This window comes from Aulonocara sp. 'chitande type north' Nkhata Bay, linkage group LG23, assembly GCF_057382095.1.
Source record: "Aulonocara sp. 'chitande type north' Nkhata Bay isolate Kocher_YH1m ecotype deep benthic linkage group LG23, A_spYH_male_GT1.1, whole genome shotgun sequence".
Classification (NCBI taxonomy): domain Eukaryota; kingdom Metazoa; phylum Chordata; class Actinopteri; order Cichliformes; family Cichlidae; genus Aulonocara; species Aulonocara sp. 'chitande type north' Nkhata Bay.
Window position 1 is genome coordinate 11,968,645 of NC_141365.1, and position 228,060 is coordinate 12,196,704.

Sequence of the window (228,060 nt, forward strand, 5' to 3'; positions counted from 1 at the left end):
TCCAGCAGATTTCAAAGCTTCTCTTCCAACCTCGGCTACTTTAGTCACATTTGAGGTTTAATGTAAGCTTTTACTTCCTGTTTGTGGTTGAAGTTTACGGAGGTAATGATGCATTAAGACTTCTTAAAAACCAGACAGTGGAAAAACCTTCAAAATGAGCTGGATCTTTTTCCACTGCTGGGTTTTCCAGTTTTCAGGGCTCAAAGACACATTTCAGTGTTGCCACACAGCGATACGGCCAAGAGCACAGACAGGAAATGATATCACACTACCATCAGTCTGGAAATGTTTGGACGGTGAAAAAAATGTGGTTAAAAGTCTAGTGACTCCTGCAACTGTACATGGTAACTGAAGCAATAAACAAACCTGTGCAATTACAGCAACTGTTAGAGAAAACGCAACGCTCTGAGAACACGTGCAACAATACCGGACATCATACTAACATCTGCAACAACAGCAACCTGTGACATAACACCGTCATGTGCAGCTACAGCATCCGGTGACATTTGTACATTTTTGTGGTTTTTCTAATGTTATCTTTCTGGTTTTGAACTTTCTGGTGCTGGACCATGCATTCATGTGTAACAGCTGGATTCAAATAACTTTGAGTAGAGCATATTCGTTTCTGCAATTGCTGTCTGTGTATGAACAGAAAATGTGATAATGGAGTCAAATTGAGCTGCTGAAGTAAAACATGAAGGCCAGTTTATTTTCTAATTTACACACAGAAACAGGAGTTCCTGTTAGCGCTGAGCAGCGAGCGTTTCCTCTGGTTAATTATTACTGTGTACACAGAGCGAGTGAGCGTGTGTGTGTGTGTGTGTGTGTGTTGGGGGTACTCCTTGTATTTCCATGTAGAGTTAGCCTCCATGTGGCTTTCATCAAAATTCAATTATCATCCTGAAGCACGCTTCACAAGATTCACAGTTCAGACCGGGAGGAAGCAGAAAGAGTGGGAGCTCTTTTGTGTGTGTGTGTGTGTGTGTGTGTGTGAGAGAGAGAGAGAGATGACAGAGAGGGATGATCCCAGGATCCTTCCTTTCATCTCAACATCCACCCTAGCGAAGAAAGGTGGATGTCTGATTGTCCGAGTGCATCAGGAGAAAGCTGACGTGCCAACATCTGTCGGCCTCAGCAGCAGACAGGATGTTAAAAAGCTGTAAGCAGACCCAAGCAGCTGTGGAACCTGCAGCAGGATCACAGAAGAAGAAAGGATGGAGAAGACTCTGAGCAGCAGAAACCTTAGGGTCACCCACAGTTTGGTTCAGTCTTAAAAAGAGGAATGCTAGAAGATTTGAGTGGATGATCTCAGGATTCTTTCCATGGAGAAGAAAACATCTTCATAAAACTGTAGATTTACACAGAGTGGATTTTACTAGCAATGCCTTCATAAATGTAAGTCCAGCCATCTGAAAGGTGAGATTAAAAAGCTGTAAAAGCTAAAGTCTTGTGGACTTCCACCTGAAGACATCACAGACATGGAAACCCGGTCTTCAACACCTTCCATCCAGGCCAAAATATGGCACATCACACATGCCAGGAGAATGATGGTTTCACTTCAAAGCTATTATGGCTGTGTCAGAATCAGCATCAACATATACGTTACATTTTAAACACATCTGTCTGACCTCTTCTGATGTCTGGACGTTTTGATTCAAGTAATAATTCACATTGAAGAAGTTACAGCAGCACGATTTTACACAAATGTGTTATTTATCTTAAATCTTAACTTTATCATAAATGTTTTAAGGGATAATTTCTCACAGCAGCACCGTGAGGACTTGGGTCAGTCTGGGTTTGATCACAGCAGCATCTAGTGGGCATCAAGGGAACTGCAGATGGTCACATGTCAACAGAGGAGGCTACTGATTGGTTCGTAGAAAATTCCCCTCTAGCCCCTGCAAGCTTGGGTCCTCCTCTGTGACTTGAGGGTCCTGCACAGTATCTTAGCTGCTCCTGGGACTGCGCTCTTCTAGACAGATGTCTCAGATGTTGTTCCAGGAATCTGCTGGAGCCACTCGCCTAGTTTGGAAGTCACTGCACTAAGTGCTCCGATTACCCCTGGGACCCCTGCTGTCATTTTTTATTGTTACATCTATCACTATGGCTGTCTTCCTCTGCTTGTCCACCACTACTATGTCCAGTTGGTTAGCCATTACCAGTTTGTCTGTATCTGGAATTCCCACGGGATCTTAGCTCGGTCATTCTACACCACCCTAGAGGGCGTCTCCCATTTTGACCTTGGGACTTCCAGGCCATGCTCAGCAAAAATGTTTCTGTATACTATGCTGGCTGCTTGGTTGTGGCGTTCCATGTATGCCCTGCTTGCTAGCATCTTGCACCCTGCTGTCAAGTGCTAGATTGTCTCAGGGGCATTTGTCCTGTGCTGCCATGATTAGTCCCTCTGTGCTGTCTTTCAGTCCAGCTTTGCCAGCCACTGGTAGGACTTTTGGATGTCAGCCACTTCCTCTATCTGCCAGTGGTGCATACCGTGCAGGGGCCTAGCCTTCCATGGTGCCTCAGGTATAGACTAAGCACACGGTCAGTTGTGGCTATCTTCCTGATGTACTTGTGGATGTTCATCATCTCATCTTGGTGGACCATGTCCAACATATATTTATATATACACACAAGTCCGTCGTCACAAAATACTGTGATTGGGAGGTAAAACACACACACACACACACACACACACACACACACACACACACACACACACACACACACACACACACACACACACACACACACACACACAAAGAGTGTGCTGTGTGGGAAACAGAGGCCATGAAATTACAGTTGTGTCGGTTGGAACGAAGTAGGAGGAAAGTTTGCAGATAAGGTGGAAGCTTCATGCAAACCTTCACCCAGCTGAGTGTGTGCCCTCCTGCACTTCTGTCTTTGTGAGGACCAGGAACGAGGAAACTGGTGGGGCCTGCAGGTCTGAGAGGAGGAGGGTCTGAGGGTTCAAACCAGGATTCAGGGTCAGAAGTCCTCACGAAGACGGATGTCCAAATGTGTTTGTTGATGGAAGTTCACAAAATAAATGCCAGACCGCTATAATCCCTGTGTGTGTGTGTGACCAGATAAGTCATTTCAATATTCACACTCGGTCGGTCACTGTGTGACACGGGCACTGTGTGAAGCTCAGCTGCACCGGTGTGTGTGTGTGTTTAATTTTTACACATTAATATCAGAAAGCAGAAATGGATTTTCCATTAAAGAGTGTTTGGTTTGAAAAATCGTTCCAGGATTTGAACCTCTGGCCTGATGTTTGAGACTGGACAGATCTGATCACTAATGTGTTCAATTCAGAAAATCATGATATTGGTGCTGCAGCTGCCTGTGTCTTTATGAATCTGCTTCAAATAAAGATTCATTTGTAGGATAATTAAAAATAGGTTACTTTATTTTACTTTTGTCCTTTGGTTCAAATGTAAAATTAGAACAAGCGTTGTATCAAACAAGAAGGCAGCTCACTCTGTGGTGCTTCCTTCACATATAATTTATTTTTCTCTCTCTTTAAATATAATTTAGCGCAAAGTTGTTTTTATTTGCCCTGTTGAAACCCATACCTGGCATCATTTTGAGTGTCATTATTGTTTATTTTATTGTTCACATAAATAAAAGTAATACATGTGTCACATTCATTTCATTGTTTAATAAAATTTGGTTAGATGTTTCGTCATAAATATCAAGAGAAAAAACGTTTCTTTAAAAGCATAAAGTATTCAGGAGCACAGTCCATGTATTTAAATTCTTATGTATGTAAACAGTTATAACCTGTTATTGTGATGCACAAAAAGTCACAATAATGTAATGTGGTGTTTAGAATCCCCATATATCATTCCCTATATGCCGATATACTGTCAGTACAAACAATGGCAATGGCAAACAGCTTTAGGAGAGGTCAGAGGTCAAACATGATGCGATATTTTTAATCTATATGCTGACAATACACAGCATGCTTGTTTCTAAGTTATTAGCTGTTGCTCAATTTTCCACCAATAATTATTCAATAAGCTGCATTGACCCCTAACACTTGGGCTTGGCCGAATCCTTCACAGCTCATTTACGGCAGAGTCTCAGTTTCAGCAACCGTGTTCATGCTTCAGAAACAAAGTCTTTAAATCAGGTACACATCTGTATCTCCAGGTCATCACAGGTAAATGATGGCCTGTCAGCTTGGGGTCAACTGCAGCAGTGTCTTCACGTTATTCCAAATTTTAAATCCCGTCAGAGAAAATATTAATGATATATTTATTAATTTACCAAACAAAGGGTACTGAGCCATCTGAGGTGCAACGAGCAGCTAACCCCCCCTCTTCTAATGAAGAGCTAATAATTCCTCCTCCTCTTTTTCTCCTCGTGTCCTTCAAGGTTCTTCAAACAGAGCTGGTCACGATTTAAAGCATCTGATCTTTAAATATGATTTTATGTCCCTGCAGACGAGACATTTACTCTGACAGGTCAACGTCTCCCCTGAGGAGGAAGCCCAGCCCACCACCGCCTCATCATGTCATCGTGACTCTGTCCTCCACATCCTTTCCTCGCTGCTGTGATTCACAGACTGATCTTCTCCTCATGTCTCTGCTGTGGAACACTTCAGACTGACGTAAACATACACACGTTTAAAGCCTGATACAGAATCTGTTTGGCTACTGCGATTTCCTTGTTTCTATAACTCACCTGTTTAAATTGTATTAAAGCTGAACATTATATAAAAGTAAGAGTGCAACAAATCCGAGCTCAGGATTTTTCCACAGACTGTAAAACATGGACATACCGTATTTTCACGACCATAAGGCGCACTTAAAAGTCTTAGATTTTCTTCAAAAAGTACGGCGCGCCCTATAGCGCAGTGCGCCCTGTGTGTTGTAAGGAGGACGTAGTAGAGAACACCATGAGAACGCTAAAGGGTGAAGTGTGGGCGTGGTTCGTATATACCGGACAATCGCACATACCTGTATAAAAGGACAGGTATGTGCATTATGTGGAACATCGTTGTTTTAACAACCCTGAAAATGGCAAAGAGACACGCTTATGAAGCACAGTTTAAACTGAAGGCCATCAGCTATGCGGAGGAACATGGAAATCGAGCAGCGGCGAGAGAATTTAAGATTAACGAATCGATGGTTCGCAAATGGAGGAAGCTAGAAAACAAGCTCCGGCAGGTCAAGAAAACGCAGCTGAGTTTCCGCAGACATAAGGCGAGGTGGCCCGAGCTGGAGGAAAGACTCGAGCGGTGGATCATCGAGCAAAGAACGAGCGGGAGAAGCGTTTCGACGGTCACCATTCGGCTAAAAGCAGTTTCACTAGCTGAAGAGATGAACATTGAACATTTCCAAGGAGGTCCGTCTTGGTGCTTTCGTTTTATGAAACGGTGCCATTTTTCCATCCGGACCAGGACTACGGTGGCGCAGCAACTTCCAGCGGATTATAAGGAAAAGCTGGCCATCTTCCGGTCCTACTGCAGCAAACACATCGGCGACAAAAACATCCAGCTCAGCCACATCACGAACATGGACGAGGTCCCGCTCACTTTTGACATCCCGGTGAGTCACACTGTGGAGAAGAAGGGGACCAGCACGGTAGCGATACGCACAACGGGGTATGAAAAGTCTTCTTTTACTGTTGTGCTTGGCTGCCATGCTAATGGACAGAAACTGCCACCTATGGTGATTTTTAAGCGAAAGACTTTGCCTAAAGAGAAGTTTCCAGCAGAAATCATCATTAAGGCAAATGAAAAGGGCTGGATGGATGAGGAAATGATGAAAGAGTGGCTGAGGGAGGTGTATGTAAGGAGACCAGGTGGTTTTTTTCCACGCATCACCATCGCTCTTAATCTGTGACTCTATGCGTGCCCATCTCACAGCCGATGTGAAAAAACTAGTGAAACAAATGAACTGTGAGCTTGCTGTCATTCCGGGAGGCCTGACAAAGGAACTCCAACCGCTGGACATCGGTGTGAACCGCCCGTTCAAAGTAAGGCTGCGAGCGGCCTGGGAGCGATGGATGACCGATGGAGACCACAGTTTCACCAAGATTGGAAGGCAGCGCCGGGCGAGTTACGCCACAATTTGCCAATGGATTGTAGATGCTTGGGCTAACATGTCTGCTGGCACTGTTGTTCGAGCTTTCGCAAAAGCCGGCATCGTTTCCGAGGAGCCGCACGGCACGGAAAGTGACTCTGACAGTGAAGAAAGTGAACTTGGCATGTTTGATGGAGATTTAGCGCAGCTGTTCAATTCAGACACAGAGGATGAGGACTTCGATGGGTTTGATTGATGATAAAAATGTGAGTACCAAACTTTGTTTTGCTCCTGCTTTATTTTTAAATATGCACACTTGTATGCTTGTGTGTTGTTGATGATGACGATTACTGGTAATAAAAATGTGAGTACCAAACTCAGTTTTGCTCCTGCTTTATTTTTAAATATGCACACTTGTATGTTTGTGTGTTGTTGATGATGACGATTACCGGTAATAGAAATGTGAGTAAGGTACCGAACTCAGGTTTGCTCCCGCTTTATTTTTAAATACGCATACGGTACTTGTATGCGCCCTATAATCCAGTGCGCCTTATGTGTGTGTTAAATACAGTAATGGCACACATAACTGAGACTGCGACTTTTAGTACAGTGCGTCTTATGGTCGTGAAAATACGGTAGCTTAAATTTACATGATGCTAACGTGAAAATGCCTTAAACTTGCATGAACAGCAGGGGGCGACACCTTTGGTTTCCAGTCTGACTCTATCAATCAAAAGGTCCTGGCTGATCCAGGATCTGCTCATTGCCTCTCAAAAGCTGTTAGCCAATCGCCATTAGGTGATCGCCCACTTATATAGCGCTTTTCTACTGTGAGCACTGTGGAAGAAAGCCAGAGATTAATAATAACTAACAATTAAATGCAGAGAGGTGAAAACACATCGTGAGAGAAGAAGAAAGGCTGATCGTATTTAAGAATGAAGCATTAATTAATGGCAGGACTTCTTTGAGCAGTTTTGTAGGAGTGGGGTCTGCAGCAGCAACGCTAGGCTAACACTAACTAGCTAGCAAGATTATAAACCCGGTGCTAAACTAAGAGAAGCCACAAAATCAGTTTGAATAAGAGTAAACATTTACTCACCAAGTCAGTGTATCAGGTAAAGATCCACAGCAATGACAACAATAATATTTTGAGCTGACGCTTTTCCAGGTTTGCTCAACATATTCCATAACAAATGCTGGCACCATGAACATGCGAACTGATCCGAGGACGGTAGTGACGGGGCATTTTCAAAACACATCTTTCATCCTTCCGCACTTAGAAGCAAAACTTCCATCTTACTTAGTTTTTCTAAGTTAAGACAACTCAAATAAATTGAGTTGATCAGCGGTTTTGCATAAAAAGTACTGGTAACTTATTTAAATCGAGTTCTAATAACAAATTGATAAAAACTGAGTTCAGCCTATTTAATATTTTTTAATTAAACACAATATTACATTTTACAGTGTACATCTGTGAGATGATTATGAGTAATTTTTTCTCTAATGGTTAAAATCTTATTTGTGAAGAAATTCATGAAGTCATTACTAGTTAATGGGAATGGTTGGGAGGGAATGGTTGGCTCAACGGTGCTCTGACTTTTGTCAGCCTGGCTACGGTGCTGAAGAGAAACCTAGAGTTGTTCATATTTTCTTCAATCAATGATGATGTCACAGTCCTGGGTCGGTGACCCAGGGTTTTATATTATCATTAATCCTCGATTTCATTATGATTTGTCACTAGCAGTCTCTTGGTTTTTGTTTCTTGATTTCTAGTTCCCTAAGTTCTTTAGTATCTCCTGATTTCTAGTCTTTAGGTTTTGGTTATGTGCCTTCTGTGTTTTGTCTACTCGGTGCCTTTTTCGTGTCCCACAGTTCATGTCTCTGTGTCTCAGTGTCAAGTCCGCGTCTTTGTGACTGTCTCTTGCTTCCTCTTTATTTTGTGTGCAGTGTGTCTGGTTGTGCTTGTCCCAGCTGTGTTACCTCCTGTTCCCCATCCTTTCGTTGTCCTGCTTGTGTATTTAAGCCCTGTGTTTCTCTCTGTTAGTTGTTGCGTCGTACCCTCACCATGCTGTGTTTTTCTTCTGTCCTTCTGGTAATGTTCTGGTTCTCTGTTTCCCGGTTTTGTTTTCTAGTTTCCCATTTTTCTAGTTTGAGCTTCGTGTCTTGCGTTTATCTCCAGGAATAAAGCTGCTGCTCTTAGTTAATCATCGTGTCTCTGAGTCCTGCGTTTGGGTCCTACATCCTTGCCTGCCACAGCACACATCATGACAGATGAATAGTAAGATGTTCTACCTTTACGGTAGGCATTTTTATAAAGCAGCAAACTATTTCTCCAGGCTAAATGACGATCTTCTAAATTTGTGATACAGAGCAGGCAGTCCTTCTGATTTGAGGCTCTCTTTTTCACAGGCGCTACAGTATCCAGAGTCATAATGAACTAAAAACAGAAGCTCATGTTAAAGTAAAGACAGGAAACAGCATATCTGGTCATTATAAAAGGAGAAATAATCTTCAGATCAACAAATGGCGTTCAGCAAGCCGCTCGTGTCCTGTTCTAGTTTTAATATTACCATCCATCTAAGGAATAAAATCTGTCTGATACTGATCAGCCACACACACACACTTGCTGGAAGCCTGCTGCCATTGGCTACACTCGGCGGTGGATGTGGTATCGATCACAAACACCAAGAGCAATTATACGAGTTCACGCTGAGTCTGGAGCTCATCACTATTCACCCCAAAACACACACACACACCCTTTGATTAATGCTAATTTGCGTGTGGACGCGGAACGCCTTAATCCTCTTCTGTAATTGGTCTTTCAGGATGTCTGAGGGGAAATTGGAGGGGCGTGTCCGTGGCCCTTTGTTACAGCAATGTCACCGTGGTTACCATGGCTGGGTGTGAATGGATGACCGGGAACAGAGAGAGAAACTTTAATTGTGGATGGAGAAGTTTGACCATAAAAGTGGAGCTGCTGCTCGCGTCGTCGTCAGGAGCTGAGAACATTGGCAGAATCCACCTGTGGAGAGATTTATGGCCTCACAGCATCCACACAGTCAGAGACGACTTCAGGTCTGCATTCTGCGCTCGCCTCACACTGTCACACACTAATATACACAGTAAAATAATCCTGTTTTAGCTCAGTGGTCCAACAAGAGCTCAGACTGCCCCACTGACATCCTGAAACATGGACGAAAGCTTCAAGTCCAGGATCAAACCAGGAAGCCTTGCTGCTGCTTCCTGCTGACAATCGGATGAACCCACAATCTGTTTCTTTCTTTTCTTGTTCAGAAACATCAGGATCGGTTCATCATCGCTTCATGTTCACTCAGTTTTTTCCACAGTAAGTCTTTTAAAGACAAAAAAAACAGCATGTTCGGAGTGTACATATGGTACACTACAAGTTCAGTAGTCAGTCATTTTTTAGCGAAACGCTTGGAGTGTGAAGGCCTTAAAGCAAGGGTGGAACTCTTTAAAAATCTATGAAAAAAAGAAAAGCTGTGAGCCACCGTTTTCCAATTGTTTTCCTCTTTTTGTCTCCATACGGAGCATTTACCTGCATGCAGAGCTGAATGCTCTAACCTGACTGGATACCAGAGCTCAAAACTGCAGAAAGCAGAAAGCTTCTGGTAACAAAGGTTTGTAGTCTCGGAGGATCAGAGCGCTCACACCTGTTTCACCTGCATGTTTCTGCCTGAATGTCTGGGTCTGTAGTTTCCACGCTTCACAGCACCGCCTGCAGCCATGACTCCACCAGCCGTGTCTTCACCCGGGGCCAGTCGCCCTCATTAACGCTCTAAATTCCACCCTCGCTGGCCCACTGCAATCTGTCCATGAGACAGCCTGGAAACAAATATAGTGAACAAACAACGAGCGACGTTTCACACTATTAAAACTGCTCTGCTTGATCATGTGACTCTCTCAATGTCACATTTGCAATAAGCGGCTGAAATCTGTGGAAAAAATGATGCCGTCCGCCATCTCACTGGGTTTGTCCTGAACCACAGTCAGTTTAGGCACAGCTGATCACAGCTTCATGTCCAAAACTCTAACATCTGAACTCCCACAGACGGCAGAACCACAGAATCAGCCCTGATGTCAGATCAGCGTCATTCAATCCACTGAACAGCGCTGCAGCGTTCAGACGACTCCGGGATCTGTTTGACTCATCAGAGGCTCGTTCTGCTAGATCCACCTGCAGCTGTCACGCACCTCTAACAAACACTGCTGCCTGCAACAGAGCTCTCTGAGGGTCAGAGGTCACACGGAACAAAGAAGGTTCCACCGGGTTACATCACAGCTGAACAGGAACAGGAACATGCACTCTCAAGAGACTCCACCCTGAACGAGGAGAAAAAGCTCTTCACCCTCAGACACACTCCAGGCTCAAACACCTCAGAGTTTTGGCCAGAAGACCAAACAACGTGAATGTCACCTGAACCCATCCCAGCTGACGGGACAGGAACACAGGGATGCTTCGTGAGCTTGGCTCCAATCACACACCTGAGCCTTATAATCATCGGTGAACACCAGGTTAAAACAGTCTCTATGTGGTCCAGTATCAGCTACCCGGTTTTCCCACAGCAGGTCAGGCTTCAGGTCTGTGTCATCCAAACTGTCATGGTACCACCAGGAACAGAAGCCTGGATAGAGAAACAGAGTGCTGAAGTGCTGCTGCTGCACGTCTGTGGCATGGACCAGGATTAATATCTGACAACATGCCATCAGTGTCAGATCCTCAGCTGCTCTGCTAAAATGAAGGATATCTGCTTCAGCTGATATCTGCTCAGTGTGCCTCTCTCAGACTTCCAGGGAACCTTTTAGACTTTCAGTCCAGTTCCTTCTAGTCCCAGTTCTCCCAGAAAGCAGGACAGCAACGATGGTAGACCAGCGGACTCCAACCTTCGGGCCACGGACCGGTACCAGTTTATGGTTTTCAAGGTTTTTATTATTATTTTTTAATTGTTTTCGCTGGGTCTTTTCCCGTGTATTATGAATAAATCTTCCTTTTTTTTGGTACCAGTAATGGTTTTATTTGTTGTATTTATACACGGCACCTTAAAAGCCGGTCCGTGAAAATATTGTTGGACATAAACTGGTCCGTGGGGCAAAAAAGGATGGGGACCACTGCTGTAGATGAGTTTTTGTGTCCATCCTTTTTTCACAGCACCATCGTCATGATTGATACACGTGTGTGTGTGTGTGTGTGTGTGTGTGTGTGTGTGTGTGTGTGTGTGTGTGTGTGTGTGTGTGTGTGTGTAAATAAGGGAAAAATAGCCAGCTTTTTTATCCTGATTTCAGACCACTTGACATCCTTTACAGAGTCCCCACTTCCTGTCTGGGGGTCCATTTCCTGTGGTCCAAACCTTTTCTGTTGATGCTCGTTCTGGAAGCCCAGTGTAGGTGTTCGTCTGTGTTTCAGGGTGTGAGCCTCTTCCAAGTTCACAGCCCGACCTCTGGACTGTTGGTTTCTGTGTTGTGGGGGCATATCAGGTCATGGCCATGTGTGTGTTTTTGTGTGTGTGTGTGTGTGTGTGTGTGTGTTGTGGAAAGGCGATGCCTGGTGTTGGCGGCTGGCTGAATTATTCACGCTCCTCTGCGGTTGTCTCCCTCCCTGAAACCTGAGTAGAGAAGGTGAGGCTGCTCCCACCCCTCCTCCATCCACCAGGCACCCGGGGGGGAAACTGAGCTCAGCCGACAACAACACAACACACATCTGAGGAGGAGGAAGAGGAGGAGGAGATGAACCAAGAAGGATTTCTGAGATTAACTGAATAGCTGACTTTAGATCACAAACACTTAAAAACACGTCCTGGGAAGAGATGCTCACATGCTCATGCTGTGAAACACTGTTAGAGATGTTCATACCACACACACACACACACACACACACACACACACACACACACACACACACACACACACACACACACACACACACTCTGCTGACATCAGCAGATCTGATAGGCAGCAGAAGCAGAGGTCTCGCTCTGCCTGGATTTCACAGCCTGTGGTCTGCAGAGACGAGGGCTTCACGGACGGATTACTGAGCGTGCTCAGAGGGGTGAGGATGTAAGTTTATCCAACAGTACAAAGTTAAAACAAAGAGATAACAGCGCCGGTTAACGGGGAATGCAAATGTGCACAATGTGTTGTTAGCATTTATGAACTGGTGTCCTGGTGTTTCAGCAGAGCTGAAAACAATATTTATGTCGGGACTTTTTACTATCCTGGGTCCTGACTCTTTGTTGGGGTCAGTGTTTTTTGGGGATGCCAACATTTGTAAGTTTGTTCACGTTTGGTTTGCCTCATTTAACACTCATCATTTACATTCAACATTGTCACCCATTCACATTGACATGACTGATTTTTCTGACTTCATACACCAGCTTGTTATTAGTTTTTCACTATTTAATACCTGCTGCAAGTGCTGCATGAAGACTAGAGAGGAGATTATTTAGGGGGAGCTGATATTAGATAAAAGGGAGACTTCACATCTGTGGTCATATCCATATCCATATGAAAATCTGTTGTGAGCCGTGTAACCAAAAAGAATGGCCGAACTTGGAACATTTGTTGTTTCTCCATCAGAGGAGTCATTGGAAAAGTGCACAAAGGAACAGCTGTTGAGACTTGCTGAGCATTATCCTTTTCTTGTTACAGATAAATGCCTCAAAGAACCAATCAAAGTCTCTGAAATTAAAGTTGTTGGAGATGGGTCTTATTAAGGTTGACCAGGAAGGGTTTCCTTCTGTGTTAAATCCAATTCCAGAGGAATCGCTTCCCTCAGTTCGTGTGACGCCGGCTGAGTTTTCTGGTCTTACTTTTGAGCAGCAAAAAGAGCTTCTTTTAATTCAGCTGGAATTTGGAAAAAATAAACGTAAATGAAGTTAAAAAGCAAATCGAAGTGGAAATGATTTGTAGGCAAACAGAAAAAAGGCTGGACATTTCTCATCTGTCCTTGGACAAACAGTTGGATGATGATGGGACATTGCATCCTTTTGACATTAATAATTTGCGTTAAGTCTCTCAATTTAATGAAAAGGGCCCAGATTCATTTTTTGTTTTCCTTGATTGCGTTTCCAAAGCTAGAGGCTGGTCAGATGCAGAGTGCGCGCTGTTGCTTAAAGGTAAGGCACGGGAGGCGTCTTTGAACTCTATTGATTTCTGTGATTAAGCCAAAATTAAGTTTGCTGTGCTTAAAGCTTATGAGCTTGTATAAAGGCAGAGGTTCAGAACATCAGAAAAGAGAAATGGACAAACATATGTTGAGTTTGCCCAATAAACTCCTTAATTTAAAATAAAAAAATTATTTTCAATTAACTTAACAAGTTATTTTAAATGCTGGCTGGGTGCACTTGAAATTTCCACATTTGATGACTTGTGTGAGTTAAAGATTTTGGAGCAGTTTAAAAACATGCTTTCGGCTGAAGTAGCAATTTAATTCACTGAGAAAAAAGACCCAACTGCTGCTGAAGCTGCTGTGCCAGCAGATGAGTTTGTGCTGCTCTATGAGAGAGATTCTTGTGATTGTGAGCTTCTTCAAGGGGAAGCTTCTGCAGGAGTACATCCAGCATTGCCTGGATGCATGGTGTTTGCTTTATTTTGGGCAGTGGTTTGGCTGGTAGTGGGGTTTGGGCTGATGTTCCTCCTGTACCAATTGTGACATATTTTCCAAAGCAATCTGTCATGACGGTGTTGGTCAGTTCCCAGAGGATTTTTCTGCTTGTGTGGTTACACGTGCCGGAGTTGCAGGTTCCATCTTTAAATAAGTTTTCTCTGACAGTTTCACAGAATGTGCTGTTCCATGAGCAGCAGAATGATCAGAGTCTGAAAGATCTATTCAATCGAGTGTTGCCTGAAGCTGAAATACACAGTGAAGTTTGTGGTTATATGTTGCATAATGGTCTGTTGTTTCGAAGGTGCTTCACTCTGGTTGATGATGTCACGGGAGATACCATTTGTCAGTTTTCAGTTCAGTGTTTGGTATTCCTAAAACAATACAGAGTGACCAAGGTTCGAATTTTTCATCCTACGTGTTTGGAGAAGTTTTAGAAACTCTGCACATAAACCGTAATCTATGCATACCTATTGCTTGGTAAAGACTGGAAAGAGGGTCTTCCGTGGCTGATTCTGGCTGCAAGAGACCAGGAAACCACAGGCTTCAGCCCCAGTGAGCTTGTGTTTGGACATAGTGTGCGTGGACTCTTGGCTGTATTAAAGGATAACTGGGTTGATTCAGAGCCACCTAAAACCTTGGTTGACTTTGCAAAGACTAGAATAAAGGACACAAAACATTGTGAGTTTAGTTTTAAGGGACCATGTTTAGGCGCTGTTGCCAATTGTGCAATCTCCTTTTCAGGCCCGATATACAGGTCCTCATATGGTTAAAGAGAAACTTTCTGATCTTCAAACCCAAAACAGAAAAAGTCAGTTAAGCTCTGTCATGTAAACATACTCAAACCGTATTATGCAAGTGACCAAAATTCTAGTCAGTGTTAAGAACTAGTTTTGTCTGTTTCTTTGATGAAATACCAGAACCCGATGACAGTTTGCTCTATGGTTCAAAAATTCAGAGTCTCTTGTAACTTGGATAAGTTGCTGTCTCATTTTCCAGAAGATGAATGCAGTGAGTTGTCAGAACTGATTTTGAAGTATCTGTTTGTTTGGTGATGTTTCATCTTGCTGGATGAACATAAGCATGAGCTTGATGTTGGAGATGTAGGCTACAGCCAATCAAGCAGCGGTTCGATCGCATGGCACCAGACAAACTGAAACATTTGACTGCTGAAGCTTCTTTTATACTCCAAAATAACATTGCGTCTCCTTCTTCCTCTAGCTGGGCTTCCCCATGTATCCTGTTGCCAAAGCCAGAGAAAACATCAAGATTTTGTATGGATTTTAGAAAAGTCAATTCTGTATAAAAACCAGAGTCTTTACCATTGGCACGGATGGATGACTGTATTGGCCAGGTTGGATCGACCAAGTTTGTAAGCAAATTTGATCTGATTAAAGGTTATCTGCAGGTGCCATTGTCAGAACAAGCACAGGAAATATCAGCTTTCGTTACCCCTTCTGCTCTTTATAAAGTTTTACCACTTGGCTTAAGAAACACTCCAACTCCGGTTAATGAATAAAGCTGTGGCCAGCTTAGAGGGCTGTTCAGTTGTTTTTGGATGATTTGGTAATATACAGTGAAATGTGGTATGCTCATCTTCATCGCATATGAGTATTGTTTCATCGACTGGCTAATGCCAATCTTACACTTACTACAATCACAAATTTAGAAGATCATCATTTAGCCTGGAGAAATAGTTTGTTGCTTTATAAGAAAGACCTCCACAAAGCTAGAACATCTTATTATTCGTCACTGATTATAGAAAATAAGAACAACCCCAGGTTTCTCTTCAGCACTGCAGCCAGGCTGACAAAAAGTCAGAGCACTGTTGAGCCAACTATTCCTTTAACATTAACTACTAATGAATTATTGAACTTCTTCACAAATAAAAACGTTAATCATTAGAGAAAAAATTACCCATAACCATCTCAGAGATGTAAGATTATCTACAGCTACCTTTAGTGCCATTGATGTTAAGTTAGACTCTTTTTCTCCAATTGATCTTTCTGAGTTAACTTCAATAATTACTTCCTCCAAACCATCAACGTGTCTTTTAGACCCCATTCCTACAAGACTCATCAATGAAGTCCAGCCATTAACTAATGCTTCAATCTTAAATATTATCAACCTATCGCTAATAATCGGCTATGTACCACAGGCCTTCAAGCTGGCAGTAGTTAAACCTTTACTCAAAAAGCCATCTCTAGACCCAGCAGTCTTAGCTAATTATAGGCCAATCTCCAACCTTCCTTTAATATCAAAAACTCTTGAAAGAGTAGTTGTCAAACAGCTAACAGATCATCTGCAGCAGAATGGCTTATTTGAAGAGTTTCAGTCAGGTTTCAGAGCTCATCACAGCACAGAAACAGCTTTAGTGAAGGTTACAAATTGTCTTCTTATGGCCTCTGACAGTGGACTCAACTCTGTGCTTGTCCTGCTAGACCTCAGTTCAGTGTTCGATACTGTTGACCATAATATTCTATTAGAGCGATTAGAACACACTGTAGGTATTACAGGTACTGCACTGCAGTGGTTTAAATCGTGTCTATCTAATATGTTCCAATATGTTCATGTAAATGGAGAGTCCTCTGACGTTAATTATGGTATTCCACAGGGTTCAGTGCTAGGCCCAATTCTGTTTACATTATAAATGCTTGCCTTAGGCAGTATCATCAGAAGACATACAGTGGGGCAAAAAAGTATTTAGTCAGCCACCGATTGTGCAAGTTCCCCCACTTAAAATGATGACAGAGGTCAGTAATTTGCACCAGAGGTACACTTCAACTGTGAGAGACAGAATGTGAAAAAAAAATATCCATGAATTCACATGGTAGGATTTGTAAAGAATTTATTCGTAAATTAGGGTGGAAAATAAGTATTTGGTCACCTCAAACAAGGAAAATCTCTGGCTCTCACAGACCTGTAACGTCTGCTGTAAGAAGCTTTTCTGTCCCCCACTCGTTACCTGTATGAATGGCACCTGTTTGAACTCATCATCTGTATAAAAGACACCTGTCCACAGCCTCAAACAGTCAGACTCCAAACTCCGCCATGGCCAAGACCAAAGAGCTTTCGAAGGACACCAGGAAAAGTATTGTAGACCTGCACCAGACTGGGAAGAGTGAATCTACAATAGGCAAGCAGCTTGGTGTGAAAAAATGGAAGACATACAAGACCACTGATAATCTCCCTCGATCTGGGGCTCCACGCAAGATCTCATCCCGTGGGGTCAAAATGATCATGAGAACGGTGAGCAAAGATCCCAGAACCACACGGGGGGACCTGGTGAATGACCTGCAGAGAGCTGGGACCAAAGTAACAAAGGTCACCATCAGTAACACACTACAACGGCAGGGAATCAAATCCCGCAGTGCCAGATGTGTTCCGCTGCTGAAGCCAGTGCATGTCCAGGCCCGTCTGAAGTTTGCCAGAGAGCACATGGATGATACAGCAGAGGATTGGGAGAATGTCATGTGGTCAGATGAAACCAAAGTAGAACTTTTTGGTATAAACTCAACTCGTCGTGTTTGGAGGAAGAAGAATACTGAGTTGCATCCCAAGAACACCATACCTACTGTGAAGCATGGGGGTGGAAACATCATGCTATGGGGCTGTTTTTCTGCCAAGGGGACAGGACGACTGATCCGTGTTAAGGACAGAATGAATGGGGCCATGTATCGTGAGATTTTGAGCCAAAACCTCCTTCCATCAGTGAGAACTTTGAAGATGAAACGAGGCTGGGTCTTCCAACATGACAATGATCCAAAACACACCGCCCGGGCAACAAAGGAGTGGCTCCGTAAGAAGCATTTGAAAGTCCTGGAGTGGCCTAGCCAGTCTCCAGACCTCAACCCCATAGAAAATCTGTGGCGGGAGTTGAAAGTCCGTGTTGCTCGGCGACAGCCCCAAAACATCACTGCTCTCGAGAAGATCTGCATGGAGGAATGGGCCAAAATACCAGCTACTGTGTGTGCAAACCTGGTAAAGACCTATAGTAAACATTTGACCTCTGTTATTGCCAACAAAGGTTATGTTACAAAGTATTGAGTTGTATTTTTGTTATTGACCAAATACTTATTTTCCACCCTGATTTACGAATAAATTCTTTACAAATCCTACCATGTGGATTCATGGATTTTTTTTTTTCACATTCTGTCTCTCACAGTTGAAGTGTACCTCTGGTGCAAATTACTGACCTCTGTCATCATTTTAGGTGGGGGAACTTGCACAATCGGTGGCTGACTAAATACTTTTTTGCCCCACTGTAGTATACATTTTCACTGCTAAGCTGATGACACCCAGCTCTATCTATCCATGAAGTAGTGGTGTGCGGATCGATACTGAAATATCGATTCCTCCGATACCAGTCATTTATGTTCTAGAATCGATTCTCACATTAAAATATCAATATTTTAGTAATTTAGGGTAAATTTGTAGTTTATCATTAACCGGAACACAGTGGAAAGAAAATATATCATTCGGATTGTCTACATTGGAAGGAACTACTTCCTCTTCCACCTTTCATAGTCATGTGCGAAATACGGCTGTATAAATGTGTCGTAGACCCTTGGCATGCGCACTCACAACAATGGCTGAGCGTAATTGGAGTCATGTGCGGACATATTTTACATCCACAAACAGCCGAGACGTGGTTTGCGATACATGTGGCAAGAAAGTGAGGTGTTGTGGCAACACCACAAATTTGTCAAACACCTCAGAGTAAATCATATCAGAGAATATGACGAGCGTATGTTGAAGCGAACTGAAGAGGAGGAGTGGACATGGACAGGTGCTGCTAGGGCGAGACAGACGTCTCTCATGGAGTCCTTTAGTGCTGCAGGGAGGCAAGGTGTTCAAATAGCGCACAACTTCAGGTTTTTTTTATTTCTATATGATGAATTCTGCATTATTAAGTGATAATAACAAGTAATCTGATGTCCTGTAATCATTATGATGCTGTAATTAGATATACAATAAAAGATACAATAAATAAAATAAGTTTTTGTACAAAGTATTGGTATCGGATCAGTATCGTCAATACCACCCTGAATTCTACTTGGTATCGGATCGGAAAGGAAATCAGTGGTATCGCACATCACTACCATGAAGCCAGGTAACACACGCCAATTAGTTAAACTGCAGGAATGTCTTAAAGACATAAAGACCTGGATGACCACTAACTTTCTGCTTCTTAATTCAGATAAAACTGAGGTTATTGTACTCGGCCCTGAAAATCTTAGAAATATGGTATCTAACCAGATTCTTACTCTGGATGGCATTACTTTGGCCTCCAGTAACACCTTGAGGAACCTTGGAGTAATTTTTGACCAGGACATGTCCTTCAATGTACATATTAAACAAATATGTAGGACTGCTTTCTTCCATTTGCTCAACATCTCTAAAATTAGAACTATCCTGTCTCAGAGTGACGCTGAAAAGCTAGTCCATGCATTTATTACTTCCAGGCTGGACTACTGTAATTCATTATTATCAGGATGTCCTAAAAACTCCCTGAAAAGCCTTCAGCTAATCCAAAATGCTGCAGCAAGAGTACTGACAGGGACTAGAAAGAGAGAGCATATTTCTCCTGCATTGGCTTCCCTACATTGGCTCCCTGATGAAGGGAGAATTGAATTCAAAATCCTGCTCCTTACATACAAGGTCTTAAATAATCAGGCCCCATCTTATCTTAATGACCTTGTAGTACCATATCACCCTATTAGAGCACTTCGCTCTCGCTCTGCAGGCCTACTTGTTGTTCCTAGCGTATTTAAAAGTAGAATGGGAGGCAGAGCCTTCAGTTTTCTTCTATGGAACCAGCTTCCAGTTTGATTTCGGGAGACAGACACTACCTCTACTTCTAAGATTAGGCTTAAAACTTTCCTTTTTGCTGAAGCATATAGTTAGGGCTGGATCAGGTGACCCTGAATCCTCCCTTAGTTATGCTGCAATAGGCATAGGCTGCTGGGGGACTCCCATGATGCATTGAGTTTTTCCTTTTCAGTCACCTTTTTAACTCACTATGTGTTAATAGACCTCTCTGCATTGAATCGTACTTGTTATTAATCTCTGTCTCTCTTCCACAGCATGTCTTTTATCCTGTCTTCCTTCTCTCACCCCAACAGGTCGCAGCAGATGGCCGCCCCTTCCTGAGCCTGGTTTTGCCGGAGGTTTCTTCCTATTAAAAGGGAGTTTTTCCTTCCCACTGTCCCCAAAGTGCTTGCTCATAGGGGGTCATATGATTGTTGGGTTTTCTCTGTATGTATTATTGTAGGGTCTGCCTTACAATATAAAGTGCCTTGAGGCGACTGTTGTTGTGATTTGGCGCTATATAAATAAATAAAATTTAATTGAATATTAACTTGGCAAAATGTGAGTTGCAGGAGGTTGCAGGAATCGAGCAGTATCCTCTACCAACAACAAAGAAGGAACTGCAAAGATTTTGGGGTTTGGTGGATGTCAGCCAAGTGGGTGCAGGGGCAGTCTTGATGTAAGAGGATGATCCTACATTGGTGAGACCAGTCAGTCAAGTTTAACTGTTATCAAGTTAGCTAGTCTGTAATTGAGGAGGCGCCATTAGGACTTATTTTGGCTTTGCAACACGTTGACCTATATGTGGGAGAAGGTTAAATTCCCTTAGTTGTTGAGACTGATCACAACTCTGACATTTCTACAGTTGCTCTGATGTCACAACCGACGCCTAATTCACTGTTTTTCCAGACATTTAATCTTGACGTCAGACACATTAAAGAAAGTAACAACATTATTGCAGATGCTTTGTCATGTGCTACTTTATTATAAAGTTATTTTCATTTATGACATTGTGGTGTTCCTCACCAGTTTTTACTATCTGTTTTTTATGTGCTTCTCAGGTTGGTGAAAACAGTGTAGAATGGATTGGTTAAGTGCAATCTTAATGTCAAATGTTGTTTTGATCCTTTTAGGGTCACTCTCTTTATGGTTGGGATGTGACGGCCCTGGTGGGTAGTTAATTGTTTGAGCCACTGCAGGAACGGATCCAATGGTTTCACCTTTATATTAGCCAAAGTTTCAGGAGCATGCATGATAGCTTGTGTGATATGTTCTTATTTTTTCCAGTGTGTTCAGATAAATGCACAAAGAGGAGCAACAGCCTGTTTATAAAACAAACAGCCCCATAGGAAACTATGAAGAGTTTAACATCAATCTATTAGTTCTTTGAAAGTGAGTTGTTTCCCCATTCTACATCACTACTCTAGAACCTGGGATTCCTCCATCTCCAAAATTCCACTCTCATCTCTGTATACACACATAACAAACCCATCCCGGATCAGCCCCCAATTTATTATAACATGAAAGAAAAAGTGAGCACAGCATTTTATCAGTAAAGGTGTAGGATGTGCATGTGCATGCACTGCAAAAATTATCCATCTTAAAATAAGTTAAAAATAATAGATTGTAGTCTAAATCTTCTAAATCTACCAGTGCAGTAAGAGAATTACACTTGATAAGAACTCTATGCACTCACTCATGAGTGTAGAGATGTGTGTGTGACTGTTTTAAAATGCAGAAAACAATATTCAAGTGTTTTCTGCACTATTGTTGTAACCCAGAATTTTCTTATATCAGGTCGGGTTTTTGACACTTCTGATGTAATCTACCTGAATTCTTTCCACCGTCTACTTCAGTTTGTCGTTCTTTCAGCTGTGGTTATATCGAGTATGTATGCAATAAGTTTTAATTGATTGTACACAAGAAGCTTTGAGTTTGCATTAACTCGGTGAGGTCTAAATCATCACTGGTGAGACCCGAATCCTAACCCAAGAACAAAATAAAAAACATTCTGAAAATTCTTGATGGGAGTTAAATTCTTTATTTCATGTCCTCTGACTGACAAGAAAACAGAAAGAATCATGGTGATATGGTCAGGGTTGGGATCATCACGGTCAATGACTCAGACTTCACAGAGTTAATGGTGTGAGCAGATTCAAACAAAACAGACTTCCAGAAGTGAAAAGCAGACTAAAATGACTGACTTGTGAAACAGAAATAAAGTTTCAGATACTGCGGCTGAGGTCACTGTCAGAGGTCAAACCTGGAGGTTTGGTTCAGCTAGCACATAAATATTGTGCAGCAGTTGTTGTCCTGGGAAGGAAAGAAAGCAGTACAGAGAGAAAAAGAAACCGAGGAGGTCGATAGAGCTTTAGCGTCTTTATTTTTTGTCGTTGTTGCATAGGAAATGCACATTTTGCTTCCAGTAAATTGAGTCTTTGTTGGACATGGAGTCACTAATGGGGCTGGGAGGGATGGACCTAAAGTTCACCATTTCAACAGAAACGAGAGAAACCGAAGGACAGACGGAGAAGTCAGTGCAAACTTCAGAACACAGAGGATGGACAGCTAATGGAGACTACACAAACTAAGGTTTGGCGACACCGGGTGGTGGACCAGCGCGGCAGCAGCAGAAAACGCCGCCCTGTTCCATAAAAGAGTTGTAGAGGCACAAGGTTTCAGTCAGTTCTGGGTGAGAATGAAGGTGGAGTTGATGGCTGAATGGTTAAACACAGGGTGGCGGTGTGGGTGAAGATGGTGTCTGGTTTCCATGGTGATTTGGGCAGTGAGAGTGGGATGATGGGATACGGTTATGTGACTCAGACTGCCCCGGGTTGCGGCCCGCCTGCCCAGCAACGCTCAGGGTAAAGATAAAGCTCTCCTTCCTCGAGATTGTCGTGGGTTAGTGACTGTTAGCTTCACCTCCAGCGGACAGGACAAAAGGCAACGACAGAAGCTTCTGAAAGCTGATTGAGCAGATCAATACGTTTGATGACGGCCTCAAACATCAAAATGAGTGAACTAAAAAAAATAATCAAAAAATGAATCCCTGGCTTTATTTGAACAAAAATGTAAATACAGGGCAAAAACTCCTAACGCTGGATTCTATTCTATTTTATTCCACTCTACCCAGCATGGAGTTAATCTCAATCTCAGCAGATCAGCTGATTTCAGAGCCTGTCCACATCAGCTGATTCTCATCTACACATTTAACTGGGAACAGGTTTTATTGTTTAAGCTGATTCTGCCTCTACAAGCCACATTGCAACCAACCCCACCTGATAATGCCCGTCTTTCTGACTTACAGTTTAGAATTTTTCACTGCTTTATATTTCTTTCTTTCTTTTTGTTTCAGTTTCAAATTTGTTTTTATTGTTTAAACATGTTTTTAGTTTTTAAATATTTATGTGTTTTTAATTAATACATAAAAATAATACAATCAGTTTAACCGCCTCAGGTTATTACATTGGTATTACATACGATCATGACACCTCTCAAGCCTCATGGGATGTTTTGCTTGTTAAACTGAAAAATCTTCACTTCGTGCACGTTGATCAGGAGACATTGGAGCACTCTGATGAAAACTCACGTTGGTGTAAGTTTGTGTCGATTTGTAGTTCTGTTTGAGTCGGTGAGATTAAATATTTATTTATTTGATTTTGGTGAATTTTGTCTTCATAATTTATGCCCAAAAAAAATCCAAAAAAATATTCAATAAACTCATCATCATCAGCCGCAGCAGCAGCTTGTCTCTCTGCTGAGGTCATGACCCGTAACCTGATCATGAGCAGTTTCATGCAGTGACCACTTTCTTTTCCCCGTCTACATCCACCAACCGTATTGACCTGCACCGGGAACCATGCATCACCGCGTGACGAAGTTCGTGGTCCTGACAGGACGTTAATGTTGTTTGCTGTTGTGAGTCTTTCTGTGCATCACATTCCTCAGGACAGAAGTACTGAGAGCACAGCGACTGCTCTGGAAGTTGTCTTCATCGTCTCTCCTCTTCTGCTGTGCAGAATAATATCACTGTTCCCTTTGGGACAGAAATTCAAACCACAACCAGCAGCTGAACTCTGGAGGCTCATCAGCCAACGGCTGATGATGTCATGGGCCCAGAATGTATTGCACATGCAATGTAATAGCAAGTTTGCAGTTATTTCATTTGTTACTACATGTTTAAATGGATAAGATATTTAGAGCAGATTATTTATTTTGTTTTTATTTTTACAGGAAATGCTGCTTTGATTGTGACTTTAATCTTTAGACTGTACTGTCTGCAGTTCTCAGACAGTCGGGTTGGCTCATTATTATTATCCTTCATTAATGACATGAAAACATTTTAGATCATCCGTCACAGGAAAAGGAAACGGTGAAGAACACAAACAGAGCAGTATGTCGAGGCTGTTTGAGGGTTAAGCTGTGCAGAGCTGTGCACTGAGGAGCTCTCAGAAAGAAAGATGTGAATAAAGAGTTTAAAACAGGAGAGCATGTTTTAGAAAACCGGCTGCAGTGAAGCAGGCGGGAGGCGAATCGAGCGGCGGCGTCCTCTAACAAAAGCGTGTGGTCATCAAGAAAGTTTCCTGTCTGAAAGAGACGCACGAGTCGAAGGAGCTGTTCGGTTTCAAAGAGCCGAGCGGCATCGACAGACGCAGGAGCCACTGGAGGTGAGCTAGACGAGCCGATCGACCCCAGCTGGCCTGGGAGAGGAGGAGGAGAAGGTGGGAGAGGAGGAGGGGGGTCTCCCAGGTGCAGCTACCACCTCCTCCGTCTAAACCCTTCTCATCCTGGAGGAGCAGCGGCTCGTTTGAAGCCCCACCGAGGGAGACGGAGGAAGGAGGGGGTTCGGTCCTGGAGAATGCTGAGCGCTGCAGAAAAAGGCCGAGGCCATCGATTCGGTCTCCTACAGGAAACTGCCTGAGGAGGAGGAGGGGGATTCACCCAGAGCCACATACAGATTTCTGCTGGTCAATGGATGCACAGGGGGAGGGGAGGAGGTGGGGAGGCCAGGCCAGCCGGGCATTTGCTGATGTAAAAAGTTCACTGGAGATTGTCGGATTGAAACCCGGCGGGGCTGAGGCCGCCGGCGCCGGCCTGGGGCAGTCATCATGGTGGCACGCCCATTAGAAAGAGGTGGATGAGAGAGGATGAGGAGGATGAAGGAGAGGAGGTGAGTCAGTTTGAGGCGTACAGGGAGAGGTCAGAAACAGAAGTTGTCTTTTTTTTCTCATTTGTCGTCTTCGTCACAGCTTACTAGGCGATTATGGAAGAGCATGCAGTTATATCTCATGGTTATTGTACATCAGCTATAATCAGAGGGGCCTGACAGACAGCAAAGGCTACTGGTGTTCAGAAATGTCAACAGTTACAAACAATTATTGGATCAGTATTCAGAAGAGCATTATAATACAGGAGTTCACAGGCACTACATTTGATCTTTTTTGATATATCGTGTAATATGCTGGTTGGTTTCTCTTTTCTTTTCACATGTTTAACTCGCTGGGATCTGGAAATGGAAGGACCGACCGTAGAAGAAGAAGAAGAAGAAGAAGAAGGCAGAGGCTGAAGATTTTAGATCAAACCAGTCCACGTGGGCGAGCAGGCGGGCGCACGCACATGGGCTGCCGTGCCACACCGTGCCACGTGCACGTGTGGGTGTCTGTTTTTAGTCAGTGCATAGTTCTCATGCAGATTAGACTGCTATGCTGTGATACGCTGTCAGGAAGCATGATGGCGAGTTCAAATTGTCCCATTCTGCAGCTTAGCTCAGCTTCACTGGCTCCATTTAACACTTAGCACCTTGTAATGTTTGCAGGATAAATAAATATCTTTGCAAAGGAACAGTGACACCGTGATTCATTACAGCCGAGCGCCGGAGAGCAGCTCCAGTGCTACCTGCCTCGCGTCCAACGACTTTCCTTCATTTCTCTAAACTGAAGCCATTTGTACTGATTTCCTGGCTGGCGCTCCGGCACAGCGACGTGCTGAAAGATGTCTTCCTCCTGCTCCGTGGGAAACGTTTGGACTCGGTTTAGAGCGAAGCGTGGGGGCGGATCCCACCAGAGTGCTCTGCCTTCACCCTTGGGTGGACAAAAAACACCTGGCTCTACCGACTCCCCTTCGGATTGTTTCCGACCCGCAGACTCGCACGGCGCCCGGTCTGATGTGTTTCTCGGGTGGCGGGGGTGGGTGTGTGAGGTGGGAGGGGTTAATCGCTGCCCAGGAGAATTTGGACAAACGTGAAGACAACAAAGGCATTAGCGTAAAAAGCGCGGCCTTCATTCAACCCTGTTTCCTGATGGAGCGGCACGGTTCCTCCAACCCGAGGATCTACGGTTAGCAGCGAGGAGGAGGAGACACGGGCGGCGGCTCTCCTCTGGAGTTTTTCAGTCTGTGACTCCAGCTCTCTGTCTGGTAGCTTTGGATGATTGTGTGGGGGTGAGTGGAGTGGAGGAGGCTGCAGGCGGGTGAGGTGTTTCGAACAAACGCCCCTGCTGGTGGTTTAATGTAAAGGAGGTGTGGTGGGTGAGAGAGCCGGGTCTCTCCAACGAGTTCCAGCGTGACCACTGCTGCTCCGCTGATTGAGTCTGTCCTGAACTCAAAACACACCGACGCTGAGCACACGAGCTGCGGGCCGGACGTGCAGTCACCGCAGCAGCACCATGCGGGTTTTGGCTCGCTGTGCGTTTTCTGTGACGTTGCGCAGCTCAGACTCGTAGATGAAACGACAGGAACCTGCTGCAGTTAGAATCTGAGTCACAAACGAGCGGTAAAACCACTCGGGGCAGCTGTCGGCGTCCTCTCCGAAGACAAAACTGTAAAGGTGACGGAACTACCTGATTGGTCGAGTCAGTTGGTTTACATTAGAGTGAGAAAAAATTTGATACAGGTGGACTCGTGTAAAAATCCTAAACTTCTAAACTTTAACCGTTTCTGCCGATCACGTTCCTTCAATCACCCGACTGAACTTTAGACGTGTGGTGTTAGCAGCAGGATAACGACACATTGACTGACTGACGTTAACGTGCGATTTTTTTCCTGCTTCCTGTCACAGATGGCGGCGCTGCCAGCAAGGGGCTGGCAATGACAATACCGTTGCTGCCACCGTGGCCATCGTGACGCTTTGACCCTTGTAAGCAATCAGAGGCCACAGCGCCAGCTGCAGCTTCGCTGGCGTTCTCGCCTCTCAATGTTTACTCTAAACATCGCGAGCGGGACCTCAGAGCACGCTGGAAGCCGGCCTTCGCCGCTCGCCGGCTGATACCTGCTGACTGTATGTGAGGAGCAGCGGCAGATGTGTGGATGGACGGAGATCAAAGCGGACCTCCAGGCTCGAGGAGGGCTGGGTGAGGAGGAGGTGGTGATCTTGTGGGCCAGTGAAGAAAGAAACAGATGGAAAAGAAAAAGAATCATGTTGCATAATCAAGCTGTTTATTTTCCCGCATGGAATGGTGAACACAAAAAAAGATGCCGAGATGCATTTATAGTAGGGGCATCCTTTGGCTGGCTATGTCATTGTCTCCTGCCTAAAACGAAAATGTTAAAAATGCATAAAAAACTCGCTTTTCTTACCAATTTTCCTCAGAATTACTGGATTTAGCTTCATCGACACTGATGCAACAAAGAACCTTCAAAAACATACAGCATACTGTAACATCCATTTACAAAGGTCTGATCACCACAGCGCCCAAACGTGTAAGTGCAGGAATATGCTAAACCATCAACAGAGGAAATGTCCTTAAATACACAAAAAAAGGAAAACAAATAAAGGAAAAACTAAGAAATCAAATCAGGAAACAGGAAAGTTTTCAACTCAAGTCCAGTTCCCAGAAAATAAACCAACCAGTTCTAGTAATGTGGCCTCGATACAAACGATCAGAAAATTCACAACACTACTTTTTCCTCATTTAATCAATGTTACAAAAGTCCTGCATTAGAAAATAGGGCAGCTTTAAAATCAGTGTAATTAATAAAACTATACAACATACAAACAAGTCTTGCAGTCAGCTGCTGCTCTGCCCACCGCCCGTCTCTTCGCCGCTGAACTAAATGACACAACACGAGAACAAAACACGCTGCCCAAACTATTGCTTTATATCATCTTCTGTCTTTAAAAACGGTGCAATTGGGTTGTTATCTTACATGCAGCCGTACGTCGCTGATTAGATGCTAGGCTGCTTTTTTAGTTTTTCTGACACTTTCAAAAAAAATGTCCGTGCAATATTTTATTCCCTTCACTCGCTTTAAGCCCTGGAAGCTGTTTTTATTTTTTTTATTTTTTAAATTTCATACTTTTCACTATTTATTTCATATTTAGTGCAGATAATTAATGCCCAACTCATGGCTAAAGGGTAGGCAAGAACAGAGACAGAACAAACACGAGGAAGAAACACGGCACCCGCAAGAGAAACCACTCGACCGTCACAGCCGCGGGCGCCGTCACAGCAGGCGGGCAGTGGCGTCGGAAACGTTTCCGAACGATGGACGAGAAGTTGGACTTGTCGGAGGCAACTAAAGGAATCAAATAAAAAGGATTTGGGAAAGAGAGACCCGGATGTCAGACTGTGGTTGTCTGGAAGGAAGGAAGGAAGGAAGGAAGGAAGGAAGGAAGAAACGGAGTAAATCACCCTGAGCGGCGCCGCGGGGCTTCACCATTTTCAGGGACTGACCATGGAGCATGACAGAAGTCACATGCACGCTAACTTTGGTTGAAAGAAAAAAACAAACACAAAACAGACGAAACAGAAGACTACGTAAGTCTGAGTGCAAGCAGGTATTGCATATTTTATGTCCTTGTTATTCAAATGTGGGAACAAAAGTAGACGAACTGACGGACTGAAAATGGAAACAGGAAGACGTGAAAGAAACGTTTTTTTGCTGTTCAGAGATCGCAGCAACAGACGCAAGTCATCGCAGGAGAGCAGTCTGCCCCTTCAACACGAGCGTGAAGGTCAGTGCAATGAGCACACCTGCAGTGACAGCCTACTCACACCAGGCGTAGCAGACTCTCAGAGAATCATGTGACCATCTAAACACCTGTAACAAGCTGGTCTGGAATGCATTGGACCAAAAGTGTCCTAACCAGGCTTTAAAATAGGGCCGGTTTCCTGCAGGTTTTAGATGTCTCCTTGATCCAACACAGCTGATTTAAATGGCTAAATTACCACCAGAGGCCTGGTAATGAACTTATCATTTGATTCAGGTGTGGTGACCCAGAGTGATATTTAAAACCTGTCGGTGTGTTAATTCGTTCACATTTTGTTTTGCTCATGGCGAACAAATATGCTGCTCTGTTAACATTTATCATTAAAGCTGCTCGACTTTTTCTGCAGGTTATCTGGGGCCGGGCCCAGACTTCCCTTGCCTCTGCCACCTCCAAGGACAGCGGCGGTGCTGGTTCCCAGGACAGCCGAGATATGTAATCTCTGAGGTGAGCCGTGCCTGACACCCCGGCTGCCTCCTTTTGATGTGGAGGAGCAGGAGGAGTGAACTCCTCATCCTACTTCTAAAGGATACACTTCCTCCATTCTAGAAACAGGGAGTCTCAGGTTGTCACCTTGGAGGAGGTCCTGAGAGAAATACCAGGACTCCACATTAACTTTTAGGATGGAGGAAGCCTCTCAGTGAGGTGAGGAACCTTAAGAAGAAGTCCAGCTGCCTTCAGGTGAAGTGCGTAAGACCACCAAGACCTGGATGACGTTTTGCTCATTAGGTGATGTGGTCGGCTCACTTACTGAAAAGTCTGCCATCATGAAACTGTTGGCTGAACACTTTCAGCTGTAAAACTAAGACCAAACTGCTAAAGCCAGAGACCCTGAACTTTGACCTCTGCACTTCCTGAAACCTACTTTTAGCTGCAGAACTGTTGGCTCAAACCGTGCTGCTCACTTCCTTTTGTTCAAACCAGACATCATCACGTCACATGACCTCGCACTGGGTGCTCATTCCACCAAACTTCAGCGTGCTTTTAGCTGTTAGCACATGGAGCTGATAGTAGCTGGTGTAGATTTCATCTGCTCGGGTCTGCAGGTGTTGGAGGGCGGGGCAGAACGCCACGCAGGCCCGAGAGCTCGTAATACAAAGGGTTCCTCCTCAGCTTCAATGCCTTCTACGACATCTCGGGTATGGAGGAAAAGTAGGAAAACTAAAGGAAAGAAACAACCAATCACGACTCTCCACGCCAGATCTCATGAAACCTCTCAGGACTGAATTGAAGCTCAAGGCACATCGATGAGGAACACGTGTTTCCGTGCAATCTGAGATCAAACGGAAGAATGAACGTCTCGAAACCGAAGCAGAACTGATCTGTTGTGGCAGGAAAAGGAAGGAAGGAGAAATAAAAAGGATGGAGAGATGACGAGAAGCGAAGAGAGCTGGTTGTTTGTGAAGGACAGCAAGAGGAAACTAATAGACGGCTGCTGGCAAGTGCCGGATGTTGGGTTTACAATATAGTGTCTTTTCTCACTAACTACATCATCTATGGAAAAATCTGTCACTAACACTAGAACATGCATTTTTTTGTTCTTTTTTTTTTTTTAAATAACTTTTTCACTTAAATTCACTTTTGTTCAACGCTGGATGGTCGTAAGTGTGTGTGTGTGTGTGTATATATTTATATATATAGTATAGGAAAGGAAAAACAAAACTCAAGATCGATAAAATGCTGAGTTGCACGTGAAGCGCTGTCGGCCGTCTGTTTGTGGACGAAAGCTTCCAGAGAGTTACCCTCTGCTCTACCTCTTCATAGCTAAACCAAAACCCCTGATTACAAACTCACAGCCTATTGGCCAACTGCGGGAATAAGTGCTTTTGGCTGGGCACGACCTCTAGGAGACCCAGCCAATCACAGGGCCGGCCCTTACTGGGCGGCACCCGTTAAAAGATTAAACCACGCGATTATTTTCAGCTTAAACTCACATGGTACTTTTTCTCCAGATTTCATTAAATTCGGATCGAAAGTAAAACGATGTGCTCATTAAAATAAGTTAACCGCTTGGCGTATTTTTCCCTCCTCAAACAAAATGAAGCGCAGACTTCAGCTGCTTTAAAAGACTGATTGTTTAAAATGATATTTGTTAAAGGGATTCTCATTCTACCATCTAACAGCTTCACACGATGAACAAACGACAAAGAAGAAACGATAAAAGTGAATACAGCTCGCCTTATTTCTCACCCGGCTGTGGTTTCGACTTCAGCGTTGTGTGGTTGTCTTTTTTACCCCGCTATTTTAGAGTCCCAGAGGTGTGAGCGGACTAGGAAGAAAAATATATATTTATATATACTTTTCATCAACTGTTTTCAACGAGCTATCTTACAAAGATATTTAACTATCCAACAGCTAGCCAACAAAATTGCACTTTCCTCATGATCAATATTTCACTGGTAAAGTTTGAGTTGCTCTTCTCTCTCCTATCTGCCTGCCTCGATTCAGACACCAGAGTTTTCGGCCCACTCTTAGCATGCTGTAGCTTCACCCCCATGGGTGGATGGTGGAGGACGAGGAGGCTGAAATGGTGGCGAAAAGAGAAAAATCAATGAGCCGTGAAGCCAAAAAGCATCCAAGAGGAACAAACTCGGATCCACCAGCATCTGGTCGCAACACTTCACATAAAGAAAACCTTAAACCCTAAAACCCCACGATTATACCCACCCTCCACCCAGTCGCCCGTCACAGCCCCCCCCCCTCCACATGAAGTTCTTGTTATTTCTGTGAAACAGGTGGGGGCGTCTGTTTGCACCCGTCACACCTCCACATCCATCCAGGTCCATGTCCTTTCAAAGAGCCTTCCAACTTCCCCCTCCCTGACCTGCCAGCAACCGAGGGGCGTGAAGTCCATCCCAGGAAGTCCGTGAAGGCTCAGGTGGTGGCGATGTTGGTGGCCCCTCGTACCAACTGTGCCACATCCCAACTTCACGAACCCCCAAACCATCGGACTCCAGACGGGGGGGCAGGTGATGAGTGTGGGGAGGGTTTCGTATGACTGTAAGTCCACGGATGCACCCGCTGCAAAGGATGATGGGAGAGCATATGTGTCGTCAGAAGCTCTGTGACTCAGTCTTTCCCAAAGGCTCAGGTCGCCCACGTACTTATCAACCTGGTTGGATTTGGGGGGGGGGGTCTGGCACTGTATATGGACACTGAGGTGTGAACCATACGTTTGCACGGATGTCTGTGATATACAGTTTGCAGGGGGTCACGGTGCGTTTGATCCGCTGTAGCCATGCTGATGCTGCTGAGCCTGTGTGTGGTGCTGGTGGAGGCGGAACAGGAAAGGAATAGGGATAGGGATAGGTTAGACTGGGCTTTCTGTCACAGCTGGCATCAAAGGTGAAAGGTCGGAGAGGAGACTGCAGCGATCTGTCGTACAGGTGGGCGGAGGGGCCTCTGGAGTCCTTATCCCAGGTACCACTGTGGAGAGATAAAAACAGATGTTAACATCTGGACTGCTTTAGCAACCACTTACCGGACGATCCCGACTGCAGGTACTTGTCGTCCAAATTTACCCAGAACCAATCAGCGGGGTTACACATATATCACTAAGGTTTCAAAGATTAGTCTAAGGCTGTATGAAATCTTCCCACCGTGCAGCCTCCAGGACGGCTTGTTGTGTGGTTTGTTATTGGCCACAAACCAATGACACTGTGACTGAAGTTTATGGACTTTTCTATGCAGATGATACATTCAACTCCTGTTGCTATAGAAACAATTCTCCAAACTGTGGTTAAAAACTGAATATGGAAAAACTTACTTAAGGATTCATGATGTTACAGTATAAATCTTAAGGTGGATTAGCTTGTAGCGCCAAACTAAATATGTGTGTTCTCCTGAATTCAGGATAACTCAAGTATGTCTTTGAGGAAACATGAATTATTTCTTTAGATTGAAATAAGTGAGACTGTTATTCAATATATCCTGTTACAACACAAGACCAGAAAAGGTGTGTCCATGAATGATCTTCACTCTGACACTGACAGTAGGCCAAACAAACCCACATTCAACCTCCAGACAGTTGGGACCCAGATGGATTAAAATTAAAGCATTAACTGCCTGTTTTTGTAGGACAGGTGACAAAAATATATGCTGATGGTGTCTGGTGGGCTGCCCCCAACAAAGGGCAAATATGAAGTTTTCCATACTTCCTCTCAGTTATATGGGTGCAAAGTAGGGCTGCCACAAACGATTATTTTGATAGTCGACTAGTCGCCGATTATTTTTGTGATTAGTCGGCTAATCAGATCATGCATCCATTGGACGTAAAACATACAGCTTATTGCATCAGCATGCGTCTGCTCTTATATAGCTATCATTAGCTTACAGTTTGAAGTGTTTAAGTTATGTGCTAACTAAAAATAAAGACAAGATGATAGTTTATTAAACTTTTAATGAAATTTGCAGATTATCTCGGTGGAGTATAATAAACTCAGCCGTCTGCTCCTTGCTATCTAAAATATAACAGGACACTGGAGTAAATTCTCGACCATCTCACACTTCTGTTTAATCAGTTTTCTGTTTGATGTTTATTCAGCTGTGCGAAAATTAGAACTTTAATCTCAGCAAAACCAATTTACTCAGGAACAAATAAAATACTGAAAAAAGTCAAACTATAATTAATTTTAATTATTATTATTTTTAAGTTATCTAAGTGACTTATATATCATGTTTAACCTGAGTAGCGAAAGACTGCGGGGGGTTTGAAAACAATGTGCCGGGAGTCCGGTTTTCTCACTGGCTCTAGTGAGCCTTGAACCCCCCGGCTAGCTATTGAGCTGGTGGGTAACAGACGTCTCAAAAAACATCGGAGCACTTTTACAAATATGTGACGTCTTGATAAACCGAGCAGATATTTGAAGTTTACACAGCTACATTCTCACCTGAAAATATCTTAAAAGTTTATTTTGTGACCCAGAAAGAGTAATACGAGTAATATTAATACTAAGTAGTTGCCGCCATTGTTGGAAACTAGAATTGGCTGGGCCGCGCTATGAATTCTGGGATAGGTTGGGCCACGAAGGACACACCCAACCCATCCTTCAAATCTGGGGAAAAGGAGGACGCATTTGTCGGCCGCATTTGGAGAAGTCTTCGAATTTGGACAGCCTTCGTTGCGTCGCTGTAACATAATCGGATCCGAAGGATGCAGCCCCTAAATTTGGACACAGCTACGATACCGGAGACTGCTTCTTCTTCTTCGGGGTTTAGCGGCAGCTGTAGATGCATTGCTGCCATCTTCTGTTTCAGTCTGTTATTAAACTCTTAAATCCTACCACTTATTCCTGCGTCTTTCAGGATCTTACAAAGCTTCAAACGACGCGTTGAATATTAAATTTGTCGTTGACAATTTTGATAGCCGACGTAATCGTGATTAGTCGACTAATCGTGGCAGCCCTAGTGCAAAGGTGTAAAAAATTTAGTTTTAGAAGTTTATGAGGTCAGTGTATGTACAGTGATCACTGTGAGCTAAAAGCTTAGGCTACAGAGTGCTCTAAACACCCAGTCACGTCTTGATGGATGCTCAATCTCCCGGGTAAGGAAATCTCAGAAACTTGGAAACGCTTTGTCCAGATGAACAGAGTCAACTTTCTGAGACCAATTTATCCATTTTTTTCTTCTATTGGGTCTGTGTGACATAGAGATATGATATGATTAAATAGTCTCCAACAGAGATCACCATATAAGCATGTTCAACCCTTCCATTTACGAGTAGCAGCAAATCAGAAGAAAGTCTTTCCCAGGGGCAGGAGCTAAAACAGCATGTTCATAAACTGAGGTGGTGCACTAAAGCATAGTGTAAAGAGATAGAAGAAGATAATTTTGAACCCTGTATCATGCCGAGCTACTCTGCTGCTGTCCAATAATACAGATACACTGTGGGAATTAAAAGACTTTGCCTCCTTTAAGTACACCTCAAACAGTCCCTCCAGGCTGGATTTCTGTTATTTGCTATTTGATGCTATCCTCAGGATATTCTCTTTCCAGCACGATAATCCTGTGGTTGTAATGAACACTGCTGCCTCTAGGGGATGCCAGTGGGGCTTGATTTAGTCGAACCCACAACAGGCTGATGTCAGACTGTCAGGTTCTCGGACTACAAACACAGAACGCTGCTTCTCCTCTCTGGGTATGAGTTTATGACACAGGAGCACAAAACTCTGTGTGTGTGTGTGTGTGTGTGTGTAATCCATCTCTGATAGGCTCGTATCGATTGCCAAAGGTGCATCGTTCATGAATCTCTCCCTCCTCTTCCTCACTGGCCCGTCCAGTTCAAGTTCATCTCTGCGTTACATCATGTCTGGTTGCTAAGGACAACCAGACGGCCCGGGACGTGACTACCATCGCCAAGGCAACCGCATCACCCCCCCACATCCCCGTCCCACTACCCCGCCTCTTTTATCCTCTCCCACCGTTTCTTTCTTTATGTTCATCCTCTCTCGATCACTTTCTCCTCCCCGTCCCACTCGGCACTTCTTCGCACGCACGCACGCACACACACACACACACACACACACACACACACACACACACACACACACACACACACACACACACACAAAGGAATAAAAACAAAACACACACTTAAAGAATGTACATTTTTTAGAAAATGTGCTTCTGGATTTTGAATTTAAAGTGAAAGTTAAATGAAACACGCGGGATCAGGCATTCCTTTTTTTCTTTGTGTGCGTGTGTTGCAGGGTTTCTCTGCACTCAGACCTCAGTTGCTCCTGACTCGTTGTAATTCTATTGCTGTGTGTGTGTGTGTGTGTGTGTGTGTCTGCAGTAGTGATAGAGGAGAAGACTGGAAGGTTAGTTTTTAATCAATACAACTTGCTGACGCTGAGACTTTTCTACCTCGCTCTCTCTCTTCCTGTTTCTATCGGTGTCTCTCGGCCTCTCGCTTGCTCGCTGCACTGCAGCTCCTCCCTCTGTCCTGAGAAGACTCAGAAGATGAAACTCTCACAGGCCAGACAGAGTGTGTTTGTGTGTGTGTGTGTGTGTGGAGTAATGTTACCACACAGTGGGTTGATGCTGACAGCTGTGATTCAGACTGTAGAAACTCATCACAGCGAAAGAAGGAAGGCGATTTTAAAGGAGCAATCTGATGTTGTTTTTCCATGTTTTTCATATTCTCAGCAATCTCAATGTGTTGTCCACCTTGGTACATCCCACTCTGTCTGTGGCTCTTAGCTTCAAGGAAGTAATTCATTGTGCAGCACAACAACCATCCTGAACATCCAGGGAAGTCTGTAAGACGCTCTAAAAGCTGTTCAAGACAATGTCTAAAACCAATCCAAAGTAACAAGTAAAACCAGTCTAAATCACCGTTCAGCACCAGTCTAAAAGCGGTGAAAAACCAGAGATATCGATAACATATTGATTAAGTATGACGGCTTATCGATCACTCAGAGAGAGAAGATTTCAGTGACAGTCACTCTGTGTCATCTGCCCGTCATTTGCTGCAGAGGAAGGTGTGCCTCAACCAAAGCTAATGCAACAGATCTCTTAGATTTCCCGATATAGAGGTATATAAAACCAGTTATCAACCAGAGCTGTGGAGCAAACAAGTATTAGCTTTGAAAAACTGTGTGAGGTACACGAGGAACTCAAGGGCAGTTTCAAAACAAATTTCCCACGTGTAGGACTAATAAAGGTTATCTTATCTTAAAAGCAAAAGGTGATGAAGACTATTTTCTTCTTTTCTTCCAACAGCGACCTTTCACCGTACGAATGTCCATGTGGAGAAAAAGCCCTGATATCATGACAGTTTAACAAAAAGTCACTTGTGTCTTTGAGAGTCTAAAAAGTTCAAAAGAATCTCATTTCTGAAAAACTGGCACTAAAACATTTACACACACACCGTGATACCACAGCCAGCCATAACCTGATCAATACAAGTGTGTGTGTGTTTGTGTGGTAGGGTTTCATTGGAGGCAGTGAGGGTGCTTTCCCCTTTGTGTGTGTAGTCATCCACCGTCTCCGTGTCCGATTTGCAAGGTGAATCTAAAACACACACACTCGTATTGAACACACACACGTATGCAGTGCAAACACCACACCCACATCATGACTCACTAAGTGAGTGTGTGAGTCTTGGAGAAGTGCTGACTCAGGACAAGACAGAAACAGTAGCAATGATAGATGGAGAGAGATGGATGATAGACAAATATTCATTGAATAAAAAAGACAAGTTCAGAAGCCTGATGTGTGACTCCAGATGTCTAAGTCCTGGTGTCAGAATCTTGGTATCTGAGTCCTGGTATCGGAGTCCTGTGGTCCAAGTCCTAGTGTCCTGATGTTTGAGTCCTGGTGTTTGAGAACTGATGTCTGTCCTTATGTCCGAATCCTGATATCTGAGTCTTGGTGTCCAAACCCTGATGTTTGAGTCCTGGAGTCCTGTTGTGTGATTCCTGGTAATTGAGTCCACGTGATTGAGTCCTGATGTCTGAATTACAGACATGATCAAAGTAGCTAAAATTACAGACTGTGAAATGTACTTGTGTCCCTTATGGCACAAATAAAAGCAGGATTTTCATGTAGGTCTTTGAGTTTTGCAGCTCGCTGTCATTTGCACAGCATCAGGTTTTTGTGAACGCCTCTGACGTCTTAAAGATACAAGCTGTCCTTCAGAACGGGCTCATAAAAGACGTTAAAGAGGACCTGCTTTGCTCATTTACAGCTCCATAATATTTTTCTTGGATCTTTCCAGAGTAGCTTTGCATGATTCACAGCTCAAAATATCTTCCCCATCTTCTTCTGGCTTCAGCCTCTCAAGTTAGCTTTCATCTGATTGGCACCTGCCAAAGTGGGTGGGTGGGGCTTCTCTATGCAACATCATCCTGATGCTACAGTAGAAAAAGCTGTGATAACCTGAGTATGTAGATGTGGCTGAGCTCTGGGCTCGCAGAGATTGCTGTACACTGAGCTCAGTATCAGAAACTCTGATCGTGTTTGATGTGAACATTGACGACTGGAACAGCAGATATCTGACAGGAAATAAAAGAAAAGCAGAAAACGAGCACTTCAGAGTGCGTTTGTGGTTTCTGGGCTGGTTCTGGAGCTCCTGGGAGAGAACATGCTGTGGTTCTTCTGTACTTTTGTGTTTTGTCTCGCCTCCCAGTGATGCTGACAGCATGGCTCAGCACTGACTTTCTGACCCAGTGTCCCACCGCAAGTCCGTGTTCTCCCTGATGTTGTGTGTGTGTATGTGTGTGTTAGTTTCGGCGTCTTCCCTCCATCCTTGTCACCATGGGCAACCACCACTCTGACCTGTGTGGGCATGACGCCCACTCTCACACAAAGACAACGCCAGCTGCCCCCCCTGCCCCCAACACACACACACACACATATAAATGTAAACACACTCACACGTGTTTACATTCATGTGTGAGGACCTAATCCAGCCCAAGTGTGATGTTAAAGATGTTAAATCCTTCCTCATCATGTCCACCTCCACCCTAAAATATCACCACTTTCCTCCAAAACACCATCACATAACCCCCCCAAAAATAATAAATCTCTTATTTAAAAAACATACATGCTGGCTTTAAAAACATGTCTTCTTCTCTACTGTGTTTAAACTCTCCAAACAACGTCCACATTTCCTAAAAAAGCTGTGAGTCGTTTTCCAAACCTGCTGAATCTGAAGCAGAAATAAAACAAAAAAAAAGGACCAAATTTTCTTTATTTTCCAACAAAACACAAAAATTCTCCTGGATATTTTTGTATTTTTCTGATGACTGACGGTTAAATTCATTCCCAGAAAGGAAACCTTTGGAGGAGAAGCTGCTCATCACTCGAGGAGCGCGACATCGTCCCCGAGAGACGGAGAAAGAATAAATAACACAAGTCTGTTTCTGGCAGCGGTGACAAACACCTGGCTCATGTCTTCACGAGAGAGAGTGTGTGTGTGCGCGCGCTGGTGTGTGACAGAGTCGATAAATCGACACCCTTGTTCACTGCGGGCCACCACACACACACACACACCAAAGCGATCAAGCATGTCTGGATTGTCAACAGAGGACTCCCACCTCACTGTTTGTGTGTGCGTGCAGGATGAGTTAAGTCAAGGCTGCCCAATCGTTACTCTCTTCATAAATCAGCTGGCAAACAGACCCTGACCCCCCCCAAACACACACACACACACACACACACACACGCGCGCGCGCGCCTGCACACACACACACACAGTATCCAATGAGGATGCTGTGTTCACTAACCACCCGCCCTGCAGTAAATGATTCAGGCCTGAAGTGAAGCGCTGCTTCTTTCCCTGTTAATGTCTTTGTTTATAAATCCCAAAATCCTGTTCTCCGATTGGCTGATGGGTGTCTGACCTCTTTTTGCTTCCTCTAGTTTCACACTGACCAGCACAGGTACACCATGTGTGCGCAGCACGCTCTCTCATGCTGAAAATGAGGCCAGAAGATGCAGTTCCTCTGACATCCAGCAGAGGCTCCAGCAGTGAATTAGTCCCCATAGACTCCCATGTTAAAACTTTACAGCAGAAATAAACATGTTTATATGTTTGTAAACATGTTTGCAGCTGACAGACCTGTGTTTGTTGGTTACCTGTGGTTGCTGAGGGATGTTAAAGCCGGGGTCCCGAGGTCCGACGCTGACGAACCGCTGAGCTGGAGACGTGGTGGGGGTGGAGTAGGCTGCACAACAAACACACAGGCCCGTTATTAACATGTGATGACCTGACAGAGCTCTGATACACTGTAAATTCAATCTCCTTATCTCCTTAAATTCAGACCCAAATCAAGTTAGATTCAGAGGAACCTGATTTGAAAGTTTATATTTTCTACGCTGTTGTTAATAAAGTTTTGACAGAGACTTGACAGAGTTATTTAGAAGAAGTAGGTCAGACAGATGACAAACACATCAAGCAAAAACATCAGTAATAAATACAAAGAAATTTCAGTGTCTCCATGTGTCGTTGATGAGTATTAGGAGGATTAAATATTTTGGCAGTGACTGCATCTGTTTTCGCCAAAAGACAGGAAGCGTCACTGAACCCTGCAGTCAGAAATAATCCAATCACAAATCACTTCTCACAGATTACACGAGAACTAAATATCAGATTAATAACTGAACCCTGATGCGTCGTTCCTTTTGTGTGGGGGCGTGACAGCCAGCAGGAAAATCGAGTTTAAACACGCAGAAGTGATGCGTGATGGTACTTAAATCTGCCGTGTGTGTGTGCGCGCACACTCACTGGGTGAGGTGGGTGAGTTTCCTCCTCCCTCAGCGGAGGAGGTGGAGGGCGGCTTGGCGTCAACAGGCAGTGGGACGGGACGGGCCATCGGAGGAGGCGGTGGGGGAGGCAGCATGGGCGTCGGCAGGAAAGGGTTGTGGACCTTTCCCTGGGAGCTACCATTAGGCTGAAGAGGTGGGGGGGGACACAGTTAGAATATGTGTACGATATTCTGTAAAGAAACATCAACAGGTCGGTCACAGCTCGTCCTCTCAGTGTGTGTGTGTGTGTGTGTGTGTGTGTGTGTGTGTGAGAAAGAGAGAGAGAGACAGAGTGTCTGAGAGTGTGTGAGAGTGAGACTGTGTGACAGTGTGCGTGTGTGTGTGAGAGTGTGTGTGTGTTTGAAGGGAGTTTTGAGATTCAAAATGTGGTTTTAGTGTCAGCGTTACAGTTAGGTTATGGTTTAGGGTAAGGGTTACCACTGTAACCCCCCTGCAAATTACGCCCCTGGGCTGAACATGCAGCAAAAACTGCTGTGACAGACCTGCCTGGAAGTGAAGAACCATCTCTCACAAAGCATGAAATATTTGTCCTGTCAGTGCAGTAAAGACGTGCGTCTTTGTTTCCATCAGTCAGAAGGACATGTTGGTTTAATTTTGTTCTCATCCATAAAATGATGATCCAAAACACCTGTACACAGAATTCCTCCTGCTTTTAGCCCAAGAAGGACGTGCAGGTGCTTCAGTGTTAAATCAATGCTGCAGGTACGTCGCAAACACAAACCCTTCTGAAACCTTCCTGGAAACGCTGCGTTAACGCAGCCCAAACCACTGTGATTGGTCTGTTCAGTACCGACGAGTCCTCCTGAGCATTTCCAGCTACTTTTTCACTGCAATTATTGAATTTATCAGAACAATAATCAACACCTTAATACGAAGACTGACAGACAGCAGGGCGATAAGAGTGGATGTGAAGAAACATACAAAGAAGTGGGAAAAAAAAGAAAGGGACAAATATGTTTGCCTTCAAAGAAAACTGACCATAACAAAGAGCAAGGACCGAGGAGGGATTCAAATCAGTAAGACACCGGGACACCTACTCAGCTCTACTCCTCAGGCGTGGAGCCATCTGATTGGCTGCTCTCCTCTGACTTTACTCTTTATTTACTGTGATTCGACTCTCTGATCAGTTTGACTGACTCCCTGAGGGACCGTAATGATATTCCCGCCTATGACGGGAACAACACAACATCGGGTAGTAAGACCTCTAAGCAGCATTTAGGAAAATCAGTTGTAATGGCTTGTGTATCCATCAGGGGGAGCAGGGTGGAGGCGTATTCATTTACAAGCTTGTTACACGAGACCTTTTCAATTTGTTCATAGATCCTAGAATTAGAAGAGAATCATAGCGTTGACCTTCAGTACTGATGAGTCCTGAGCATTTAAAGCTGCTTTTTCACTGCAATTATTGAATTTATTAGAATCCTGATGATGGATACATAAATAAACACTTTAATAACACAGTTTGTTAAATATATTAACAGTAGTTTTACTAATAATGTCTGGATTTAAAGTGCAGTAAACTGCAGCTGTGAACCGCTTCTATTTTTTAACTCTCCTTCAGCGCTCTGCACATCTGTGATAAATCACTGCAGGAATTTTAGCGCCAACGTTTACAGACAGGTGAGCGAGAACGCAGACTGTGATTTGAACTCACGAACAGGAATCATTTTCTTTGTATATTCCCGGACTTTTCACTTTTCTCATTTTAGTGCTTGTTGTTCAACTGTCGTGCTCCGAGCCTCCTACAGACAAGCAGCAACCCCCCATCTCTGCGATGTTTGAACGCCACCGCCGTGTCCTTTAATAAATTTCATCACATAGGTTGCATTTAGATTTTTACAAATGTTGAAATCCTGTTTTTAAAGTTTGCATACATAAAAATTATACCAGAGTGTAAATTAACAACATGCAGAAGTAATTTCTACTTGGTGCAATGACGTGACGGAACATGCATGTTTAGTTTAGTCAGGCCGCTCATTTAGAGAAACAGATTTCAGTGCAGCGCCGCGTACATGAAAACTCTGACATCAGAATATTACTCGTTTTATCTTGGAGTAACTGTGAAAGTGCGTCTCTCCTTTTTGAAACAAAGATTTTCAACAGAAACTGAAGATCAAACAGGAAAACCTTACATTTATTAAAATTTACACAGTAGTCTGCACTCCATTTCTTTGGCAGTCTTCTGATGTCCTGTTTTATGGAAGGCACCATGAGGTTGCTTTGTTTGTTTGCTTATGTTGCACATTTCCAAAGACATCATCCCAGCCCCTGGACAACTCAGCTGATAAGAGTTACACACCCAGGCACATCCATCAAGGTAACACTATTCTGATAAACTTTCATAAACATCCCCATCTCAGGTACGAGGATGTCCAAAGGACAATTCTGGAACCATCATACAGCCTGGAGGGCAGGTGAAAGTCCGGCCTCTCTTATACAAACTATAGAGGAATTACATTTCGCTCAAGACTTTTGCACAACATGAGAGTTTAAAGAAATCTAAAGAATGAATGAGAATATTAAGCTGCAACTTAACAGAAACGATGAAGGATGCGCTTATAATTCAAACAGAGGTCTGAAAAGGCAACAGCCCAGCAAGCAACAGAATAAATGATAAATGAAGATGTACCAGTCTCAGAAATCACCTCCACATCTGGTTTGGGATCTATGAGGAAGCTTATTTCTTTTTTAAATTTATTTATTTATTTATTAGATTAGATTGAAATGGATAAATGAAGAACTTTACTGGAAACAGTTTTAGTGATCTGCAGTATAAAACGTCTGGATGGCCAAATAGACTGTGAAGTTTTATCCTTTATTTTACATTTTTAAAAATTAAAGTTTTTATATTTTAATGGGTAAAGAGTTTTACAGCGACAGCTATCAAAGAATGTCAAATTCAATTCAGTTTTATTTACAACAGTGGCCTCAGCGAGCTTTAGAGTATAAAGCAAAGACCCGACAATAAAAGTGAGAAAACCATCTGTAGCTAACGATCCAGGTCAAGGGTTTTTGGAAGAAAGCCCCATCTCTTGGTGACACTCTGCAATTAAGTGAAAGGGGCGTGTCTATAGTGGAAACACTCCTCCCAGCGGCTATATCTGTGTGCGTGTGAGGTTGTGAGTTTTTTTTTTTTGTCCCAAACATCGCATTTTAGAATTTGAGAAATTTGACATGATGGGTTTTAATTTTTTGAAATGCAAAGCTGACAAAGTGTTCAAACAGGACACGGGCTGCTTTCTTTTCCTGGTTTTTATCCAGGTTAAAAAACAAAACAAAATATGCTTTCAGTTTCCAACAAATTTCAGTGTGACTATCGCGCAATTTTAATCGGTTCTTAGTAACGATTAGAAAAAGATCAGCTGTTTCATCCAGTCGACACCAGGCAGAGAACGAGTGCTCGGGGGTTAAGGTTAAGTTAGAGGCGGCTCGGCCTTCCAATCGGGATCGCCCTGCAGTCGGGCCAACATGTAGGAAAAACGGAAAGCAGATGCTCTGTGTTTGTGTTTGTGTGTCTGAGCCTGTGTGTGTGTGTGTGTGTGTGTGTGTGTGTGTGTGGAAGGTGTATTGATTCAGTGTCTAGACTTAGATATATCAACTATCTCACTGCAGTACAAAGGCCACACACACAGGCACACACACACACACACACACACACACTGCAGCACTTTTTCAAACAGATCCCACCTTTGCAGAGGCTGGAAAACCCAGCTCAGATGTGTTTGTGTGTGTGTACATGTGTGTGTGCGTGCATGTGTCTGTGTCTCTGTGCGTGCTTACGTTGAGGAAGCCCACCTGTCCGGCCTGCTGGGCGGAGTCAGGACAGACCAGCTGGACGAACTCCTTGAGCGTCTCCTGCGGGTGATACCTGATGGCTGGGTGGGAGAAGTAGGAGCCAGGCTGCTGCAGGATGGGGGAGGAGGAGAAGTGGAGGCTGGAAGGGGGAGCGTGGGGGCTCGCTGAGGGGGGAGAGAGAGGGGAAGAGATTAAATGATTAAAGGGAAGGAGAGTTGGGGGAGGAAGGTAGAGACATAATCATTGTGGGAAGCAAGGAGTTTATTAAGTTTATTAAGGGGGCGTGGCTTAACATGCAGATACATGACGATGGACACACAGAGCAGATGAACCAATGACAACAGGACACCCCAGCTGTCAATCACTACAGGTGTATGGAGGTGAGGCTACATCATTTACGTGGCTCCTCCTCTTCCTTCTCTCCTTCAGTCTAATTAAGGCTCTAATTGGTCTAATACTCTCTGATTGCTCGTTAGCGGATGAGGCCTCGTTAAGGCCTGTGATGTATGGAGGTCTGAGGAGAGTGCAGAGAAGATGCTGAGGGGGGAGCGAGGGAGATAGAGAGACATTAGAAATGACAGAGAGAGAGCGAGGGAGCGTAGGAAGGAGAGTTAAAGCTGCTGCACTAATTCACTTAAAGTCTGCTGTGATTTATCACTCTGACAATACACACTGACCGCCCGTGTGTGTGAGTATGTGTGTGTGTGTATGTGCTCTGTAGCAGTGTATTTACAGTAATCATTGGATGGATGGCTTTCTCTGCCCTCTCTCTTTCTCTTGTAACCACAGACACACACACACACGGGGACAGAGTGTGTGTACATTAATAGAAATGATCTCACTCAGTGTGCAGGCATGCTCAGCCACCTGTGTGTGTGTTTGATTTAGTTTGGTCCCACATCCTGTTTCTGGGATTTTTTTCCGATGCATTGTGCCAACTTCATTTATTTGATGGCCTCAGTGATCGACAGAGTAAACCAGTGGATCTCACACCCACAAACCAACTTCCAAAGATAAAAACACGCACGTTTCTCCTCAGATCCCCTCATTGGCTCCCTGTTAAATCCAGAATTTAAAATCCTGCTCCTGCTGAATAATCCGGACACATCTTATCTTAATGACCTTACAGTACCATATCACCCCATTAAAGCACTTCGCTCTCAGACTGCAGGCTTACTTGTTGTTCCTAGAGTATTTTCAAGTAGAATGGGATGCAGAGCTTCAGTTTTCAGGACCCTACTCTGTGGAACCAGCTTCCAATTTGGATTCGGGAGACAGACACTATCTCTGCTTTTCAGATTAGTCTTCACACTTTCCTTTTTGCTAAAGCATAGATCAGGTGGCCAATCCAATCACAGCGTAAAATCAGCCCCCTTCCCACATCTCAGCGTCTATCTCAGCTGTAGGATGAAAGTGTGTGATTTCCCTGTCATCAGCTGAATCTGTGAACTTCTCTGATATCGATCTTCTCGTCTTTCTTCGGGCGAGACGGCAAAGCGGAGGATTTGCCTTCAGCGGCGCTGCAGCAGCGGTGTGTGTGGTATGTCGAACACAGAAGAAAGAGCTGGGATTAGTTCCACTTTGCAAATTGCCTCGCTTCACTACCTCAGACACCCCTCTCCTCCTCCTCCTCTCTCCCCTGCCAACTATTCCTTGAAGAAGATATTCTCCATCAGGAGGTGGATTGATAAACGATAAGAAGAAGGCAAAGAATTAAAACAGCAGAGTTCCTTCATTTTCACCACATGTGGAAGAATTTTAAAGGAGGTGAGGATGGAGAAAATACAGAAATACTCCATACTCCATCACTGGAGGTGCAGAGAGGGGGTGTGGAGGAAAGACCTTGATAAGAAAGGCCAAAAGTGATCTTCAGACCATCCATCCATTTTCTTCTGCTTATCCGGGGCCGGGTCACGGGGGCAGCAGCCCAAGCAGAGAAGCCCAGACCTCCCTCTCCCCAGCCACCTCCTCCAGCTTGTCCGGGGGAACACCAAGGCGTTCCCAAGCCAGCCGAGAGATATAATCTCCACCGTGTCCTGGGTCTGCCCCGGGGCCTCCTCCTGGTGGGACCTGCCCGGAAAACCTCGCCAAGGAGGCATCCTTGTCAGATGCCTGAACCACCTCAACTCAAAATCTCTCAGAGTTTGCTTCAACTCGTTCCTGCAGAGCTTTCACAATAAAAGACGTGACAGTGTTCGGTGTTGAGGCCTTTTAATTGGTAACAGATGAAATAATAAGAAGCTCGAAAAAGTGAAACATTTAACTTTCAGCAGCGAAATTGCAGGATTTCCTGCTGCCTACTAATCTTCGTCACAGCTCTGACGGCTGTTGCAGCTTTTAAGATGGAATGTTTTCTTACATGTAATGTGACGACTTTATCGGCTCTCCTGCACAAACTTCACTGAGACCTGAACTACAAGCAAATCACACTAAATGTGAGGATTTCATTTCCTCATGTTGGACAAAGCATCACATGACGCATCGTTAAGGTGCGCCTGTGCTGCTCAGTAAATCAGATTATTTTATAACCCCTCTGCTTCCTGTTGTACTACACAGAAAGTTTGTCATCTTAAAAATCATTTTTTAGCTGATCTGTGAGTTTTCAGCTGCTCGCCAGATTAGATGGTAAAGTGATGAATGAGGATTATCTGCAGATTATTATTATGGAAAACACTTCTCAAGACTCAACAGCCGCACAGACACACACACACACACACACACACACATAAGGAGGAAGTGTGTTTCTGTGGTAGATTATTTCAGCCAATCAGAAGACGAGAAAGGAGCAGGAGACGGGTTAGTGGTGGGTGGGTGGGACGTAAGAACAGGTGTGAGGTGGGAAGGATGCTCTCATAACACACACACACACACACACACACACACACACACACACACACACACACACACACACACACACACACACACACACACACACACACACAGTGCCCTGCCTACAGCCTATAGGTGTGTGTCTACAGGTGCCTCCTCCTGACAAAATCCACAGAGACTGACGGGGGTGGGGGTGGGGTGAAGGAGGTGAGTGTGTGTGGTGGGAGGCGGGTGAGGGAGGTTGCTGGGGATGACCTCACCTCGAGGCCCGGTAATGACGGGCCGGTGATGGTGTGTGAAAGCCGTTCGGGGGGAAGAGGAGGAAGAAGAAGAGGAGGAGGTGGAGGAAGCGCTGCTCGGTGAAGGCGCAGTGCCGCAGAAACCGGACTTCTCTGACCTCTTTAGAGCGCTGGCGGGTGACGGCATCCCTGCCAAGAACCATGATGATCATGATGAGGAGGAGCGGGTCATGGCAGATTTGATTCTTTAAACACTTTTTATGCACCTCCAATGTGGGGAGGAGTTGGGAGGAGGGAGGTGGTGGTTTGGAGTGGGGCTTAGAGATCAGGGGCGGGGCTTGGAGATTGAGTCACAGGCTGCAGGTGTCAGAGAGTTTAGTGTGTCTGAACCTTTTTAAGTTTTTAGATACCAGCAAAAAAGGACAACATGAGTAAAAATGATGACAAATAAAATGAAACACTAAAATATAAAAAAGAACAAAAGCCTGAAATTTTATAAAAATAATAATATCGACATGAAAAGTGTGCAACAAAATATATAAATAAAAACACACAAAACCAAATAAAAATGTGAATGTGAGTGATGATCTAAAGCCCATCATTTATTTTTATTTCTTTGTGTGTCAGATGGGCCAGCCGGCAGCATTTTTATTCAAACATAAAAAGTCAGTTTTCTGAGAGACGTGAAACTCAGACATGCTGTTTCTCTTTCCTGTCAGCTCAGCAGTGTGAAACGCTATCAGCTGGGATAAAAGCAAACATAACCTGGCTGCCGTTAATATTGAGACACACTTACATGTGATGATTTTTATTTGAAATATTTAATAAGCTTCAGCAGACGGGAACATCTTGACTGCTCACATTTTAATTTTTACCATAGCTACCAGATAGATGCAGTTCAGGCTGAATTAGTTCATCACAGGAACAACAGTGATCATCTTCAATACAGCTTTTTAAAATATTTTATTTTTGGCCTTTATTACACAGTGGAGTGAAGAGTGACACGAGGGGCGGGAGACATGTGGCAAAGGGCCGCATGTCAGATTTGAACCCGGGCTGGCTGCTTTCTACATGCAATACTTTTATTGTAATGGAGTACTTTTACTCTGAAGTACTTTTACTGCAAATAAGGCTCTGCATGGCTGATTATCAGCACAAACACACGATTGTTCCACAGCTCGGAGACGAGCTGTGAACAGAGGGAACAACACAGATTGTGGTCTACCTGGAAGGGGTGGGGCTTGTAGTGACGGGCAGAGGTGCAGTAGGAGGAGGAAGAGGCAGAGGGGGTTGTTTGTTTGTGAGTGTGATGAAGGACCGAAGAGGTTTTGTCAGGTGGAACTGAGGCTGTTCAATATCTTCTTCCTCATCCTGTTTCCACATCCATCCATCCATCCATCCATCCAATCTATCAGTCATCCATGATTGATCCATCCATCGTCCATCCCTCCATCATTCATTATCCATCCACCCATCAATCATTCATCATCATCCATCCATGATGCATCCACCATTATTAATCATCCATCATTCATTCAAGATCCATCCATCCATCCATCCATCCATCCATCCATCCATCCGTGATCCATTATTCATCCATCCATCCATCATCAACCCATCCATCATTCGTCATCCATCCATGATTTATCCATCTATGATGCATCATCATTCATCCATGATGCATCCATCATTCATCCATCCATCATCCATCCTTCATCATCCATCCATCCATCCTCCATCCATCTATCCTTCATCATCCATCCATCCATGATCCATCAATCCATCACTGATTATGATTCATTCATTCATCATCCATTTAGCCATTATTTAATGTGTCCCAGTTAATAATTTAACCAAACATGTTATTTCAAATAAAAATCTGTAAAACATTACAAAATGAAAATGGAACAACACAATAAAATAAACATAAAAACCCACAACCATTTAATTAAATGTGGAGACCTTTAACGGGTCTCCACAGCAGATCGTCTGCCTCCATCATTCCCAGCATCCTCCTCTCTCACACCAATATGTCCTCCATCACTACATCCATGAACATCCTCTGAGGTCTTCCTCTTCTCTTTCTGCTTGGCAACTCCATCTTCATCCACCTTTGTCCAATACAACACAATCCAGAAACTGTTTGGTCTCTAGATAATATTGCCCTTCATAATAATTAGGGGTGTGGCCTCTTTGATTGACAGGTGGATGGTGACACAGGTGGCTGTAGCCGCTAGCTGTCTGCTCGGCTTCACCCGAACTCGACCTCTGGACTGTCATAATGACGTCAACTGACCAATAACTTGGCTGCTGTGAGGTTCCTGTACTAGCAGAGCGTCCAAAAAGGCGGAGCTCCAGGACTGCTGAGTGAAATTCAAGGGTTTTGATGTTACTAATTAGCAGTAAGTTAGAGCTCCACCCTCTCATCCAGCAGCCATTAGGCTGCCTCACACTGAAAACCAGTTTGAGTTACCTTCCATCTTTAATATACAATCTGTGGTTAGTTTTGGTCATTTATCAGATTCAAACGTCTCCTGATACACAAACTAACAACACCTTTACTCGTTACCATGTCACATATTCACATTCAACACACACACACACACACACACTCGCACACAGACACAAACTGTCCTGCTGTCCATCCAGCTGGTTTTCTCGTCCACAAACTAAACAAAATCGACGTGCCACAGTGACATCATCAGCATGCTGCCAGGTGAGTGGAGTTAGGGTTGGGTGGAGTGCGGTGGGGAGGTGAAGGAGGTTGAGGGGGGCACGAGACGGAAACTCAGACAAAAAGGAGGAGAAGGAGGAGGAGGCGGTTTCACAGACATGTAGACAGGAAGTGAGGAGGCGTGTTGACGTCTTTACCTTGTCGGGAGATGAAAGAGCTAGCTAGAGAGCCACGCAGCTTATATCCAGCTTTCCAACGCAAGACGGAGGAAAGGAAGAAAAGAAACGGAAAGGAAAAGTAGCATGAATACACCGGCTGAGAGAGGAAGAGGAGACAGGAAGAGGAAGGAACTCATAAATATAATCAGTGTATGCGTGTGTGTTTAAGAACATGGTTACCAAAATAAAACTACAAAATCTCTGAGTCTGCAAAAATGAAAGTAAAAAATAAAATAAACCAAAAATGCACTGGAACAATGTGAATGCAATGAACTGAATATAATAAATAATAACTGAGAATTAAAGCAATTTTCTATTTTTTCTAACGCAAATAAAAATAAAATATTTTTAGTTTCCTTTGAGACAGCTAACCTGTGATTTATAATTCAGTATGAACCAGAGTGGACGTGCTTCTGTTGTAGCTGTAAACCTGCTTTAAAAATAGATTTGATTGTACTGAAATCATAGAAATACTCAACAGAAACCTAAACATCTCTGTAAAATGAATTTATATTAGGAAAGCAGTTTATTCTGCACATATCTTCCTGGACATTTTTGTTCCTTCAAAAGACTGAGAGCAGAGAGAGTGACAGGAAACAGCACAGAGAGAAGAACGACATGCAGCAGATGGTCGCTCGGCTGGGAATCGAACCGGGTACTCGCGGGGGTCTGCTCGAATTTCCAAAATATTATTAAAAAATGTTTTAGAACAGAAAGAAAATTTAAATACCTTCATAATAGCAATTATAAAAATATAATATTCTTATTCTAATATTATTAATAAACATATTTGATTGATATTCACATCTTTTAAATGCAAGAATAAAATTTCTATCTAAATATTTTAATAAGTTCAATAACAATTACAGTATAGTTTTAACGAACATTAAAAATAAATAAATGATCATGTAAAATTGAATTAAGAATAAAAACTAAAACATGTAACTGAATAAATTTCCAACCCATTTAACAAAATGGCAAACAAACACCTGGCAAACAAAATATAAAATCATTCTAACCCATAAAAGCCACGCAAAGAATATCTATAAATATATTTGAAAAACGCAACATTCACTGAAATAAAATATCATAAAAATACTGAATAAAAATGTCAAAATGAACGTAAAGACTTTTTGTATTAAAATATATTTTATTTGACTGATATTTGTATATTTGTCAAATGCCAGATTATTATTTATATTATATCAAAACATTTGAAATTTAAATGTATAATTTGACTTCTCTATCTAGAAAAACCCACCAAAGAAATATTTAAAAATATGACGTAAAAATACAAAAATTAAAGGTAACTAAGGGTAACTAAACAAACTGCCTGACTGTTGAAAAAGTAATTAAAAGTGAAGAATGAATCGACTAATTTATAATAATTATAAGACAAATTAAAAAACATGGATTTCTTCTGAGATGACAGTTTAATGACATATTAATGCGAATTAAATTTTTCCCCCCTTTCTCGGCTTCGTGAGGCTCACTGAACAGATTTGTGTCTCTGAACTGTTCAGATTCACACTGAGCTACACGGAGGCATGCTGGAGGCTGCTTCCTGTTTATGTGACTGTTTTGGATCTGATTCTGCAAGTGTGCAGGATCAAACCTGTGACGTCCTCTTTATGAGACAGGCAGTCGAGAGATCACACTCTGACAAAACATTAAAAAAATCACTCTTACACACACACACACACACACACACACACACACACACCCTGCTGGAAGCACCAACTGCACACTGCACCATGGTAGCATCGCTCCGCTGGGCTGCGTTGGAGCGGCAGGTTAGCTCTGGGATGTGTGATGACGAGAGTCTGCATGGTGGAGGTGGGGGGAGTGTTAGGGCCGGGGTCAGATGGGGTATTAAGATGGCGGGGCTGTTATTAGAGGAGGCGGCTGGGGTTTCGTTTCGGGGTGTGGTTACATACCTGGCTCCACGTCGTGCCAGCTGCTGGCCTGGCTGCCGCTGCCTGGAGACCGACCCTGGCTTGGGTAGTAGGACTCCTCCCCCGGGCTGTCCACGTCCTCCTCCATGCACTTTATCCTCTTGGCAGAGCTGCAGAGAGACAGAGCAGCATTGGTGACTCCTCCCATTATTAACCCCGCTGTTCTCCAGCTCAGAGCTCAAACGGAGAACAGGTGGAGTCCTAAACACCCACACAGACCCCTCTGATTCCTGCTATCAGCTGTTTGAAGTCCCACCCAAACCTGAGACCAGCACATCAGGCTCCCTCCCACACATCCAACTGTTCAATCTCACCTACCTGCCCCTCCCTTATTTCTTTTTTCCCCACATATTGGTCACACTCACATGTTTCAGATCATCAAATAAAGAGAACCTGAGTAAATGCAGAGTGCAGGTTTTAAATGATGATTTCATTCATTAAGGGAACAAAGCTGTTAGTTTGATGCAGATGTAATGGGACTGAAACCTTCCACAAAGTTCAGCTTCTGTCTTGTCAGTCTACAGAAGATTTCCCAGAAGTCTCGGAGATCATCCAGATGTTTGTTTGCAGTTTGCTTTTGTGATCTTCTTGGCTAGCAGTGGTGTTTTCCTTGAACTTTTCCATGGAGGCCATTTTTGCTTTCACTGGAGTCCAGTGCTCATTTGTTGACATCACTGATTGGCTGACTCCATGTGAACTTTGACAATGTGGCGTTTTATGGTAAAAAGAAAAGAGCAGCGAGGAGGGTTGACATGAGATCAAACCGTACACGTCCCGTGGACTAAATGACTCTCAGGCATCAACTTACAGCAGCATCTGATGGATGCTCACACTGGATAAACCAGAGCATCCCTGACAGGAAGAAAAGGAAGGACAAAGTCTGAATTCATACCTTTCTGTAAGACATAAATTTACATGTCCTCCTTTACCCTCCAAACCCAGCTGTAGTCTTTGTGTACTTGTGCAGTTATTTATGCATTTCACACATTTTCTGTTTGCTTTACTTTAAGGTTTAAGCCTGAGAAATGAGAGCAACGACTCACAGACAGCAGGTTTACACCTCACTGGCCAGATCTGTTTGTTTAACAGGAAGTTAAAACATTAACAGTGTGTGTGTGTGTGTGTGTGTGTTCTGCCTGTACACTGAGATGTGTTTGTATGAATGGAGGGTCTTTGACATTAGTAAAGACTTAAATATTTCCATATGGATCTGCTTCACTGCCTCACAGCGATCTCTCTGTGTGTGTGTGTGGTAATGTGTGTGTGTGGGAGGTCTCTGGAGATGTGTTTGGAGTCAGAGAAGAGAGAGGGGGAGAGGGTGTAGAAGACAGAGGACACACACACACACACTCAGCTAACTGTGTGTGCGTGCGTGCGTGCGTGCGTGCGTGTGCGCTGCAGGGCAGGTATTTCAGCAGACAGACGACTTTTGCGACCGCATCGATTTAAGAGAAGAGGTCAGGGCAAACCCTGCAAGCATATGTGTGTGAGAGAGTGTGTGTGTGTGTGTGAGTGAGAGAGAGAGTGTGTTTGTATAATCATTTGAGTTTAAACCATCACTGTGAGGATATCAGTGAGTTGTGAGTACCTTCTAAGGCAGGGGTGTCAAACTCAATTGCACAGGGGGCCAAAACTCAAGGCACACTTTAGGTCGCAGGCCAAACAAGATAAACATTTATTGAACACACTAAAACAATGTTTTTTAAACAAATATGAATAAAAACAGACAGGAATGTTATTCCAGATTAAATAAACTTAAAAAAATAAACTTTAACTTTAAATATTTTGCTCTTCATAAAAATATATCCTGTCAAAATTATGCAAGTTAGAAATATGAACATGCTGCCAAAACCCCAGAAAAAAATAAATGAAAGCAAACACAAGGTTGGAGCCGCATGTAGACGGAGCATTGCTTCAGGAGTGGAACTAATAAACTGTGCGGGCCATTCAGTGTCGTACTTTCCCTTGAGTGTATCATTACACTGCAGCTCCATCTGAATCTGCACAGGTGCAGTTCAGCAAAGTGCGCTGATTTGGTTCAACATTACTTGGCAACAGGGAAAGTGAGGCAAGTTGCACTGGTGCATTTGTGACAGCTTCACTTGAAATGCCTTCACCGCATCATACATGTCATGTCCATGAATTGACAGGTTTCCTTGCTGAGCTCAAAAACTCTATTGAGAACTTTTCCCCAACTCAGCCAAAGGACCTCTGTATGATGGCATGTCGGCAAACTGAATCTATTTCCCACATAAAAGACTGAAATTGACGGTAATTTAAACCTTTAGCTTGGATAAAATTTACGGTTTGTGTTACGGTGATCATTACATGCTCCATTTTACCACACAGCCTTTCCTGGTGTGTGATGCAGTGATATGCTGTTAACCCACCAGTGCAGTTCTCCTCCTGCATCTTTACTCGCATCCTGCTGACTAGTCTGCTTTTTTCACCGCACAACACCGGCGCTCCATCTGTTGTAAGTCCAACAAGTTTGTTACACTTTGACATACGTTTTAAAAAATGTCTTTTCCTGTCATTGTCCCGTGCATCGATTTAATGTTCAATATTTCCTCTCCACGGATGAAGATGGCCAGCTGTGCAATGTCCATCATGTCTATACTTTCATCCACAGCAAGAGAGTATGCGATAAACTTTCTGCTTTTTCACACAACTGTGTTCTTAAATCAGTGGCCATCTCACAAACCCCATCAGCAATCGTATTTCTCCTCAGGCTCACATTTGCCAAAATCTGCATTTTGTCTGGACACAAGACGTCGCACACCTTCATCATGCAGCTCTTTACAGTGGTACCGGGCTGATTTGGCTATCTCCACTGCTACAATAAAACTTGCTTTCACAACAGCTTCACTTTGTGATTTTGCTCTGGTGAAAACAAGTCTGCTGAAATGTCAGATTCTTCTTTAGCTCTTCTACTTTCTGTAGTTTCTTCTCTGCATTTAGGTTTTTCAGCTTATCCTGATGTTTTGTCTCGTAGTGCCGTCTTAAATTAAATTCCTTAATTACAGCCACATTAGCAACACTATTAAGACACACGGGTTTACTAGCAATGTCTGTAAACATATAGTCAGTCACCCACTGGCGCTGAAAGGCTCTGCTTTCAGAGTCAACTTTTCTCTCCACCATTGTGAGCGGCTAGCTTCGCAATAACAAAAGTTTGACTTGATTGACGCGGGAATGTTCCCAAATAGCCTAGCGTTCGGCAAGGAGGCTGCAGCACTGCATTATGGGATCTGTTGTTTGTATATTATTAGCACCTCCTATCGCCAGGCCATGCATAACAATAATAATATATCTATATAAAATGATCTCGCGGGCCAGATATAAATGTACGCCGGGCCGGATGTGGCCCGCGGGCCTTGACTTTGACACATGTGTTCTAAGGGCTGTTTTAGGGGGTCAGATCAGAACCAATCAGCTGTGTGTGTGTGTGTGTGTGTGTGTGTGTGTGTGTGTGTGTGCGCTCTAACATACATTAAGCCACATTAGGAACAAACAGTTAGTGTTCATGCACAGACCAAAGCTGCCGTAGCCTCTACACTCTACACACCCTGCAGGTGAGTTAGTGAAATACTGACAGCTGTCCTATCGTGTCTGTGATACAGCATCCATCCAGTGCACTGCACGAGGGTGTGACCGTCGTCATCCTTGCATCTGTCCATTGCAGTCATTTCATTTCACAAATCCAACCAACTCTTTGTTGTTTGTGCGTCCTCTGAGCACTGTACGGCTGGAACATAAACCATCTGGATTTGAATGTTTGGAAGTAAAAAACGAAATGAAGCCATCTCGAGTTCTGGTTTGGGAACATCGGCCAATGATGAAGCGACTTCTCCAGCATCGCTGAAAGGTCAGTCCACGGGCCACTAGGTGGCGCTTACACTCAGCACTGACGCCTCACCATTCTGTCCGCTGACAGCTCAACAAAGGTTATTTAAACAGGGCGCAGGTGCTGCGAGTCACTGCACAGACTCTGCGTCCCATTTATTTTATTACAGGTGCTCCATGAAATATTATAGAATCAGTTTTCTACTTCTTCTATTTTACAAAAGCACTTATTGGATCATTGTTTAGAGTTTTCTATGACGCGCATGTTTCCCTCTTTGAGAAACACTTTGACCTTAGTCAATCGATTGATTGACTGCAGTCATTAAAACTGATAAATAGTCACATGAACAACAGGAGGAGGTGCTGAGTGTGCTGGTGTGTACCTGGAGGAGGAGGTACTGGGCAGTGGTCTCCTCATGGCTCCTGGGCTCATGCTGTAGTAGGAGGAGCTGTCGAGGTCGGCCAGCGAGAAGTTTGGCCCGGTGCCGGCTGCGATGGGCGCTGATGGACGGACAGACAGACAGAGAGTGTCAGTACGGATACGGTGACATTTTTATATAACCAGTGAACACACACACACACACACACACACACACACCTGGAGGCTGAACAAGGTGCATTAAACATGTTGATAAAAATCAGGAGGACAAGCTGTGAAAGCTCCTCACTGACACTTTCAGGTTTCCTTAAAGGAGACAAGAAACTTCCAGCAGTGAAGGAGACTTCATGGGAGTACGGACACTCCAATGAAAGCCTGCTGCGGCAGCAGTTACTGTCTCATAAAGCTGCTGCACACGAGAAAAGAAGGCTAAAGCTTCTAATCATCCAAAGTGCACATTTAAAAAGTAAAGGTTGACTCTTATTAAATGTGTTTCCTCCTGCCTGAAGAGATGCTGCAACACAACGCGTCACTGGACATCTGACCGCCCGTCACGCCACAAGCATAACATAAGTTTTATCACATTCTTCCAGTGACGGGGTTAGGCTATATCCTGGACCTCCTCTCCCCTGGAAACTAGACCAACAGAAACCTCTGTGCTAAATCTGCACTTCTAAAACAAAAACTGTAAAGTGACGGAGAGATGGTGCCGATGGAGGTGAAGGACAAGAGAGGGACAGACCTTGAAAATAAGTTTCACTTATCGTCCCGCTAGATGTCTCGTGTGAATATTCCTGCGTTTCAAAAACACAACTGATTGAACAGCCTGATTAACTCCACGTTAAAGCACCAATAACCTGGGAGAATATTTTAAGGAGAAATTCTGAGTGACTGTGTGTTTGCATCAGTCACTGGGATTTTCTGGCCGAGCAGAACCAGCAGATTAGCTTCGACATATGATCCTCCTGCAGCTTCCAGGGAACGTTTTCTGAGCTCACCCTGAAGTGCATGATGCAGGGATTGTGTGCGGACAGGTGTTGTTGTTTAGCTCCTCGTTAAACACTCCAGTAAGTGCACAGGTGTATGCATTTAAAATTGCCCCACCTGTGTGTGCAGTAGTGGGACTCTGTTCAGCTCAGAGCTGTTAACGTCTCCTCTGACAGTCAGAGGATCGTCAGGACTAATCTGGCGGGCGGATGAATTGGCTCAGGAGGTGATAAAATTACTGCCCTCCTTAAAAAAAGACAAAAATGAGTCGCTTTTATAAATGAGACTCTGAAGCCACTGCTCCCAACAAACAGCCTGACGAGCAGCCGAGCACCGCTTGTCTCTGTTTACATATTCAATATTAGCTCACAACAGGAGTTTATGTCATCATTGTATATGAGAGCAGTTAGCACGCAACATTAGCATCTACCAACAACAACAAGCTGTGGCCCTCTTCCTCTCTGATGTGTTCATGTTCTGCTGCCCCCCCCCCCCCCATCCTATTCTCGGGGGACAGAAGCTCTTCCACAAAGCCCTGCGAGGCTCTCCGTGTTAAAGCAGGGAGGGAGGGAGCGAGGGAGCGATCCGGCTCTTTGTTGTCAAATGCTTCAATTTGAAAATCCTGCTGAACAAAGGCAGCAATCAGCTTCAAAACCGGACATCCATCTACCCCCTCGCCTCCAGCCCCCCCCCACACCCTCATCCCTACTCTTCATCGTTTTATTGACAGATAGCATGATGGTGTGATGGGATGAAAGGAGAAGGAGGAGGGAGGGGGAGGACTGACAGGACCTGGTGGGGAGTTTTCTGCTGAGCTCAGCACCGTGATCTCGCTCCACCTATCTATCACTCTCTCTCTCTCTGCCCTGTAGAGATAGGGCTGACCTGAGACACGCACACATGCACACATACACACACACCCACACATATACACACACAGAGAGTTGGTCATTCGTGTGTGGACGTTTTAAACTCCTTTCCCACGGGAGCAGGAAGTAAAAACAAAGATAATTTAAAAACTGAAAAATAAAGAACGTACAAGTTTCCTGTGACTGCCACGGCTCGTAACGAACAGTCGACCTGTTCTGTGTTTTTACGTCTGAGGACAAGTAAACTTACCCTGTAATTTAATAATTGCAGTCAACTTTTTTATGACTCCAGTTTTGGACGGAAACTTCTTGTTCACTTCTCCTCTGAGGTTTTACAAACTCATAAAGAGTGTGAAGCTTTCAGTGAAGCCAGTCTTGAGTTGAAAAAGGCAAAGCTACCGTGTGGAGAGTGACTTAACTGTGAAGGAACTACTCATCCCATAATGCACTGCAAATCCCAAACTCCCCTATAGACTCGATTATTTTCGTTATCGCAGTCTTGCTGAAAACCTTGAGAACATGTTATATCGTACGCCACTTTGTTCACTTGCTTTCTGAAGCTTCGCGCTCACTAAGCTAACTCATGTTTAGACATTTTAAACATCTCCATGGTAACATGGAGATCGCCAACAATCATTGATGTTAAAACAGCCATCATAAGCAAGTCCTAGACTCCTTTACTAGTTGCATAAACTGTTAAAAATAATGGATAAGCCCTTGTGATAGTAGTAAATCTAACTGGTCTCTCAGATGGCCGTCCCTCACTGAGCCTGGCTCCGCCAGGTTTTTTCCTGTTAAAAGGGAGTTTTTCCTTCCAGCTGTCTCCCAAGCTTGCTTATAGGGGGTTGTCTGTTGTTGGGGTTTCTCTGTATCATTGTAGGATATTTACCCTACGATATGAAGTGCCGTGAGGCGACTGTTGTTGGTGCAATATAAATAAAGCTGAACTGAACTGAAACTGTCCAAAGTGGTAAAAATAAAGATAATCAGTAGACACAAAGTATGGTGTACCATCTAATATTAAGAATAAAAATAGAACTTTAATAATTCCTCTGGGAAATTCAGTGAAAAGCTGATTTTTTCTAGAATAAAAAGAGATAAGGATATAAAAGCAGCCAATCATGGATAATCTGCTGCATGTGCTCACTGAGGCTGTGGGTGAACCTCTGAGATGTTAATGGTTAATCATAAATGAGATGACAGCTGAAACATGGTGTTGATGGGCTCTGTCTGAGAGGCACTGCTGCACTGACGTGTGCAGCCTGTGGAGGGCGCTGGCAGCACTCTGCAGCTGCTCCTGGTTGATTTGTATCCTTGCTGATTAGATTTCTGGCAGTAATGAAGCTGCTCTGTGTTTACTTCTTGCATTTGAATGCCGGGGGCCGGTGCTCTGCTGTCTGGACGTCTGCCAGCTGGAGCTTCGGCTCAACTTCGCTGTATTAATGATGCTTTCAGGTCACTCGCCATACAGTGGTTACTACTGTAACCCCCCTTTAAAGCACATCTTCATCGTGTTTCTGTGAGAACTCGCAAAGGCACCTCTTTGATCGCTTACAGCTGTTCCCTTTGTTTTATTGTTCCAATTCACACTTTCATTATTATGATTATTATTGTGATTATTATTAAAATTGTCAAACATCTTTGTGTCATTTGTGCCACGGTGCCCATCTGCTGCTGGCACACCACCAGGTGTGTGTGGCAGAGGGCAGGGGAGGGAGGAGGAGGAGTCTGAAGCATGCAGGCCTCCAGGTTTATTCATCTTTCATCCTGTGTGTGTGTGTGTGTGTGTGTGTGTGTGTGTGTGTGTGTGTGTATGTGTGTGTGTGTGTGAGAGAGAGACGAAGGTACGAGAAGGTGCCAAGTGGGTCATCTGCCTTCTTATCTATTTGAGTGTTTGTGTGTTTGCACTGTGTGTGTGTGAAGCCATCATATCAGCTGTAATCCCCAACATCCTTACGTCTAATATCAACTCTCCTGACACACTGGCAGGAAGTTTGTGTGTGTGTGTGTTCTCATGAAATCTGTTTCAGTGCCAAGGTGCACTGCTGGCACTCCACTCATGCATCTGTGTGTGTGAGTGTGTGTGAGAGAGCTGGTTACAAGTGTCTAAAAACATCAAAGAGACTCAGAGTGAGCTGCAGCTCCTTTTACAGCCTGTGCTACACCCACGTGCCAGTTTGCTAGGCACAATTAATAACTGGAACACCCATTGTTTAATCGATTCACTTAAAAAGATCCCCTGACTATGAAAATGTAGAGATCGTATTATTTTAACACAAATATCAGCATTTTAAATCTAATATGTAAAGAAACCAGGTTTGAGAAGTCCCTTCACCTGCAGTAATTTAACAGATTGCCATACACAATCATGCTTGAATTACCTTTCAAATCTTAAACTTTCAGTGTGTAACATTTTTCACCACTAGATGTCAGTAGATTACAGATTGCAGTCAACCGAGTTCCGTTTTCTTACACTGCCCAATTCAAGTGCATAATTCTAGATATGTTAGCTTCTGTAGGACAAACATGCTAACATGTCAGCTAACAGAGATCAAAAACATTTTGAGTTTACCCCATAACAGCCGCACCTAGACGGATCTCCCCGAGAATTTTCTGTGTTTAGTCCACTGTTTACCTCAGCTGTCAATGCAGGGTGAGAAGTGTCCTCATTTATTTAGCTACCCTTAGCCTTAAGTTAGCTGTAGTTAGCCTTAGTTAGGTACTGTTAGCTTGTGTTAGCCTTAAGCCCCTTTTCTATTAGTACCTACTCGGATCGACTTGGCACGGTTCACAACAGTTATCAGGGTTTTCCATTAGGTCATAGTACCTGTTACCAAGTACTTTTTTAGTACCTGCTCGCCCAGGGTTCTTAGTCAGTACTAAAATGTAACATCGTCAGACTGCATGCCACCGATTAGCTGGACAGTAGCGTCACTCGATGAGTCATGAGAGCGTCATGTTGACAAAAATAAAACCACCCTTTTTTGAAACTCACCAATGAAGGAAACGGTTACAAAAAACAACGCCGTGTTCCCCGAGTATGACAAAAAGCCACAGACCGAGCAGCAGATATATTCTTGCCTTGACATTAGGGCTGCACGATTTTGCATAAAATGAGAATCACGATTTTTTGGCTTAGAATTGAGATCACGATTCTCTCACGATTTTCTTTTCCAATATAAATATTTATTACACTTATTAACTGCACATCAACTTCGTAACAGTTGAGACTGAACATAAAAACAATAAATAAACATAAAAACAACAAATGTCTCACATTTTGTGGTTGCCGCAAAATGTTGTACTGCTTGAAATTCCGTCTCCACCGTTGCTCGACACTGCGTGTATAGAGCAGGTAGTGCAACAATAGAAAAATAGTTGCGGGACGGCACTGTGTAGCGTTTGTCTAGGGTGTTGATCATTTTCCTAAATCTCTCGTTTTGCACAGTGTTGATGGGAGCCATATCTTTGGTCAGGTGATAAGTAATAGCCTCCGTAATTTCTTTGTGCCTGCGGGAGTTCGACGGGTATAGGGAAGCGCTGTATAAGGTTCCCGTTATTGATGTTTGGGTGGTTGACGGGACGGATTTTCTCCTGTCACTTTTTCATCATCTCTGACGTGCTCTCCGTTGTTTTTTCCCTGCCAATTTTAGCATCCAGTATCACGTGGTATAAGGCTCCGCCCTTGTCATTTGTTGAGCAGGAAGAGTGAGCGCTTGTTTTCATGCAAATTACGTCCCGGATCAAAATGCGGTACAATCGTCGCCGGCTATTTTTTATTTTTTTTGGAATCGTTGTCATTTGGAAATGAGATCGCACATAAGTATGAATTGAGATCGTGATTTTCTAACGATTAATCGTGCAGCCCTACTTGACGTCCACCTTTTTTGTAGCAATCATGTCGTATATTAATTACATTGCGGGATGCTTGGATGCGTTGCTATGACGACAACCACGAACGTTAGGTAGTACCAGATTGTAATGGAAAACCAGGTGAGTATATCCGAGTAGGTATTAATGGAAAAGGGGCTTTAGTTAACTGTTAATAGCCTCGGTAAGCTGCCGTTGGCCTCTGTTAGCTACTGTTATGGTCATAATGAAATGGTCTTTGAAGTGGATCTAACATTGTTGGACTCTTAGTGATTAAACTCTCATACAATATAAGAATGTAATCAAACTGTTTGTCAGAGGGAAAGTGTGATTTTTAGGAAACTTGAGGCTAACATTAGCTGGTATGTGTATATGAGTACAGTAATATTTTTTTTCCTATTAACCCTTAAAAAACTATTAACTAGACCTAGCAATTTTATGCTGATCCCAATTTTATGCTCATCCCTCAGCAACCAGCAGCTCTTATTTCCTGAGGAGCACTGCTTTGGTTAAATTTTGACCGGTAGGAATTCTGGTGACAGATGGACGCCTCGCTGTTGTCAGTTCAACAAGCACAACAAACACAAGTTACTGTCCACAAACTTATGGCCCTCATAAACGCAGCTGTAATGTCTCGCTCAGGTGAGGTTTGTACAGAGCGGCAGAAACAGACTGCGAGGGAGAGGACGGAGGGAGGAAGAAAGAGAGGAGGAATATGAGCAAAGAAAAAAAAGAAAGAGGAGGATCAGAGGAAGAACGACAGGAAGAGAGAGCGAGAGTTTAATGACACATCGCAGCGAGAGAGAGGAAGGAGAAGTCAGGAATACACTGAAGTGACCAATTACATGTGACCGCGGCCGCTACACTAACCTGCCCGCTCGCTCGCCCGGCCGGCCTCTCTCTCTTTGTGTGCTGCTTTAATAGGATATTGATCGACAGAGAGAGATTCGATTGGCCTGCCAGTGAATTGTGTAATGGCTGCACAACGCCAAGGTCACCCGCTGTGTGTGTGCGTGCGCGCTCTGTTCAATACCCCACCAGCCCCCCCTCCACCACAACCACATCTCATCTTCTGGTGAGCTATAGGCTTCAGTCACCCCTGCAGACCCCCGCGTGTGTGTGTGTTTGTGTGTGTGTGTTCACTCCATTTAAAGAAGAACCACACCAGAAATGATTCTTCATATAATCACAAAGAGTGCTGTGGGGTGATGGTGATGTAGGTGAAGCTTCAAGTAAGGTTCTGTCTATTGCCATGTTCGGAGTTCTTTCCTTGTTTTTAATCTTTGGACTGTTTCTTGGACTTTGCCTTTTTCCTGTGCCTCATTCTCACTGTTTTTCACACTGCCTGTCACATTACATGTTAAAATTTTCTTCAGGCTCCTGGTTTCCTGGTCTCAGGTTCTCCTGAGACTTCCCCTTCAGCACGCAGGAACCAGAAGAAGTTTGTTATCTTTTCTTTGGCATCAAACGGAGACTCCCAGTGCTACTTCTGCACCATGTCCTACCACCGGGAACACTTTCATTGAAATACATACTAAAAAACAAAAAAACAAAAAAAAACAATAACATGTAATATTTTGCATCTACTGTTATCTACTGTTAGCTAGTTTATTGTGATGGTGTTGTTTTTATTATTTTGCTCTTTGTTGTTTGTTTTCTCTTCTGGTTTTTTTTTTAAAATCTCCATACAGCTGATCCAGGTGTTTTGTTTGTTCTTCTTTTTTTTCTTCCCCCCTTTCTCACCATCTCTTCTCCCCTCTATTTTTCTTTCTCTCCCTCTCTTTCTTTCATTCTTTCTCTCTGTCCTATCCCCCAGTCATGTCTGTCCCGTCTTTAAAAAACGAAAATAAAATAAATACATAATTATAATAAAGGTCAATCAAATGGACCAATATGGCAAGGCCATGATGATCCACCCGGTAAAGTAAATCAACTTGGCATCTTTCTTGGCCTTAAGACAACAATTCTGATGGCTAAAGATCCAAACGGGACAGGCAAAAGAAAAAGAAAAAAAGAAAAGAAATACATACTCCTGATAATACACACACTGAAGTGATCAGGTGACCTTTGGCAGCAAATCGTAATTTCTGCTTCCTGTAATCTTCCACCTCATCCAAACATGCTGGAGTCTGAATTTGATCCTGCATGATGCAGATGTTCGCCTGTTGTCACTCCCCCACAGCTGCTTATTTGAATGAAGAAATGCATGAATTCTTTTTATGCTCTTAAAGGGGAACGCTTAGGAGAACGAGGGCCGCAGCAAGAATCTGCCGACGTCAGCTGAGTTTTACACTGAAGTAAAGGTGTCCTTCCAGGTTTGCTTCAGCATCATACATATATTCTTTGGCCACCGTACGGTGGCCCCGAGAGCTCAAAACATCACAAATATATAACTACAGGAAATTATGACAACAGCTTCATCAAGAAGAACATAAAAAGCTGTAGAGTTCGGACTCATGAGGTGAACGTTAACATAAATCAGCAGAAACTTCTACACGAATTCGCTTCGACTGCGGAGGAACCTGAGGATGGAGCGCTTCCTTCAGGTTCCACTGTAATCTGAGACATTTACAGGTTTCATCAGGCTGGATAAATTTTTCTACAGAAATCACTCACACAAATGTGTAACTTTTGGCTGTATGAATAAAATGTACTGAGATGTACTGAGAATAACGTGTGTATTGTATTAATATAAAAGGAGATGAGATGAAAAACATTTTTCAGCTTTGTCTACATTTAATATTTCTAATGCGAGCAAAGTGAGGAGTAAGAAAAGTGTCTGTGGCAGCAAAGCAGAGCTGCTTTAATGCTGCTGCAACACACACACACACACACACACACACACACAAACACACACACACACACACAAACACACACTCTATAAGTACAGTATATATTCATATACTTACACACACAGACACATTCAGACAGACACAAATGTATTCACAAACACACACACACCCTTTCGCTCTGTGTGTGTGTGTGTGTGTGTGTGTGTGTGTGTGTGTGTGTGTGTGTGTGTGTGTGTGTGCAGGCGCGCGCTTTGTGTTGGTCAGCAGATTTGCAGCGATGCGGCTCTGGAAGAATCACTTATGGATTAGAGTGCAGGAGAGTCCACAGTGTGTGTGTGTGTGTGTGTGTGTGTGTGTGTGTGTGCGCGCAATAGGCATTTCAGGTTATCAGTTAAAAGCTAATGTACTTGAATAGTGTGTGTGTGTGTGTGTGTGTGTGTGTGTGTGTGTGTGTGTGTGTGTGTGAATACATGTTCATTCAGCCTGAGAGAGACTTCATTTATAATACAGCCGAATAGAAAAACTTTGTCAGTAGGGAAAAAAGAAAAAGTAAAAGTAATAAAGTTATTTCTATGAAAAGCAAATAATGGAGTGAAACAAGAACATCTGGAGGTAGAATTCAAAATTAAAGGATGAAAATGAGAAATCTCATTGTCCTTCATATTTTTTGTTTCAGCTTCACATTGAGTAAAATTGCAACGCTTTCCTTAGGGCGATGGTAAAAGTAACTGGAGCGAAATAGTAGCCAGGGCTGATGGTCTAACCTCAGCTTATATTGAGGAGCATTATAATGATCTCAACACTGATAGGATGCTGCTTCCATCTGCCCAGAGAAAAAATCATCTCAGGTAAACCAGGGCCATCACAGGTGACCCCTCGCACCCCGCCCACCACCTGCTTGACCCACTAGTCGATCAGGTCCCACACCTCCGCACACTAACAGCTTCTTCCCCTGGGCCATTCAGACTGTTAACAAACACTACGCCGTGTAGCCCCACACACAGGGTGATCCGCGGTAACTCACCACATTAATGCAGTTACAGCGTTAAGGTCATTTTAACGAGAGTAACGCTGACAGCACTAAAATGGTAATCTCCAAATGTTTTCTTTTTACTGACCAGCTCCTCTTTGATAGCTGCCGTGTCCATCTTCACGTTGCCTGCAGGTGAAGTGATGGAGGGGGAGGAGTTGTGTTCAGTGAAGGAGAGAGGCGAGGCAGAGTAACGTTGCGTAGAGACAAAAGTGGATGAAAGAGGCAAACTTGCGGTTCCACAAGTATAATTATAACGTAACATAGACTATATCGATATAAACGATATTATCACATCTCATATCTCGTATAAAAATATATTGATATATTTAAAAACTCGATATATCGCCCAGTCCTAGGCTGAGTAACCCTCATCACTCAGGACACTCACACATGGACTCTAAGAAGTCCTTTTTTTCTTTGCACTGCTTCCGAGCACTTTGTCCTCTATTGTGTGCCTTTCTCTTATTTTTGTTATTTATTTCTTTTATACGCTTTATATTTTATTCCGGCAAAGTCGGTGTGAAGCACCCACAACTTCGTTGTACATGTACAATGACAGTAAAGGCCTTTTCTCTTCTCTTCTATCATCTACTGTTCTGAAGGAGCTAGTTCTCCTGCCGAATGTGCTGACAGGTGTCACGTGAAATTTAAAATTCAGTTTCTCAGCCATCCAAAGCAACACTAAAGACCACAATGTACAGCACCACTGAACAGTAAAGGACAGTGTTGTCAGCATAGAGGTGTTGTTTACAGCATGATTTGCAAAGGTCTGCCCACAGGCTGCCTCACTTTTGCTCTCAGCGTCTATTTTCTGAACAATTCCAATAAGCCTGAGCTCAAAGTGCTCAGAGCAAACATCTTCTGAACACCACTGCACTCACGGCGCTATCAGCTCAAAATAGTTCTATGGCTGCTCAATCAAATCAAAAAATGGACGGCACTTAAAAAAACACCACTTGGCACTTTCAGGGCAGAAACACAGACCCTGAAGAAGACACGGTAAGCCAAATACATCAGCAGCAATGCAACACCAAAAACCACTGTTCTAGGTACCATCATTCTATAAATTGCGTGTTTCTGTGTGGAGGAACATGTTACTCTTCTACAACTGTATTTCCGTGAAGCATCACAACCACAGCCCTCGCACTTTAATGAAGTCCAGTGTGTGAACAGGAGTCTGTGCAGGCTGCAGTCATTTTAATCGTTACCTGACATTACAGCTCATTTCAGGGACACGCTGCACGCAGCAACATGTGTTTGTGTACTTGAAAGACTAAGTCCAACCTCGGTTTTTCCTGCTGAGCAAACTATTTACCAACATCATGATGTTCCTGCTGTATGTAGGATGTTCAGGCTCCATTCAGGCTCCAACACGTACTCGTACATGTGCTTATGCGCTCTGTACCCTCAATAACCTTCCAGATACTGGCCAATCAGAGTACATGGGTTTCAGTTGGATTTGGACATAGCTGAGGAGACTTATTCAGAACTTTGAATCATGCAAAGCTACCCTTGGAGAACAAAAAGTTTAACAGACTTCACTGATGCTTTTAATTTGAAAGAATGCCTTATATTTCAGTGTCATTAAGTGAGTGTGAGATAGCAGCTGCATGTGAGTATCTGATCAAGCAGGGATAACTGTGTGTATGTGTGATCGATGGCTCTTTGATCGGGGGTCTGTGTGTGTGCTGACAGGCACTTTACATCGCCTATTGTTAGCGGTGGGCGATCGACAGACTCATATAGATCCCACTGCGCTCTCTGTCACTCTCTCTCTCTCTCTCTCTCTCTCCTGCATGTCGGCACTTTTTAAAGGTCATGTCCCCCCGCCTCTCTCTCTCACTTGTCCTTTCTGTCCATTGCACACCCATCTTACCCCTCCCCTCTCTCTCCTCCACCCTGCGGTCTCTCGATCGCCCGCCTGTCGCTCATATTTCCTCATAATTAGAGTTGAGTTGGAGCGGCTGCTGATTGGCAGCAGATCCTGGATCTGAAGAGTTTTAATATCAACTGGGGCTGCAACGATTCATCGAGTAATTCGGATAACTCGATTATATGAAATCCTCGTTTAATGCACAGCTCTGCAGCACTCACAGACCTGCAGTAGAAACACATTTAGGAGCAGCGTGTGGATAAAAAGTCTGACCACATTCAGCCCACGTAGTCCTGATGATGCTGGGACAGTTTAACACGGAGGCGGAGTCTGTTTGCACAAGAGGCGGAGCCACAACAATACAGTAAAAAAACTTTGTTTGTATAGCCCAAAGCAGTATATGTTCCTGTGATCACCATTAAAACCTTTACTGGGAAACAGCGAGCGGGAGTCCTTCATCAAAGCAGCTGATCGACAAACTACCAGAGGAAGAAAAGGAAGTTTGTAGCTGCTCTGCCCAACGCTGTTTGTTCTACACAGAGAAAAACCTGCAGATGAATTGTTATTATTAATATTAATTAACGACGCACCATCAAAGCATGTCTTCTCAGCAGCACAGGCACTTTGCATCAAAGCACAGGACAAACGTCACAATGCCAATATGCTCGCAGACACCGCATTCTCCTTTAAAGGCTTACAGACACAAACTCGGTCATTCACTGCACACATATGCACACAATACATACATACAAACCAAATGTAATCTGGCTCATCAAGGAGATGAAACAGTGTCACAAACCTTCCAAGAACACAGAGTAAAGGTACACGTTTTAGGTTTCAGTTTCATACAGATTATATTGACCTTTGATAAGAGACTTGAGGTTTATTTATGTTTGCATTTAAGAAAATGTTTTCTATTTTAATATGGTGTGTAAAGCGTCATTTTGCAAGACCTGTGTTTTTCTCTTCTGAATATTTATCACAGAAGTAGTTCTTATCTGAGAATTCGATTAATCGATGGTGCTTCAGAGCCTTGAGCTGACTGGCCGCTCGTGCACTCTCCTGCAGCGTCGACTCTCACCATCTTTAAAACACATAATGTTTGAGTCTGTGTTGTTCACATTTTAATCTATGATGTTATTATACATACAGTGATTTTGGTAATCAGTTACTTATAAGGTGTTACTAAGTAACAGTTATTACTATTGTTATTACTATTATTGTTATAGAATACGGTGAACACCTGGCTCTCTGATGCACAGGTGCTCAGCCTCGTGCTGCAAGCTGAGCTCACAATTCACACTCTCCTAAACATGTTCTTATGTTCATCAGCAGGAAGACCACTCAAACACACATCAGCAGACACACACACACACACACACACACACACACACACACACTGTGTTCATTAAGATAGGCAGCCTGTGGTTTGGTCTGGAGGAATTACATTAGATGCACTATCGATGACAGATCTGCGATCCAATCAGTGCTTGGCCTCATTCAGCCTCACTGCAGGAGGAGAGTGAGAGAGAGAGAGACAGAACTTACTCTGAGACACTCGGACGAGCTCGGCCACCGTGAAAACTCCAGGTGTCACGAAGCTGTCCTGGAAGCCCAGGTGACCTGTGAGCAGAGGGAGGGAGGGGGTTATTACTATATTACTACTGTATCACCAACACATTTCGGCACAGCCAACCACTGACAAGCCCCCGAAATCTACACCTGCAGCAGGATTACAGGTAGTACTAGTACCAGTAGTACCAGGGAAGGATCAGTATGAGTGAGGAAGTACAGGCTTCTGTTTCCCAACAGGAATAATCAGGACCAGCTGTGTGTGTCTGCACGCACGTAGCTGAACACCAGGGTCAAGGTCTAGCACACACACACACACAAAGTAGAGAGGATATCCTTCTCTCTCTCACACACACATCCATCAACACACACACACACACACACACACACACACCCACACACACACACACACACACACACACACAGCTATCACATCCATCAACACACACTTAAAAATCTTCCATACGCACTTCCCTGATCCAGACAAACAACTTCTCCTCAGGAATGTGTGTGTGTGTGTGTGTGTGTGTGTGCATATTTGACCACAGCCTCATTTCGTTTAACCACACAGGGTCACACACAGGTTGGCCTCAGTTTGTGTGTGTGTGTGTGTGTGTGTGTCTCACCGTTCTCCGGCTGCTCCTTGATGTCTGATTCGCTGGCCTGATTCGGGCTTTCTGATTGGCCGGATTCTGTGGAGAGAAACACAAAGATGAGGACGAGCCGAACAACACCAACTTAATAACACAATCATATACACACACACACACACACACACACACACACACACACACACACACTCAGTTGTCTGTTCTGACCCAGCGGTTACTTCACTGATAGCTGGGAGTTTAAAAAAAAAAAGTTATCTTTAATGTTATCATGAAATGTGTTTCATCCTTCATGAATGCTGTAAATACATTTTCGAAATAAAAAATATTCATCAATCAGGAAGTGCGACGCTTTCAGAATAAATTCTTGAGAAGCGTCAGAAAGTCCCACACAAAATCCCAGATCATCCAAGAACAGAAACGAGCACCAGTGAAGGCTATTCACCAAAATGTGGACTCAGCAGGTCATCTGCAAATCACAACTTTGGTGGTTTGTGTGTGTGTGTGTGTGTGTGTGTGTGTGTGTGTACAGAGGGGATGCCTGTATTGATCTCCACATCACAAAACCTTCACCTGGTATCTCACACACACACACACAGCAGACTGACTGGCAGACTCCAGCTGCTGCAGCTGATTCAGTCACACTTTCTGCACACGCTCAGTGACACAGGAAGAACTCGGAGCCTATGCTGAAGTTCAGAGTGAGCGGACGGATGGAAGGATGGAAGAGTGAAATGTCTGAGGGGGAGCTCGTGTCAAATATCATAAATAAGCCAAGCAGCTGCGACCACCGACGCATGAATGGATAAATCCTCTTCATACTTAGTCTTTAAAAAGCATTTTGAATAATGTTTCATAGCTAAACCTGAAGTTAAAACGGCAGAAATACCCGGTGCGTGACAGAATCTCACATGGTGCACCCCGAGCGTTTTCAACAACCACGTTTACATGATTACAATGTACAACTACATAAAAAGTCATCGATTATCCCGCCATCAGCTGAAGGCATCTGTACCTAATAGAGTCCCGCTCAGTCCCAATCCATGCAGCTGCTGGAAGGTGGGAATTCTTGGAACTACTACAGCAAGGTGGTTAAAAAAGAGGAAACGGGTCATTTTCTTATGTCACAGGATTCTCTGCAGTGCTCTGAAAAACAACATCCAGCCTCACTGCTTCCACAGGAACAGCGGGATCAGCAGCAGCCAGGTGCTGCTCATCAGTCACGTGCTTAACCGATCATCAGCAGTGTGAGTGCCTCTGTGAAAACAGAGGTTTTGCCAGTTTTCAGGTCTCAAGAAGTCAGGAATGTCTTACATCTCACAACAACAACAATAATAATAATAATAATAATAATAATAAAGGTACTTTTATAATGTTATTGTTTTTTTTGTTGATGAGTGAGTATAGGGGTGGGATTTAATAAGTTTTCTTCGTCCCACTCCTTTTCAGGCAATTTTTGTTTTTTGTTTTGTGCATTTTATGTTCAATATAGGTATTTGTTGTGCCTGAAAATAAACAAATAAATGAATGAATGAATGAATAATTACCCACTGCAAATATGAACTCAAACCTTCACCAACAGGGGCAGTGTTTAACCAGCAGGTGTGCTAAAATGCTTTGCTCTTCAAACTTTTAGTCTTTTTTCCCCGATCGTTTTATTAACCGCTTAAATAAAGGCTACACCGACTCACTGAACCTCCTTGTGGCACGTAGCGGTATTACATGGCAGTACAGCCCAGTCCTATTTTGACCTGAGAATATCTCTTCAACACAACACGGATGGTTTGAGCGTTAATGTGTTATCAGCTGTTGCTTCACATTCTTAAAAATGCTTCATTAAAACTGCATCAGATCAAACTGAGCTGCAGGCGTCTGTAACTTATTTACACATTTCTTTGTTTTATTAAACAAAACTTGTCATCTGTGTTTTTAGAGTTTTCTCTCTTCTATGTGAGATCTGACATTTTTTGTTGTGGACGTGTGAGCAGCAGTAGGTCAGCTCCGAGTATCATGGCAAACGTTCTTCCTGTGTGCAGCTCGTGCGACCGGCCTCTCTGCGTCTGCCTCCTCTTCCAGCATGCTCTCTGCTCCGATGCAGCTCCGCTCTTTCAAATGATTTAGCGGCTTCGGGGGCATCGATCGGCCACGCTGCAGATAAAGTAGGCAGGGAGTGGAAGAAATATTACCCATCATCCCCCCGGAGCCTGCTGGCGGGGCCATGACTCAGGAGCAGACGGAGAGAAGTTGGAACGTCCAGGAAAGCAAAACTTTTAATTAAGGCAAACATGAAGGAAAGTGCGACGCACGGCGAACGTGACGGAGGCCCGGCTGAAGCCGCTGCCACGCGGGCCCAGATGTGTGATCCAAGAGGAAAATCAGGATCGAGAGGAAGAGCGGGCTTCGCTTTAACGGCTCACACGCTAGCTGAACGGTGCGGAGAGATAGTCAAGTGATTATCTCCTGCTGGTTCTGAGGCGTGAATATGTTTTCTTTAATGTGAGAGGAGGTGACAGGAGCGCTTTTTGAGTGAAGGAAAGCAGGTTGCCTCTGAAGTGATGGTTCGCTGAGTGTGTCGGGTCGTCCTGCGTGGATTAAAGGGCTTCTCGTTAGTGTAAATCACTTTGGTCCAGGTTTGAATCCTTCTGTGGAGTTCTTTCTGTGGAGTTCTTATTGCAGACCACACGTTATGGACGCTGCGCCTGCACATTTTCGCCGCGAGGTTGTGCAGTTCAGTTACATTTAAGAGACATGAACTTTTTGCATTGAGAGGACCCCCCCCCCCGGCCCCATCCTCTGTCACACACACACACACACACACACACACACACACACAGGGCAGCATTTATCAGGCTTGTTTTGCATGCTGTTCACCGCGTCTGTTTGCTTCAGCAGCTTAAGACAAAGAGCATCAGGCGGAAACCACGGCAACTATGGGGTGGGGGGTTAGGGGTGCTGCTGATGGGTGTGTGTTGGAGGGCACTTTCACACACTGCCCCCCTACCCCATCGTCCCCCGCTCCCCTCATTCAGCCGTCAGCAGGTTAATTAAATATGCTAATGAGGCGTGGGAGCAGACCGGACTGTCTGCATCCACCCCCCCACTGAGGGGCGTGGATCATCTAACTCAAACCCCCCATCATCACAGACTTGTAATTAAGTCATATATTATAAAAGAAAAAATGTTTCCATCTATACTTTGAATTTAAAAAGCTTTTTCCTTAAATAAAGAAGGATCAGGAAGTTTAATGAACTTCCTGATCCTTCTTATTTTCCTGTTTACAGTCCTTTTTGTTTCTTTAGAAAAAAAATCCTGAAACACACTCACCTCTGAAAACTTTTTTCCATCTGTCACCATCAAAGACTTTAAATATTAAATCAAATGAAATCAGAAGAATAGGAAAATACCTATGCTTTTACTCTGAAAAGCTTCTCAAGTAACACGTATCCTGGGTTAGGAGACCCACTTGAACGCTAGTGGAGCCTCGGACACCTGACCACCATGGAAAGATGCCGGCAGATCACGTGACCCTCACACACACTCACACTCACACGCGCACACACACACACAGAGCACTGGGACATAAAGGAAACAATGGGACCAGACTTTCTAGCTCTCTCTGTGGGAAAGTCAAACTTGATCGCCCCAGAGGTCGCTCCCTCTCGCTCGCCCTGCTCTCTCTCTCTGACATGAACTGGTGCTTTTCTAGGAACAAGGGAGGGGGGCTACTGGATGCTTTCCAGAAAGGCAGCAGAGAGTCAGAGGCGGTGGGGGACGGGTTGGCGTTGGGGGTGGGGGGGTTACCTCTGAATTTTTCTGAAAAAAACTTCTGAAGTCGTCTTGCTAACTCCCGGGAATAAAGGTCAACAGGTAACGTTCCCGGGATTCACATTAATGGTGCCGACCAGATATCATCACTGCCAAGAACACAGTGCACCGTCACCACCTGCACCCCACCTGCTCAGCCTCACCCCCACGTTCCCCTTTCCCAGCAGCTCATTCAGGACTCTGCTGCAAGGTTATTGATTAAACCCAAGAACCAGCAGAGCACCAGTCCAACCAGTCCACCTCCAGTAGAGCTCCACTGGTTTCCACAGAACGGGTTTTGCTTCCTGTGATGGGAGTGGATGACTTACCTCATGAGAAAAGACGTGCTCATTTAGAGCAATCATACGTTATGGCAGTTTTATACAAGTGCCAAATAAATCAGTTTAAAATTTCCGGAGATTATTTCCAAAAACGCAAAAGCTTCTGTCAAAAGGAACCAGGTCTGTCTGCAACTACAGGATGGGGGAATTATTACAGTGTGACACGTCGAAGGCCCTGGACGAGAACGTCCTGTGTGAGAGAGGAACGCGCAGCTGGATGGCGTCTCTCACGGCAGAGAGGATGATGGGCAATTTAAGCAAAGCCTTTCTCGTGTGCGTCGCTGATCTCAGTGTGACGCGGTAAATCTGTTGTAAATCTAATGATAATGACATCATCACCAGTTTTACTGCAGAGCAAAATAAAAATGAAACGTCAGTTCAGAGGTGCTGTCAGCTGACACAGACGCCGTTTCTCACTGGTGTGAAGTTCTGTCACACCGGTTAGGACACAAGAAAGCTCGTGTTTAAAGAGGTCACACTTCCTCCGGGTTTGTTTTTAATGCACACAGACTCCGCCCCCCCATGACCGAGCCACGCTGGGATCGCGCTGTCGTCTCCTGGCAGAGCGACAGGAGGCAACACAAACAGAAACAGCGAAGTGCTCTGCTGCCAAAATCTGTTTCTCTCCGTGTTTGGCTGCTCAGTGACGTGGGCGAGAGACATGCCGACACTACAGAGAGAGAGAGAGAGAGAGAGAGAGAGAGAGAGAGGGGAGAGCAGAACGCCGCACACCTCCAATGTTCAGCCCGAGGACGACAGTTGGAGGATCTTTACCGGAAGGATACGAAAACGAAGACGTAGACGGACGGGCTCTGAGTGGGTACAAAATAAATAAATAAACAAACCGCTCGGCATCAATCTGAGCGCACTCTGATTTAGCTTTTAATGAAATGAAGAGACGTTTGAATTCATTTTTTTAAAGGCCACAAATCAGCTGAGACTGCCACGCAGGATAAATTACCTTCACACACACACACACACACTCTCACACACACGTTCACGGACCTGAAGTCCGGCTGGACTGCAGCGATGAGGCACTGTGACTGAAGCTGAAAGGAATGAAAGCTTCTCTGTTCCTGCAGGTGACACCTACACCTGTGCACCCCGGGGGCTAATTATCTGACCTGCAGGCAGCCGTGTGAAGCTCTGCGAGGGCCCAACAGCTCCACGCATGCTCCAAACAGCATTTCCTCTGGATTATAACAAGCGTTACCAGGAAAAGACAGGAAATTGTAATTTTCCTCTTTTAGATTCTAAGCTCTTCCTGCAGCTAACAGAACAAACGCCTGATTAATTCGATCCAGTTTTATTCAGAAATCACAACAACAGCCGCCTCGGGGTGTTTTATATTGTACGACTCTACAAAGAGAGCTGTAGCAACCGTAGGCTGTAGGTCCCTGTGTGAGTTAGGTGACTCAGATGGTCAGCAGCATTCGAAAAACACTTAAATATGGATTTGTTAAAAATAAATCGGCACCTTTATTTAAGGTCCATCATTAAAGGTATTGTTTTCTTTCATTCTCGATTATGTGAGTAAACACAGAACAAAGCATCAGATCAAATAAACGTCTCATTTCATCTGGAATTAAACTAAAATCATTTTATTGCATGAACTTTAAATATTTTGTCACACACACTCTCTCTCACTCTCACACACACACACACACACACACACACACACACACACACACACAACATCAGAAAATAAAACTGAAGTATAAAAAATGAATCTGATGATGTTTCTCTGAGCAGGAGGCGGGTGCGTTTGTTTTGTGTTTCCAGGCAGCGCTGCAGGAGCAGGACCCCGACCCCGACCTGGCATGTGAACCATGGCACGCCTGCACCGCACGCTCTGCCAGTCGACACACACACACACAAATTTTTAGGTTCTACTTTTGGACTCAACAACGCCCGTCTGCAATTTGACGCCGTCCACCAGCCGCCATTTTGTGGCAGCCCCCTCACATTCGGCACATCACACCCAAAAATCCTTAATACACACACACACACACACACACACACACACACACACACACACACACACACACACACAAAGACTCGCACTGAGGCTGAAAGAGAAAACAGTCAATTTGTTTTCTTCTGTCTTTTGTTTTTCGGTTAATTATGAAAGAAAACTGCACAAACACACGAGGCAGACAAGGCTTTGTGTCGGCAAGACGCCGCTGCCAACACGCCGCCATTTTAGAAAGACAGCCAAGCTCTCTCTCTCTGTTTGTGGTTGATGTCTCTCGCCCCTCGGATGGTGTTCAAAAAAGAAAAAATTAAAGAGAGAGAGAATCCCCTTAGCCATCTCCATTGTTGGACGCCCAGCCAGCCGCCGCTGCCAAGGAGGCGCTGCCAACTGCAAAACGCACACACACAAAAACCCCACTCGCACACACATTTCTTCAAATTTTCAATCACAAACATTTTAATATTTTCTGTCACACGCTAACATTTGCCACACAGCCTGTCTGTGTGTGTGCGCGTGCATATGTGTGTGTGTGTGTGTGTGTGGTTGCCCTCTCTCTCAGCCTGGCAGCCATCTTAAAGCGTTGGCAACCATTTTGAAGCTTCTGTCTGTTTTCTTTGAGCCGCTGCCATTCGCCACCTTCTGCCAGAACAAAAGAGGGCCGCAGCCATTACCAGCCATCCACACACACACACGTGCACACACACAAACACACATGCAAAATGAGCCCTCCACAAACCGTCCAGGAACCTTCCAACTCGCTGAAATGTCTGTAAACTGTGCACTGATCCAAACTGGAAAGCAGCCAGTAAATTGGGCAGCAAATATAAATGTGTTTGACCTTCGACCTCAGGCTGGTGATTAGCATCGGGAAGAGCGGCTGAGGCCGAGATGCAGGAGCATACGTTTTGAAAGAAGGCGTTAACTCGCTTCTGTTCCTCTCTTCAAATATCCCAAATGTGCTGAAGCTGCTTCACTATGCTCTGATCCAACTACAGAGCTCCACCCCAATCTGCTCCAGGAGAGCCGAGTGTCGACAATCTGCAGAGATCATTGACAATCTGCAGAGATTACTAAAAAACTGCAGAGATGATAGACAATCTACAGATTATAGAAAAACTGCAGAGATCATTGACAAACTGCAGAGATCATTGACAAACTGCAGAGATTATAGACAAGATGCAGAGATTATAAACAATCTGCAGATTATAGAAAAACTGCAGAGATCACTTACCAGCTGCAGAGATTATAGACAAACTGCAGAGATTACAGACAAACTGCAGAGATTATAGACAAGATGCAGATTATAAACAATCTGCAGATTATAGAAAAACTGCAGAGATCACTGACAAACTGCAGAGATCATCAACAATCTGCAGAGATTATAGACAAGATGCAGAGATCATTGACAAACTGCAGAGATTATAGACAAGATGCAGAGATTATAGACAAGATGCAGAGATTATAGACAAGATGCAGATTATAGAAAAACTGCAGAGATCACTGACAAACTGCAGAGATCATCAACAATCTGCAGAGATTATAGACAAGATGCAGATATCATTGACAAACTGCAGAGATCATCAACAATCTGCAGAGATTATAGACAAACTGCAGATTATAGAAAAACTGCAAAAGATCACTGACAAACTGCAGAGATTATAGATAAAATGCATCTTCAAGCTCTCTCTGAGTTTCTGTGTACTTGTTTGAGGTTTTGTTGGATTTATTTTGTCTTTGGAGCGTATTCGATGACATTACCTCATCGGGATTAAAATGAATATTAGAATAAAATGAGGCGTGTTTTTCTGTGGTTTATTACTTCAGCAGTGAGATAAAAGCAGAAGAATGACTTTCTTTCTTAGTCCTCATATCTGTTTGTAAGTTTTTGAGGTAATTTTTCTTTGGATACTGCTGGAAAATAAAAGCACAGTTTAAAAAATGAGCCAGAGGAATGAGATGAAATAAAACGAATCCCGTCTGGGAGAGAAAACCTCGGAAGATAAAAGTGCGAGGCCACATCATGCGAGGCCTTCAGCCAATCAGGACACAATTCAGCTGTTATACAAGGGTTCTCTGAGGTTTTAAAGTCATGTGACCTGAAGCTCGAGAACTCTCTATGCGCACACTTCCTGTCCTAGAGGGGGTGCCGTCGAGCTGATCCGGAATCTCCGAGCCCAGATCCATGTGTACATTTTTTACTGGTTTTCATTAAAATGAATTTTGGTGTGTATTATATTATAGTGGGGCAACCGTGGCTCAGGGGGTTGGGAAGTGTATCTGTAACCGGAAGGTCGCCGGTTCCATCCCCGGGCTCTCTGTCCTGGTCGTTGTGTCCTTGGGCAAGACACTTTACCCTACCGCCTACTGGTGTTGGCCCGAGGGGCCGATGGCGCGATATGGCAGCCTCGCTTCTGTCAGTCTGCTCCAGGGCAGCTGTGGCTACAACCGTAGCTTGCCTCCACCAGTGTGTGAATGCGAGAGTGAATGAATAGTGGTATTGTAAAGCGCTTTGGGTGCCTTGAAAAGTGCTATATAAATCCAATCCATTATTATTATTATTATTATTATTATTATTATTATTAGGGACATCACAGGACCAGGAGCGCTTTTTTTGCATTGTACATTTCTATTTGGGGGATGAAGCAAGCAGCAACCTCCAGACAGCATCACCTTTGACCACCACAACCTGCAGCTGCTTCTGCACACGTGCAGTTCCTGGTGGTCTTCTAACCTCTGGTGGAGGTATCTTTATTATATCCATTTAGCTGCATCCTCTCTGAGTCACTGAGGACCAGATCAGAGCGCCTCCACTCACCTGCCACTTCCTGTGCAGCGGGACTAACAGGAAGTGTTGTAGTCTTCAAACTTCAAACTGCATAAACAAATTAATAAATAAATCAAACAAACATATACCTTCTGAGCTCTGGCACACACCCATAATGCACTGCAACATTAGCTGGGTTAATATGTGTATTGATGAGCCCATCACTGATCGATCTGCAAATCTGTGGTTACTGAGACTCATTAAAGATATTTTAGATATTTTAATCCAGACCAGAGCTGAACGTGTGTGTGGTCAGTGGTTACAGCTGGACTTTGGTCAAAATGAAATAGTGTGTGTTTTCCAGTGGGCGGGGTCAGATTGATGAATTGCTGTATTGATCGCAGTGCTGCCTCACTTACCATAATTATAGCTCTCTAATGGATGATATACACACACGTGCGCGCACACACACACACACTAACAGACACAGAGTCAATATCACAATCTGAAGAAACATTTTTTTGTCACCATAACTCTTGTTTCTCCTTCCTTCTTTACTACACCCATCCCTCCTTGCATTCTCATTCTGCAAGCTGATCAATAATGATCAATTATTGATCACTCTGAGAGAAAATTAAACACTTTTAGAGAATCCATCCAATCACAGCCTAGTTCTGAGAACCATCGTCCAATCAAATTTCACCCCTGAATAAACAGCGTTTTACTGCTGGTTTCCGTTCGGAGAGGAGGAGGAGGAGAAGAAGCTGGAGAGATGAAGGAATGGAGGAGTAACTCTCTCTCTGATTGGCTACTTTCTGTGTTTTGGAAACTTTATCAACATTTTCAATCGTTTTTTTTTATTCTCCACCACTTTTCCCTCTCTGGGTGAGCGAGAACGGATGTCTGGCTCTGATAATACACACACACACACACACACACACACACACACACACACACACACACAGAGAAACACACTGCAGTGCTTTATCTGTAGTGATTTCACCATAATCTGCTATAGAGTCTGCTGCCATTAATCACGGTGAGTGTATCCGTGTGTGTGTGTGTGTGTGTGTGTCTGTGTGTGTACAGTCCGTCTATCCGTCAGCTGTATGGATTACACACACTGCAGCAGAAAGGAGCAGGAAAGTATAGAGGAACTATTTATTTCAGGCTGGGCGGGGCTTCAGGACAGCCTGATACCACTTTCAGGGTTACCACGGTGACAGTGGGGGCCCTATAGGGGATGGCGGGTTTGCTGTGGTGTCAGAGGGGTGGAGGCTAGGGGATCTCGGCACCTGAAAGATCCGACAACATGAGTGAAGAAAACAAAAGGAAGCTTTTCACTGATTTTATAATCAGCTGATATTAAAGGGTAACATCACCTGGAGCAAGGTTGAGTAAAAAAGCTGAAAAACACCCCCAAAACCCACAAAGGCCGTTTTAAACACGCTATTTTACATTTAACCCATTTCACTGTCACTTGTCTCGTCAGACAGGTGCTACAGGGACCGTGCTCATGATCCAGATGTATTCAGGAGTCCATTTAAACCCCTTGAAATTGAAGCCCCACCCCCCCACAGGTACCTGTTCATCAGGTGTGCTGCAGTTTAGTAACATGTTTTTCAGAGGCTGGATATTTTAGAGATGATCTCCTGTAAAGCATCTTCATAATTTCCAAACACTTAGCTGACCTTTAACCCTAAAATATCAGCGACAGTGTCAGCCACCATTCAACGTTCAGGAAAAAACACTTAAGGAAAAAACTGCAATTATTCTTTTATAGTTTAGGTAGTCTGGTATATTTTTAGTGGTCCCGTACACTCCAGATCATTTCTTTGAAAGTTCCTTTATTTCCTGAATGCAGGTGCTGCCAAGCATTAAATAAAAAGGTCCTTTGGAGATCAGTGCTGATTGGTTGAAATAAGGAAATGATGTTAAAGTGAGTTTCTCAGATAAAACCTGCCACTTGATTGTATGAAACGAACAACATATTTAAGTTTTTCAACTCAAACATTCAGCGAAATTCATTCAGCATCTGCAGCGTTTGATGCCAATCTGATGTCAGATTTAGACTTATTTCTGACTACAAACACGAGGAAGCTGAAACCGTGTGCTGCTGGTGTTTCCGTCCAGATCTGAGCTTTGACGGCACCATTGACAGAAACCACTAAAACCGCAGTCTGAATGAAGACGAACCACCCTTTGAAATATTCACTAATTTTCATCAGAAAGTCCACCAAGATCAACAAAGATCAGCGGATTTCACTCAATCAGGACTTTTAAAGTCACACACACACACACACACACACACACACACACACACACGTGCGCGCGTAAATAACTGATTTAAGATTTGCAGTCAAATGTAAACACCACCAGAGGGAAGGAGTTATCCCACTGGCTGACAGTGGCCTGTGACCTATGATCGTGTTGTAAATCGGATCGTCAGTTTGTCCTCACACAGATTCAGAGTGTGTTTCGATGCTTTTAGAAGCCCCGCCCACCTGTAGGCAACATTACAAAGCCCAATTTTACACTCTCAGATTAAGCTCCACCATCGCTTCATCTCAACAAAGCACCGCCGCACACTCCAGAAAACTACACAGGAGGAGGAGGAGGGGCCCAAGACAGACAGAGAGGGTCAGAGGTCAAGCTGTCTAAGAGGAGGTGGAGGAGGTGACCCACGGCTCTTCAGAGCCTGAATAGAAGCTCCTGTTGGGCTCTCAGTGTTTCGATGTCCGCTTTTGTCCGACACACTTGTTCGCTTTCCTGTTGCTGTAATCGTAATCTGCCACACACTTTGAGGTGCGTTAAACATAGGGAAACGGCACCCTGACGGATCACAGCGCGCCGCAGGAGCACGCCTGCATCATGTGACCTCTGCAGGCTGGAATCAGGGCCTAAATCCTGTGGAGTCGGCCTGAGACTAACACACTTTTAGAAAGAGACAAACACGGGGTTGTTTGGAACTATTTTCAGGGGCGGATGAATCCGTAAGTGCAGTGTGTGTGTGTGTTTGTGGTTTCATGAAGGACGTGTTTTCACAGTTTGTGAGGAAGTAGAGCTGCGAGGCTTGTCAGTGCCGGAGCGCTAATCACGAGACAGATTTAGAACCCTAGAATAAAAGGTTCGCCTCGTCACGCCAAATCAAAGAGGAGCCGTCATAAAGGCAGAACTCCCAGAATGCTCGGCTGCAGCGGCAGACAGGGGTCAGGCCGATCGTTGACGAATATATTTCCTGCTTTTATTTTTTCCTCTGGAAACAGGAAGCGGGCTGTAAATGCCCTTTTGATACCTGACTGAGTTTTTCTCTCCCCGATGCACCAGAAAAACCTCCAATTAAGACAAATCTGTCCTCCCTCCCATCATGCCTTTCTGTTCCTCTCTCTCTCTGGTCTGCAGCCTCGGGCGGCCGGGCCTTCCTCAAACCACACAAAGAAAGAAAAGCAGCAGAAACAGCAGCAGCGTCTCTGCGGTTTTACTTGGCATTGTGTTCCTCCGACGCCCCGAAAGGCAACGAGGAGACAAAAAAAATCCAAGAAACAGTCTAAAAACACACACCCTCCACCTCCTCCTCCTCCTCAGCTGCAAACAAACAGGACGAGCAATCGCATTCAGCCGCAGAACAGTGGAACCACATCAAACACAGATGCTAATCCTTTCTGGATCCGCAGCGCGTCCTCTTTACTATAAATAGTGCTGAAGGAGGAAAGAACATTACGCCTCTAATTTATTTATTGTGTCAACGTATTAAAAGACGACGACGCCTTGACGCCCGGGTCCCGCTTGTCGAATTACAAACAATCAGCAAATCCTGCTCGCTTTACTGATAACCTATTTATGAAGCCTCCTCACCCCTGCAGACCCACCTCACCCACCTACCCTGCCCGCTGCTCCTAATCACAAAGTGAAGCATGTCAGAAATGTTCCGATCACAATCCATTGACAAGTCGGGAAAGCCCGGTTTTCATTTCAGCGGACCTTTCCAAAGAGTTAAAAACACCCTCAGACTTTTGTTTTACAGCTGGTTGAACTATTACTTTGAAAACAGCTTAATATTATCTTGGTGCACATGCAGATGTTAGTTAGCAATTTAATCAAGAAAACTCCACTGGACCATTTCATGTGTACATGCTCTAAAGCAGCGGTCCCCAACCCCTGGGCCTCGGACCGGTACCGGTCCATGAGTCGCCGCGAGAGTTGAGGCTCAGGTGTGAAATGTATGGTTTTCAAGGTTTTTAGCGTTATTTTGTTATCGTTTTCATCGTTAACTCGGTTTTCCTGGGTCTTTTCACGTGTGTTATGAATAAATCTTCTTTTTTTCAGTACCAGTACTAGTTTTATTTTGTTGTATTTATCCGCGACACCTTAAAGGCCGGTCCGTGAAAATATTGTCGGGCATAAACCGGTCCGTGGCGCAAAAAAGGTTGGGGACCGCTGCTCTAAAGACAATGTGAAGTGTTCCTTTACTGGACTTTACTGGTCTTAACGAGGCTGCCCCTTCCTTGAGCCCGGTGCTGCCAGAGGTTTCTTCCTCCCCGCTGTCTCCACGTGCTGCTCAGCGGGGATCGCCTGCCTCTAACGTCGCCGTGCTGACGTTTCTCCATCAATACAGAAAAACTGACCTCACGGTAACACAGCACCTGTGTATCGCCGATCACCTGCTGCTTTACAGCTGAAAAATTCCACTCAGCTGTCATGTTGGTGTTTCAGAGAGGCCTCACTTCAGTAAAGTCTGGACTTACTCCCACTCCACCCACATCATCCACCCACGGCACAACGTTTCAGAACGAATGTCCTGAAAGTGAACAGTGAGCGTTTCTGCACCAACACTCGAAGAACACATCAAATATAGATGATAACATGACAGATGGTTACATGAGGGATGACAACATGACAGATGTTACCATGACGGATGGTAACATGAGGGATTGTTACATGACGGATGACAACATGACGGATGATAACCTGAAAGATGGTAACATGAGGGATTGTTACATGACGGATGACAACATGACGGATGACAACATGACGGATGATAACCTGAAAGATGGTAACATGAGGGATGATAACATGACAGATGATAACATGACAGGTGGTACCATGAAGGATGGTAACATGACGGATGATACTGTGAGTGTTTCCCTGCAGTCTGAATCGATCGCAGAACCCCACCCTTCAGAAAGACTACAGCTCCGTCACCGTGATGATCTAAACACTGACCAGCTCCGAGTCCACATGTGTTTCTGTTTTACTGTGCTGCATAGTTTCAGCTCTTAATGGCCCTTCACAGAGCTCTCACTACTGAGGCATGCTGGGAATGAAGGCACAGCAGTGCTGCAGTGAACAAGAAGAAGAAGAAAGAGGAGAGGAGGGAGGGGTTAGAAGGAGAATGAAAAATGCCCTGAAGTCTTCACCGGCCTCCAGAGCCTTCTGTGGAAATACAAACTCACACACAGAGGGCTGTACGGAGGAGAGGTCAGAGGTCAGCATGGGTGGGTGGAGCAGAATGGAAAGTATTTGATAAGGAATAAAGATTACTGTGTGAGAGAGCGAGCGAGCGAGCGAGCGAGAGAGAAACTCTAGTCCACTTTTCTCTTCAAACAAATTTCAATAAAGCGTATACATGGACCAATCAGCAGCCTCTGAGCTGCAGTTCCTTTAGCATCCAGCAGGGGCTCCAGCAGTGATTCAGGGCCCTTTACAGCACAAATCAATATTTACAGCCTGATATTTAAAGTACACATTATTAGGAGCATGGCCTCTCTGACTGACATGTGGATATGCTTCACCTCTGGGCTACATTCATCTGTGTGTCATGGTCCTGGGTCAGTGCTTCTGAGTTTTGTGAACTTTAAGTTTAGATTGTTCAAGTATTTTGTTATTGTTGGTTTGTGTTCATATTGTTTCATGTATTTTTCCTCGTACTGTATTTAGTCTTGTTCCCAGTTCTCAGTGGTTTTAGAGGTACTCTGTGATTCCTTCTTCTTGGGTCAAGTCTTCGTATTTAGTCCATTTGAGTTTTCCATGTTTAGTTTTTGCAGTTTCTGTTTTATTTGGATATTCAGTGTTCCTTGTACTTTGGTCTTAGTTTTGCTTCCTTTCTCTTCCTCTTCTCTTCTGTGATTTAGTTCAGCTGTGTATCATCCTCCCAGCTGTCTCCTAATGGCTGTTCTGTGTTAAGATAGTTGCTGAGCATCTGTCCAAGTTTGTTTCTGTAGAGGGTCTCTGGTGTCATGTATTTCTAGATTTCAGTTTTTGGACTATGAAACGGCTCGCATTACCTTCACCTCTCACTGGCAGTCTGATTCCAGTCCACCACACCGAACACTGTCTAACATCCACAGATCCACAACACTGCCAGCTTGAGTTCCTTTTCACAGAGTTCGACCTGCGAGAGGTTTGAAGACGCTCTGTCGCTCTGTGTACCTGATTTAACGGTAATGCCGAGGTTACCGTTGAATTTCAGCCCGGGTTTGTCGTTTCGGGACCAGTTGTTGGGTTTGCTTCATTTCCTTGGTTTAAATAGCTGTGCATGTTTGGACGTGCTTGTGATTTCCTGTTTTGTTAAATCGAACAGCCTTGTGTCGAATCGACGTCGATTGGCTCTTGTTCTGAACTCACGGTTAACAAACTGTTTGAATTTCACGGAATGTCCCGCAGACGCTCGCAGCTCAATAGAGATGCAGAAAAAGCAAATGAGTACAGTAAGTAAAGAAGACAAAGAGCAGGAGGAGGAGGATGCCGATGAAGAAGAGGAGGATGAAGAGTCGGAGGTCCTACAGTGCGACTCCAATCCCATTTTGCTGCGGCTGAAGAAAAAGAAAATCAATGGTAATGGCTTTGAAGCAGGAGAACCTTCAGCTGGAATTAGAGGCAGCAAACACAAAATTGAACGCGACCCCCCCCCCCCGCAATACCATCGCCTCCTTCCCACAATGCACTGGGCTACTTCTATTCCCGCTAACGAGAAAGTTTACCACAACCCCCCACCTCCAACTTCCCACAATGCAATGCTCCACTTCAATCCCAATCAGCAGCAGTAGCTGATGTAGAGGGGAAGGAGGAGGGGGGAAGGAAGGAAGGAAAATATGAAAGAATGGAGAGGAGAGGAGAGGAGAGGTAAAGGGAAATGAGGGAAGGAGAGAAGAAATGGTCACAAAATCAAACAAAGGATGAGGATGAGAGAGAGATGAAGAGGAGGTGAGGAGGAAAACAAAATAGCAGGAGGAGAAAGGTGGAAAGAAGGAAAAGTAAAAAAAATAATAAAGAAAGTATAAAAAAAGAAATCAAGGAGACAATGAAGAGCAGGAAGGAAAGGAAATGAGTAGGGAAAAAAGGGAGGGAATAATACAGGAGGAAAGGAGATAAGGACAGCAGAGGAGGCTTTGAGTAGAAACAGATGAGGGAGCTGTGCGAGGAGTTTGAACCAGAGCCAGGAAGAAAAAAAAAATATCACAAAACACACACACCAACACTCAGAGCCACACAGACACACACATACAACGACACACACACAGGCACAGTCACACACACATACGCACACACACAGACACACCAACACACAACATTTGTTGCTGAGAGCACAAATGTGAGAAATATGATGAAGATGATGAAGCTCTCTGTTTCTTCCTCTTTGTGCAACTTTGCAGCACACACACTTGTTGCTGTGTGAAACTGTTTCCTGTGAGCTTAGCCCCACCCCCTCACTCTTCCACAGTCTGTTCCACAGACTGTAAAGAAAAGATGGACAGAACTGACATCATTCTGCTTGGTTCTCCAACTGTCACAGCATCTGACCAATCACATTTCAGTGATGTCATTGCTTTGAATCCTTGGCAAAATCCACCCATCCATCCACCCATTCATCCAAGTTCCATCCATCCACCTACTTCATGTTAAAATAGAGACTAGAATATTGATGACGGTCTCCTGACACAGCCAGCATAAACATCATGTGGCTGACAGCGTTACCACAGCAACGCAAACAAACACACTTTGCACACGTGTATCATCTGCTGTATGCGCTTGCTGCAACCTGATTCTACTGTGTGTGTGTGTGTGAGATAACATCACGGCCGATACGGCTTAAAAACCCAAGAACTCAAGAGAGGGTGAGAGAGAGAGACATAGGGAATGAGTGTAAAGCGGTCTCAGGCTGAAGATCGTTCTGTAGTCGGGACTCTCGGAGCTTGTGCTCATTAAAGACTTGTCACTAACGGGCGTCTTCTTTTTGGTGCGCCCACTACTGGGGGAAAAATACGTGAAACTCTTCTGTCACTTAGGAAACATGTATGTTCTGAGGTTGTTTCATAGCTTGGGCCAAATCCACGCTCCACTCTCTGAGTGTCAGCCTCTGACACTTTCGATGCCACAAGGAGCATCTCTGCTCCTCCTGTGATCCAACTGCATTCAGAATCCCAAACACCTCCACCCGTTAACAGTCCGATTCATCAGCTGCTCTGATGGGAAACATTTATTTTGGAAACACAGGAAGTAAAACTACTCTGCAGGAAGCAGAGCTACAGGTTAGACAGAAACAGGTGCATATCATGCCTGCTGGGTGAGGTTGGGCAGAGGGCTGGGATTCAGTGGAACAGAGATACCAGCAAATATAATGAGGTTAACGCCCTCCAGAGTGGGATGCTTGTTTTTAGTCTGTAATCAGACAAACACAAAAATGTTTCCTGCATTTTATTTGGTTCCTTAGTTTTGTTCCACTTTTTCTGTGTTTTTCTAAGCATGTGTTTTATTTTTATCCAGTGAAGTGAATTTTGCATTCCCAGTTTTAGCTCAATATAATTATGGTGTAAATAAATTCAACCATTCAAAGGCAGCAGCTCAGAGGGAGTAACCACAGCTCCTCCTGTGTGGCTTTTAATGTGAAAGGTCTGCAGGAAGTGTTGAATTTAACAATCAAAAAGCAGCTACTTAAAAACAGGAGCTGCTGTTCGTCTGTGCTGCTGGACCTCAGGAGTGTCCGAATGGGGTCAAAGGTCACACGTCGGGATACTTGACCCTCGCTGTCCACAGCAAGTTGGAGGTCAGAAACAAAGCGTGATGGTGATGACTTCATTTAACGACTCCAGCTGTAAACAAACTTCCTGCTTTTGTTCTTGAGCTCAGAACACCATCGAGTTCGAGCTTCAGGACGATCCTTTGTCTTCTTTTGGTTTCATGAAGAGAATGCATCTGACTGCACAGACGTTCCTAATAAAATGCTATTTGCTTTTCCTCCTGTCCAAAATGCTTTTAGGAGGAATCTCAGCACCCTGCAGCCATCTTTGCTGCTGTTCTGAAGCTGAATTCATCTGGTTTCAGGGTGCCCTGCAGTGTTGAAGCTGCAGGACCAGAAACAATTCAAAGTCCTTTTTTCTCCTCCAGCTCTCTCACAGTCAGACTGGGCCAAGGGAAAAGTGTGTGAGAGGCGAAGTATGGCGTAAGTGTGCTGAGGTTGGCGGTATTGAGACACAGCGTCTGTTTCATCAGACTGAGCCGTTCACAGCAGGCCGGAGGTCAAAGGTGAAGAGCTCCTTAAGGTGGCGGCCTCTCACTCGCTGAAGATTTCAGGGTCATCTCTAGATCTCTGCAGAAGGTCCCACCCTCCTCCTGTTGTCTTGTCAGATGTTGTGTTAGCTCCCCTTGAACTCCTGTTCCTCCTGTTGTTCCTCCTGTTGTTGCTTCCTTGGTGCTGAGCTGCTAATACGCTAAGGCGCGGTGTTAACACAATAACAAATGCCTGCTTCTCATATGCATATTTCATGGAGACAGCTGAACAAATTACATATTTATGGATTAAAAGACAAGGGGGGGGGGGCACGTTGCAGGCAGGTACTGGGGTCCCATCTGCGGCGGCATCTGTACGGCGGGGCGGGGCAGCAGCTGTCGGTGGCGCCGGGGTACGCTCTTCCCAGAGTGCCAGAGTGCTGCAGGAACATCAGTGTAACCCACCAATCATAGCAAGGCTTTGCAGCTCAGCAGAAAAAGCATGTTTGGAGCACTCTCAGCGGTCAGGTGAGCAGCAGCAAAAACCTGAGCAGCAGGCACATTTTCCTCTTAGACTTGTTTTTACATCCAGAGGAGTCACTCGCTGCTGGGCACTAGGAAGAATGCAGGCTTAAGGAGCTGCGTCCATGGTTATATACAGTCTGTGGTTATCTTCCCACACATTAATCTTGTGTTAGAGAGCTCTGATTTGCTGAAAACCCTGAAGGCAAACTTCAGCTTGGACACAAACTCTGCTTTTGTGGTTTTGGACTCTTTGAAACGCCAGCACCAGCAGGTGTCAGGGTCTTGGGTCTAAGCGACCCAGGGTCCCTGAGCAATTATGGACATGTGTGTTTTTGGTGTGCTGTCTCTCGTTCTCCCTGCTTGCAGCACCTGTTTACAGGCACCTTCAGGTGTGGTGGGTGTGGCCCTGCCAGGTGGTTGGCCACACCTGAAGACCATCGCACAGCTGATCAAGCCTCGTCGGAGGAGCTACTTAAGAGTGCGGTGGAGCTCTCTCCAATGCTGGATCATTGTGTGACTTCACGTTAGTCTCTCGGCCAGTCAGTACGGATAGTCTGCCGCAGTGTGAGTCTTACGGCTGCCTGTTTGTTATCTCCCCAGGAGAAGCGTGGAGACGAGAGGTCAGCGAGCACGGGGTTCTCAGACACTGAAGAGCGGGGACAAGGAACATTGGGAAGAGGACATGTCACGGGAGTTGGGAACTCACTGTGGATTTATTGTTATTTTCCATTTCACTGTAAATAAACGCACTGTTTGCATTCAGAGCCCCTGGGTCCTCCTTCCTCACATCCCCACAGTCTGCCACGCGGACCGTGACAGCAGGACTCCTCCACTTGACCCACAGTGGACGTCTACCTTGGTCTCCCCCCCAGCTGCCAGTCTGTTACACACTCTAAGGACTCTCTCTAAGGACACCTCCTCCTTCTCCTTTTTTTTTTAAAAACTCAATTAAGATTTCAATTAAAGAGCAGGGACCCTGAGACTTCTCCAGTGTAAATTAGCTGCCGTCGCAAGGGTCATTAAACCGCTGGGACTCTGCAGCAACCTCTGAGACCGAAGCTCTTCATCCTGGATGCTGCGTTTGATTTCAGACCCCTTACCCCTCACGGTGGCGGTCACCTGTCTCACCTGCTCTGATTAGCTCTCTACATGGCTGCCCTCCCTCTGACTCTGGGATGAAACCTGCTGTTCGATGCTGTGTGATATGTTTGTACCTACAGTGCCGCAGCAGCTGTGTGTTCTGGTCCGATTTCCTTGCGTTTACTGGATGTGACGATCGCAACCTGGTGGTCTGTGTTCGCGCTCTAATCGGCCCGTTAATAATAACTCGCCGCTGCGCTTATCTCTTTGGTGCTAGATTTTCAGGCGTGAACGAGCAGGAAAAAAGACTTTGAAGGCTTTGTGATCAGGAACATCTGCGCTGTAAAGCACTTACAGCAGGGGGGAGGCAGGCCGGGAGGGAGGGAGGGAGGGGCGGACCAAGAGTGACTTGTTCTGGAGAGTTAACAGCCTTAGCAGGGATAAGGTGGCTGATCCTCCAACGCTAGGCTCATTATTGTTGGAGGGGATTTGGAGCTGCTCTTTCCTGTCGGGTGGAGGGCTGGGGGGGAGATAAGCAGCTGAGATGGGGTCTGTTTTATTCCTGGAATAGCAGGAATGAGCAGAACACACAAAGCAGCCATTTCCTGATTATTTCATTATTTTCAAACATGAATCAAGGCACGATGATGAACCCTGAAGCTCCACAAGTGGATGATGTAAAACTATTGCACGCAGGGAGATGGCGCACATCCTCTTCGTCTTTATCTGCTGGACGGGGAAATGATGGCGAGCTTGTATTACGCTCCAGCGCTGCTGTCCATTTGGTCTTTGGCTGGATTGGAGGATTGTGGGTAACTAACACAGACGTGCCCACGTGCAGTCCAAAAAAACCAACTGCACATACTCTGTAGGGTTGAATGCTGATTGGTTTAAAAGAAGGAGCGTGAAAAATGCAGCATGAGGAGCTAGACGTGCTGCAGCGACATGAGTTCAGCTAACAGACCAACAACACCAATATGAAGACCAATGCCCACCCTCTCCTGACCCTGCACAGCTCCGACAGGTTAGCGTAGCCTAGCATAAAGCCTATTTCAAATAATAGAAGAAGTTCTGCAAAGGATCCACCGAGATGTTTAATCGCTCTGCAACCTGGATGTAGCTGAGAACCTCTGCTGAAGAGAAATAATGGAGTCCAACATGCTCAGCAGCTCCTTCAGGATCTCTGTCATGATGCTGGAACAACAGCATCTTTCTGTCAGCATCCAGCACGAAGCTAATGATCAAGCACGCTGAAGGTCGCAGATTTTTACATAAAGAAAACAACACTTTTGAAGCCATGCAGCAGGAAGTTTCTGTCACACAAAAATCCACAGAGGTGGAGCTGTGGGGAGTCAGTTTGGAGATAGCAGGTGGAGAAAAATATAGAAGCTGCAACAGGAGAAAGAGGAAAACTACGCGTGGCTCTGCCCTTCCTAAACCAGAACTGGACTCTGACCACGTCTCTAACTTGGAACGTTCACAAAAACGGCTGCTCAGAAAGTCTGAGGGGGGGCGGAGTGCAGGACACGTAGAGCTGGCACAGTAAAATTCATGATCACAAAGTGCAGCCCTTGAATAAGTCAATGGAATAATCTGCTGCATCATGAGATAAGAGGCTGGATGAAGAGGGGGGTGGGGCTGCTCATTAACATTCCCGCGGTGCGGTGACTCAGCCCATTTTGGTAATGGAGAGCCCCGGCCACCTAAAGATGGAAATGGCCATTTTTCAACCCCCCCCCCACCACACACACGCCCACATTTTTATATATAAATTATCCTGAGCACTTACGAGTGGGAAGGCTGGCGGAGGAACGCCGCAAGGTCATTCTCAAATCTGTTGGACGGCGCCGAGCGGGAGGAGGAGCTTTAATGGGAGTGCAGCAAGAGGACAGCGAGGAAAACTTTACTCAAAATCTACCTACGCAGCACGCAGACACACACACAGTCACACACTGCCCCCCACACACACAAACACACCTTAGAGCATTTCTGTTTCCTTTTTAAACTTTTTCAGTGTCACAAAAATTCAAAGCAGGAAAAAGAAAAGGAGCTCAGCTGAGAGATGATTTCCAGACTCCACTCAGAAACATGGCGTCATTATAAACACACACACACACACACACACACACACACACACACACACACACACACACACACACACACAGAGCTGAAATTGTTAACGTTTATCACACTGAACAACTTCAGAAGGAGGTCAAAGGTCAGTAAAGCTCACTCTGGATTCAAACGGCATTAAAGGTTTCACTCATCCGTCTTAAATAAAGGTGTGTGTGTGTGTGTGTGTGTGTGTGTGTGTGTGTGTGTGTGTGTGTGTGTGTGTGTGTGTGTGTGTGTGCGTGAACAGGTTGGGAGGAGATCAGAAACTCTGAGGAGGATCAGGCCAGCTCCAATTCCTCTTCTGAGGGGATTTAACCTGTGCTGCACCACCTGGAAGAGACTCCTCACACTACCTGTGATTAACCCCTCCCTCCCCCACTGCTCACCTGAAACCCACCAAAGAGAGCAGAGTGAGAGGTGATGGAAGATGCTGGAGAAAAGAAATACTGAAGGTCTTTGAGACGTGAAGAAGAGTTCTCCCCTGCAAGGTGGGCGGGTCAAAATGACCGTGTCCCTAACTTACCCTGAGAGGTGAGCTGAGGACACGTAGGGTTTCAGGTCCCTTCAGGTAAACCTCAGCCTGATAATGGGTGACAGACTGGAGCAGATTGAGGCTAAAATAGGCTTTAATGACCTGCTTGTGTCCTGAGCACACCTGTCCTCACCTGACATCACATGTACAAGGGACAGTTTTACGGCCCTTCTTTAGGCTGTTTCTACAGTTTTTCTTGAACCGTCGAGCCCTCGTGACTAAAAACTTTCAAATACGTCAAACTGCCTTCACGCGGCGCCGAGGACAGGCCAGAGGATGAGGTGTGCGTTTTGTTTGCGTTTAGTGAAATGTGCTACCGGTGAGGAGAACGCAGTTTAACCTGCAGAGGAGCATAGAGTACGGCTCTAACACAAGCTTATCTGAGCTGAGGAAACACCCTGCAGAGGAGGTGAAGTGAGGAAGTGTGCATCTCCTCCATGAACCCCCTCCTCCCCCATTTTAATGTCTTTAAGTCAGACAGGATTGTTGGATTATTCCTGGATTTCCATCCTAATCGTGCTTGCCGTGTTTCCTCCCGCCACCGAAACACGAGGAGGCACGCCGCGGCTCCTCTCAGAGTCTCCTCACTGCTCCATTGGGGTCCCTGTGTGACTATAGCTGATTGGCTAATGTCAGAAAGAGTTGATTTAAAGGATCAGAGCGACCCGATCAGGTGCTCTGAGATAATAATAATAATAATAATAATAATGGATTGGATTTATATAGCGCTTTTCAAGGCACCCAAAGCGCTTTACAATGCCACTATTCATTCACTCTCACATTCACACACTGGTGGAGGCAAGCTACAGTTGTAGCCACAGCTGCCCTGGGGCAGACTGACAGAAGCAAGGCTGCCATATCGCGCCATCGGCCCCTCTGGCCAACACCAGTAGGCAAGTAGGGCAAAGTGTCTTGCCCAAGGACACAACGACCAGGACAGAGAGCCCAGGGATCGAACCGGTGACCTTCCGGTTACAGATGCAATTCCCAGCCCCCTGAGCCACGGTCGCCCCGTGATAAATCTGGACTTCTCGGATGAGAGGTGAAACGTCTTCAAGTAACTTAAAGAAGTCCAGACGCTTTTCTTTGCAAGCTCCTTTGACTACGATGACCTGGATGATAGAGAACCTTCACAGACATATTCACAACCTGTTCTGTGCAGGAAGACTTCAGGAATACTGGCAACCACCAGTGAACCCCTCAACCTGCTATAGACACACCTGCGCTATCAGTTTGAAAATGCTACGTTGCCTCATTCTCGAGTTATCGCATTCACAACCTCTGGTGTCCAGGGTGCCCGGCCAGCCTTCTACGGCTGCGGGGCAAAAAACGTGACTTTCAACTCTTCGTCGGCTCTTCATCACACCGTTTTCCACACAGGTAACTGGAGCAGAATTAATGCAACACAGCAGGCATACATCAGGTGAATTGACCCCATTTAGTGCACCGACAATAAGGGTGCGATCTGAGTAACGAGGAACAGTGACGGGGCCAGTCGGCGCTCTCGGACTAACAGCTCAGGCTTCGTGGAATCAGACGGGCTTCAGGTTCCCGTTGATGATAAATCTGGACTGGACTGACCTCCACCTGCAGCACAGGTGGAGGTCACTTCAGGTTGTTTTTTCACAGCAGCAGTGGAACAACACTAAGTCAGTCAGCAGGTTAATCCTCAACCGGCGTTCCACTTTTAGCTACAAATAAACAACCTCTCCAGGTTGGAATGGCGAGGAACCCTATGCCCTCTTCTCACCTCCAAACACAACAAACACCCTGAGAGGCACACGAACAGCTGACATAACTCACACAGCGCACACAGCTGCGATTGGTCGACAATAAGCAGGTTACTTCGTGCGCTGGTAGTGCATCCTGAGGTCGGAGTGTGATGAACCAGGATCGGCACAGTCCGTTACTACTGTGCAAAAATAAACCTGCAGGTATTAGCTTTACAGGTGCGACTGCTTTACACAAAATTATTTACCAGAACGTTTCAGTGCTAATGTGAATCATTTCAGACACAATACTGAATATTAACAAACTCTGACAGTGCATCAGCTGAACTGTGACTGCAGGAGTTTCCTCATAACTACAGCAAAACATTAAGAACGTTTCTGAGACATTATCACTGCGAGACGTTTCCCAGCAGCTGTTAATAATCCATTCTTAAATCACAGCTAATGTGTTATTACTACTAATTAAAATATACTAAAACACATTTAAGCTGCTCGTAACATTTAATCGGAGACATTTTAACCCTGAGACCTGGTGATTCACTCTTTGATGTGTTGGTTGCACGTATGCACGGCTCATATATGCAAATGTTTATGTCATGTAAAAGAATTTGAAACTAACTTGTGCGTGATCAGGATGAATAAATAATGATGAATAGTAAACCATAAATAAACACTTGATGTTAAAGACTGTGACACAGCGGCCACTGTGACTCGCCCCTTCTGCATCGTCTCTGTTCTTCTTCTGCACTTTTATTTGTTGCAGCTGTGGAATTAAGCTGAATGATGTGTGATGGTGGCGGCGACACCACTGCTCACCTCGGCTGACCTCATCCATCAGGGAACAGCAGGTTACACAGATCACTGCCCCCCCCCAACACACACACTAAGCTTCATCTGTGTGTGTGTGAGTCCTGACTATGTGGCCACTGCAGTCACATCTCGTTGCCTGCGAGATAACAAACAACTCTTTCCTAAACATATTTGACTGCAAACAAACGACCAACCAGAAAATGCCTCCTCTGACCCCCCTCCTCTCCCATCACCCCCCTCCCTCTTTTTAAATGTTTTTACTTCCTGTCAGTGAGCGCATAGAGCGCCCCGTGTGTTCACAAGGATGTTATCGATCGGGCGAGGCGAGACCTCGCTCGCTGCACGACAGGCGGCCTGGGACATGTTGCATCCCACTTTGAGCTCAGCCAATCCTACATCCTCACCCCATCACACACACATGCACACACATACACACGCAAGAGAAGGGCCGTTAGCTCCATTTGCCATGCATCCTGGCAGAGCCTCGTCGGCGCTTTAATATCTATCTTAAGAGTTGACAATCTTTCGGGGCAATTAAAGCAATCGATACGGTCCTGAGAGAGAGGAGAGAGCAGCCTCTTATCCCCAGTAATAGCTCTCACTAAATAATGAATACAGCCCAGACCACCAGCACGCACGCACGCACGCACGCACGCACGCGCACACACACACACACACACACACACAGACCTTGGTATGAGACACTGCAGGTTTTAGGACGAATGCTGACACCTTGCTTGCAGAGTTTACAGAGACGGAGCGCTTCAGCCACAGGAGGAGATTCATTAAAGGAGTTTAGTTGCTTTATGAGAAAACTCCTATGTTTATCTCCTCACAGTGCAGACTGACAGCTGCCACTCTGCAGGTTTTACGTGGAAGCAGCCTGTACACAAATAAAATACGACTCCCACGATGCATCTCACCACAAAACAAGCCGATCAATCCAGGTTAGTGTCTGCTCGAACTGCAGTTCTTCTGGTGTCCAGCAGGGGGTCCAGCAGCGACTCAGTCCCCACAGACCCCATGTAAAAACTTCACTGCAGAACTGTACATGTTTAATGGTAAATGGCCTGCATTTGTATAGCGCTTTTCTAGTCCATAGGACCCCAAAGCGCTTTACACTACATTCAGTCATTCACCCATTCACACACACATTCACACACTGGCGATAGCAAGCTACATTGCTATCGCAGCCTGATACACAAACTGTTTGGTCACTAAGCTAATTTAAAGTTTGCATTATTAGGGGCGTGGCCTCTATGACTGACAGGTGGATGGTGACAAAGGTGGATGTAGCTGCTGGGGTTCACCTGAACTGGACCTCTGGACTGTATTTTTGCTGTTGGAGCATTTTTGATTATGTTATGTGGCCAATAATATGGCTCCTGTGAGGATTTTGATTGGATGTTACAAGCAGTGATTAGCAGGTTTTTGTGTGTGTGTCACGCACCTGTACAGGTATATTTGTGGTAAACCTATTTAAACACATCTTTGGTTGATTGGACAGTTTAGCAGAAATTGTTTGTTGTAGTTAGTTTTCCTTCATTTTTTATAACAGTTATAAACTGTGCTGATGGCGTAAAGAGATTCATACCACACTTGTCTTTCCGGTGTGTACAGTTAGCAGTGGCTGCTGAGGCTCATGGGTATTGTAGTATTCAGAGCCACACAGCCTTTCCTTCGGCCGAGCAGCTGAAACCCGAGAACACCACATTTTACCACAACACTCAGGTTTGATTTCCACCGCTGCCTCTGTATGTGTGTTTGTGCATGTGGTCTCTGCCTCTCCACTATCAGTCAATAGTGTCTCATTAACCTGTTCTGCCCTCAGCCTGGTAATAAGGCTGCAAATCAAATCAAACGAACAGACTCGGCGTATTTTCCAGATTTTATGACAGGCTGCAGATAAACGCTGTGCGGGCCTCCGTCAGGACGAGCCCGGGTCGTCTCACCTGTCTCGTGGTCACGTTTAACTGCCCTGAGCCAGAGGTACAGCTGTCTCTCTGTAGATGGACAAAGGTGTGAAAACGCTCAGTAAAGACATGAAACCTGAGTGCTGAAGCACTTTGGGAAGCAGCCATGGAGTCAGCGACACTATCGGAAAAACGCTCCAGTCTGGATCTCATTGGTAAACGCACAGACTCTGACTGAACTACAGCGCCCACCTTTTTAATACATCCACCTGTTATTTTAATGTCAACTTCTATTAATAAAGTCTGCCTGTGACATTTATTGAAGATGTCATTTTAATTTATTGGAAGTATATTAAACTGAAAGCAGTGTTAAAAATGCCATTTCATACATCACAAAGACTAACAGCTGAATGGATCTGTTATTTTTACACGTAAGAGATGACTGCAGGTTTACACCAATGTGCTCATGATAAAGAGGGAACTTTTATTTTGAAAGGTCAAACAGCTGCTTACAGCCTCGATGACGAGCAGTCAAAAAAAAAAAAGAAAACAGAAAAAAACCGAGTCCAATCACAACAATCACAAGGCCCATGCACAAACGTGTGGCCCTGAGCAGACGTTCTGCAGCTGTCTGAATGAAAGTGACTGAGTGTGTGCGTGAGGTGAGCTGCAGCCACGCCTACACGTGGAGCAGGTACTTCCTCCAACACAGTGGGAAGCAGAGTGGGTTGTACCTGTGCATGGCACACCTCAACATCGTTTGTGTGCCGCGGTGTCGGTGATGTGGTCTCACACAGGTATGAGGAGTCCTGGCGTGCAGGCCTGAGACCAGGACTAAAGGTGGGAGGTGTACGCGTTATCAACAGAGCCTCAGCTCAGCTGCTTCTTGCTCTGCGGGCCAACATGGCTGCCGGCCCGGACCCTCCCTCCCCCCTCTCTGTCGAGCCAACTGGAGCTCGACTGGATGTCAGAGCAGTGACGACCTTTTCCAGAAACTCGCTTTGTTGTCATTCTCTGGGCCAAGGGTGCCCACTGGACCGAGTGAGCGAGGCTTTCAGCTATAGACTTAGCTCTCTCTCTCCTGAAATGAAAACAAATCCGAACACTGAGGTTCGAGGTTTAAATCCCCTCCTCCTTCATTATTGATCGACCTCTGACTTCTGTCTACGAGGATGTTTCCTCTTTTTATTTCAAAATAAAATGTAAGAGAGCGCCGACCCTCAGCACTATGTATCCTGAGGAATAACACTTACTCCTCCTGTGTGCTCCTCAGTTTGCTCCTGTTACTCACACTGGCCCAGACTTCATGATACAGGTTACGGCAGGACTGATCTAAGATCTGCATGCAGAGAGGAGGCCTAACCTCATCTGTATCAGCAGGACCAAGCAGCGGTCTTTATCTGGCTGTCCTCTGCTCATTTGAAGCCAGAATCATCACTGAAACCATAAAACTATCGCAGCCGTCATCTTTGGATGAACTCCTTAAAAAAGCACAAACGGCAAACCTATGGTTTGCTGCGAGAGCGATTAGCAGAGGACGCTGGGAGTTTTCTCTCACTTGTCATGACCCGGAGGAATGTACACTCCTCATCTGAAGTGTTTCTGTCTCCTCTTTCTTTCCAGAGGAAGCAGACAGGCCTCACAGGGAGGGGGGAGGGAGCGCTGTGGGCAATGGGATTGGTGGTGGTTTTCAGGAGGGGGGGGGGTAATGTTGAAGCAGCGGTGGGCTGATCTCCTGTGATCTCCTTCCTGTGTGGCTGTCAGGGCCTGTGGCGGAGGCTTACATCTTCCCCCGGCTTTGCCCTCCTACCCCCCCAAAAATACCCCCCAACCCCACCCAACATCACACCCCCGCACAGGACTTCATGTTCCTCCCCCCTTTGACCCCCCTACCCCCCGTCCTACCCCACCCTGCCTCGTTCTGCCCCAGAGGACTGCTGCTGCTCCACAGACCGGAGGAATGAAGAACAAGAGAGGAAGACAGAAAAGGAGAGGAACCCGCAGGCACACATACACACTCACAGAAAAACACACACACACTCGCAGAAACACACACACAGTGTAAAGTTGCAGATATGATCCAGCTGTACCGACACTTCTCGATGGGACGATCGCCCCAACAAAGACGGCATTATGTTGCTCTGACACTCCCGCCTCCCTCGCGTACTCCTCCTCTCCGTCTCTCCTCTACAAGTATGTGAGATAAGCCGGAGGGGAGATTAGACCCCCCAAAAGCAGCAGACACGCTCCTCTGGCTGCTGGAGTCAGATTGCAGAGATAGCAGTGAAGATTGACGAACTTGTTGCTGCTAATCAGGGCTCGTGATTTCAGTTCGCAGGCAAAAAGACAGGAAGTCTGAGGGGTCAGAGGTCAAGCTCAACAGAGAAGGAGAGAGAGAGAAGCGAGGAGGGAGGAGACGACACTCAAGGGTGGGGGGGTGGGGGTACATGTCATGATTACACAATTGTGATTTTATGAAAACATCATCAAGGTGAAAAAGTTTTTTTACACTCATCTCAGATCCCCCCCAACCTTTGACCTTCATGCTTTCAAACTGCCCTTAACCCTTTCGCGCATAGTGGTCGCTACAGTGGAAAGCTATTCAAAGGCTGTTTTCTTGTATTTGTGTCAGTGTTGATGGTATACTTGCACATAAATCACTACATTGGACACTGATGTGTCACTCCATACCCTGCTACCCACTGGTCAGCCAGTGGACTAAGTGGACATGTAATAAAGTCTTTGAAAAGTACATTAGGCATGAAAAATCTTTTTTTCATGCCTAACGATAAATTAGAAAAAAAAAAATCCTGATTGAGGTTGTCATAATTCATGCATGAAAGGGTAAAAGACCAAACTCAGTCCCAGCTTAAACACAGTCCTCGCTCCTCAGTCTCTCTCTGAAGGACATAAAAGTCACAGCCAGCAGACCCCAGTCATTCCCACAGATCTTTGAGGACGGGTGCCCCAACAATTTGAGGTCTGAGTCTCAGAATGACAGACACCCTGCAATGAAACCAGCGTCACACACGTGCAGCTGACACAGTGGCCACAAGAAGCTTTAATGGCGAAACACAGAGGCAGCAAGGGGTCAGTTTAGGTGAGCGGTGTGAGCATGCTATGTAGTATGTAGGTCACCCAGTCAGGCCTGCTGGCACACTGACCTCCCCTCTGCATTCCCAGCATGCCTCACTCATATCGATACCCCCCTCGGGGCTGCGTCAGCCACAAACACCAAGGGGATGGAGCTGATCGGTGGCGCTGTGATTACAGAAGCTAAACCTGCAGTGACTGTGAACACAGCGAGAAGCAGCAGCCGCTCTGTGAACGAACATCCAGACGGCGCCATTTCCTGTCCGAACCTTCCGAAACTTCCACCAGCGTTTAAAGCGGTAGTGTTTGTCCCAAAGCCAACTCTGACAAACATTTCATATTTTAATATTTATTCCACAACCACACAACAAACTTCTGTTTTAATACAGCAGCTGCAACTGATGCTCTTCTTCTACCGATTTTAAATTACAGCACCTGAAATGTTATTCAGACACCGGCCCGAGGACTGCCACACGCCTCTGCCAGCAGCTCTTCAGAGCTAAAGTCAACTATCTCAGATATTCTGATGTGCAGAAACACCAACCTGCACACAGAGGTGGACGTTTAAAGGATGCTTGAGTGACTCTCGGCATGAAAAACAGCAGATCAGCAGCAGAAGGCGTCGCTGCGCTGAGACTAAGTGTAGAAGTTTGAATACTAAACCCGTGTTTTAACACTCTAATTATGATGTCTAAACTCCTATCACACACCAAGGTCTCTGAAGCGTCACACTAAACGACGGTCCAGTCAGTTTCTACGGCACCTTAGGTCACATGACGGCCAGGCTGTGCAGGTGAGAGAGACGATGACAAGTAAGCGTCCTCCCGGGAGGTTGCAGACAGACGTTACATAAACGCTCCCGATGAAAACAGAAACTTTTATTATTCCTCTGAAGCGCTCGGACTTGCTTTGACTTCACGTGTCTGTCTGCTTTCACGCTGATTTATGAAGAATTCATTCACCATCACGCTGCTCCTTGCCACCTGTCCCACCTCACTGTTGCCATCAACTTCCTGACTCCTCACAGAGAGTTCTCTAAATTAATTACGGGGAGGGTGGGGCTTCTTTGCTCCACGGGCCGCTGACTCGGGGCCTGGCTGTGCTGCTGGGAAACGGAGCCACAAAGGAAACAGGAGGGGTCCACTTAATCCCGGCGGGGGGGGGGGGGGGGGGGGGGGGGGGTCACTCCAGCGCACTCATTTATCTATGGCGGCGTTTCATTAGGACGGCACTAACTGCCGCCGGGGCCTTTGTCTTACTAATCCTCGCAATCAAACATGTGTGCAGGGGCCAGCCGGGGGTGGGAGGTGGGGTGGGGCTGTGATTACTTTGAACGCTCTGGTTTTAAGATGAAATCGAACGCCCGGCCACCTACTGCAACCCTTTATAACACCACACTACTGCGGACAAAGAAGCTGGAACACTTCAGGGGGACGGAGGGGGGAGTATTTGCTCAGGACGCACTTCAACAAGCCGCTGAAACAAACGAGCGACTTTCCAAAATCGTTTCTCTTTCACAAAAGCTAAACACAGCCGGACGGGTGGACACGCCGTCAGAGGGGGGTTTGCTGCGTTTTTAGGAAATGTGAGCAGCAGCCGGCCTCGCCGGCTTGCTGGAAGCTGAGCAGTTTTTATCGGAGAAACTGCAGATAAAACGCCGTCTCTGAGAGTCTGTGGGAGAGCAAGGGCCGTGGCTGCAGAGAGAGGGAGGGAACTGTTCCCTGAAGCATTTCCTGGTGCGCAGCAGAGGTTCGCTAGCCGCCGTGTCTCGCAGCTCTGCTCACATAAAGCACCGAGGCTCCTTAATGTATCAGCTGTGGGGGAGAGCCAGACCACGGCGATGCATGGAGGTCACGGGAGGGCATGCCTCCCGAGGACGCCCGCTTTCCTTTTTCTTTCCTTCCTCTCTCCAAACACTCCAGCAGCTTATTTATTTACCCTGCACTTTTTCCAGCCTCCATCCTTCCACCTTTTTTTCTCTGCGTCCTCTGCAGAAGATGGAGAGCCTGAGCTCGTCTCGGGCTCCTCTGGCTCTGATAAAAAAGCACTCAGAGATTAACCGGGGCTGTGGACGGCGTTCAGGGCTGAGAGAGGAGGTTGCTTGTGGTGTAACAGTTCTCCTCCTCCTCCTCTTCTGTCTAGATTCTGTTTCTTCCCTCCAGCAGTGATTTGTAGACCAGTCCGATCCTGCACCGATAAAATAAACCGCGCACACCCAGCTGAAGCAAATTTGACCAAATTTAGCAATAAGTGGACAATCTGCACATGAAGGGTAGAAACAGAACCGGCAACCAGTGTTGTTTGAACTGCTTATTTTATTCAATATGTTTGACGCAATTTGAATGTTTTGGCGGATCATCTGGGACTGAGGCTTCAGTCCAGAAGTGTGAAGCTTAAGTTGTACCCAATACCATCCTCAGTTGTCGGTTGAGAGGCCAACTCGCCTGTGTGCTCTGAGGGCGGTGTGCAGGTGGAAGCGGACGCGGCGGAGCTGCACGCGCTCCATGCCTCCTTAATAATGGAAGCGGTGTATTAGCCCTGACAGCATCATTTATGGGCGCGCTGTGCGCTGCGACGGGCCAGCCGTGGGATGCTATCGTTTAAAAGCAATATGGAGAGGAATTATTTATGAGGGCACGGTCTGCACACACACACACACACACACACACACACACACACACACAGACACACACCGTCGTAATGCTGAACTTGGGTCCATCACTGCCCTTCACGGTGCAGCATTGCAGAGAGGAAGAGAGCTGCGTGTGTGTGTTGGTGTGTGTGTTAGTGTGTGTGAGCACTAATTCAGATGCTGTATACTGTATCATACGACTGCCTCTGGAATGTCAACAAGCGTTGAGCCTGGACCTGCAGTCTCCCCCCTCAGACCTGCAGGGACCTCAGCACTGTGGAGCCTCAGCAGGGCGAAGCTCCACCCCCAACCACACTGAGTTTCCGCTTCTCTGCTTTTATTTCTCTGACCCTGCTGGGAGATATTCTGTGGTATCAGCCGGTTTCTGAAAGCTGCTCCGGAGGTTTAAATACGTTTTGTGTTTGTGTTTTGTTAAAAAAAACAAAAACCTGCATTATCCAGGTGAACTGACACAACCTCCACTGAAAGACTGATCTCGGGATCAGTTTGGTGTTTTGATTGTGTTGTCTTGCTTCAGCACACCTGTGTGTCACACACACACAGACCTGTGTGAAGTTGGGACCTCCAGCTGACTTCAGATAATTAAAGAGCAGATGTGGAGACACTGAGCTGCTGCTGTCACCCGAACGCAGCACGCATCGACCTCTTCACCTGCATCAGCATCAGACACACATACACACACACACACACACACCTTCACCAAGGGCGAGCATCAGCTCCAGCAGACCGCCGGAAGCGTCTTAGAGCTTCAGGACAGTTCCTGATGACTTTACAGTTTGAGGGTGCAGGGTGAAGGTCAGGGTGGAGAAATGGGCTAACGAAAAACTCGACCGGACAAAGGTGGTCCTCTGACCTTAAAGGCCTGACTTTAACCCATGTGATTAAACTTTTACCTGAGCTGTCCCTTCATAACAGCTGTAATCTGACCAATGATTGAATTTACACATCAGCGTCCTTACAGTAACTACCTGCAGTATATCTGCACTGCAACATGTGCTGTGTGTGTGTGAGTGAGTGAGTGAGTGAGTGAGTGAGTGGTCATGTATGCCTCTAAAGTTTCAGAACACAGCAGGAGAGGCAGCAGCCGGAGGGTCTCACTTCATACGGCGCCAGCACTATCACACACACATACACACGCACACACACACAGTGAAAGTTTCAAGCACACGTGCTGATAGGATATCGTCCTGTGAGTGTGTGTGTGTGTGTGTGTGTGTGTGTGTGCGCGTGCGCGCGCGCGCGCGTTGGGGGTCTGCATGTTTCAAGAATTTAAAGTGACTGAACACAGATGGCCTGAAAGAAACAAACACACACACCATAATGTGTTTTTTTTCAGGTCTGAAAAAGTGGGCGGGGTCACAAGATTCATGTGTAGCCATTGTTTCAGGGACTCGATGGGTGTGTCTGATGTTGTCAATCCGTGACGGTATCCGTGTCCGTGTACGGGTCGTTGGGTGAACGATCCATGCTTTGTGTTTCCGCGTTTACGTATCTGTGTGGACTCAGTTTTTCGGCTCTTTAATCACTTTTCTGGTAAAATACATTTATATTTAAAATTGATTTCAGGATTTAATGAATTTTAAATCCACAGAGTTCAAACTGAGTGAGCCACTGTTTGTTTTTGAGGTGGGACCGCTGCGGACGGCTGTGATGAGGCAGAGGAAGACTGCAGGGCCAATTACAGCCAGGTTACACACACACTGATTAGCAGCTCTCGGACAGACGTGGGGTTTTTCTGGTTTTTAATTGAAAGCTTGAAGTGATTATGGAGTTGCAATCACTTTGGTTCCTATTCCTCAATCAATAACAACAAAAACCGAAGACGTAATCAGCTCAGAGCTGCCCGTCACCGCCAGACAGCTTGAGCGTATGTGTGTGTGTGTAGACAGGGGAGGTGTGTGTTTAATTTACGTGACGGTGAGGATGACAGCCGTTAACACTTCAAACTAATTACAGGTGGGGGTGGGATGACAGACATCCAATCGTCTTCCATCTGAGAGGAAACATGGCTGCGACTTCTTTAGGAGCTGAACGCACCTCAGTCTATTGTCAGAGACGACGTGAGTGAGCGCGAGCTCCTGGTTACACTGAGGGTGTGTGACCTCAGCAGCTCAGTCTGAACCAGCGTATTCAAAAGAAGCTCATTATTTCACCTGCAGTGAGTTTAATGTGCCACACTGCTCTGTTACGCCCTCTGAGCTTTGCTAGAGGAGGGTTGTAAAGTGGCTTGCAGCAGCAGAAAGTTTAACTTTAAGAAGAAGACAACCAGCAGATGTCGGCTGGCACTGAGATCTGACCAATTTGTGATGTGACCATCCCGAGCGCGTCGACCTGTGATTATTAGTTCTATCATCGCCTCATCTACAGACTTCTTTGCGAAGATTACCATCAAATTCACGTAGACATAGAACCTGAGCAGCAAAGGCCATCAGACCTGCAGACTGTCTGTGGTTCTGCTGAAACATGAAATTCAAAGCACGCTACTTCACATTTATAAGGTCACAAACATTTCTGATCACAATGCTACCATAATGTCTGCTGCATGATAACATGCTAACAGTGCACTGAGGTCTTGAAACTGAAACTGCAGGTGGCTATCCACGTTAAAGCAGCTGGATTATCTGGTCTCTAATCTGCGGTCTGAAGACGATAACCATTTCTCTTCTTTTCCCAGCAGCCACTGCTTCTGTCCTCTGAGCAGTCGGCGTATAAGGAGCTGCCAATGGTGTGAATGAGGAGAGTTAAAATCGGGTCTGTGGATCCTCGGCTCAGTTTCCTGACAGTCCATTTATTTCCTGGATGCGCTGCTGCGGCGTCCCGCAGCCGCGCCCGCCGGGCCCGCTGAGGACAGAGGGAGTGAACGCATCACATGCGGCGCAGCGTCCACAAACAACAACAACAACACAAGCACACACACAGACTAAAAGAAAAGGCTGCGCCCGCTCTCCAGATGGGCCCGAGCCCTAACAGGCCTTGCCAGCAACAGCTTGCTCTGTGTGCGCTGAAAACAAAGATGACGGATTAAATATCATGTGGCGAGGTGGAGCAAGGGAGGGACGCAGCGGGGGAGAGAAAGGGAGGGAGATGATTGACTATTATTAGGGATAATGGAGAAGTTGGAGGAAGATCTGCTCCGTTGTTGTCGGGCTGTTAGTGATGAAGAATGGCTCCTCTCCCTCCTGGTCCTCCCTCTAAAATCAGCAGTTTACGTCTTTCTAATCTAAGCCTCACGCACAGGTCACATTAGCACATTAGCAGTGTGATAGTTATCCAGAATCCACTGACAGACCAAACCCTTTTGTATTTTCTGAGAATTTAAGACACTCAGTGATAAAACGTCACATTTATTCGTTTACTGGTCAGTTACACGACATCTGAACCGGATCTCGAGCCATCGTGTAAATCTGGAGAAAAATTCTGGTTGTTTGACTTTATTTTTTTATTTTACGACTTAAAACTTTATTAACCCCACAGTGAGAACAAAAGCAAAAGCAGTAATCTTTAAAGCAGAAACCTCTCAGATCCATTATCTCCACCTCTCCCCTGCTGAGGTCGTAACCTGTGTGCCACGTCATCTCTCCTCTGCATGCCACGCTGCCTCTCAGGATGCTTAATGAGTCCAATTAACTTATTTACAATGAGGCTATCTGTAAAAATATGTCTCAATCTTGTTTGGCCGGGTGGAGCAGCGAGGGGAAGGACGAGATGGATGGATGAACTACACTGAAGATTAATCGGGTGTGAGCAGCAGACCTGTGGCGGGAAGGGTGGAAGGCTTTACGCCTGGTGAGTGCACCTTCACCCAAGTAACAGAGCTTCACCCGCCCAGCTGACGGAGCTACGCTAACAACACAAAAGGTCGAATTTAAAAATTTTAAACATCCCACGCAACTTCACGTTTACATCTTCATTTAAAGCAACATTAGTAATTCCGCCTTAAATGGCGGGGCCCCTGTAGACGTCAGCTGGAGAGATGGCGCTGTGTCCTTGTTACTCAAACACGCCTCACTGAGAGCCATGTCACAGACGGAACAATTTTCTGTCTTCCGTCTACATCCACTGACCACATCATTGTGCCAGACGAAGCGTCCAGCTATTGTGAGGACAGCAACGTACTCCTGACAGGAATTAGATGTCAATGGCGCCTCCGCTCACCTGACTACAGGTCTGTGCAGAGACACGTCCTCGCCGCTACTGCCCAGTTTTAGGTTCAAACTAGAGCTGCGTTCTGATGTCATGGCGATAGAAACGTCCAATAAATGTCACGGAGAACAACGAGCAGGTGGAACCAGGATTTTAACCTGGGACCATGACAGAGCTGTGACCATTTCCGAATCTCTGGCTCCCTGAGGGCAATGCTGACACAGACAATGACCTCTGAGGTTTCTGCGAGTAGAAATCTGTGCAGACCACAGGAAGAGGAACCATCCACGCATCTGTGAGCAGCGCCACAGTACAGACGGAGCATGTGCAGAACCATGCTGACTTTAAATGGGGAGGACGCAGCTTTTGCCACCTTCAATTGATTGAGTCGATCAGTTCTGTATGACCCATGTGTGGCCCATCATCAATGACACACTCAGAGCTTCAAACAGAAAACGTTCGAGACCAGAGAAACGCCCACGCTGTGAGATCATCGCCACGAGTGCCATACAGGACATCCCACTGTGTGTCTGTGTGTGTGCGTGTGTGCGCAGATCAATGCAGTGACTCTCTTCTGATAACTGAATACATGAATTCACATTACACGTCTGCTCAGTCGTCTCATTGATCAGCAGGCAGCAGAGCGGTGATACTGCAGCACAAACACACACGCGTGCACACGCATGCATGCACGCGCGCAGACACACACACACACACACGGTTTGGAGGAGGAGCCAATACCTTTGATTACTTTTACAATCAATACGCCGCGGGCAGGCCGGCAGCGTAGGGCGGCTCAAGTCTGTAGGAAGCTTCCCGTCCTGCTCCAGGAGGGAAACAGCACACAGACGGGACGGAGGAGGGAGTCGGACCACCTTAAGGAGGGCTGGCAGTGTGATTTAAGTGCAGGGTGTGAAGGGGGAGCAGGGGGAGGAGGGGACTTTAATAGAGCCTGCGGCTAATTGCTCCGGTGGCATCTTAAAGCCCGTCTCCCCCAAAAGCCCTTGGAGGCTGAATACTGCTGCTAACAGAGGAGCTGCTGACACAGGAGGAGAGAGGAGGCGAGGAGGAAGTGAGGGAGGAGACATTAAAGAGAGGAGAGGGTAGACAGTAAGTGAGAGGAGAGGAGGGAGGAGGCGCAGGGCGGGAGAGCAGAGCTGGAGTTTCTCCTCACGCAGAAAACAAACTGTGGCTGCTGCTGCTGTGAGTTATTCCTCGGGTCAGGAGAGAGCAGCTCGGATACCGCCACACAAATTATCCTCCTCCCCGCCTCCCCCTCACTGCGGAGGGAGGACGGGGAGGAGGAGGCTGCTGGGGTAATAACACACCCCTCAGCCTGTCATCTCAGCTCAGGACCGGCCCACAAAATAGAAATATCACTTTCTCCTCCCTGGACCCCTCCACCCTCCTCTGTCTCCCTCCTACAACAACAACCCCTCTCCCCCCAACTGCTGAATCACCCCAGAGGAGAGGGGACAGGAGGAGGAGGAGGCTCGATGAAGAGGAGCTCCACAGAAAGCAGTGGGCTGAGTCTGGGTGCTGCCTCTGCAGAGGAAGCTTGGTCTGAGTCAGGAAACGTTGAATATACATAAAACATAAAGAGCTGCAGCCCGGTGCTCCTGCAGGGAGGAAACGCTCTCTCCTGCAGGAGAGCACAGAGTCAAACTTCACCTCCACATGTGAGGAGGGGAGAAAAGCTCAAACCCTCGTCTCACCGGAGAAACCGCCAGAAACCGCCGTGACCCCACTGCGGCTCACGACTCCACGTTTCAGAGCGCCAACATCACAAGCGGACTCAAAGGAGGCAGATCTGAAACGGTTTCTGCGCTATTCTTAAAATCAACTCAGAAACAACCACAGCAAGCAAACAGGCTCCATCACGGTCAGCTCAGCTCTCCACGCAGTAACGACTAGGCGTGGGTTTAAAAAAATCAATTTTAGTTTGAATAAAGTGATTGATTCTATCCTGAATCAATTTTTAAACATAAATGTATTTTACCAGAAACACCATAATCTCACCTTAAAGCTCACACAACTATTTCAACAACCACCAAACAGCTAAAACAGCAAATGAGAGCAGGTAAGCAGACTCTCTAAACAGAGCGCGGGTTGGTCACCCAACCTGGCCCGCACACAGACATGTCGTCGATGCTGAAAGCCAACATCTCACGGATTCTGAAGATGCAGGTTTCGTCACTTTGACCAAAATTCAATGAACCAGCAGCAAAAGAAGATCCAAACTACGCTTCACGTTTGATAAACACCGTCATCAATTTCCTCTTACTTTGGCTGTTTTGCTTCCACCACGATAAAATCACACTTCCTGCACAGTGTTCAGAGACCAGTTTGCCATCATAAACCTCTGTTTTCTGCATTATTCACTGCTTATTACGCACCAGTCTACTGTTGTGTTCAGTGCTGTCGGTCTCCGACAGGAAAGCCTCATTTCTGCTATTCAATACTGAAGAAATGTAAACTTTTACAAATGATTGCTAAGCTGCGTCTCTAATAAAACCTCTGTAGCTTTGCTCTGCTTCACAACAGCAGCATCAGGTAATGTTCATCTTTTGATTCATGGTTTTCTTCAGTTTTTGATCTATTGCAGAATAACTTTAGGGACTATCTGCTATAAAAAGTCAGGACCGGAAAACCTCCTTCACGTTTTTCTGTGTTTTATCCTCAGTTACTTTGACACAAAGGCACCTGCTGTGATGCTCACACCTCTGACGAGTGTCAGCTTTGTTTTTATACATAAATATAAAAATATGGATATGTACTGATGAATGATCAGAACTAATATTTCTGACTGAGTCAATACGATACCCAGCCGTAGTAACGACACCTGAACTCAAACAGTTCACTGAAGCACAAAGCCCACGTCTCTTTTTGCTGAATATTGAATATTATATAAACTCCTTTATTTCATCCACTTTAAAATCGGCTCTTGTTGTTTGTTCAATGAATCGTCACCAGCATCAAGAAATGCTTACAGCCGGCTCACGACGCACACACAACATTACTGCAACATTTTGTGATCATGTGAACAGAAGTCCTCACTGACCAATCAGTGCACAGACATCCATACAGAGCTTCATCTAGTGCCATTAACCTAACATGGCTGTCGTGGCTGTGAGAAGCTCGTCTTCAGGACGGTTCTCTTACAAACGCTCAGGTTTATTTGAGCATCATTTCCTGACCTAAGCAGGAAAAGATCACAATGAAAACCAAAATTAAAGAACATGATTCCCCCACATGGGGCAGGAACCACACAGCCTGCTGGGTGAAAGTAACAGCGGAGTGTGTGACCAGCAGAGTCACTGAAAGTCTGCTCTTAAACTCCACACACCCGGAAATATGGTCACTAATGCTGGGACTCCAGATGTGCAGAGGGGGGGATGTAACTGTGTCTCTTGCCATCTTTTATATACAGTTTGTGGCCAAAGCCTTTGTTGAGAAGTGTTTTTTTACTTTCTGTGATTGGTTGGGAGAGATAAGTGTCTGATTTACTGAAGTCTGTCGAACTCTGAGGATCAGAGATGTAGCGAGCCCTGTGAGGGTCGAGTATATATGCTGTATCATTCTGATTTTAGAGGTGCTGCACTCTGACCAAAGCCTCAGCGACAGCACAAACAATAAAATATTGGAGCCGCCGTGCCGATTTGTTCTCGTTTGTCCAAATTCATCCATCCAAGCAGCTTGGCCGTTTCATCAGGAGGAGAGAGGTTTCCAGACCCCCGTGTGCCTGTTTATTAAAGTGGAGCGAGCGTGTGCATGTCCGTGTCTGTTGCTGCTGACCTTGAGGCCAGTGTGCAGCTTTGGTCGTGTGTGTGTGTGTGTGTGTGTGTGTGTGTGTGTGTGTGTGTGTGTGTGTGTGTGTGTGTGGCGTGGAGGCAGGGGTTGTGACAGCTCGCCATCCAAACCCTGCCGCTGCAACATCTGGCTCACATCTCCAGGAGACTCTGAGACCTGGAAATGTTCCTGCGCCCCGCCCCCACGCACTGCCGACTGTCCGCTCACCTTCGGCGGGCTCACAGAGCCGAACCGCATTTCTTCTGCTGTTTGGACTCATAAATCCACTGCAGGGTTTAGGAGCGGGGGGGACTGAATAAGAGGAAAACAAAAGCCTTCTCCACTCCCACTTCTGCATTCACACGACCTCCTACCCCTTCAGAGATCCTCCAAAACCTGCGGGATCTCCACAGGAAGTGCGCAGGCCAGCCCCACCGCAGGTAAACACTTTACTGAACATACGGGGAAGACGCTGAGGTCAGGGAGCTGAGCGCTGCTCACACATCGGGGTCTGAAGGCTCTGCCGGTGCCTCTGCCACCGCCGAGAGGAGTTTTAATTGGCAGGGAGAAAGGCGAGTGGCTCCACAGCACAGATCGCTTTTATCTGGCCCGGAGAGGCGCTCAGGATTAAGTCTCTCTCTGGTCTGGCGGCCATTGTTTCAGAGAGAGTGGAGGAGGGGGGGGCAGCAACAAGTTATGCAGATGAGATGTTAATTAGGCGAAAAGTGAATGAAGTCTGGAGCAGAACAAACGAGCCCGGAGGAAGACAGAGTGTGGGAATGAGGAGGCAGCTGCACTCCTCCGCCTCACTCCTCATCCCGTTTCCTCACACCTTCCTCCTCCCCTCCATCTCACAGTCCTCCCATTATTCCTTCGCCCTTTCCTAATCTGTCTCCTCCTTCCAGCATGCCTCTGTGTGCTTTTCTGATGCTGTGATGAAGATGATGAAGAAAGATGATTGACATGCTAATGAGGAAGAAGAGGTGGGACGTCATTGTTGTTTTTTCTAATTTCAACAAGAGGGCTGCTGCGAAAAACAACCAATCCCTGATAGTGCACGCTGATCATCAATAAATGCACCAATAAGCAATAAACTATGCGACCCATGATCCCCAGCAACCTTTACTGAGCTGCAGGGTTCTTGCAGCAGTGCGGTGTGGGATTCGTAGTTACATTTAGAAGATGAAATGTTTTTAAAGCTTGATTGTGCGATGCAGCTCTGATGTTCGAGTCTGCCTCACATCACTCCGCACGAAGGCTAAAACAGAAGATCTTCTATTTTATATTTCGTTTTTCTTTCTAAGTCCTCGATTGTAGTGAAACATCTCCGTCAGAATCACAGCCACACAAGCTGCTTTACAGCATCTTCCATCCTGGCGTGAAGCTGCAGAGAATGTGCAGACCGGACCTAAACCTGGAGTTCAAGAAATAAAAGTGAAGGTTTAATGGAACGGTGCTGTCTGGTGTGAAAGACTGACACCACCTCCTCCTCCAGCCTCCACACGTATTCCTCTACGCCCTTTACACCTGAAACAACTCTCATGGACACAAATCGGCACGAGAGCAAGATGACCGACAACCATGTTCACGTGAATGGAAAAAGGAAAAATTCAGGAATCAGCAGGTTAAACATTTATTAAAGTGTTTTGGATGAAGTCTTCCTGAAAGGCTCAGAGCAGGAAGTTTGTCAGTTTTGGTCAAACTTTATACTAGATTAAAATTTTTTGTTCATGAAATGTGCATGAATGATCGGCGCCTACACTAGGAGCACATCAGGGGTGTGTGGATCAGATGTGTGGGGAGGAATGGTGGTTCTGCAGACTTGAGCAACAAGTGCTCAGAGCGAGTGGCCGTCACATCTCCTTGGTCTGTTTGGAGGTTGTTGCCGAACAAATTCCCAGAGGACAAAGAAGACGATGCACATGCAGAGTTTACAGAGGATGGAGGAGGAAGCTGACACAGTCTAAAGGAGAGCCGAGCGGGTCTGATGCTGCAGGAGGACGTCACCCTCCCCCACTGGCCGCTCCGTGATTCGCTGAGCTCTAAAGGGTCGTTTGTGGAGCGACTCGCAGGCGAGCAGAGCATGAGGATGAGACCGTAAACCTGCTCCGCTTGGTGTGACGGAGACATCAGAGCGTCCAGTCAGCAGCCCCCCACCCCCGCACGTCCGTCCTGCAGCGCTCACGTAAATTCTTCATTGTTTATTAGCTGTCACTTCCTAAATAGTACTTGCTGTGTCTTGCATACAGGCCTGACCCCACCCCCCCGGGGAGGGAGGTGTGAAGTTACAGTGGAGGACAGACAGGAGAAGAGAAACAGCAAGTGAGGCAGAGCTGCACATCCACCTACACGACCAGATCCACAATCCTTTAAATCCACTTTTATTCCAAACAAATCCAATAAATCGGCCGTGTGCAGCTTTTCCTCAAAGTATCGGAGCTCAAACTTAATCTGGCATGCCCGTGAGGAGCCGGATGCTCCATAAATCCCCCAAACTCTTCTCATTCAGATTAAACATGCACACCTAAACGCTGCTCCTAATGAAATCAAGTAGCTGCGTGTGTCAATGCTGGGAGCTGGATGCTTCCACCGAGGAGAGGGTTAGCGAGAGATCGGCAACACTGACTGCATGATATCTTTTTTATTTATGCGTCCGCTCACGTTGGGCTGGAGTATCAGCCCGAATGTAATTAAATGGCTCATAAAGCAGAAATAAACTCAGCCGGCTTCACCTCTGCACGCTTTCCAGCTCTCAGCCCGTCATCGTGGAGCTCTGCTGCGGACCCAGCGGCTGCTCTTTCTGTTTGCTGACAAAACCATCAAATCAGTCCAGAGACCGTCGTCATCATCATCATCATCATCCCCGCATCACCACAGACGCTTTGGGAAACAGGTGAAGTGCTCAGTGCACCTCGTTAGCAGTGGTACCTGCAGTTTTCAGTGGGGTTCAGAGTAGTTCAGGGTATTTGGGGAACATTTAGAGAAATTAAGCAAAAGCGCTGAACAAATACGCTGACCGAGGGAGGAGCAGCAGCAGCTGCGGCACTCAATTTTGAGTCTTTGGTCCCTGACTGAACAGATTTCTCATGTTCACTCTGATTTGTTATTTTCCGTTACAGGTTTTCGTTTTGTTTCTTAAACCTGCCTCAGTCGTGGTTTTGAAGCTGCAACAGTAAGTTAAAATCAAAATCTAAAATCAAATATTCCGTGTGAGCACTACGAGGTGACGGGCTCTACTGAAGGTAAAAAACCCTGACAATCAAACAGCTGCTCTGCAAACGCACTCAAATATCCTGCAGTCACGCAGACCCTGGAGGACCCACACGGACCCTCGTGGGTCATCGCCATGAGAAGAACAGGTCACCTTCAGCACACCTGTGAGAGCGTGTCTGAATCAGACCGTTTCTTGCTCTATGTCTGTATGTTTTGACAGGTTTCACTCTGATTTGGTCAGACCAAAGTGACCAACACAGACCGCCTCTCCCTCATCACACCTGAGCTTGCCTGAAATGACCCGTTATACATTCAGGTGTAAGGACTTGCTGAGGCTGAACCACGGGTGGAACACACTAGGGCTGCACGATTAATCATTAGAAAATCGCGATCTCGATTCATACTTATGTGCGATCTCATTTTCAAATGACAACGATTTAAAAAAAAAAGAAAAAGAAAAAAAAAGATGACGATTGTACCGCATTTTGATCCGGGACGTACTCTGCATGAAAACAAGCGCTCACTCTTCCTGCTCAACAAATGACAAGGGCGGAGCCTTATACCACGTGACACAGAAGCTGTGCCGTGTGATGCTAAAATTAGCAGGGAAAAAACAACGGAGAGCACGTCAGGGATGACGAGAAAGTGACAGGAGAAAATCCGTCCCGGTCAACCACCCAAACATCAATAACGGGAACCTTATACAGCGCTTCCCTATGCACGTCGAACTCCCGCAGGCACAAAGAAATTACGGAGGCTATTACTTATCACCTGACCAAAGATATGGCTCCCATCAACACTGTGCAAAACGAGGGATTTAGGAAAATGATCAACACCCTAGACAAACGCTACACGGTGCCGTCCCGCTACTATTTTTCTATTGTTGCACTACCTGCTCTATACACGCAGTGTCGAGCAACGGTGGGGACGGAATTTCAAGCAGCACATTTTGCGGCAACAACAAAACGTGAGACATTTGTTGTTTTTATGTTTATTTATTGTTTTTATGTTCAGTCTCAACTGTTACGAAGTTGATGTGCAGTTAATAAGTGCAATAAATATTTATACTGGAAAAGAAAATCGTGAGAGAATCGTGATCTCAATTCTAAGCCAAAACATCGTGATTCTCATTTTATGCAAAATCGTGCAGCCCTAGAACACACCCACCATCACCCACGGAGACGGGCAGGAAGTAGACGAGTGGGGTCCTGCAGCAGAGCACAGGGTGGGTGGTTTTTTTTTTGGTTTTTTTTTAGAAAGAGCATGTCGTCCATTTTAGAGGACACAGCCTCGCCAAGTGTCCGATTTAGAATTAAAGCATTTGACAGTATTAGCTTATCCCCCCTCCGCACCCTTGAAAGTCTGCGGTGACCCAGGGATGTGTAAAACGGGGTGGCCAAATGAATTGCTCGGGCACTCGAGCTCTTCGAGCCATTATGGCGAAGAGCTGCCCTACCTGTGTCGAGTCAGCAGTCCCGCTCAGTCTATCCGTCTAATGGACAGCGCAGGAATTTAATTAGCAGGAAGCCGCAGAGCGGGCTGGGAAGGGGGGGGCAGCAGCACAGGGAGAGTGTGTGTGACAGTGTGTGTGTCAGAGAGTGTGTGTGAGAGAAAGTGTGTGTGTGAGGCCATTGAGCGGTCGACTCCTGCTGTCATCCTCTGGAAACCCTGTCCATCAGCAGGACGTTCTATGCTTGTTTGTCCTACGGGGGGGGTCAGCTTCAGTTTATCTCAGGTGATCTCACTTCCTGTCAGGACTCAGGCTCACTACCTCCAAATGCCATCTCGAACCACGTATTAAAAATGATATCTATATATCAATCCGCTCACCCATCCATCCACCCTGTGCTGGTGTCTGGTCAGGTTATGTTTTGCACCTCCTCCTGGGGCAGCAGATTAAGTAAAGCTAGTCTGGATCCATCTTTCGGGGCCCTCATCAGTTCCCAGGAGAAGCCTTTAATTGAAGGAAACCTCTAACCCACCCGAGCCCCACGTCCCGTCTCTGAAGATGTTTTCGTTCCTGCACCGCAGCTCTGAAATTCTCTGGATATGCAACCGCTGTGATGTTGTTTTGAGCCAATAGGTGAAGAGCACAGCCTCCTGCATGGTCCGTCCAGGCAGCTCTGTCACCTTCGCCTCAGCAGTGAAGCAGACTGCTTCTTGTGCGAGGAAAAAAAAATATTCCAGTCTGCGGACACCGTCCAAAACTCATGAGTGAAACCTGAGCCCAAAGGAGACTCGTCTCAGCTTCCTCAATTCTTAACCTCGTTCCTTCCCTCAGCACCAGGAGGAGGTCGGGGGGATGGTGGGGTCAGAGGACACCTGAGACTGGTGTAGTTAATCATACCTCGTACCCACCTCGCTGCGCAAACCGTCGTAAAACGGTGCTCATACGAGTGTCCTCATTAGGAGAAGGGCCCGTGTTTGTGTGTAATTATGAGACAATTTGTTTCTGGTCATTTTAAAGAGCAATGACGGTTTATTTTCCGTCCAGGCTTAGGTTAGTCTGAAAATGTGTTTTGATCAAAAATTTCCGAGCCAAATTAAGTGAAAGTACGCAGACACATAAGAAGAGAAACTTTAAACTGCATGTCTGGATAATTTCCCTTTAAAACTGTGAGTCAGGAAACTGGATTTGGTGAGGATTATTATTTATTTGGAGCACTAAATCTGAGGGAAACCAGGTTAAGCACAGGGAAACCTGTGCCTAACCTGTTTAAAATAGGAGACACCTGGCAGGTGCCCTATAGCACACCTGGCAGGTGCCCTATAGCACACCTATGGCAGGCAAAGCTTCATCAGGTGAGCGTTGTTTAATACAGAACGCAGATTGAAACCACAGCAAACTGAAGTCACACTTCCTGTTCCACAGCCCCCAAAGACATAAAAAAAGAGGTGAACTTGTGGCTCTACGCCTCCTCCCTGCTCCTTATCTGTCTGCATTCAGAGCTGCGCCTCCTCGCTCAGCGGCTGCTTTGTAATTGGATTGTGCCAAAATTCAGAGATGAGAAGCAAGAACGGCGAACGGGTGAAGAGAAAGCGATGAGGGCGGCGGAGAGTTTCAAAGTGTGGGAGAACCCCGGGTGAGGGAGGGGTGGGTTTCACCAATTAGCTCGGTCACCAGGCCCCACGTTCCCAGACACTCTCACCACCTAATCAAGTGGAGCTTTTGTCTCGTCTCTGAAAACTGTTTTCTGCTCTGAGTGCGAGAATAAAACGGAGGCCCCGCCGAGGCCGTCCGAGCGTGGACGGGTGGTGGTGGGGGGGTGTCACAGAATGACGCTAACGAGCCGACGACCTGGGCGATCGCACACACACACACACACACACACACACACAAAAGGAGGTGGTATCCATTACTGAGGAGCAGGACACAACATCTACATTACACTGGCTGTATTGTAACACAACATCAGAAAACATGGACAGCCTGAATGATCACAGGCTCAAATTATTCATTAACCCTTTCCCGGTGAGTAAACGTGAGCTGCCGCTGCTGTGAGGAGGCAGCCGAGCGAGGCGCGCTCACATCCCCCGGCGTTTCACATGACGGGGTTCGGGGTTAGAGCTGCTCTCACGTGGACCCCTTTACAAGGTCATACCGACTGTCTCAGAATAACGAGAAACGTCCACGAGGCAGTGCTCAGTGTGCAGCTCAAACACACCCTCCGTTAGTGTGGTGACCCGGGCGTGCACAGAGGTCGACAGGGGGTTCGGGGTCTGTACCTGTGCCCTCCTCCCAACGGACTCAGGCTTGATCTGCACATTCACACTTTACTAGATCACACCTGAGATCACAGATCCATCTACAGGCAGCAAACTTCACCCTCACTTCACATGTTATAAGATCGGGGTCACACACTGAAATCTGTGAAGCCGCCTTTATTCACCCCCAACAACCGTCCGCACCGCCCCAGTAGCTCAGAGCGGCTCAGAGCGGCTCACAGCGACTGACGGCACAAATAGTTCAATAATTCAGTTATCGGCTCCCCAACCTCCACTAATCCTTCACATGTCAATAATTAAAAATGAACGCGCGCAAACACACACACACACACACACACACACACACTCTCGAAGAGCAGAGGAACAAAAGGAAAAGCTTCCACAGAAGCAGCTCTTTGTGTGTTTCACTCATGGACTCGGGCCAAAGAGCTCGACCTGCAGTCTGACAGAGGCTCACTCTATCGCTCTCGCTCTCTAACACGTGACCAACCCAACGAAGACTCCTCAGCCAGCAGCTCCCCTTCCTCTCACTGCTGCACCTTTTCTCACTCTCATTTTGGAAGTAAGATTTCTTCTTTCTCGTGTGTGTGTGTGTGTGTGTGGTGGCGTGGGGAAGCTCACCTCTCTCTCTCAATTTTTCAACAAAAACAAAACAAAACAAAAAAACCCCTGAAAGGTCTGCACAGCTCTCACGTTTAGGCGTCTGGGCCTCACGCAGAGCCGCTGAATATTCACGGAATCGTTCATCCTCAGATTCTCATCAGAGCCAAACAGCAAGCCCCGTTTTAAAAGCATGACGGCTAATCCCACTGAAATCTGCCAAAAACCCACAGTCTCAAAATCACTGTTATTACAAGGGACATCCCCACCCAGTTATTACTAACGTTTATTAATAATGATATTTATATTATATTGATATATTAATAATGATATCTAACATTTCTGACAGCTATCAGCAAAACATTCAGACTGAAATGAGCTTTCAGTTCAATTCAATCTTATTTATATATTGTTCCAAACCACAACAGCGATCGCCTCGATGTTTATCTCATAGAGACCCGACAATCGGACGAGCTGCTGAGAGCGAGCACAGACAAAGGTATATCGCATTTTTAAAAAGTTACAAAAATATTATTATTTTATATTATTCATAATTAAAATTTTTTTTGATGTAACACAGATTTTTTCCCAAAAACCTAAATTATTCATTAATATATTTCTCTAATAACTCATAAATAAAATAGGAAGGTTTTAAAAAAATATAAAACCTTATAAAACATTAGTAAATGATTTTACCTTTTTAAAATTATCAGTAAAATATTAATTACAAAATACATACTTGTTCGTATTTGTATAAAAGTAGACCACAAATATTAATTTACAATCAAAAATTATCATCTGAGAAAAGTGTGAATTAATTTGAAAACATCTCCTTATTCCAATAAAATTAATCACTGCAACAATAATAAATAAATTCTTCTAATGATCAGTTTATGAAAACATACATTTGTAATATGTTTTATAATATTTTAAAAACTGTTAACTAATAGTAATTATTACTGCAACATGTGATTTAAATCGAAAACATTAATTCTACAAAAAAATTTTATTTTAACAGGATGTGTGTCAAAAAAAAATGTTTTGAAACTGATTTTATGTAAAAAAAAAAAAAAAATCCCAAATATTGGACGTCTGTGTTTCTCTTGTTTCTTGCAGTAAAACTAAAAGTAGAAAGAAGAAGAAGACGTGGTGTCGCTCTGACCCTCTTCTTCTTCTCCTCCTTCCTGTATTTTTCAGCAGCCATACGGCGCTCTGGAGTTTCTCTCCTTCCACCATCTGTGGAGAGTTTCCCTGCAGACGCTCACAGCTGTCCTGGTTCACGTCGACGCTGGCTTCACACACAATGGGATTGTGTGTGTGTGTGTGTGTGTGTGTGTGGGAGGGTTTGTGGGGGGTTTTTTGGCATGAAACTCTCCCTCAGCCTTTCACGATGGGAGGACACACACACTCACTCACACACACACACACACACATGCGCGCAGAAACTTTGTTCAGATTTAGTAGATTCAGGATCATGTTCAGGGGTCAAAGGTGAAGCTGGGCTGGGTTTTGGGGCTGCCATGATCTCACATGTCGTCTGTTTTTACTTCCTGTCTGTGCAGGAAACACAGAAATATCAATGAAGATCAAAGCTGGCCCGGTTTTAAACACGGGATGATCCGTGCACACACACACTCACCGTGTTTTGTTTTTTGTTTTTGCATGATTCACGGTTCACAATCAGCCCTCCTCCTCTGAAACAAGCCGTTTCAGCTCCTTTGATATCCGATGGCTGGATTGTTATTTGCAGAATGATTGTGAAAATATTTAAAAATAGTATCTGTAAAATATTCATTTGTTGTAGAAAATGTAAACTGGTGATGTATCTAATTCTGATTTTAAGTCGGAGCCAACAGCTGCCTAAACTGTGTAAAATATATTTAAAATGATCTGAAATTATATTCTTGTAACGGTAATTAAATCCACAAAATTAAAAATTGTAAAGGTTTTTTTTTAATTATTATAATAATTATATTTATATTTTCATTCTTAAAACCCCAATGAAACAATAGAAATACTAAAATATGCTTGAAAAAAAAAATGAGCAGAAAAGCTTCAAATTAAACATCACCAAAAATAATTTGGTGTTTTTCTTTTTCTCCTGTTATTTCTGCTCCGAAGCAAGACACCAGTACAGTACACCTGCCTACATTCCCCATCTTGCACCTGGAATGCTGGCATTGACTGAGAACCTTTGACCTCGGGTAAGCCTGACTTTTCCCGCTGCCGTGTTTGTCGTTGTTTCTCTGGCAGGAAGTTGATTTTCTTCTTGCAGAAATTTCCCAGCTTGAATTTTTTCCTGTTTTTTTCCTTTGAACAAAAACACTGAACAGCAGCCAGACTCCATGTTGGCACGGAGTCTGGACCGCCGAGGGAGGGGGGCCTTTGCCAAGGGGTCCCTGTTGCTATGGACTCCCACCCCCTCTCCCTGCAGCCCGTCAGCCCCTCCACGGGTGGAGGAGTGAGGTGGGGGTGTTAGTAAAAGACACAAATCACGGCCGGCAGAGCAGCCACATTCCTGCAGGATGACCTCCGCAGAAAGACAGCCGAGCTGACCTTTAGAGGACCGGGAGAGGAGGAGGAGAGGAATGTTCCTGAGAGGAGAGAGGAAGAGCAGGAGGAGAAGAAGAGGAGAAACAATGGAGACAGACGCTCTGTGACAGAAGGATTTACAGAGAAGGGTCCTGCTTCTTTAACTTCTTCCTCTCCCTCCTTCTGTCTCTGACCTCCTCTACCTCCATTTGCTCCTTCCTGCTCCTCCCCTCGTCTCTTTTTATGCATATCGCATGTCCATCTCCTGTACATAAGTCAAGAACGGAACCAGTGACATCACACTGGTTTATGGACAGTGTACTGTAGGGCCTTTGCCTAAAAATATAAGTCTCCCTGAGGTGAGTGTTGTTGTGATTTATCGCTATAAAAATAAAGCTGAACTGAATGTCTTTATTTTGATCCTCCTGTCAGCTGATTGGGCGGTACCTGTGCTGAATTATTACTTCTATAGGTTTATCATTTCTAATCTGCTCTTTGTGCTTTTAATCTCTAATCTAACCTCACTGGTAACCAGCCTCGTGGAGGAGGAAGAAGAGTTCAGGTCCTGCACATTCCAGTTCAGGTACCAGAAACGAACACAGCAGGAGGCGGAGAGCGGTGTGTGTGCGCGTGTGTGTGGCGCTGTGAGATCACAAACATGTTGCAGGCTGGAATATCAGTAGAGAGCGCAGCGTTGACACTACAATTTAAACCGGATTACCTGACTTTATAGAGGGATCAGCTGATGTCTGCTTCGCCGCATGGGGGAGGAGGGGGGAGGAGCAAACAGCTCACAGCCTAAAAACTGTTCACGTTTCCACGCCATGAAACATCTAAGCACTGTTTTATACCAAACTTTAGATCTACTGATTGTCCTCCTCATCATCGTCATCATCATCATTGTGTATACATGATACTGTACAAAACACCAAAACACCAGATGAATGAAAAAACAGTTTTTTTTAAAAAGATCAGTCCAGATGATCACTGATTTTATTCACTGGGGTCAGTATCCTGTGCAAGGAAGCCAGAGCATGACCTGCTCGTCCTCCAGCCACCGCATGTCAGACACGACTGTAAACACAAAAGCTTCATACTAAACAAATAAAAGAGCTGCTGTTAAAATCCACTGATTTTTAATATTTAACTCAAACCAAGTTTATTAATCACTAAAATAAGAACAATGAAATGTCTTGATGCATGCTCAATCATCCAGGTAAGTAAATGCCAAAAGGTTGAAAACCCATAGTGATCCTGTGTGTGTCAGGAACAGTTGAGACACATTTTTTCTAAACACTGCACCTCCCTGGCTTTTAAATCCCAAAACACGCTGCACCAAAAATTGGTCCACCCCAAGGATTGGGTCCCCCGACACGGAGTAATATAGTGCACGCTGTTAAGTGCCAGGAGGATTGCCATGATTTATACATCGGGAAAACCAAACAACCTCTGGCGAAGTGGATGGCACAACGCAGAAGAGCCACCTCGTCAAGCCAGGACTCCACAGTCCCCCACCTACAGGCCAGTGGACACTCTTTCATTGATGAGGATGTACACATCCTGGACAGGGAGGAACACTGGTTTCAGTGCGACGTCAAGGAGGCCATTTATGTGAAAAGGGAAAGACCATCTCTGAATCGAGGAGGGGGCCTAAGGGTACATCTTTCGCCATCTTACAATGCAGCCGTACCCTCTCTGTGAATGGCACTCATGGCCATTGATCAGTGGTCTTTGATCAATGATCAATGGGCTTTGATCAGTGATTGTTGATCAATGGTCATGACAATTTGCATATTTATGATCTGTCCTCACAACCCATTGTTCATTCAGTGGGTTGGTTTCAGTTATGTACTGTTTATAAGGTTGAGGAAACCTGCAGTCAGCTAAGACTGAAGAAGGCACTTGGACGAGTGACGAAATGTTTCTCCCTTTCAAAAGGCTGACCAGATGAACAGAATCAACCTTTTGGGACGAACAATAAAAATAATCTTGATTGTGGTTGTTCCAGTAATCACTCAGGATTCAAGTAAATATGCTCTGAGCACGCTCAGTAGGGGCGATTTCTCATATTTCCATATTCAAGGCAGTAAACATGAAGTCGTCTTTTGCAGATTAAACTACGACACAAGACGAAGGCTCCCTGGGTCCACGCGGTGATGCCGTTTTTAAAGCTTCTCGTAAATTTCTGTATGTAACTTTCAGGAAACAGTTTGTTCTTCTTCCCAGAGTGTTTTTATGAATGAGCCCCGCTCGCTGTGTGTGTGTGTGACACAGCAGTCACAGATGTGGATGCTGGGTGAGGGTTCGAAGTGTGTGTTGCTTGGTTGGCGGTGGGTCGAGGGTGTTTCCTGCGGTCACGATGTGTGCTTCAGGAACCACATCAGAGCGTGTGGTTTTATGGCGCGCTAGCCTTAAATGGTTCCATATGAAGAGCGCAGAGCAGCCGCAGGAAGAGAAGGAGGAGAAGAAGAGGAAACATAAAGTATATGTAAGAGGAGACACACAGAAAGTGTCCAGATTCAGTTTTCCTCAGCGCAAAGTAAACACGCACACACACACACACACACACACACACACAGGTCGTTAATTTGTTGTTATTGTGTTTAATTTCACCCTAAATGGAGACAGAAATGTGCTGAGAGAGCCATGCCCTCGCATTAAAGGTTATTCTGCTTTATTTGAGTAGCTATGTGTCTGCAGTCAGACGGACTCTGAACACGTCCACCCCACTTCAGACAAAACGCTCCGATTCTGACTCGAAGGAAGCAAAGCAGACACACATTAGCCACCTGGAATGGACGGAATCACAGGCGTATTCATCTGCCAGTCCTCCACGTGTAAGGTGGATTTACTGGAAGCAGGATGACGCTCGGAAGAACGAGGCAGAGAGCTGTCAAGAGGGAAATGCCACCACACAGAGCGAGCAACAGACGCCTGCTTTAATACGGCGTCCACAGCACCACCTACGGAGAAAGAGGACGGTGATGACGTCAGCTTCAAGTCTCCAGTCTTCTCCGGATCTGTGTCTCGCTGAAGCATCATCCTTCAAGGCTGAAACACGAAGGGATCAGGACAAAGAGTCCGATTTCAATGTCTTTACAAAAATCAGAAACCGTTCAGATCAAACACACTCTTGAGGTTTGTAAGTCTGTAAGTTTGGACTTTAAATAAAGTTCTGGGGGTTCTGTACAACTCCTGTGTGTGTGTGTGTGTGTGTGCATGTGTGTGTGGTTAAACTAAGATGGCGTCCGGTGTGTGGCGTAGACTGGGGCTGCTCAGACCTGTGGTAACGAGTTCAGAGACGAAGCTCCAAATCTCTTTAAGAGCTCAGGAGGACGGAGGAAGTGGGTCACACATATTCACACACACACACACACACTCTCTTTCTGTTTACTTATTCTGAGCCCTGCGGGGCCGTTTAAGGTGACGGCGAGCGGAATATCTGACCCTCCTCATTTTGTACTACCCGGCGGCTCGTTATCTTGCCGACACACAAAAATTCTCCTAAGAAGCACGAGGTGACCAATCACTGAAGAGACAAGAATAAAGTCTGCGCTCGGCACAAACTGACCGAAAACATCAGAAAAAACCCAGCATCAGCTGATCATGTTCTTAAAACAGGTGTGACACATGCTCAGTTATTGCATCCAATATGGCCGTCAGCGCCGGGTAGGCAGAGCTGTGGGGTTAATGATTATTGCATGAACAGACGTGTTTGTGATGCAGTGGAGGTTAGGGCGATAAAGCCAATAAAATCCTGTCAGGTTTCAGGTGGATGACCCTGCCCAGGTCTGATGCTGACTCTGGAGCATTGTGCTGCAGATGAAGGGCGGCGCCGTCTGAGGCGGTGGCAGCGGTTTGCCGCAGAGCCTCGAGCATTACTGTGACAGTCCTTCTATCAGACTTTTATGATTCCATCTCTCTAATTGTGTTTAATCGCCTTTACTGCTCACATAAATATTATCCATCTGTAATAACTGTTAACGCCATTATTCCCGCCTGCGACAGCTCTAAATCTCACAAACAGCTGCTCTCGACCTTTTTTCACCTTCTGTCCCGCACGCCGCCCCCCTCCAAACCACCCCCTAGCTCCATGTGCGCTCAACTGGCTGCTAATGAGGGGCTGACATGTTTATCCTGGAGGTCAAACGGCCCAATGATGGAGGTCACGACCCCGACGTGCTGACCTCTGACCTGCCAGCACGTGTCGATCCTTCCTGTGTTTGTAACACCCGCTGCTGCCACCGCTGCCAGCGAGCTCACATATCAGAGAGGTGGGGGAGGGGTCTATGTGACCTCTGACCTCCCAAAAGTTGCATAAGTTTGCGTGTGTCTGTTCTGTGTGTACACAGCGAGCCGAAGACCGTTAATTTGAAATGCTCCACTTGTTGAGGAGCTTCCTGGGCTCAGCTTTAATGGTTCGGTTATAGTTCAGACTTTTTAAAAGGTCTCTGCTGTAACTGCCCAGGGATGCTTCGGCATGTAGCCAGGAATCAAACCGCCAACCTTTCCGTGAGCAGACGACCTGCTGTAGCTCCACCGTCTCATTTTCTCGATGTGTTCCAGGCTTGAACATCTGGGACGTTTAATAACAATCCAGATCCTGCAGTGCGGCTTTAGCAGTCTGCTGATATTGAGTCCAGTGGGTCGTCTGTACCATGAGGACCAGACTGCTAATAAAATCAATACATCCAAATAATCACTCAATTAGAATTTATTAGTAAAATAAACTGATCAGAATGATGTCTTTCACTGACTGTCCCTGCTGTGATGGGAGCTCAGTGTGAGTCTTTCCTCCTTTCCCTGCTCCGAGTGCGCCTCCTCGCACACCGAGTGGAGCAGAAAGAATCCATCGTGTTACCGTAGTGATGCACACGAGCGTCCCAGACCGTGCTGCACCGAGCGCAGGTGTCAGCGACATTTTACAGTCGAGTAGACGACAGTTACACCACAAACAGGCGTGAAACCTGTCCACACTGCTGACTACTTCCTGTTAGCTGTGCTTGCTCTAATTAGGGTGGCGTGAGTGGACACAGGCAGCGAGCGAGTGGCTTTCAGAGTCCAGACTGGACCAAAACCTGGAGACCTGTGTGAGTCTAAGGCTGCAAGTTTAAAGTGGATATAAGCAAAGGTTGTCATGTGATAACTGACTGCAGCCAACCAATCGCTTGCACCTCCAGGCTGCTAACACAAGAGACACTGAGCGGACGCGCGCAGAGGAGGCCTCCTGCCAGCAGCAGGTGGAGGTGAAGGTGGAGTTCAACTGGACGTTCAACTCTCCTCTCTTTGAAGTCTCTGCTGCGCCGCACTCTGAGGATTAAGGAAGAAATGGTTTGGCGCACGCTGCTGTTTCTACGGGCAACAATGTTGGCCCCCACCCCAAGTCAGCGTGACGGGGATGAATTTAATTACCCACTCGGGCTGCCCCGACAGACCCCACCTCCGGCCCCACGAGCCACGAGGTCAGCCCGCCTTCACACAGCTTTTAATCGATGCCGTCGCTCCAAAAAAGCTTGGTCGTCTTAAACAAGAGGCCGGGCGAATTCAAGGATTCAAAGCCCTCACAGCTCTGCGTGGTGAAAGTTTTTCAAAATAAAAGCTAAATTTAGATGATTTGGAAGAGCTGCCACTGTTCTCGCCGCAAATGATCCCCCTCTGTGTTTGTGACGGTGGCGAGCGGCTGCTCCGCTCAAACAAAAACCTCACTGATGGTTTCATGCTCGCTGCCAAGAATCAGAGCCTTTCCCCTCAAAATAAAACCGCGACCGCAGCCGCCTCCAGACTCAAGGAGGCTCAGTGTGAAGCTGCACAGCTGATCAGCGAGCGCACAGTGGAAACATACACAGGCGAGGCGATGTGGACGGAGGTGTGGAGAATGGGCGCTCTCTCTGGGCTCACAGAGGCTTCAGTCTGAGAGAGGAAATGATTGTAATTAAGCTTCAGGGATGGAGATCTTTCAGAGCACTCGGCTCGGGCCGTTTGTGCACGATGACGGATCACAGCTGAGAGCTTACCGCCACAAAAACACGAGACTGAGGCAAAACCTGCCAAAACAACTGTTTCTACTGATGTCTGCCTCAAAAAATCCACTTCAAGTCCCGAAAACAAAAGAAAGAAGGGAGGAAAGAATTCATCCAGTCACAACTTTAACCAGGAAATCAGAGTCAAGGAAATTAAGATTTTAAAGCTGACCTTTTCTCCTAAATGCACCTGTAGTTCAAACTGTGTTTCAGCCACCGAACGTAAAAACTGAACTCTGAAATTCACCAGAATTTAACCTGACCTGAGAAATGTTTGGCTGGAAACGGCTGTTTTCACTCAGGCTCTGAGGCCTCTGGAAATCAATCCGCTGCTGGAGGAATCTGAAAGTGGGCCTGGCGGATAAATCTGAACTCAGGAGCTCCAACAAACTTAGAACAAGCTCGGTGCCAAATATTCAAACCGGCTGCCAAACATCTCCTCTGCGTGCCTCTGCCACCGCTCGCTGCTGCTCTCTAGAATATTCCAGCCAGCCAAATTATTTTCCCGTAGAATCAGTCGGAAATCGGGAACGTGCTGAGCAATCGCTCCGGAGATAATTGTGTTTTTTTCTGTGCCAGCTTCACCCCAAAAGCACGCCGAGCTGCTCTGCTCACGCCGGCGTCTCCGAGTTTCCTTTCACTTGTGCTTTGGTGACGAAAAGACGAGTGTCTGCAGGAGATAACACGCTGATCTGCTTTAAAACTGAGAGCAGGGTGTGCTTTCATCCCCAGACAAACAGAGCAAATTCTATCAGCTCACAACTAAACAATCTCATATTTAAACCTCTCAGGAATGCAAACAGAGCAGATGTCATCCCGCAAACTGTGCACAAAGCACAAAATGTAATATCTGTGCATTCAAGGCTGGAAAACTCTGATATTTGTTAGGTCGTGTCACCAAGTGGAAGGGAAATGGACTCCCAACGTGTGGTTAACATTGTGAAAGGGACTTACTTTAGCTTTAGTCCTAAACTAAGACGAGACTGAAATTTTAACAGCAGCACTCAGGAGACTAACCGATGTCTCCTGAGTGAAAGTCCTCAGATATAACACCACCAATCGGCTCTCTGGGTTTACATCATGCATCCATAAACAGGAGTGTTGGGGGGGAAAAAAAGTCGATACAGAACAGGACTATTAGGATATTATACAGGAACACCAAATATCTTTTTTTTTTTAAATAAATTAAAATACTACCAACAAGAGGACTCATCTAATGTAAGTTTAGCTAAGCAAACGGAAATCAGCTAAACCTAAAAACAATAACATGACATGCTCAGCTCAACAAAGCTTACAGCTCAGTCACACGAGTAACGATGGGACGGAGACAGATCTGTGGTATCAGTTAATCAGTGTTTTCTGAGACACACACTGCATGTAGTTGCCAACTTGACCCCATTAACTGGCTGACTGACTGCAGACTGACTGCAGACTGATTGCAGACTGATTTTCTTGTGGCAACATTTGCAGCCGGTTTTAGTGACAGTGTTGGTTTGCTTGACAAGCTTTTTGCAGCAAACTGATGTGAGACATGATTGTCTTCATATATCATTATCTACCATAAGAGACTGACAAAGTTTAACTTTGAGGACATTTGAAAAAAGGTGATAAATAAAAAGTAAATGTAATACTGTAATACTCTGTGTATTACAACATGTTAAAAGTAGTACTAATATCACAGTAATATCTAGTGTCATGAGTGAAATATTGTGATAATATGATTCTGTGGGGTGATTCTACCTTTAGCCATAAAGTAAAAGCTCACCTATGATTGTCGCTAATCAGCTGCAGCCTGCCTGCAAGTCGCTTAGAAACCCACCTACACCTTAAGTCCTGCTTCATATTGCACCTGAATTACTGGGTTTTCACGTGATGTTGGAATAATCGGAAACATAAATTTCCAACTGGGGAAATCCATATAAATCTGCTCAAAATGAAACAACAACTTAAAATAAAAGTGTTACTGCTGCAGAGAGATCCCAGAGCAGATACCACCCAACCGCCGCAAGGCGTGCCCTCTGAAACGTGTGCTGGGCCTGCACAGCTGGGGCACATTTAGCTGTGAGACTAGGCCGTTTCATCAAAGAACAGCTTCCAGAGATGCATTTATTAATCAGCTAAAGGCTTCCTTCAACAAACAAGTTCATCTTTGAAAGCTGTGAGAGTCAGACCAAAGCAGCGATCAGGTGGGCTAAGCCAAAAATAGCACAGCATTAACGCTCCGAGTGCAGACAGGAAATCCGCCGTCCCATGTGGATCCATGTGAAGGGACTCGAGGACAAGCTAGCTACCTGCAAAGTCTGTCATCTCTCCAAGTTTTTCCCACAATAAAACCATGTAAATTTCATTTCACAGAGATCATTTTTGACTTCCACTAAAGGAAGACCACTGCAGTGAAACTGCTAGGTGTCGGCAGCTAAATGCAGTTTAACTTACATGACAGACACGTTCTTTCTTCATTAACCAAACTGATGCTGCCACAGAAATACCAAACATGTCCACAGCAAACTCAGAGAAACCAGCATCCAGCACCTGAAGTGATCTGATGATCCGCCAGCAGGACCGCCATTTTCTCGCAGCATCTCTCTCTCACAAACACACACACACACATCAGCAGCAGGAGAGGCGGGGCTTACCTGCATGCACGAAGTAGGCCAGGTAGAGATCCAGCTCCTTGACTGAAACTCCAATGTGATGCGGCTGCACGCACAGGCTGGGGTTCGAACACTGAGGAGACTTTACCAGCCTCTCCCCGTCAGTACTTTCGAGGGGAATCCCTTTGAATAAAATCACCATGACCAGGTCCAGCCGCCACACTTTGTCCGCCTGGCGCAGGCAGTCGATCCTCCTCATCTTGCCCTTCTGGTCGGGGTTGGACAGCACGCAGCACGGCGCCTTCTTCCCCGTCACCGTCAGCACAAAGTCCTCCCTGAACTCGGGCCGGATGTCCTTGCGCAACTTGGCCAGGAGGCGAGACGCCCACTTCTGTTTGACTTCGGGCTTCTCACCGAGCAGCTCGTCCTTCACGGCGCGCTCCTCCTCCTTGGACATGCGCTTCTCGTGCTTCTTGAAGTACTTCCTCTTACGGGCCTGAAGGTTGAACCATGTGTATGCGAAGGCCCGGACGTGGGGCAGCAGTGCTTCAATAAAAGGATGGAATTCATCCTGCGGGACAGAGATGGGAGACGCGGTGAGCGGCAGGTGACATGTCACGTGGCCACATACAGCATTTAAACATTATAAGAAACATGACGACTGAAGCACCGGCTAATGAGCATGTTACAGACGCAGCTTTAAGTGAAGCTTTTCGTGTTGTGTTTGGGTGACTGTTAAAACTCAGACCTCCAAAAACAAAGCGTCTGTCTCAGCTTCATAATACCGCGAAGGATAATAAGAAACATGCAGGTGTCTGCTGGTTAAAGCAGGAAACAGCCTTTTGCACTGACATCGACCCATCCATCCTCCCCGACCTCCACCCTGAGCCTCCCCTGTCTGTCTGTCGATTCCTTCCTTTTGCTGTCATCCCAAAATACTGCAGTAGAGAGCTTCACATAAACGTACTCGCATCGACCAGAGAGGTTAACAACGGGTTCCCTTCAGCTGGTGTGAATTTAGAAAAATGATTTTATAAAGCAGGACTGGAGATCAATTTAACAAAATTCTCTGAATGTCTCTTTGTGCATCGTTCTAGGACATTTTTCACAAAATTTGGCTTTAACGACATGCAGTCAAAAAGTCTGCAGGGAGGAATGTAGTGAGGCTGAGGAGCTGTTAAAAACCTCTTAATTATGCGTTTTAAAAATATAACTTTTCAGACGTGAATGTTTGTATTTGGAACATAATCAAGTATCTGCTCCACAGAAAAAAATAATAGAATATTTCTCCAAATTTTAATTTGCAAATCGGGAATGATGGACAGGAATAAGAAAAGAAACAAGAAAACAAGGAAATACTGTAAGAAGTAAAAGTGGAAGGAAAATAAGGAGGAAATTATGGAGGAGGGAATAAAAATTTGAAAAGGAAAATCAGAAGAAAAGTAGAAAATTTAAAAGCAGAGTTCAGACTGCAGCTTTAAATTCAAACCTGTCCTCGACTCTGTGACATGAAAAAAAACAAAACACACCGCCGAGCAAGCAGCGGGAAGCCCAGCGCAGGGCAGCGTTCCCGCACGCGCTCCGAGCGCACCGCAAGGGGGATTACAGCTGCATTAAAGGTGCATTATGTGGCTTTTGGCTGGTGAGCATAGTGCAGTTAACAAGGTGGGAATATGGTTAGACAGCACGTTGTGGATTAGACCCAATATGGGGCGGGTTACACCTGCTCTGTGCCGGCTTTCTGCGGGCCGACTAAGGAGCTGCAAACCACAGCGCGCAAACACGAGAGGAGGAGGAGGCTCAGCTTGGCCGCCTCAGGTTTCAGGGAGCAAAGCTGCACGAAGCACACGGAGCCCACACCTCCTCCTCCCGTCTGCCAACACAATAAAGATGAGAAAGCCTCCAAAACTCAGAGACCTCTGACGCACAGCGGGCCCAGCTAGGGCTAACCCAGGCTGCAGATGTGGCCACATGTGGTCCGCACTTTGATCTCGGTGAGGTGAGCTGCTCCAGCTCTTGTTTTTTAACAGTTGAATTTTATGAAAGATCATTTTTAGACGCAGCTTTCTCAGATCTGTTCGTTTCGTGGTTTCAAATTTTACCTGCTAAAATCTCAGAGCTTCAGTAACGACAGTATCCTGCCTTACAGTCACAAATAGTCAAACATTTTCTCACTCAACCTCCTCAAACACAAGCAACCATCCACCAGGCCAGCAGCAGCCAGTTCAGGGCTGTGATTGGTTCATGAATCCTAGCAAAAACAACTTTTCCTTCTGGACTAAAACACATCCGAGTAAAAAGTGCAAATGTGCTGTGAACGGGGTGAGTGCGTGGCTTCGTCCTCAGACGAGCAGTGGATTCAAACCCAGCGTCTTTGTACTAACGGCGATAATGAGCCCAGGAATAAACAGACGCCGTTTTTAGATTTAAGAAAATCACCGTCAGGTAAAAGTAATCCGAGTACAGGACGTGTGGCTGCTTGACATGTGGCGATGAAACGACTACAGTCACATACTGAACCAAAAAACAAAAACACATGCACCAAACTTTCAGCTTTTAACAAGCACATTTCACCCTCGATGGCCGGGAACCAATCAGGAGTCAACAGGAAGTTAAGGCCGTGACATTTAGATATTATACCAGAAAATAGGTTTTACTGCAGTTTCTAATTTATTCGTTTTTACTGTTTTTTATTAGCATCGAGCTGATTTAAGAGCAGCGTGTGATTAAACTCCACAGGCTGAAAGACTTACTTTATTTACAACACATCAGCTGATTTTTATTATTGTCTGCTATTTACAGTATAAAGGTGTGTGCGGGGCTGGTCAGAGGCAGGGTGGCAGGTTCAGATGTGAGCTGATTAAACAGGTGAAATCAAAGTGTCCAAGAGCACGGATGAAAAACTAACTACTGCTGTGCTGCTTCTCGGCGTTTGGACTCTCGTCTGTGGTGCCGCTCAGAGAAAACCTGTGATTTCACTTTGTTTCCCTCTAAACACAGACGGCTATGAAGGAAAACAGCAGCAACAGCATGGAAGGAGGAAAACATCGTCCCGGGGAAGCAGACGGACAGAAAACGTCTTCATGGAACATTTTTTGATTCGGACCAAACCCCTCGGAGGCCCAGAGCACCTCCTCCTCCTCAGCCACGTACTGAAAAAGAAAAAAGCTCTATTCATAGATCAAAGAGGCTCGCACAGATCTCGATACGTGTGAATGCCTCCAACCGGGTGGCATGTGGAGGCCGGCTCACAGCTGTGCGCGAGCCCCACAAACCCGCTTTCTTTCTTCAGAGGCGAGCTGCTTCACAGGAGCTCGAGCTGCGGAGTCCCTGAAAGCTGCAGCGCATTATTATCATCATTGTCCTGAACCGAGTCTGATCCAAGAGTCCACCTGTAGTAGCTCTTTGACTCTCTCCTGCCTCAGTGACAAGCTCCTGCAGCACTGCATGTTTACAAGCAGCCGTCACAGCTGATTTCAGAGCGCGCACACATGTCCGAATGAACCAGGATGTCCTGGGGTCTGACCCGATTCTCCTCGAGACCCAGAGACTGTGTGTTTCAGTGCAGCATGCAGGAAACTGTTAATTACATTCATTTTAAAACTGAAAGTTTCCAATATATCTGCACTCATTCAGAGCAGAGTGCTTAGAAAGGAAAAAGTGGGAAGAGTGGAATTGTGACACCCCCCTCCACGCATCATCTCAGTTTAAATCACAATAAATACAACGACTCTTTTATCCTACAGGAAACCATCACACTGAACCAACGTCGGCTTCTTGTCTGCAGCTCGAAACTCATTGGTTCCCTCTGCAAACACAAACACGTTTTGTGGGATTTTTTCCAATAAGCAGGATTGAAATCTGGATTTTTGGGCCCTAGTTTCAGCGGGGGATTAATATGTTTGTAGGATCGGTGCACACTGGGTGCTCAACATTAACACTCAAACTGTTTGGTTTCTTAAAAGAAGAGTTGGGGTTGGGCTGCAGGTTCGGGGTTAAATGTATAGAAACCAAAGTTTTCCAGCTGGGAGTCAGGGCTGTGTTAAACCTGGAGCTCGGAGCGCTGCCTCCAAAGAGGAAACTGTATCTCCAGGCTGTGCATCAGAGCACCAGCTGCACGCCTTTTTTTCATACAACACTGCTCGCCCTCCCTTGTCAGAGGCTGAATACAGCACATTGTTTCTGGTTGGAGACGATCCAGGCGAGCGGCTTCGTCTCCAAAGCGCCTCCAGCAGCTCCGCGGCCGACCTGCAGCCGCTCTCCGAGCCCGGCTTTCACCGCAGGACGGCCTTTTGTCTGCGAGCGTCCTCGGGCGCTTATTAGGACGCAGAGCGGCTGCTGGACGGGCGATGTGTTCTCTCTCTCACACACACACACACACACACACACACACATTCCACAGTGGATCTGCAGCTCGCTGGCTCTGGATGTTCGCCGGAGCCACATACCAACATTCCTCACAGCCCAGTGCAACGTTTCAGCTTCCTGAGCCGCTCACACCGCCTCCACCACCGCTTCCTCCACTGCCTCTTCACACTCCGCCCGCTGCAAACAAAATCCCACTTAACAAGTCACTCACTCTCAGATTGAGCCTGAAAACAGGCCGGCATAATCCCTCCTGTTCTCAGGAATGTTTGCAGTCCTCAGACTGAATAATCCTGCGGCACTCCTCGCAGAACTCCTCCCGCTGTGTTTCTGGGGTTTTTAGAGGTTTACTTCAGTCTCTCTGCTGCAAATATTTTAAGCCACAAAACAAAGAAAATTCAGACGTTCAGCGTGTCGGGAAAATCACCGGCAGGCTGAAGCCAGGCATCGGCGCTCCCCACAGCCTCATGTCCATGTTTGGATGGATTTGAATGAGTGAAACTAGTGCTGAGAGTTAAATCTGTGCACTTTGTTAGTGAGCGTGTTATAAATCAGACTCATTAAAAATCAAACGACACGCTGATCGATTTGTTTGAGCTGCAGGAAATTTTTCAGCTTCCTTGAAACATGAAATTCCCGGGTTGGAGGTAATCTGGGTGCCGTTCCCGCCTCCTGAAGCTTTCTCCTTGTAATTTGACTTTTTTAGTTTGAGTTGATTTGTGCTGAAGCGGCCAGCTGCGCTACAGCTCAGCGCTGAATGAAAGGCCGCCCAGCCGAAGTGGGCTTCTTTCTTCGTCTCTCTCTCGGCCTTTTTTCCCTGCAAGGGGAGAGCAAGCACGGGCCGAGGCTCGCGTCCCCCCCTGCACCTCGGTGACAGATGTAATGGGCACCGAGTAACAACAACCCTCTGAATCATAGTCATTTAGAGGCGCAATAACCCTAATCCCCCCCCACTGCCACACTGAGGGAATTGTCGGCCTGTCGTCTAAGGCCCGGCGGAGCTGCCGACGCTCCGCTGCGAGCGCCCGGGGACCGACAGGAAGGTTCTCACCAATCAGAGGGTTCGAGCCCCCTCATACCAACTCAAAGACAGCACGTTCCTATTAAACCAGCCACACACATACACTCATACACATACACATTCCTGCTTTATGTTTTGGGGATCTGATGGTGTTGGATCCTCTTGACTCAGATTTGGGAAAGTCCAGCTGATCGGACCCTTTAACTCTGACTTTACTGATAAACACACAAAAATATTTAGATTTTTATATTTTAAAAACGATCAAACAAATCTGCTGCTTTTTTGTTTTTATTCTTTTTAAATAATCGATGTGGAACTACGCACAGATCTGAGCTGTTTTTCTTTAAAAGAAGTTTAAACGTTCGTCCGATCCACCGCGGGGAAATATACAAATTTAATCACACCGTAAATGATCAAAACATTTCGTGTGAAGCGCCCTCCCGTGGCCGGTGGGCAAAAACAAGCCATTTACATCACCTCCGAACAAATTTATCCCAAAGAATTATGAAATTTCAGATTCAGACTGAACACAGACAAAACTTTTAATAATAATTAATTTTCACATTTAAATTTTGATTTTCCCCTGTTTCTCTCTCTCTCCCTCTCACACACACAGACACACACAGTTGTCAGAATATTTCCCTGAAACAAAAATAAAAAGCTGAATACTGAGATGAATCACACACACGTTCACACTGAAACATTTTCCTCTGAGCAGGATTTGTAAAAACTGACAGTCTGCTGTTTATTGGTTTTACTGCCCGGTAATCAGATTACATGTAAAGCTGCTGCAGATTCACCCAAAAATAAAATCAGAGTCCGAGAAGGCGACAGGGCAAACACGAGCACGCCTCACGTTCATTCACAGCCACGATCAATAAATCCTCTGATGAAACTGATCATCTAGAACTAAACCTGCGTTTTCTCTGCGCCTCATACACCAGAGGTACTGTTTGGAGCCTGAAACACGTCAAGATAATTCTACTCTCACCTCTGACCCTGAACGCAACCCCGCAAGAGCGAGCGGCTGGCGGCATACAGCCCCGCACAGCCCCGCGCAGATCGGCGGCGGGACTCAGCGCGCTCAGCCCGGGAACGGAGCCGCGGGCAGAGCCGCCGGAGCTCCAAGCGGCGTGTGCCGCGCGCACAGCCGCGCGCACGGCCACGGACAAAGTGCGTGAAAAGTGCAGAAAGTGTGACTGACCTGCGTGAGGCACAGCGGAGAGTACATGTCCGTCCTCCGTCCGCCGCCCGCGAGCTGCGCTGCGTTTATGAGAGCGGCTGCGCGTGCGCGGGGCTCTTACTGGAACTCCGGCCCCGCGTGTGTGCGTGCGTGCGTGCGCGAGGAGCAGCCGCCGAACTTTGACCCCGCCGTCTCCGCTCCGCAGCCCGACACCATCCCCGGTAACGGCGCCGAGAGCGCGCTCACAGCTCCGCGCGGCCGCGGCGCGAGGCGGCCCCCGGCAGCATGTCCGTCCGCCCTGCGGTGCGCTGTGGCCGGCTTGCGGCGCTGAGGCTGCTCGGTGCGGCGGGCACGCGGAGAGAGCGCGCCCGCTCCGGCCTGAGCTCCGGGACCTCCGGACTGCAGCGTCCGCGCGCTCACACCCGCTCCTCGAGCCTCCGCTGCGTGCGTGCGTGCGTGCGCGCGCGGATGAGCTGCTGGATGCTCCTCGCGTGAACCCGACCACGGACTCACTGATCGGTATCACCGGGACGGGCTGAAAACTTGGAGGCTCACGTGACCGGCGAAAACAGCGCGGGCGGGGGAGCGGGGGCAGTTTGGGTCGGAACTCCGAGCTGCAGCTGCGCAGTTCTGCTCCCTGATTCTGCCCCGGGGTCTTCCCGCACAGGGGGCAGGGGCACGGCACTCAGGGGCCCCGGGCAAAACACACAACACACACACGAATAATGAACACAAAGACACAAAAGTACACAGAAATACACACGAAGACACACAAAGAAATACACAGAAATAATAAAAATAAACAAATAATACACAAACACACAAATAAATATGAACACACACAAATAATAAACACAAAGACACAAGCACACAGAAATAATACAAATAAACACAACTAAATACAAATAATATGCAAACACAAAAATAAATAGAAATGATACAAACACACAAATACACACAAACAGTACGCACAATTACACAGAAATAATACAAATAAACACAAATAAATACAAGTAAATGCAAATAGACACAAATAAATACAAATAAAAACAATAAAAATAAAAACAAACCGCTGAAATTTTTTCTTCTCCTCCAGACAGCAGGAGCCTCCAAAGCCCTCCTCAAATTATTATTATTATTATTATTATTACTATTATTATGAGGAGAAATGAGCTCAGCTCTACTTTACATAACACACACACACGCACACACTTATATAATGTGTGTGTGATCAGATATGTTGCCAATCAGCTGTTCTTTATGTAAAGCTCTGTGACCTCCGACCTGTTTCCTGAGTTGAGTGTAAACAGCTGTTGACCTTCATCTTTTTTTTTAATTCCGTGTTTGACTTGTTTTTAGATATTTTTGTGTTTTGCTCCCACAGATGTTCAGTTATTGTTTCCCGCAGTAGAAATGAGGAAAACAGACAAATGGACGAGTATGGACCCGCCCTCTTCACCACAGGTGTCTCATTGTTCACATGTGTGCATCTTCATTTTCAGCATCACGCTACTCTGAGATCCATCACACACCCGGCACCACCACCACTTCCACCATCCTCTGCTTCACACTGACTCTGGATCAGCCGCCATCAGAAACAACTGATTCCTGAAAGCTCGTCCGTTTGCGGCTCCGTGCCTCTGTGCGCTGCAGGCTCTACCTGTTCCACCTGAACAGGAAGAAGGATGATGACACACAGAACCGCTTTGAAAGGTTAAAGGTCAGATCCTGCCGTTTACTGTGAGGAGCGTCTGGGGTGATCTGATAAAATATCTGAAAAGCTGTTTGTGATGCTAAAGCCTCACACCTGCAGGAAGTTCACAGGTCTGAAGGAAGGCGGCCGGAGTCACCCGAGGCACTCAGAGAGTCTGTAAACGGCTTTACGGGGATATTAGTCTGTGGAGATCCTGCAGGAGCATCTACAAGATTCAATAAAGCCTACATAAAGCTGCAGACGCTCCGACGGTCCCGACAGTACCATCAAACCGACGCTGAATCACCACGGAGACGCACAGACCCACCATAAACCCATACAGCAGTCCAATCAGCACCAGCCTCCACCTGTCCACACACAGCCCCTCAGGTGACCAACCTGCAGGAACATCAGTGGGTGGAGCCACAACAGGACCTTCTGTTTCACCAGAGTTAAACACAACAACACAAGAACGAACCAATCAGATCACACCTCATAATCATCGTCATCGCCATCAACATCAGCAGCAGCAGAAATTCACTCAGGTTATCTTCTTTGAACTCAGACACACACGCACGGTTCTTTTATCATCCAATCAGAGGACGCTGCGTCACGACAAGTCTGTCTCAGATGAAACATCACAGCTGTAATCAATCAATAATCAATCATTCTGATCTGATTGTCAGAGTCCACGAAGGATAAAAGCAGGTTTGGATTACTCAGATTACAGATTACACGCCGTATGCACCATTACAAAGGTGAGTCAGGTATGACCACAAAGACTATTATAAATCAATAATTAGGACAGAAAGGGGTTGGTCTGGCTAACTGAGACACTTCAGCGGCTCCTTCGTCAGGCTGTTTTTATTTGTTTGTTTGTTTGTTGTGAGGAACTCTCGTGAAGTCAGGATCACTGTATATATGGAAGTGTTTTGTGATCCCAAGATGTTTCCAGCTCAGTGCTGGTGGCTGGTGAAGCAGGTGGGAGATGTGCTGACGTCACTTCCTTCTGCAGGCTCATGATGGTCTCAGAGGATGTGGAGGAAGCCGTGACGTCTGCCTAGTGAAGCAGCTGCGTGCTCCCGCGGGCTGGACCCGAGCGGCGAGTCGTCCGAGGTTAATGAACAGAAGCTTTTATGTTAATAGAAGGAGCGGCGCCGTGATTTAACAAGACAATCTGCACATTTACTTTGGCTCAAACACGTCTGAGGCTGCTCGTTATCGGGCGGCCAAACAGCGGCTCTGAATGAAGGTCGGCACACAGAGACGGTAATTAGATTAGAGCAATTAAACCAGCTTTTTGATATGACCAATAATCTTAATGTGGAATTCACAGCAGGACATCCTGCTCCCGTTTCATCGTTTCCAGCAGATGCGCCATGATCTGAGCTCCAGCTTCAGGTTTAACAAGCGTTCACGTTCCCTCGCTCCGAGCCTCACCTTATGTCAACAAGAACTCATCCGTCAGGCCTCACATCCTGAACTACAGGCAGATGATCAGATGGACCAATCACAGATGCTCAAAACTTTTATTTGTTTTGGACAATATATAAAGCCTGAGTTCGCCTCACGGTTCCTGCTCTCTCAGTCGGACTCATTAAGCATCCTGAGAAGCATCAGTCCTGTTCCACCAGCCAGCACCTCGGAGCCAAAGAATCACATGTAGAATCACTTCTGATAGCGACCATGAAGGCGACCGCAGCGAAGAGCAAATCCACTTTCACCGAAGGAGAGAAAAGCATCACCATGAACCAATCAAAGACTCAAATGTTCCACTTTCTCAGTCCTTTCCTGCACAGAGCACTGATTCTGCAGCACAAAGCTGCCACCATGGAGCGCACACAGCATTCATAAAGAGCACGTCACTCACCTGAAAACACCTGGGCAAATCAGGTATGCCCTCACCTGAAGGGACAACAGGTGACTGAACTATGGGAGGAAGACGGTGCTTTCTGCCTTTCTAATTTTTCATAGCTTTTTAATTATTATTTAAAAGAGAGGACAAGTTTTTTTTAAACCTTCCAAAGAGCACCTCAGACAGCACAGGTGTAATCACCTGTCAGACAATCAGAAGCAGAAGAGGGCGGAGCTTTAAGTGACCACATGTGATGAAGTGATGATCGGATGTTTAAGGTGCAAGTGAACGCCTGCTGAGTGTCACAGGGCTCATATTTCTCTGCCTCATCAGGCAGCATTGGCAGAAAAGCAGCCTGAGGCGCCATCTAGAGGAGACTCACCGACACTACAGCAGCCTGTAGCCTGTGTGTGTGTCTGTGTGTGTTTGTTTGTGTGTGTATGAATTCTTACTATCTTGGTGGGGACCAAAATCTGAAATTGAAAGGCATTTTTCACACTCAAAATGTGGTTTTAGTGTCAGGGTTACAATTGGGTTATGGTTAGGTTTAGGGTAAGGGTTAGGCATTCATTTTTGATGGTTAGGGTAAGCGGCTAGGGAAAACATTATGTCAATGGGATGTCCCCACAAGGATAGCAAACCAGACATGTATGTGTGTGAGTGTGTGTTTGTGTGTGAGTGTGTGTTTGTGTGTGTGTGTGTGTGTGTGTGTGTGTGTGTGTGTTCATTTTACAGGATCTAAGGGAGAAACTTTGATAAATTCTCTGATTCAACAAAAGCTGAAGATCTGATTTTGATTAGTTCATTTTAGTAAATAAAAAGTAAAAACATTGGAGACAAAAACAAAAGAGTAAAACTTCAAAGCCTGAAATAAATTTCCACAACACCAGTAGTAAAAAGATTAATTTGAAGTCTTTTGGGAGGGTGCATGAAGCCGTCTGTGTTTGCAATCTGACCCCACCTGCTTCTGCCAATCAGTGGTGATTTCCTGCAGTGACATTTTTTTGGACGCCACTGAGCTGCCATTTCAGTAAAAAGTTGTGGAACTACTTCTGTCCTAACAGAACAACAGAAGGAAGCGAGCTGGAACGTTCCGCCAGCGCCTTCCACAATTTCGGACGGCATTTTCAAGAAAACGTTTGAAATGATAGAAATGTCCCTCAGGGAACGTTCCTGGAAGGTTAAAGGTCAAACGACCACAGAACGATAGGCCTGCAGCGCTCGGAGAATTTGATGTCACGGGGATGTTTGTGACGACAGGACGCTCCCCTGAATGTCAGCGCAGCGTTGTGAAGTGCTGGGTGGTTGTCGTGGTAACAGATTATAACCCGTGTAACCAGGGCCGAGACTCCAATTACATTTCCACCCCTCAGAGAGCGGCCAATCAGCCGATCGGCTCCTTCATCTTTAACGGAGCGCTGTTTAAATAAAGATTCAGTTTTTTGTCTGTTTGTTTCTGCAGTGCAACGCAAGACTGGAACGGGTCAGAAGATGATGGGGGGGACGCCACCAACCAGCCAATCAGACGTGAGCAGAAATCCAAAAACTCGACATGGACGTCACCATGGAGACGGGCTGATGTCGGCGGCAGTTTGGGCTAAAAAATACAAAGTGTGTGTTTCTCTGTGTCTGTGAGTGAGTGTTTGTGTGCATGTGTGTGTCTGTGAGTGAGTATGTGTGCATGTGTGTGCCTGTGTGTGTGATGGGTGGACGGGGGCTCCTCCACCTGCTCCCACTGAGCTGCTGCCAGGCTGGAGACCAGCCAACAGAACCAGGCCTGAAACCAAGCCGCAGCCAAGCTCGCACAACCAGAGAGAGAGGGAGGAAAACAAGGGAGGAGGGGGAGAAGGACAGAAGGGGAGAGGAAGCACGGAGCGATGGGGAGGAAGAATAAGGTCAGAAAAGCAAGAAGAGGAGGAGGAGGGATGCTTCTCATTTGTTTTCTTTGTGGATCTGAGACGTTGAAGCAGCTGATCATCGGCCATCATCTCTGCCGATCAGCTGATCATTAATCAATTTTTACATCTCCAAACCCCAAAACGCTTGATTTTAGTCCCAAAACCTTAGAAATGAGTGATAATAAAAATATGAGCGCAGGGAGGTCACAGATGAGGAGGAGCGTTACAGCGAGGAGGTGTAGATCAAAGCTGGAGAACAGAAGAGGAGAGGTTAGATTGTTTAGGACAGGAAGAAGAGTGGAGGCCCTCTGAGAACATCTGCAGCAGCTGCTGAGCAGAGCTGTGTCACAGCCTCGGTTCTCCCTTATTTCTTTGGATCCATGACACGAGTCAGAGAGAACCGTCGTTCAGACAGTGAACAGGAGCATCATCGCCGTCAACGACAGTCACATCAGCACACACATCTGGGCCTGATGTGGCATTTGCAGCAGAAGCTCTGTTGTTAGAGTTTAACAGCAGCAGCTGCTGAGGGTCCAATAGTAGGATAAACGAGGCGCTGAGATTCTACATCTCTGGAGCCAGCTTTGATCTCCACCTTTAACTGCCACCCCATCCATGGAGCCCCGGAGGCTCAGGTAGACCTGGATTGATCCCCGGCTCCTCCTGGGAGAAGATAGCGGACCCTGAGCTAGCCTCAACACACCTGCACGAGTGTGAATGTCGGGCAGAGCTGCTCAGGTGTGGATAAAGCTCTGGTTGTGATTGGCTGAATGAGGGCTCAGGATTAAGCAGAAAGGCGTTTTTCATGTTCCGGTACATTTTCACACAGGACCCGTGTTGTTCACCTGTTGGGCCCCCGGCGGCCTGCACGAAGGTGGCAGGTACAGACCTAACACGGGGGTCCGTCAGCTGCATCACGCTGCTCTCTGACGACCTCAGTAATCGCAATCTGAGACTTTAAATCGCAAGGTCAGAAAAATCCAAACCCTCCTTCAGTCCTCTCGTACTTCTACCGCAGGGAGGGCCTGACCGCAGATTCGTAGTTTCACGTCTGCAAGAGGCGCAAAAGGGGCATCTGAAACATGCATGTCTCAAATAACAGTGAACGTGAATGAGAGTGAGAGCAAGACCAAACCGCGAGATCGGACCGGGAGATTGGATCAGGATCAGGGGAGAGCAAGATCGGACCGGGATCAGCGGAGAGTGTTACTGCGGCTGCTCTGTCTGCTCGCCAAAGGTGTTTATGGCTACTGGAAAATGAAGCGCCCATTTGACGCTGACCTTGGCGGTGTGGGTGGGGCTCTGTTTACAGTTTGAAAACAAACCATAAAATAATTCCATGAACGTCAGAATATCATCGCTATGATGACAACCTCACCTCACACACACTTAACTCCTTTTTCTACTGACTACTGTGTGTGTCTGTGCATGCGTGTGTGTGTGTGTGTGTGTGTGTGTGTGTGTGGAGGATGAAACAGGAAGGCAGTTGTGTGGTGAGAGGCAGGCAGGAGGAACAGATGGCCTGGCAGAGCATGGGGAGAGGCCGGAACCCCCCCACCCTCTGACCGACTTTCATTGATGAGCCCGTGTGTGTGTGTGTGTGTGTGTGTGTGTGTGTGTGTGTGTGTGTGTGTGTGTGTGTGTGTGTGTGTGTGTGTGTGTGTGTGTGTGTATGTAGCACGTGTTAGACACATATGCCATTGCGCAGCATTATTTAGAGCAGCACCACCCCGACTATTTTGAGTTTACACACAGACACAAATGGAGCCGTTCGCCAGCATCCCCACACAAACAGTTTCTGCTGGTTTCAGCTTCAATCAGCTCACACACACAGACTCACACATACACACGGGCAGAAACCCGGCTGATGGAGGAAAATGTGAAACAGTGAAACTTGATCACGACTGAACAAATACACGCTTGACGACTTGAGAAACAAACGCAGCCACACAAACGCTCCCTGACACCAGAGCAGCGCCTGATCGCTGCTGCGGGCTTGATTACAGGTGTGCACATCTGGTTTTAATGCCAGCTTCTTCTCTACATGAAGGACAGCGAGGAGTCGGGTTAATTAGACTTGTAAGAATGTCAGAAACAGCAAACACATCCATAGTACAGCAGTGCTGTCAAACAAGGCCCAGAGGCCAGAATCGGCCCGCTGGACAGCTTTGGAGAACGTGAAGGAGGATTTAAACTTTACCACCCATCTGTGGAACAGCATCTTTTATCAGAATCAGAATATTTTATTAATCCTGTGGTTACAGGACAACATGAACAGTAACACACTGAACTACAAATGTTTGCAAAATATAAGAAATAGCACGTCTTCACCCATCTTTGTGTTTCCCCTGAGCCGATCTCAGAGTTGGGATTATTTAAACCCAGACTTGTTTGCGGTACTGAGCATGCTTGATCATGCCCCGTCTCACCCGGTGTGGCAAAGACGCAGCAGACTTCAGAGGATTATGAGGTGACCCGTGCCTCCGTCCAGCCCGACGGGAGCGTTAACATAAACAAGATGAAGCGCTGCGAGGGCCGGAGGACGAGTCGAGTTAGCGGTTCGGTACGAACGAGAGAAAATCCTCCTAGACTCACCTCCGGCCTCCCTCAGAGAGCGTGTGTGTGTGTGTGTGTGTGTGTGTGTGTGTGTGTGTGTGTGTGTGTGTGTGTGTGTGTGTGGTTGGAAACCCTCGGCTCGGTTTATGGATTGAGTCGAGGAGAAAGTTTCACATTATACAAGCTAACGAAAATATCTGGTGAAGCGCTGAAGGGAAAGCAGTGAGGGGTCAGAGGTCAACCCCGACAAGAGACAAGCTCCTCAGATTCTTCTTTGTCTCTTTTTCTTTCTGTCTTACAAACCTAAACCACACACACACACACACGTTAATGCCTCGCTCTTCCCTCAGCAGCAGATTGCCCACGCACTCCAGGTTTCAGCAGGACCCAAACCTGACGGGGCGCCCAAAAAATCTTCTGCCTGCTTTGAGAGGAAGAAGGAAGCCTGCAGGCGAGATGATGGGGAGCGCAGGCAGGCTGGCAGCAGAGCCGGGCATATGCTGCCCCCCCCCACCCGAAAAAAATAAAAACACAACAACAACCCCCCCGCGCCTCCTTCTGTCTCCTCTCTGCCAGGAAACCAGTCTGCAAACCAGCACAGCCAGTGAAACCAGTCAGAAAATCAGGCCTCCCGCTGGGGTCACCTTGACAGACAGACGCACAGCAGTTTCGAGGTTCCCCGTGAAGAGAAGTGGGGTCAATGAGAGAGGGCCCAAGCTCCTGCAGACACGAACACCGTGCGATATGATCGCACTCATCACACATTACGGTGTTTCATCAGCTTTGAGCGCGTCCGAGTATCTGTGTCCTGATCTTTACATTTGAGAAGTGAAGTTTTCTCTGTGTGAAGATGAAGATTTTTCTCCTGTTTCTGTTTCAAATATATTTGATTTCTCTTTCACGTTCACATTGATTTGTATTTCCTTTTTATTTTTACCTTTTGACGCGTATATCTTTCTTCTTATGTTGGTCAATACCAGGCTCACAACAGGAATACAGATTTGTAAATATTAATAATCAAAATCAAAAGAAAGAAAACAAATTTTAGGAGCAAATTCAAGCCCAAACATCAGTTTTATAAATTACATTTGATTTTTTAGTTTATTGGGATTTCTTGTTATTGCACATGAAGTTTTACTGATCCGTTCAGTCACATGTCTGATTTTGGCAGATTTGCTCCTCCGTACATGCGCAAGTTTAAACCCAGACGAGGCACATAAATATTACAGATTACTGCATTAGATTTAGATTACTAGTCTAAAATATGATGATGTGAAAGTGAACTTTAAACATGTGAAATTGTGTTTTTATTTGAAAATGTTTTCAAATGTTTAAAGAGAAAATTTCAGCCATAAATGAATCTTATTGAGAAGTCGTTCATTTTTCACTGCTTGATCTGGAAAAGATCAAAAGGATTCAGATTACAGATTTTAATAATCCAGTGGATTACTGCATCAGTTCACACCATTTGTATTCATGTGACAGTCTCATTTATGCAGCCCTCGCTGTGCTGACGTTTATCTCATCCTCTGAAGTTTTTTTTTTCTCGTAGCTTGAATTACAAAACATGTTTTAAATAAAGTTTTAATTTAAATCATCTGTTTATGTTCAAGAATGAAATTACAAAATGTTGATTTCATTTTTAAAAATGCACAAAAACTGATCAGTAATCATATTGATCAGCGTTCAGCAGACGTGCCCCTGATCAGCTTGTTGTGTTTCTAATGGAGGGAACTCACCTGAACACACACACACACACACACACACACACACACACACACACACACGCCCCCTCCCACGCCCCAACACACAATGTGAGAACAACAGAGACCTGCCAGCTGTTCACATAAACACGGGAGACACAGCTGGAAAGACACACACACACGGGTGCCGGGGGAGCCAATGCACACGCTGCTTTAATTAAAATGATGAGATTATAAAGCAGAAGCTGGTTAGATGTGGTGCGTTCTTTGATTTTTTTAAACCTGCTTTTGTGCGATGAGAGAAAACAGAGTCTGTTTGTGACTTAAACGGTGGTTCAGGGCCCCATCAGGGGCGCTCAGGAAGATCACAGGGGTCCAACAGCCAAACGGGAACAAGTTAAAGGTAAAATACGAGAGTCTGAAGGACTTTGACGTGATTTTGTTTAAACTTTAAAACTGAACTTTTTTTCTCTTCAATTAATGTTGATTTTTGAAAAAAATTTTCTTTTTGCACTTTTTTTGTGTTAAGTCTTTTTTCCAGCTTTGTCTTGACTCGCGCCCATTTCATGCCTCAGTGGCTGGTTTAGGCCACTCGTTCCCACACCGTTCTCTCACCCTGTCTCACTCTTTCTCCTGACAGGGACGGGGGCGTGCAGACAGGAGTGGCGCTCAGCCTTTTGTGGCCCTCGGCGGTGGTCGGGAGGCCGGGCCCCCGTCTCCTGCGGTGTGACTAACGTGGAGCGACAGCGCCAAGGTGGCAGAGAGCTGCGGCCGTTCTGCTCGGCTCGATGCCGGCTTTGTGCGCCGTCACCGCCGGTTATCTTCCCACAACACGTGCTGCTGTCAGTGGCCGAAGCTCCCCCAAAATCCTCCTGAGGCCCCCGCACCTTTAATGTCTTCATTTAGCACAAACGTGAGTGTGTCTGTGTGCCTGTGTGTGTTGGGTTTCATACGAGTAGTGTGAAACTCATGAAGCTGCTGACTGCAGATACTCACAGGAAAATCGCAGAAGAAGAAAAACAGAGTTTTGTATTCCAAAAAATGAGAAAGACCAAAAACATCACAGCTGGAAGTGCAACAGTGCAACAGCGCCCTCTGCTGGCTGCTCAGGGGCACTACAACAGTAAGATCTGAACACAGAGGAGAGGAGGTCAGAGGATGAAGGGTCAAACTGCAGAAGGCGGCTCTTCTGGCGCTTTCACACACGCCTCAGCTTTAAATGTGGTGCAGCTGAAACACATTTAAATCTAATTTCCAAACACAGAAGACGAGCTCAGGTTAAAGATGCTCCGTCATTTCTGTCTCTGAACACGAAGCGTCTGATGTAACTCCTGCCCACCTCGCCTCCTTCCAACAATACACCATGACCGTGACCACCTCCTCGCACCACGCTGCCTCCTCAATCACATGTAAATCCAGCAAGAAGCACGTGAAGCTGCAGGTTAGCAGAGTGTGATGTAACTCGATCACATGTTTGATCTGCTCAAAGTTCTGCAGCAGAAACTCACATGTGACCTGACAGGAGGTTCGCTCCTACTTCCTGTTCCTCGAGTCTACTATCAGCCTTTTCTTATGCCACTGTGTTTCTTTCACGTCCTGAGCATTTTTAAATGCCCTTCTCTTTTATGTTTTTAACTTGGTGTTTTTAGTTTTTATTTCATATTTCTGTCATTTTAATTGCATGAAGCAATCATTTACAGGAATCTAAGAGCAGCACCTGGCTTTTGTGTGTTTTCTTTAATGCCGGGAGAGCAGCAGTGAGTGATGAGGAGGTCAAACCAAGACTTGAACTCTACCACGTCTGTAAAACAGGACTGTGGGCTCTCGGGGTCAGTACTGAAAGCACTGACAGCAAAGGCCTTACAGGGTAACGGAGACGCATCACGACATCACGACCATACGAGCCTTCAGCTCATTGGGTCTCTGCACATCCTCAGAGTTTCTCTTTTTACCACAAACTCAAACACTCAAATCAGTTTTTATCTAAATTTACTGAGAGACTTCCTTTCATGACCAGTGTGTGTGTGTGTGTGTGTGTGTGTGTGTGTGTGTGTGTGTGTGTGTGTGTGTGTGAGAGTGGGTTCAGAGGTGTGTGACCTCAGCGTGGAGGAGAGTGATGACCACCATGGGGGGCAACAGCAGGGAGGGAGGATGATGAAGGACGCTGTGGGAGGAAGTGGGACGCAGGGATGCCATCACTCACTGGCCCCTCCCACCTCCACCTCTCCTCCCATATGTGTAGCATGGGGAGATGATGTAGGTTTGTGGATGATGCATGCACCTGAGCTCACACCTGGGCGCCCGGCCAAGCGTGTTTGTCACGTTCGATCTTCAGCTCGTTAACAATGCAGAGTCGGAAACTTTAACCCGACCAGAGTCTGTACCACGCTAGCCCGTCCGCTACACCTGTGCAGGGGTGATCTAGACCGCCTTCAACACAGTGACATCACAGACCACCGGGAGGTAATCTTCTAATCTCAGAAATCCAAACAGGAAGTAGATGCTTCCTTAAGTCCTGCCGACAACGTTAATCCTAATAAAAATGCTGCTGAACACAAAACCTTTAGTCTCACATCACCGTAACTACCTCCCACAGATTTCAGACCACCTTAAACACATCTCAGTGCCACTTTAAACTCAGTAATTGTCTCCTCATCACGCCTCACCTCCTCACCCCTCCTCTCTCTGACCTCTTGCATCTCCCCTCTATGCCCCCCTCCGAGTGAGCAGGTCAGAACTTATTTCCGCAGCGCTTAATAAGAAGCACATGGCTGCTTTCTCTCTTCAGCCAGCGCCTCCTCTTTCTCCTCCTACTCCTCTGCTTCCTCCAGGCCACCTCTTTGGGTTGACTGGGGCCAGAGGGGGAGACAAAAATCCGTGAGAGGGAGAGGGAGGAGAGAGGAGGCGAGGGGGATTTCCACTATTAGAAACTGGAGATCCACAAATTTCCTCATACCACCTTAACTCCCTCCTTTACTCAGAGACTCTTCTCTCCACCTTAAAGTGCCTCGCAGCATCCGCCGCCTGTTCAACTGTTACAGGATGAACAACGAAGATGTGACATCAGATGCGCTTCCTGCCCGTTCACAACTCCGATGACGACACCTGCTCTCGAAGTGAGACAGGAAGTCACAGGAAACGCAGCGAGGAGCGGATCAAACTTTCATGGATACAGCTTTTAACACTCAAATGTGTTCTTCCCAGCATGCATTTCACACCGCAGCCATCACAGCAGAGAGCATCATCTGCAAATTTATTCCACAGTTTTTATTGGCTGTGACCGATCCCACACACGCTGCCAGCTGACGCCCTCGCCTGTTGCCTCCCACCGTTATTCGTGACAGAAGGAGACACAGGTGTCGTATCGTAGCGCTTCATCGATATGTCACCCCGGCCTCAGCATCATTGCATTGGTGCTTTGACACGATGAATGAGGCGACACTGACTGGCTGCTGGCAGTTTGGGCAAAAGGTGCAGTCAGTCATTTGAAGAGGTTATTTAATAAATAAAAAGGATTGTGTACTCATAAATATGCAGAGATTAATGTGTTCAACAAACTGACGCATTCTCACAAATGTCTAATTATTGTATTAAAAAATACACAGGACATACATCCTCCCCCACCATGTTTGAATACACAGGTCATGAAGGACATTTGCCTTCTGCCGATGGCAGAAGACCACAGAGTACCGAGCCAAAGGTGGAGGAAAAGAGAAGTTATAGGTGTTCGCCTGCCGTGGAGGAACATTTAAATTCATGTCTACATCTTCAGACTCAGGATGCAAAGCATCATACCTGTCTTACAATCAGAGACAGGTTCCTTTTCACAAAAGACACTAAACCACAATCAAACAATAAAACCTTGTCCTCTTCGTCCACACCTCAAGCGTCATGTCCTGAAGTCAGGCCTCTATCACTGGAAAATGTGCACAAGTTCATTTTTTCCCCAATACTGTCACACTCACTTATTGTCAGCAGATGAGACATGTGACCCTCCCATCTCCAGACAGCTGACAAGAGCCGGTTAAACAACAACAACAGGTTACAAGCTAACCTTAAAGCAGCTAATGTCAGGCTCAAGTGTCCAAAAAGATCACACTTCCCCTCTGATACAGTTTGATACATTGACACACCGTATGAGAGTTTAATCACTAAGTGTCCAATAATGTTAGATACACTTCGAAGATGGGCTCCCTAACACCCACTAACAGTAGCTAACAGCAGCAAACAGTAGTTGACAGTCGCTAGCACCACATAACAGGAGCTAACAGCTGCTAAGAGTAGCTAAGAAAAAAGGCTGCAGTTATATACAGACAGTTCTGTATATAATCAACAGCTCACTTCAGTGTTGCTGTAATCACACAGAAGAGAGCTTCTCTGGCTCTCTGACTCCATTTTTTACAGACTCCTCCAGAGTAGATAAAGGTGGATGCTTTACGCCCACCATTGACAGCTGAGGCAAAAAGTGGACTGACAGCCTTCCACTGACAGGGAAAAAATACAAAGAGTTGTAGAAACATGCTGGCTGGTCATGGCCGTTATGGCATACAGTTTCAATTGAATGTGTTTGATCTATCTATAGGTTTGTCCTATAGCAGCTACATTAGCTAAGATAATGCCTATAAATTAGTGGTTAAAAGAAACAACTCAGTTGACTGCAATCTACTGACTAGTGATGAAAAATATTACACAATGTAATTTTAATATTTATCACTTCACACCAACACAGTGAAAAACGATGAGGTGGCCACTGAAGGAAGCTTGTGTGCATAACTGAGATAAAAAAAAACAGAAGCGCTGACAAAGCAGGATTGTCTGCAGAGACCTCTAGTGGCTGAGTGAAGAAGTGCATGCAAACCCTACAGTGGTTAATGTCGCATTTTCTTAAATCTAAACATGGAGACTGGGGAACTAAACCAAACCAGTGACTGAAACCAATTCAAATCATAAACCTGAAAGCTCAATTTATCAGCTTTTCTATCTCCAACAGCACAGGGGAATGTGTACAACAACAAATGGAAATAGCACCATGTTAACATGATGATGGTGCAGTGTGGGTCGAAGGGTTATCTTGACTAATCAAAGAGTAGAGCACCAGCCTGTGTGTAGCCTGACAGACAAACCCAGGAAAAAACCCCACAAAATTCAAACTCTTCAGGTAACAGAAAACTGACCCGAGTAAAACATTAATGTGTGGATTTCAACAGGTTGATGTGACGCCCTGACGAGCACGCTCAGACTGAAGTAATGGAGCTTTAAAGGTAAACTCAAAGTACGAACGAGATGGAGGAGGCTCAGGTGAGCTCTTATAACCATTGTTACCATCATTCAGAGTGTGTGTGTGTCTGTATATGTGTCCAGCTGCAGGTTGCTGGGAATAGGTGTATCATGAATATTCATGATGGAGCCTCTGGTCGAAACAGCTGCCTGAGAGACGCGCGCACCCCCCCCCACACACACACACTCTCATGGCTACAGCAGCTGGACGGGAATCTGTCTGTTTGTCTGCTTCAGGCTGAGACACACAACAACAACGCCGCTTTGTCGCTAACGTGCTGAGGTCAGCAGGCTGCCATCGCACACTTACGGGAACAATGACAAACACTCGACATGCTCCGTTTGGACAAACAGGAAGCAGATCACCGAGTGCAGTACCTGTGACGTCCACCGGACAGCGCTGTGGGGAACAGTTTCATACTACCACGCCGTCTTTAGCAAACGCTTCCTGTGGGTCGGCTCCTTGGTCTGGCCTATACAGCAGGTGTGTTGTGCTGTGTAAAAGGTGGCTCGTGTTCTGTTGGTTAAACGAAACTTGCATTAAATTAAAACAGATGTTTAAACTGAGTTACGTCGCATGCATGACAGAAACACCCCAACATCTGGCCCGGCCTATGGAAGACAACTTTAAATAAACACACAGTGATCAAAACATCCAGAGGACACTCATCACTTTTCAGATAAAACTCAGTCTGCAGGGTTACGTGAAAAATTGCTCACGTGTTCAAACGTCTGGGATCAAAAACTCCCCAAATGTTGTTGGAACATCAGAAACATCTTTCCAACCAATCGTATTTGGCAGACAGGCTCGTCTGCATCACAGCGAGTCATACTCACACTTGACACCTCTGGTCTCTGCGCACAGCTGGCATGGACTCGGCCGTCAAACATCATAAGGTTCGTTAGCTTCTCATTTTTAGTTTATTAGTTTGGATTTTAGAGGATTATTCTGGTCATGTCCCCCTCTGTGCTTTTATTCTTGGACTCCACCACGCTCAGCTCGTCAGCTCGCTGACGGTTTGTCATGTGAATCATCAGCATTCAAACGTCAGGTTTTTGAAGGTGGCAGACCGAGAACCACAGCGTGACGTTTTACCACAGCTCCAATCACCATCTGGTCAGTGAGAGCGGACTCTGCGCTCCTCTGTGCGCTCATCTGTGCGCTGGGTCATTACCGGTGTGTTAAACTTGGAGCAGATGAAATATTTTCCCAGGCTGATCCCAGCTCCTCTCTCATCTCTTAGAACTTTAGGGCCAATCAGATGTCATTTCCTGTTTGATCTGAGCTCTTCCTGATGGGTGAATATTCCCCTCCAGCCCTGAAGCCACTTTCCAAACTCCCTTCTTCAGGGTTAAATCAAGTTCCCTCCAAACTTTTCCCCAAATATTACAATTATGCCGCCAGCTCGTCCATCGCCGAGAGGCGAGCGAGACAAATTCTCGGTCGGCCGTCCAGATGTTCCAGCAACGAGCAACAACTGTCTGGTATCCTCTGGAGGGCCGGCCCTCACGTGTCACTCAGCTGTTTCTGAGGCGCGCACCAACAACAGCTGTGCCGCCTCAGCGCAGCGTCTCTGATCTGATCTGCTAATCACGCTGTCCGCCTCAAACTGTCGTTCGTTTCCCTCTTTTTCATCATTGTTTTTCTTCTTTCAGGTTTCAGGTTTCTGCTGTGGAGACTCGTCCATTTCTCACAGGACAGTTAACAGTAATAACACTGAAATTAACGCATTCATTCAGGGATTCAGGGATTAAAGCTGCTGTGAAATGCTCAGAGGAGGGAGGACTCCTCTCTGACTGACCTCACCCCCTTCAGAGGATGTAAACCAACATAAAAGGTCAAGAAAGCTCCAGCATCGCCCCCCCATCACCGTTTCTACATCCCAGTCTGATGGACTTTATATCAACCATGGACCAGGCTACAGCAGCATCCTCTTACTAAGGAGACCTGACCTGATTTAAGATGGAGCATCCTCATACAGCTAGTCCTTGCTGGGTTAGATTCAGGCCTTTCGGTTTCTGGCAAAAAACCCCAAAAATACATCCTGATGAAAAAATTTGACATAAAGTATGAATCACAAAGAAGCCCTCACAGATCCAGAACCGTCACTAAAAACATCATGGTGATCAACAGTGAACTGCAGTCACGTTCAGTAACTGTTAGACGCTCCCCTCTCCTACTCGGCAGCCATCCTGATACGTTACCTGAAGCATTATCTAAACTAACGATCATTCCTGTGGACGTGTAAACTTCAGCCGACACATTGTGGCTAATCCACGACGGAAAAACACTTCTGATCAGGATCAGAAATCATTTCTGTTGTTTTGCACACGTGATCGCGAATCATCCCATTATTTTCAGCTCGACTTCTAAGTAAGTAAGTAAAATTTTATTTATATAGCACATTTCTAGATAAAAGATCACAAAGTGCTTCACAAGGTATAAAACAAAAACAGTCAAAAGTTAACAAAATGCAATTTTAAAAAGATGTGTTTTTAGCCGTTTTTTAAAAGTAATCACTGAGTCTGCAGATCTTAAGTTCTGAGGAAGAGAATTCCACAGTCTGGCGGCCACAGTAGCAAAAGCTCTATCACCCTTGGTTTTCAGTCTTGTATACTGAATAACAAGTAGGCCCTGATCACAAGACCTCAGGGACCTACTAGGGGCATAGGGCTGTAAAAGTTCAATGATGTACGCTGGTGCTTGTTCTTGAAGAGCCTTAAATGTCAAATAACTTCTCTGAGGGACCAAGAAATCTGAGCTTTTTTTAAACGGTTTCACTTTGATCCAAACTCTGTTTTCTATACCTGAGTGCTTCTGGAGCCTGATGCTGTGGTTATGGCTGACGTCACATCATACACTACAACTGTAACATCAGCAGAGTACAGTAACTGTTTAACTGTCGGTGGTCAAATTCATGTCCAGCTCTCAGTCTGTCACCTTTCCTGATGCGATGACTGTTCAAGTTGATGTCCTGAGAGCAGCTCGAGAAAGCCACTGAAATCACTTCCTGTGAGTACATCACAGCTGATGTTATCCTTCGCTCTGCACGCAACCGTGTTTTCTGACCGTTTGACTCTGGGGTGAAGTTAAATGAGGCTCGACCTCTGACCTCCCGTTTCCAGGAGTAACCTGCTCGTCGGTGCGTGCGCTCCCTCCAGAGCGCCTCCTCCGTCTGCCGCTCAGAGCGTGAAAAAGATTCAAACCGTCAGATCTGTTTGTTTCATCGTGTTCCTCACGGCGTCCCACTTATCAATGCAACATGAGCCAAATGTGTTTGTGCTGCAGAGCGGGGAACAGATGGGCCAAATTAATGATCCCGTGTATGTTTAAAGTAGAAAGATATTTATTTGCGTGCGTGGCCGAGGGCTGGAATTAAACGGTGTAGGGAAGGAGAACTTCCTTTTTAGCAAATCTCGAGGAAAAGCGACGTTTTCACAAGCTCGCAGCGATCGGGTTGCAGCGCAGAGTGGTTTCAGGGAATTATAAATAAATCAGAGTCAAGCAGGCGATCCCGAACGAGGAGGAGGAGGAGAAGGACGAGAGTTTTCTTTGTTTACGGCTGACTCTGGAGACCTGAAACGGACCCTCCGAATAAATAAATACCACCGCTACAGGAAGTTCAGCCGTTTCCCCTCAGGCCCAGTTTAGTTTTATTAGCTACAGTCCTGCACAGATAGCAAACCATGAGACCTCCTCCCCTCCTCCTCTTCCTCCACTGTGAGCATGTGTGCCGCTCTCTGGCTTCAGCTGCTTTCTTAAACACATGAATTGAAGTGCAGGTTGACCTCAGTAAGAACTCATCTCAGAACCTCTCACTGTAACTCTGGCTGAACTCATAGTCGTAGTTTTTACTGCAAAAAGAGAAATGTACTCTTTACTCCAAAGTACTTGTGATATATCAGCTGCACATTACTTTTCAGATTTCAACAGTTCATAAAACCGAGTCAAATGCTTTTTTTTTTTAAAAAATTTTTGTCATTTAAAATAATTACCTATAAAAAACTGTGCTTTGTTGATAAATGCATCAATTTGAATCACTGATATCTGCTCTGTCAGACAGGATTCTTATCTAATCATCTCTGGTTTTAGCGAATGGAGACGTTCTGTTTTTCCCTGGATGTTGAGGTTGTTTCATCCAGTTCTTCTGTATCAATAAATGTAAACTGAAATATAATTAACAACCTGTACAATCACAGTGATCTCTGAATTTAAAGCAGACCCAAAGTGACTTAATCACCTGACGAGTCAGGAAGATCCTACATTGTAGAGGAAACAGAACGACTGAACAGGCTTGTTATTATTCGCTGCAGTGTAAATACGTCTGACACGTGATGCTATATGCGGACGATGCAGTTCTTTACACTTAAGCCAAATAGAAAAAAGTTGGCAAAGTCAGAACAAATAAACTTAAAAAACTGAAATTATTTAATCAGTTACTCCTGATTCATTAAATATATCCTAAAGAAACCAGAAGCCTTATTGAGTAAAATGATTAAAAAATGTTTGATGGTTTCTATTTTTCTCAGCTGATAAGAGGCAAAAAATCCTCACATAATTTCTGAGGAGGTTTGATGTCCTTAAATAAAATAATGACAAAGTTTCTGTGACAAAAGTCTAAAAAAAATGTATTCAGCAGATCAAAGAGAATAGTTTGAAAAGTCCTGTCACAGAAAGCCGAGCTTGAACTCTTCTTTAGGCCTCATCAATAATTGAAGCGCCAGGCCAGAGGCGGGTTTGCAGAGTGGAGGTGGGAGGTGGACAGGTGTGTTTAGGGTGAGGAGGGGGGAGGAGCTGCAGAACAACAGCTTGCTCTCAGCAGGGGTCCCGGGGAAGGAGCAGGTGAGGAGGTATCCATTGCACTGCTTTTACAGCGTCTACCTGACACCACTTCAGAGAGGGGAGGTGAAGAGGAGGAGGAGGAGGGATGGCAGGCCGGAGGCGCTTACGGTCCAGGAAAACAGAAAAGTCTCACAAAGGTCTGAAGGCAGAGAAAGAGAGATGCTCTCCTGGTAAAAATCACACGTGAACATGTTTTTAACACGTGTGACAGGAAAGAGTCGCCAACCAGCTCAAACACTCCCACCCAGCGGTTTTCCAGGAATGAAGAGCTGGAAATGAATTTTATCAGGAAAGTGAAACAGGAAGCTGAATTCAAGCATGATAACTCATGAGAAAAATAATCTGAAGGAAGGAGAAAAAGGAGTTGTTGTTTTTTTAAAATAGGGCTTATTGGTGTGTATACATGGATACACATGACAGACATGGGAGACAAGGTATGAACACGAGGAGGGGAACATGGGAACTGAAAAGGAAACAGGACACAAACCCACAGAGAGGGACAGAGACGACAAAGACAAGAACTGAACAGGGAAAACTAGAGAATTCAAGATATAGGATAAACTCTAGACTAACTAATGAACATTAAATAATAATACATAATAATACATGCCAACACTAGGTCAGACAACCCAGAACCATGAGAAAGGTAAATGCCCATCATCTAATAAAGTATGTGAACTTGTCAGAGTGATGTGCACCACCTCAGGTAACAATGATATTTTGTAAATACATTTTATGACCTTAAATATTCCTGATCAGTTTTAATGACTCCAGAATGAACTCCGTTGTGTTTCTGGGTGCAGTGAATCCAGCAGCACCTCCACTGCGGGCTCATTAAAGCTTACATGTTGGATCCTTTATGAATTCCAGGAATAATTATGTGTTTAAATGGTAAATGGCCTGTATTTATATAGCGCTTTACTAGTCCCTAAGGACCCCAAAGCGCTTTACATATCCAGTCATCCACCCATTCACACACACATTCACACACTGGTGATGGCAAGCTACATTGTAGCCACAGCCACCCTGGGGCGCACTGACAGAGGTGAGGCTGCCGGACACTGGCGCCACCGGGCCCTCTGACCACCACCAGTAGGCAACGGGTGAAGTGTCTTGCCCAAGGACACAACGACCGAGACTGTCCAAGCCGGGGCTCGAACCGGCAACCTTCCGATTACAAGGCGAACTCCCAACTCTTGAGCCACGATCGCCCCCTGTCTTTTAACCAAAAGACAGAAGAAATAATTAAGTTTAAATAATAATCAAAGGGAGGAATAAATGGAGGCTGTGGTCAAACACTTGCAGGCGACGGAGCTCAGCTCAGAGACAGACGCTCAAAACTTTCTAACATCATCGTCCGAGTTTCCTGAAGAGCGGCACGCCTAGGGTTAAGCCTGCTGCCGATGAGGTAACGCTCTCCGGCTCTCTGTCAGTCTGACACTGAGCCAGAGGTCAAAGGTCAGAGAGTGTGTTTGGAGAGAGTCCCTGAGCGGCCGTCGTCACCTGTCACTCACCTGACAGGACGCACTGAGGGCACGACTCTCCGGAGGAGGAGGAGTGTTTTTCCAGATGAGATAATAATCATCCAGCACGGCTCCGATCGCTACGGCGATGGACTGATAATCAATATATCTGTCAATCACACAGCTCGGCTAACGTGAAGTCTCTGCTAAACGTTCCCGATGACAGAGAGCACCCCCACCGGCTCCGGGGACTGTTTGCGATTCCCTTTCCTTACTGCTGAGTTTGATTAAAGGGGAAACAGAAGCCTGGATGCTCACTGTCATGTCTGAACGGTTATTTTAAGAGTGGATGAGTAGAATTTTGTCTTTCTACAAGCTCCAGGTCAGATGTACTGTAGCGTGATGTCATGATTTCACCTGGACTGACACACTGATCCCGGAGGTTAACTGAGGGGGTTCAAGAGTTATCAGAATGGTTGGAGTTGGGAATCGGGAGGTGGAGAGTTTGGGACAATCGACTTCAGGGTCAGCTTGCAAACATCACGACTTTCAAATATCCAAATGAGACAGTCAACTCTGTCACAAAGCGCCCACTTCGTGTGTGAGAGCATGTCGGTACTTCTGTGTGACTCACAGCCTTACGCTGGCCCCGCCCTTCATCACACAACAAGCAGCTTTCACTGGATGCAGCAGTAACACGTGAACAGACATTTTGTCTGCTGGTCTGTGCACAGCTAATATAAAATCATAATTTTTGACTAGGATCAGAAAATTTGGAGTTTTGAAATTATTCAAATAGACTTTTTAATTTTTTACAGCTGGTTTTAGCAAAGAAAAAAAACCATCAGAGTCAGGGAAATTATTTCAAGTATTATTAATACTTCAGTATATTTAAGACGTCTGTAAGCTCATTCTGCAAAGAGGTCAAAGGTCAGAGTGGTGAGCAGTCTTCCTGTGGCAGTATTTTGATCTGGGCCTGCAGAGCTGGTTTGTGATCTCCAGCTGGGTCTCTCCTGTTCTCTCCTCGTTCCCCGGATTAATTAAATCCGCTGCTCACTGATCCCATTTCATTGTCCTCTGGCCCCTCGAACAGACCTCACCATTCACCCAGAAATGGCTCTTTTATGGGACAGGCTTCGAGTCCTAAACAAACTGCAGGGCTCAGAGTGTGTGGGAGCTGAAATGAGTCCGGCATGCAGGAACAGCAGGAGGCGGAGGATGAGGAGGGAGAACGCTGTGGAGGATCTTAACTCCTGAATCTGCTGAAATCAGCCACACATAACGAGTGGTTTTAATCCGTGCATGGAAAAAGGCTGACTTCCTATTACTGTTTGTGAGACATGTTTTCACATTTCCATCTATATTCTCCTCAATTCCTGCCATGTGACTGCTGTTTGAGAGCTGCGTGTTCATATTAAACATGATCAGGCTTTCTAATGATGAGCTATCATTATCACAGATTTTCTACTCTCGGATCTGGATGATGTCATGAAAAACGGAATGGAAGCTCCACCCACCTCACAAGGTGGATGTGAGGTATTCTTGTGCTCAGAAGAATGGCTGCTTAAACGAGGGGGGAGGAGCTAAAACAGCTTGTTTCAGCATAAGGTTGAACTGAGGGGCTGCACTGAGGTCCAGTATCAGACAAAGAGGAATTATTTTGAACTGTGAATCATGCAAAGCTAATATGAGCAGACAGAAGGGGTCAGTAAAGGGAATCTGAATAATATTAATATGGGCCAACAGCAGGTCACTGCACTTGTGCCAGACTCGTGTGATCTGCTTACTAACGAACCACAACTTCAGAACCACAACAGAACCAACAAAACCCACCTCAGAGCTCCATCTGTGGTTTGTTTCACTACTTTACTCTAACCCTCTGCTGACGTCTCTGCTGCCCGTGTTTCTGTAACATCACACTGACATCACAATGTGCTCACCTCCCCTCAGTCGCACAAACTGAGGCGTTTTTGGACATTCCTCAAACCACTGATAAACTCCTCCTAACAGCCAATCAGAGGACTACAGCTGGAATTAAGTTAAAGTCACTTATTTTCAGAGCGAGAGGATGTCATAGGGTTTCTCCACCTCTATCAGCTGGAAGTCTTTCTGCGACACAGAGTTAGAATATATTCAGCTCAAAAATGCATAATCACCCACGTTCGAGAGGAAGGCGTCTGATTAAAGTCGTGATCAGCGGTACAGCAGCTGCCTCTGATTAATCAGTAGTTAGTATCAATAGTTAGTAATTAGTTAAGGTTTGTAGTTACAGCTTTGAGGCTGTTTGAGGGGCTCATTGGTGAAGCATTACAGCTGCACGGGTATCACGAAGCAGTCAGAAATAAATCCGAGTGTTGATGGAATTTTGCTCTAAACATTGTTTCATCTCCCAACAGCAGCCACGTCTATGACTCTGAGTCCATCAGTGTGGAGGCGGGGTTTGAGGACCCTTGGGTCTGTGCTGGTGTGGTGGACGGCGAGCTGGGTTGTTGCTGTTCAGTGTGTGGACAGCGTGGCAGCCTGCCTGGCCTCTGCAGGCCCGCAGGGCCACCGGGACACCTAATCTGCTTCATTAATGCTCCCAGTCGACCATCAGCGCCGAGCCGCCTCGGCCCTCTCTGGTTTCAGCCCGTCCCGTCCGAGGCCTCACTCACCTGCAGCTGTACCTGCTCGATCACTGAACTGCAGCGCAAGCGGTCACGCTGGAAATACAGCAGACACGGAGGCTTTAAAAGGACGATTCCACCACGTCCTGCATTACCACTGATAATATCTGCTGTAACTAACAGCACAAAGTATATTTCATGACTGAATTTCAAAAGAACAACATAAATATATTTATATAAACAGTTGAAGACCTGAGAGACTTAGCTCATAAATCCATAGTAATTCTGATAATCATCATTAAACCCGCTTTCTACAGGATGTCCCAGAGTTGGAAAATGGGCTCTGAACGCAGTTTATAATTTAATCATGACCTCTTTATCTGCACAGTCTATCACAGAAACCCTCCGTTCGAGGCAGGAATCTCCTCTGGCTGATCTGTTAATGTCTGCAGGTTCGGCAGAGTAAAGCCCCTCCGACGTTTCCCACTGAAACCAGAACCAGCCCATTAGAGCTAGGCAAGCGCAGAGAATCGGGACGGGACATGGAAAAAATTAGGAACATGCAGATGTGCGGCTGATTAGTGGAGCGCATGGATCCAGTTTGGAAAAGAAGATCTTCACCTTTTGCCGACCACACGGAGAGTCTGACTGATGCTGTCAGCTTCACCACCGTTAAAACGTCTTCCACTGCGCTCCGAGGGCTCTGATGTTCCCAGCACGCAAATATCTGAACACTACTACCTCACTGGGATCAGCATGCTGGGTTAAACCTTGCTTCTAAACCATCAGCATCAACATTTTAATAACATTCACAAAGATTATTGAAATCAACAGAGCTCAGTCCCGATCACATGCCGGGCAGACTGCCGCACAGCTGGCATCAATTCCTTTGATTAGTTCAGAATAAACGCGGCTGCTGCTGAGCGCAAAGACGGAGAGGCTGGAGAACACGGCAAGGAACCAAACGACTTTAAGAGCTCGGAAAGGAAGCAGAAAGAGTGCCGAACCACCAAAAACTGGAGCCTCCAAAGCCGGCGATGGAGCCAGGAGGATCTGAGAGCTCTGAAAGACTCTCTTTGTCTTTCCGACTCACCCTGACCTTTCTGAGCATGACTCAGAAACAGAAACAAAAAAAAACTCACGCAGGATTTTAAGGCCCACCGAGACACACAAAGACCTTTTGGTGGAAACCGGGGCAGCTCTGTGGTGCCGAGCTCATCAACTCAGCATGTGTTCAAGGCTGGAGAAAAACTGATGCTTGAACACGCAGCACCCTGCCAAAAAACACGTGAAAATACACAGACAAAACTACTGCCTACTGACCAATCAGGGCTCTGGAAAACAGCGTGACAATTTCTGAAGATCCCTCCAAGATCTGACAGGGAAGAAGTTTTTCCTGTATCGAGGCATCAATAAGAACTACAGATTTAATCCTCACCGTTTTCCTGCTGAGTGAAAATCACTTCATTGTTCTGTATTTGCCTAAACAGCCAAAAATACAGTCTTAAAAACACAAGCCAGTTATTATATTATATAACTACAGCAAACGAAATACATATTATCTCTTATTATGATTATTAATATTCCATAATAATAATTTCATCAATAGTTTCATTTTTATTTCATTTTGAGTTTCTGTTTTCAGCTCGTTGAGTTCCAGTTCAGGTTTTATTGTTTGGAAATGTTCCTGAAACTTCGGAGACTTAATATAAAATTGATTTTCGCTCATGTTTCTTGGTGGCGTGGTTGCTCTCTGAGGGCACCGTGCTGCAGCTGGAAGAGTAAAACCACCATGAAAACCTCTGAAAGTGATTTAACGCACAGTTTATAACCACGGCTATGAGCTGTACCTGAATGCATCGTGTGGCCTTTTTGTTCCACCGCCCTGATGTCTGCCAATCACACAATAGTGTCTTGGTTACAATGGCGAGCTCGCAGCGGAGCTTCAGAAGGATGTTCTGGGCTCTGACCTGCAGCTCGCTCAAACTTCAGTCTGTCCTCCAGCTCACAGTTCAGTTTCTGCCTGGTTCAGCCCCGCTCCCCCACCCGGCGTCTGTATGTGCAGAACATGCAGAGGGCCGCGTGGCCTCCCGCTTGCCCCCCCTGTGGCGGATTAAGCAGGGAGCCAGCTGTAGTGATGGGGGGGTTGGTGGGGGTGGACGTGCTGCCATCGGCCTCTCCAAGGTGACCCCTGGCAAAAGCTGGCATCACATCTGTAGACGGCACGGCCTGTCCTGACCGCCATCAGGCAGCACCAGGCTCCTCTGCGCCCCCGCTGCCCTCCACGCTGCCCGGCTGGCAGAGGAGGGGGAGGAGGAGGCTGGGGGAGGGCCTCCTGCTGCGCCGGAGGAGGGGGAGGGGGAGGATGAAGGAGGAAGGAGGAGAGAAAACTCCGCTGTGATGTTTTTAACTTTCACCTCCTTTAATCTGCATGTGCAGCTACAAGAGGAGAGAGGTGAGGAGAGGCAAACCACCACCTCAGACTGTTTTATCCAATCAAAGCTCTCCATCGCACCTCCACCTGGCTGCACCACCCCATCACACCTCCACACTTTCCCTCGTTGACTCAACGCCGCCACAGGTCCACCTGCCTGACCCAGGCGGCTCTCAGGTACATTCGATTTTCAGGTGACCCTCAGAACACATACCTGAGCCAAGAAAAGCCCAGATTAGTCCCGAATCTATCTGCTGTGTGGGTTCTCTGAACATGACATCAGAACGCCCTTAAACACATCCTCAGCGTCGAGAGAAAACTAATTCTGACTTCAGTTTTAGTTTAACGCTGAGACTGAAGCCAACATTTTTAAACTTTGCTCGTCTTCCTGGTGCCAGCTGGGTTCTCCTTCCATTTAAAGAGCTGTGATGCTCCATATGCTCAGATCTGTGTTCTCCTTAATGACCTGTGATGATGCATTTGTGCATGGCTGAGTTGCATAGAGCGTCAAGCAGTTTTAACCAACATGCCAACAGCTTTACCCTTTTCTTTAAGCCTTGAGAGTGTGCAGCAGATTTAAGACTCTGCAGAAAGTTTATAAATACTTTGACTCCCCACCCCCCACCCATCCCAAAGCACTCCTGGAGGTCCACAGACCCCCCGTTGAGCACCCTCAGACTAAAAGAAATGGAGAGGACATCCTCCCCTGTTAGTGGGTGTTTCATGTGTGAGAGCAGAGACGAGGTCTCCCACGATGCCCCCACCAGCTGTTCCTTCATGGGTCCCCCAGGGGCAGGGCGGGACGGTGAGGGGGATGCGAGGTCGAGGCTCCCCCTGTTGGAGTCGTTGGCAAAACACGGCGACAGGCTGGGCAGGGTCAGCCAAGCGGACAGGTGTAAATAATGGGCTCCTACACACACACAGGCACCACTGAATCAACTTAATTAGGTGAGGGAGGTGTGTGTGCGTGTGTGTGTGCGTGCGTGCACTCTGATAAAGAGGTGATCATTTGGCGGTGGTGAACGAGTCCTTGGAGGAAGCGGCTGACAAACCCTCCTCAGGCCAGATTCGGGCTGCGGAGAGTCTTTGCAGAGTCGATGATGTCAGGTGGCTGCATTGCCGCATCGTGCTCGTGCCGGTACGTCACGTGTTAAATGTCACCGGATCACGTGTCCCGGTGTTTCATATGTGGTCGACCTGACATGTAGTTACATTTCCAGAGGGGTGAAAGTCAGATCGTGAAATTTGGATGCTGTGCGTCTAAAGCGTACGGCCCCGCGGGGACGCCTAAAATCACCCACCTGTCCTCGCAAATCACAGTCAAGTCTTTTTATTCACCCTTGAAAACAAGTCAGGACAACACGGATCACATGACCCCAGAGTGCAGACACAGCTCCTCCTTTCTCTGAACTTCCTGTTTCATAGGGAGCACCGGAGATGGTGACTGGAATTTGTTGGCCAAGCCTCTTTGCCGTCCCAGAGGATCATGATCTTCACCGCCGCCATGTCATCCTGTGTCAGTAACACCCTCGCACCACAACCGTTAACTTCCTGCTTAGCTTCAGCGCGCCTTCTCTTCAGAGGACTTGTGTTCAGAAAAAAAAATAGAAACAAGGACGTTTTCCTGACAGCTGACTGGTGGGAAACGCTGTCACCGCCATGCTTACTAGTCAAAGCTACTACAGCGGTCCCACCTATGGAACCAATTATGACTCTTCTTCCTCGAATCAAAGCTGTGAATCACGTCAGAAACATCTCACTTCCTGTCTGTACCACCGACAGCAGCACGAGGGCTCATCGGCCATCTGATGTCATGCAAACATCTGGCAATTTCCACTAATCCCCTGCCGCTCACCATCATGTGCTAAGTGGCACTCTGATGTTATTTCCTGCAGGCGTTGTTTCATTTGTTTAATTGTTTCACCAATTGGATTGCTATTAAAACATTAACAGGTTAAACTTTCTCACCACAGCGTCACGACCCGGCTGCTGAGGGGGCCAGGCGGGGGGGCCTATGTGATTAAAGGACATTTGGTGGCATGCTGCAGCTGCTGCAAGCTTTGATAGGACATAATTAACTAGGACGAAGCCGATAATATTCAGTCACGTCATGATTACTGTGAACACACACACACTGCTGTGTCTCTGCCCAACTTTTCTTTTTACAGTAGAAGCTCAGACCCCTCCACCCGCTCAGGTGAGGCAGAAGATTTCATCCATCGCTCTTTTGTTTTCCACACTGATGCTTCTCTGAGTTTCAGCTTTCATCCTTTTGCAGAGCTGTTATTTTGGTTTAGTTAGCTCAGTTCTTCATTAATGTGAGCACAAACAGACTCGAAGCACTTAGAGATAGCAAACCTAGAAGGAGAGGTCAGAGGTCAAATGTGGGGTTAAATATGGTACTTTCTATATGATGACGACACACAGCACACTAGTAGGAAGCCAGAGCAGCAGGGCCAGCTCCGTCAGAGATCTCTGCTAATGCTCGCTGTTGTTGGCTTCCCCCTGAAATCTGAAGCTGAGTCACAAGAACGCAGCAGACTGAAATTAACAAGAATTATTCTTTTAAAAAGGAATAAAAACCTCCTCCGATCCTTTTTCTGCAGGAACAACAAACAGCCGGGACCTGGATCAGCTCCAGATTTTTAATTTTCTTCACACAGAAGCAAAGTCTGAGAAATAAACAGACGCACAGGAGGGAAACACTAGCAGAGCAAAAACAGCCAAAGCGTGTGAATGCTTCCAGGCCGGAGTGTTGACGGCTGCGTGACAGAACAGGTGATATTTACCGAGAAAAAAATGGCAAAAATCCATTTCTGCCAATCGAGCAAACGGCAAACAGCCTGAAGACTGACACCTCTGCTGGCAGCCGAACGTAGAGTGGCTGCAGACCAACACACACACACACACACACACACACACACACACACACACACACACACACAGCAGATGGTGTTTCTGGATCCTGTTTCCAATTTTTCCAGTTGCAATCACAAAAGAGTGAAAACACAGACACGCAAAGCAGCCACACTCTGTGGATGAAACACATGCACACAGATGAAACTGAGGCTTTAACACTCTGCTATTGGACTCACAGCTTAGCTCTGATTGGCCCTTTCTGAGCGCACAGAGCCTCAATAAGACAGGGTCGAAAAAGGTACACACGCCGAGTTACTGAAAACCATCACCCAGAGAGGACAAGAGCCATAACCATGGCCAGATCCCAGCAGAAAGCCTGCAGTGGGCCCCCACAGCCTCGATGACTGTACAGGTGTTCATCACACATTCCTGCCATTCTGATGAATAAAGAGATAAAAGTTGGAGTGTTTGGGGTTTTTTTTGGCCTTTTTCAACTTTATTTGACAAATACAGTGAAGGCAGGACAGGAAAGTGGGGAAAGACCTCCGGCAAGTCAACTGGAAAAAAGAAAGAAGGTATTCAAACACTTCAGACTGTCTGTATCTGCATGAGTCGGGACGACGTTCCACTGACCAATCAGAGCTCTGGTTGATCAGTGGGTGGTGGTTTTGTGCGCACCATGGTGATGTACCCCTCTAAGAAGTAAAACACCTTCACTAACAACACAAAAAGCTGAAGCTACATTCATATCCGCTATTGCAGTGACATCACAATAACCTGGGATGCTCAGAGACTCTCAGAAGCTGTCTGCAGTCTGAGCTGACAAATACTCTGTGGTGGAGACCAAACCCAGAGCGTAGAGAGAAGGAGTTCAGACTCTGTTAAAGGCGATATGGCAGTGTCCTGACTCGTTTCCCCGAGAGGCCAAAAATATCAGTTACTGAAGTGATTACAGCGAGAGAGCGGCTTATGTGGAGAGCAGCAGCGTTTTGATACCGAGCCCAAGCTGGCAGAGAGCCGCGGCTCCCAGCACACAGACAAAGCTCGCTTTGTTCAGCCGAGATCTTTCGGTTCAGAGACAGAGGGGAAGCCGGCGCTGCATTCATCCGCCGTGCAGCTCTTCTGTGCACGCACCTGACCTCCAGATAGACAACACACACACACACATGCACACACACACACACACACAAACGACATTCGTGAGGTCACGCTTCATTCAGAGAGCAACTTTTATGGAGATGAATGCAGTGAAAAATACAACAAAAGAAAACAGTGACTAAAACCATGCTAGCTAAAATTAGTTTTTATGTTTAATAACAATAATAATAATAACAGTAAGTTGGCTATTCACACTATTCCTTCTTCTTTAAATGAAAACCTCGGCACCGTCTCGCTATTTTAATAAATCACATGCAGTGTTCATATAATCACTCATGTTTATGTTGACACGCACACACGTGTGCTCCTAATCACATGATGAGACATGATAATAAAGACTCTAGAAAACTCTAACTAACAAAAGAATTTTATGTAAGAAAAGACACAAACGAAGCTGCGCTGAGTAATACAAACTTTGTTATTCTGAAACCACATGTGACCAGTAAGGGGCGGAGCTTGTCAGCGTCCCCTCGGACTCTAATAGGAGCAGAGTTTACAAAATGACCTTCAGTCAGACCTGAAAGCAACGACTGAGACCAGAAACTTATCAGCACGAGGCTCATTTCCTCAGAGACGTCTTTAAACCACCGGAGGAGTCGCCCCCTCCTGGGTGAGGGAAGGAAGGTGGGTTTAAAGCTCTTCAGTCTCACAGATTTGTGCTGTTTTAACATATTTTCTGTCTGAGTATAAAAATAATATAAATAAAATAGTATTTTTTCTCTCTTTTTCACCATTTCTTTGTGGTTTTTAATGGTGAAAAACATATACCAGAAACTTGTTTGAGAGTTGAATATCATACCAGCAGGTAAAGGTATGAAGTATTCAGGGTGTAAACGAGCTCACATCGTCGTCATCATCATCATCATCATCATCAACAACTGTCCCATTGTCTCTCCTCCCAGCAGGACGTCCAGCACTCATACAAAAACAAGCCCAAGAAGAAGCAGCTGTCTTGGCTGGTAGCCATGTTTCTCCAGGGAGGAACAGACAGGGAGCAGGAGGCAGAGGAGGAGGACAAAGAGGGACTGAGGAAGAGGAAGGAGAGGAGGAAGAAGGGAGGCAAAGAGCTGGGAATGGAAAAGAGCAAGGAGAAGAAGAAGAGGAAGAACCGTGCAACGAAAAAGACACACAAGGAGGAAAAAAGTGACGTCAAATCTGAGATGTTTAAAGAAAACGTGACTGCGGTCATTCCTGTCAGAGGGGCAGGTGTGCTCAGGTATGTGCTCCTTCTTTTAGCAAAGGTTTGGTCGCACATGAAGTACCAAGCTTCCGGGCTCACACACCTGTGTTTTCAGCTGCCAGCTCGGTGACAGTTTCTTGTCCTTTATTTCAGCAGCAATTATTCAGGAATCTGGGAAAAGTCGAAATCTGACTGAGGAAAAGATGTGTGGTTTCAGCATGGCGTGGTGGACGCACTTCTTTTTAACAAATGACCTGAATCCAGCTCGCCGTTTGCTCAATATACATCGGTAAACCTGAGCAGCTGCATCCCTTTAAAATCAAAGAATCGGGTTTTTAAATGATTAATACAGCTCAAATCTCTTCCCACACCCACGGAGCCGTTGGAGTGCAGCCCGTAGCTGAAACTAAAATGAAATGAGAACATGTACAAAGTAAAGTTAATCTTTGAGCTTGATTCAGTGCAATCAGACGATCACAGCAAAGAGCAGGACGACAACATTCAACAGTTCAGAGCTAAATGTGGATTAAACCAAACACTCATCAGTTGAGAGTGGAGATAATTACATGATGATCCGATTCAGACATTTTACATCATGGAACTGAATCAGATTCATTTGATTTTTCTAATTAAAAGTAGGGCTGCCACAAACGATTATTTTGATAGTCGACTAGTCACCGATTATTTTTGCGATTAGTCGACTAATCAGATCATCATCCACTGGACGTAAAACTACAGCTTATATAACTATCATTAGCTTACAGCTTTAAGCTTTTAAGGTGCTAACTAAAAATAAAGACAAGATGATAGTTTATTCAATTTTAATGAAATTTGCAGATTGTTTCGGTAAAGTTTAATAAACTCCTTGCTATCTAAAATATAACAGGACACCGGGGTATATTCTCCAGCATCTCACACTTCTGATAATCAGCTGTCTGCTTGACGTTTATTCAGCTGTGTAAAAACTATAACTTTAATCTCAGCCAAACCGATTTACTCAGGAACAAATAAAATACTAAAAAAAAAAAAAAAAAAAAAAGGCAAAACAACAACATTTTTAATTTATCTAAGTGACTCATATATATTTAACCTGAGTCGCGAAAGACGGCGGTGGGTTTGAAAACAATTTGCCGGGAGTCCGGTGTTCTCACGGCGCTAGTGACCTAGCCCCCGGCTAGCTATCGAGCTAGTGGGTAACAGACGTCTCCGAAAACTGAGCCGATATTTGAGGTTTACACAGCTACATTCTCGCCTGAAAATATGTTAAACGTTTATTTTGTGACCCAGAAAGAATAATAAGAGTAATATTAAAACTAACTAGCTACCGCCATTGTTGGAAACTAAGCTGGGCCGCGCTATGCATTCTGGGACACAGCTACTTCTTCTTCTTCGGGGTTTAACGGCAGCTGGAATCCTTGTACATGCAGTGCTGCCATCTTCTGTTTCAGTCCGTTATTACACTCTTAAATCCTGCTATTATTCCTGCGTCTTTTGCGATCTTACAAAGCTTCAAACGACACGTCGACTATTAAATCAGTCGTCGACGATTTTGATAGTCGACGTAATCGTGACTAGTCGACAAATCGTGGCAGCCCTAATTAAAAGTCATCAGTCTGAGTCACGTTTTAAGAGTTTCTTTGAAAATAAAATGAAAACTCATTTAGTCTTTCATCTCCACCTCCACCACCTTATCTGGAGTCAGCGGCTCTCTGGCTCTGGACCGACTCCAGGCCGGTACGTCTGTTCTCAGAGCTCCATCGAGGACCCTGCCAGAAACTAGCAGCAGGAAAAACCCGCCAAACAAATCCTTGCTGCTCAGAAGTCACCTGCTCGCTGCCCGCTCAGGTCAAAGTTCAGACACCAGTTTAAGGAGCGGTCAGACGTTTCAGAGCCGAAGGTGAGAGGACGATATCAGACTCATCTTAACGCTGACATAAGGCTGCATGTCTCAACCTCCAAATACTTCTGCTCACGCGGCGCAGATCTGGTCAGTAGTTTTCCTTCTGTGAGCAACAGAAATGCAGCATGTTCCTTTAAGGCCGCCCCGGGCTCAGCTTTCCTCACTAAGACGAGTAAAACAAGAGCGGATATTAGAGCCCCGAGCCGCCGCCGACCTCTCCCTGGACACAGAGCAGGAGGAGAAGCTGCAGAGAGGCATTGGAATCACAGCTCACAGATAAACTCAAACTCCACAGAGTCTGAGAACGAATACAACGGACAGAACAGCAACGGCTTCACTTCACTTCGCAGCGCAGGAAACAACGGAGACGTTAACATTAGGAAATGAATCAGGAAGAAAGGAAGAAAGGAAGAAAATAGGATGTGATGAAAAATGCAAGGTAAGAAAACAGAGAGGAAGGAAGGACAGAAGGGAAGGAAAGAAGGGATGATGGGAGAGAGGAAAGGAGAGGTGAAAGGCGAGCAGAGGAGTGAGTCACGTTCGACAGCCTGAGACTCGCCGGGAGCTCGAGGACTCGACGTGTCCTCACACTTTCCACACCGCGGGACAACCACGGGGAGGGCGAGAGAGGGCCAGGACGAATGCACAGAGAGAGAGAGGGAGAGAGAGGCGTGGGCGAGCGAGCACGCCACGTTCAGGAAGTTCAAGCAGACAATCCTAATCCTCCAATTTCCTCCCCTCTAATCATCTCTGCCTGCTCATGGCCGCCTCCAAATTGGAAACATCTTCTGCTCAATATGACACTCGCTGTGTAACACACACACACACACACACACACACACACACACACACACACACACACACACACACACACACACACACAGACCACGTGACCCTGCTGGGCCATCTCTGCGTGAACTCTGTGCTGAAAAGGTAAAATTAGTGTGAAAAAATTAGTCATTTCCATCAGCTGATCAAGCACAAGGTCGCGGCGCTTTTAAAGGAACAGTCCGCGCTCTTTAAGTTGCCGTCTGTTTGGGAAACCACCTAAATCCATCAGCGTACCTTTCCTACACACACACTGATTCAAGTTTTCACGGAGGAAGAAAAGTTAAAGAGTAGTCCTCCCAGCCTGAAAATTACCTCCAAGCGTGGAGCAGAGTCTCTTTTTTTCAGACACCAAATCATCTACCCAAAAAATCCTAAATCCAAGTCCAAACTGAGTGCAAGCTCCACCTCAGGGAGCCCGGCCAATCACGAGATGTCAGTGGCGGAGGTAAAGGTGTTACTCTCCAGGTTCTTTCTCAACATACTGAACACCAAAAACTCATCCTCTCATCAGTCTGATTTTACTAAGACACCGAGCTCCAAAGAGAAAAGGCACGTTAAATAACGAGAGCCCTCTGGGTCAAAGGTCAACAATCATCATGATCGGGCCACTGAATGGCATTTAGGAGCAGCAAGTGGCAAAAACCTGGATTTAGATTGGTCCACAGCTCCCAGCTGATACAGTCCTGTATCTCTAGACCAGGGGTGTCAAACATAAGGCCAGAGGGCTCCAATCCGGCCTTCTGGACCATGTTGGAAAAGAGGGCATAAATTGTGACTTAACTGTGGTTTTACAGATTTTCCTGCTCCTCCATGGACATACTACACCAAAATAGGTAAGAAATACATAAATAAAAAACAGACAATTTCACCATCTACCTTAAAATGTTGATTTGTTTTTTTTACAATGACTCTGCAGAAGAAAAGAAAAAAGAGATTTTCTATTAAATGTAAATAACAGCATGGTGGTGGATTACTGAATCAAGTCATGCACATCTGTAGATTTAAAAAACCGTGAAGCTGATTTTTACACCGAAAACAAGAAGCATACTCGTTGTTCGTCGCTCACATACTGAGCAACCACAAAACTAACAGGTTAAAGCCTTCTGCTTATTTTAAAGTGATCAGTGTTCATTTGTAGATCAAACCCACAGTGGTCTCAGTGCACGTTACTGGGCCCAGCTCAGGAAGACCTTCACCCTCCTGCTCGGTCCGCAGCTATAGTCAGAGCGCCCTGATTTCAGGACCGTCTCTAAAGTTTTGGCGTGCTGGCTATGCTCGGTTGCTTCCTGCACTGCGTTTCTGCTCGCTGAGCTCATCGCTGAAGCCCGGTCCTCCTCTCAGTCTCTGGCTAATGAACGCGACCTCACACGGACCACAAACACAGTGCTGAGGCGCCACCGGCCCGCTCCAAGTCACCGCTTCACAGAGCCGAGCATCGCCTCACTCAACCTCTGACCCCGAACACACTGCCAACCGCTAACGGACACGGTCAGTAATCAGAGCTATCAAACAGCCAGCATGTTCACCTGGAACACACACACACACACACCTTCCTACTGCTCATTAATTCTTACACAATAGCTTGATTACTGTGGTTGATATTAATTAGCTTTAACAATTATTCAGCTTTTTAAAGACGACAACAGAGTGCGTCCTGAGTGGCGTTCAGGTGCTCAGGTTAAAAATAACAGCCAGACGAAGACGCCATGTCATCTTCATCGTGCTGTAAGAACACAGTCAGAGCTGCTCATGGATGTCAGAAAGCCCCGCCTTCTCTCAATACACCTGGAAGCAACTCCTTCTGATTCTTTACACGCCTACATCACCGCATATCCACTGTGTTGCTCTTCTACGCGCACAGCCGGTACTTCCTGTCCGTCTCCCTCAGCGTCATGCTGTAAGCCCCGCCCCCTACAGCTCATCTATGATTTGTGATGTTTGGACTGTAGAAATAAATTTGTCAGAACCAATCAAATCATCAATCAACTGTAGTTATTAATGAATCCTTAATGATCAATAATTTACTCTGTTCCATATTCAGCTTCTTTTATTGTGTAGGAGGAAGTTGTGACATCATCATCATCATCATCACGTCCATGCAGACCTGCTCGGTTCACGCTGCCGTGTTCATAAACAGGTTCGTCGCTGCGATTTAAAACGTCTCTCCGAACCTGAACGCACCCTCACTGGGTGGACAAAGTGACATAAACACAAACACACCATAAACCAGACTCTTCAAAATGACCGAACAGCTGACCCGAATCTTTTTTCCCTGGTTGATCTTTTTTTTTTCCATTTTAGAAATTCTCTGCTGAAAGGTTTTAAAAGTTTTTATTTGCTGCTTTCTCAATAAACTCGTCATCATTTCATCTAACTCAGAGAATAGTATCAATAAATCACGTTTTGTTGATTTATAGAGCCGCAGCACAGTTTGCACTCTAAGTACTGACTAACAGAAAATTTTGATGCCAACACCAATCATTATTCCCACGTTGGAGTGGCCATTAAATGAATTATTATCAGCTGTTACTAATACTGACAGTCATGAGGATGTTCAGCGTGTTTGGAGGCAGTGCATGGAGCTGGATGAAAAGTAATACACACAGCTGGCTGTTATTAATTTACTTGTGTCCCTGTCCAAAAACATCAGTTCTACATATTCACAGACTCAGCACCCTGAAGGATGAATCTGCATATTACACAGTGACCCATCAGGCTCAGCTCACAGGTCTCTGACACATCAAACTCATACACGGGACTGAAATCCTCCAGTTTTTCTCTGTGACAGTAAACGCTTCTCCGACGCTTTCAGACGGGAAGCACATTGTGATTGAACTCTTTTCATATGCAGAGAATTCAAATTTTCTTTAAATGTGAAAAGACTCGCGCTCGCACACGCCAACACTGATGATTTATATTTAAATATTTCACTCAGATTCTCGATAAGGTCAGCTGAACCTTATCGAGAAAGGTTCAGCTGACAGGACATCGTAATGGTTTTCTAACGTTTTACGGCTTCATCATTAATAAAGATAAAGATTTTCTAATAAACGATCAACGAGCTCGCTCTGCTACAGGCGTCTCAGAGACAAACACGAGCTGAACCTCGGTGTCGGACGCACGGCGGCGACACTGAGACTGATCACACCTTCCTGAAACCATCAAACGGGTCTCAGAGCCCAGACCAATCAGCTTGCAGAGTCGAAGTAAACAAGTGCAAAGGACAGCAGACAGTGAGACACATGCGATCCACTGCACCACCATCCCACCGACCAATCACACACTTTACACACACAGGTTCAAAGAGCTGCCTCACAACTGAAGGCAACACCCGCAAACTGCCCCGACGCCACCATCAATGTGTGTGTGTGTGTTTGTCTGTGAGGGTGTGTGCGCGAATGTCTCTGTGTGTATGTGTCTGTGAGAGTGTGTGCGTGGGTGTATCTCTGTGTGTGTGAGTGTGCGTGAGTGTGTCTGCGAGTGTCTCCGTGTGTTTCTGTGAGTGTGTCTGTGTGTATGTGTCTGTGAGTGTGTGTGCGTGGGTGTATCTCTGTGTGTGTGTGCGTGAGTGTGTCTGCGAGTGTCTCTGTGTGTTTCTGTGTGTGTGCGTGAGTGTGTGTCTGTGTGTGTGTCTGTGAGTGTCTGTGTGAGTGTGTGTAGAGTTCCTGAGGGTGACACACTCAGATCACTTGGATTTTGTGCTTTGTCAGTCACTGAAGCTGAAACTGATGGAGGTGCAGACATGAGGCCGTACTGCGCTCCGTCTGCAGCACACAGCTACTGTTCCTCCTGAGCCTCCAACATCCAGCATGTGCTCAGATCAGGTACTTCAAATCATAAACCGCCTGCGGCTGAATCGCCACCAGTGCTCACTCCAACGTTCTGCTTTTAAGATGAGCATATAGCAGCTTTTGAAAAAGGAACTAAATATTTTCATTTGTGTCTTTGAAGACTCATTTATTGGCACTATGAGCGAGAGCGAACAATCTGAAGAGATGGGAATATTCTAGGAGCTCAGTGTTAGTGGTGTTTACACCTGCCTCCTCCTCAGCTTTAAATAAATAATTTTCAAATTCGTGAATATCACAGTTTTTAAAGCATCTGCAGAAACTATAATAATAATAATAACGTTCCACATGTTCCACATGCACCATGTTTACAAACATGTTTACAAACACACACAACAACATCCTGAAAACAGAGTTGCTTATTTATTTGTGATGCTAAACGTCGCTTGTAGTGCTGTTAACCCCTGCAGAGAACAAACACACACACACACACACATAAACTCTCTCGTCTTTATTGTGTATGAAAGTCAGATGTTCTTCTTCTGCTGTAGTTTAAATTGAAGCGCAGCCCGTTTGTCCTGCATGGTTTTGAGTTTATAATTTAAATAAATTTTCTGTCTCTTCTGAGAAAAACTCCCTGATATTATTTTTCTCTATCTTTTTGCTCGTGCTCTCCGCCTTCATCCTACTCTCACTGTAAATGTGACTATTAATGAAGGCGACGTGTTCACTGCTGCAGATGCCGCACAGCAGTAAATACAAACTGGCAACAATTCAGCTTCACTTCTCCAGCGTTTAACTGTAACGTGCAGCGAAGACGAAGAAGGCCGAAGAAAGGCTCACAAAAAACCCGACTCCACAAGAGGAAGCAGGAATTCAGAACATTTTTACAGCTTTAAGAACAAAATATCCTGAATCTGAAAGACTCATTAACGATATTAAACCACCAAACAGCAGATTATAAGAAATATTTAAATGAGATTAAAACCTAAAATCCATTAAAGCACTAAAGGAAAACTGGTGCGCTGGCCTGAAATCATCTGGAATAATCACAGCTGCTTTCTGAAAATGGGAGCAGATAATCCTCTTTGTGCTTTCAGCCAGTTTAACCTTTCCTGCTGCTTCACAGATTTAAGTCCCACTAATTACCCGCTATGATCATTTAGGATGCTGCTGCGGTGATACCTCATTAGAAAACTCTCAACTGCTGAGTTTTTAATGCAGTCACTGTAAACGTGTCTGATATCTCCCCACGAACTGTCAAATTTTTCACGCAGAGCGAAAAATTCAAATCATTATTAATTTGAATTTACTGCAAAAGTCCAGTAGAAAAAACCCAGAAAATACCTGTGCCGTTCATTTAAATCATTTAGAGGAAAAAGGAAAATATTTCAGGTTTTACACCCCAAAAAACGTAATTTTTGTGCATATTTATTGCCTAAAATCACTGTGAACTTCCAGCATTGGCCTTATTTTAATTTATTTTCAGTTTTTTATATTTACATTTAATTGTGAGGTTTAAAATCATTTTAATAAAGAAATAAAAAGTAAAAGTAGAGTCCAATCAGGATTTTACATTTATATTCCAAATGTATTTTTAAATAAATGTTATAAATAAAGTACAAATGTGTTTAATTTAACCTCCTTGATTTAAATAAAATTATTTAAATCAAGTAAAACGACAGGAAACTTTTCCTTTAATAAGAAACGTTTAAGGACAAACAGACGTTTCTATCTTGTGCTCAGCGCGTGCCATAAATTTATTTTAATACATTCACTTCATTGAAACGGGAAATAAATTATTTTTTTTATTTTTCCTGCTTCAAACTAAATTCAAAAGATTATTTTAATGGAAACTCTTCACCTAAAATCTCTCTCCTTGGACCGGGAACTGGCGGCGGCAGCGGACGGCACAGTGTGACCGGAGGAATGCAGAGTTCTCGGAGCTGTTCGGCAGCGTTAAGCCGCCGTTGTGTCTCCGCGCTCAGGCTGGGGGAGCGGGAGCTGCAGGTGCCTCCGCCCCGGAGCTTCAGAAAGCTCCGTGGGACCACGGCGGGTCCGCCGAACCTTACGCGTCATCACGGAGCAGCCGACCGGGGCCGGAGCCCAGCTCGTCCCGGGACATCACGGTGAGGGAGGGGTGAGGCGGGAGTGTCCGCTCCGTAAGTACCGGCAGGAGCGCGCGGACACGGACGCGGAGCCACTTTATCCGCGCTTTGACAAGTTTGCGCTTCTGAGTGGAGAGAAGCTCCGACACCGCGGGAGGAGCAGAGAGGAGCAGAGAGAGGAGCAGAGGGGAGCGGGGGTGTTTGGCGGGAGGAAAAGAGAAAGAGAAGAAGGAGGAGAGCAGCTCGTGCCAACTCACCATCCACCACGTCCTGGCTGAGATGTCGTAGCACAGCTGCCATTTGATGGATCCTTCCGAGCTTTTCCCCGCCATCACGCTGTCCGCGAGCCTCATCTGAGAGCGCGCTCACCGGACATGAGACACCTCACGGAGAAAACATTTGCTCTGGCATGTTGGGCAACATGTAGCCGCAGCACATGGAATCATGGGAAAAAAAGCGCCCTGACAATGAACCAATCTCCTGCAGACCCCGTGGCAAGGTGAGCGGCAGTCATCTGCTGCGAGGAAAACACACCCCCTACACACACACACACACACACACACCCTACACACACAAACTCACTGCACAAGCAGACACACACACTCACTGCATATACACGCGCACACACTCTATACGCCCACAACACACACTCGCTCACACGCGCGCGCGTTCGAGCGCAGGAATGACGAGCCTTTTTACGCATCGTCGCGCGCCTCGGGTCGCTTCTCCCTTTCTTCCTCCTCCGGTTTAATTAGGGCTTCTTCATCATCATCATCAGGAGCAGAGGAAGAGGAGGCGAGCTGAACTTTGCAAACTTCTTCTTCGTGGTCACTTTAAAGGCGGGTAAGAGGGAGGGAGGGTGCACATGGAACTGCTTATCATGCTTTGTTTTGTTTTCATCCGCTGTGAGCCCTCCACCTCCTCTTCCTCCACCTCCTCCTCCTGCAGCCGAGCCTCGTGTGTTTTGGCATAAATACCTCCAGACCGAGGGGCCGTGCGCGAGTGGACCCTGGACAGAGCGCACCTCTCCCGGCCGAAGCTTCATCATCCCGAGCTCAATCAGTAAGTTTGCTCCACCATCATGCACCTCACCTGTAGGAAGGAGACAGCAGGAGGCTCAAGCTGAGGCTCAGCCTCCTCCAAGCCTAAAAATGAACAGACAGAGAGGGTTTAAACTTAAACTTGAGACTAAAATTAGCTTGACTGGTTTTTATGTTTATTATTGATGTAAAAATAAAACTTTCTGACAGATGTAGCTTTAGTCTTTAATTAAACTTTCATATTTTTGTTTAGGAGGCTACAGCCATTAATAAAGGAGCTGCTTTCATATTTCATATATTTCCAGATGAGACAGAAATCACTGTAAATTATGATTTCTTTTTTATTTCAGTCTAAGCCAAATTTATTCTTATTTATTTTAGTGTGAGCGTAAAACAAATCTGAACAACAATCTGACAGGACAGTTTATGTCACAGCCACGCTTTACACCATACGTAAAATCAAAGTGTAGAATTAAATTATTTTTATAGCACTGTATATTTATATAAAAAAGAAATATGTATTTTATAGTTCCTGGCTGTGAATATTTTAATGCCAAAGCACTTCCTGTTTGTAATTATTTCACATTTATAGAAAGAGAAAAATTATTAAGCTAAATCAATAGGAAACATTGATAAATATTCGTCCTCATCATACATAATAACTTTTATTATATATATGTATAATGACACAGAATAGGAAGGAATTAATTACAAAATGATGCAGGTCTTTAATTATTCTTTTTTTAATAATAAAAGCAAGTGATAATGGTCAGGTGGCATATATTTCTGTTGTGTACTCACTGTGTGTATGAATATTACCTTTATTATTTTATGTTTCTCTTTTTGTGGAAATGCAGGTAATTAAACTCTGGAATCGTCTTTGTACACGTCTCTGTTTTTATTTCCTCTCAGGATGGACTGAGCGGCGGTGTCATCCCATCACATGTGCTTCAGCCCTTCAGCCTAAGAGAGCCTCGCTCTGTGTGTGTGCGTGGGGGGGTCTGAGCAGGCGGTGTGTGTGTGTGTGTGTGGGGGGGGGGGGGGTGTCTGTGAAGCTCAGGTTCCTAATCAGACGGGGAATACCTGAACCAGGGCAGAGCCGCCATCAAACAGTTCACCCATTGTGGCGGCCAAACGGAGGAATGCGATTCGGCCGGAGATACGTCGGAGGGGGGGAGGAGGGGCTCTCTGGAAAATTTGGAAGGAAATTAGAATAAATTTGGAGAGCCCTGCAGTGAAAGGTTGAATCAAGTCGGGCTTATGGAGCATGCTCAGGTGCAGTTATCGTCTGTGGTGCTGTTTGGGATCATCTAGGACACGTCGTTCACGGGGAACACGAGGAACCAGCTCCGTCTTCCCTGCTGACAAACTTTGTGACTCCAGCCACGAGCGTTCGACAGATGCTGAGCGGAACTGTTTTCGTAGGCCAGCCCTGGCGTTAGCATCGCTCCGCTTCCCTCCACATGTGCGCTGAGGATGATCTCTGAATTCAGACTTTATGAAGCTTGCGTGTTTTTTTTCACTCAGAAACTTTCTGCAAACTAGCACAGCTCTCACAATTTTCAGTTCCCGACAACTCGGCTGCCTGTCAGGTTTTATCAGGAATTTTCCTGTCAGATGAATTAATAATCGGTCAGAAATACTTCCTGTGCATTCAAGGGGCTGCATGAACTTGTTAGTCAGGCTCCTTTTAATCAAATCATATCGTCGAAATCTGCAGATCTGTGTCTAACGTTGCAAACACACACACACACTGTCAGGTTGGTCTGGAGTGTGACTAACCTGAGTAGTGCCAGCACCAACAGTCGTGGTTTCTTCCTCAACCGGCATCCACACGGCGGTGTAGGTCGCGGTTACACGTTGCTTCGGTCGATTAGTTATTTTCCAGTTTATTCTAAGAAAGCCGACACAAAACTGCTAGTCATTCACATGAAAGTGAACAGTTGGCAGCACTGCCTTCTGTTTGCGTCTGATTCGCCGATTCGTATCCTAAATTTGTGGAGAGAGATGGACGAGGCGAGGCCTGCCGGGATAGGCAAATACCTGAGGCCGTTTACCATTAATAGAATAACCTGACTAACACAGACAAGGACCTTGAAACACTTCCCTTGTTTTTCCTGATGATTTTTATTTTTCAAAGCCAGACGTCACTAAGCTCTTAACCGAGACGTCAGGAACCAGGAAATGTAAACCACTTTTAAATACTGGCTTTTAGGGCCAATTCCTGTAGCAGCAGAGACCCTACATTTATAACTGTTGTGACAAATACATTTATGCTCACTGTATTTCTGCAGTATCCCTTAAAATTGTTAAATGTTGATTATAATGGTGACCTATCCAGTTTGTGCCTCTCCATGATAGCTGGGATGTCAGTTTTAATTTTAAGTACGCTGTCTGCTACCCAAACGGACCCATCTCAGCTCTAATCCACCTGGACTTCATGATTAAAGGTACAGTTACACTTTTCTCCTGTAAATTAAACCTGTTTTAGCTGCTGATGTAAAATAAGTGAAAAGTCTCACAGCAGGCTGTGAAATACTCACCAAACTGTCCCTGAAGTCCACTCCAGGTATGAGGAGGAGGCCTTTTACCTCAAAGTTCCAGTTTGAACCAGAAATGGGTTCAACGCTTGGAGACATTTTCAGCTCCTCTGTGTTTCGTTTTGGCCAACTCGCTCGGCTTAATGAAAACATCGTGGACAGAGTGAAACATTTTCACCACACGTTTCAAAGCTTCTTTTTTCTTGGTCTCTTACCGCTGAGTCCATTAGAGACGTCCTTTCACGTTTCAAAGTCACGAAAAACCGCCATTAAAAAAAAACAACTATTAAATTATTCAGCCGTGGAATAATTTACCACAAGTTCACCTTTAAAATTTGGATAAGTTAATCCTAATTACTTACACATACTGAAACAAATCATAAATGTATTAATGTGTTAATATAAATTTAGCTTAAACTATATTAGCCTAATCGTTCGTTTTTTTAGCATCATTTAAACAGTTAGCTAACATTCACATTCAAGCTAAACTCTACAATTTATTTAAGAAAAACTTAAATAAACAATTTCACATGTTCAATATGTAAAATTAACAGCTGAATAAAAACCTGCACAAAAAGAAAAACTGAATATAAACTAAATTAAACTTTTTCTTCAACAATAAAAGTGAATTGAAAAAACTTTAGCTGGTAAAATAAAATGTTGATCAATACTAATATAAAACTGAATATACTAATTTTAACTGATATTAATACTGGTCACATTACGTTTGCACCTGTGAGCTGCTTAAACCAAATATATCTCTTACCATCACCATCGTAGCATACACGTGTCTCTAACTCCTCGTAGAAGTGTTCATCAACCCGGAGGAAATTTACTATATGAACTGCTCAGGATATTTATCTATGCTTTGGAAATAATTCTTAAAACACACAAAAACACTTAAATCTTTACAATGATTTACATATTTATATATGTAGTAGCTGATGTCACAGGAATGATGACATTACGTATCCATTATTTGGAAATAAACGTTTACTATGGGTGGGTTGTTTTTTAATATTTATAGCAATAATATGCTCTTGTACGTTTCCGGAAATACACATTAAATCTGAGCAATCTTATTTTTGTTATTGAATAAAATTATGCAAGTCTATTTTAAATGTTAGTGGTCGATTTAAAAAAAAAACAACTCTAAGTGCCTAATGTTATTACTATTATGAATATGAATGGTGCTACATGCATATATATAATACTGAAATTGATTGAAACAATCACCCCCCCCCCCCAACAAAAAACAATTATATTAAATATAAACGTTAAAAAGCGACTTTTGTTGTAAGTTATGTATTTTCAAAAATTATGAAAAAGTGTTTACGTTTTACTTTGTAATGAAGTTCAGATTTTAATTCAGAAATGATGTCTGGTCTGCATTCACACGTGCGTCAGTGGGTCTAAAAAATAAACATCTGTCAGTGCAGCAGGCTCCAAACTGTGAGACTGCCTGAATATTAATACCTCCTCACCGCGGGGAGCTGGGTTTAACCAGGAAGTGATGATGTTGTGTGTGAAGACCTGACTGGATGTCAATAAAAGTGTGAAGTTTTCTTCTGTGTGGCCCTTTCGTGTGTCAGATGAGTGGGACCTTCACGCTTTGCAGTACCTGCACACTCTGAAGCAGCTGCCGGGCTTTACCTCAGCTCCCAGCAGAAGGCGCTGTTGTGTTTCTTGGACCTCCTGTGCTCACCTGCAGAAGAAAGTTGGCACATTTGTCCTTATTCCACCTGATTCTGCTGAGAGTTCTACTCACCTGCCGCAGGGCAGTAATTTATTCTCTCAGAATAAACACAAAACTGACGGTGAAAAACGCATCACGTTCATCATCATCATCACTCAGTGGAATCATTTATTCTTGCAGGGCAGAGATTAGATGGATCTGTGTTCATCTACTGAAAACGTGACTTTTTCTGCAAACATATTAAAAAGTAATCATTTGGGAGCAAAAATGAAAACCTTTTTAAAATCACACTGCGGACACGCTGATATTAATCAAATAAACACTTACTTAAAAATATATTTGTTCCCACATATTATTAAGGAATTCAGACAATGAGGTGTAACTGAAATAAATATAAAGCACATTTATATTTATACGGAACATATTCTTTTACGTTAATTTTATTATATTTCCACAGTTAACACATTAAGAAAGCACCGGTGTTGCGTTTCACGGGGCACACGGCTCATTTTTCAATATTTTTCTGGCCTCTGTGAAAAAGCACAGTACAAAAATACACAGAAACAAGTGAAAATGCTGCAAAACCCAAAGCATGAACAACAAGCTTTCATGTCGACCACAAACTGTCAGCACGACGAGCCAAGAACACATTTCTCCAATTTTTCCACTAAATCCAATAAGTTACCCAAATATATGTGTTTCACTTCCTTCCTCCCCCGAACTACAGAGACAAAAAGACCTGATTGTCAGCAGCTGTTTTTCCCATTGCCCCCCCCCCTTTGCGCAGCACGGTGGCGCCCCCGGGCGTCGCAGCAGGAGCACCCTGCCACCCACCCGTCTGTCCGTCCACCCGGCCGCTGAAGCTCACCGAAGCCAAAGCGTCCATATGAGGACACACTATCAGGGACATTTCCCCGAGTAGCTCGCCAGCTGTCCCCGCAGCACTCGCCACATCAGCCATATTAAATGACCCTTTGTCTTCTTCCTGCTCCCTGTCTCTCGTGTATTCTCGCACCTAATCTTCGCTGTCTGGCCGTGCAGCACTTGCAGAACATTAGAGGAGCATTTAAACGAAGCGTTTGACAAAAGCCAGGAAGCCTGAGCTCCAAACAACAGTGTTTGTTTTCATGCCTTTCCCCCTTGTCCTGATTACTGTCAGATGCCTTTGTGTTCCAGGTGGCTGAGGCTGCAGAGGGAAAACCACATGCAGAAACAAACACCACACATCCTCCTTTATTCCCGCTGCTGTCAGCGCACACATTCAGCACACCACCAAGGGTAAAAGAACCACATGGCCATGGAATCCACAACAGAACTGATTACTGTCTCCGGGCCGCTGACGAATCAGCACCAGCTGAAAGTGAATGAGATCACTAGTGGTATTTAACCTGTGTTTCTCTCAGGGTTTGCATCCAATAAAGGTCAATGCTGCTGCTCACAGAAAAACATTTATGATTTTCTGATCCTGACGGAAATCGGCAGGAGATCCTCCACAGGTCCAGAAGTGTGCTGGTCTCATATATCTGAGGCTTGGGTAGCAGGCTCCTTAAAAGTACTGAAAGCTGAGGTGTGGACTCTAAAGTGGAAACTGTGTCAGATCTGTTTATTCGCCTGCGAAAAATCAGAAAAATCTAGCTTGATCTGAAAATCAAATATCAAAACAGTGAGTTGCAACAGGAATATGACCATATTAAACAAATAACAACAACTAAACATATTGTTTTCATCTGGTCACATAATAATCGTATGAAACTATTCATTTTGATCTGGGGGATTTTTGAATATGACCAGCAATTACAACTGCATTCTTCACTTTCACATCACTTCCCTCAGTTTCATCATTTCAGTTTCTTTCCCTTCATCCTCGACAGGTCTCGGCAGATTCCCGTCACTTCCTGAGCCTGGTTCTGCCGGAGGTTTCTTCCTGTTAAAAGAGTTTTTCCTTCCCACTGTCGCCAACTGCTTGCTCACGGGGGTTGTTTGATTGTTGTAAAAGCATTTCTGCAGAATCTGGTCATCATAATGGAAAAAGTAAACTGTGGACACAAAGCTGGAAGAATTCCTCATCAATCTGTTGCTCGTGACTAATTGTTATTAACCGGGCCTTCCACTCCTTCAGGAAGTCATTTTCCAGAACATTTCCAATGACAGACAGATGCTATGAACATATGTGTTAATCTGTAATTAGACAACAAGATCGAGACCTGGAAAATGTTTTCTGTCACATGTTGAAAAGTCGGTTCTCTTCAGTTCCCATAAAATAAATCAAAGCAAATAATCACAGTGTGATTTTTTTTAGGATTGTGAGTACAAACTGATGGGATGGTTCTGAAATACTGAATGCATTACACTGGGAGGGGTGCTGGCACAGTTTGGTCTGTTGCTCTTTTACCTCCTACAAAGCAGAAACCACTGCCAGAGAGATGAAACTGGAGGTGATGGTGAAATCTGGAATAAGGCTGAAACAAATAGAGGATAAACTAACAGGACCCGGACAGCAAGAAGCATTTAACCACAGAACTACAGCAGATCACAGAAAAAGAAATAAAGAATAAAATCTCTCCAGTATGAAAGGATTTAAGTCACTACACCAAACATCACACACAATAACTCCTGAAACAACATGACATCTGGAACCAAACTGTGGATAAATCCTGTAAAAACAAGAAGAAAACTCACTGGTGCGACTGGACAGTTTTAAAAAATCTTTCTTGTCCAAATAATTTGGAGGAATACTTGGAAGTAATTTAGTGGCCATCATGTAAATCTAAATATTTTTTGAGCTGATTGTTCTAATGTACGGACGTGTCCTGAAGTCACCGCGGAGGCAGTAACGAGGACCCGATGGACGCGTGCTCTGACGATTAGAAACATGCTGCATCTGGTTTACGGAGCACGAGAAACAAATGAGCACAATAATGACTTCATTGTTCCACAGCAGAGAAACAGACGCTGAAGCACTCGCACACAAACTACCTGACATGCTACTTCCCGTCGGCCTCCACACGAAGAGCGTCTCCGCTCTCACGTTTACTCGCAGGATACCCAAACGTCAGCGCACTACCCTTACACCGCCATCGCCTCGATGTAACCGTCACCTGTCCGCATGGTTTCATTTGTCCGAGCTCGTTTTTTCTTGTCTGATTCTTTTTGTAACTTCTTCCACACGAGTTTGCTTCATGAATCTGCGTCCGTGTCAAACAGCATTACTGTTGTTATTTTGCCGCCGCAGAGCACAAACAGCCATCCAAACGCTGTACAGCACACCTGTCAGTTTTCCAGCTGTTCCGAGACACGAATATTTAGATCACCTCTCAGGATGAGGAAAACAAAGATGTGTGAACAGACTGCAAGTTTGTGGTACTTCAGCAATCCTTAAACATTACAGTCAGCAAACCCAGAGAAACATGTCGAAGAGTTTAGCTCTGTGCAGCAGGGAGAAAGTTGTTCTTACTCTGGAGGACAACTGTGATATCTCCTGGTCATGTGGCCTCTGTTACACCTCACGGGGCTCCTGTCCTTATGAAGGTAATGTAAACACGGATAATGGTGGCTGACGGTTTCTGAAGCCAACAGTAAAGAATGTGAAGCTGTCTGGAGAGCAGATGGCTGCCTTTCCCTGAACTGGAGGTTTCTTCCAGTAAACGGTGAGTTTTTCCTTCCCACTGTCACCAAGTGCTCGCCCATAGGGGGTCGTCTGATTGTTGGGCTAATCTCTCTATCATTAAAGGGTCCTTATCTTACAATATAAAACGCGTTGAGGTGACTGTGTTGTGATTTGTTGCTATTTAAATAAAGTTGAACTGAATTGAAATTGAATGAGTACGTTTGTGAGGGGTGTTGTTTTGTTCTCTGGTTGTTGGTTTGTTCCCAAGAAGACTGTTGATGCCAGAGCTGCAGAGCTGCTGAGAACCACCTTAGACAAACAGACACGGAACATCAGCACAGTCTTACACCATTTCTATTCACGGTTGCACTGCATCCTGAAGCAAGCCGGTCCAGTACATGGTTTGTGAACACAACAGTTGTTGTGATGGGTCTAGATTTCATACATTACATCTCAGTAATAATAATGAAATGCTGCAGCGTATCACTCCTCAGTCAGAGATTCAAACAACAATGTGGAGACATTTCTCACAAAACAGGCGGTGCAACCACAGCTCCACCCAGCTGGTAAGGTACGAAGCTACAGCCATCTTTCACATCTGCCATCATTTATTTTCATTTGTGGGGGACGGGGTCGTGTCACGACTTTATTTCTTTAATTACATTTTCTTCACTTTCACACCGATGCGCTGACAGTCTGACAGTGTTAATAGATATTCTTCTAATTAAATAAATTATACTAAATAATAACACAATAAGCATGTTTGTCAAAATAAAATTCCTTTAATAACAAAGAGAAAAAATTCCTTTAATAACAAAGAGAAGGTGTGAAGTGATTTGAGTGATGTAGATGGTTCCCAAAAATAAATAAAATCCGTTCTTGTAGTAAAACGTGCATCAAAACAAATGTTTTAGTTCCTGTTTCTGAGTGAACACGGATGCAGGTTAATGTATTCTGCTGGAAAGCCTCCAAACAGCAGAGCTGCCACCTCCACTGTACAACAGCTGCTGCTCTTCAGCCCGAGTGTGTGTGTGCGTGCATGTGTTAGCCATGAGCACCATCTGCCTCTCCATCACTCAGAGCCAAGACGTTTGGTCAAAGCGCTCGGCGGCGAGCTTGGACGTGGTTGTGAGGTTGGGCGCTCGTCCTGCTCACCGTGTTTGCAGGTTGTTCTTTTCTGCCCGTTATCAGCTCATGGGTCACCTGAGCGCCGCCTGATGACATGCTCTCCCAGCGGAGACAAACAGGATCGTTGTGCATGTAATGACAAAGCTTCAGTTACGGAGGAATGGCAGACCTGTTATGTGCACAGTATGTCTGAGCTGAATGCAGCAGGCTTTATTTCCACATTCACTTGTGTGATGTGTTGTTATGGGAACCTCTGAACCCCCCTTTGCATCCCATATGAAACTATGTAAGACTTTAACCTATTTTTACATTCAAGGGAGATCTGTTCTGCTTCTTCTGCTGTTCCAGTGATTGATGTTCACATTAAATGCATCCGCAGTTTCTAATAACGAGGCCAGTGCATGTGCAGTAAACCTCAGGCTGCTCCTAAAACTCAGGTTAATCAGTTTTTTCCTACTGTTGGAGCTGCATGATGTCATAACAGGATAGCGGTAATGTGGTCATTTTGAGCACAGAAGCCCCTCCCACCTGCTGTTGAAAAAAGTTGGTAGATTTCTCAGAGTGAGATGAAAAAGTCTTAAAATGGCACCAAAGTAAACTAGCTGGGAATATAAACGGACTTTACGTTTGCTCCAGCAGAAAGAAAGTGTGTCACGACCAGAGTCCAGTTTTCAACTGCTGCTGTGGCTGCGTGGGCTTTCTGCCTTGAGGCCGTCATGTTGAGTTGATGAGCTGCAGGATAAACAGGTCACGGGGAGAAGTTACGTCCTGTTCTCAGGTGTTGCTGCTATTTTGTCCACCCCCGGTCTGTGTAAATGTCACGGGCTACCTGACAAAGCTGCTCAGAAACAAACAGCTTCACGTGCAGATTGATGAGGAGATTTCTGCATGTCCTCTTCAGATGGCGCCACGCCGCGTCCTTGAAGGCTATTTATACCCCGCGACCTTTCGCTGTGTCTTAATGGATTATCAGAAGGCACTCATCAATTCTGCTGGGTGAGGCCTGACGGTCACGTTGGCACCCAACATGAAAGTTTTGGAGTGATTTTTTCCTGACAAAAACACACAGAGGCCGTGCACCTCCCTCCACAGAGGCCCTGAAGACAGCAGAGCAGCAGCCAAATGACGCGAGGTGGCGTGGGATGCCAAAAGAGCCACGCTTCCTCCCCTAAAACAAGACATTGTGCAGTTTGTGTTGGCATGCGAGCAGACAGGCGGGGCCGGTAGCCAGAGCATCCCCGGCTGTGCTGATGTCCATCTTGGCACATCACAGCCGATCAGAGAGAGTGGCGGTGAGTGTCAGCCAAACTCATCATCCTCATGTCCTCTGACAGCCAGGATCCTCCCACCCCCGACAAGCCCCGCAAACCTCGCTCCTCCACCTCGGCCCCAAACACCACTGCACACCGACGGCATGTTTCAGACACAAGGCCTTGAGTTTACGGTCAGAAAAATAAGACAGGAAAACAGCTGCTGCTGAGAATATGAGTGCTAACAGAAAAAAAAAAATTCTTATCACACATAATTTTATTAATATTATAACATCGTATTCGTGGAAGGCAACTGGTAGCTGTTGTCCATCAGGGTGATGCATGTGTGCAGCCGACATGCTGCTCAGGGGGAGCTGGCTGCTGTCTAAAGAGGCAGACATCTCAGTGCAATTAAAATCATTCATCAATATACTAATCTGAGCCTGCTGCCACAGATTTCTTCCTGTGAAAAGGGAGTTTTTCCTTCCCACCATCACTGAGCGCATGCTCAATATGATTGTTGGATTTCTCTGTATTATTGTACCTGGAGGTGACAGTTGTTGTGATTTGGTGCTATATAAACAGTGTTGGTCAAGTTGCTTGAAAAAAGTAATCAGTAACTAATTACCGATTACGTCCCCAAAAAAGTAATCCCGTTACTTTACTGATTACTTATTTTCAAAAGTAATTAATTACTTAGTTACTTTTTAAAAACACGATTTACAACCTGAGTAGGTAATAAAGCGATAGATCTTTCAGCCCAATTCTACTTTTTCTGCATAATCCATCATACAAAATGTAATCAAATGGAAAAGTCTCTTTTTAAAACTTGTTTTACTAGTTTTAACCTTTTAACTTTATGCATCCAGCAAAAATGTAATTATATGCAACATTCACTGACTGGAAGAAATTTGTTTAACATTTAAACTTATTTTCTGCACATTCCAGCACATAAAATAATTTTTTTTTGTGTTTACACTCAGTCTTTCAAATAGATGCAAGTAAAACACAGCAGAAAATAAATAAAGTCAAAGACTCAGCGGTCCTGTTGCTCTATTTTCACCTGTAAAGCAGGAGTGGCGTAGGTGGTCAGTGGAAGAATTCGCGAGTTTCTCTGTGAGTTTCCCATTACGTGGTAGCGCACTTGGTGCTTGCTCGGAAGTTTAGGGGTTTTTTCGCTGTAAAAAGAAGTTTTCTTCCCACGCTTTAAACGCTGCATGGTCATACTCTCTCCCGCACTCGATATATGATCCATTGTTGATCTGCACACAGCTGTTGTCACGAATGTCGCACTCGCTTACGTCACTGTCATGAGACATTCTCGCAAAAAACTCGCAGTTTTAGTAACGCAGTAACGCAGCGTTCCTACGGGAAAGTAACGGCAATCTAATTACCGTTTTTGCAATAGTAATCCCTTTACTCGTTACCTGAAAAAAAGTAATCAGATTACACTTACTGCCCATCTCTGTATATAAATAAAACTGAATGAAATAAATCTAATATTTTTCAGTTTCACCATTTCAGACTGATGTCTGCTCCACAGAACATGCTTTTCTTGAGATAGCAGCACAGTCGGTGGTTCCTCTCTGGCTGTCTTCCACAGCATGTTTTTTATCCCATCTTACTTCTCCTACACCAACCAGTCGCGGCAGATGGCCGCCCCTCCCTGAGCCTGGTTCTGCCGGAGGTTTCTTTCTATTAAAAAGGAGTTTTTCCTTCCCACTGTCGCCAAATTGCTTGCTCATAGGGGGTCATACGATTGTTGGGTTTTTCTCTGTATGTATTATTGAAGGGTCTACCTTACAATATAATGCACCTTGAGGAAACTGATGTTGTGATTTGGTGCTGTATAAAATGAGGACATGTTTCACATATTGAGGAGATGCAGCAGCACAGGCTTCATTCCAGTATTTAACCAAATCTGGTCTAAAGCAGAAGATCAAATAAAGAATAAAACTGAAACCAAGCTAGCTCAGAGGTTTCATGTCCGTTCAATAATAAAGTTCCTGCTACCTGAAGCACATTTCCAGCCACTGGGACTGGAGCCTAACCAAACCTCTTTGACTTATAGATGACAGGTTAATAAGAAGTGAATTTAACTGCTTTTCTCTCTAATCATTTTTTGTGGTATGCTTTGGTTCTTGATGGTCAGTGCTGCTGGTCGCATCGATTTCGATCTGCTATAATTGCAGGTTAGTGTCTTCATATTCTGGCAGCCTTTTTAGACCACTAACCCTGGTTCAAGTCAGAGCTCTCTTTAACTTTCTCACATTTTTAGACTGAACATGCAATAATTCTAAAAGCCAGCATGTTAAAGGTTTGCATCTTTATTTCAGTGCTAACTAAAATACGATCACACTCATGCAGACTGACGCTGCTTTTCACACAGAGAGCATGAGACATCAGTTAAACTGGCCATCGCTCAATTCGGATTTGGCTTTTTGAGGTTCTTCCCCTCTTGGGCTGCGAGGCAGTGGCTGGCAGCAGCTCTTGTCCTGGCAGCGCTGCAGGGTTTCTCCAGCCAGAGCAACACAACAAACACTTCTCCACAGCCCGGCCCAACACAGCGAGATGTTCAGAGTCTTAGCGGTAAACTGGGCCAGTTTAGGAACACGTGCAGCCAAAATGATGTGACGATTTCAGTCTGTGCTAACAGAAACACAGCCTTCATCATTAAGACCGAAGAACAACACCATGCAGGCTACCTGAAGTGGACTGAACCATCAGAGAAGTTTCTCGTGTGCATGAAGAATCAGTAGATTTAAAACTTAAAGATTCACGTCACATATGAACTACAGAATCAAATGTCTGCAGCCTCCAGCTTCAGGAAAACCTCTACAGCAAATAACCACACACTCGCTCTGCTCTGCTAACAAAGCACAGATCATTCATGCTGCAGGGTCAAATCCTTTCATTAATGCAGCAGATGCCGATCACTTCTCTTAGAACCTGCCTGACCCAGCAGGCGCAGCAGACTCAGCTTAGCATGCAAAGACTCCTGGTTTCATCTCAGCACATCATCCTGGTACAAATAACAAAATGCTATAGAGCTACTCGCCACACTGCGTTAAACATGTACAGCTAGCTAGCGTAGGCTTCAGTTAACGTGTATGATGTAATCGGCATTAATGACAAGGTTATCTGTAGTTTAATGACACGTCCGCAGTGACGATTGTTAGCAGGCTGATTTCGACTTTCACGAACAGGTTTTGTCTCTGTGAGCTCTGACTACAGAGACGAAACCTGTAAGACATCACTAAGGTTATTTGTGGAGAAAAAAGCGCATCCTATTGACTGATCCTGATTGGTTAAACTAAAAAAAAAGAACAGGATCCTGTCCTTAAATGGACATCGAGCATCTCAAATCTTTGTTGTAAGATCAGATCTTAAATGATCCGATTGGTGCTCTGGCTCCAGGCTAAAAACATTTCAGTGAATTTTGTGGGAGGAAACGGTTTCTTTAACCTCGGCTTTGTACATCACTGAGCTGCCGTTCTGCAGAAACTTCTGAGCAAACCTTTCCCGGTTATCTGAGGAGAGGAATCTGCACAGGAATGTCTGCTTTACTGTATCAACAGCGGAAGACCTATCTGCTGTAACGAGGAGGCCGCTGGTTTAAAATGCTGTTTTTGGGATGTGTGTGTGTGCGTGTGTGTGTGTGTGTGTTGGGGGGTTTGGGTGAAAGCTGGATCTAAGATTTCCTCTTCTCAGTATAATGCCTCTTTTGTTGTGACTGCAGATTAGACGCTGGAACTGAAGTTCACAGAGTAGCTGCTCTCCCCTGAGTGGACGGCCTGAAAGCTCACTTTTATTCCTTCTACCTTTGAAACTCTCCTCCTGCTTCAGCAGCCGGCCCGGGCCAGGACGCTTTCATCTGCTGATTTGGTTGAAGCGGGCGACTAACACTCCATCGCCTGAATTAGCCTGTCCATCCCGACAACAATACAGCCGAATCTTCTTTGATATACGATCGTCGGCTTGTCGTGATAGGAAATCTTCAGCGGGCATTTGTGTAAAATAAGCTGTCTGCTCTTCTTGGTTTCTCTTAAAGAAAAACTCAGACTTTTTCATCTGCCTTCAGCATCCAGGCCTGGGCTATCTGGGAGTTTATTTCTTGTGTATTTCGACAGATTTATATCTCAAGCTTCGTTAGTGTCTAATTTTTGAATCTGCAGGACAGCACCGACACAAAACCACCAAACGCTTGATTTATTCTCCACTTATTTTTGCCTCTGTCTGACAGCTGATCCTGTTACACAGAATACTTCACCTGTGACCTCCAGCTTAACTCGGACATGTAGCGATATGGATTCCAGGACAGGTTTTTGGAGCTGCCATGTGAAATTCAGTTCAGTTCAGTGTTATTTACATAAGCACGCAGCGACAGTGGGAAGGAAAAACTATGTAGGAGAGGCAGGTTCATGGAGGGGCGGCTGTCTGCCATGACTGGTTGGAGGTGAGCGGAGGAAGAGAGCCAGAAACTGGGTGAGACTGGGCTTAGTCCTAACTGGTTGAACTCAGAAAAATACCACTGAAGAAAACCCCAAAACAACAACCAACTGGCAGATTTGCATGTGGCTGCACCTTTTCCTGCATGTTATACCTCTTTTTCCTCACCTTCCCCCTCTGAAGACCAAGCTGTCACCTTTTGATGTATTTAGCAAGCATAGACTGTAAATAAAGATGCCGTATCTTAAAGGTTTGCAAAGTGAAGCTAGAGCTGAAGAGGATTAAACCTGCATCCATTCTAATGTCCAACAGGGGGAGACTCTTCTGATTGTAAAAAGAAGTCTGTGAGGAAATGATCTTCCTGCTCACCTATTCTGATCTCACTGATCACTTTCCCGATGAGTTTTGAGTCAGAAAGCAGTGCAGGATTTAGGGTGGGGCTACAAAGGTGCACACATGAACATGCAGTTTGAGATCCACTCTGATTCGTCACATCCAGAAACAAAACACTGAATCTTAGAAATTTGAAGTTACTCAGATGATCATTACTGCCACACTTGCAGTGCACAGGTCATATAAACTGAAAGTTGACCACAGCTGGAACAGATGTGCACTCCATGAGTGGCCATGTTATAATAAAGAGGATCAGGAAAGCAGCGCAGAAAGATTGAGCCTCTAAAGAGATGAAATGTTGTATTTGAATCAAGCTGAGCTGTATTGATGAACACTATCGTCAGCTCGTTATATCATGCTACAGAAAGAAAACACAGACTAATGAACGTGGGATTATGCCTGCAGCTCCTAATCCTGTCGTCACGGAAACAATCGAACAATCGTCTCACTACAGACACGTGTCTCTGGTGTTCCTTGAGCTCAGACACTATCTGTCTACCTGACAAGGTCACTGCTGGACCTCGTCATGTTCTCCTGTTAATACTATTATTTTTTTAAATATTTTATTTTTGGCCTTTACTACGAAGGACAGTGAAGAGTGATGGGAAAGAACGGGAAGCAAGAGGGTAAGACATGCGGCAAAGGGCCACGGGTCAGAGTCGAAACTGGGCCAGCCGTTCTCTGCCTAGCAGCATGTGGTCGCCTGCTCATGCCGCTGAGCTAAACTGGCACCCCAGTTATTATTTTAAATTAAAAAATAAATAAAAAATATAAAACAAATCCATGTTTCTAAAGCTTTGGTGTCAATTTCTGTTTCAGGTCACCGGTTAGGCGTTAGATTCATGAAGCTTTAAACACTTTAAACACATGGAGCCCAGCACATAAGTGACTTATGCTTAAATACCTAAAAGTTCATTTAGAAGTGTTTTAAAGTTAATCATTTGTTTTAAAACACTAGCTGTAAAAAGGATTTTCTATATGTTAATAAAACTGAATACAGCTTTGTTTCGTACCTACCCTGCTGAGCTGCACACTGTCAGTATTGGTTCTTGGTGAACTTCAGACCAGAGGTGGGACCAAGTCATTGTTTTGCAAGTCTCAAGTAAGTCTCAAGTCTTTATCCTCAAGTCTCAAGTCAAGTCTCAAGTAATGTCAGGCAAGTCAGAGTCGAGTCTCAAGTCACTGGTGTAAAAGTCCGAGTCAAGTCACAAGTCTGAAACTTTGAATTTCAAGTCCTTTCGAGTCTTTAAAAAAAAACAAAACGAAAAAATAATGTTGCAGTTATGCTAAATGTAAATATTAGACCATGTAATTTTAAAATCTGTGTTTTTCTCAACACATGACAAAATAGTGAACTTAGAAAATATACACAAATTGTGAAATTGCACCTCTTTAAAATGCAGCTCAATTAAACCTAGCTCCAAGAATAATTTTCACCGACAGTTCTGAGATAAGCTGCATGTTATTCTTGGATGCGGTTGTAGGACCGGCTTTAAAATCGCATGACAAAAATATCATACACATTAAAAAAAACTGTATCACCAACATAGCCTGGACAACATTTGCTAGTTAGATGAAGTCAGCTATCTCATCGTAGCATATTTATATGCATATTTATAATTATACGGTTCTTGGAGTGAGTGCATACACTCATGAAGTTTAGTAACTTCCGGTCACTGCAACAAGCCCAGGTACAGTTTACCGACAGATGGGTGCAGGACCTTGAAATGCACCGTGTAGAACGAAAGACCATCGTACGTATCATAAGTTTACCAGTCTCACAAATCGTCGTCATAAATATACATTCCTTAACCGTTTATTAATAGGACCTTTGAGCTCAACGGTAATTAATTAGTAGTGGAAATAATTTCTGGTAGCATCACAGAAATGTAGCAGTGACAACAATATTGTATGCTGTAATCGTACTGGGCAATTAGTGATACAAAAAACCTGTTTTATCCTGTGAATAAAAGCATATGTTTTTGTCAATGTACCATAATAACAGAAGCGAAACGCAATATTGTGTCAGGACAATTCACTATTTATGCACAATAAATAAAGGAGCATAGCGCGACAATTTCTGTTCAGCGCCAGACTTGCTTGTAACCTATAGCACCAATTATGTTATGAAAATGACGTATTAACTACTAAAAGACACTGACCTTCGTGTAAATGCTTGGAGCAGACTAACCTGTGAGCTGGAGTGTTCTGGGACGTTATATTTGGTCTTTGAATGGCTGCAATCCAGACCATCCGTCGCATCTTTGTTACTTCGGAAACATGGCTTGAACAATTTCTCTTCAACGACGTAATCCGATAACAACCGATCTCTTTACCCGTCGGCTTCCCGTGGCTGTCACGCGACCGGCTATTGCAGTTAATAACACAACAGCTTCTTGACATTTTTGTGTTTCTTTTTATCGCTGTATAACTGATTTTAATTGAAAGCCTGCGTGCGCTAGTACCGCTTGCCACGAGTTCCCAGAATCCTTTGCGGTTCTACCCGTGAATGACGTCACATTTTCAATCTCTATATAATATGCATGTTAAATTTTATATTTGGGGTAAAATATCAAGTCTTTTCAAGTAAACCGGTTCAAGTCCAATTCAAGTCCCAAGTCATTGGTGTAAAAGTCCAAGTCAAGTCACAAGTCTTAGAACATTTTTTCAAGTCAAGTCTAAAGTCATAAAATTAATGACTCGAGTCTGACTCGAGTCCAAGTCATGTGACTCGAGTCCACACCTCTGCTTCAGACCAATCAGGGAGTTGTCGGTGTGGGATGTGAAGCTGACCTTGTAGAGAGCGGCTGTGCGAGATGCGGAGCCAAAGCTGAAAGACGGCAGATGACACCTGTGAAGAGCAGTGAATACGTGACTGTTACCATGGCAACTGCAGAGTTTGGTTTAACAAGTTTGTAGATATGTGGAGGTAAACGCATCTGAGGTTTGTTTTGGACTGTCTCAGGCACAGTGTTAAACATGCTAATAGCGGATAGCAATGTTAGCACGTGTACCACCTGTAGCTGTGTCCGTTACCATGGTAATGTGTTTCATTGTTGTAAGTCAGAAAAAGCTCAGTGAACTTGACACGGGTTTAAAAGCTTCATTAAGTAAACGCACCGAGAAACATTTGTGCACGCTCGCTAAGCTACAGCAGCAGGAGGCTAACCTCCTCCTGATGGAGCACAGACGGACCCAGATGTTCACTTTCTCCTGTGGGGATTTCTGTCGCTGCACCCTCTCGTCCTTCTCTTCGATGGTTCCTCCAGGTTTCCATCACTAATTCACTACCAGGCTGTGACAGCTGACTGTCAGGAGGTCGTGAGTAAAACTGCTGCACGTGCACGTGAGAGGGTCTCATAGTTTCGGACCAAAATGCACACAAACATGCACACAGGGCTGCAACCTTTCACTTAATATTAAAGGACTCTGACTGCAGTACAACGGTGTGAGAACTTTTTTCTTAGTCATTGGGAGTATTGGTGTCACGAGTGAGTGAGTGGTGCATGTGTCTTAGGGGCTGGCAGTGTTTTTCCTGGGTCCACCTGAGGTGGACCTGTGACTCATCAACTTCAATCAGGAAGCTGCATTTAAACCCCGCATCCTCATCTCTCCTTTGCTAGTCGGTCAGTTGCTAATGGTGGTAACAGGCCGCATACCTCAGTGTTTCTGTCTGGTCAATGTTTTTGCCTTACTCGTTTCTACTTGTGTTCACAGTTTTGCCACACCACTTACTCTGCCAAATGGTTGGCAGCTTCCAGCTGGAAAATCTCTTCACTTGCAGAAACTGCGGCGTGAAGATTTGGATTTCCTTCGCCTCTGCTGCCTGCTTCGGGATTTGGACTCACAGGCCAGATAATCCTGAACCCTTAATCGCTCTGTCGGACCCACGACTGGAGAACCGCCCCGCAAAACCACTCCTCTGATTCTCCGCCTCGGTCCGCCTCACAAACCCTGTTCTCCCTTTGCTCTAGAGACCCTATGCTCCTGCTGTGGACAACCCATTTCCCATGCCCCTCTTGCATCTCATTGTCTCCCTGAGACGTTTCCCTGTGTCCGTTCCACGCCACTCCACTGACACACAGAATATTCTTGAGTGCTGTAAATAGTAGTGTTAAGTCATATTGGGTTGTGGTGTGTTTGGTGTCTGTAAATAGTTCTACATCTCACTGATAAACAAGTTTAACCTGATTGCTGAGTTTACTGAGCCTGCTTTTCAAGCCTGCTTTTCAAACCCGGACTTTTTCAGTCACTTTTTTCACTCACTATGTGTTAACAGACCCCTCTGCATTGAATCATACTTGTTATTAATCTCTGTCTCTCTTCCACTGCATGTCTTTATCCTCTTTTCCTTCCCTCACCCCAACCGGTCTTGGCAGATGGCCGCCCCTTCCTGAGCCTGGTTCTGCCAGAGGTTTCCTCCTGTTAAAAGGGAGTTTTTCCTTCTCACTGTCGCCAAAGTGCTTGCTCATAGGGGGTCATATGATTGTTGGGTTTTTCTCTGTATGTATTATTGTAGGGTCTACCTTACAATATAACGTGCCTTGAGGCGACTGTTGTTGTGATTTGGCACTATATAAATAAAATTGAATTGAATTGAATCTTCTGCTACTCAGGTTAAACATGATATATAAGTCACTTAGATAACTTTAAAATGTTATTGTTTGGCTTTTTTCAGTGTTGTATTTGTTCCTGAACAAATTGGTTTGGCTGAGATTAAAGTTGAGCTTTATAACTGGACTGTTTTATTTAACACTGAAGTCTAACCACCGTGTCACTGTGCTGCCTAGTGCTTAACATACTTTTTAAAATTATCTTTTTTTTTTAAAGAAAGAAAGAAAGAAAAAGAAAACCTACAACATCATGTGTAATTTCCGTTGTAAATATTAATCACAGTTAAATTAAGAGAGGATGGCAGTAAAAACTCGGTGATGTCATCAAGTATGCTGCTGTTCCAATTCTAGAACGATCGTACTGCATTCTCGCGTTTTTGGGAAGTCCGGACTTCCGTGTGTGCTTAAGAAGTCCAGACTTGCGTACTTGAGAATTGAGAAACGGCCTCTGTTTTTGTGTTGTATCCCGTATTGCAATATATTGGATGTGGTTCTACCTACTGCAGAGGTCACGTGTTTCTGGTTACTGTGGAGGTCACGTGTTTCTGGTTAATGTGGCGCTCCCCAGTGGCTGCAGCCAGACACTTCTCAAAATTGGTGTCAAACTAAGCATGACTGTTTGTGTCACTGTGTCAGACCTACAACAGACAAGCGACCTGTCCAGGTGTACTCCGCCCCTCTTCCTATGACAACCCTGAGTTAAAATAGCGGAAGAAAATTAATGAACAGACTTTCTAATAAATATATATTCTTGTTTGGTTGAGTGTGTTTATGCTAAAATGGAGTGCTGCTTTCAGTGTATGACACTGTTAAATCTACAGCTGAACTCACACTGTGAATTGTGCATCAGAGGTCATCGTTTTTAATAAAACGATGGATAAACGTCTGATTTACAGCCGCTAAAGGCCCTCACTTTAAAACCCACACAGAGTGAACTCTGCTGTCTAAAGACTCATCCATAAAAATAAAATCTGTACGAGAATGAGGTCGCCGGCTCGAGAATTAGGCCGCTGCCTGCTGATGAATGGAGACATTAATTGAAAATGGTCGCTACAGGAGCTCCCAACATGAGGCTGGAGGCTGTGCCAGCCGGAATAAGGCTGGAAGAAAAATGACAGGGGCGGGAGGACAATGTGGAGAGTGAAGGTTAGTTTCCTCTTCCTCTAAATTCAGAGTGTGAGCACTTTAACACGTCGGCATCCATCGCCGTCACCAGTGTTGGGGAGTAACGGAATAAACGTGTTATGTATTTAAAATACAAAATATGAGTATGTGTATTCTGTTACAGTTACCGCTTAAATAGGTGATAATTAGAATAGAATTTTGTTGAAATAGATGGATTACACAGCCGTCTTTTCCTGTTTCATATGTTAAGCTATCCCCTCTCTAATGTTGGTAATTAAATGCAATGCCAGAGACCCAAACAAAACACACAATAAGAGGCTCTAATGTGAGTGTCCTGTTAATGTTGGTGGCGTCAGTTACACAATGGAGCCAGAGCCAGCATAACAGAGTCAGCAGTGCATGGGCAGGAGTGCATTTCTTACTTTGAAATTCCAACACCATTTCATATTTTTTAGATTATGTATCAGAATTTCAGGAGCGGAACCACCCCTCCAAACACGCTCCTTCTGGTTGTCATCTATAAAGGTTCCCCCTAGTTCTGCAAGCTGTTCATTCGAGGCCTTTCCCAAACCGCAGCTCAATTCATGTCAAAGCATTCACTTTTACCTACTAAAACGCTGTCAAACCTAAATGAGGACATGGGCCCAGCTAGCGAATAAAGAAGAAAAGGATGGGCAAAATCTGACCGTGCGATGCAAACATTCTTTGCAAGCAACCAAGCTGCATCGAAAGACTTCAACCTAAAGAAACATCTGGAAGTAAGTCCTTTTTTAAAACCTAACGTTAGCCTATGGCAACTATCTTGTTTTATTTGTGGTAAAGTATAGTATTCAGGATAAATATTAGTCTGGTTTCAGAGCCCTCCACAGCACAAAGTCTGCTCTACTGAAGGTGTTCAGCTTTTAGCTGAACTTGGGCCGACTATCAGCTAAAAAAAATCATGGTTTCATTTTCGATTCTACCCTCAAGCTGGACAAACAAATAAATTCAGTATCTCGTGGCAGTTTTTTCCAGCTCAGGAGCATTTCTAAACTAAAAGATATCCTGTCATCTAAAGATCTGGAAATCGTTATCCATCCCTTCATATCACATCTCGACTACTGTAACTCTCTCTATTTAGTCGTTTGTCAATCAAGCCTGTCCCGCCTGCAACTTGTTCAAAATGCAGCCACAAGGCTCCTGACGGGTACCAGAAAGAGAGAGAGTATTACTCCAATACTTGCATCTTTACATTGGCTGCCAGTTTAATATAGAATTGATTTCAAGGTTTTTTTATTTGTTTTTAAAGCTCTCCATGGTCTGGCCCCAGGTTATATTTCAGATCTCTTTAGCCTGCACCTACCCACTCGAACTCTGCGTTCTTTCAGTCAGATTCTTTTACTGGTTCCATGCTCCCAGTTAAAATCCAGAGCTGACAGGGCATTTCTCCATTGCCGCCCCGAGACTCTGGAACAGTCTTCCCTCTTTTATAAAATCCTCTTCCTCCTTGGAAAGCTTCAAATCAAATTTGAAGACCTACCTATTTTCCAGGGCTTTCGGATCTCTTTGACACCACTGTTATTCTGTTTTAGCTATTCTGCTCTTTTATCTCATTGGATGATGTATGTATATGTATACGTATACACGTATTTTATGTTCACTTTTGTATATGTATGTGCATTTTGCATGTACATATATATTTTTACAAATATATATAGATGTCTTATGATGTTTTTTATGTTTTTCATCTTATCCACTTTAATTCTTTTATTTGATTATATTATCCCTCTGTTTAGCACTTTGACCGACACTTGGTGTCCTTTAAATGTGCTGTATAAATAAAGTTGACTTGACTATTGTTTGTCTCTTGTGTATAACTAAGCATTTCTCATATTTTACATGTCTTCCATTCTTTTTGGGGGGTTTTTGTGTTCCTGCCTTCTTTTCAGCTCATTTATTGAATCTGTTTCCCGCCATGTTTCTTCCTCCCTTCCGCCTCCTCACTCAGCCTCTCACCTCCAGCCGCCGCTGCATGTTTAACCACGATGATGTTTTTCATGGAACAAGCTGGAAGGTGCCACAACACTGCGTCTCCCCTGCAAAGGTTCATGCTAATGCTCCCTCCCTCCGGCCTCCATTTTAAATTCGACCTGCCCGCCTCGTGCGGTTACCACGGCCGACTGGAGGCTGTGATCTGTGAATGCCATCAGCCATGAGTTTATCTCCTGCAGAACAATGCTGCTGCCCCCCCCCCGCCTCTGACTGCTGCTTAGCATAATTAATGTGATCGGCCCACAGTGGAGCCCAGCGAGCCCGGGCTGCTGCCACTGGGCATCACATCGCCACGCTAACCAGTTTAACGGCAGCGGGGACGATCAAAGACACAGAGAGGGTTTTTATCTGCAGCGAGAGTTTCTGAGAGGAGAAACCAGGAGGCTGGATATTTAACCAGCTCCTGCCAAGCGTGAGACCATCGAGAATCTTCAGGTTTTCATCAAGCATAACTTTTAAATTCTTAAAACAATTTAAAAAAAAAAGCTAAGCTAACGCTGTCCTGACCACAGACTGTATAAAACATGAAGTCACCTGTGCAGGTTGTAAGAGATCTTTCTCTAACCTTGACTGCATGGTTTATATTGACAATCATTATTAATGCATTTAAAATAACAGACCAAAAATCTCGAGCTGTGGTCTGTGGTGGGGCGGCCTCCATGGCCTCAGCTGATTTCAGTTCAGTGTCGCTGGTCACTCTCTGTCGTCATTCAGACTCTTTCTAGAGCATCTGTGTGTGATGCGTTTAGGGGACTTCTGTAAACTGGAACTGTAGCAGTAACCTGGGTGCCCCTCTGGAGAACATGAACGAGTCCAGACGGGAAGCCGCAGCTCCTCCTCTTCCTCAGCCTCATCCTTCACCACCTCTGCAACATTGACTGAGCTCGCTGCGTTTCGTGTTATTCTCAAGGTTTTTTTTTTAATTGGAGGGAGATCAGATTGTCGTCTTTGTGGGAACATATGTTGACCAACCCCCCCAGCAGATGTCCGACTGGAGGCTCCAACGTGAAGCTTCTGCCGCTGTGATTCGAGCCTCGCCGCCTCCTCCAGGGCCTGGCGCGCAGCTCTGACACTCTTCCAGTCCCTCTGTGGTGTTTTTAATGAGAGGCGATGCAGATGTGTGTAGCACCCAACTCTGCAAATAACTCCGACCTTCAGGTGTCCTTCACCTGCTCCACCAAGTGTAGGAATGATTTTACACAGAGAGGTTTCAGCTGCAGCAGAGGCAACGTAATCCACGCTTTAAAGTAAAAAGAAAAAATCAGATCAGGAGTGCATTGTTCTGCATCAGCTCTGGATTTGAATCCCGTCACACAGATCTGTTTCCTGTGAAGACGTATCAGGGCCAATGAAGGGCGGTTATTCCAAGAAAAAAAACTTTCTGTTTGAGAAACTCGCATTTAAAAGAAAACGGTAACTGCTTCCATCTTCACCCCACCTGTGGTCCTGACTCCAGCTGTGGAAGAGTAAAGCATCCTCCTGCTTTATTTCCCCATATGTGTCGTCCCTGTATGGATCAGGTAGGGTGCTACCTGTATGGATCAGGTAGGGTGGCCTGGAGGTGCAAAAACTAAAAACACAATAACATTTAAGTTGTAAATGTTTGAAAAACTCAAAAATTTATTACAACAAAAATTTAAAAGGAAAAAGTCACTGGCTATAAAATTAAACATTTACAAGGAAAAATTGGAATGATGTCAGAAATGAGCATGATGGTGTGGATGGTGTAAGGACTGTCTGCAAAGATCGGGCCAAGAAGCTCGGACCGCTGTGATCGAGAACCTGACACTGAATCATGAAGGTTTTGTTTTTCAGGGTTTGGAAAGACATGGATCATCTAAACTCATCATTGGTGATGCATTGATTGTTTTCTGCCGTGCACATCACGATGTCCATCAGCTCGCTGCTCATTGGTTCTGGGGAGTAAAGAGACCGACACCACGATGACCTGATACTTCCTGCTCCCTGATTCACTGTTTTCAGGGCTTTTTCTTCTCTTTAAGTGTCAGATAAGTCGGCGTGACAGCTGCATGGTGCCACCTACTCTCCAGGTGTGTTTTTAACACAGCTCATATCCTGGCAGGTGTGCTGCCTCCGTCAGCTCATGTCTTTCTTTGTGCTTCTTTTGCAGATGTGTTTGATTAAAGAGAGCTGGCAGCGGGGGGTGGGACACTTCAGAGTCCTGTTTTCTTATAGAAGGACTCTGAAGTGTGGGCGGAGCACCCCGTGACAAGCCTGTGAAGGTTCGCAGTCTGTGGCCTGCTGGCTCCTTCTTGGCACCGCGTCCGTCAGCCTTTCCTGCCGGGCGCAGATTAACAAAGTGAGCGGCCTCCCCCCCGTGGACCCCGACACAGTGCTCCTCCAACAAAACAGCTTTTCACACCCAGAGGAGGACGGCATCCCGGGGCCCCATCCAAGCCTCTCTGAGGCTTAGAGCACTTCCTCCTTGTTATCACTCCTCTCCTGCTGCTCCTGAGCTCCTCTCCTCTGCACACAGGCATTAAGGAGGAGCGAGGCGGGGCTGGCGGTCAGTGGACTGAAAACAAAGCTTTTTTTTCGGCCCGGGATGCTTCGCTCCATTCTTGCAGAGGGCCCCCGCCCTTGGGTCAGGAGTTCTTCATCATCATCTGCCCCTCCTCCTCTGCCTGGAGTACTGAAATCTGATCATGTAGCAGATCCTCAGAGCCAGGACCACCCCGATCTGTCTGAAGGTAAAGTGAGTGGATATCTGAGTGGATATTCTTTGTCGCCGTGATTCCGACGAGCAGTTCGAGTTAAAGTGATGACATTAAAGTCGTAGAGGGGCGGTGTCCCTGTGCCACATCGCACGGCTGAGAGGAAACACAAAATATGTCGAGCGTTAATGTGAAGAGAGTCCCGGCTGCAGGCTGCTCTAAAATATTTAAATCGAATCTGGAGCGCAGCCACGGGAGCTTGTTTCAGAGTCCTCCGCTGCTCCAGGTCAGACTAGCTCTGAAATGTGAAAGCGGATGTAAATCGGACATATTTGAGCGGTTAAAGGCAGCATGGCTCGCTGAGGTCCCGCCTGCAGCGCCCGTGCAGATTCATCAGTCATCGCCTGTGACTCGCACCACCTGCTCACTGGGGACTACAATATGGAGGCCCGCCGTGATTAGCACGCCACGCTAACCGCTGTGACAGAGGGGCCCGCTCAGAGGAGGAGCAGGGAGGGGGTGTCCTCCTGCCGGGCGACAGAACTGATTAGCACAGATTAATAGCAGTTAATATCACCGGGGACTCTCAGCTGTGTCGCACTCATTAATAAGTGCCTTTAATTAGCGTCATTAGCCAGAGTTTGTCCTCTCCTAAACACTTCAGTTTGTTTCACAGGACCCGATCCCCAAGGAAGGAGCTCACCTCAAAGGCTGAAATACTGAGTGAAGACCACAGAGTAGCACTTTTCTTCATGTCTGACTCCTCAGTGAACATGCTCCTGAGATCTGAAACAGCTGACGACATGTCATCCATTCTGGGTTCAGAGCTGCGCAAGTGAGAGAAAACACAACTGTGGGAATAGCATAAACCCACACCTGTCCTGAACGTCAGAAAGTCTTCCATTAAACAAACTCTTATCCAAATTACAATAAAAAATATTATACAAAAACAAATAATTCAACTACAGCTACAATAATACATACAGACAAGACCCCAACAATCATATGATCTAGGGTTGGGTATCGTCACTGATTTCTAGAATCGATTCGATTCCGATTCACAAGGTCCCGAATCGATTCGATCCAATCGATTCAATTCGATTCGATTTAAATCTGGGAAATTTTGCCTCAGACAGTCAGAAACATTATAATTCAGATCAGTACATTTACATATTTTTGTATCTATAAAAAGGAAGCTGACACTCGCAAGACTTTATCAAAGGTGTGAGCGTCACAGCAGATGCCTTTGTGTCAAAGTAGCTGAAGATAAAACACAGAAAAACATGAAGGTGATTTTCCTGGCCTGGGATTTTATAAAAATATTCTGCAGTGCATCAAAAACGAAAGAAAACCATTAATCAACATATGGACATTACCTTTGAAGTTACAGCGGTTTTATTAGAGACACAGCTGAGCGTTTTGCATTTTGCATAATTTTAAAAAGTTTACATTTGTTCAGAAGCCTATTGAACGGCAGAAATTAGGTTTTCTTTTCGGAAGTAAGTAAAAGGGAAAAAAACAGCGACTGACAGCGCTGTAAACAACGGTAGACTTGTGCGTAACAAGCTTTAGAATCAGCGCAAAAAGGATGTAAACACAAAGCGCGGACCCGCCAAAACATCAGAATCAGCGAGCTGTTGGCTTTCAGCCCTGACTGTGTCCGTGCCGTCAGGTGAGAAAGGCGACATCTCACTGATTCTGATCCGTCGGCGGGTCCGAGCTTTGTGTTTACATCTTTGTGCAGAATCTGTGTACCTGCTCTCATTTACTGTTTTAGCTGTTTGGTGGTTCTTGAAATTTTGTGAGGTTTAACCTGAGGTTCTGGCGTTTCGGGCAAAATAAATTAATATAAAAAAAATCGATTCAGGATTTTAATGAATCGATATCACGTTATCCAAGCCAGAATCAATTTTAATCGATAAATCGATTATCAAAACCCACCCCTAATATGACCCCCTATGAGCAAGCACTTTGGTGACAGTGGGAAGAAAAAATTCCCTCTTAACAGGAAGTTAAAAGCTAAGGAGCCTGCTGTCACAGTGCTGGGTCCAGGGACCCAGGGTTCTTTGATTTAGTGTTGTTCATTTCATAGTCTTTGTATTTCTTGTTTCATAGTTATTTTCTGTAGTTTCTAGGATTTAGGTTTTGTTACTACACCTCCCCTGGATTCCATGTTTCGTGTCTAGTCGTCCTTGTCTCTAAGTTCGTGCATCTCCTGTGTTCAGACTATGTTCCCTCTGTCTAGTCAGTCATGTCTCCTGGTCTCAGAGTCAAGTCTGCATCTTAGTCTTGTGTCTCATGTTTCCTGTTTTATTTTGATAGTCTAGTCTAGTGTTTAGTGTGTTCAGTTTTGCTTCATGTCTTGTGTATGTGATTACTCCCACCTGTGTTCCCTTCTGTGTCTCATTCCCCTGTTATCCCTCTGTTTTTAAGCCCTGTGTTTTCTGTGCCAGTTGTTGTGTGTTGTCCTGTGGTCCTTGCCCCCCCCCCCCAAAAGAAATTGCTGTGTGTTTCTCTGTGCTCCTGGTTTATTTGTTTCTATTTTCCTTGTTTGTATTATTTGAATTTTTGATACTGCATTAAAGCTGCCTCCTGAGTTCACTGATTTGTTTAGAGTCCTGCATTTAGGTCGTACTCCTGCCTGCCACGGGACTAAACATGACAACTACAGGGAGGAGGCCAGGGTGGATGGATAGGTCAACAAAGTGATTTACAGTGTCACTGATTTTAGCTGACCATGTCGAAATAGTCATATCCTACAAGTATCTGGGAGTTCAACTCGATGACAAGCTGGAATGGTCTGCCAACACGGACGCTGCCTACAAAAAAGGTTCTGAGCCAGGTTTACTTTCTACGAAGGCTCATATCCTTCAATGTATGCAGCAGGCTGCTCTATATGTTTTATCAGTCCGTTGTTGCACCATCTTCTTTGCTATGGCGTGCTTTGGTTCAGGCATCAAAGCAAAGGACGCAAACAGACTAACAAACTTATCAGGAAGGCCGAGTCTGTTGTTGGCATGAAGCTCGCCACCCTGGAGGAGGTGATCGGTGTAGGAATGCTGGCAAGACTGCTGGTAATCATGGACAATGACTCCCACCCCCTCCATAACACACTGGACAATCTGAAGAGCAGTTTCAGCAACAGGTTCCTTTAACCCAGGGGTGTCAAACTCAAATACACAGTGGGCCAAAATTCAAAACTAAAACAAAGTCGCGGGCTAACGTTAATATTTATTGAAATATATTTATTCCTCCAGATATAAGAATGAATCTTTTCTAATGGACTCAAACACGTTTTGCTGAAAAACTGAATATGGAACAAGCAAAGCTTAATACTAAACAATATATATATTAGCTGTACAATACCAGTAGGCCAGCTCTGATAGTAATTTGGTATGGCTTCGCGGGCCAAATGTAATTAGGCTGCGGGCCAAATTTGGCCCGCGGGCCAGAGTTTGACACCTATGCTTTAACCTCACTGTCTGAGGGAATGTTACAGGAGGTCGTTCCTTCCCGCTGCTATCAGACTCTTTAATTCATATACTTGAGTCAGGTCCACACATGTGGAACAGAATTAATCACACCTCAGTGCACCATCACTTTTGTACACCACAACATATATTTGCAAACATACTTGTCCTTTATATTTATATGTATATCTCTATCTTTATCTATTTTTCCCAATATTTATCTATCATGACTCTGTTTCTACACTCATTTTATATGAGTACTTGTCTTTTGTTGTATATTTGCTGCTATAACAACTGAATTTCCCTCTGGGATTAATTAAGTTTCTCTGATTCTGACCAAACCTGTACCACAGCAGGAAACGGCCACTTAGGATGAGACTTAGCAATAGAAGACTGAAATCTCCACTAGATCAGTTATGAAGTGAGGAGTTCTCTTCATGGGAGGATGTGGGCTTCAGCAGTGATGATGAACAACTCGTCTGCACTGAACCAACCAAAAGAAGAGTCCAGTCAGCTAGGCCTGGAGCCATCTGAAGTGTGGGCATTCTGATTGAGCAACCTAAAATTACCTAATAAACCTAATCAGAGCACCGGCAACTTATCTGTCATATTTCTGTGCAGACTGAGTTTTAATGGGCTTCCTGCTGCAATGGGTTTCCCAGTTTGAGGAGATCAGGTGAGAGCCAGAGTGGCTGACTCTTTGGTCCTCCCCCCTGTTGCTGCTGTAAGAAGACAGCTGCTGGGCAATAAGTGTTTAAATGAGATAATTAATGAGTGCAGTCAGCTCTATTAGAGCTGTGAGCTGGCCCTCCTCCTCCTCCCCCTCGTCGTGTTACCACTGATCCACTCTCATCTCATCTTCATGAGCTGCAGGGTTACCACACGATGAGGGGAAACTCGTGCCGGAGTCAGCATTGTTTGCTAAAGGTTCACTTCACCTCAGAGTCACATGTACAGATGTTTTGTTTGGTTTGCAGAGCTTTTTTATGCAGATGTGAGTCACCCGGCGTGGATTTTTGAGTCATACAGATGTACCCTTCCTCTTTAAAATGATGGTGGTCGCTGCGTGTTGCACAGCAATAAAACCTCTTTCTTCATCTTCCAGATTAAAAGAAGCATGCAGCTACCTAACACTGACGCTCAGCTGGGGAGCATTTCATTCACAGGTAGTGCACGTGTCTCTGCACAAGGATACGACTGGGGCTCAGTCCAAAGAAAATTGTTTCTACGTGGATTTTTCTGAATGACTTCTGCAGACACATTACTGCTCAGTTTTTAAAATGCATTTATGTAAATATTTATTTTAATTTCTATATCAGAATAACAGAATATAACAGAATTTATAACAGAAAGCAGAACTGCTCTGCAGCCCATGTTTGCAGCCCTGTAAATGAGCTGTAGCTTGTGAAAGAGCTTCAAGCCAAAGAGTTTGTCAGTAAATCTTCACTTTAAATGATATTTCAGCTGCAGTGGAAATTCCTCTGCTTGGAGTTATAATCAGAAATCAATCCCAGCAGATGGAAAACCGACTCGTTGTGGAATATTTTCTCTGTGTAACAGCAGATATAGTCAGCCTTCTTAGAAACCTCTTCTGATTTTGTAAGCATCAGCATTACCAAAGCATAGCAGATGGATGTGAAGAAGAAGAGGGATGAGGAGGAAGAGCACAGGGCGGAGGTGTTTTTCTTTCTGTGGAAGTGCACAGCATCTTGTCTAGAGGCAAAGCTAGATCAAAACACAATTTCTACGTTTTGATGGGCTCAAGCATTTAAAAGTCTGAAACCACGAGAGGCTGCACATTCAGTTCTTGACTGATGAGTATGAGATGAAAACCTGAAATCACAACATCACAGGGTCTGCAAGTTCCTGCAGAGAGGGAGGAAAACTGCCACAAATACCATGAAATGCAAGTAAGTGGGTGACGCTGGTGGAGGGAATTGTTATTTTAGTTCAAATAACATTTGCGAGTAAACCAGTTTAAGTAGGTTTTGAGTTGTGACTTAAATAAGGGAAGGGAATCTATATTCCTTAAGGCTGAAGGAAGTGAGCTCCAGAGCCGAGGAGCAGAGCGACTGAAAGCTCTGTGCCCCGTAGTGGTAAGGCGAGCAGAAGGAACAACAAGGTGAGTGGCAGATGAAGATTTTAGAGAGCGGGAAGCTACGGTGATATGAAGCAGATCACAGAGATAAGGAGGGGCAAGGTTATTAATACACTTAAACCTGAGAACTAAGATTTTAAAGTTTATCCTGGCTTCTATGGGAAACCAGTGAAGCTGTTGAAGAATTGGGGTGACATGGTCACGAGTTATGACCTGAGCTACAGAATACTGAAGGAGTTGAAGTTTATGGAGGGACTTATTGGGGAGAACAAATAGGAGGGAGTTGCAATAATTGATCTGGGAAGTAATAAGATTATGGACAAGGATGGCAGCAGCATGAGGAGGAGTGAAGGAAGGAACGAAGTTGATTAATGTTACGTAAGTTAAAGTATGCAGACCGGGTTATGTAATTAATGTGAGACTGAAATGAGAGAGTACTGTCAAGTATGACACCCAAACTCTTTACCTGCGGGGAAGGAAGGATGGGGGAACTTATTTTAAAATATGGACGCAATCAGTATTTATTCCTATAGTGTGTTTATATTAATATTTATGTAGAGAAATGTGTATTATATATACTCGAAATGCCATCTAGTCCATACAGTACCACTGCAACATGACACTAAGACACATTTCTCAGTTGTATACAAACTTAGAAGAGTAATCAGCCAAGTTTGTGAGTGTTTATTTACTACGACATTTTTGATCAACGCTGGCCCACAAACATTGTTTCATATTTAGTTTGTTGGGTTCTGGTCATTGTGGTGAAGCAGAAGCTTGAAAACATGAGATGAACGCTGTCTAATAAAAAGATTTATGTAAGGCTCCTTTGACAACAACTGCCTCAGTGATCATGATTTCATCACTGCTGCCAAAAAGCATTGAAGCAAAGAAGATCTCCAACTGAAGATGAAGAAAGTTCCTCAAGGTTCCTCAACTCGCCTGCAGCTGGTTCGTTATTTTCTTGCAGTTATTAAAAAGATTCTTTGGACAGTGTTAGCTTATTAGCTTAGGCTACCAGGTAAAAAACAACAACAAAAAAACGCTAACACGGTCTTGCTAAGGTGAGCTAGCCAAGATGCTGCAAGCTGAAGCTCTACTGATTTAGATGTGTCCTGTCTTTCACAGACAGATAACCTGCTGCAGCTTCAAAGCTAACATTTCACTCTGTAACCTGTGAAATGACCAAAGCAGGAAGTCTGTGCTAACCAGTGTTAGCATGCTGCAACTGATTTCTGAAAGGAGAAGAAGAATTTCTTTTAACAGCATATGACAGCCAAAAACACCTGAAGTCAAGTCTGATTGCATGTAACCAGACACACACACAGACACACACACACACACATGCACGTAAACACACACACAAAAATTAGAAAATTAAAAATCAAAGACAAACAGTGTCATTGCAGACATATTGACGCCTTCTGTTATTCTCACACACACACACACACTGCTGTTTGTCTCTTTATTATTTGGTGAAATCGGGTTTCGGTCTGCTCTCTTTATTGTGACGAGCCGTATGTCTTATTTTTCTAATGTCAGCTTCGTCCTGTGTGGTTTGTGTTCTCACAGTCATAGAGAGGCGGCGCAGGCTCCTGAGGGGCCTCCGGGGCCCCCTGCTGGGAGGGACTTGGACCAGGACCGTGCCTTTGGTCACGCTTCCAAATGTTTCCATTGATGGGCGAGAAACATGTTGGATCGCCGTCCCAAACAAAGCCGGAGCCAAAACTAAATCAGGCCTGGCCGGCTGGGGGTGGGGGGAGCTTCTGCTGGCAGGCGAGCTCCTTGCCCTGTAGAAGCGACTCGCTGATGGCAGTAAGAGCAGAATTGATTTAAAAAGGAGGAGGAGGGGGAAGCTGTGTCGTACGTATGGTGATGACAATGATGATGAAGAGATAAACCGTGTTGGTTATTTAGGTTGTGTTATTTAGGTTGTGTTTATAAAGGTTGTGTTTCATAATTTTATTATTTCAGTCATGTGATGTGTTTTTCAGTGAGAGGGTCTATCGCTCTCAGACCTGCTCTTTATTTCCTGCTGACCATCAGCAGGAACAGACTGGGAGCTGTGGGCTGTAAAGGCTGAGGAATCAGATTTCTGTGTTTGTGGCATTAAAAGTCAATGAATCCAACTACAGAGGCATGTGTCTCTGTAGTTGGACTGTAGTTGGACAAGTTTTTATCGTCCAGATCAGTTTGTCTACCTGGATAACAAAAAAACAAAACAAAACAAAAAAACATCAAAGATGTGTGACACATGTCTATAAGGACACAAGCAGATTAAATCTTCTGTCTCCACAAAGATGAAAACATCATAAACTTTTATTTAGGTTTCAGTGATACTGGGACTCGGTGCAGCCCAGAACAAAATGACTTGGTGTGCATCAGACGCTAATGCGTGAAGGTGCCCATACCTAAAATCTGACTGATGTTGTAGTTGTTTGGCTTCTGGAAGTGTTACCTCGAGACTTCCAGATCTCTTTTTCATACTTTTTATACTTTCAACTCCCTATTTCAAGGAAAAAGATGTAGGAAAAGGAAATAGTAGCAGTAATCCTGCAGATGTAGGAGGTCATTCCTTGGACTGTTTGACTGCCTGCAGGGACACTGCACACTGACTGAGTTCAATATTTGAAACACCAACCTTGGAGCAGGACTTACTGGGGTTGAGTGAGTTTGAGTTTGTCCTGTGTGGTTTAAAACTTGGTCCTTTAAAACGTGACCTTGTGGTCGCAATGTCTCTGCATTTGTTTGTTTCTTTGCTGCTTTTCTTCGCCATCACCGAAGTGTCAGATCTGAAACCTCACCACAGTCTGGTTGTTCTCGGGACTCTTGGGGCTTACAGTCAGGCTGATGAGGCAGACCAGCCAAGATAAGCAAACGGTGAGCGGGTGGCGCGGGGCACCTTGCCATCCAATTATGTGTAAGATAAAAAGGTGAAAACTCCCTGTGTTTGCAGAAAGAGCTGGCAAACATGGCAGAGAAGAGCCGGGGGGAGTGGAACGGTGTGAATGTATTTTCACTTCAGATTCAGGATGTGTGTTCAAGGACCAGCTCAGCTGCCTCCACACTGCAGAGCTCTGAATGTGGGGGATGGGTGTGACTCTCTGACCCATTCAGGTTGCTCAAAAGGTGTTCTAGCTTCTATTTACATTTTTACATTAGGTTTTACCATTTTTCTAAGGTACAGTGAGTTCTTTAGACAACGTGGGCTTTTATTTTGGAAATCTGAGATATTCCTCTGTATCCTGTTAATTCTGTAAAACTAAAGATGGGATTTTACTTTGAAAATGTCACAGAAAAGTCGTTTTGGTAACATCCAATCCAATGAGTTATTGTAGGTCTGTGTAGGTTCTCAGTCATCCAGCTCATGGTAGTCTAAAGAGCTTGGAAAAAAAGTGAGTGGACTTCTTTAAGTTTCATCTGCAGATGTTTATTTTAAATAAGCTGAAGGTGAAATGTCTTCTCAAACTCAAAGTCCACTTGCTTTCCTTCCAAGCTCCTTAGAGTAATTGCTGGCTTTTACTTTGAAAAGTGATACATTTTTAACACCTGGAGATTTGAAAACCAAAGACATGTATGCTCCTTCCTGTGATCTGCTCTCCATCAGTGAGATGGAGATAAACTCGTGCATGCACAGAGATGTTTAAACCTTCAGGAGCGTAGGTGACAGATGATCTGCTGCTGCGACTTTATCATCTGAGCGTCTCCAGCTCTTTATAATCAGCCTGCTGGAGGTGGCAGGTCGCTCTCTCAACTGTGGTGTCGCGCTCTTCACACACCCTCAGCTCGCACAGGAACAATGTGATGTGTGTGTTCTTCACCGCGAGAAACGCAGATAACAGAGTCTTTTGACTGCAGACAGCTCCCAGTGGCCGCTGACGTCCTCCAGCAGCTCGAGGTCAGTGGGTGGCGCTGGGAAGATGGCCGACCTCCAGCCTGAATAAAAGGAGGCCGGTGCGGGTGGAGGGCCTGTTAGGAGCATCCACACACACACCACCACCCTCTCCCGCTGCTTTTCATTGGTGGATGACAGAAAAACAACAAAGCAGCGTTTGAGCAGCCTGGTTGGCAGCTGCGAGCTTCCTCCTGGACTTTTTCCTCGGTCTGCGTGAAGCTTCAGATTCAGGACACGATGAAAGATTCATCAATCAGCATCAAGGATGCACGAAGCCAAAAGCACCCAGAGCTCCTCAGTTTAATGCTTCATATCTTCTTCTGTAAACATCGCTGAGACACAGCTAATGGCTTCAGCTGAAAGAAACTCTGACTTTCAGATTAAAAGCATTCATTTATTTCTTCATTTTCATGCAGCGAACTACAAAACTTAAGCAGACAGTAAAGGCCGACCAGGAGCTAAGCTCTTAGAACCTCTGTTCTGATCACTGTGATTTGATTTCAGATAAATGTGAGGTGTTGAGCATCCTCTTGAACATATTCTTGGTTTCTTCGGGAAGAACATGGATCATTCCGTGCTCCCACATCTGCAGATATTTGTTTTAAATGAGCTGAATATGTTCTGATCACATGCTGCAGGAGATCTTCTGCTTCCTCCTTAAATTTTCACCACCAACAAGCTTCAATCAACTTATTGCCAAGAAAAAAACCTCAGAAAGGGCTTTTCCGATAATAAATCCCATCAGTTCGACCACGAAAAGCATGGCTGGAAATGCATTCTCAGAGCTCCTTGTACACATTACACAATCAGGCGGTTATTAATGAGAGCCAGATGGAGAACTCCAAACAAAAACATTAAGAACCTGGAAGCTGGGTCTCCATTTTTCTTTCGAAATCACTGAAACTCACCTTGCATGATCGTTTTGATCCACAGCACACAGGCTGTGAAGAGCGATGAAAGTGAACGTTTCCACAGTGGTTTCTAGTAAAGATAAGATGAGATAAGATAAGATAAGATAACCTTTATTAGTCCCACACAAGGGAAATTTGTTCATCACAAACTGTCCATCCACATTTCACAGGTTCACGTGGAGCCTAAAATCTTGCCTTCATTTGGACGTGATGGTGTTTGTCCACATTCTCGGTCCTGCTCCATAAACCCTCTGATCCATCATCACTGGTAACCCTACCCTCTCCATTTACTTTCCACAAAGACCAACTGATATTTATGGAAAAACACTGATTTTGTTTTTCAGCTAGAATGAGTATTTTCTGTTTGCCGTTTGACTAGCGAGACTAGCAAAGATTGGCTAAAGTTAGGATTAAATAATGAGAAGCCTCAGAAGATGAGCCTTCGATACCCCAACAACAGTTTATTAGCATGCTAACATCTAAAAGCAGTAAATAAATACAATACATGAACTGCTGTAAAGTCTCAGTTATATATTGGTTTTCATTTAACAACATTTTGCTTTTTAAACTATATGTAACCATGTAGGATTTCTACATTCTACGTCCTCTATTTCTCCTCCTCCTCCTCCTCTTCGCCTTCACCACTGCCCTCTCTCCTCCTTCATCTCCACCTCAGTCTACTCCTCACCTCAGGCCTCATCTCCTGAACTGAAGTCAGGCTCTAACATAGGAAAACGTGCACAGTCACACTCATTTATTCCTGATACAGTCACAGTTCCTTACTGTTAGCAGTTTACACATGTGACCCTCTCTGGACAGCTGACAATGAGTGAGCTAAACAACAACAGCAGCTGATTACAAGCTAACATTATGCTAGCTGATATTAGCCTCCAGTGTCATTGTGATTACATCCTCAAATGTGAATCAAAGTTTATTCACTGAAGGTCCAAAATTGTTAGATCCACTTATTAAATTCAGTTCTCCAAAGATAGTTTCAGCAACCCTGGGTAACAGCAGATAAAAGAGTCTAACAGCAGCAACAAGAGCAATGCTCACTCACCTCAGTGTGGCTGTGAGACAGAAGTGAATTTCTCTCACTCACTGACTCTTATCAGTCTCAGTTTTACAGCCTCCTCCAGAGTAAATGAAGGTGGACGCTTCACACTTACTAGGTAAACACGTTTGAGGTTAGGGAGTAGAAACACATCACCTGCGTTCAGAATCAAAAAAATATTGCCAAATAATTATTTGACAAATATCTGTTTGTTCATTCTTGTTTATTCTTGCTAAGTGTTGATATTATTAAAATATGTTGAAATAAATCATGTGCACAAAACATTTTTATACATAAAAAGTAGCAGAAACATGTCACCGCACCGTGGCCATTATGGGCTACAGAGCATTAAAGATAGCTCAATGTCCTTCTCATTATCTCATTATCTCTCAAATCAAAAATTCTGAACCGGGTCATCAGGACCAGAGCAGCTCACAAAAAACAGGAGGTGCCCCTCAGCAGGCTTCCAGATGTTAGCCAATCAGAAAAAAGTGAGCTGATAGGAACTGCTGAAGACTGCTGTGAAGTTTTCTACTATGTGTGTGCTGATACTGTTCACTGTGTGTGAGTGATGGTGGAGGAAGAGGAAGAGACCTTCAGGTGGAAGATCGATGACGTCTCTGAGTTCTTCTGTAGTCTGTTATCACGGCAGCATCAGGACGCCAAACAATTACAACATTGCAGCTGGTTTTCACCAGTGTGTGTGTGCGTGTGTGCGTGTATTTGTGTATGTATGTGCATGTGTGTGTGTTTGTGTGCCTGGGTATGTGTGTGTGTGTGTGTGTGTGCGCGCATGTGTGCATATGTGTGCGTGTGTACGCGATATGTTTGAGGCGCCAGAATCACTGAGTGTAAGTGTGTGGTTCATGAACGCTGGCTCTGTCTCAGTCATGATGTCATGGCGAGGAGCGGAGGGTCACTACAACTGTGAGTGAATGAATGAGTTTCCCGTCAGTCCATGTGACTTGTGTTTACAGTTGCTGATTGGTCGGTAATAACTCTGGACCTGAAACAGACCACAGGAGGAGAGGTCCTCTTAATCACGCTGTCATCACCTGGTCAAAAGTATGTGGACACCAAACAGTTTGATTGTCCATTACGATGCAGCGCTGCAGCTCTTCTGCTTTCAGTCCTTCTTGCATGTGTTTTAGTGAGTTTAGTTTAATACAAACCTAAATCAGAGGGATTAGAAAAAACAGTGGAATACACTGAGATGTCATTAATGTGTTTTTCTACATAAAAAGAAAACAGTCCCCATCCATGTGCCGTGGTTCAGTTTGGCGTAGCGTCATGTGCTGGCAGGCTGAACTTCGCTCACAGTGGAAAGTGGAGAAAAGTTCAGATTCTTTGAGTCATAAAAATAAATCTCACTCATCCAAACGATCGGAGAGCGAGTGCTGCTAATGTCCTGTTTCCACACTCCATGTTTCATGTGATCATTATCCTATTTTTCCTCCTTTGGGCCCAAGATCATAATCGCTGCCCTGTTGTTGGACCAATCAGAGTGTGAGATTTTGTGCAATGGATGCTCTGTTCTCTGGGCGAAAGAGGAGGGGCACCCTCAGCACAAAGTTTAAAACAGACTTGATAGTACGTGAGGGGGCATCAGTGCACATGGCAGGGCTAACTGGGACACTTGTGAAGGAGCAACAGTCAAGCAGACGATGAATGAACAGCACTGAGTTCGTACTCCAGATGTATGGTTTCACAGGTAAAGAGTCAAGATGAGCTGAATACAGTCCAGACCATCACTCACTGAACATGTGGAGCTTCATGAAACCAACAAAGGAGCAGCTGATGTCCTACATCATGCAGGAAGCTGCAATAAATTCAGAATGAGCACACACACACACACACACACGCACACATACGTTTTCTTTGTGTGATTATCAGGTTTTAATGATTTTACGCAGTGTTCGTGTTCAGGTGCTGCACTCGTCAGGTGTGTTTCAGCTTTAAATGTTTTCAAAACCTGCAGTGTCGCAGTGAAGCGAGCAGAGCCCAGCGGTCCCACACGGCACAGAGCCAGCACATCTATTATACATACATGAGGGAGGCGAGTGTGTGTGGGTGGGTGGGGAGGGAGGTGTGTGTGTCCAGATGTTGCCAGAAAGTCTGGTTTCTGTTGTCAGCTGAATGGACAAACTCAGCTTAAATGGCCTCAAACACCTTTCATTTATTCATCCACCATTTTTAATTGATCTGCTGCTGAGATGGAGGAACATACACACACGCGCGCGCACACATACACGCACAAACATGCGTGCAAGCACACAAACACACCAGGAACCATCTTCAAGCTGCACTTTCTTGTTGTCCTCTATCAGCAGAGGAAAATCCCACAAAGCTGTTTCTGATGGTTTCATTTGACAGAGCACACAGTAACTAAACCAGAGGCAACTTATACTGTACAAAAGTACTGTAAAATGTAAAAATGCTCTGTTCATGTTACTGCTGCTCATTTCATCTGCTGATTTGAATCTGAAGTTTCGACTGAATTTTATTGCCAGAGAAAAATGTAACAATGTGCAATACTGCCTATGACTAAGGACTTTTATTTTAAATCACAATGTAATTATATTTATATAATTATATGTAGGTAGGTACACGAGAATAAGAGTTAACAAGTCAGGTTTTTAAAGAAAACAAAGACATTTTAAATAATGTAGAAGTCATTTTAGGGAGAACATGAGTCACTTTAAGTATTGCATAATTTGATGGTATTTGTTTTTTGTGTAAGCGGGTATTGGAGAATAGTCCTTTACTACAAAATTACTACTTGAAATGACTTAAAATTACAATTATTTCTTTGTTTCCTGTAAAAACCTATTAACTCTTATTCTAGTGTAGCTGTGTTTTATTTTGTAGGCAGATATAATTACACTGCAATTTCAAATAGAATACATCAAATTTAAGTGGTGCTACACCCTTTGAAAAATCATAGAAAATGTGTGTGTGCGTTTCCCTCTGCAGGGTCCGATCAGAGCGCCTCGGGCTCCTCGCTGACCTACATGAACAGAGAGGATGAAACCAGGATCAAGTGCTGGTTAATAATCGCTGTGATAAATCGGAGTGTAAACACTCAGAGGCCTGCACGGCTTTCAAATTTAACTTCCAAATGAGCGTGTGGGCGGCGCGCTAACACACAGTGTGAGTGAGCCATGTTTGTCTTTGTCACTTCCTGTAAGATGAACCGTCTCATTTAAGCAGGATTACAAAACAAGAACGACTCAGCGAGCACACATGACAACAAGAATCAATTAAACTTTATTCATACAGCAGCCCTGACACCCGCCGGAGACAAAAGATTAAACATGTGAACCGAGAACAATTTCATAAAGTCAGAGAAAGGAAAACACAGACACACTAAAAGATTTATTTGTTCACAATGACTCTCATCTGTTATTCCTTATTACGTATCTTCGCATGCAGCAGATTTTAAAATGTCGGGCATTTTTCAGGATGTCTTTCTTTATATATGTTGGTTTTTAAAGTTTGAAATAAGCTCAAACATCCTGCTGGAGGATCCACACCAAGGTGCAGGACCTGGATCTTGTCCTCGCTGCCATCTGAGTGTCCCCCAGCAGGGGGAGCTGTGTCCTTAAAGCTGCAGGGTTCACACATACCTGAGCAGGCAGCTGTCTTACCTGCTTAACCTGTAGAGGTTTGCAAAGAAATCAACCTGAAACAGAATTTAATTACAGAACACAAACACTCAGAGTAAAGGATGCCATGAAGACGTGACGATGAAGATTTTCTCAGTCCTGTGTCTGTAGCGTAGGGTCCACTGTGGCGCTCGGCTCAGGGTCGTCCTGAACAGTAGTAATTGATTAAATTAACGACACATTTACATAATTGAGCCTGTTTACATTCTGTGGACGAGCGAGGCCCACAGCTAATCCCCCCTCTTTTTCTTTCTCTCTTTCTCAGCCGTCAGTCTATCACTCAGGCCGTCTGCCCTGTCAGTCTCCATCAGTCTCCTAGGCGACGGGATGCTGGTGGTAACCCGCGGTGATGGGAGGCCTCTCTAATATGTAAAGCAGGCCGTCTGGATGCGGGCCGAGCTGTCAGGCGTCCCGGCTGCCCGTAGCTGCAAGGGAGGCCGACCCAAATCTATGCTAATTTGACATTTCCAGCCTCATTTGCATATGTACGCATCAAAGTTTTTTCCTCCTGTAATCTCTCCTTTTTTAACCTCCTCCTCCTCCTGCTGCTGCTGGTCAGCCTGAAGAAAAGACAACTCACATTCATCTATCATCATCTTTAAATCACTGATTCACAGCATCGTTATTATTATACAGTAACATTATACCTCATGGAAAAATACAGATATTATAAATATGAAATATTCTCCTGCACTGACAATGATGCTCAAGTACAAACATGTGGGTCAGCACTCAGTCAGACATCAACCCCAAAATGAAAAGAAGACAGAAGACGAGGAGGGAAGGAACAAAAGCTGTGTGAATGTGGTACTTCTGAACTGTGCAGTTCTGCCCTCAGTAACCTCCAAAGGGACCAGCCGACCGACGAAGAAGAGGAAGACGAGAGCACTGTAATTTTTTATTATTTTTCCTTTGAGGTCACGATAGTCGGCACCGAGTCTGTGTTTGTCAGCTCTTTTGGATTCAGAAGCCATTGATGTAACACGCCGCTGTAAAGATGTTTTGTTTGATTGAACACCTGGACGTCTGAATCCTCTCCCCCCTGCTTGTTGGGGGCGTTTGTTTGGTGCTCCTGTTTGTCTTGGCCCGCTGTGCCCGCGTGGAGCCTCAACGCTCATTTCACAGCACGGACTCAGCGGGGATGCAAATGTGACGCCGTGCAGCCAAACTTTCATCATGTGACGTTTTCACACCCGAAATCTGCTACACACACACACTCTCACAGACTCACACAGACACACACACACTATGTTGGCACGCTGCTCGGCTGTGTCGGGGGAGAAGCGGTGGACGGACGGGTCACCCAGCTCGGTTGGCAGCTCAGCTCCGGCCTTGGCTGGGCTCTCCGCCACCGTCTGCATGTACTCATGGTGTTGGCAGGTCACACTCACCCCCCAACCTACACACACACAGAGAGTGATGTACAGCAGCCGTGTTTAATCCTCCTCCTGGCTGCAGATTACACACCTACATGCTGGATGGGAGGTGAGGGGTTGAGGATGTGGGGGGAGGAGGGGGGGGGGTGTTGGGGCAACCCCTGCAAACACACATACAGACACACACAGGCCTGATGTCAGCTGGCTGTGAAAAGTGGAGGCTGACCACTCGCTGTGATTAAGCACCAACTGGGCTCCGGCCAGCCGACTGGAGCTCCGCCATGCTGCCCCGTCCACTCCTCCACCAGCCAGCTAGCATCCTCCTCCACACCGCCTTCATCCCCTCCCCCTCCTCTCTGCACTCTGGCTGAATCTGAGATCTTTTCTTCTCATATCTGCGGCAACAAGTGTTCCTCACACAGGAAACTGTGAAGCTTCTCCAGCTCCATCATCTCCATCTTCTCACACGTGAACACTGAGATTTATTTTCATAATGACCACATGTTTGCCTTAAGAAGAGCTCATCTGTGCTGCTTGATTATGCATAAAATGGAGACATGAACATGGGGAGAAACACAATTTCAATCTGATTTCCTGCGTTTTTACTCCACCCAGTCTTTCAGATAAGGTCATCCACTGAAGTCCAGATTAGATTAAAACAGAAAATGCACTGAGAGTAACAAAGCTAATACACTTTAGAATTTTAGCTTTATAGAAGCCTAAAATGATACTGAAGCAAAACAACTACAATAAGTAGCAAAAGTACCACTGAGATTTAACCTTTGAGGCACTTACTTTCATGCTCCTGCCGAGGAATGGCAACCTTAAAGCCTGCTCCTCAGAGTGGCTATGCGTGACACTGCGGAGCATATAATGTTATCTGACTTTTCACAATTTTAACAATTAAATGTGATAAGTAATCAAATAAATTAAATAAGAAAAAGAAAGTTAAAAAGGACTCTAAAGCACTTTAAGTGGTCAGTAACAGAGGTGGGACCAAGTCATTGTCTTGCAAGTCTCAAGTAAGTCTCAAGTCTTTATCCTCAAGTCTCAAGTCAAGTCTCAAGTAATGTCAGGCAAGTCAGAGTCGAGTCTCAAGTCACTGGTGTAAAAGTCCGAGTCAAGTCACAAGTCTGAAACTTTGAATTTCAAGTCCTTTCGAGTCTTTAAAAAAAAAAAACGAAAAAATAATGTTGCAGTTATGCTAAATGTAAATATTAGACCATGTAATTTTAAAATCTGTGTTTTTCTCAACACATGACAAAATAGTGAACTTAGAAAATATACACAAATTGTGAAATTGCACCTCTTTAAAATGCAGCTCAATTAAACCTAGCTCCAAGAATAATTTTCACCGACAGTTCTGAGATACGCTGCATGTTATTCTTGGATGCGGTTGTAGGGCCAGCTTTAAAATCGCATGACAAAAATATCATACACATTAAAAAAAACTGTATCACCAACGTAGCCTGGACAACATTTGCTAGTTAGATGAAGTCAGCTATCTCATCTTAGCATATTTATTTCAATTCAATTCAATTCAATTCAATCTTAATTGGCAGACTTCATGTCCATAAAAACAAGACAAAAAAACAACAACAAAAAAACACACACACACACACACACACACAACACTCCCCCCCCAACACAAGGTATACACCATTAAATATATATATGTATATAAATAAGTATCTAAAACATTTGTAAAAATATAAAACCATAATATACATAAAACACAATTACTTAAAATAAATCAATAAATACACAAACACTTTAACCAGTGCTTTCTGAGACTGGATGAGTAACGGGAACCACTCACTGTCGGATCTGTAAGTGCTAAAATTATACTGTTACTCGAACCATCCAGTCGTTCTCTAAAATTGAACATTAGCTTCCTTAAAAGTGCTTTAAAAGTCCAAACACCCACAGCTACAAACATCTGGCTGGCACTACCACTTCTAGGTATCCTGCAAAGGATTCTCATCGCATCATTATATGCAACATGCAGCTTCTGCATGCAACATTGTTTGTAGTATGACCACAAGGGGGCAGTATATAGCGGTGTGCAATACGCTTTAAACAAAGCCACTTTAACTGGAAGTGAACAAAAGCTGAATTTGCGTGCAATAGTATTTGCCTGCACATAGAGCTTACATCGTTGTCTGTATATGTCATCATCATCATTCATTTGCTCAGTAATAAAGTGACCGAGGTATTTCACCTTTTTATGAACTTCAAGAGTTTTTTGTGACAGTTTAAACAAAGGGAAATTTAGCTGTTTATCCTGCTTGGTTCTACATATCAAAACAGCACTTTTAGCAGCATTGTACTCAATGTCATATTGCACACCATATTCAGTACAGACATTAAGAAGATCCTGTAACCCAGCACTGCTTGGACTAAAAACAACCAGGTCATCTGCATACATAAGATGATTTATCAGTGCTTCACCTAATATACACCCAGTGTTACAGGCTCTCAGTTGTATGGACAAATCATCAACATACAAATTAAATAAAATTGGAGACAAAATCCCACCCTGTGTAACACCACTGCTGACACCAAAGGGGGCAGAAATACTGCTTCCCCATTTAACCTTCATGTTCTGATGAGCGTACCAGTAAGAGAGAATCCTCACGATGTACTGAGGAACTCCCCATCTCTTCATTTTATCAAAAAGTTTTCTGTGGTTCACTCGATCAAAAGCCTTAGAGGCATCAATGAAAGACATGAGGACAGATGAATTTTTAGCCCTGTACAAACTGACTATTTCCTTGAGTGCATATATGCACATGTCAGTGCCGTGCTTTGAAGCCAAACTGATTATCCAGAGAAGAGATGAACACACTAACTCTGTCAAACAAGATTCTTTCTAACACCTTAGATAAAATACTGGCTAGTGCAATTGGCCTGTAATTATCCAAGCAGCTCACTTTTGCAGCTTTGTCCTTCATAACTGGTACCAGTAAAATACACAGCATTGAGTCTGGTAATATGCCATGAATCATAAACCCAGTGAAACAGAGTGCTAAAAGAGGAGCTAGCCTTAAACTAGCATGTTTTAAATGTTCTGCAGTGATGTGATCCAAACCAGAGGATTTATTATCAGATAACCTATGAATGGCTTCATATACTTCATGTGTCCTTACACTTATTGTGTCATTACTCATGTCAAGATTGTCCTCATATGGTTCACTTTTTATACAGTTAAACAACGCACTGTAATGCTGTCTCCATAATGCTGCAATGTTATCTGCCCCAGAAACACCTTCAACAGTTGATGGTAGAGATGGTTTACAGTTATTAAGAGCTTTCACCTCTTTCCAAAAATCTGCCGTATTATTACACAGCATTTTCCTGGCCAAAGAATCTGCTCTTAGCATTTGCTCATTTTTAGTTATAAAGCGAACAGCGTACTTATATCTGGCATTCGCACATTTTTTCTGTTCAAATTCTGGGCCTTGTTTAGGTCTTCCAGCCATGGCCCAACATTTATAAGCTATGCGAGCTTCATCATGGTACATGGATACATGTTCTTTCCAGCCAGGTCTGATGTTAGGTTCCTTATGCTTATATTGTTTATCAAGCAGTGTGCCACTTTTATACAGAGCAGTCACTATATCATCATACATGGAGCAGAGTAAATGTTTATGCACAGCATTCTTACAGTTGACATCTTTGCACAAAATAGCTTCTTTATTTATATGCATATTAATAATCATACGGTTCTTGGAGTGAGTGCATACACTCATGAAGTTTAGTAACTTCCGGTCACTGCAACAAGTCCAGGTACAGTTTACCGACGGATGGGTGCAGGACCTTGAAATGCACCGTGTAGAACGAAAGACCATCGTACGTATCATAAGTTTACCAGTCTCACAAATCGTCGTCATAAATACACATTCCTTAACCGTTTATTAATATAACCTTTGAGCTCAACGGTAATTAATTAGTAGTGGAAATAATTTCTGGTTCATCACAGAAATGTAGCAGTGACAATAATATTGTATGCTGTAATCGTACTGGGCAATTAGTGATACAAAAAAACCTGTTTTATCCTGTGAATAAACGTATATGTTTTTGTCAGTGTACCATAATAACATAAGCGAAACGCAATATTGTGTCAGGACAATTCACTATTTATGCACAATAAATAAAGGAGCATAGCGCCACAATTTCTGTTCAGCGCCAGACTTGCTTGTAACCTATATCACCAATTATGTTATGAAAATGACGTATTAACTACTAAAAAACACTGACCTTTGTGTAAATGCTTGGAGCAGACTAACCTGTGAGCTGGAGTGTTCTGGGACGTTATATTTGATCTTTGAATGGCTGCAATCCAGGCCACCCGTCGCGTCTTTGTTACTTCGGAAACATGGCTCGAACAATTTCTCTTCAACGACGTAATCCGATAACAACCGATCTCTTTACCCGTCGGCTTCCCGTGGCTCTCATGCGACCGGCTATTGCAGTTAATAATACAACAGCTTCTTGACATTTTTGTGTTTCTTTTTATCGCTGTATAACTGATTTTAATTGAAAGCCTGCGTGCGCTAGTACCGCTTGCCACGAGTTCCCAGAATCCTTTGCGGTTCTACCCGTGAATGACGTCACATTTTCAATCTCTATATAATATGCGTGTTAAATTTTATATTTGGGGTAAAATATCAAGTCTTTTCAAGTAAACCGGTTCAAGTCCAATTCAAGTCCCAAGTCATTGGTGTAAAAGTCCAAGTCAAGTCACAAGTCTTAGAACATTTTTTCAAGTCAAGTCTAAAGTCATAAAATTAATGACTCGAGTCTGACTCGAGTCCAAGTCATGTGACTCGAGTCCACACCTCTGCTTGCTTGTAACCTATATCACCAATTATGTTAAGAAAAATGACGCATTAACTACAACAGCAGACTGACCTTTGTGTAAATGCTTGGAGCAGACTAACCTGTGAGCTGGAGTGTTCTAGGACGTTATATTTGATCTTTGAATGGCTGCAATCCAGTCGCCTCTTTGTTACTTCGGAAACATGGCTCGAACAATTTCTCTTCCACGACGTAATCTGATAACAACCGATCTCTTTACCCGTCGGCTTCCCGTGGCTGTCATGCGACCGGCTATTGCAGTTAATAATACAACAGCTTCTTGACATTTTTGTGTTTCTTTTTATCGCTGTGTGACTGATTTTAATTGAAAGCCTGCGTGCGCTAGTACCGCTTGCCACGAGTTCCCAGAATCCTTTGCGGTTCTACCCGTGAATGACGTCACATTTTCAATCTCTATATAATATGCATGTTAAATTTTATATTTGGGGTAAAATATCAAGTCTTTTCAAGTAAACCGGTTCAAGTCCAATTCAAGTCCCAAGTCATTGGTGTAAAAGTCCAAGTCAAGTCACAAGTCTTAGAACATTTTTTCAAGTCAAGTCTAAAGTCATAAAATTAATGACTCGAGTCTGACTCGAGTCCAAGTCATGTGACTCGAGTCCACACCTCTGGTCAGTAAGATTAGAAAAAATTACATGAGTGGTGAGAAAAAAAGTGTTTTCCCCCTAATCCTAAAAGCTGATTGGGCCATCCTTAACAAATGCAATCGGGTGTTTCTGATAACTGGCAGTGAGACTTTTACAGTCCTGAGGAGGAATTTTGCCCCTCATCTTTGCAAAATTGTTGTAATTCAGCTGCATTGGAGTGTTTTTGAACAGGAACCACATTTTTAAGGTCATGCCACAGCATCTCAATCGGATTGAGGTCAGGACTTTGACTGGGACACTGGTGTTTTGGATCGTTGTCCTGCTGCAGCTTGAGGTCACGAACAGATGGCCGGACATTCTCCTTCAGGATTTTTTGGTAGATGGCAGAATTCATGGTTCCATCTAACACAGGTCCTAAGGCAGCAAAACAGCCACAGACTGTCATTCACTTTTTCACACGACTGTAAATGCTCATCCAAAACTCTGACATAAACCTGACTTAATGATATTATGTCTTCAATGTTACTGATGCATGTTTGCTGATGATGCACACATTTATGTTTTGGCAAAGGCTTCACAACAGCCCAAAAGAATGATTTGAGCCAACTGACTGATTTGTGAATCAAATGTCTCACAAGTAACTCTACCTCTTTGAACTGGCACATGACACATTTAATGACACCGATTTGAAAGGAACATCTAAAACATGGGACCTAACATGTTCCATGATTGTTATGATTCACTCATCTGGCACATCAAAAATATTCGGGAACCAACAGTTCATGAAAATGTGATAAAACCTACACTAAACAAAAGATAAGCGTGTAGTGCCAGGACCTCTGCCTTACTGAACCCCTATGGTCCCTCCTGTGTGGGATGAGCCCATAGGAAGACAGATCCATGTAGCTTCTTCAGGCTAAGGATGAGACAAAAGACACTTGACCTTGAGTCTGTGGGACAGGTTCCTTTGAAGGGTGGCTGAGCTCTTCCTTATAAGGAGGAGGGAGATATAGGGTAAGAAGCTGGGTCATTCAAGAAGGACTCGAAGTAGAGCTGCTGCTCCTCCACATCAAAAGGAGACAGTTGAAGTGTTTAGGGCATGTCTTACTAGGAGGAGGGCCCGGGGTAAACCCAGGACTCACTGGAGAGATTACATCTCTCGGTTGGCTTTGGAACAACTCTGTGTTCCTTCAGAGAAACAGGAAAAGGTGAAAGTCTGGGCTTCTCTGCTCAGACTGGTGCCTCTGTGACCTGAACCTGGGTAAGCGGTAGAAAATGGATGGAAATACAAAAAACAGAAAAACTCAGCAGTCAGCAGGCTCAGAGTCGTGCTACACATGTGAGGACACGGCGGTCTCGAGTAAATGGCGGCCATTGACACCAACGGCTTCTCTTAAAATATGACCTCATGACTTCCTAAAAGTCTTCACACAAGGATATCTGAACAGGTTATGAACATATTGGCCAACGACTTCATAGCAGTGCAACATTTCTGTCCTCCAGCTCAGTCAGAAACAAACGCAAAGCCAACGTGAAACAAAGATGCTGCCACCTTATGACCAAAGTCTGTAACACCAGGGGAACCTGAAATGTACTTAAATGTACAATAAATCAACCAGAAACGTGAAATTCAAAGAAACTGACAAAGAACACGTTTATTTGGGAACGTTTGTATTTAATCGATGAGGAAACTCTATTATGAGGTTAAGTTATATGTCCATCACTGTGACAACATACTTTTCAATAAAGGAGGCCAACAAAACAGCACCACTGAGAACATCAAAAGAAGTCTAACCTCTTGAGGTTTGAGGATTTTATACAATTTTCATCAAAAAAAATTTTTTAACATGTGAACTGCTTCATCTCTGATCTGCTCGGTTAAATGATTTCAGGATACAGCAGCAGAGAGAGATTGTGGACTAAAGCATCTGATCTTCTTTCACAATTTAACGTCCAAAACTATAAATGATTTTTTTTAATATCTGAATTTTAAAAATAAGAAATTAATCCCACACATGCTGCATCGGCTCCTACAGAAATGCACCAACAGGTACGAGCCACCTTTTATCCTCCTGGTTCTTCAGAGAATAGCTCACACACACACACACACATACACACACACACATACACACACACACACATACACACACACACACGTACACACACACACACACACAGACCCGCACACGCGCGCACACACACACACTGAGGTCGTTCAGTCAGATCCAGCCAAATGGACAAACATGGCGTCCAGTTTAAAGAAGAAAAACATGGTGGATGACAGCCGAGCGCCAAACATAGAAAAGACACACACACACACACACACACACAGGCTGATGATGCATGAAGTCCGGACTGCAGCCAGCTCCTCTCCAGCCTTGGTGGCCTAATCTGAAGCTACTGCTTGCCTCCTGCTTCACTGAGCACACTCTGTGGGCCACACGCCATCCCAGCCCACTGCTGCTGCTCCACCCCGCCTCCGGTCCATCCATCCATCCATCCATCCATCCTGAGCACACATACTGCAGAACCCCCAGGGATGGATGTAGAGCACGGAGATGTCACGTCAGAAGAGTTTAGAGGAGTTTGAGCTGAAGAGGAATTTTGGGGGGGGGAAGAGAAACTCCTGCGGAGAAGAACAGGCTGAAATTATCCTGGTTATCCTCCTCAGTTTGGACTGAAGGGTACTGAAGGAAATCTTTAATAATCAGCTGATCAGAGGTCTGAGCGCTCTGGGTGACATCAGCCTGGCCGACAAACACGATGAAGTGGATTTATTTAATATTAGCTGATAAAGTTTTAAGGTGAAAAATATTCTGAGAAGCTTCTTCGGCTTCAGAAAAACTTTCTCCGACTTATTTACTTAACACAAGCTTGGTTGTTTTAAGCAGGAAGAGTGCTCTCTTATTTTGAAATTGAAAGTAGATGTTTCCGAGTTAGTGGCGATCATGTGATTAGCACCTGCTCGATACTCAACTCTAACTAGTGATGTGCGATACCACTGATTTCCTTTCCGATCCGATACCAAGTAATATTCAGGGTGGTATCGACGATACTGATCCGATACCGATACTTTGTACAAAAATGTATTTTATTTATTGTATCTCAAATTATAGCGTCGTAATGATTACAGGGCATCAGATTATTTGTTCTTATCACTTAATAATGCAGGGTTCATCATATAGAAATGAAAACACTGATGTTGTGCGTTATTTGAACACCTTGCCTGCCTGCAGCACTAAAGGACTCCGTGAGAGACGTCTGTCTCACCCTAGCAGCACCTGTCCCTGTCCTCCTCTTCAGTTCGCCTCAACATACGCTCGTTATATTCTGTGATATGATTTACTTTGGGTGTTTGACAAGGTTAGTGATGTGGCCACAATCATACATGCCAAGCCTCGTGATTTTTCTGGGAGAACACCGAATTTCAGTGCCCCTCCCGAAAATCTCCCGGAGCCACCATTCTCCCGAATTTCTCCCGAATTTCCACCTGGACAACAAAATTGAAAAACCATATCGCAGAATTCATAGCGCAGCCCAGCCAATTCCAGTTTCCAACAATGGCGGCAGCGACTTAGTTTTAATATTACTCTTATTTCTCTTTGTGGGTCGCAAAAAAACTTTTAACATATTTTCAGGTGAGAATGTAGCTGTGTAAACTTCAAATATCTGAGCCGACCGACACATCATTTTCAAACCCCCGCAGTCTTTCACTAGTCGGGTTAAACATGAGATACAAGTCACTTTGATAACTTAAAAATGTTATTGTTTGGCTTTTTCAGTGTTTTATTTGTTCGTGAGTAAATCGGTTTGGCTGAGATTAAAGTTAGTAGATTAGATTAAATTAAATTAAACTTTATTAATCCCTCGGGAGAGTTCCTCTGGGGAAAACTAATTAAACAAAGTGTGAGACGGTTGAGAGTTTAAGTCAGCGCCCGTTTATATTTTAGATAGCAAGGAGCAGACGGCAGAGTTTCACTCCATCGAGGGAGCTCGTGACATACAACCCGGCTTTCTTTAGGCCGCGAAGGCCGGGTCCTCAGGTGGAAGCAGCCTCTGAATTTGGACACCCCCGCTGTATTTTATCCGATAAATCAACACTGTAAAATGTATTTATCACCCCCCCCCCCTTCCCCAACAGCCCTTTTGAATGTCTACCT

The 228,060-nt window shown here is 45.1% G+C and overlaps 1 protein-coding gene and 1 long non-coding RNA gene across 9 annotated transcripts; one reads left to right on the forward strand and one right to left on the reverse strand.

Moving 5' to 3' along the window:
• Positions 1-31,119: 31,119 nt before the first annotated feature.
• On the reverse strand, positions 31,120-175,957 carry nfia (nuclear factor I/A). 8 transcript variants are annotated; one of them, XM_086284759.1, is made up of 12 exons: positions 175,674-175,956; positions 128,738-129,266; positions 69,276-69,341; positions 68,626-68,700; positions 55,658-55,775; positions 51,411-51,538; positions 49,453-49,503; positions 46,603-46,770; positions 43,514-43,677; positions 39,678-39,843; positions 39,029-39,117; positions 31,120-31,873 (listed from the first exon to the last, which is right to left on the reverse strand). In XM_086284759.1, the coding sequence occupies exons 1-12, from the start codon at positions 175,767-175,769 to the stop codon at positions 31,859-31,861; spliced, it is 1,665 nt and encodes a 554-aa protein (XP_086140885.1). In that variant the 5' UTR covers positions 175,770-175,956; the 3' UTR covers positions 31,120-31,858. The 8 variants fall into 8 exon arrangements, with proteins under 8 accessions (XP_086140885.1, XP_086140884.1, XP_086140887.1 ...); XM_086284758.1 differs by having other exon boundaries at positions 43,499-43,677; XM_086284761.1 differs by lacking the exon at positions 175,674-175,956 and adding an exon at positions 135,286-136,403 and having other exon boundaries at positions 43,499-43,677.
• A 55-nt stretch (positions 175,958-176,012) lies between these two features.
• On the forward strand, positions 176,013-177,496 carry LOC147301312 (uncharacterized). Its single transcript, XR_015127379.1, has 3 exons — positions 176,013-176,259; positions 176,365-176,478; positions 177,369-177,496. It is a non-coding gene; the product is annotated as an uncharacterized LOC147301312 (long non-coding RNA).
• Positions 177,497-228,060: the final 50,564 nt, after the last annotated feature.

Coding starts and splice junctions, on each gene's coding strand:
- nfia (XM_086284757.1), bottom strand. CDS start 175,769: ATGAGGCTCGCGGACAGCGTGATGGCGGGGAAAAGCTCGGAAGGATCC. Junction 129,267..175,673: donor CAGCCAGGACGTGGTGGATG/GTGAGTTGGCAC, acceptor TCTGTCCCGCAG/GATGAATTCCATCCTTTTAT. Junction 39,118..39,677: donor AAACTCACCCACCTCACCCA/GTGAGTGTGCGC, acceptor TTTGTTGTGCAG/CCTACTCCACCCCCACCACG.